Here is a 288,358-nt window from a genome sequence, read left to right as displayed (position 1 = left end):
CTTCATTCGCTACACAGATGCAGACTGCTTCATCAGCTACTCAAACAGGCACTCAATCATACAATATATCTGAGCCTTTCTATTCCGTCCACTACACCTACATCCGCTACTTCTCCAGCTACACCAATTCAAACAAACAGTGACACTCAATCATGAACAGGTAAAGACGATAATACTGAGGAATTAAATTTTACAGAAATGTTATACTTCCTCTCTGAAATAATGAGTAAAAAGTTTAAAAAATATACTTTGCTAATAATATAACTGTTAATCTTTCTCTTACTGGAATTGCATCTCGAAATGTCTTTCCTGCCTATTTTATGGCCGATTTCATTTATAAGAAATTCAAAATCAGACCTTTCTATTCTTAAGAAGTTTTTAAAACTGCCATCGCATTTAATGTCTCCTGTCGATGGGTCCATGTTATCTCTTTCCAGATCAGCTAAAAGAGCTGTACCGCTACCTATATTTTGCTCGAGCTGCTAATGAAGGACACATCCAAAATATTAATTTAACACGCCGGTGTCGCCTCCACAATATTACACAAGCTGCTGTTGCTATGAAGAGATCCTCCATACTTATATGACGCAATTTTATATACTACCTAACCTACCAGCTATCCATCTAAAATGCTGCAAAATTTATGCGCATGTTGTTGTTTTGTTTTTTGTTATATAGTCTGGATACTCATGCAATATTATAACAGGTTACATAACAAAGTTGTACAACAAATTTGTTGTACAACTTTGTTATTAGCATGTTTTGTTACATAGTCTAGACCCGGCTTTAAAAAGTTCCCCGTTTCAGGAAAAAATATTGTCTAAGAGCGATAGCCTAGTGACCTAGTGGGTAGACCTCGGATCTCGGATTCGTAAAGCAGAGGTTTCGATTTCAAATCCGGGGTGTGGATCTCCGATTTTTTTATTTATTGTTACTGCATTCATGTCTGTAGACAATGTTGCAATCTATTATGAGCACAATAAAAAAATATAGTAATAAAATAATAAATAAATATTTCAAAAAAAAACAAGAAAAGAAATACAATCACTGGAAGCGAAACTAAACAATACGGAAGAAATATAACCACTGGATTCGGAACTGGATATGGAACTGGATAATATTAGAAAACTGATATTATAATATGTAAGCACTACGAGCCTAGTAGGCCCATGGCTTGATGTACTATTCTTTTCCACTCCCTTTTGTCAGTCGCTTTTGTTTCCCAGTTCCTTAAGTTAATTCTTCTCATGTCTTCTCTAACTCCATTACTCCATCGTGACCTCGGTCTTCCTCTTCGTCTTTTCCCTGCCAATGCACTAGATAGTACCATTCTGGGAATTCTAGATGGAATCATCCTCTGCACATGGCCCAACCATCTAAGTCTTTGCGCCTTAATTACTGCTAGTATGTTAGGATCTTGATAGAGCTCAGTTAGTTCCTTATTTGTTCTTCTTACCCATTGTCCATTTAAGTTTTTCTTACCGAAGATTTTGCGCAGTATTTTCCTCTCCCAAACTAATAACAACTCTTGATGTTTTTTTGTTGTGACCCATGTTTCAGAAGCATACGTTACTATCGGCCTTATTACGGTCTTGTAAGTTCTTAGTTTTGCTCTTCGTGATATATGTTTACTTCTTAACAACCCATTAAAAGCAAATATAGCGCGGTTGCCCGACATAATTCTCTTTTGTATTTCTTCTTCACAGTTAGGATCTCTTGTGAAGACAGTTCCTAAGTACTCAAATCTCTCAACTTCTTCGAATTTATACTGTGTTCCCTTCGCTGTTGTCATTGTTATGTATTGCCCCCGAACGAATTGCTTATTTGTCCATTCCATATACTTTGTTTTTGCTTCATTTATATACAATCCTTTGGTTGCTGCCCTCTCCTCTAGTTTCATGACTCTTTCTATAAGTTATATTTTGCTCCTAGCGAAGATTACCAAATCGTCTGCGAATGCCAAGCACTGATGTTTTTTGTGGTAGATCAGACCGGTTCTATTAACGTTTGCTTCCTGTATAACCTTTTCTAGTAATATGCTAAATATTATAGACGATAATGGATCACCCTGCCGCAGTCCTTGTTTGACCTCAAAGCTTTCTGTTATAGTATTGTTTATCTTGACTTTATCATACTGATATATCATACTAATATTGTTTAAAAACACTAATAATATTGATATAAAATGTTAACCAATTTTATTTATTGTTATAAGAATCAAAGGTAAATATGATTAGGCGAATGAAGCCTTAGGTTTCGCAGTCAATATCCCAACCACACACACATGTTGCAATCTATTTCAGTACGGTTTATAGTACAAACTATACATTTAATATCAAAATAGTGGGATATATTTTTTTAGTTGAGGACACTTGGTCACATTGCATTGTTTCAGGATAAGGTGAAATATCTTCAATAAATGGAAAAAAGCATGTATGTCATATATTATAATACTTTCTATACTCTTAATATGTAGTCTCGTATAAATTTGTAGTGACATGATTTTAAGTATAAGAACAAGAAGCTTGCAACAATTTTCAGAGAAAATAGAAAACTAAAACTATTTTAAAATGATTATTTGAAATAAAACATATGCACATATTCACTGTATTTGCCATCTAGTGGAATAACTGTAAAAGTCAGTAAAAAAGGTACATTAAGTTTAATTCAATTAAGTAAATCATCTTGTATACTAAAATTAAGGTTGGAAAATTGTCGTTTCAAAATGAAAATCGACAGGGGCAACAGTACCTGTACTAAAATACACTCTGTATAGATAATTATGTCAATGTTAATAATACTGGATAGAGAATTGAATATCCTTTCAAATGAGCTAGCACACGCCCCTATTCCCTATTTAAAAATAAGGGGTAGGGGAAATGGAAGGGAGGGGTTTGACAAATGACAGATATGTATGTACCGTAAAAACTGTGTTCCCCTTAGATCAAAAGTCGGGCTTTTATATTTATATGTTAAGTTCAATATAAATTTCACATAACTGAACTATCACTGTATCATCCATTTTGATTACTATTGTTCTCAACTAACGCTCTTTGCAAAATTCTTGCTTTCCTATCCATCTTTAACGTAAATTATTAAAAAATATAAAACTATTTCTTTATTAACGCTAGTCTCCGATAAGGCTACCGTGATTTAATGCTGAGGTACTAAAATGTTAAAAAATTAACAAACAGTACGAGCAAGAACAAAGAGTCCACATCCTTCTTATAACTACAAGTGACTGAAACTGAAACATCGAAACAATAATAATTCTTACTGTGTTATACAGAAAAAGGCAGTAGAAACGATTAATCTCATATTTATCGACAACACTGTATGGTCCTCACTTGATGAGCTGTAAGGAAATATACACGTAAAGTTGTCCTCACTTTGTGCGCATAACGAAAAAGTATATACAGTCTCACTTTAATAGCTGCGTATAATGGCCTCACTTGGGTGGCAATATACTTGAACAATACGGGACACATATACGTAATTTTTTTTGTGTATACTCGTCATTTTTTAATTGCTATTTACTTGTCAAGGTCACTATGAAGAGTTGAAACGATTATGTCTACGTTTTCTACCGGTCCTCACTAAGTGCGCGTAATGTCAGGACCTCACTTTGATATCTGTGCATAAATATATATATATATATATATATATATATATATATATATATATATATATATATATATATATATATATATATATATATATATATATATATATATATATATATATATATATATATATATATATAAGTTTTACTTTTGCGGTAAAAACTTTAAACTATATCAAAATTAGTAGCATTGCTGATACTGCAATGTATTCGAATCGATCACGAACGTTAAGGTATGTATAGATATACGCGCCGCGCACTTCGCGCCGTGTGTACGCCGCGTGTTTATGGCGCCGACAGAAATTGGATCGTGGTGCGCCATGTGCGCGCCGTTTGTGCGTCACGTGAAAACACGGACTAACCTAACGAACGCGCCACAAACGCGCAGTTCACACACAGCGCGAAGTGCGCGGAGCGCATGTCTATCGTACCTTTACATTCATCTAGTATATACTGCGAGGCATAAGTTACGGATATAGAAAATTATGTTCATTTTCATAGTTGGTTTTTTCGTGAAGAGATTAACGGATTCCGCTAATGTTTTTTTTCTTATTTAAGATTTTGCTTTACAGAAATTTACAGATTTTACAGAGATGTGCAAAGGTTTACTCAAACTTATTTTTTTGTACTTATACCGGGTGGGAGAAAAGAAATGTTTTTCTTGTGTTAAGAAGACACCCTGTAGGAAGGACGAGGTATAAATAAAGGTATATCAGAATGGTATTGTAGTCTTATGTTTTGTGAACATTTTTTTAATGTCCTTTATATCTTTAGAAACAAAGAAAATAGACGGTTTTGTAGTTTAACATGTGTTTTAACCGAAACAAAAGTTAAAGGGAGGAAAATGTACAAATGATGATATCCATCGGTATTGTGTTGTGGTGTCATATTTTTTGAACATTTTATTTTTTTAATTTCTCTGATATGTTTAACATCAAAGAAACTATACTAAATTTACATTCAAGATGTAGTAGAAATAAACAAACCATAATTTACAATGTATAAACTTTGCAAATCATGATTTGGGATTTAAAATGTATACACATTGTAAATTATGATTCTGGAATGCGCCTAGTAGCATTTAACGTGCCTTGGTTTATTTATTTCTACTACATCTTGACTGTAAATTTATGCCACACTTATATTGGATCCGTTTTTCTCCGATCAGATCAGATCAGATCAGATCCGATCCGATCCGATAGGCGGCACATACATTGGATACGTATTTTTTCGATCAGATCAGATCCGATATAGACCGATTTTCCAGCGAGGGTGCCTACAGCCTACATTGGTTCCGTTAACTTCCGACCACCGACGACCGACAATGAGTTCCAATGAAGATGTGTTAATGTGTTGGCTATTGTTGGAAAACAACGTTTTTAAAAGACGTAGAAAAAACGTAGATGGATGCATAAATTTAATAAAAACAGACCTCCAGGAGAATTTAATATAAAAAAAATCTACGTAACTATCCTGATAAATTTAAGATCCTATTTTTTCGTCACAACAATGTAAAATAATTCATGAGAAAAGAAAAAATACATTGATTTATTACAAACTAGCCTTGTGTCGGCACGTATTAAAAAATATTCTCATATAAAAAGATAGAGTAACACATAATAGGTAGTATAATAATTATATTTCCATAAAATCCTTTATAAAAGGTATATTTGTTAAAATAAAATTTTATAAAGGATTTTATGTTTTTGTAATGGTATACAGCCAACTACAGGAAATTTTTCCTCGTGGAATTATATTTCCGGTTTTATCACAACTTGAGCAGTAATAAACTTCGGTTCTCTTTGTAAGGTTTTATCCAAGATAATTTTGGCAATTTCAAAGACACGTAGTACCCGTTAGGATTTTATAACCAAAGTGAAATTGACCATACCAATAAAACTATTCACCTAGAGGGACAGGATAGGAAACAATAATTGTTTCCTATTCTGTGCTAGAGGTATTAAATTTTATACCTATAAATAAAGAGATTTTGTAACCCTTATATTCAAGACAACATTATAAAATATCTATCGTGACACATAATATTACAAAATTAAATACTAATATTTGGAAACTATTTATTGTTGATTTATTTCATGAAATAGTTGAAACAAAAAATTATATTATGTACTTATATGCAAAAATCGGAATGAAACCAAACACTTCTCGATGAAAAAAGGAGAAGCTACTCCCGACGTCGGCCGATATCGGATCTGATCTGATCTGATCGGATCGGAGAAAAACGGATCTAATGTAGGCACCGCCATTTAATACTATGGGTTTATTTTCTAATTCGACGTCGGCCGACGCGACGTCGGATCTGATCTGATCTGATCGGGTCGGAGAAAAACGGATCCAATGTAATTGCGGCCTTAGTATTAGACGGTTTTACTATTTAATAGTAAAACACATAGATGTTTTACTAAACACCTATGTGATTTAACTGACGACATGCGATACGTGAGGAGGCCATGTCTTATTATACCAACTTCAATCAACTTCATTCATGCGGTTGATCAACTTCATTTTTAGACTTCCTGAAATTTTAAAGTCATTCCATATTTTGGTCATTTTTCCTACTGCGACCGACGTTTGCTAGATCACATTCCTCCTGTTTGCGATTCTTTATATTCTGTACAAGCAACATTTTAACCACAATATTTAGTAAAAGCCAAAATATCAACATAGCATAAAATTGTTTAAATAGGAAAATAATCAAAACTGAGATTAATCCTACTTGGTCAATTCGTTCCTGATCAATGTTTTAAGCCTAATTATTGAGCAAAGAGCAACAAATGGTGTTCGCTTTGTTACTCGTACATCCATTAATTGTGTTGATTATGAGTTTATTTCGAGCCAGATGCATATTCGCTTTTACTAAAGTTGAAACTGGTTGAAACAAGTTATACTAAAAACAAGTTTTAAAGCTATTTGTCATATTTGTCATTTAAATGGCGAACATTTTTGTTAAGATTATAGTTTATACGGTGGGTAAAGTAATTAGCGATTAGTTCCAAATCTAATAAGTATAATAATATTTTTTGAAAACGATATCCGGACTGGATATCAGAACGTCACAACAAATGTAAAATATAACCTTTATTACAATGTTAATTATTGTAGTGTGATCCCATAGCAATATACTCTTCTTCTTTTGGCATCATAACCCTGGATGGGTCTTTGCCTGTCTGGCTATGTCTTTCCATTCAGATTTCTCTTATGCCCTTCTCCTCCATTGTCTTATATTCATGGTTTTCATGTCGTCTTCCAGTAGCAATATACTTAACAGTGCTAACAGTGCTATACAGTGCATGTCTATTCTTAATTCAGATATACTTTCCGGTTTACGTCAACTTTGCAGTGTACGTCAACTTAACAAGAAAAGTTAGGTTTTGTAGAGATGTTGGTGGTGGACGTATACAGCATTTTGTTTAATTTTATTTATGATTGTGACTTATAATTTTGTTAATTCTTTTTATTTTTGATTAAAGTTCTCTGTTAAAGGTTTTGACTGATTTGATATGATTTATAATGTTAACCAAAATTAATTAAGCCAATGATATAAATTCAGATTAAAACAAGATATACGTAATTTTTTGCACGGGTAGCTTTGATCCCAATAATTGTGGATCGCTCGATATAACTTGCTCCCAATTCAGTAACCCGAGATCTCTTTTTGAATTATCATAATAGACCGAGCAGTATCGTCGCGCCTGCTAGCGAAATTATTCCGATTCGATTTTTTTGCACAAACTTACTGAAAAAGAGGTCCTTATAACATATACACAGGATGCCGGCGGTGCCGTGGTCGAAAAATTGTTTAAACATTTTTTTTAAACAAATTCACAAAAATAATTTTTTCATTTCGAACAATTTTTTTAGATAATTTGGGTGATTCTGAGCAAAATAGGTCTCTTGTCATTTTTCTCTAAAATTGACTGTTGTCGAATTATATGCGATTAAAAATTTGAAAAATGCGAAAATGGCCATATTCAAGCCTTAATAACTCGATTAAAATTTATTATTATGAAATTAAAAAAGTGACCAAATCAAGTTTCAAACCTCTTCTTCAAGGTCCTGAAGAGATTTTTGTCATTATTTTACTACAAAGCTGTTATTTTTAATTATTAACAATTAGCGCTATAGTCCAGGTTGTATCGTCGCCCCCGTTAGTGAATTTATACCGATTCGATTTTTTTGCACAAACTAAAAAAGAGGTACTTATAATATATCCACAGGGTGTCGGACGGTGCCGTGGTCGAAAAATTGTTTAAACATTTTTTTTAAACAGATTCAAAAAAATAATTTTTTCACTTCGAGAAACTTTTTTTAGATAGTTTGGGACATTCTGAGAAAAAAAAGTATCTTGTGATTTTTCTCTAAAATTGATTGTTGTCGAGTTATACGCGATTTAAAATTTAAAAAATGCGAAAATGGCCATATAACTCGTCAACAATCAATTTTAGAGAAAAATCACAAGAGACCTTTTTTGCTCAGGATAACCCAAGTTATCTAAAAAAAGTCGCTCGCAGTTAAAAAATTATTTTTGTGAATTTGTTTAAAAAAAAATTTAAACAACTTTTGGACCACGGCACCGCCCGGCACCCTGTGGATGTGTACCTCTTTTTGAGTAAGTTTGTGCAAAAAAAATCTAATCGAAATAGTTTCGCTGCTAACGGGGGCTACGATACAGTTGGACTATAGCGTTAATTGTTAATAATTAAAAATAGCAGCTTTGTAATATAATAATGACAAAAATCTCTTCAGGGCCTTGAAGAAGGGGTTTGAGACTTGATTTGGTCACTTTTTGAATTTCAAAATAATAATTTTTAATCGAGTTATTAAGCCCTTAAAATTGCCATTTTCGCATTTTTCAAATTTTTAATCGCATATAACAATCGACAGCAATGAATTTTAGAGAAAATGACAGGAGACATATTTTGCTCAGAATGACCCAAATTATCTAAAAAAAATTGTTCGAAATGAAAAAATTATTTTTGTGAATTTGTTTTAAAAAAATTGTTTAAACAATTTTTCGACCACGGCACTGCCCGACACCTGTGGATATGTTATAAAGACCTCTTTTTGAGTAAGTTTGTGCAAAAAAATCGAATCGGAATAATTTCGCTAGCGGGGGCGATGATACTGTCCGGTCTATAATATATTTTATCATACATGCTATGATATTTTTTTCAATTATGTTGTTTTGAAAGCAATACTAACAAAAAAATGTAGCCCTATGATGTTATTAGAAAGATAAATTAATAACTGAAGGTTAATAGCTGATAATGATAAATTATTATTTACCATTTGAGAATTACCTTTTACGAAAATATAATCAATACAGCTACGAGAATCTCCTTGAATTCTAGTATTTTTATTTATCACACATACAAAACATGTTCACTTAGCATATACAAGTATTTATAAAAATATAAACAAAATGTAAACTGTCTTTTTAATCTTCTTGTTGTCGGATTCTTTATTGTATTCGGTTTGATTTACTTTATTTAAAAACCTCACATAAGTTATAGCTTTCATTCGATTTTAATTTTTAACAACTGAATGAGATTTTCGCGTGCCAAACAGATATAACACCAGTCTCTATAATATAATTCCAAATAGCTTAATAGCAATGAAACTACAAATTTATCGACTAAATAGACAACCCCGAGTTGTAAAAACGATAAAAAATGAGCAAATGAAATTGGTAGACCCGCCAGACTAGTAATTACATCCCTTTGTTTCCACTAAAACGAAATTGTTTACTGAAGTAACTTGCTTTTTTAAAGAAAATTGAAACCTACGAAATGTGTAATAAAACAGACGATAAGTAAACATATACTGCTCGACAACAACTTGTATACTTAGATATTTTTATATTACATTAAGCCACAATTGATTCTAATCAGAATTACATTATACAATATATTACAACGAGAAACAGCAAAAAGTGCTAAAAGGGGTGCTACCCCTGTTGAGCTGCGCCCCCCTCCCCACTGGCAGATATTAAAAAAAGAATGTGTGTGTGTACTTTGTATGCACGTAAGAAGTTATACTTCTATTATTTCAACGAAATAAATATACTTAACAGTTACAATACCTACCAAAAATTAACAATAATTACCAAAAGTTAATCAAAACTTAACAATACCAAAAATAAAAAAAATAAAAAATGAATATGAATCGTCCGGGATTTAAACCAGCGATCTCTCGATCTCTGGTCCAATGCTATACCAACCGAGCTATCAAGCCCCGTGCTATTGACGTGTCGGATACAATTACACATCACGGTGACAAATAGGTCAAAACGAAGTATAAAAACAGATATTTTATTATCTTACGACCGAGGAAGACAAATCCAGAGACACAAAAATTATAATAAATAATACATTTACTAAGAACACTAATATATTTTTTTTAATGACTTATTTGCGCTGATACATACATAATTTGAAAGATTAGCAACGAACTACATACTGTCTGTCTGTGCATGCGCCAGGGAATTATAAAATTTCACCCTAGAAAGTAAAGAAGTATAACTTCAAAAAACAAATAGCGCTGATTTATGAGCTATGTATAGCTTTCATATCCCGCAAATTAAAAATTTTGAGCAAGTTACACTGCGGAGGAATTTAATATTTTAGTGGGGGGAGGGGTATTAAGGTTTTGCAAGTAAGAAATTTATTCTATTTTTTATTAGCTTCAGTTTTGGTAATGAAAGCTTTTTTGTAAAAACTTACTTGAGTTATTTATGAAAAACCGCTTTAAAACATGCATTTTTTTACACGAAAATTGAAATTTTTTATCTTTAATAACTCAAGAAGTATTAATTTGTGAATTTTTGTAAAAATCGATGGAGGTTCACCGAAATCGAAGGTAATATTTGATTTTTACCTTCAGTGACTGCACTATACAAAAGAAATTGCAATTCGAAATGCACGTATTTTAAGAGTTTATTCTTACGAGTTTATACGCTATAAGAATTATATCTGCAATACGATATATATTTTAATTTTTCTCAACATTTTTTACTTGAGTTGAATTAATTAAAGGGTTGATTGGGGTTAACGGGATGAGGTCAAAAATCTAAACTATATCAACTCGAAAGTTCAAAGATCGATTCAATATCTCTATTTTTAATTAGTGGTGGGAGCTGAGCCAGCGCCCCCCTCTAAAATATTAAATTCCTGCCTAGTGTAACGAGCTAAAAATTTTTAATTTGCGGGATATAAAAGCTCATAAATGGCTCATAAATAAGCGATATTTGTTTTTTAATCTCTGCAAGTGGGGGTGGGCAGCTCAACAGGACTGTAATAGTTTGCATCTTTTAGCAAAAGTTTGCTATCGCTTTGAGGTATTAAAGCCAGCACTGTCAATAGCTGGTGTTTAAATTAGTAATCAACACCCTGTTATCATGTCATTTCTAGGTCCTATCATCTGGGTGTCATCATCACACACGGGGCCTGAATACAAAATAAGAGTCTGATGAAGGCATAGGAGCTCGAAATATCGTCAGAACGCTGTGTTGATTAGGAGTATTAGAAGAACAGTGGACGTGGCGGAAATAAGAATGCTAATATCTGGGATTCTGGAAGCAGTAGGAGAAAAAACCAAAAAGACCTGGAGGCAGACTCTTAGGCAGGACACGTCGGTAAAGAGAATTGACGGTATGACTCAAGATAGAATCTTGGTAGCCTCACAGGTAAGAGTCTGGAGTTAGTGGATGCGCTCAAACGAAGAAGAGTTCAAATTGCTTGCATTCAAGAAACTAGGTGGAAAGGACAAAAGGCAAAAGAACTAGGTGAATGATACAAATTGTGGTATGCAGGGAGTAGTAACACTAGAATTGGAGTTGGTATAATTGCTGATAGTGAAATGAAAGATAACGTAGTGGAAGTTGTAAGAACGAGTGATAGAATAATGTGAGTGAAATTTGTAATTGATAAAGAGGTATTGAATGTTGTGTGTGTGTATGCTCCTCAAACAGGTCTGGGTGAAAATGAAAGAAGAGATTTCTATGACCAATTAGGAGACGTCCTGAGTAATATTCCGTTAGAGGAGAAAGTTATAATAGGAGGTGATTTCAATGAACATGTGGGCCAAGCCAAGGCAGGATACAAAGCAATACATGGAGGATTAGGCTTTGGAAATACAAATGAAGCTGGAGATGATATGCTCGAATTAGCAACAGCACTAGATATGGCGATTGTTAACACATTCTTTAAAAAGAGAGAAACTCAACTTATTACGTACAAAAGTGGAAAACATCAATCCCAAATAGACTATTTCATGATAAGGAAAGAAGACGTACGTGAATGCAAGGACTGCAAGGTGGTAGTTAGTGAGAGAGTAAGCCAACAACATAAGCTGTTTGTTCTTGACATCGAAGTAAAAAGTGAAACTAAACCAAAATATCGGAGAGGACCACAAAAAATCAAGTGGTGGATACTAAAAGATGAGAAAGAAGGTCTATTCAGGGAAAGAATAGTAGAGAAAATATGTTGGAACATGAAAGGAAGCCCTACTGCAATTTGGAGAAAAATGGACAGTAGTATTAGAGATACTGATATTGAAACGTCAGGAAAAAAGTTTGAGGAAAAATATACTTAGTGGTGGTCAAACGAAGTTCAAGAAAAAATAAAAGAGAAGGGAAAATTATATAAAAAGTGGCAAGAAACCAGATCCAACACAGATCTTCAAAACTATAGGGTCGAGAAAAAGGAAGCGAAAGTAGCAGTAGCAAAAGCTAAAGCAGAAGCGTATTCAAACCTATACCATCAACAAAATAGCCAAACAGGGAGAAAAGAAAGCAAAAGATTTTAATCAGATTAGATATATCCGAGATGAAAATAATAAAATATTAGTTCACGGAAATTATGTCAACAAGAGATGGAGAAAGTACTTTGACAGCTTATTAAATGAAGAATTTGACAGACAGCCTGTAGAGTCAACGGAGACAGTACCAGCAATGGTCACCAAAATAACAAACGAGTAAATGGCTCAAGCGCTTCAAAAAATAAAGAAAGGAAAAGCGGCAGGATCAGATGATATTCCTGGGGAAGTGTGGAATGCATTGGGAAAGACAGGAACAAGGTGGCTAGGCAGGTTTATTTAATAGAATTATGGAAGTTGGACAAATGCCAGACGAATGGAGAAGCAGTATACTAGTACCTGTCTACAAAAACAAGGGAGATATACAGCAGTGTACAAACTACAGGGCTATAAAACTGCTTAGCCGCACCATGAAAATATGGGAGAGAGTAATTGATAGACGGATACGTGAAGAGACCGACATATCCGAGAATCAATTTGGCTTTATGCAGGGCAGATCAACAACAGACGGAGTAAAGAAACAAACGCTCATATGGTATTCATTGATCTTGAGAAAGCATATGATCGAGTTCCTCGAGAGATTCTGTGGTGGGCACTCAATAAGAAAGGAGTCCCTGGTGCATATGTAAAGATTGTGGAGGGAATAACGACTAGTGTTAGGACAGGTGTGGGAGAGACTGATAAATTTCGTGTGAAAGTAGGATTGCACCAAGGTTCGGTGCTTAGTCCGTATGTATTCTCATTAGTTTTGGACCAGATAACAGCGAAACTACAGGGTAACATTCCATGGTGCTTAATGTATGTTGATGATGTCGTGTTAGTGGGAAATAGTGAAAGACTTAAAACAAAAACTGGAACAGTGGACACGAGCTCTGGAGGAAAAAGGTTTAAAACTTAGTAGAGCAAAGACAGTGTATTTGGAATGTTCATTTAAAGATGGAGTTACTACAATTAAAATGGTATATTTGGATGGTGAACTGATTGTAAAAAGCAATAGTTTTAAGTACCTGGGATCGGTATTACAGAGCAATGGAGAAATAGATGGAGATGCATGCAGTAGAATTAGGGCTGGATGGATGAAGTGGAAGGAAGCGAGTGGTGTGTTGTGTGACAGAAAAGTTCCAATGAAGCTGAAAGGAAAATTCTATATAACAGCCATAAGACCGGCTATGATGTACGGAACTTAATGTTGGGCAGTGAAAAAGAAGAGAGAATGCTTAGATGGATTAGTGGAGTGACAAGAAAGATAAAATTAAAAATGAGTATATTAGGGGAAGTCTAGGTGTGGCACCAATTGATGCCAAAATGAGAGAGCATAGGTTGAGATGGTTTGGTCATGTTCAAAGTCGAGACGTTAATCATCCAATACGAAGAGTAGCTGCAGTTCAGATTCCTGGAAGGAATAGGAGAGGAAGACCAAAGAAGACGTGGGGGGAGACGATTTGGCAGGACATGTTGGTAAAGGAGATTAATATTGATATGACCCAGGATATAATTGTGTGGAGAAATGCAATTAGGGAAGCCGACCCCTGCATAGGGATAAGGTAAAGAGAATGATTATGATGATGACTCAAGATAGAAACTTATGGAGAAATGTAATTAGAGAAGCCGACCCTACCTGATATTGTACTGGTAGCGAATAATTAAAATAAAATGCAAAACAAAAAGGATGATAGTTAATCAAAAATAAGAAAAAAACAATAAGAAGATTAAATGTAATAAAACAACATTAGAAAATATAACAATTTACGAATATCTGGGCAGCATTGTAACTGAAGATGGCAAAATAGACGCGGAAATAACAAATAGAGGAAATAAATCTATACGATTATACTACATAATTAATACAAAAATAATAGGACACAAAGATGTAAAAATGGACGTTACGAGGAAAATACACAAAACGATAACAGTTCCAATAATTACATACCCCAGCAAAATCTCTGTAATTTAGAAAAATCATGAATCAACAATCAAGATGATTGAAATGAAATGAAACATTTGAGAAAAATGTGCGAAAAACAAAATGGGACAGGATAAAAAATGAAGATGTCAAATAAATGATAAAACAGAAACCTATTACTGAATATATTAAACACAAGCAAATGTTTTGGTTCGGATATGTTAATAGAATGAAACCAAAAAAAACTACAAGGTAAACATTATAATTGGAAAAAAAGGAAAAGGAGAAGGGGAAGACCCATAAGAAAATGAATAGATTATGTTGAAGAAATAGGAAGGAATAAAGAGATGATTATTTAACAATTAAAGGCAATGACTAAAAATATAAATGCATGGCAAAATGGGTAATGAAAGAACCATAATCCCAATACAACGTCTAAAAAGGCAAAAAGATATGATAAGAAGAAGAAGAACAGAATGTATTACATTTGATATTTGTTTTTGATCACTTAGTTAGATGGTTAAAAGGCACAGAAGATCCCTTTTGTTCGCAGTCCAAGGCTCGAAATCATAAAGTAAATCCGAGAACATAATAAACATAGTTTCAAAAGTTATGCATCACCTAAAATTATGCTGATTTTCATAGTTGATTTTTTCGTGAAGAGGTTAACGGATTCCGCTTTTTTATTATTATTTTAGATTTATGTTTGGTATCTACACCGTTGGACAAAGGTTTACTCAAATTTCTTTTTTGAATTTATACCTGGTGGAAGAAAAAAAAATGTTTTAATTATGTTAAGTTTGAGACACCTTATAGGGAATACAAGATATTAGTGTGGGTATACATCGAAATCATATTGTTGTCTTATGTTTTGTGAATACATATTGTGTTTTTTAGTGTAGGCGAAGAAATAAAGCATTAAAACCTCCGAAAAAAAAACGACAAGACGGATCTTAGTAATTGTTTTTGCATTCGATTCGTGAATGCGTCAGGAAACTTTGTGACCCCGAGCCATGATATAATATTGAAAAACTGCATACAAAAAATGCATTTTTTAAGTGCATCTCAAACAGACAATAAAGAAAATTCAGAACTCTTCAACTGTCGGCGGAAATGAGTTCAATTTTGTTAATCTGAGGTTTTTGGGGTGGCTGAAAATGAATATGATGTCGTAAATGATCTCCGGAGTACCTGGTGCCCAAGGTACTTACTGTTTAAATCGTCATTAAAATTCATTAAAAAATGAGTCAAAAATCATTACTCGGGGGGTTTTTAGGGTCAGTAACGGCGAATATAACATCGGAAGTGATCTACAGAGTACCTGGTGCCCAGGGTACCTACTGTTTACCTCGTATTGTGGAGTTTTCGGCGAAAAAATTATTAAAAAATAGTCAAAAATCATTATTTGGGGGGTTTTTGGGGTCCCTAATGACGAATATGAGATCTCAAGTGATCTACGGAGTACCTGGTGCCCAGGGTACCTACTGTTTACCTCGTCTTGTGGAGTTTTCGGCCAAAAATGTATTTAAATATTAGTCAAAAATCATGATTTGGGGGGCTTTTGGGGTCTCTAATGACGAATATGACATCGGAAGTGATCTACGGAATACCTGGTACCCAAGGTACCTACTGTTTACCTCGTTTTCTGGAGTTTTCGGCAAATTCATTTAAAAATTAGTCCAAATTAATTACTCGCGATTTTTGGGATCTCTGACGACGAATATGACATCGGAAGTGATCTCCGGAGTACCTGATGCCCAGAGTACCTACTGTTTACCTCGTCTTCCGGAGTTTTCGGCAAATTAATTAAAAAATTAGTCAAAAATGATTAGTCACGAGATAAATAGTAGGTACCACTGGCACCAGGTACTCCTGAGGTTACTTCTGATGTCATATTTGTCATCAGCGACCTCAAAAACCCCCTGAGTAATGATTTTTGACTAATTACTTTAATGAATTTGCCGAAAACTCCCCTAGACAAGATAAAAAATAGGTACCCTGGGCACCAGATACTCCGTAGGTCACTTCCGATGTCATATTCATCGTTAGTGACCCTAAAGATCCCCCGAGTAATGATTTTTGAGTAATTTTTAAATTAATTTGCCGAAAACTCCGGAAGACGAGGTAAACAGTAGGTACCCTGTGCATCAGGTACTCCGGAGATCACTTATGACTTCTTATTCGTTTTCAGCGACCCCAAAAACCGCAAAGGAACAAAATTGAACTCATTTCCGCCGATAATTGACGAGTTCTGAATTTTTTTATTGTCTGTTTGAGATGCACTTTAAAAATGCATTTTTTTTATTCAGATTTTTCAACACTCTTAAACAAATGCGCATTTTTCTGATAATTTTAAACTGTTTGAAACTGATGCTAGAACAACCCTAATGATTAAGCGATACAAATACGAGAATATACCGAGACATAACCCTTTTACAAAAAAGGGAAAGATATTACCGTCCACATAGAGACGTTTAATCAGACAATCGCTTAAATACCAAGATTATTCGGCTTTTAATTGCTCGAACACAAATAGCGCCGAAATGAAATTATTTTCAATGAAACGGCTGTACACGAAGGAAAAGGGCAGCGCAGTGTGTTACTTATCTGGATTATCGAGAAAGTGAGAGTTAGGACCAAGGGTCAAGGATTAGGGCGATCCCCTTGAGGATTCACCTTCTGTCCTGCCGCGACTGTGTCCTATCTACCGCTCTCGTTTTTCCCACCATATTTTCTTTAGAGGGATCCACGTACCTTTACATGCAGGCTAATACATGATGTGGGTATGCTAACGGTGATTCCCACATTACTCCGACTGAAGTAGGGTTGGTCCAGATGAAATAGTTTGGATAATATATATCCTTTTGTGGGATAATATAACAAAGCAATCTTGTGAAAGCTGAACATTTTTAAAAATACGAAAAAGTTTATTTTAAACCTTACAAGTTTTATATAGAACATGAACAAAAGAAAAGAAGCAAATAATTCAGCATCTTCTCACAGTTGACACTCTTTTTCAATACAACTGCGTATAGAAATATACGAGAAAAGTTAAAGGAAAAAAAATCAAGAATTTATTTATTTATTTAAAAAGCTCAACAGACCTTAAAGGCCTAGGGATAAAAATACAATTATTAATTTACTACAATAATCATATAGATAAAAATCAATTGCTGTTTATTAGTCTCGCTAAAACTCAGGAATGGCTGGACCGATTTGGCTAATTTTGATGTTGAAGTATTTGGGAAAGTTCAGGGAAGGTTTATACGGTTTAATATAGTCATTTTAGTAGCCGTCATAGCTATTTGTATAACAAGGGAGGAAAGTGCTACTTTTCTTCCTGAGAATGAAGTTTACGGCCCGACGCGTAGCGGAGGGCAGTAATCATTCAAGGGAGGAAAAGGCACTTTACTCCCACATTATACATATGGTTTTTCCACCTTCCTAAAATAACAAGTTATTTTTTCATTTTTACTTAATTTATTTATGTAACTAACCAACAAAGTTTATTAGAACTAAAACTAACAAGTAGGTACAATATAACTGTCAATTGTTAAATCAACAAACATGTACAAACATTGTACAAACATTGTTAAATCAACATTAGAATTTACTGTTTTTTACGATTCTGTAAAATACAGGGTGTTTTATAAATAAATGTTAAAATGTATAGATACTTACGTAATAGAAAATAGATATTGTACAGGGCGTCAATAAGTTATATTTCATGAATGAAATACCATGACGTCACTTTTACTTTTCCTCCCTAGGGAGGAAAAGTACAACTTTGCTCCCTAAGATCAGTTCCGGAAAAGTATACTTTCGGTAGAGGTAGGTGGAAAAAATATTTACAGCTATATGTATAAAATGCTCTGGTCACAGTGTTAGTTGCCATATTCCTCCGAAACGGTTTGACCGATATTTATGAAATTTAACACATGTGTTTGGCAGGCCTAAGAACAGGTTGTAACCTCGGAAACCTTTTTTTGGATGGTGCTAGAAAGGTCACCAATGGAGACACTGCGACGGCAGCCAGATGGTAGGTGGAGAGCGAGTCGTGGGTTCGAAACTAGCTTTTGGAACGTGGAAGGGAGCCAATAGAAGAAATAGGTAAAGATAAGACAAGAGAAGGTAGATAAGAGAAGAGAGAGAAACAGATAAAAAGATAGATAGGTAAAGTTACCTAAGATAAGAGAAGAGATACAGGGCGCTACTTAACTTTTTGGGGTTGAAAGGGGAAAATTAAGAAACCTTAGAAACGAAAACAGGTAGGTAAGAAAAGATAATGAGGTTCTGAGACCAAACACAAGAAAAGATATAGACAGTTAATTAGTAAATATTTAGCGGTAATTTATTATCAGGGAATTTATTATGAGTAGATAAGTAAAACTAGTAAAATAAATAAAAAACAATATATTAAATAAATGGCTCACCAGAAGGGTGAGTCCAAAAAAAAACACAAGAAATAAAGCGAAAGCAATGTACACCAATCAAAACTGCACCAACATTTAATGTGTTGTTGTGTACAGTTCGAAATAAACAATAATTATGGTAGAATAAACACAAGTATCATATTATAACAAAAACATGCACAAAAAAAACACAGTAAAGAGAGCCTGGTTATGAATAAAAAAACAAATCAAGCATCTATAATGAGAAATCTCTCTTTACTGGACTAGGGCTTATCTCGAGATAACTGATATGGTACACTTAATGATTGATAGAAAATATAACGTACAAAGATATAATAAAATTGAATGCAAAGCATACAAAGTTAACAAACGTTTACTGTTCAAAAACTAAAAACCAACCCGCACTTGGTTTCATAAACAAAAAGCCAATCGCACAGCTATTAATTAATTAGTGAATGTTTGTACTTAGTTTTGACAATGAAAGGTTTTATTAATGAAGAAAGGATTGTATTGATGAAGTCGCTGATGAGATTCATCGGAGGTTAGCCTTAACCACAGATGAAGATATGTTTGAGGTAGATAGCCCATAGATTGCTCTTTTTTTGAAAGTAGTTTTAGGTAGGATTATTAAGACACTTACAGTTGCTCAGCCTCTTAATCTGCACTGACTCTATATTATTGACTTTACTTAGTAAGCAACACTGAAGTTATTTGGTAATTGAATCTAATCGTATGTTAGATCCAATTACAGATACGATAAGAGAGTGAATATCACTCAGATAAGATATACGGTAGATCAGATATACGGTACTCTAGAGATACACGTCTGTACTTCTAGCCATTCAGCCGCTAAGTCCTCTTCGCAGTCTTTGCGAGGCTTTTTCTCTAAAAAAAGTGGGAGTATATCCCCTCTCAAAAAAAATTGCATTTCTCAAAAGGAACCGACCTATTTGCGTTTTTAAGTAAAGTAACGGTATTTGAGTTGTAAAGTGTTAAAAAAAATAGATCCTTTGAAATAGGGTCGCGCCTCAAACAGACCGCAAGAGGAAGCAACGAACCTAACGGGGGTTTTCGAAAGGGAAAGTTAATTGAAATATTACCGAAACGGAGAGTGATCATAAAACCTGGTAATGCCATACCGCTTTGAATGGGATGGAATACCTAACGGAATTTTAGTAGTGAACTCCTTAGAAGGTTTATATACGAAACAGATAACAATACTAGTTTATTAGGGTCTATATAACTTATTTGTGTTTGTCGTACCGACAACGAAATGTGCTAGTACCGCTAAGTTTCTACTGTTAGGGTAATAAAATTAGCCAGGGGTAGTTATTTACGAAAACGGCCATAGGCGTACCCGTAATGAGTACTAGTGGGTTTAAAATTTAATCCAACGGGTAAATTAATTATTAACTAATCCTAGTATATAAAAAATGTTACAAAGTTGTTATCCATTTTTGATACCCCTAGGTCATAAGGGGGTTACCCCCCTGATATTTTATTTTATTTCTTCGGACAAACTCATTTTTTTTTATTTTATATGATGTGAAACGTAAAGATACATACAACACTATTTTTTAACTTTTCTATCACCAACCGTTATTTTTTCATAGCCATTTAAATAATATACATCTGTATAAACAAAAGAAAGTCGTGTTAGTTACCAACACTTATAACTTGAGAACGACTAAATAGATGTTTATGAGATTTAACACGTATATTCGACCGGATTGAGAATAGGTTGTTATTTATTTTTCATATCCGTACATCATAACGGGGGCTACCCTCCTATTTATTTTTTAATTGTTTCGGAAAAACTGTTTTTATTAATTTTGTATGACGTAGAAGGTAAAGGTTAATACAACCCTAAATTTTCACTTTTCTATCTGCAACCGATAATTTTTAATAGCCATCTAAATTTTTACATCTTATACGTATATCCCTGTAAGTTGTATCCATTTGGAAAACTTTTTTATTATTAAGTTTACGAAAGAAAGTTATTCTTTATAAAAAGTTCTGCATGGTCCAAGACCTAAGATTTAACCATCAAATATCAAATTTTATGAATATTATACGAGGTATGTCAAAAAGTTTGAATTTCACTCAAGAGTAAATTAGCTTTATTTTTCACAATATTTAAAATTGCTATTATGAAAAGTTGTTTGGAATTAAAAACTATATTCTAATATGCAATTAAATCCTTCTAATTGAAGAACATTTTTTTTTGAGAAATTATGGATAACTAACATTATTTTCAGTAATTTTAATTCTAATAACTCTTTTATTATTAATTTTACGAAAAAAGTGATTCTTAATAAAAAAGTTTTTTTTAATAATTCGAGCAGTGCGAATGTATTGAAACAGTTGTATTCTAATTGTTTTTACTGAGTTTTATTAAAATTGTCTTCAAATAAACTTTTAAAATAGTAAAAAATACATTGACGCGCATGCGTGTCAGTCAGCACTTGGCAAAAAATTATACCTAGGTGCGCCCGACACGCATGCGTGACATTGATAAAAAACAACTAAACTCCCTATGTATGGGCTTTAGTTTAGTACTAAAGCAATTATAAAGCCCAAAAAAATTAAAATTTTTAGAAAAAAAAATGCCGCACACGGCAACTCCGTATCATAGAAGCCAGCAGCGGAAGTGTTAAAGAACTCTGAGATTAAAAACCAGGTATTGTAAACTTTTATAAATAATTTAATGTTAATAAATCAATACTTATTTTAAAAATACTTAAGACTTATTTACTACACTGGCTTCATATATTCTCTGGATTTGTAGCAATTTTATGCACATTGCACATCATTAAAAATTAGAATTGCGAGAATTGGGATATTTTAATGATTTAGTAAAGAATTAAAAACTGCTATATCTAATAAAACAAAAATTCGTTACAATTCAACAATTTAACATAAATTAAAAATATTTGAACTATAACAGTTGCTCAAAATGTCCGCCATTATGTTCGATGCATTTCCTTGCTCGTTTTAAAATATTTCGAATCGATTTTCTAAGTACATTGGAATTGTTCTTCATCTTTCTGCTAGCTTCTTGTGACCTTGACAGAATTAATCAATATGATTTCAAAATTGCCGTAATTAAATTATCTACGCAAAAATTTGACATGCACCTTTTAACGCAGTTTTTTATGCTCTTTTAAAATACACAAACAAATTTTCAGAATTTCAATATACAGGGTGTTGTTTCAAGGTCACAATTACTTTATATTTTTTTCTTAATCCGGACCTGGATTTTTCGTGTCATTAGTACTTGGGTCGTTCCAGTGTGGTAAATAAGTATTGATTATTTTTAAAATTAGTATTTATTCATTAACTTTAATAATTTGTAACTAAAAGTTAATAATATCTGCTTTTTAATATCATAGTTCTTAAAAAATTCAATATAATTTCAAAATGAAAGTCATAAAATTGTCTGGCCAAAAAATTGAAGCGAACCATTAAACTTACTTTTTTGTGCTCTTTTCAAATATGCGAACAGATTTTCAAAATTTCAATATACAGGGTGTTGTTTTAAGGTCACAATTACTTTATAATTTTTTGTTAATCCGGACCTGGATTTTTCTTATGGTTAGTATGTCGGTCGTTTGGGTTTTGAATGAGACATATGTGTACCAAATATCAAAAAAATATACAGGGTGGTTCTAAAGTTATGGCTTAGGAAATAAATGGGAAAAATCGATAAAACACCCTGTAACTCGGTTATAAAAGTCGGTAGGGCAAAAAATGTACTATATCTAGAACCGGCTCGGTGACCTCTATTCACCATTAAAGTATTTCCGTTTCCCAATGAAACACCCTGTATAAATATTTTATATTTAAAAATTATTTTTAGTAATTCGTAATACATAATTCGAGAAATATAATACGAACGAAAAATTTTGAGAAGAATTTTTGGAGGTATTAAATAGGGATGGCGGTTTTTGACAAAACACCGGTTTTCGTTTATACCGTTTTTTTTTGCTTACGGTTTAACCTGGCGGTTATAACCGGCCAAAAAAAACTGGTTTTTGGAAAAACCGGTTTTCGGTTTTTTTAATCCAACAGGTTACAAAGTTACATTTACCATACACTTTAGTTTGCGATACTCCATTCGACTCGATATCAATATGATCAAAATTAGTACTATCGAAAGGACATGTATTACTTTTAACACGTTTGTATATTTGTAGAATAGGTACATTTTAACTCATTTAATACTTCCTGTATGAGTGTATCGTTTTGAAAACGTAGCGAAATTATTGGAGATTCTAATTCAACCAGATCACTTCTTATGTAAATATTATGATTACAAATACCTTTTCGAGGAAATATTATAATAAAACTTAATAATTGTTTCTGGCTGATGTGAGATTGCACTTTCAGTTTGCTTGTGTATTTTATAAAATAAAATAAAATTTGGATTATGGTTTTGTTTGGAATAATTACTTGAGAATAATAATTATGATTGGGATCCAAAATAATGCCTAACCTAATCCTAATCACCGTAAAAACCTAATAACCGGCTTTTACTTTAAAAAGAAAAAACCGGTTATAACCGGGACAAAAAAACAACCGGTAAAACCGGTTATTGCTAAGTAAAAAAACCGGTTTTAGGTTTAAGCCGGTAGGTTTTTCCCATCCCTAGTATTAAAGAAAGATTTATAAAAAAAGAACTAATCCAGACATGTGTACTGCTATGAGTAACCAAGTTTAAGACGCTCATAAAATCAGATGGATCGACAATATGGAAACACTGACCCTTAGAGAAAAAGGTGTTTACAATTAGGAGAGGAACCTGGAGAGGAGACTGGAGGGAAATTGTCAAGCTATGGACCTAAAATATCTGCCTTAGCGTTGTAGATACAATAATAATATACAAATTATCTACACAGATAGTTATTTTGTTGTATTTATTATTATAATATATCATTTTGTTTATACAGATTTATTTTTTTCCAGTATATATAGGTACATATATTATTTAATATATATCCTCTTACTCCATCTTGGTAAAATTCGTACCCGCTGCTGAATCTAACTATTTGGTATACCCTAATATAATTTACAAGAGCGCAAAAGAAGTTCAAGTATTCGGAGATAAAAATTTGAAAAATGTGTAACATGAAGACGAATAAAATACCAGTAATATTAGAAAGAAATTTGAGCAAGAAACAATAAAAATATCTCTTGAACATACATGACAATCTTGATATAAAATAAAAGTTTGTATTAACTCCGAAGTCTAGAATATACAACATTATTTGAAAGTAAATAATACGAAAGTAAAAAAGTATGGGTTCAAAGATTTTAATATTATTTTACGGAATAAAGAATTATCTATAAAGCTGAATGTAATAATATTGAACATTCATTATTCAGCTTGTAACGAAAAATGGCTTTTTTACAAGTTTAATTCGCTTTTCTAATAGTAACAATACAAAATGCTTTTAAAATAAAATGGTTTTTATGTCTAAAATAATTAATGTATTATTAAAAACTGCCTTTGCTTGTGGACTCAAACATAAGCATTAACCCGGCCTAAGGGGAACCAGAAACTCTTTCTTTGAACCCGCTTAGGTAAATCTTAGCAGGCGCGTCCAAGTCGCGGGGGTGGACCTGACTATAAGTCGGTGACTAAGTTCTGCTAAGGACCCAGTGTTGCGGGGTATAACGCAACCCCCTGCCAAGAGTTACGGGTGAAAACCTCAACGGCTGACGCAGAGGAAAGGAGTATCTTGAGCAGGTGTGAAGGGCGGAAGAGGCAACTCAGGTTCTAGGGTTAATATAGGATTACACTGATTGGCGGCAGCTGACTATATCAGAACCGAACATTGGCGAAAGTATAAAAAATGCTGAAACGGCAATATACCGGATAGTAAACGGCGCAATGGTAGCCACGGAAACGGCGTTTACACAGCGGTGTAGAAAGCAAAGGAGAACTACTACACTATTAACTCTCCCAGGACAATCATGATAATGGCTGCAAAACTAAACGACCACGAGTACGGGCGCCCCTTAGATGGGGCAGGGGTGCGAAGACTCTCCCGGCCAGCTATTGTCAGACTTAAAGGAGATGAAGAAAAACGAATAGGTACCTGGAATGTGCGTAGCATGTTTGAAGCAGGAAAGGTACACAATACCATCAAGGATATGAAGAGGCTAAAAATTTCAATCTTAGGCATCAGAGAAATGCGTTGGCCTCTACAGGGTGAATCCGCAATAGATGAACATCGTGTCTACTACTCTGGAGAAGACAGCAACAATCATAGGCACGGAGTAGGGATCATTATTACTAAAGATGTTAGCAAATCACTTACGGATTGGATACCAATATCAGAGAGAATTATAGTGATGCGATTCCATTCGACACCAATAAACATAAATTTAATTCAAGTGTATGCGCCAACATCTATGTGTGATGAAGAAGAGATAGAAACATTCTACACAGACTTAGACAAGGCTATAAAACAGATAAAGAACAATGAGATCACTATCCTAATGGGAGACTTAAATACCAAAGTAGGCAGTGGAGAAGAAGAAGACACTGTAGAAAAATATGGTCTAGACAACAGGAATGATAGAGGAGAGCGTTTCGTAGAGTTCTGTACCGAAAACAAGTTATGTATAATGAATACTTTCAAATTACCTAAGCGTTGCCTATATACGTGGAAAGCGCCAGCAGATGCAGTTGGTAATATTGTCCGTAACCAGATAGACTACATAGCGGTCAATCAACGATTCAGAAATACTATAACGTCAGTCAAAACCTATCCAGGCGCAGATGTGCCATCAGATCACAATTTACTCTTGGCTAAGATAACTGTAAGATTAAAACACATATTTAGGAAAAAGCCAAAACCTAAAATGAATCTAGAAGCGCTTAAAGAGTTAAACGTTAAGCATATATTTGTAACACACTTGGAAAGAGAAATGGAAAACATCGAAAGTATCACTGAAGTATCACCGGAAGATCGAATCGAAAAGATATGGACAAATATAAGAGATACCATTCAGACTCATATAAAAGGGAAATTGGAGACGGTGAAAGCTGAACCAAAACAAAGATGGATGACGCAGGAAATTCTCGATTTGATGTAAAGAAGAAGACTACACAGAAATCGCAATGAAGACCAATATAAGTTATTGTACACTGAAATAAGAAGGAAAATAAGGAGTGCTAAAGCGCAATGGTTCTCCCAAGAATGTTGAGAAATCGAGGAGTATGAAAGAAAATACGATTCTTTCAACATGCATAAGAAGGTAAAAGAATTAGCAAAGTGTGGAAATATGAGTAGTCGTGCGATAGCTGATTCAAATAGAAACCTATTGTTTGAGAGCCAACAAAAACTGCACCGATGGAGGAAATACATTGAGGATCTTTTTCAGGATGATCGACCAATACAACATAACATAACGGACGCGAATAGTGGACCACCTATAACTAAAAGCGAAGTAGAAGATGCTATACGCTTGTCAAAATCAAAGAAGGCCATGGGACCTGATGAAATACCCACAGAGGTTCTAAAAGTACTAGGAGATTGCGCAAGTAAAGTATTGGTTGACTTGTTTAATGCTATATATAATCATGGTTACTTACCACATGATTGGCTGAAATCTATATTTATACCAATTCCCAAGAAAGCGAAGGTAAAAGAATGTCATGATCATCGAACCATTAGCCTAATGAGCCACGTACTTAAGGTCTTTCTGCGTGTGATCCATGCGAGAATATATAAAAGAATCGAAGAACATTTGGGCGAAACTCAATTTGGCTTTAGAAATGGACTAGGTACACAAGAGGCCCTGTTTGGGTTGCAGGTATTAGTACAAAGGAGTAGAGATGTAAATGCTGATGTGTACCTATGTTTTGTTGATTTCGAAAAAGCATTTGACAAAGTATCACATACTAAGATGTTAGATGTTCTAAGGTCAACTAATATTGACGATAAAGATCTAAAAATCACTGCTAACTTGTACTGGAATCAAAAAGCCACGGTTAGAGTAGACAATGATCACACAGAAGAGATTCAAATTCAACGTGGAGTAAGACAGGGATGTATTCTTTCACCATTAATTTTTAACATTTATTCAGAGAATATGTTTGAAGAGGCACTCAGTATACTACAAAAGGTGGAGTTGTGATAAACGGGAAACTGACAAATAATCTCCGATATGCAGACGACACTGTACTGATTGCCAGTAGTGATACCGAATTACAATATCTATTGGATTCTGTGGTAGCACAGTGCAGTAATTATGGTCTCCACCTTAACATCAAAAAAACAAAATATAGGGTCGTCAGTAAGGATAATGTCATCGATGCTGGAATTCACGTTAATGATATACAACTTAAGAGGGTTGAAGCTATAACTTACTTGGGAAGCAGAATCACTGATAATTGGGATCCATCCACTGAAATACGTTGCAGAATTGCTCAAGCCAAATCAGCATTTTTCCGTTACAAGAAAATTCTATGCGGTCACGACATAAATTTGAGTCTTAGGACAAGAATTTTAAAGTGTTACGTGTTTTCCGTTCTTCTCTACGGAGTTGAGTCATGGACCTTAACAGGAAGAATGCTTAAGATGGTTGAATCCTTTGAATTATGGTGCTATGGAAGAATGCTGAGAGTAAACTGGATGGACAGAGTGCGTAATGATATTATTCTGAGCAGGATGAAGAAAGGCAGAGAACTGGTAAAAATGATAAAGTCTAGAAAACTCGAGTATTTTGCGCATGTTTGTAGACATCCGGAAAAATATAGCATTCTACATCTAATTATGCAGGGTAAAATATTAGGCAGAAAAAGTCGAGGAAGAAGAAGAACATCTTGGTTAAGAAATTTGAGGCAATGATTTGGTCACACTTCGGAATCGCTCTTCAGATCTGCTGCGAATAAAGTTATGATAGCCAACATGATCGCTAACTTTCGATAAACGGACATAGCACCCGAAGAAGAAGATTATTAAAAAAAATTACCTTGCGGATATAAACATTAAAGTAGGCTATATTGTGCGAAAAATGAAAAAACAATTTTTTTATTTAGAAATACACAATCCACATCAACCACTCAGGGTTATTAGTGAATTACGTACAATTGCATTCAATTTATTTACATTAAAATAGATAGATACATATAAATAATAAATCTTTTTTATGATTTTATTAGGTGCAAATTTACAATCTACTCTAATTGCAACACAGAGTATTTAGCAAATAGTATCAAATAGGTTTGAATCGTGGCATCCTTTGGCACCATCCATCGATAGCTCTCCAATACACCTAATCAGTTAGGTCTTCTGGCCATGATCTTTTCAGTCTTCTTCCGACAAGTGGCGGCTGGTAGAGTTGTTAAGTAGTGTGATTTTCATGTTTCTCGAGCTATATTTGCGTGTAATTTAATAACTTCTTCAATGAATGGTATCCGTAGGTCATTATGGATAGTTATATTGGAAACGTACCATGGTGCATTTGCTATCATGCGCAGCGTCTTTAATTGGAAAGTTTGCAGTATTTAACGGTCTCTCGATTTGCTGCAGCCCCATAACTCTATACCATAACTCCATATCAGCTTTAGTATATATAATTTTGTATAGTAGTACTTTGTTTTGTAATGATAACTGGGTTCTTTTACCTAGCAACCAGTGCATCTGTCTAACTTTTAAGTTTAGTTGTACTTTCTTAGTTTTGATATGGTTCTTCCATTTCAGCTTTCGGTCCAAGTGAAGTCTCAGGTACTTCACATCTTATTTTAAGGGGATAGGAATGATATTAATATAAACTTGTGGGCAGTCAATCTTTCTTGTTGTGAACGTAATTTGTGAAGACTTTTCACCATTTACCTTAATCTTCCATTTTTTTTAACCAAGTTTGAAGCGAATTTAAATAGTTTTGCAGTTTGTAAGAAGCTCTATCTGGGTTTTCGTCGGATATAAGAATTCCTGTATCGTCAGAAAATGTGGCCATAGTAATGTATGTCAGCAGGTATGTCAGCAGTGTAAAGGAGATAAAGGAAGGGACCGAGGACACTACCTTGAGGAACTCCGGATTTTAAGCAATTATGCTATTTATGTTTACTCTTTCAGAAATTCGGTCTAAGAGAAGTCTTTCGAAAATTTTTGACATTATTGGTAGAATGCTTATAGGACGGTAGGCAGAGGGTACTGTAGGCAGTGTGCCCAGTTTCGGAAGCATAATAATTTGTACGTATTTCTATTGAATAGAAAAGTGACACAGTGTTATCATGTTGTTATATACAATCGTTAACAGGCCTATCGCTTTCCTAGGCAAATGCTTTAACCCTTTCCAGCCCAAATTATTTTGGGTTTCGAAGTTTCACATTCATTTCTGTCTAGCTCCTACTAATGGAACTGTCAAATAAAATAATGCAGCGTCAACTAAATCAATGCACTGTCAAATAAATCTTAACGCAGTCTCAAAAAAAAAACAATGACAGAGCTGTCAAATAAATCAATTCAACATTACCATGATCCCAAATGGAATCATCTGACTGGAAAGCGTTTACTTCCCTATTAATTAAGTTATAATCTGAAGCCTAATGACGGTTTATTTTATTTATCGCCTTCCAAATTTCTCTTGGTGTACAGTGTACACGGTTTCGGTGGTAATGATAATTAACAACGAGGGTCGAGAAATTTGTATACTTCTTCATCTTCAGCATTGACTTTTGTATGTAGACTAAATACCTGGGCGAGATGTTGTGCTAATGTATTTGATTTTTCTTCATCGGTTTTTGCCCAGCTTAGATCTGGTTTTCTAATTGGCGGAATAGATGATATTGGCCTCTTGAATTTTTTGGTCGCTTGCCATAATGAACGGTCATTAGGTGTTTCTAATGGGCAATTGACTAAATCAAGGAGACAGTCCCAGCCCCTTACTGTTTTTAATAATAATGGACCGAATACTAAAAAGTATCAGAGCAAGGGGTCAAAAAGTTAACACCACAATCGGCAACAAAAACTTGATAGTCTACTATACGCAGATGATATAGTGCTTATAGCCAATAATAAAAAAAAATGCAGAAAAATCTTAATATATTGTTATGCTCTACCTTTTTTTTTATTTAGATTAATTAGCAAATTATTAATTTGATTGATTATCCAATTATTTTATTTATTGCCTATGTAAAGACATAACTAAATTCCAATTAAATTTTCCAATTAATTTTATTATCAGGGCTAATTTTGTATTTGATCCAATACCAGTAATCTGTGGATTCTAGTATTTCTGGTTGCTTACTTCTTCCAGGGTAGAAACAGGGAAATTGACAACACTCAAATTCATATAAATGTAGTCTATTGTTTTTATTAAATGCCGTGTACATATGATTCAAAATTATTAAAATTTAACTTTGTTGCAACAATCTCTAACTTAATAAATTAAAACTCTAACTCTGATATCTCCTTGTTTTGACAACATTATTTATTTAATTAATTTCTTATTTACTCATACTGAATTGAATGAATTTTACTTTTCTTCTTTTGAATTGATTTCTCAAATTTGAAATGACTACTGTGTTACAAAAATGTTGTTCAATAAACAAGTAAACAAATATGGTCTTGTATAAATAACTTTTCTCCATTCAGACAAACGATTTGACTAACCTTTTATTCTTCACTCCCTCGTTTTCTGGATTGCTCTGTCCTTGATTCTCTCAACACGTACTCTCTGGTTGCTGCGAAAAAGTCCCCATAGTCAAAACTGCTTCCAAGAAAAACACACAGGACTTGCTCGAATATCTTATACACAACCGGATAATAATCAGCTACTCGTTCTAGACAAAACAAAGGAATCTCCCTCGGACCAGGAAAATTAACTCTTCAACCGGTCGACGATTTGGTTTCAACTTGATTGTGCTCGCAAAGGCCGATCACACCACTCTACACTGATTCTACACTTTTGAAACTCGACTGCCTTCTTCTGATATCAATTACACAGTGTCCGTATTTTTCTCTCAAATCCATCCTCTCACATCCATTATCCCTTCTCCCGATATTTTTCGTCCACTCAACAATAACCTCTCTCCAACCATTTATTTCTTAAGAAACTCAATATTCTTCCACATAACTTTTCCAATTTGTCAAATTCAAGGAAAATCATAATTAGTAATTTTCTAATTTCTACTCTTACAACTAAAATAATACCGTTTGTATACCACATTAAAACACCTTCCCGGAAGGATCTTAAACACGTTATTGTCCCGTCAACGCTCTCTCCACTTTCTAATCACCGAAATGTTTTGTTAATGTCCCGACCATTTCGTCGAATAATTATCACTATCACTAATCGTTTTAATTTTTCCGAAACACTTGTTTAAAAGCAAAATTAAATTCTAAACAAATTTGGCCATATACAGGGTGATTAAAAACTATCATTTCATGGTCGTTGATATAAATTTAATTTTTTTGAATTTCCTTAAAAAAACAATTCCACAACAATATGGACTGAAGAAATTGAAATGATCGGAATGAAAATAAACATAGACAATACCAAAACAATGATAATAAATAACAAAGAGGACCTATACAACAAAGAGATAAATTGCAATGAGATGACATTAGAAAAAGTATCAACCTTTCAATGCCTAGGGAGTATAATAGACATATAGACAAGTCTAGTTAGACTCAAAAATAGGAGTGAGGTTACAGTAATTACCATTAAGCTGAAAATTATCAGGATTGTTCAAAATACCATCATAAATGAAATCTAAAAAGTCCTCATAAATCCGATCCGAGCTAAAAAATTTACGCGGGGTCAAAAGTCACCAAATATGGTTTTAGCAATTTTCAGCGAAACGATAAGTTTTATCATAAAAATAGTTCTAACAAAAAATGTAGATTAGACGATTATCAATAAAAAAATCTTAATACTTTTTTTGGTAAGAGCCACCGTTTTTGAGATACAACGATTCAAATAGTTGAAAGAGTTCTAATCGTCATAATATGTATTAGTACACCACGTATATACATCACTGAAGCTGTAATACAAGTAAATATAATATCCAATCGTCAACTTAACTCATATTACACATAATAATATAAGATATTATAAATGTGATAATGTTTCTACTATACAGCTTGCGGTCGATCAAGGGATGCAATGTATAAGCTGTATTATATTACAGTGCCAACAAAAAAATCTTTACACAGTGAATGTAACGCGAAAATAATAAGAATTATTATTTTAATTTTACGGCTTATTCCCAACAAAAATAGTAAATTGATATGACAAAGTATTAACTTATAATAATTCTTCTTACTTATGCGTCTTATTCAGTTTGTAAAGCTGGGTTGTGTCGGAATAAACACGTTCTATCGGGACGTCGGCAAATCTAATCATCCTACCTATTATTTTCTCAGAAGGGTTTGAACATAATAGTGAAAGCCAACTTTCTAGGCAAAATGTTTATTGCTAAGTACTAATAAACATTTCAATATACAATAAACTTTATGCAAATTTAGTTTGTTTACTATTATGCAAATTACACCTTTATCTTCCTGGGGTTCCTCAGCGAATACACTTAGGTCGACAGCACTGGGACTCGTGTATCCAGTTGCAGAGTATTGCGCACCGGTATGGCTCAACACCAAACGTGTTGATGCCCGACTAAACCAGACTTTAAGTATTATATCAGGTACAATCAAGGCCACACCAACGTATTGGCTACCAACACTAAGCCACATAGCCCCCTCACAAATCCGTCGAGAACATGCTCTTGTCAGGGAGTATAGAAAAATTAACGCCGATCCTGTACTCCGCTCTCACGTTGATATTAACGACAGAGACATAAGTAGGCTTCGTTCAAGAAAAAACCCTCTGGATTCTGCAAGGATACTAATTGAAAGGAATTTCGAAATAACCGACCGTTGGCAAGAAGATTGGGAGAAGAATGCTCCACCTGACATCCAAAATATGCCATGTATTACAAGCAAACCAGAGGGCTTCAATCAACCAAGAAGGATCTGGACTACACTAAATAGAATTAGAACCAACTGTGGTAGGTGCTCTGACTCACTTTTTAGATGGGGAAAAATACCTTCTCCAAATTGCGATTGCGGTGCTGAAAGACAAACGGTTAAGCATTTGGTGGAGGAATGCCCCATCAGATCGTACAGTGGCAATTGGTCCGATTTTTTAATAGCGACTAATGAATCGATTCAATATATTTATCAACTAAATTTTCGTTTATAAAAATTAATTATTATTATTTTTAATGTATTGTTATCTTTATTTTCATACAAAAACTGTGATGAGCCATACGCTAAATAAATAAATAAATCTTCCTGGGTGGCGAAATCCTTCAGGTAGATGACACCCTCTTGGTATTAATTAATCTTGAGTACTACTCCGGAGCGAAAATACGTAATAAACTTATATTACTTGAATGTGCTGAAGTTTCAAAAAATAATTCAACTCCACAAGAAGTTATTTCCAACGGAATTAGCCTTCTTCTCTCTATGTATGCAGCGCCTAAAAAAACTACGTGCTTAGATAATTTTCGATATGAATGTTTCTTTAAAAATACTCGAAATAAAAAACAAGTGCAATTATCTTGTCTCCCTACAACCTCAGCGGCTGCTCATCAAGATCTTTTTCGGGTATATATTACCAAGTTCAAGTGTGGCTTGGTTATCAGCTAGATCCAAAAGACTGGGGATGGAAATTAGTCGACAGTTCATTAGAACTAATTCAATCTTTACTCCCACCTGCGCCGGAAAAACTCCTGAACACAAATTTTTGCAACTGTAAAAATCGATGTAGCGCTAAATGTGGTTGCAAAAAAGTTGGACTGTTTTGTTCAGTAGCCTGCCTGCACTAATTGTCAAAACCGGTCGTGCTCCAATGTTGAATCACAAACAATTGAGGATTCATTGGATTCTATAGAGGAGCCATGCGATGTGTCATTGTTGGGGCAATTTACTTGCACCCAGGATGAACAAGAAGAAGAAGAACAAAAAGAAGAAGAAGAAGAAGAACTAGAAGATGAAGAAAAAGAAGGAGAAGAGAAAGCAGAAGTATTAGAAAATTATGAACCATTAGAAAATTATGAAACAAAATCATAACAGATCCGAGGAATAGGGATCCGAGGAATATTACTGGGGAAACCACTTTAAAAAAAACGCGCTAAGTACACTACCTCAAAGGTGGTGTGGAAACGTGTCGTCATATTATGACGATTACAACTTTTTGAATCGTTGTATCTCAAAAACAGTGGCTCTTAAGAAAAAAGTAATGAGACATTTTTTATAGATAATTATCTAATCTACATTTTTTGTTAGAACTAATTTTATGATAAAACTTACCGTTTCGCTGAAAATTGCTAAAAACTATATTTGGTGATTTTTGGCCCCGCGTAAATTTTTTAGCTCGGATCGGATTTATGAGGACTTTTTAGATTTCATTTATGATGGTATTTTGAACAATCTTGTCAATTTTCAGCTTGATGGTAATTTTTGTAACCTCGGATGTGTAAGTTGACCGGAGTATAATAACTGACGACGGGAGAATAGACGCTGAAATAGCAAACAGAGGAAACAAATCGACAGGAATATTTTATGGCTTAAATAAACCCATACTAGGACATAAAGACATACAGATATAAATGAAAAGTAAGATTCATAATACAATAATGCAAGTGAAAATTGGACAATACAGAAGAAACATGAGTCAAAAATAGAAGCCATTAATATAAAACACTTAAGAAAGATCGCAGAAAAATAAAAATGGGATAGAATAAGAAATGAAGAAATAAGAAGATGAACGAAAATAGAGCCAATATTATATCACATCCAAAATAAACAACTAGAATGGTATGGATATGTGATAAGAATGAAACCAGAAAGGATGCCCAGGAAAATTCTGGAAATGGGAAACACGACAAAAAGGAGAAGAGGGCGTACCCGAAAGAACTGGAGGGATCAACTAGAGTACATAGGAAATGTACGAGTGAAAACGAAAGAAGAAATGAAACGCCTAGCCAAAAACAGAATAGAGTGGAAAAAATAGGTTAAAGAAACAACCGACCTTAATCCGACGCCGTACTAGGCACAAGGAAAAAGACAAAAAAAGAAGAAGTAAATAACGCGCGTGGGCCCGTCCCAAATAGGTATTGCCGCAAAGAACATTCATTTAATTTAAATCATTCATTCGAATCACCTCAAACAGTCAAGATGTGACTTTACATTGATTCCTTCGATTCACTTCAAATAGTGAAGATGTGTTATCATTCATCCATGTAAGACCGTAAGAGCAAGTAGACTATTATTACTTTGTATTGTAACGTTTCAAACGTCACACCTTTGTTATTTTATTTTTAAATAATTAGTTTACTTTATTTTCTTTAATATTTCATTAATAATTATCTTCTGTATTCGTTTTAACTTGTTTTTCCGTTAAAAATCTGTTTGGCGCCCGTTCTATAACCAACTCTCTTTTCATCTAAGTCATACTGAATATACTTCATAACCTTAAATTCTATTATCTGATCTAACCTCGTGTTCCATAGTCGTTATGTCAAATCTCATGTTCTGTGTTGTGGGTTTCGCTGATATGACAGTGACACTTCATCGCTTGCTTCGCTAAGTGGAAAGGGAAAACTTATTCCTTAAAAAGGGCATTAAATTCGAATATTAGCTTCATTTTATTTCAAACAGACGATCTCTTGAAGTAAAAAAATCATTAGATTTTTTATTGTAATCACATTTCGACATATAACAGGTTTTCTAGTATTTTTTATACCTAACCTCCCATCTTCTAAAAGCATGTGTTCGAATATTTCATTTCATCTATTGATATGCTTTTAGTATTCAGATAATTTAACTAGTATCATCTTAATTCCATTTCATTTACCCTTTCCATCTACTAGTTTTTGAATACTATTTGCCAAAGGTGCATTTTGGTTATTAACTTCTTGATTGTCACTTATACGCATTATATCTTCGAGTTTATGGGATAAAATATCAACGTCCTCCCTCCGGGAGCTTCAAGAATCCTCAATCGCCGGCGATACAACAACGAGGACAAAATCATCCAGACTGCAATGAACTTCATCTAGACTGCAATTTACCAACACCTGTAGGCCTGGTGGCCCAGAACATCCACGTCGCCAGAGCCAGTTGCAGAACCAACAGCAGTACCATCCGACATCAAGAAGTTACCATCGAACCAGTACCACAAGCCATGCATAAGTATAATCCAAGAATTGTTAGTTTTTGGCAAGAATTGGAACATATTTGTTAATTCATTTAATAAGTCATATTTTTATTATATCATTTTTTTGTATCATTATAATATTGTTTTGTTTGCTTCCCTTCTGAATTTTCATAGTTTATCTTTAAGATTAGGACAAAACGAACACACACCTTGAAAGACTGAGCTAGGCTAGGGTGAACGATAACTATCTTAGTTGGTTGAAATATTATTTACGAGTGGTATTTCAATTAGTTGGTGTAGTTATCGTTCTTCGCTTCAGTATTGCTCAAGGGTTATAAATATAGGTTTTTAAATAAAGTTCTATCATCGTTAATTTGGTGTCTCACTATCGGCGATGGAAGTTGAGCTGAGCCGATTTTATTCACCCCATTTATGTTGACTCCAATATGTTCCCAATTATTGTTTCTCATAAATTGTGATAATATAATTAAATATTAAAATATTACATGATATAATATACAATATTAAAACAGTATGTCTTTGCTTTTTACTTAAAAGTTAATCATTTTCATTAATGTAATAGTTAGTTCTTGCCACTCCCGTTCCTTTGCATCTCCTTTTCGTAAAAAACTTTTTTGCTTTCAACAAAAATTTCCGTTTTATACATTTTCATTCAAAAGTAAAAAAAAATACTTGAAATAAGTAAATCCTGTAATTACTTTAATTAAGTAATTTTTGTAATTAATTAAATAGACGAGTTCGATCGGTTCATTATTACTCCAAGCGAAGTTTGTATTGGGGTTGTTTTGCGTTTCTATAGAAAGCTTTTTTGTTGCGTTTTGTTGCTATTCAGTTTCGAATTTCTTTTTATTTTAGAATTCTTTTCATTGTCTTTCGATTTGAACGAAGACTTCATCCCCCGTAGGGTTAAAAATATCACTAAACCGTACGCCATATAGGATGAAACAAATTTTCTTCTCAAGTTCGGAGCATGTTATATCGAAAATCGATTGCCACCCCTTCATACATACTTTAATATTAAATATATAATGGTCACAAAAAATATAGGACCCATGTTTAATATCTAATTTCTTTTCACAGAATGGGCTAAGATTATCTTTGTGAGAATTACAAAAATTTCAAAGATAGAATCAAGGGTGTTAAAAATTTTAGATAGAATAAATAATTTTTTTTAATCAGGCAACTAGCAGAAATATTAGAAGTGGTAAAAATTCTAAAAACCTATAACGAGAGTAATGACTGGAAAAAACTAATATAATTTTCAACATTAATATCAAGTTCAAGATAAATCGTTGGAATCCAACAAACCGGCATATTTATGATTCATGGACCTTAAGAAAGCATTTGACAAGGTCACATTAAAGCACGTTATCCATTTGCTATACTCGAGAGAGGTACATCTAGGAATAATTAAAACGATCTAAAACATCTACCAGAAAAACACAATAAAAGGAAAAGTGGAAGATGAACTTACTGACCCAATTGACTCAACTCAATTGGTTCAACCTGATCATGGACGTAATAATAAAAAAAGTAAGGACTAAGAAATGATAAAAAATGAGAGAAAAACAACTTAAAATAATATCTTACGCGGACGATTCAATACTAATATCTCAAAGTGAAGATGATTTACAACGTATGATGCACCAATTCAACATAATCGCCAGAAAATTTAACATGTTAATTTCCTCACAAAAGACAAAATGCATGGTTATAACAGCAGATCCAATAAGATGTAAAATGGAGCTGGAAGGTCAGAAAATAGAACAAGTGATGGAGTTTAAATACCTACGCATCACACTATCTAGCTACGGAAGGCTCGAAACAGAAGTGGAAGATCAAGTGAATAGAGCAAACAGAGACGCAGGTTGGCTGAATGACACAATATGGAAAAATAAAAATATCGGAAAAGAAATGAAGGCAGAATTTACAAAACAGTCATCAGACGAATAATGACATACGCGGCAGAAACACGACCCGACACAGAGAGGACAAAAAGATTGCTCGAAATAGCGGAGATGAAAACCCTTCGAAAAATCGATGGTAAGACTCTATGGGACAGAGCTAGAAGTACAGATATACGACGGAGATGCAAGGTGTATAACATTAATAACTGGGTAAAACACAGAAGAATAGAATGGAATGACCACATCAGCCGAATGACAACAAATAGGGTAGTCATGACAGCGAGAGACGGTTCCACAATAGGAAGACGATCAGTGGGAAGACCACGAAAACGATGGAACGACAACTTACTAGAGGACATTGAAAAAACAGACAGAGTAATGTCTATACAAAAAAAAAGAAGAAGAACATTAATATCACAAGAGAGTGAGAATAATTTAACAATAAAGGCAAAAACACATTTGTCTGACCCGATGCAACGCGACCCGATGCGACGGATATCTGGCATACAGTTTTACATTTAAGTGGTTATATTTACGTCGGGCTGCATCGGGTAGGATGGCATAGCAATGCGTGCGGTAAATATAACCACTTACATGTAAAACTGTATGCCAGATATCCGTCGCCTCGGGCTGCATTGCGTCGCGTTGCATCGGGTCAGACAAATATGTTTCTGCCCTAATGCGACAATTTTTCGAAAGCTTGTTGCCTGGTAATAGATGATTGCAGATTGGAAACAAGTTTAAGAAAAACATTGGAAACAAGTTTAAGAAAAACATTGGAGCATTATTTTCTTATTTATTCTTGCTATCGTGTGATATTCCGACAGATGATTTTTTAATATTTACATATAAAATTCAAGTCTTTGTGCAAACACATTCAGTGACATTTATCGCAATTAATGTGACACACATGTTTTCAACTTGTCAAAGTGAACAGCACAGTTTAGCAAATATTCAGACTAAGATATCAATAAAATATTAGTTAAAAGTATTTATAAATACAGCTTTGTTCATGAAATAATCTTACAGAATTACAATCGAGCGCTTAAAATTGCCGTTTTGTGTTCTCGTGATAATTTGACATTAGATGCAGAACTATAAGTTTATTATGGTTCATTTTCTTAAATGTGACAGTTGTCAAAATCAGGAAATTCTTTGTAAATAAACAGAAACAATCTATGTATTGGTTGTACACTGACTTTATAAATTATTGACTTCATCGCAGTGTTAATATGTCGGTTTCGCCATATAGTGTTATTAAGACATCTTACCAGTCTAGTTGCATTTTGTACTTGATTTCTCACTTCTTTGTCTAGGTCTCAGTAGCTTGACAATGTAGTTGCAGGGTATTTTATTTCTATTACTTGTTTAATACTGATTGGTTCTTTACTGATTACTATTGTTTTAGTTTTCATCATTTTAGTTCTCTCAGAAAACTAAAACAGTAGTAATCAGTAAAGAACCAATCTGATGTTAAATAGAAATTGATGGTATCAGTATTGAAGTAAAACACCTTAGGATTACATTGTCAAGCCACAGAGACCTGGACAAAGAAGTAAGAAATCAAGTACAAAAAGCAAATAGACTGGCAGGATGCCTTAATAACATTATATGGCGAAACCGACATATTAACACTGAGATAAAGTCAAGAATTTGTAAAGCCAGTGCAAGACCAATAATGACATAAATATGCATCAGAAACAAGACCCTATACAGCCACAACACAAAGACTACTGGAAACGGCAGAGATGAGAGTACTGAGAAGAATTACCGGAAATACGCTGAGAGATCGAAAGAGGAGTGAAGATGTTATAAGACAATGTAACGTACAGTGTATAAATGGATGGACACTAAATAGAAAGAAATGCTGGAATAACCGCATAACCAGAATGGGGGAGACACGTGTGTTCATAATAACAAGAGATAAATCAACAATCGGTAGAAGAAGTATCGGCCGACCGCGCAAAAGATGGATAAACAACCTTCCATAGAGGTATCCGCCATCAATCCGCCAATGAACAAGCAGAATTGCTTATAAAGAGAAGGAAGAAGAAGAGGATCATTGTTTCAATCCAATATAATATTAAATTTTCTTCAGTCCACGTTTTATTACACTGGACAAAATACGCGTATTGCTTTCAAAAACTGAGTATAAATGCAGTGATATGGGAGAGAGTGGATATGACATGCGGTGAACTAGATGGGATCGGTTTCACAGACAAAAAGGGGAAAGCAATATGGCGGAACAACTCTTTGATAGTATATTCTGTTCTATATAAAATATATAGGTATATAATTATATTATATTATATAGATATATTAGGCTCAAATGGAACTGGGTAGGACACGTCGCGTCGCCAGGCTGACATATTCAAGATGGACACGAAAGCTGATGTAGTGGAGACCAAGGGAAGATAAATGCAGTAGAGGAAGGCCGCTTACACGATGGAGAGATGATATCAGGCGGATTAGTAAAAACTGGCAACAATCAGCACAAAACCGTGAGGTGTGGAAACAATTGGGGGAGCCCTATGTCCGGCAGTGGACGTGAATTGGTTGGATGATGATATAAATATATTATATAATTAATACATTTAATAATTAGTTAATAACCTACATTCCATATTTGGGGTGTACGAGTGTGTTATAGAGGTAGCACCTTTTATTGGAACGACCACATCAAACGTCATAGACGGGAGATTGTTTTTGATAACTGGTCCTGATAAGGCTCTCAACTCCCACTTATGGCTTCACGTGCCACATCCCGGGCAACTGCATTGGTCTGCAGGCTAAACTAAGTGAGAGTAGCCAGACATGGTGATAGGTTGGACAGTGGCAGCTGGCTGTTACAAAACTGACTTAAGAGGACGTAAGTTTTTCACTCATTTTTTTATATGAAAAAAATCTTATATGTCCTTTTAGGAAGCTCTGATGATGGCACGTTATGTGCTGAAAGTACTTAGCTGATATAAAATATATTTTTTTACACACTATCAAAAGTTTTTTGAAAACATACACCTGTTTGCCGTTTTGACCTATTCAGAAGTGTGTACAAGTCTTGCAGTCTTTTCCAATTCATTATCTACAGTATGGTAGTTGACTTTAATAAATAACTTAGACTGTCAAAGAAGAGAGAATTGTTGAACATCGACATCTGGTTCATTCACAAATGCATCAAATTCAAAGTAACACCAACTTTTGCAAAATGTAAGGTACCTTTCACTGCTACTTTAAATTTTAAATCACAAACAGAAAGGAAATTTCTTCAAAAAGAACTATGTAAACATCATGCTCAATTGGATAAGATTAATGTTCAACTTAAAATACTATATGATAATATTGTACGAGAGGTGTCATTTGATAATTTCAGAGATTCCATGGCCAATCATTTAGATAATCTAGAGTACATAAAACATTCTAAATTCAATAGATTAAACAATAAGTTACACAATTTGTTAAAAAATAAAAATAATCATAATAGTAATAGTAAAGACACTAATAGACTGATGGGTTCTTTCAAGTTTAGATTTCACAAACGTATAGTTAACTTATCAAATTGCTCCTTTTCTAATAAAGAACTTGATTTTTTGTCCAACGGATTAAAATTCTCTACTTTAGTACCATTCAACAATAAAACGGTTGAAGAATTTTCAGTTGACATTGACTCAGTTATAGAAAGTTTACCTTTAGACAACATTTCTAAAACCAACTTGAAAAGTAACTGTTTCCTTTCTTTACAAAAAGATCTTATTAAATTTAACAATAATGTTAATAATATTAAAATCAAATGTTTTAAACAACTACATTTGATTCGACAAATATCTACCAAATTGAATAGGAATAACCTTATTGTTACTAAAGCTGATAAAGGTAACTGCCTCATTATTATGCATCATAGTATTTATATTCAAAAAACTGAAGAATTTTTAAGAAATAACAACTTTGATATTTTAGATAGAAGCCCTGTAAATAAATTAGTTACCAACTTAAAAGCTACCTTATCTAAACATAAAGATTTCCTTCTTTTACATAAGATGAAAGAAAAAACCTTCATTTTGTCAAATCCTCAAATACCAAGACTATATGGTTTACCAAAGATTCATAAACCAAATGTTCCTATGAGACCAGTGGTTAGTTTTTATAACACTCCAGTTGTGACACTGTCTAAATTCATTAATACCATTTTACAATCTTCAATATCTTTGCAACCTAATTATTCTGTTAAAAATTCTACTGATCTAGTTAATAAGTTGTCAGTTTTAAATTTACCCAGAGATTTCTTTCTAGTTTCGTTTGATGTTAGTAATTTGTTTACGAACGTACCAAGAGATGAAACCATTCCTATAGTGGAGAATTTACTTTTATTAACAATAACATTAATAAAGATACAATTTCCCACTTATTGGGTTTACTTAAAATTTGTTTATCACAAGATTTCTTTTCTATTAACAACATTATTTATAGACAGGCACAAGGCCTTGCAATGGGAAATCCATTATCACCTTTTCTAGCAGATCTGTTCCTTAACAACCTTGAGATTAATATCTTTGATAATAATTCTTCAAATCACAATCCTTTACAAAAAATCTTGTATTGGTTTAGATATGTGGATGATGTGTTGGCTATTATAGAAAGAAATTCCTCAGATGCAGAAAATATTCTAGTTTCACTCAATAATTTACATCCAGCCATAACTTTCACTTTAGAAACAGAGTCTAACAATTCTATTAATTTTCTAGACTTAACATTGACTAGAATAGAGAACAAATGAAGTTTTTCAGTCTTTAGAAAACCAACTCAGACTGACCATACTATCCCTAGATCTTCGAATCATCCTTTTCAACAGAAGATGTCTTCTTTTTATTGCTATATCCATCGTTTACTTACCTTACCATTATCGGATACAAATTTTACTTCTGAATTGGATATTATTAAACAACTTGCACATAGTAATGGTTACTCCCCTACTTTGGTTGATAACATTCTCAACAAATTAAGGAATAAAAGAAACAGATCTCTAGCTTATATTGCGACCCCAGACAACTCCAACTCAGCAGTTATGTATAGATCTATATCATACATAGGTTATCCTTCAGACAATATAGCAAAAATCTTAAATAACATTCCTAACTTAAAACTTTCATTTAAATGCAAAGATAACATCAAGTCAATTTTCTCTCATACTAAAGACAAAATTAAAAAAACTTCAAAAAGTGGCATTTATAAATTGTCATGTGGTGAATGCCCTGTGACTTACGTGGGTAGAACGATGCGACCTTTGGATACTCGTATCAAAGAGCATCTGTCAAAGATCGAAAAATCTAGCTTTGGTCATCATTTACATGCATCGAAACATAGCTTTAGTCCACAAAGAGATAGTAGGATCTTACACAGCATACCTAATAATAACTATACCAAAATGAATCTACTAGAAGATCTAGAAATAAGTAGAGAAATGAAAAGAAACCCTCAAAACTGTGTTAACACCCAGATTCAATTAAATTGTAAATTTGATCCTATTTTTAAGAAATTTCTTTAATAATTTTGGTTTAGTATACAGTATACCCAACAATTTATGAAAGTTTTTTGAACATTACTTTTAGGTATTCTTGAGTTTTCGTTCATTTTTTACATATTTTTAAACAAATAAATATTTGTTATTTGTCTGAATTAACCAATACGATTTTTTAAAATTTTTTAAATAACAGCTTTCGAACTCTGAGCTTGTCAAATGATATTTCTCCTAGGTTTGATTTCATCTAACTTCTTCTACACTTGGTCGAACTATAACAGTTTTGTTTTTGGGAGAATTTTGATACCTTATAATATGCACGTTAACATTTCACTTCAATAGTAATAATAGTAATCTTTTGAAAATTTAACTTTATAAAAAATTTAGTATCTTAACTTTAAATTCATTTAACCTACACATGGCTTTTTAGTCATTTTCAATTTTTTAGTTAATATTTATGAATATAGAGGTCGCATAAGATTGTCGTTCCTTCTTTACCATTTCAATAAATGACAGTCTTCCTCAGCTGATCTGCTGTTCACGTGGGCTCAAAATGGTCTGACTCAGCCATGTTGCCTTGATAAATTAATAAAAGAATTTAGATGTGATTCTATTCACTGTAAAGGGTTATTACCCTATATCTGTGGCTTTTGCCCAGTATTCATGTTTTTTGTTGTGTTGTTAAGCAATTGCTCTTCTATGAAGGTATTTTAAGAGGACGTAAGTTTTTCACTCATTTTTTTTATATGAAAAAAATCTTATCTTAAATATGTCCTTTTAGGAAGCTCTGATGATGGCACGTTATGTGCTGAAAGTACTTAGCTGATATAAAATATATTTTTTTACACACTATCAAAAGTTTTTTGAAAACATACACCTGTTTGCCGTTTTGACCTGTTACAAAACTGACCATGCGGCGAGAATGATAGCCACAGAAACGGCACATATACAGCGGTGCAGAAGGCAAAGGGAAACCACTGCACTATTTTCCCAAGAGAATTTCTTCCCATAACGATGACAATTTTGGTAAGTGAAGATGGAATGTGTAGCGACCCGACTCACGCTCGGCGCCATCTCGGTTCCGGGTCGGATGGTGTGAAATTTGCTACCGGCTGCCAATGTGTGAGGGACCAGGGACCTGGCAGAAATTGTGCGACTGAATCCAAATTTTCATTTAATTTAAGAAATGTCAGCGAATTGGTACATGGAACGTCCAGGGACTGATCCAAAACCCTGGAAAGTTACACATCATTGCAAAAGAAATGGCAGAACACAATCTTTCGGTACTGGTACTCTCAGAAACTCACTGGAAAGGAAAAGGGCATTTTAAAACAACTGCTGGCAACTTTCGTCTAGAAGAAACTGTTCGCGCTATTCCGAATCGTGAACTCGTCATAATTTTAGGAGATTTTAACGCCAAAGTAGGGTCATCTAATGAAAATATTGAAGGAGTGCTGGGCAAAAATTGACTGGGACAGAGAAATGAGAATGGCGACCGTCTAGTGGAGTTCTGTGTAGAACAACATCTTACAATTACAAACACGTTATATCAACATCATCCACGGAGATTATACACATGGCGCAGCCCAGATGGACGAACAAGGAATCAAATAGACTACATCCTAATAAGATCAAGATGGAAGTCGTCGTCCATCAACTGTAAAACATTTCCTGGCGCAGACTGTGGAAGCGATCATCAACTCCTGGTATTGAACGTTCGACTTCGTTTCAAAGTCCCCAAAAGAACACCCCAGAGAAAAGTCATGTCTCTAAGTCCATCAAAAATCAATGATTTCCAACAAAACCTAAAAGTTGCTCTTTCTTTAGACCAAGTAGATAGTGAGCCTGAGAGCACTTGGATCTATCTCAAAGATAAGGTAATCGAGGCTGCAAAAGACTGTGAGGCAGCGGTTTCCACTGACCGTAAGCCATGGATATCCGATAATACGTGGACTGTGATTCAACGCAGAAAAGAACATAAAACTAGATACGGAACAAACGATGAATACAGAGCGTTATCGAGAGAAATCAGGAAACAGTGCCGAAAAGATAAAGCTGATTACATCTCTCAAATATGCAGAGAGATAGAGGAACATGGCTGTCGAAATAAACTGAGGGACTTATTCCAGAAGATCAAACTCCTTACCAGAGAAATTAAACCTCAAACGTGGTCTGTAATAGATAAGGAAGGTAATTTAAAGACCGATACTGATGAAATATTGGAAACATGGCGAAACTACTGTGGCGAGCTATATAAAATAACGAGGTGTCAGCAGAAAATCAGTGGCCTTCTGACTACCCTAGAGAACCTACTGTCTTACTCGCTGAAGTCAAAGATGCAATTAAATCACTAAAGAGAAATAAATCCCCAGGCATTGATTCAATACCATGTGAAATACTACAGTTACTAAGTGACAAAGGATTACATATCATCCATTCTATCTGTGTCGCTGTATGGAATTCAGGTAAATGGCCATTTGATTGGTGTATTGGTGTATTATTATTGGTGTATGTAATGGCCAATTCAAGACCGAGAGAGGTGTTAGACAAGGATGCGTGTTGTCACCTGACTTATTTAACATTTATGGTGAATATGTCATGAGGATGGTTTTAGAAGGATGGGCCGGTGGAGTAACAGTAGCTGGTAGAAAAATCTCCAATTTAAGATTTGCTGATGACACTACACTTATAGCAGAAAATGTGCAAGAAATGTTTGATCTTCTGCGAAAAGTTGAGTACGAAAGCAATAAAGTTGGTCTGAAAATCAATAAAGCTAAAACAAAAATAATGGTGGTAGACAGATTTGACACTATTCAACTGACTAACATATTACACGAATACCAGATAGTAAACACCTTTGTCTATCTCGGGTCTAGCATAACTAACGATGGTAACTGTGAAGCAGAAGTTCGCAGACATATTGGTATGGCAAAAATGCGATGAGTCGCCTAACTAAAGTTTGGAAAGACAGATCTCTCTCTCAAAATATCAAGATGAGACTGGTGAATGCCCTTGTATTCTCAATATTTCTATACGGAGCAGAGACTTGGCCTCTTCGCGCATGCGAGCGCCAAAAAATTGATGCCTTTGAGATGTGGTGCTGGAGAAGAATGCTGCTCATACCTTGGACAGCTCATAGAACAAACGTTTCCATTCTAAACCAACTCAATATTAAAAAACGGCTGTCCACAATATGTCTGCAACGAATTCTGCAATTCTTTGGTCACGTGATTCGCAGAGGTGACGACAGTTTGGAGAGATTAATTGTTTCTGGAAACGTTCCGGGGAGAAGATCAAGAGGACGATTACCAAGTAGATGGTCTGACCAAATAAAGCATTCAGCTGGAAACTCATTCTGCGAAGCTCTTAGAGCAGCTGAAGATAGAGACCAATGGAGAAACATTGTTAGGAATATTACGGAAACGGAACGTATAGTGAGAATCGAATTTTAATGGGAGGTGTATGGAATGGGTATGGAAAGTAAACGGGAGGTATAGTGAGAATCGACCCTTATTTCGCGCGGCATACCCATCGCAGTCACGAGACCTAACGCCACGCGATGGCGTACATATCGGGAATGCTGAAGAAGACTGTTTTTCGTACCAATTCACCATCTGATATTCCGGAATTGTGGACTAAAATTCAAGATTTTTTTCATGCCATTCAACAGCCTTTGTACACAGGCATGATTTAGAATATCGTCGGCCTCATATAAAAAGTGCCTAAGTCCAAATTAACAAATTTTACAGGAGACGAAAAAAACTGATTTAAAGAATGATTTTGACTTAAAACTTTATCTTATTTGACACAGTTACTTAGAGTAGTGTCCGTCAGCCTTCTCATAAAGATATATCTATTTTTAAAATATTATTACTTTAAAAATGAAGTTAGGCAACTTTCATTTTTGAAATAAGGAAAACATTTTGGAGTTAGGCATATTTAATAACGAAAATCATGAAGAAATATGCATAATTTCATAAAAAGTCGCCCAAAATAAACTCTGAAAAATGCTTAAGTCCCACAAGAAAAACAAATGTGATCAAATTGAACGTACCTTCTATAAGTTTACACTATTTCCATGAAGATATGTTAGCTTATAATATTTTTCTTGGAGATATAACACAATAACACAGCAGCGCAGCAAAAGTACATCTAACCTCAATGAAACTGATGGACTTTGGCAAGTTTCATGTGATCCACCCAACGCCGTGGAGTTGGATAGAATTCTTTTTTGAGGTCCTAGCGACATCTATTGACTTTTTGAAACTTTTTTGTCTTGCTATGCATGCGTACCATAAATATTAATCAGATGGCGCAAAAATCTCATTTTTGCTTATTATGGGACTTAGGCACTTTTCATTATGAGGCCGACGATATTCGTAAACGCTACGAAAAATACTTGAAACTGAATGAAATGCCATCTTGAACATCTGTTTTATCGGGAATATCGTCGTGAATAATGTTTTCAAGGCTATACCATGTATACTAATTATATAAATATTAACAAGCATTGTAAGTTTCATTTCAGTACTGTTTATTTTGCCACATACTTTACTTCTTATTTAAGAATTTGTAGAGAAAATATGAGTTGAAGTACAATAATTGGGATTATGCTGCCTCTTAACGTTTAAAAAATATGTCGTCCGACAAAGTTTGGAGTTCAAGTAGTGATACGAAAATGTAAGAACTAAAATAAGTATCATTCTAAGATTAACCTTGGACAATGTATTACCTGATCCAACTTCTAACGGCCAAAGTAACAGTTTTACTTTGTTCCAAAATTATAACGCAGCTTGTTCGATAGCCAGCCTGCATGAAACTATATTTGGTTGAAAGTTTGGTCCAGTTTTACACAAAATATATTAAATGTGTTACCGAACAAAACAAAAGCAACGACCGACGATAAAAAGTGTTCTCTGGTTGTTCTATTACGGCCAGAATTGTCCAAGAAATATTAAACAAAAATATTAGATAGCATATGTTGGTACAAGCAGGACAGTGTCATATTCAAGTTTTTTTATTATTTGTGGGCTTGTATTCCAGTTTCCTGTTTTATTTCACTTTTTATTATGTATGAGCTAAGCTGGATTTATCCCTTTAGGCCATTAAAATATGGTTCAACGTAGTTCATTTTATTTAGTGATAAATACACATATCCGCGTTTGACTTAATATTCAGGTATTGCAATTATTTTGTTTTCTATATTTGTTTTAAAAATCGTTTCTTGTTTAAATTATTATTCGTTTTCAGACTAAAATCAGAGATATTTGAGGTGATTCGATTATTTAAAAAATGTATGCAGAATAAACACCTAAGAAAGAGAACTTTCATTTATTTTGCATTTAAAAAATATTGTTGATCTTGAAATAGCGAAACATTGTTTGTTACATTTTTCCTACAACTCAAATAGAACTCATATCCCAATTATTAGCCTTAGGTCTTCAGAGGAAAGTAAAAATAGAGGCACAATATACGACTACTTCTAAAAATAAGTTCAAAAAGTATTTTTTTCTTTTGTACCATACCAGAGTTATTCAATGTTGGCGATCATCATCGCAAAGTCATGGTCTTCTGCCACATGAAAAGTACTTATCCTGCGTTTCTTATTTGGGTCCAATCTCGAATATTTCTCAACCAAGGAGCTTGCCTTTGGCTTACACCTCTCTAACTTTTCCTTTCTCCCTTGAGACATAGGTGCAGTACCATATCCTCTCCTCTCCTCTCCTCTCGTCTGTTATCATCTCCTATCCTTTCCAATCCCCTTCTCTCCCCTCCTTTTCTCTCCTCACCTCTTCCCTCCTCATCTTGCTTCTTCTCAACGACCACCTCAATATAAGCCGTAAATAAAATTTTCTTATAGAGCTCTTATGTAATTTCTTCTTCAAGAAGGAAAGAAAAACAGTAAAAACCTCGTCTTACATAGAATTAGAGAAGGTGGCGGAAAAATAGATAGCCCATGTTCGTAACATGGGTTCACCCATATCAGGTGCAGTAATTTCTGCAAAAGCAGGTTTATCACGTACTGGTCTTGGAAAGAAATGTTTATGCATCATCTGGGTGGTTTACTCGCCTTAAGCAACACTATCAGATGAATTAGATCATGGAGAGAAGCTCAGCGGTGACCATCAAGGAGCTGACGAAGTTAACCCTCCGTTACTCGCACACGGTGTGGGAGACCGGGCCTGTAAATAAATTCCTGTAACTCTGCTTGTAGTGGGGATTTTGAATGGCTACTTCGTATACGTCTTCAGTGGTCAATCAACTGTGGGTAAAGTCAGTTCGCAGTGTAAAAAATGGTACTGTCCTTTTGTTATTACGCAACACGGTCCCGTACACCGTGTGCGAGTATTTGTGCACCAATTTTTGTGTTTAGATCACACATCGATATTTTTAATTAGTAAGGTAATTTAAGATCTTTTCCTTATTTTCAATGTTTATAGATTAGTTTATTTATATTTATATATATATATATATATAAATATAAATATATAACTTACCCAGAACCATCAGAATGAGGTTTAAGGAGATATGTGGTTTAACAACAGAACAAGTACCAGTCGTAACACCAGGAACTTCAGATCGCTGTGCTGTTTGTGATTGGAAGAAAAATAGAAAAACAAAGTTTTACTGCCAAATATGCTCAAAATATCTGTGTTTGGAACACCATTGTTCCAATGAATGTGACACCATTGTGTATTTCATGTTTTAAAAACTTTAATTAATTTTTATAACTTTTTTTGTTACTACAATTACTCTTTATTTTTAATTTTTTTGTGTATTGAATTAAGATCTAAAGTTCTTAGTAAACAAATATATACATATAAATGGATAACAATGAAAATTATTAAATTTTTGATTAAAGTAATATAATGTGAACACAAACGCATATCTACAAAATTATATGATCATATATTCATTAAATAATTTAATCGTACACAATTTTGCAAAAAAAAATAATTTTAAAACACTGCTGACCCATATTTTGGACCCGGTCTCCTGCACCGTGCGCGAGTATCCGATCACAAAAAGTTGGCGCGAGTAACGAAAGGTTAAAATTGAGTTCAAAGAGTTCATTTCTTCAAATAATCTCAGCTGGGAACAAATTTATAACGTAGACAAATCGGAGCCCTTCTGGAAATGCCATCCAACTTGGATGCTTCGTTTGTTACTTTTGAGGTTTTTTATTTTTTTCTATGTTTCCATTGATCTGTTATAACCTATCGTATTGTCTATATATCTGCACATCCTAAGACTCGACTATGAGCCGGGATAGGCGAAATTTGCTAATCAAGCACGATAAGAGTCTATAGCGTAAATAGTAGAATCAAAAATAAAACGTATAAGCACTATGCCGTCACTTTTCAGTGGCATATGCGTCAACAATGGCGCATCAAACTTTCCACTTATGAGAGAATAGTTAAATGAAGGGGTACCCTCCCTCATTCCCAGAATTCTTTAACCCACTACCCCTTCCCCCTTTACTCACCATCAAAAACTTCGTTTTCCGTTTTTATTGTTTTATGTGAGATGCAATCAATTTTAAAATTTCAAAAAATTCACACGCATAGTTGAGTCTTTTACAAAACATGTCTATTTTTTGTAAACCCGTAGGTCTAATGTACATAGCCTCAATTTTTTTTGAAAGGAGCCTATAACTTTTTTTGAAAATGGCTGCAGGTCTATTTTTTTTTATTTTGTCTATTTGATCAAACACTATGTATGTTTATAATTATTTAAAAGAATTCTCCATAAGGTTCGCAACCTTCAAAAATCCGAAAAACCTATTTTAAATATTCTAAAGGTCTCAGTTAATTCAATTTACATCCAAAAACATTTTTATATAAAAAAAAATATTGATTTGATTTAATTTGAATTCTATAAAATAGGGAAAATTCCCAAAAACCCCCTAAAAAGCAGTTTTTAGGATTTTTGAAAGTAACGCACCTTACGAAAAAATCTGAAAAAAATAATAAATATAGTGTTTGGTAAAACATACAAAATAAAAAAATAGACATGCAGTCATTTTCAAAAAAAATTATACGCTCTTTTCTATAAAAAATATCTTTTTGAAGTTGTGTACAATCAACCTACGGGTCTATAAAAAATAGATATCAACTATACGTGTGACGTTTTTTCAAATTTTAAAATTGATTACATTCCACATAAAAAAATAAAAACAAAATTAAATTTTTGATTTTGGAGGAAGGGGGTGATGGGTTAAAATTGCACTGCGTCTTATTTTTTAATCACATGGAACTTAAAAAATGAAAAAACATTGAATTCTGGGTATGAGAGAGGGTACCCTCTAATTTGTTTATCCCGTCCCTAAGTGCAAAGTTTGATGCGCCACTGTCGACGCATGTGCCACTAAAAAGTGACGGAATAGTCCTCATACGTGTTCTTTTATTTTTAAAAAATTTTTGAAAAAATAATTTTTCCCAAAAATCCATGATCTTAATCATACTATCGTTATTAATCATAGAAAAAGTTAAGGTATACTTTAATAAATAAATTATCTTCAATAAATAATTATCTAATAAAAATCATTTATTTATTAAAGTGTACTTTAACTTTTTCTATAATCATTAATGATACTATGATTAAAAAAATAGATTTTTGTAAAAAAAATATTTTTTCAAGAAATGTTTAAACAAATAAGACTGTTTATTAATTAATATATTGTTATGATCTGCTTTCTCTTACTTTTATATTAATTAGTATTTATTTAATTAATTATTTAATTGTCGCAAATCATACATAAAAATTAAGAAAAATCTCAGGGTGCCTTTTTGTCATTAAAAAAATAACTAAATTATCTTAGGTTATACTTATCCTTTCTCGTGGCTTCAGTATCTCTTAGTTGATCCTTGTCGGGATAAAATAGGAAAAGGAAATAAATAGAAATACCATAAATAAGCACATACAAATACTTTTATTATCAAAAGCAATGCTCTGAAAATTTATCAATTAAATCCTGTGGGCATAACTGTCCAAATGAAACTTTTACCATATAAATTAATCTAATTCAAACAAATATTTATCGCTTTGTTCTTGATACCATTAATAAAACAAGCTAAACAAACAAATTTAGGTATTCGCAAAACTACTTATACTTCCTATTAAATTTTTGAAATGTTGGAATATTAATTCATATGCTTTTACGCAAAAAAATTAAATTCTGATTATATAGAAAATCTATCACATAAGTTATTGACTGATCTTTTTGATTCACGCACAATGATGTCTCCTCTTGACCCAAACAGCTCTTCCTTGTTGATTATGTTAGGCTACCAATCAAAGCCCTCTCCGTTCTCAGCATCAATCCAGCAGCATACCAGCAACTATTTCTCCAAAACACGAGCCAGGCATCTTTTGACCAGTACTCGTTCAATAAACTCCAAAAATCATTCCTCTCTTTCTCACAATGATAATCTCCTGAGACCCAAGTATCTTTTTTACTTGGTGTCACAAATAATTTTAATAACTATAGTTCTTGTAACTTACTCTCTTAGACTTTCCAGAATCAAAGAGGTATTTCTTCTCAATTCGATTTGTCTCTCGTTCCACTTTTCAGCTACTCTTCACTATCAAACAACCACTAGTACTTGCTTCTGAACTACTCACGAAAACTTTTGACTGCTCTTCTCGGATGCCGGTCACATCATAATCTCCTTTTCCAAACTGTCTGAACATTCAAACTTCTCTCTCCCCATTCGAAATTGCCAAGCCAATCAGAAACATTTCTCTCTCCACATTCCTCTTTTTTCATTCGAAAAACCCATGCATTCTTTCAACAAATACTTCTACTCATCATAATTACTTTTCGGGAATTCTACAAATATTCTTGGGCTTAAACAAAAGGACTTAAAATTCCAAATTCCTCTACCTTATTTTTCTAAAAACTAATAATTACCAGAGTTAGGCAAATACGCAAGCTGAAAAGTAAGATATATGCGCATATATATGCATATTATTTGTGTGAAATATGCATGTATATGCATCTATTTATGTCAAATATGCATGTTAATGCATTTATTTAACTCAAATTAGCACTTTATAAATCGTTTAAATATACATAATCATTTTATAAAATATTAGTTATAAGCTTGATAATATAAAATAAAACAAAGCTTTTAAGCTTTGTATACATATGTTTGTATATAGAAAAGCTCCGTTCTACAACCACCGAAGTTATGAGAGCGTATTTAAAATTATTCTAAACTTTAGCCTCTACATTTAATGTTTTATCAAACACCTCACTTTAAACATTTACAACCTTAGATAGAAATATGAAACCAGTATTTTTATCGATGACTGAATAAACTTTTTTAAAATGTCTTTGCACCAATTTGACCCTCAACAATTTTGCAAGATAGTTCCAATTTTTTTATTAGTTCAACTGCTTCAATTAAAAATTAACTTGTATCCTGTAGCTAAAGGATACAACTTAGCACAAAGTCATAGTTTGATTTTATGTATGAAAAGTTGTTGTAGTACCTACTATTTTATTTTTCAGTAATTATTTTGAAAGTGTAAGTGGTTGGGAAGGATCGTCAGCTAATTCCATTATTCCTGGCTTTAATTCAGCAAAATATTCTGCAAAAAACATTACAGCCTCCAACCAAGTTCCCTACCTAATAACAATAGGTTTTGGTGGAAGAAGAAGATTTGGCAACTGTTCTTTATACAACTGAGATTTTATAGGTGCTTTAATTAACATTTTTTTCATATTTGAAATTAAAATTATTAACAAGAGGAAACTTATTTCTAATTTCTTCGGCGACCCTATTTAAACCATGTGCTATACAAGTTGTATGTACTAAACGTGGATAAATTTTTTTCAAATTATTTCCTATTTTAACCATGTAAGATATAGCATCTGAAAGAAAATGCAAACATTTTTCGTTGGGAACAGCTAAAGGAAGAAAAAAATTGCTAAACTGCTAAATTGAAAATATTAAGGTTTACTTGTTAGTTGTAATTGTATTTACTTTTTACAATTTTCCTGCATGGTGAGCAAAATACTTTTTCCACCTACCTCTACCGAAAGTATACTTTTCCGGACCTGATTGTAGGGAGCAAAGTTGTACTTTTCCTCCCTAGGGAGGAAAAGTAAAAGTGACGTCATTGTATTTCATTCATGAAATATAACTTATTGACGCCCTGTACAATGTCTATTTTCTATTACGTAAGTATTTATACATTTTAACGTTTATTTATAAAACACCCTGTATTTTGTAGAATGGTAAAAAACAGTGAATTGTTATTTTGATTTAACAATGTTTACATTAATAATTTGACTTATATTTGACAGTTGACAGTTATATTGTACCTACTTGTTAGTTTTAGTTTTAATAAATTTTGTTGGTTAGTTACATAAATAAATTAAGTAAAAATGAAAAAATTACTTGTTATTTGAGGAAGGTGCAAAAACCATATGTATAACATGGGAGTAAAGTGCCTTTTCCTCCCTTGAATGATTACTGCCCTCCGCTACGCGTCGGGCAGTAAACTTCATTCTCGGGAGGAAAAGTAGCACTTTCCTCTCTTGTTATACAAATAGCTATTCCCATATCAATGGCTAATTCTGGATATGCCTTGATCCACGCAGATACATTCGCTTCTTTTGGCATTTTAACTACACTAGATAAAACTTTTTATCATTCTGTACACTCCAAAATCCAAAAATAATTGCTCAACTAAGTTAATTAAAGGTCAATAAGAGGCCCCAACAGGCTAATTTTGTTAATTTTTATTTCCTATTTTGAGCTACCTATTTAGAAATTGTTAAGGGATTACGATAAGAATAATATTATTTTGGAAATATCAGATACGAAAGGTATTTGAGCCATGAATCAACAAATAAATTCGTTTTGAAAACCTATTACATGCACTTTATTTTTAAATATACCAATATATGCAAAATTTAAAAGAAAATACAAAAATATGCAAGTGCATATGCATATGCACTCTTGCATATTTGCCTGACTTTGATAATTACAATTACCTGTGGATTTGGCCTTTCCCGTAACAAAACAATCTTTTTAAAATTATAATCCGAAATAAATTGTCTTTCACTTCACTTTATTCACAAATGTCTTTAATTCTTCAGGGAAAAACTCATTAAGGATAAACTCACTGTGTAAAAGCTAACTTCTAATAAATAGTTACAAATCAATATACAGGGTGTATCAAATTTATGTGCCCGCGTTATAATAAAAAAAAATTTTTGTTTTATCTTTGATTGACAAAATGATACACAATAATATTTATAAACAAATTGCATATTTGTAGTGTACGTAGAAATTACATATAAATTAAAAAAGAAAGATCAAAATCCATTGAGTTGATCCCGAGATACAGAAAATTATATTCGTTTTCGGTATTTTAATCGGTGGATTTGTAGGTTCCCCCTAAGTAATCGTTTGAACTACATTTTCGTAGAGGGTGCTGTGAAGATACAATGTTTGTGCAAATTTTTTAAGAAAAAGTACAAATCCCATTCTTTGAAATGGCATTAATGAGATTCCTTAATTATTATAAACACTTTAGCTGTGAATTAAAAAAAAACATATGGCTAACTTTGTCCCAAATAAACCCAGGCTAAATTTTTTTATTTGAAAATTCGTGTTAAAATACTATCTATTCGAATATGTAAAAAGATTTTTAACATTTTTAGTTATTCTAAATGTTTATAAACTACCAAATTTCAAAAATTTGGCATGAGGATTTTTGAATATATATTAATTAGTTTTTTATCTTTTTTTAATACATTTTGATACTATCACTCTTCTACTTCCATTTGGCATACTCAGAATTGCCCTATCCACATTATTTTCTGTCTTATCTTATTGCAAAATAAAGGTCTCTGGGATAAACAAATAGAATAACTCTTAAACTAATTAATGGATCGGTCTCAAATTTTGAAGGTTTGTTAAGTATGCCAATACCCAACTTTGGGTGAAACAACAAAGTTCTAAGGTAGTTTTAGTAAAAGTTATAAACAAATAACGATTTCCACTTATTTTGCAGTTTGCGTAGCAACAAATTAACTTTTTAACTTTAAAAAATCGGCATTTTGAAGGTTTTTCAATGTTATAAAAAATTAAATTTTGTAGTTTTATGTCAACTATTTAGCTTTTGAATGGTGTGCATAAAATCGAAAATATCGCGATTGTTGCCCTAAATTGTTAATAATTAAAAAACGGACGCGAACTCTGATCAGGAGACAGGTAGGTTTTCTTCCTATTGGTCAACAATAACTAAAAAAGTAGTCAGCCACCTGGATCTTTGGGTGTCCCGAGAAAATCCTTATTACTCTGGACTATTTATCGTGCCTAAAGTGATTAACAAATTTCACATATCCCGGCTCTCTGTCTAATATTGCTCCATTAGTTTTAATATACCGTCTTTCATATTTTCAATATTTTTTATTCTGTCAATTTTGTCTAATTAAACAACATTTTTACTTAATTTTTACCGCGTTTAAAAATATACACTTAACACCAATCTTTACATTGAAAATAAAAATCGTACTTTTCAGACCATTCAGTACGGTGACTAGACTAATACAAATTCGTAAATATATGTGTTTTTCTTTTATATCTCAATTACATTTTTTGTTTTCGATGGCAGTATATTACATTTTAAATGTGGTGCATGTGTCAAAGTTATCCAAAAGGATTCTAATAAAATATTTATTTTAAGGGAAATAAACAAGTTAAGGTATGTATGTTGTTTTTTACGGTTGCGTCGAACCGACTAAAATACCAGTGAAATTTTTAATGCATGGCCTACTCTAATTACGATTTTTTTTGACGGCTCTAATGTCTCGTTTCTCTGATGAAATATTTCTCTTTTAAATTCCAACGGTAAAAATAGCAACAGGGAATTTGATCATAACCGCTCAATCGGTTGTAAAGTATTACAACTCAGTTTCCGTATTATTCTCTGTTTTGCAAAAATTCCAATAGCCACTAAACATATTTTTATCTTTTCAAAAAATATTTTCCAGCCCTCAACCGGCTCAAATATAAATTGGCTGTTGAAATTGAGAGAATAAAGTTAAAAAAATATTTTACCTTCTGAAGGAAGATTACAGCTAAAATTTATTTTGGAATCAATTTATCGAAAATCCTTTTTCTGATCAAGGTGTTGGCACTTTAGCTCTACCATTTCGATGTTCTTATTGTTGGCTGGTTGCTTTGCTTTATTTTCGTCATTCGCGTAAGTTAAATGCAGCACTTTTGTATCTCTGTATAAAGCAGGCTCTTTGAAAGGCTGAAACGTATGTCCTTTTGTGGCCACATACAAACTCAAATTTACTCCATGCGGAAACTGATGCTGTGAGAAAATTCTTCCATCCCATATGTATGTATATATACATATTATATAGTTTTAGTTTGATTCTTTAACCTTAATATATTTTATTACGAGAGTTTCTTGGGCTTAGGTTAATATAAAAAATAGGGATACCTATGATGTTATGATATTTTTATTTCGACGTTTCGGCAGGATATCAATGTCTTTTTCAAGAATACATAACTAAAAACATTTTATCAAAGATATAATACAAATAATTTGATAACTTTGACTTACTGCATGCAAAACTGGTTGTGAAACAACTATGTACACAAATAGACGTCAAAAAATATAAAACAATGTTCAAATATAGGAATATACCCACTAAGTCATTACTTTTACGATACAGTGTCAAAATTATTATGGTGTTTTATTGATGTTTGATTTATCATTTAATCAGCTAGTGCTACCACATTATGGGCGTGGTTTTCTTTTGTTTATTTTATATTAAATTAAAATATACTTGGTTCAAGTTATTGACCTCTTTGTTATCATTAATGGCATTTTTGTTGTTTTTATGTTCTATAGACTCAAGGAGCTTCCTCTTTTATCTGTTTTGTTCAGTTTTTAGGATTTTACTCGTGTCAAAATCAAATTTGTTTTTTTCTCGTTTTCATATTTTGTGAGGGCTGTTGAGTTTTTTTGTCATATTTATGAGAACGTATTCTTGAGTTTAGTAGCTGGCTGATTTGTCCAATATGTACTCCATCGCAATTTGAGCAGGGAATTTCATATACAATATGCCATGCCTTTAATTGAGGGGTTTTCGCATTTAGTTTTGTTAAATTCCTTTTTAAGACATTGTACCCTTTATGTGCAACTATGATATTATGTTTAGTTTGGAGATTTTCAAATTGATCTAAAAGGGATATGTAATTCTTGTTTACCTTATTTTTTTAGTTGTTCTTGTTGTTGGAAAATGTACGTAATCGCGACTAAAATGTGTTTTCGATGAGTTGATGTGGGTATTAATTAAGTGGTAGTGCTGTTTTGGTTTTTTCTATGACCTGAGTCTACAAGTCCACAATTTAAAATAATTAAACTATACATGATGTCGTTAGATAATAAAACTTTAATATTGACACAGTTAATTGAAATATGGTCTGACACTGTTTATTCGCTTTGTTGTTAATTGTCAGTTATTCAAATTTTTTGGTCCTTATCCGATTAAGCTAAACAGTTCAAAGTAAATAGGTTTTCAGCAATCAACATTATTAATTAAGTGACAGATATTACTCAAAGCTATTAAATTTGGATTATATCTACTTCTGTCCAAGGATAGTTAATACGAATATAATTTCACTCAAATACTTAATGTCAATACAATTATTAATTGTTAATACAATATTATCACATTGTGCTATAAAAGCCACCTCCAGAAATATTCCTTTAGTATAGTTTCTTTTCTACAACTAAGAATTAAAAAAAACTATAGTCCATAGTGTGATTATTATCGTGTACATGTGTAGCAAGAGTGCATCTTTTTGGATATAACCTGCAGTCACTTTTGTGGGAGGTTATTCGGTATTTTATGGATCTTGAACTTTGTACTATATTATAATATGTACAAGGAATACTGCAGATAACAATTGTTGTTAATTATTTATGATGTGTATCCTTCAATTTTGAGAAAACTTTTTTATGGTAAAAACTGTTTTATTTGGAATTTTTATATCGGTTACATTCTTAAATATTCAAGCTGGAGTAATTTTTTTGACATATGGTAATGAAGCAAATTTAAGGTCTCCTTGGGATGTACTGTGACGATTTAAGATATTGGCTTGTTGGATTGTCACTAGATCAATAGAAGTGGTGTTAAACAGGATTTTTTTTATTAGTGCACCAGAAATAATTTCATAATAATCAATCTAAAAAAGTTTATTTCTATTCCTTAAACCGGGATATTCCTATAACCGGTATTCTAATAACCGGTATTCTAATAAGCGGGTTCGACTGCATAACATTTATGGTAAGTAGATTTTTGTAGATATTCCGTGTCACTACAAGAGTTAAATCGTACGTAACAAAATAATGCTTGACACGATTTATTTGTACTTATGGCTTCGGCCGAATAATTCCAAGGGGAATACAAACGTCATATGTATCCCAACTGCGTTATAAAGCCAATAATGGTGCGGCTTCAGGGGGTGACTTGGTATGCCTCTTGCGAAGATTTTCATATTTCCGAGCTACTTTTGAGACAACGCATCAAGGGAGAATAATCGTCTAGATGCTGAAAAACTTTTTCCGCCGGTTTGAAAAATCGTTTTGTCTTGTCACATTTATTTTATAATTCCTCACGGCGTCTGTTTGTTTAAATTTGATCTGTGATTTGGTGTTATGTTTACTTTTATTTAGTGCGGAAATAAAAAATTTGAATTCAGTAGAGCACGAAAACGGAGTAAAATTTTTTCAAATAATGTATGCTAGCGAAGAAAAAATCCACGAGCATATAGATTTTTATTATTAAACTTTCATTCAGGCGTTTAATGTTCTCGTATGCATTCTTTCAACTGTAAGCTTGCAAAGTTTACCAGCTCTAAATTACAACCAGATCTTGCAATTGCTACGTAATTTGTTTGTGTTGCAAAGTAAATAAATTTGAACATACAACTTAAAATCACTTAAAGTCAAACAAATACTAGCCTCTAAACGAATGTTGTACATATCGGCATATTATGACGCCTGAAGACGTCATGCGCACTAGACAGTAGTAACGGTATGACGTTCTTAGGCGTCATCAACATTCAAAGGGTTAACTTGATCAAGAAGGATCTGAGGACTGGACATTAAAGCAATTAGAGATTAAGAAATTGGAAACTTTTGAGCGTTGGTGTTATCAAAGAATGCAACGAATATCAAGGCTAGACAAAATTAGCAATATTAAAGTTCTTGATAGGGTTAACAAGAGGGAAGAAATTATATAGACAATTAATTTCTGATTAAGAAAAAATTCAAAACAACTTTAATGCGAAGCTCTTGTCCTAAAAGAGGCGAAGAATTTAAAAAGTTAATTGAAGTATGCACGCCATACTAAGCCAGAAGTTTTATTTCCACCAAGGGAATAGCAAACTACATTACACAGAGTTAAATTACATTATTACATTATTAAACTTACATTATTTAATTGTCATGATGATGATCGTATTCTCTACGACACTCGCCGCTTTGAGGCTCGTGTCGTGTCCGTCATAATAACTATCATTAAATGCTCGTTGGATAAGATTTTAGTATATTATACCTTAAATTTACAGATTTTTAATCTCTGTAATTTTTTGAATTAATATGAATATACACATATGGTAAGAGAGGTGTAGGATGTAAAAATATTTAATTATTTAACTATTTAGGTTTTTGAACTGGTACATTGTATGCAGATGCAATATTCGTCATAAAGCAAATTACTAAAAAATCACTAGAGTATAGTAGACCAGCATTTATATGTCTGTTTGACTTGAAAAAAGCATTTGACAGAGTAAGACTCAAAGATGTAATCCATTTTCTGTATAATAAAGAAGTTCCCCTAGATATCATAAAACTATCGAGTCCTATGCTCTTCAATTTAGCCATTGATAAAATCATTAAAAGCATTAATAAATGACGAGAACACAGAATGGGAAACAAAGAAATAAAAATACTTTCTTAAGGAAACGAGGCAATATTGTTAGCCCAAGACAAAGATAATCTGGATCCACAGATATAACATTAATATGACCACAGATATAACATCAATATGACAATTTCATCTAAAAAAAACAATTGTAATCCGTAAAGAACCAATTAGATGTAAAATAGAAATTCATGGCATCAGTATTGAACAAATAATGGAAATAACATACCGTGAAGTTACATTTTCCAGCTACGGAGACCTGGACAATGAAGAGAGAAATCAAATACAAAAAGCAAATAGACTGGCAGGATGTCTTAATAACAGTATATGGCGAAACCGACATAGGGAAGGGAATAGCAAACTGCAAGAATTAAATTATATTATTACATTCATAAATTTACATTTAATTGTCATTATGATGCTTGTATTCTATACGACATACTCACAGCATAATAACCATCATTAAATGCTGGTTGTATAATATACTAGTATATTATACCTTTAATTTACAGATAGTGGTCCAGCACATTATTTATGTTACTAATTTGTACTCTTCACTTATGAAAACAATGAAAATGGTGGAAACAACGGAGAACATGAGTATCAAACGGCCGAATTAAAAAAATACCCCCACCAAGCATGGAAGAAATTACGCATGCCATAAAAACGCTTAAAAACGATAAATCCCGTGGTCTGGACAATATTGATGCCGAGCTAATTAAAACAGGCGGTCATGAACTCAAAAGTAAAATCCATCAATTAATAGAAAAGGCCTGGCAACAAGAAATGATGCCGAAAGAATGGTGTGGTAGTATTATTGTACCAATACACAAGAAAGGAAAAAAGGAATCATGCATGAATTACCGAGGAATCTCACTAATCAACACTACGTATAAAATATTCGCTTCGATATTAATAAAAAGATTAGTACCATACGCCGAAGAAATAGTTGACTACCAGTGTGGTTTCAGGCCAGGCAGATCGACTGTTGATCAAATATTTACAATAAGACAAATGCTTGAAAAGTATTGGGAATATAATCAGGACGTTCATCAGATCTTTATAGACTTCAAACAGGCTTATGATTCAATTAATCTTGCAACATTATGGAAGGCATTGATCGAGCTCGACGTACCAAAGAAACTAGTTGCGGTAACACAAATGTGTGTAAGTAACTCCTTTGCACAAGTTAGAATAGGGGAAAAATATCAAATGCTTTCTGCGTAAATTCTGGACTAAGACAGGGAGATCCGTTGTCCCCATTGTTGTTTAACCTGGCCTTAGAATATGTCATGCTAAAAATGTATCCAAAACTCAAACCAGACATAGCTGCTAGGGGAGCAAAAATCATACTCGCCTTTGCCGATGACGTAGACGCAGTAGCACAATCAACATTAGAAATTAAGGACATTTTCTCGAGCTTTGAAGAAGCTGCATTAAACATCGGTCTAAAAATAAACGAAGACAAAACAAAATACATGGTCGTCTCAAAACAATAACGACGGCGAATTAGGAAAAATATTACTATAAACAATCATAATTTCGAAGTGGTTAAAGAATTTAAATATCTAGGAGCAACAATCACAAATGACAACAAATTAGAGTGAGAAGTTGAAACGCGAATAATGGCAGGAAAGAGATCTTTCTTTGCAATGAAACGTCTAATGAAGTCAAAATTTCTTTCACGAGGTGCAAAAATCCAGATATATAAGACCATAATACGACCAGCAGTCGCGTATGGAAGCGAAACATGGACGCTAACAAAAAGAGAAGTAAATAAATTGCTGGTGTGGGAACGTAAAATCCTTCGAATGATATATGGCTCTTGCAGAGATAGCGTGACAAACGAATGGAGGCGCAGATACAATAACGAGCTATATTCTCTATTCGGAAAAGAAAATCTAGTCAGATATATAAAGGCTAATAGACTCAGATGGGCAGGGCATGTGATAAGGAGTAAAGACAATCGCCTTATAAATAATGTGTTTTGGGAAAGGCCAGATGGAAAAAGGTCTGTAGGGCGGCCTAGAAAAAGGTGGAAAGATGCAGTCATAGAAGATCTAGAGAAAATGGGAGTGCGACAATGGGAATTAGAGGCACAGGACCGACAAACATGGAAGGCAATAGTAAACGCGGCAAAGACTCACGAAGAGTTGTAGCGCCATTGATGATGATGATAATTTTTATTCTGCGTAATTTTCTTGAGTTAATATGAATACATAGATGGTAACAGAGGTATGGGACGTAAAAATGTTATTTAATCCTGACTATCTAACATTAGGGATGGGAAAAACCTACCGGTTTAAACCTAAAACCGGTTTTTTACTTCGCAATAACCGGTTTTACCGGTTGTTTTTTGTCCCGGTTATAACAGGTTTTTTCTTTTTAAAGTAAAAACCGGTTATTAGGTTTTCACGGTGATTAGGATTAGGTTAGGTATTATTTTGGATCCCAATCATAATTATTATTCTCAAGTAATTATTCCAAACAAAACCATAATTCAAACTTTATTTTATTTTATAAATACAGAAGCAAACTGAAAGTGCAATCTCACATCAACCAGAAACAATTTATAAGTTTTATTATAATATTTCCTTGAAAAGGTATTTGTAATCATAATATTTACATAAGAAGTCATCTGGTTGAATTATTAGATGCAAACATCATCTATTTTTCACACTTAATTCTTGACATTGAAAGTGGGTGAATGACTTTTTCTGATTACCAAAAATAATGCTCTATGAATATCGAATTACTGGTTACGAATACGAATCTCCAAGAATTTCCCTACGTTTTCAAAACGATACACCCATACAGGAAGTGTTAAATGAGTTCAAATGTACCTATTCTACAAATATACAAACGTGTTAGAAGTAATACATGATACATTTTTTTTTGATGGTAGTAAAAATAAAAGATAAATTGCATTATCCAATTTATTTTTAAGTAAAATATTTATGTTGATATTATTTTTTAAATCCGATTTCAAAGAGTCTGGGAAATTTGTTATAAGTTGAAATGGTTGGGGATTTTTTGGGTTTAGGAGGAGAGGAAAATTGGTGGGTATTTTAGAGGATTATCTTTTTAAATGGTAAATTAAATTTGCATCATGAATACAATAATTGCATATTATATTCTACTCTCATAATATATTCAATGACGATAGAACCTGAATTATTTCAGCGCTCTCTATTGAGTAGTAGTATAATAATAATTTTGGTTTACTGTTCTCTACATCTGACTACTGAAATTCAAAAATCTTTGGGATTCACACAAATCAAATTTTATTTCGATCCAATTTATATAAATATTAATCTTACGCTATATTATATTTAATAGTAATCAATAAATATATAATAATAGTAAAATAATAAATAAATATATTAATTAATAGAATAAAATGGTTTTATTAAAAATTGTGTTTTATTTATATTGATATTGATGTTCTTTCAATAGTACTAATTTTGATCATATTGATGTCGAGTCGAATGGAGTATCGCAAACTAAACTGCATTGTAAATTTAACTTTGTAACCTATTGGATTAAAAGAACCGAAAACCGGTTTTTCCAAAAACCGTTTTTTTTTTGGCCGGTTATAACCGCCAGATTAAACCGTAAGCAAAAAAAACCGGTATAACCGAAAACCGGTGTTTTGTCAAAAACCGCCATCCCTATCTAACATCTTAGCTGACAAGACAATGTACGGCACCTTGAGAAGCAGGATGGGGGAGATGCGTATGGTCAAAATAGCAAGAGATAAATGACCAATCGGTAGAAGAATTATCGGCCGACCGAGCAAAAGATGGAGTGACAAACTTCCATAGAGGTATCAATCCGCCAATGAACATGCAGACTTTGGTAGTAAGCCAAATGCAATGCAAACAAACATACAAGACAAAAAATGTTCATTTCTTGTATTTTTAGTTCTTTAACTTAATCAAATAAAAAAAAATATGCAAACAAGTTGTGAATTTCAAATATCAATCTTGTTTTAAAGAAAATCCAGAATTTTCTAAGTTACCCTCATAATTTAGGCAACCACTGTACAATGAATACAAAATTATGCTCCAATTATCGGTAAAAAAGAATAAGATCCCACACAATCTTTTAACTTGAACAGAATATCGATCTTTTGCGCGTTCTTTGTTTTATTTGGTGCTTAATATTTTTTGCCCATCCAGCATAAAACACAATTTCTGATTAAGAAACAAATCAAAACAACTTTAATGCGAAGTTCTTGTCCTAAAAGAGGCGAAGGATTTAAAAAGTTAATTGAAGTATGCACGCCATACTGAGCCAGAAGTTTTAATTCCACCAGGGGAATAGCAAAGGCAAAATGTGCAACTAGTATTTTGAATTTCAGTTCGTATACTAGTTTAATTAATTTCGGGAATGATTTAAAAGTGAAGTGGAACAATTCTACGAGAAAATAATAAAACAATAATTTAAGACGTTTTTGACTGTTCAAGGAGGGCGACAAAAATCGCAAGAAGGCATGCTAAAAATAACATAAAATATGAGGGAGGATAAATAGAACCAATAACATAAACACTGTCCTTTTTCCTGTAGGCGTTAGGCATTTGATACCTGTTACTGGTATTAAGCTGTACGGCAGCTTAATATGTACAAAAATAAAAGAAGTAACAAAAACCAAAAAGAGAGCACACTATGGGATACTCAAAAAGGATAATGGTAAACTCACTGCAGACATCAAATATAAACTAAGATTTTGGCAGGAATACATAATGAAACTATTCGATAATGATAAAATGATACAAGAAGAATCGCAGGAACAAACAGGGCCGAAAATAATAACATGCGAATTTGAACAGGCAATTAGAAATGCAAAGACTGCAAAAGGAGTGGGCCCAGATCAGATACCCACTGAGCTAATTAAATCCATTGACGAAGATACACTGTATATACTTTTAGATCTATTCAACAAGGGATGTACAGTAGGAGTAGTACCCCAGGATTGGATGCTGTCCACGTTTGTAACACTATCAATGTCAGTACATGCGACAGAATTCTCCCAGTATAGAACGATTTCCTTAGTAAGCCACACGCGTAAAATATTCCTTTAAATAATACATGTAAGACTAAACAAAAAAAAAATAGAAGATATACAGAGTGTCTACTTAAGTTGGAAACATATGGGAAACTTTTTTATTATTAATTTTACGAAAAAAAGTTATTCTTCATAAAAAGTTCTGCATGCTCTAAAACCTAAGATTCAATCATTAGATATCAAATTTTATCAATATTATACGAGATATGTCAAAAAATATGAATTTCGTTCAAGGGCAAAGTAATTTTTTCTCTGAATATCGAAAATTCTTATTATGGAAAGTTTTTTGGAATAAAAGACTAAGATCAAATATGCAATTATATGCTTCTAATTGAAAAAAAAATAGTTTACAAATTTTTCTCAAATTTATGAATACCCAACATAGTTTTTATTTATTATAAATATGATACTTAACTCTTTTATTATTCATTTTACGAAAAAAAGATATTCTTCATAAAAAGCTCTGCATGGTCTAAAAACTAAGATACAACCATGATATATCAACATTCTTTAATTTTATACGAGGTGTGTCAAAAAATATGAATTTCGCTCATGAGTATAGTATGTACTTTTATATTTCACAATATTTCCAATAGAAGGATTTAATTTCATATTGAAACATTGTTTTTCATTCTAAACAACTTTTTATTAAAACAATTTTCAATATTGTGACAAATAAAGGTACTTTACTCCTGAGTGAAATTCATATTTTTTTACATACCTCGTATAAAATTAATAAAATGTGATATCTGATGATTGCATCTTAGTGCTTTGGACATACAGAGATTTTTATAAAGAATACATTTTTTTCGTAAAAGTAATAATAAAAGAGTTATCTTATGTGTAATAAATAAAAACGAAGTATCCATAAAGGACATCGCACAAATCTTGTGGAAAATATAATGTCACTCAAATTCAATAAAATTTATACCAATAGATTCGTTTTAAATTAACGATCAAATCTTATCATTGCGCCAACTCTCTATTTTCAGAAATAAGAGCAGAAATTGATATAAATAAATCTGAAATCAAATGGGTAGGTACATAAGTTAGAGAGGGAGAAAATATTTTAAAATACCCAGATTTTCGGTACTCCATAAATCAGCGGATTAGTTTCACTAATCCGCTTAGGCCCAGCGGGATTTAAGCTGTTATGAATAGCACTCAGAGCAATAATGATTGTAAACTAACATTTTATGGACTCCAAAAATGTGATTTCGATAAATTTTAATTGCAATTTGCGCCGTAATTAATCATAATTAAGAGTTGGCGCAATGATAAGAATTGACCGTTATATTAAAACGAATCTAATCGTATAAATTTTATTGAATTTGAGTGACATTATATTTTCCATAAGATGTGTGCGATGTCCTTTGAGAAAAGTTTGGAAAATATTTTTTTTTTAATTAGAAGCATATAAGTGCATATTTGATTTTAGTTTTTAATTCCAAACAACTTTTCCTAATAAGAATTTTCGATACTCAGAAAAATAAATGTACTTTACCCTTGAACGAAATTCATATTTTTTGACATACCTCGTATAATATTGATAAAATTTGATATTTAATGATTGAATCTTAGGTTTTGGAGCATGCAGAACTTTTTATGAAGAATAACTTTTTTCCGTAAAATTAATAATAAAAAAGTTTCCCATATGTTTCCAACTCAAGTAGACACGCTGTATATGACGAAAAAATCTTGAACAACATAAGATTCACAGACGACACCGCTATTTTTGTAGACAGTCTAGAAGCACTGCAACGATTAGTAAATAGATTACATCAAGTCAGTGTAAAATATAGACTACAAATGAACCTTAAGAACACCAAGTCCATAACTGTTTCTAAGCAACATACAGTAGGAAGGCTAAATATCAATGAAAAACAAGTAGAAAGATGGGAACCTGGGTAAACGAAAACAAGGACCAAGGTAGAGAAATCAGGACACGTATTGAAATTACAAGATAATCATTTATAAAAATGAAAAAACTATTTGCTAATACTCTGGAGCTGAAGGTAGGAGCCTTAAGATGCTACGTGTTCTTGACTTTGTTGTATGAAATTGAAAGCTGGACAATAAAAGCGGATGATATAAAGAATGATGAGAGGTGAAAGATATAACATCTTGAGACTCATAAGTCAAGGAAAAATAGAGGGTAGGAGAAGCGTAGGAAGCAGACGCGTTTCCTGGTTGAAGAACTTGAGAGAATGGTTTGATTGCAGCTCAAGGCAGCTGATCAGAGCAGCTGCCTCGAAGGTAAAAATAGCCATGATGATTGCCAACCTTCGTCGCGGAGATGACACATAAAGAAGAGGATATAAAGAAGTTGGAAGCAATTGAGATGTTGTGATCTAGAAGGATTTTAAAAATTCGATGGTTCCAACGATTTACAAATGCAGAAGTGTTAAGAAGGCTCCAAAGGATTGCGAGGGTATTAAGAACATCAAGACAAGACAGCTGGAATATTTAAGCCACATTATCAGAGATGCGAAATATGAGATACTGAGGCTCATAATCCAAGTAAAATGAAGGGTAAAAGATCTATAGGAAGACGAAGAATTTCCTGGCTGAGTAACGTAAGAGACTGGTATGGCTCTCTGTAAATCTTTTCAGGGCAGATGCTAATAAGGTACGGATAGCTGTGATGATAGCTAACATCCGATAGGAGAAGGAACTAAAAGAAGAAGAACTGTTCTTTCATCAAAGATACATATTTTTGGTGACATTGTACATTATTCCTTACGTTCCAGTATAAATTGGTATTCTTTTTTTGGTTTTTTTACTGTGGAGTTAAACCATTAGCCGAAATAAAAATTAAGTCTTTTAAAATTTCCGTTGGAATTTACCAGATGAACAGACGGGGTCGTGAATTGTAAGTTTTTGAATTACCTCTTGTCTTCTTCGCTTCAGCATCCATCTGGCTTGCAATTTTTAGAAGCGATGGAGGGGTTACCAGGAAAATGGACCAATAAGTTTTCAATTAAATATCTAAGAATATTTTTAATATTTTTTAATATCCTTAATGTTTCTATTAAGTTGAAAACTTTGCCTTTCAGTTGCCAGATGACGCTAGTCACCTACTCCTTAACCGCTTAACGCACACATTTATTTGCAAAAATTCGTCAAAAAATTACCTATTTATTTTATTACAGTAAAATAAACTACAAACAAGACTATTGTCACTAGATATAATCTAAATTAAAAAAACGCATATTTTATTAGAAAAAATATAAAATAACAAATACCCTGATGCGCTCACCCGAGTTAACTCGGTCGTAACTTTTTACATACAAAATACTACAAGTAAGAGAAGAAAATCGCAATTATTCAAGTATAATAATGTTAAATATTGCTAACAGTGTGATACACGCTAAAACAAGGGGTTACACGCAGAGGTACGTCACAGTCAGGGCAGAACGTGACATCAGCAAAATAGAATTCTACTTATCGTGAAGTCGGCAGTCGATCGTAGAAAGTTTAAAATTGGAAACGAGAAAACAAGTGGGCACAGGCGCCCATATAAATATTTTTAGGGGGGACCAGACGTGAAGATGTTGCAGATTACATTTCGTATACTTTGGATAACCATATTATATAGTTTAAAGCACCCGAAAAGCTAGGGGGGCCACGGCCCACTTGTATATAGGTGTGGGCGCCCATGCAAGTGGGGATACCGTTATTTAGAGCTAGAGGAGTTAAAACGCGTAGGCGCCTTATATATCGTACAAATATTTTAAACACGAGTTAACTCGGTTAAGAGAAAATAGAAACGTAGTTTAAAACCGAGTTAACTCGGGTAAGCACGTTAAGCGGTTAAACGTCAGTTGCAATGCGGGGACAAGCTCTCGGAGTTTTATCACTTTGAGCAGACAGCAGCAAGCCTACGCTTCTCTGATGATGACTCCAATTAGAGTCGAAAATCGTCGATTTAGAGTGCTGGTTTGCGCTCCATGTTCTAAGTAAAAAATAAGACAATTTTGTCTTCGCATTGCAACTGAATAAAAATAGAATACATTTTATTTTATTTTCATATTGGTTTTTACTCCTTTGAGTAACTAGGTCCATTTTCCGTTGGAATTTACCAGCTGAACAGACGTGGTCGTGAATTGTAAGTTTTTGAATTCTCTCTTGTCGTCTTTACTTCAGCATCGATCTGACTGGCAATTTTTAGAAGCCATGGAGGTGTTACCAGGAAAATGGACCAAGAAGTTTTCAAATTAATATCTTTTAGGGATATTTTTACTATTTTTCAATGTTCTTAATGTTCCTATTAGGTTGAGAACTTTGCCTTTCAGTTGCCAGATGACGCTAGTCACCTACTCTATAAACGCCAGTTGCAATGCGGGGACAAGCTCTCGGAGTTTTATGACTTCGGGCAAAGAGCAGCAAACCTACGCCTCTCTGATGATGACTCCAATTAAAGTCGAAAATCATCGATTTAGAGTGGTGGTTTGTGCTCCCTGTTCTAAGTGAAAAATAAGACAGTTTTGCCTTCGCATTGCAACTGAATACAAATAGAATACATTTTTATTTTATTTTCATATTGGTTTTTACTCCTTTGAGTAACTAGGTCCATTTTCCGTTGGAATTTACAAGCTGAACAGACGGGGTCGTGAATTGTAAGGTTTTGAATTCCCCATTGTCTTCTTTACTTCAGCATCCATCTGGCTGGCAATTTTTAGAAGCCATGGAGGTCTTACTAGGAAAATGGGCCAATTAGTTTTCAATTAAAAATCTTTTAGTAATATTTTTATAATTTTTCAATATTCTTAATGTTTCTATTAGGTTGAAGACTTTGCCTTTCAGTTGCCAGATGACGCTAGTCACCTACTCCATAAACGTCAGTTGCAATGCGGGGACAAGCTCTCGGAGTTTTATCACTTAGGGCACGGTACACAGAGAACCGGTATGTTCGCACGCATGGAAGGCGAACGCGTGACGTCATATGGGAACCTTAAATTTCATCCGGCAATGCTAAATGAAGCGGTAATATTGTTTGAATTTTAAAATTATGTACCTATCATTGCTTTTTAAATAAGAAATTGTATTGTATATTCTTTTTACTGTCATTTTTCAATGTGCATTTAATTTAAACATGAATTTCCGTTGAAAAATAAAGATTTTAGGTATCTGTTGTCCAATATACAAAATATACATTCACCATAGTATATTAAAAAAATAAAACAGAAATAATATAAACATTCACTTTACTACTGGGTCTGTAAAAATGTTTCACATAAATTTGTGTCTACTTATTGTTTTATTCTAGATTGTTGAAAAATATTTGAATAAAAATAAAGACTTAACCACAAATCAATTAAGAAATTTGAAGTTTTAGATGAATAGAACCAATTACTTGATGACTTTCAAATTTTATTTACAAAATAGAAAAATGTTGATTTTAAGTTAAACCAGGTTAGGATTCTAAAAATTTCAAGTGCGAACATTTTATTAGACTGTAATATACATACATTTACAAAGAAAAGAGTCCACCTCTATATTTGGCAGTATTTATTAGATTTTAAGGAAATGACGAAACAGGTCGATTTTTGATCTAAGTGGGACACATTTTTACGTTACATACATTTGTCATTTGTCAACCCCACCCTTCCACTCCCCCACCCTTTATTTTTAAATTGGGAATAGGGGTCGTGTGCTAGCTCATTTAAAAGGTTACTCGATTCTCTATTCAGTAATATAAACATAAACATAATTATTTATACAGGGTGTTCAGAAAAAAATATTTTAATTAAATTAACTGACACAAAAAGAAGAATGTATGTAATTTATTTAATTCAAAATACATTCTACTGTCACAAAAAAAAATGTTTTTTGATAAATAAACATTGCTCTTCGCTTAACTTCAATATTCAAGCTGCCACCCATCTGCCTCTTGGTAGGTTGAATATTGAATTTAAGCGAAAAACAATATTTATTTATCAAATAAACATTTTTCTCTGTTTTCTGTCAGTAGTAAAATGTATTTTGATTTAAATAAATTGCATACATTCTTCTTTTTGTGTCAATTAATTTAATTCAAATAATTTTTCTTGGACACCCTGTATAAATAATTATGACAATGTTAATATTACTGAATAAAGAATTTAATAACATTTCAAATGAGGTAGCACACGACCCGTATTCCCTATTTAAAAATAAGGGCTGGGAGAAATGGAAGGGAGGGGTTTGACAAATGACAGATGTATGTACCGTAAAAATGTGTGCCCCTTAGATTAAAAATCGGCCTGTTTCTTCATTTCCTTAAAATCTAATAAATACTGCCAAGTATCGAGGTGGACTGTTTTTTGGCCCACTCTGTATATGTATGTATAAAATGTTCGCACTTTAAATTTTTAGATTCCTAACCTGGTTTAACTTTAAATCAATTATGTATAATACATATTATGTATATTATTAAAAAAACAAATTTGCGGGAATAGTTTTATTAATAATATTAGAATTAGTATCTATAAATAAAATCATTTTTTAAAATTAAAAAATTTAGATATCTTTTTGTCAAGTGATCTCTGGCAATTTTTGAAACTTTTTTCTGTTAATATATCTCATTCTAATATATGTTCGTGTTCTGCACATGCATAATATCACTGATATCACCTCAAATGGCATTATAGTCTCGGTTTTAATAAATTACTATAAAACTAATAGTTATATTATAATAGTTTTAAAAATACACATTTATGCTAATAAACAACAATTTGTAACTAAAATAATATAGAATTACTTCAATCGTTAACAGCTTAATAATTTAAAACCGCCTCAATCTATTCACTTTCAACGCCACCACATACGAAATAATGCATCCAAACAATAAGCAAATATCTGTTAGGTTCCCACGTGACGTGCTGCGCGGCCGAAACCAAATTTAGCGATGACAATCGGCATACCGGTTCTCTGTGTACCGAGACTTAGGGCAAGTCTTAGATTTAAATTATCGTTTATTATTTTTATTTCAATTATTCTAATTGTATAAAAGTAGTAACCTTTGCATCTGGGGCTTTTCGTCTTCCTCGTATTGCGAGAGATGTCGCTGTTTTGCGTCTCAAAAGCTGAATTCATTGCATCGCGATGTTTTCCCTTAAATAGGCAGGGTTTGTTGATTCTGTTTTAGAGTTGTGACTGCATAGCTCCACTGAGGATGAATAGATGCTGAAATAGCTATATATAGGTGGTGGTTAAACTCTGAATCAAATGAAAACAAAAACTGCCTTTATCTTTCACTAGTACCTATGTTGAAACGACCCTGAAGTGTTAAAAGAAGGCGGCAAATATTAAGTTGCACACGGGCGGCCAACACCTTAGCGGCGGCCCTGCTTCATTGTCCCTTGACTTGGAATATAAGTCCCCTTGGAATATATTGCAGAAAAGGCAATCAGTATCAGTATCACTCACGTCACTTTCCGAGTCATTAAATAAAGCACTGATTTTGATTTCATTTTCTGCTTTCCTTTACTTTTTTCCTTGCTTCCTTCATTCCGCTTGTTAACCTGTTTTCCTTTTTTAGTTCCAGCTTTATTTTCTTAAGCCTTTCCTTTTCTTCTTTTTCTGCTTTTGCGGCTACTAGTTCCATCTTGAAATGACTCGAGGTCCAAATTGCAGCTGTTCCTTTTTTTCGTTTATTTTCTCGTTTGAGAATATTTGCTTTAGGGATTGGAACAATATCCTGTGGGCTTATAGCAAAAGTATAGTGCCTCTTGCCATTGGAGATGCTGCTTACATCGCATGAAGTACTGCAACGAGGCAGTGGGCTAGGCTGGAACGTTGAAGTACTTGGCTTTGGCGAATCTTGGGCTTAGGAGATTAAAACGAATGTAGAATTTGGATCTCCAGATCCTACAGTGACATTTTGGGTGTGATCATTGGAAAACATAGGAACTGCAGCGTTGGATGCAGAGGTAACTGGTCGGAAATCTACCTCTTCAGAAAGCGGGTTCTCTGTATTTTCAAGTGGTGTCTCTTAACTTCGAGGAATATTTTGTTGCTAATCTGCAATATCTTTTCCTGGTACCATATTAGAAGCTTCCTCTTGGTCTTCAACAGCTAATTCTTGATTTTCAGCTTCTTGAAGAGAGGTAGAACCTTGCACGGAGATTTCTGTGGTCATAGCTGCAGCAAAATCAATGTCAGTAAACTTCTGTCTGTTTATAGGAACAGCAAACCTACGCCTCTCTGATGATGACTCCAATTAGAGTCGAAAATCGTCGATTTGGAGTGCTGGTTTGCTCTCCTTGTTCTAAGTGAAAAATAAGACAGTTTTGGCTTCACATTGCAACTGAATAAAAATGGAATACATTTTTATTTTATTTTAAAAATGAAGTATTTGTGGAGTTTCTTCATTTACATTAATTTAAGAACCTCTTTAGCATGGATGTTTGAGCTTTCGATGTTTCACAGGACATTTGTTTTGGCGAGAGACTGGAGGACTTTGAATTGATAGAATGTTGGCCATTTGGTGTGTGAAATCGGGAGTGATACTCATGACGTCCTTTCATTATTCTCCTAAGAAACTTGCTTTAACTGTTGTAGCTAATTCATGTTTTCAGGAGGGTTGCTTTCCAGAATGTTTTAAAATAGGCAAAATCAAACCTCTGTTTAAAACAGAAAATAAAGAAGGGCATAATTATTTATAATAGACCAGTATCTTTGCTACTCGTCTTGTCTAAAATATTTAAAAGTTTTTTTAAAAAAATAGATAAGTTAGGGTTTTGGAATATCTTTACTCTAGTATCTGATTCTAGTAGAGTATCTAGCTTCAAATGATTAATAATATACAACACATGACTAATCTCTGTCACCACAGGATAGGTCTTTGTGATTCTAAAACCGTAGTATGTGTAAGAGTAGCTGAGACAAGAGGTCATACTCCATATCAGATTCGATATTTTGATATTAAAATTTACACGTATTGATAAAAGTTCTTGGAAAAACGGCTCCTCGTCTAATGCCATCTCTCTCCACATTCGAAAGAATGCAATACACTAATTGTTTAGTCCACATGTCCAATGTGGACCTTAGCCTTCGGTTGATATTTCAAGTAGGTACATATCTTATCCTTATCAGCGCACCTAATAATAAGTTACTTGGATAATAATAGAAAATTTGCATTTTTAAATTTAACTTTCTTTTTCAGATGAACCATTTATTGAAATGAAATCATACATCCAGGAACACGAAAGTAAGTAGATATTTAGATTAATTACTTATCTTTATTAAACTTCAGTCTCGAGCATCAAATCTTATAGATATTTCTCCACTGTTGAACGTAGGTCTTCCGTAAAAATTTTCTATTTGGAGCTCCTTGCCACCAATTTGTGGTGATGCGCTTTATATGTAACATCCATCCATCTAATGGATGGTCGTCCTCTTCCTCTTGTCTTGGTCTTCTTCTTAGGGTACCTGTCCGTTCCGAACGTTGGCGATCATTCTGGCTATGATGACTTTGTTAGTTGCTATACGGAATAGTTGTGTTGAGGTCTTTCTATACCATGCTCTCAGGTTAGCAAGCCAGGATATTCTTCTTCGTCGTGGGGCCTTTTTTCTTCAATTTTACCTTGTAAAATGCACTGGAGTAGCTCGGATCTGCCTTGATTTCTCATTATATGCCCCAAGTACTGCAACTTACGGCCCTTCACGATGTTGACTAAATCTGCGGTTGTGTTCATCCTCCGTAGTAGTTCTTCATTGGTGACTTTGTCTGTCCATGGTATCTTCAGGATACTTCTGTACAACCATAGCTTAAAAGCCTGAAGTTTCGATAGAGTTTCCGCCATCAATAACCACGTTTATACTCCGTATAGAAGCACTGAGTACACGTAACATTTAAGGAGCCTTATTTTTGTTTTTAGAGTGATGTCATGGCTCTTGAACACAGAGCTCATAGTCAAGAATGCACTCATTGCCTTTCCGATGCGACATTTAATCTCTTGAGTGTTGTCCCACGACTCATTGATTATAGTTCCCAAATAGTTGTATTGTGAGGCACGTTCAATTCTCATTTGGTTCACGTACAGATTTACTCCAGTTATGTTTTGCTTGCTGATGATCATTAGCTTGGTTTTGCTGGTGTTTATATCTAGTCCATATGTTCTACTGGTTTCAGTTATTTTATTCATTAAGTTTTGCAGCCCTTCTATGGTATTGGAAAACACTATTGTATTATCTGCATATTGCAGGTTACTGAGGTTACTATCCATTTATTGATATGCCTTCATCAATATCTTTTAGAGCCTCTTCAAAAATGTGCTCTGAGTACAGATTGAATATCAGCGGTGAAATTATGCATCCCTTTCTCACTCTCCTTAAGAATTTGACCTGATCTGTATATTCTCTATCTATTCGGAGCACTCTTGATTGATTCCAATACAGGTTAGCTATTATTTTCAGGTCTCTTCCGTCAATCCCTGTCCTCTTCAGCACTTCCATCATTTGTTCATGTCGGACTCTATCGAAAGCCTTTTTGTAGTCAATCAGGCATGCCAAAACATCACAGCTGACATCTCTACATTTCTGAAACAACACCTGCACGCCAAATAAAACCTCCCTCGTACCAACGGCGTTCACAAATCCAAACTGATTGGGCGCAATTTGTTCTTCGCATTTTCGGTAAATTCTATTATGGACGACTTTTAAAAACAGCTTGAGAAGATGGCTCATTAGGCTTATGGTCCTATAGTCTTCACAAACTTTTGCTCCTGGTTTTTTGGGCAACGGTACAAACTCAGATTTGAGCCACTCTGCTGGTGTTTTTCCTGCCTTGTATATGTCATTAAATATTTCAGCTTTAATTTTTATTTGTGCTCTATCTAATAGCTTTAGCAGTTCTGCAAGTATTTCATCAAGTTCCGGTGCCTTTCCATCCTTCATTTGTCTGATGGCTGTGGTTACTTCTTCTGGTAGGATTTCGGGACCTGAATTATCTTCAATGGTGGGTTCTTTTCCTATTCTAAGGTCGTGGAAAAGTTTCCCCAAGTATTCTTCCCATACTTTCTTTTTATCTTCTTGGGTTATGGCAAGATTGCCTTCATCATCTGTTATTTTTCCGCTGCTGCGTTTTCGGAACTTTCCAGCTCTTTCCTTTACCTTTCGATGGACATTGAAATATCATATCGACTCTGATGTCTGATACTCCTCTATTTCTAGACATTGTTCTGTTTTTTGTTTCTCTTTTGCTTCTCTTATCTTTCTTCTGACGATGGTAAGTATTCTTTTATATTCTTTGAGATTTTCTTTGTTCTTTTTTCTCTGATTCATAAGTTCTTTGGTCACCATTCCAGAATCTTTCTGATCCATCTAGCATCCATTAATCTGGCAACATGTCCGGCCCAAGCCCATTTAGCTATGGCTATTCTTTCAATTGCATCAGTGACTCCTGTTATTCTTCTTATTTCTATGTTTGGTACTTCATCTCTGATGGTGATACCTAGCATTGAACTTTCCATAGTGTATTGTGTAGATCTTATTTTATTTATTGTTCCTTTTATCAGAGTTAGTGCTTCCGTATCATACCGGTAAAAACCGGTAAGAAGTAATAGATCAAAAATTGTCCTTTTTAAGCAAACTGGAATATTAGACTTAAAAATGTTGTTAAATCTACCATTGGCAGCCCATATGAGATCTACAATTCCTTGTACATCATTTGTCTGATTATCTCTTCTTAAAACAAATTTCATGCCCAAGATATTTGTAAGCTATTACTTGGTCAATGTTATGGCTTTTAATTTGAATTTTATCGCTGACTACAAGGTTGGTCATAAATTTTGTCTTTGAGGTGTTAATCTTGAAACCAATAATTGTTTTTGATGCTTCATAGAACGTTTCCAAGCATTTTTGTAGCTGTATCAACTCCATCAGATATTAATAAGGTATCATCGGCATAAGTGGTTAATTTATTTTCTTTAGGTTTGTGTTTTAAAGAAAGCAAATGATGGTGTATAAATGTTAGGTTATGTTTATATTTGTTTTGACTTCCTTTTATGGGGGTAAATAATGATATAAAGGAAGGTCTATCTCAATTGCTCGATTTTTTATTTTTCGACGCCTTGTTAGCAAATCATACAAAAGCGTGTCTGTCTGGTCATACCGACCCTGCGCATGCGTAAAGATTTTTGGCAGACACCGACATCTGTTCTGCCGCTTAAACTGTCGAGGGTTAATATTGATAACTTAAATTTTGGCTCTCGTTTACAACGAAGAAAATAAATTATTTTAATAATAATGGATGAATGTAATTTTAACTGTCTGCCCTCCAATGAAATAATTCCCCCATTTATTCAGCACGTACTTCATTACGTAATAATGCCGGCCTATTACCTCTTGTGGTAACATCGACAAATCAAATATGAATTTCTGTTGAGTAATACATTTCAATTAGGTACAAAGGAACTTGCTCAACTTCCAACGCTCCATACTAGGGGTATCCGCAAATATTCCAACTAATTCATTCGAGAAAGACAGAATCTTGACCGGAATTTAATCGCAGTCGCGTATAATTCGACATATTAAATTAACTTTGCAGCAAAAGCTCTTAAATGGACTTTGTCAATAGAAGTAGTAGTAGTAGCAGTAAGAGTAATTAGCTGAACCTTACGTTTAATATTTTATAGTTTCCATTAGAAACTTAATGGAACCAATCAATATTCGCTAGAGTTCGTTTCAAGAGTAAACCACTCAGGACTTTATTCCCTACATATTTATTTTTCTAACAGTTTTTTCTAATAATGCTCTTAAAATTTTACTGACAGTAAAATTAAAAATATCGCAACTACATATATCACTGATTAAATTGATATACTGAGAGATATATAGCGTTAATAGATTTCGAAAAGGCTTCCGACAGTGTCGAACATTTGGCACTTAAAACTTCTTTGATTAGCAGCAGAATTAACTACAGATATACAGACCTAATGGCCAATATAAAGGAAGCTAAAACCACAATTAAAGTATATGAAAGTAAAGAACAAAATCAATACAAATAAATAGAGGCGTGAGACAGAGTGACACAATATCACTGAAACTTTTCAATCAGGCTGTGGAATATATTTTTTAAATGATTAGAATGGGAAGAAAGAGACATAAAAATTTGTGGACATCGCTTGAGCCATCTCAGTTACGCTGATGTTTGAAATGATGAAGGAAATTCCATAGAAGCTGGAAAGATGGGCTTTAATATGAATTATAGCAAGACCAAAATCATAACAAATACAGATGAGGACATCACAATGAGGATCAGATAAGATGAAATAGAACAAATTCACGAGTATAAAGTGCATTCGTAAAGTGTGGAAACGGTCTATTATCTCATGACTTAATTATTTTTAGAGTTAAAGCTCTGACAGCTCGATTTTTATTTTTAAATTATGATTTTTTGACGTATATCCCATAATAGTGACGTTATTTTTTAAATGGGAGTAGGGGTCGTGTGGTAGCCCATTTGAAATGCGATTCAATTCTCTATTCAGTAATATAAACATTATCATCATTATTTATACCGGGTGGCCAAAAAAATAATTTTTGAAGAAAATAATTGACGCAAAATGAAGAATGTATGTAATTTATAAAACTCAAAATATATTTCGCTGATGCCACGTAATATAAAAAATGTTTATTTCATAAATAAACATTGCTTTTCGCTCAAATTCGTTTATTTATGAAATAAACATTTTTTTTATATTATATGGCATCAGTAAAATGTATTTTGAGTTAAATAAATTACATACATTCTTCTTTTTGCGTCAATTATTTTAATTCAAAAATTATTTTTTGGCCACCCTGTATAATTAATATTAATGCTTATATTACTGAATAGAGAATTGAATCACCTTTCAAATGAGCTACCACACGACCCCTATTCCTATTTAAAAACATCATTGATGACGTCATCACGCCCAAATCGATGACGTCACTATTATGTACTATACGTCAAAAAATCATAATTTAAAAATAAAAATCGACCTGTCAGAGCCCTAACTGTGAAAATAATTATTAAGTCATGAGATAATAGACCGTTTCCACACTTTACGAATGCACAGTAGGTCTGTGGTAGGTGTAGGTTTTGGGTCAAATTATATAACTTAACAAAGAAAACCAAACAGCAGAGATCAAAAGACGAGTTTGACTGCGATGGGCGGCATTTGGATAACTAAGGTGCCTCCTTAAAAACAAAAAATATCCACAATATCTTAAGACCAAGGTGTACAATCAATGCGTACTTCCTGTTTTCACTTTTGTTTCCTAAACATGGACGTTTACAAAAGCAAAAATGGACAAAATCGTAAAAACGCAAAGAGTAATAAGACTAATGGATAAAAAGAGACACGAGTGAATAAGAGAAAAAACAGAAGTTAGGGATGTTATACAAGAAGTTGCAAAATTAAAATGGACATTTTCCCGACACAATATAAGACAAAACAAAAGAAGACCGATGTAACCAAATTCTTATAAACTGGAGACCGTGAGAATATAGACGAGGCATGTGGCAGATGGATTAGGGAGGCCTATATCCAAATATGGACCGAAGAAAGCTAATTAGATAGATTCAGAGTTAGAGGAAATATTAATTTTCAAAAAGTTACAAATTTTTGCGCATTGATTTTACTCTGATCTATTGGTGAGAAATTATAAACATTAATTATGAACACTTTAATTCAATTGCAAATAATTTCATATAATTATACTTTTCTGCTTACTTCAATTGACTCGCAGTGTATATGAAATACTCTTTGATTCCGTGTGCCCCCTTTACTATTTATGTCATTAAAATATGAGCCAAAATGTAATCTGATTTAAATTATTAAATCAAATTTTAATATTAGCATAATTTAAACGACTTCTAAGTCAAGTTGAATGTTCTTAATACAGAGCAGTTGAAGGGTTTTGATTTCATCAAATTGTTCTACTGAGATCGTTACATTTCGCGCTGATATCATTCCTGGCAAACGTGAGTTGCCTTAAAGTACCGCATTTAAATACTTCCAAAAGTATGTACCCGGAATACAGATTAACCTGCCTTTACAAAAGATGCGTAAACCATTATGGATATTGGGGGATGGGGATGGGGGACGGCGTTATTCAAATACGACACGTCCGTAAAGTAATTTTATGGTTTTGCTTGTTTTTTTTTGGTTAATTGTGTATTGGCCAAACAGTAATTTTGTTAGTACGAGGTTTTGGCGAGAGATAAATAATAAAACACTAATGAATTGTTAATAAGTATTTAATTATTTACATGTATGTTTTGATGAGCTGTTGTTAATTATATAATGAATGTCGTCAACAAACAAATTGTTTAAATTTATTACTTTACGTTTATAATGGAAACAATACATTAATGGTTTGTAATTGATTTAATTTTATTTATTTGAGACAGGGTTACAGATGAGTTAGGGATGGGAAAAACCTACCGGTCTTAACCTAAAACCGGTTTTTTACTTCACAACAACCGGTTTTACAGGTTGTTTTTTTTGTCCCGGTTATAACCGATTTTTTTTAAGTAAAAACCGGATATTAGGTTTTTACGGTGATTAGGATTAGGTTAGGTATTATTTTGGACCCCAATCATAATTATTATTCTCAGGTAATTATTCCAAACAAAACCATAATTCAAATTTTATTTTATAAATACAGAAGCAAACTGAAACTCCAAGCTCACATCAGCCAGAAACAATTAAGTTTTATTATAATATTTTGTTGAAAAGGTATTTGTAATCATAATATTCACATAAGAAGTGATCTGGTTGAAGTAGACGCAAACATCATCTATTTTTCACACTTGACTCTTGACATTGAAATTGGGTGAATGACTTTTTCTGATTACCAAAAATAATGTTCTGGCTATGAATATCGAATTACCGATTACGAATACGAATCTCCAAGAATTTCCCTAAGTTTTCAAAACGATACACCCATACAGGAAGTATTAAATGAGTTGTCCTATTATACAAATATACAAACGTGTTAAAAAAAATACACGATAAATTTTTTTGATGGTAGTAAAAATAAAAATAAATTGCATTATCCAATTTATTTTTAAGTAAAATATTTATGTTGATATTATTTTTTTTTAAATCCCATTTGAGAGAGTCTGGGAAATTTATTTAAGTTGAAATGGTTGGGTTAAATTGTATGTTATTGTACAATAAATATATAATAATAATAATAATAATAAAATAATAAATAAATATACTAATTAAAAGAATAAAATGGATTTATTAAAAATTGTGTTTTATTTATATTGATATTGATGTTCTTTTGATATTACTAATTTTGATCATATTGATATCGAGTATCGAGTCGAGTGGAGTATCGCAAACTAAAGTGCATTGTAAATGTAACATTCTAACCTATTGGATTAAAAAAACCGAAAACCGGTTTTTGGAAAAACCGGTTTTTTGGCCGGTTATAACCGCCAGGTTAAACCGTAAGCAAAAAACCGGTGTTTTGTCAAAAACCGCCATCCCTACAGATGAGACAAAAAAAAACAATATTACGAATAAACCATTCAACGAGAATATGGACAAAACGATATGGACAAAAGAAGATAATGAAAAACAATTGGGGAACAATTAAGAAAGATGTGGTAAAATCAGCCAAAAACAATAGAGACAAAATTTAAAAAAGAAGAATTAATAAAAGAGAAGCAGAAAAAAAATAGAGGAGTGATTAAGATAAAAATGCTGAAATTAAGATCAAAGGATGCTGAAAGTGGGAACACTGAACAACGAAAAAGAACTAAAAAATATTAAGAGAAAAAAAAAGAAAATATAATAAAAAACTATTGGAAAGACTAGGTAAAATTAACAAAATAAAGAAATAAGAAATCTGTATCGGGAGACAAAACATGAAAAGAAAAGGTATTTTGTTAAAGGTGTATTTATGAGAGATAAAAATGGAGAAAGTTTAATGAATAAAAAGAATAATTTAAACAGATGGATGTAATATTTCGAACATTTGCTAAATGGACAAGAATATCCGGAAATAAACTTAGATAACGGAGGAAGAATGTCCAAATACACAGTAAATTCTAAATCCTATAGACGAGGTGCCTCCCACTAAGGAAGAATAAAAATATTATAAAGATCTTAAAAAATCACAAAAGTCCAGGAAACGACCAAATAATATACCTATGAGATGTTATTTCATATAATATCTCCCAATATGGAGAAAATTGCATGCTTCAAGAAATACAGACCTTCCTCTTCTTCTTCAGCCTGTTTGCATCCACTCCTGGATATAGGGCTCCCCATGAGTTCTCTATTCTTCTCTGTTTGGTGCTATTTGGTGCCAGTTTCTCCATTTTTGCTTTGAGGTCGTTACCCATCCTTTTGGTAGTAATATACAATGTTTGTCGTTCACCTTTCTATATTTCGTCGTGCCACGTGTCCTACCCAGATACTGCAGAGGAAGAATGGAGACAATTAAAAACAATAATAACTGAATCTGCAGAGGAAACTGTCTGAATATTCAAAAGGCAAAAAAATGCGGAATGGTATGATGAAGAATGCAGAACTGCGGTAGAGGAAAAAATGCAAGCTAGGCTTAACCAACTTCAAAGAAAGCCAAGAAATAGCAGAGAATATGTAAAAGAAAAAAAAGAAAGGATTTGAAAAAACAAGTACAAGAAATCCTAGAACATAATAACAGACACGAGAGCAGAAAATTCTATAAAAGAATAAAAGAAAGCACACAGTCACTTAGACCAAAATTGACAATTTGCAAAGACAAGGACGGAGAACTACTAACAGAGAAACAAAAAATTATAATGAGATGGAAAGAATACTTTGAGGAAAACCTAAATGCAGACAATGGAAATGATCAAAACGAGACAATATATTTTACGGCGGAGCAGCACATTGAAAATCCGAGTTATGAAGAAGTAGTTTAAATAATAAAGAAACTAAAAAACAGTAAAGCGCCAGGAACGGATGGAGTTTCGGCAGAATTGTTGAAATATGGAGAACCCGAACTCTGGAGAAGAATCCATTACCTGATATAGTTGGTATGGACCAAGGAGCAAATGCCGGATGAATGGCAGTTGGTCTTATACAGCCAATACATAAAAAAGGAGATAAGAGGTAATGCCAGAATTACAGACCAATTGCATTGCTAAATGTAACAAAATCCTTTCTGGCATTATCTACACTAGATTGTCAGAATACTCCGAAAATATAATTGGTGATTATCAAAATGGATTCAGACCAAATACAGCCACTACAGACAACCTATTCATACTTAGAACAATACAAGAGAAAGCTTATGAACATGACATAGAACTGTATAATATGTATATAGATTTTAAACAAGCTTTTGATAGTGTGAAAAGAAACAAAATGCTGGAAGACCTCCGAAATTTAGGTATACCAAAAAAATATATCAGCCTCATAAGAATGACGTTGCAGGGTTCAAAAGCCGCAGTTAGAGTAGATGGAGAACTTTCTCCCCTGTTTGACATCAACATGGGAGTGAGACAGGGAGACGCACTTTCAACGATTCTGTTCAACCTAGTTCTTGAAACAGTCATCAGAAAAACCAACGTAACCGGACATATAAACATCAAAACAGCACAAATTACTGCATACGCAGACGATGTCGCCATTATTAGTAGAAGCAAAACACGACTAATGGAGACGTTTAAGGAAATTAATCCTGAAGCACAAAAAAGTGGGCTTAAAATAAATGAAACACAAACTAAGTACATGACTATCAAAAGAACACCTGAGATTGAAAATAATTTAACAATAGACAACTATACTATTGAACGTGTGGTGCCTTCACATATCTGGGCACAGAAATAAATCAGAAGAATTCCGTAAGTAGCGAAATTAATGCACGTATTTCCAGTGGAAATCGTACATACTATGCTAATAAAAGATTGATGACATCGAAATTATTACACAAAACAACCAAAATGACTATCTACAGATCTTTGATTAGACCCGTAGTAGCCTATGGGTGTGAAACCTGAGTAATGACGAAAAAAGATGAAGCCCAACTCAGGACATTTGATAGAAAGATACTGAGAAAAGTATATTGCCCGGTGCAAGAGGAAGACGGTACATGAAGAATCAGGAGAAACGACGAAGTTAATGAACTAAATGAAGGGTATGACATTGTAAGATTTGTGAAAAGTCAAAGACTGTCATGGCTTTGACATGTTCAGCGACAAGAAGACATGAAAACGACAAAGAAGATGTTACAGTGGAAGCCGGTAGGAAGGAGGAAAAAAGGAAGGCCCAGGACTAGATGGTTGGATGACGTGGAAGACGACCTGAAAACCATGAATATAAGACAATTGAGGGGAAGGCCCAAGAGAGATCTGAATGGAAGGACATAGCCAGACAGGCAAAGACCCATCCAGGGTTATGATGCCAAAAGAAGAAGAATAGGACGTGTCCTACCCAGTTCCATTCCATTTGCGCTACTCTTCCAATTATATATTCCACCTTCGCCCTGCTTCGCACATCCTCATTTCGTATATGGTCCCTCAGAGATATTAGCTCGTTCGATCGCTCTCTTTGTCGTTCTCAATCTATTGGCTGATACCTCTGTAAGTGTCATGGTCTCCATTTCATAGGTCATAACTAGTAGAATGCAACTATTGGATACCTTTTCTTTAGATTTATTGGTATCTTTTTGTTTTTTAATACATCACTTAGTCTTCCTACTGCTGACCAAAACATTCGGATTCTTCTAGTCTCTTCCGTTTGATTCTGTTGCCTGGTTTAATCGTGTGACCTAGATATATTATACTCTTCATCACTTTTGTTTTATTTAAATTCATTTTTAAACAGACGTTCTCAGATATTTTGTTTAAGCTTCTTTAACATGTAGATTAGTTCTTCTGTATTGTTGCCTATGAGTACTATGTCATCGGCAAAGATGACTTAAATATCTTAGTCCAGGGTAATAAGGTTTTTTCCATGACACTCGAGCAGCCAGGGTACTGAAGCGTTTCTTCGACAGGTAATACCTATAAGAGCAAATTGTAACTATTTCCTGCGTAGGTTCTGGCGGCCATTTTTATTTATAAAGAGTTAAATGTCAAAAATGGCATTTTTCCCATTTTTTTTTCAAATCAATGGAAAACAGTGAAACTTATGGTTTTTTAGTACAAATATCTTTGAGATTAGGAAAAAGCTGTAACATGACGTATTACAAAGTTTGATATACTCATTTATTGTTATTATAATTGCGAAAAAAGGTCGGAATTGCAAAAAAAAATAATTTCGCAATATCTATTGTAAAAATTAGTATACAGCTTTAAAATTTTTGTCATATAAGGGTTCTTTAGTGCTTAATATGCGATAAAAATTTCAAAGCGATTCATTCAATTGTTTAAATTTTATTCAAATTGTTTATCCCAGAGAACATTTTTTTTACAATAACATAAGTCAGAGAAAAATGACGTTAGAACAATACCACAGGTGCGAAATGAAAGAGCATGAGTTATATTTTCAACTTGGTTTTAAAAAAGCGAATAAAAAATGCATTATTAGTAATAAATAATTATGCAAAAGTATCGTAAATCTTTCTTTATAAACTTTTTATTTTGATATATAACAAATTATATACGTATATTTATTACAATTTTTTATCAATTATGATATAAATAACATTACTTGGTAGTTGTGCACTTAAAACAGAGTAAAAAAGTTAATTTTTTTGGAAAAAGTTATTCAAAAAGTTTATAAAGAAAGATTTACGATTCTTTTGCATAATTATTTATTACTAATTAATGCATTTTTAATCGCTTTTTTAAACCAAGTTGAAAATATAGCTCATGCTCTTCCATTTGACATGTGTGGAATGGTTCTAACGTCATTTTTTTCTGACTTATGTTATTGCAAATAAAATGCTCTCTGAGATAAACAATTCGAATAAAATTTAAACAATTAAATAAATCGCTTTGAAATTTTATCACATATTAAGCACCAAAGAACCCTCATTTTAAGGAGGAAAAGTAAAAGTGACGTCATGGTATTTCATTCATGAAATATAACTTATTGACGCCCTGTACAATATCTATTTTCTATTACGTAAGTATCTATACATTTTAACGTTTATTGATAAAACAGCCTGTATTTTGTAGAATGGTAAAAACCAGTAAATTGTTATTTTGATTTAACAATGTTTACATTAATAATTTGACTTATATTTGACAGTTGACAGTTATATTGTACCTACTTGTTAGTTTTAGTTCTAATAAATTTTGTTGGCTAGTTACATAAATAAATTAATAAAAATGAAAAATTGACTTGTTATTTGAGGAAGATGGAAAAACCGTATGTATAACATGGGAGTAAAGTGCCTTTTCCTCCCTTGAATGATTACTGCCCTCCGCTACGCGTCGGGCAGTAAACTTCATTCTCGGGAGGAAATGTAGCACTTTCCTCCCTTGTTATACAAATAGCTATTTTTTGCAATTCCGACTTTTTTCGCAATTATATTAACAACGAATGCGTATATCAAACTTTGTAGTATGTCATTTTAAAGCTTTTTCCGTAATCTCAAAGATATTTGTACTAAAAAAATCATAAGTGTCACTGTTTTTCATTGATTTGAAAAAAAGGGGAAAATGCCATTTTTTGACAGTTAATTGTTTATAAATAAAAATGGCCGCCAGATCCTACGCAGGAAATAGTTACAATTTGTTCCTATAGGTATTACTTGTCGAAAAAACGCTTCAGTACCCTGGCTGCTGAAGTGTCTCGAACAGGGTATATTTTTGTCTTATTACCCTGGCCTATCTGCCATCAGTTTTAGTTCCACGTTGTTCCTAATTTAACTTCTTGAACATATCTTCTAATGCAAAAGTAAATAATTTTGGAGAGATAGTGTCTCCCTGTCTAAATGCTTTCTCCGTTTTTATTTTGAACTTGTTTCAATTAGCAAAAAGGGTTATTTTAAAAAGTACCTTCAAGGAGCCACTAAGTTTCCACAAAAACAGTTTTGCCACAAACTTAAATCCCTTAGACTACAGTTATCTGGCGTATCGCTATCCATTAAACGATTTCACCGGCTTCTGTGTGCTCATATTTAACCGTACACAAAATACGTTATTCGAGAATCTTTTTTCAAGTTTCTGTTTCCCCTGTGTACATTCACAATTAAGGAGAACCGGAGTGATCTCTGTAGAAAGTCTGATTTAATGAGGGTTGCCCAATTATTGACAGATTGATGATTCTGCGGAATTTCATATAATGGATATCTTATTTACGCCGGTTTTTTTACAAGGAGTCTCGCAGGGGGCCAATTTTTATACGTGTGGGTTATTACACAAAGAAATATCTTTTTCTTCTTTGTATCTATTAAATCGTTTTAGTATACAGCTGAGAATTTATATTGCCACCGAATATACACTTGCGAACAAAAAACTCGACTCACTCAATGAATAATTGTAGTTTATGTTTACTAATTTTATATTGTGTTACTTTAAATTAAAACAATTATATATAGCAGCCCCGCAAGCCTCAGGAGGCCATGGTTTGAAATTTTTCAACTGTCTTTCTCCACTTTACACTGTCCAGGCCAGCTGTTTTTCAATTTACAACGCCTGCTCTTTGTAGATCTTCTTTGGCTGCTTCCAGCCACTTTTCCGCGGTCGATCCTCCTTCTTCTTCCTTCACCCCTTAACAATATACTCTTTGCCTATCGGTCCCCTGACATCCTTTCTACATGTCCCAGGCAGCGAACTTTTCTAGTTTCAACCATATGACCGATTACTGGCTTCCCAAACAGTTCTTCAACTTTCGCATTCGTCCGTCTTCTCCATTCGTTCGTTCCCACTTTCACACCACCGAAAATCTTCCTGAGCACACTTCGTTCCTATGTTCTCAATGTATTGTCTTCTGTTTTATTCAGAACCAGAATTAAAACAATTAATGCAAAAAAATATTGTCTATTATTTATAGAGCTTCCAAAAAATAATTGTTTAAAGCAAATTGGCAACGTATTCTAAAATTTGCCTACTTCTGTATGGCATAGGGAATGCAGCAAATATTGCAACGGGCATGTTCTACGCAATTTAGACCTCTATAAAGCTACTGGTGGTCGTCTCAGTCGCTTTTCAGACGTTTACGTTTGTGTATACTTCAAAGTGTAGTAAGTGAATATTTTAAAAATATATACTTCACCAGTGAAGGCGGTTCAGGTAATTGTATAATTACGTGAGAGTTATAGTCAGAGGAGATGATTATTGTAGGTGAGCTGTTTAAAGTAAACACTGAAAAAATTAATCACACATTTACTGTTTAAACTATATGAAAATATATGGAGTCAAGATAAAATTCCCAAAGAATGGACAGAAAGCATTATAATCACTATCCCGAAAAAAAGCGACACCTCAAAGTGCGAGAACTGGAGACCTATAACCCTCTTATTTGTTGCGAGTAAAATACTGACCCGTATCATGCTTAATAGAATGAAAAATAAAATAGACAAAAAATTAAGACCAAATCAAGCTGGCTTCCGAGAGAATAAGTCATGTATAGACCAGATCTGCACGCTCAGAATGATCATCGAGCAGTCAGTGGAATGGCAAAGTAAACTATATCTAAACTTCATTGACTTTAGAAAGGCGTTCGATATCCTACATAGAGAAAAATTGTGGGAAATAGTAGAGACTTATGGGATACCATAAAAATTCTTAAGAATAATGAAGTTGTTTTATGAAAACACCACAGCAAAAGTATTATACGACGGGAATTTAACAGAACCAATCGACATTAAAAAGCAGGATTGTATACTGTCCCCTACTCTGTTTATTGTTGTCATGGACTGGATTATGAGAAGAAGCAGCAACGGTAAAACTGGGATACACTGGAATACCTCTGAACAATTAGAAGATCTTGAATAAACAGATGATGTATGAAAAAATGAGAAATTAGTCAAAGGAGGTAAAAAAAGTGGGTATGGAGATAAACATGAATAAAAGTGAATCAATGAAAATTAACATACCGAGAGAAATGGGCATACAAATAGAAAACCAAGAGCTGAAATCAGTGGAAAGAGTTAATTACCTAGGAAGTATACTGAACACGACAGAAGGAGCAGAGGAGGATATCCAGACACGAATTGGCAAAGCACAGACAGCGTACTATATGTTAAATAATATATGGAAATCTAATGAGATAAAACTGGACACCAAAGTAAAAATCTTCATAGTAATGTAAAGGCAGTACGGATCACAATCTTGGAGAATAACAAAACACAACACTGGAAAGATTCAATCCTTCATCAATAAATGCTTACGAATAATTCTAAGAATATTTTGGTCCAATAGAATTACAAACTCAGACTTATGAAAAAAAAAACGAAGCAAGAGCCAATACATAAAGAAATAAGAAAGAGAAGATGGAAATGGGTGGGCCATACTCTGCGGAAAGCAGACACAGAGATAACAAAACAATCAATGAAATTTCAACCATCAGGAAAACGGAAACAGGGGAGGCCGATAAATACATGGAAGAAAACAATTATTAAAGAAGCAGAAAACGTCGGCCTAACCTGGAAAGAAGTTAGAGAAAATGCACAAGGTCGGCAAAAATGGAGTTCCAGTGGAAACGAAGAGGATAAGTAAGTAATAGTCAGAGGACTGTCGCCCATCGTCTCCTTATGGTGCAGTGTGCAGTCTCAAGGGATTAACGTCGTTACCAGGAAAGTAGCTAGAGTCTACGACTAGTTTCGGTTTGGCGACCTGTAACGACAGAGAGGGACGATCGATTAATTGTCCTGAGTGTCCTGCTGTGTCGACACGCGACAAAGGCTCATCTTCAACAATTCTTGAGGAATATTCGAGGTGTCACCGTCACTCAGTGGATAATTAGGAGAAGACTTAAGGCTGCCACTTTGACTCCGAGAAAAGTTAGCACAGGAGCCAAATTGAACGCAACGTCAGTTGAAATAATCTCGACTTCAGTTTGCCCGAGAACACGTCAATTAGAACCTTGGCCAATGGAGCAGAGTTTTACTCTCTGATGAGAGTAGAATGTTCTTGTAAAGCAATGACAAAAGACGATGCGTCTATAGGAGATTGAGCTATGAAGTTGGATTGAGTATATTTTGGAGTAGTATATCTTTAAAAGAAAAACAGAGCTTGTGTTCGTGCTCGGTGGTTGTCGCGGAGGGCGTATGATAACGGGTCGTCACATTAGGGATATTCTCCAAGACCATGTTGTTCCTTACGCTGGCTACATAGGCGAAGGCTTCATGCTAATGCATGATGACGCTCAATGTCACACAGCGCAGATTACGAAATATTACCAGGCCAACGCCAATATAACAATAATCGACTGGCCTCCATTGAGTCCGGCTATGAATCCCATCACGCACCTATGGGATAACTTCAAGCGCAGGGTTCGAGTCCGTAATCCAGCACCAGCGACAGTGGCGGAGATAGAAACTGAATTAGAATAAGAGCGAGAAGCGATTCTTCAGGAATCAGTCAGAAATTGAATAAGGTATTTAAAACCTTGCATGGAAATAATACAACACAGAAGAGGAAATAAGTTGTCTCACATAGAATATTAATTATCTTTGTTATATTCTTTAGTTACCAGTTTTATTAATATTGGTGTCATTAAATGACACGTTTAAAAGGTTGTTCTTGAAAACGTGAGATTGTGTATTTTCCAGAAATATAGAAATATAATATGCAACCATATCTTATGGGAAAAACTCGGTTTTAACATGTTTTGGATTTTCCATCTTTTATCACCTTTAACATTAAAATGAACTCTGAACACATTTAAACTTTAATCACATAAAATGTAAAAAATGAAAAAATTGATTCGGGTGATATACCTCTCAAAAATATGATTAAACCTGCAAAACCTTGCAAAAACCCTTATAAACTTGTTTACAAAACCCTTAGAAAACTCTTACAAAAAAAAGAATGTGTGTGTACTTTGTACGCACGTAAGAAATTATACTTCTATTATATGATTTCAACGAAATAAATATACTTTCAACAGGTTATTTGTATTTTATTTAAAGATTAAACTAATTTTTAATTACTACTTTCCAAAAATGTTTATTAAAACAATACCAAAAATAAAAAAAAAATAGAAAACACACGGACTCGAACCGGGGACCTCTCGATCTCCAGTCGAACGCTCTACCACTGAGCTATACTCGCTTTGTTCATGCGGATTACAAGATTTCTAGACATAGTGACAAATAGATCAAGAGAAGTATAAAAATACTTTAAATATTACTTACTATCTTATTCCCAAGGAAGAAAAATCCAAAAACACAAAAATTATCATAAATATATTTACTAAAAAGACTAATATATTCTTTCCACATCCTTTTTGGACTGATACATACATAACCTTAAAGATTTAGCAACGAACTCCATACTGTCTGTGTGCTCATGCGTAGAGAATAATAAAAATTCACTCCCAATCGCGCCTAAAGAAGTATAACTTCAAAAACATGTTTTTTGTGAATTCGAACGTATTTGTCCCAATTTTGGAAAGTCCTAAAAGAATAAGGTACTTCAAATTATATAACGATAAAAAATGTTGATTTCCCAAAAACCTCCAAAAATCAATGTTTCGTGTTTTTGAAGGTTTTTTGATAAAAGACACAAAATAAAAAAAAAGAGTGTGTGTACTTGTGTACGCACGTAAGAAGTTATACTTCTTTGTCATCATAAAAAACAGTTTTTTTATCTACCTCATACAAAATCGATAATATTTGATATAAGATGGTTATATTTTAGGTTTTAGATCATGCAGAACATTCTGTAACTTTTCTTTCGTAAAATTAATAACAAAAGTTATCATAATTGAAATAACAGAAAATAATGTTGATGATATATGCCGAGAAAAATTTTTAATTTCTTTTTCAATTAGAAGGATGTAATTGCATATTAGAATATAGTTCTAATTCCAATTAACTGTTCATAATAACAATGTTCAATATTGTAAAAATAAAGCTACTTTTCTCTTGAGTGAAATTCATATTTTTTGACATACCCTGTGTAACACCCATAAAAATTTACTATCTGATGGTTGAATCAGAGATTCTAGATATTGCAGAACCTTTTATGTAGAACAACTATTTTTCGTAAAATGAATAATAAAAAAGTTTTCCATATTATGGTTCCAACTTACAGGGACATACTGTATATTATGACAAAAATGTTTTTAAATCTGTAGGCAAGTCAAAAGTGTAAACTCAACCTTAATTTAACAAGAGTTATAGTCGGTTCGCTAAACTCAGACACAACTGGCTAGTATTTTTAGTAGATATTTTTTTTGTTTTTGGCCAATTTTGCGAAAACTGGCAAAATTACTAACTATTTAGTAATTATTTTCTTGCCAATTTTACAAAATTTGCAAAATTACTTACTAAATTCACTAGCCATTTGTAGTAACACTGGTGGTACTCATTATTGTCTTTTAAAATATCATACAATATATTATTTACAAAAGTATATACAAATCCCGTATAATATCCCTACTTTATAGCATTTTCAATATCTTCCGTAAGTCCAAACGGTGAGTTTAATTTTTTTTTTCAAGGCGTCCAACTTTTTTTGAAGCGAAGCTGAATTGTTCAAATATAAAAAAAAAACTCTCCTGCAGTGTTGTCCGTATGAGATGATATGCCAGTCTCTAATGCATCATTGTCCTCTATGTTTACTTTTTGATTTATCTGTATAGCCTACAAAAAAATTAATCCAATTTAAATTTTAGATCACAACTACACCTGATATGAATAACATTGTAACTCCACTTATAATGTTTTTCAACTATTGCTTGAATGATATCTATAAAGGACAACTTTCATTTTGATCTAAAAGCTTTTATCCTATCTTATGTACCTAAATATAAAGTTTTTTAATAAAATAACCTCATTGTAAGTGCAAATTTCGAATCACTCGGTGGAAAAACTTTGTAGCCAATGTTACAATACTATAAATTTCTATTATTGATGAATATTTTTATAAACACATTGTAACATCTATATAATTTACGAGTGAACTAACTTCCACTGTTATATCTGATGTTCACAGTGGATTACATGTTCAATTACAACAGCGGAAACCCCTTCCTGCATCAAAGGCATTAGTTTTATTATTAGATACGTCTGCTAAGGAAAAATTTCCAAAGAAGAAAAATCTTGGAAAGAAGAGACAAAGACATCCAAGTGTTTCCAAAATTAATATTTTGAAGAAACTGAGGAACTCTGACCAAGAATACACTAGAAAAACTGTAAAATTAACGTAAATGAGAGAATTGGGACCTCGATGTAACGATAAATGTAACATTAAATGTAAATCGAAATTATATAAAAAAAGAATGACTCAATTCATTTAATAATTTTTGGGCAATAGCTGATCATTATAAACAGAGTGATTTATGTAGAGTTTGTAGAGCATACTTATGCAGATATAGTCCGTCCGCTATAACTTTTCTCATACGGTATGAATCTTTTTCAATCAAACTAAATCAAAACATAAATTGAAACGAACGTCGATGTGTATATACATTTTGTATACTGTATACTATATACTACACACATCGGCATACGTTCCACTTCCTGTTTTGACTTAATTTGATTGAAAATGAATCGTACCGCATGGGAAAAGTTGCAGCGGACGGACTATTCTCAAACAATAGAGAAAAGTTAAATGAGTCCACGTAAAACTGTTCATAAGAAACGTTTTTGGATACTTTACCAGATAATATATGGTTAACTACGATATTCAAAAAAAGTGGCATTGCAGCTCGACTTAAATCAGAACCATTAATGCTAACAACAATGTGATACATGAAAGCGAAAAGCTGAGGAAAAGTTATAAAATATGGATTAAGCAAATTGTAGCTGGAGCATCACATGAGCTAATGGTTTATTGCATATAAGGAGACAGTCTGCTGCAGTTCTGCTGCAAGAAGTTGCAGCTAAATAGAACATGTTCATGCAATTTTTCTGCAATTGTTATATATAACACATATTATAATTTTCTCAATAATCCAACCTTTTTAATCTAATATCTGATAACTCTACTTAAAAAATCACATTTAATTTATAAAAACAACATAACCTAAAATTTATGGTTAGGTCAAAGTGTCTGTCTATTTCATGTCAGCTTATGCAATTACTTGTACCCTGTAATCATTTTATTGCAGAAATCTAGTTGCAAGTTGCAACTGATTGCAGAATTTCTTGCTGCAAGAACTTGTGCTATAAATTTCGCAATTACTTGCAATGTGTAAAGTGGCTACGTTCAAATGTAGGAACCAAATTTTATCAACTTATTTCTAAAACACTTACCAGTAATCATTGACAGTAATAACTGGATTCTCCGATTCTTTAGTTTTGAATAAGTGAGATCGTAAATCGTTCCGGGTTGATTGATGTTATCCACAGTTCTCCACACTCTACCTCTTCGAGCGAATAGGTTTTTATCAGTAATTTTGCGATTGAAAATCGCACTCACACAGTTTGGGCTTCCACAATGACATGCAACAATCATGTTAATAAGTCCAAAAATATAATATGAAAACTATTTAAAAAGGCAGTTAAACAACCACTCTATATTTATCAATCAACGACATAACCAAACCGTTCACGTCCAAACCACAGCTATGCTACAGCAGCCATATTGGATAATTTTTGACATGTCATTTGAACATCCAATCAGAACAAAGTTATAATGCGCATGCGCCCGGTCGCTAGGTTTTCCCATTTAAAAATTCACTCTCTATCGCCGGTAAAGAAGTATAACTTCAAAAACTTGACCTACAGTCATCTCAGAAAAAGTTATACCCTCGCTTTTTTCGAAAAAAATACTTTATTCAATTTTAAAATTATTATTTAAAATTTACTATATTAATTAGGAAATAAGCCACAATTTAAGCTAGAAATTAATTTTATTGACCTTTCGACTTCCACATTGGAAATCGTTATCAAAATACAAAATAAATTAAACAAATTTTAAAAATGAATAAACCATTTTCAATTTCATTGCAACACGAAAATACAGCCGCATCATTATTCTAGTTCAATCAGAGAGTGCAGCAAGCACCTCTACCGGTTTCGCAACTTATTAGTCTCTCATCAGGAGGCACATATGTTACTCTCTCTGATCCAACCAGGACAAACCCCGGCGTGGAGTGACGGATTGCAACGAACGAAATGGCAGGGATGCCCTAGCGGCAACTGCTAGCAAAAGACTAAGTTTTTAATCTAACAGTACATAATTTTGACTTTTGGTTCTCTTTGGAACTTTACTGCGCTGAGCAGATGGAACGTGAATTATAAATTGTAAAATTCCCTCATCTTCCTTAGTCTCAGCATCCGTTATGGCTTGCAAATTGTAGAAGCCTCGGAGGTGTAACCAGCGAAGTTTCCCATTGTTTTGAATCTGGTAGGACAAAGAGTAACATTTTTTGATGTTGTTTTATGTGCTGTTAGATTGAAAACTTGGTCTTTTGCTAGCAGTTGCCGCTAGGGCATCCCTGCCATTTCGTTCGTTGCAATCCGTCACTGCACGCCGGGGTTTGTCCTGGTTGGATCAGAGAGAGCAGCATATGTGCCCCCTGATGAGAGACTAATAAGTTTCGAAACCGGTAGAGGTGCTTGCTGGACTTTCTGATTGAACTAGAATAATGATGCGGCTGTATTTTCGTGTTGCAACGAAATTGAAAATGGTTTATTCATTTTTGATTTACATGTTCACTCTGATTGGAGTACGAAGGGAACCAATCTCTTTGGAACTTTACCGCGCTGAGCAGATGTGACGTGAAATATAAATTGTAAAATTCCCTCATCTTCCTTAGTCTCAGCATCCGTTATGGCTTGCAAATTGTAGAAGCCTTGGAGGTGTAACCAGAGAAGGTTCCCGTTGTTTTCAATCTGGTAGGACGTAGAGTAACATTTTTTGATGTTGTTTTATGTACTGTTAGATTGAAAACTTAGTCTTAAACAAATTTTATTTATGTTGTTTAAAATTAAAAAATACGACTTACGCGGCCGAAACAAGACCAGATACAAGCAAAACACAAAGACCTCTACTGACCAACGAAATGAAGATCTTAAGAAGGATTGCTGGAAAAGGACTACAGGACAGGGTAAGAAGTGAGGAAATTAGACGCATATCTGGGGTAGAAAATATAAATACCTGGGTAAAGAAAGGAAAGGAGAGTGCAATCAGAACATAAGCAGGATGTCTGAGTCAAGGATAGTAAGAATAGCCGGGGACAAGTCACTCTTAGGCAGAAGAAGTATAGGACGCCCAAGGAAAAGATGGAATGTCAATTTAGGGACAGAATGAAAGGCACCGTTAAAGAAAAGCAGGCAGTACTGCATATATAAAAGAAAAAGAAGAAGAAGCAGAAGAAAATTTAAAAATACAGGAAAAATAGTACCGTCTACTGTACTACTTTCTTGATTTGCCGCATTTGAATTTCTTGGAAGTTTTATTAGCTGGTGGCTTATCGTAATAACTAATGTGAAAAAATTTATCAAATTTGTCTCTGCCTTTTATTATAATTTATTCACAATGAGCGTTTTAGTAATTAAAATACACAAAAGACGAAATTTGTGGACCAAATATCTATTGTAATTTTCATGATTGAACTTTTCATTTAAAAGTTGTGACCTTGCCTCAAAAAATCAAAGTTTCCAAGTTATTTATTACTTCACCGCAACTTCCCATAAGATTTATCGATATACCTCCTAAAATTTAAGTTCGACCCTCCCGTTTGTCTCTCACCAATCTATTTCCGTCGGTCTCAATGGGGAGGCAAAACATTTTTAATGTAACAGCGTAGTGAACGTGCTCCTATTTAAAAGTTAAATCAGGATAATCTTTATGTTTCTCTAAACTGTAAAGGGTGGTGGTGAAATAAAAGTTAACAGAAAAACTAGAAATAGAGAATTGTTCGAATTCCGTAAAGTCCAATTGGACGGGAATCTGCAGAAAGGAACCAATCCACAAATATGTATTTTTCCTATTAACAGTTTCGTAGGTTGTAAAATATCCCGTAGATACTTGTACAGAAAATAACCAAACCACATACGATATATACCGTCTTCTATGAGCGAAAGAACCAACCAATATTATCGGTGCAGCATGACAGCGTTCTGCAGAAAAGACCCATATGTGGGTTGGTTCCTTTATGCAAATTCACTTAAGTTATTTTGCAGAAGGGAACCAAGCTACAAAAGTGGATTTTTTTAAAACAACTGTTTTCTTGAATTCACGGGACTTCCAGGACAAATTATTAAATGCCAGTAATTTCATATTAACATTTTTTTAGATTATAGCCTGATTATGTAACTCTATAATAGAAAATAAATGTTTGTTACCTTTGAATTCACTTAAGTTGTTTTGCAGAAGGGAACCAAGGCACAAAAGTGGACTTTTTTTAAAAGAACTGTTTTTTTAAATTCAGGGACTTCCAGATTTTGAAATCGAACAAATTATTAAATCCCAGTAATTTCATATTAACATTTTTTTATACTATACGCCTGATTATGTATCTCAATAATAGAAAATAATTGCTTGTTCACTTTGAATTCACTTAAGTTGCTTTGCAGAAGGGAACCAAGTAACAAAAGTGGATTTTTTTTTTTGGAAAACAACGGTTTCCTTGAATCAAACAGTGTGTTAAATCAAATCTAATGCATATATTGACGATTTTAATGTTAAACCATGATTATTTTTAATAGAGAATTTTAAATTTTATCATAAAGTTTTTGGCTAATATCTCAGTTTTAACAAAGTGTGGTTTTGATCCTTTCTGCAGAATTCAGTCCAATTTAGTCTAGGTGCCAGAGGGGTCACCGTGTCCTTTTCAATTCTGATGGACAAACTCAACGTTTTCTTATGAATTTTTGGCTGCTGATTACAAATTTCGAGAGTGGATTTCGATCTGAGTGGTCAAAAAATTGTTATAAACAATTTAATTGTTTATAAATTGTTTATAAGGCTCTGGCTCATAAACTAAAAGAGATAAAAAAGAATGTTTCAAATAAAATTTGTTAGATAATAAAAAACGAAGAAAAAAAAGTTTACTAAACTTAAATCCAACAGTTATAATTCAAGATATTGTAAAATTAGTGCACAATGCAAATTGCGAATTACAAAATAAGTATTTTTCGAAGTTTTATTGATCGTAACTCGCTTCGACGCATGCAAATGAACCTTAGAAGGTCTGATTTTAAAGCTTCATTAGTAGGCTTCCAAACAAAGTTTGTTAAATTATTTTATCTTCATTTGTTTTAAAGTTATACCCGTTTGAAGTTATAATTTTCTTCAATATTCAATATTGATTCAATAAGGATATAAAAATATGTTCTTAAGGGTCAAGAGTCGAGCCACTTCCCACCTGATAACACTCTGATGCGCAGGGGCTCTCTATCAGCAAAGCACTTAATTATGTGAGACGTCCTGCGTACAAGGACTCACACACTAAATCCGTGACGCCTGAATGCGTGAGGCACTCTATTCCCGCTATTTCTTGTGACTAGTGACCTATTATTGATCTGTATTGCTAGCTCGGGCCTTGAGTCCTCGCGCCGGGCTTGGTTTTCTAAAGAAGAATCCTATTTAAAAAAAAATTATACTACGAGGCATTTTCCACAACACACAACTTTCACTAAAATGACACTTATTTATACTCGAGGTCTATTCTCCTATCAGCTTCTGATAATTGTTGAATGCAGTCTTTTTCAATGGATAATAGGGCTAACTTTCAATGTCTGTCTTCGCTTGTTGAATTTCTTTTAAACTCTTAATTTGAAACTCTTAATGCATCTTAATACTGCAAAACTTCGTTCAACTGATACACTTGTGGCTGGGATAGTTGGTAGTACTAATTCACACAACTTGACCACTTCACACAGTGACTTGTTTAAACCAGTAGTTATAAAGAAATCCCAGATTTTTGGGTATTTCTTTATCATTAATGTCAGTTGTTTCATAAATGACACTTAACTGAGAATGCAAAGCTGGAATATCAAAAATTTTCATTATTTAATCGTAATGAAATAAATTCCTCTGTGGGAAATTTTGATGAATTATAATTAGAAATATTAAGATTATATATATAATTCTACAAATTTTAAATCGTTAAAATTTTGAAAGCTAGAATTCATTTGTTGTAGAATATTATCAAAAGGTCTCTTTGTTTCCTATGTTTTCCCTGTCTCTCTGTCTCCGAAATTATAAATCTTCATTATTTTTCTTTCATGTTCAAACCCCATGTTCAGTTTTATGCCAAATATTTTTAAGCTGCTCTCGTTTTTTTAATTATCGTATTGATAAAGTCGTCAATTTGTCTTATACAAAATGCAATACCATTTGATTTCTGTAAAATGTCAAATAAAAGATCAGTAAAAGGAAAAATCTCTGCAAAAAATTTAAATCGAAATATTCTTTAAGCGAATGTATGTAATATCTAAGCACCCCTTAGCAGCAGTAACAGTCGGAGCATCTCACTTTCGCGAATGCGATAGGATAAGCGCTTTGTTTGAAAATGAATCGTGACGCATAGGAAAAGTTATAGCGGATGAACAATATTTTAAAAATATAATTAGCCATATTTATTGGATACCAGTTCACTCGTCCACCAACTACTTAGTTGAAATTTTGTCATTACATCGTTAATTATAATGTACCGCGCTTATCGTATTATTACATGCCTAAAGGAAACAAGTAGGTACAAGTTCGTAAACGTATTGATAATCAATTCTCGTCCTGTTAACACATATACATGATTCTGCGGAGAATGCTGGAAACATTTCATCCTTTTTGTATAATGTGGCTGTGGTATATTATTTGATGAGTATTATAAAATGTGTAACAGGAATATCTTAGAAATAATCAGAAATATAGATCATGTGTAAATTTATTTTCGAGTTAGAAATAATTAATCTACATTTTCTATCCCTAACTAAAAGTTCTTCTTCTTCCTCTTTATAAGTAATAATTCTGCTTGTTCATTGGCGGACTGATACCTCTATGGAAGGTTGTCACTCCATCTTTTGCGCGGTCGGCCGATACTTCTTCTGCCGATTGGTGATTTATCTCGTGCTATTTTGACCACATGTGTCTTCCCCATTCTGCTTATGGTGTTATTCCATTCTTTTTTCTATTTAGTATCTATTTATTTATACACTGTATGTTACATTTTCTTATAACGCTCTCACTCTTCTTTCGATCTCTCAGCGTATTTCCTGTAATTCTTCTCAGTACTCTCATATCTGCCGTTTCCAGTAGTCTTTGTGTTGTGGCTGTATCTGGTCTTGTTTCTGTCATTGTTGGTCTTACACTGGCTTTATAAATTCTTGACTTCATCTCAGTGTTAATATGTCGGTTTTGCTATATAGTGTTATTAAGGCAGCCTACCAGTCTATTTGCTTTTTGTACTTGATTTCTCACTTCTTTGTCCAGGTCTCCGTAACTTGAAAATATAATCTCAAGGTATTTTATTTCCATTACTTGTTCAATACTGACACAATTAATTTCTATTTTCCATTTAATTGGTCCTTTACTGGTTAGTAGATTTATAGAAGACTTTAAAACACTCTGGGCAGATCATATACTGAATGAGGAAGACCCAATAAAGAAATATATTTTATTAATAATTACTGCAAATGAGAAATTGATTCCGAAACTGTGGAACAGGTGAATCACTTCAAATATATTGGTGCAGAAATAACAAGCTATGGAACAAACCATGGAAGCAGCTAGAATCTCGGAATGTCTGAAAGAAATCGTATGGAAGAACAAATTAATATCAAAATACTGAAAGCAAAGTCAAAATACGAGTATACATATAAAACAACAATAAGGCCTAATGCAGCAGAAACAAGACAAGACACAATGGTTACAAATGATGACAACAGTAAAAAGTTTACAAGGCTACGTAACAGAATAAGAAGTGAAGACATCAGACAAAACTGTGGAATACAGGACATAGGAAGGTGGGTCAGACAGAGACGAGGATATTGGAACAAACATAATAAATAGAATGGAGGACAGCAGACTCGGTAAAAGCGCAAAAACGAATAATCCAGTAGGTAAAAGACCATTAAAACGATGGAAAGAATGTTATACCTCATCGTCCAGGGAAGACTTCATGGCAATGAACAGGCAGTAGCCTACTAGCATGATGAAGCATGCTAGAAAGAAGAAGAAGTAAAAGAAGAAGAAATAATTATATAAAATAGAGAAAAACTTCATATATTTTCCATGTTATAAGAAACACTAGACACTACTTTTTAAGTTAATTGAAAAAAGGACGTAATGGGGAATTACCCAGAGGTTAACATTCGTGGTAAAAATATTGGACTGGCACTGTTTCTAACAGCACAAAATAGCCATTAGCTAATTAGGTGAGATTAATATTATTATTATTGAAGATGGTGTTATAAGAATAAAATAAAAATATATAATGTTATGTTAACTAACATAATGAAGTATTGATTAACCTAATAAAATTCCTTATTTTTAAGTCATTTGACAACCAACACTCATTACGACTTTTTTAGATAGAGCTATACGTAGATATTTAGCAGTTTTTACATATTACTTCCATATCTTGACCGTGGAACATTTCGGCAAAAATAGTGTCTGGTTCGTCGTTAGATTAAGTTAAAGTTTTCAGATTACATAGTAATGTCTAGGGATGGCGGTCGTTGACAGAATACCGGTTTTCGGTTATACCGGTTTTTTTACAAACGGTTTAACCTGGCGGTTATAACCGGTCAAAAAAACCGGTTATTTCAAAAACCGGTGTTCGGTTTTTTTAGCCATAGTCAATACCCAGTAGGTTACATTTACATTGCGCTTTAGTTTGCGATGCTTCATTCGAATCGATATCAGTCCATGTCAGTATAGAAATCAGTCATCACTCATCAGTGTTACGAAATCGGTTTCAGTCAACTTAAAATTTCTCAGGATGAAGTTCTCGATCCTAATAGCATTATTAATAATATTTAGAAAATATTAAAATATTACTAAAAGATTTTTAAATCGAAAACTTATTGGTCCATTTCCTTGGTAACACCTCCAAGGCTTCTAAAATTTGCAAGCCAAATGGATGCTGAAGCGAAGAAAACAAGAGGGAAATCAAAAAACTTACAATTCACGACCCCGTCTGTTCAGCTGGTAAATTCCAACAGAAAATGGACCTAGTTACTCGAAGGAGTAAAGACCAATATAAAAATAAAATAAAAATTTTATTTTTAATTCAGTTGCAATCCAAAGGCAAAACAATCTTACTTTTCAATTATAATACAGAACGCAGTCCAGTCCCTTGAATCGCGATTTTCGGCTTTTATTGGAGCCTCATCGGAAAGAACGTAGGCTCGTTCTCCATATCCCAATTGATCCGCACTGAGAGGTTTTCCCACCCATCGCAACTGAAATGAAAACATTAGGTGACTAGCGTCATCTGGTAATTAAAAGATGAAGTTTTCGATCCTAATAGCATTATTAATAATATTTAGAAAATATTAAAATATTACTAAAAGATTTTTAAATCGAAAACTTATTGGTCAATTTCCTTGGTAACACCTCCAAGGCTTCTAAAATTTGCAAGCCAAATGGATGCTGAAGCGAAGAAGGAAAGAGGGAATTCAAAAAACTTACAATTCACGACCCCGCTTGTTCAGCTGGTAAATTCCAACAGAAAATGGACCTAGTTACTTGAAGGAGTAAAGACCAATATAAAAATAAAATAAAAATTTTTATTTTTAATTCAGGTGCAATGCGAAGGCAAAACAATCTTATTTTTCAATTAGAATACGGAGCGCAGTCCAGTCCCTTGAATCGCGATTTTCGGCTCTTATTGGAGCCTCATCGGAAAGAACGTAGGCTTGTTCTCCATATCCCAATTGATCCGCACTGAGAGGTTTTCCCACCCATCGCAACTGAAGTGAAAATATTAGGTGACTAGCGTCATCTGGCAATTAAAAGATGAAAAAAAAAGGATAAAAAAGGAAAAAGGAAAAATGTTAGGATCGAAAACTTCATCTTTTAATTGCCAGATCACGCTAGTCACCTAATGTTTTCACTTCAGTTGCGATGGGTGGGAAAACCTCTCAGTGCGGATCATTTGGGATATGGAGGACAAGCCTACGTTCTTTCCGATGAGGCTCCAATAAGAGCCGAAAATCGCGATTCAAGTGACTGGACTGCGCTCCGTATTCTAATTGAAAAGTAAGATTGTTTTGCCTTCGCGTTGCAACTGAATTAAAAATAAAAAAAAAAATTTTATTTTTATATTGGTCTTTACTCCCTCGAGTAACTAGGTCCATTTTCTGTTGGAATTTACCAGCTGAACAAACGGGGTCGTGAATTGTAAGTTTTTTGAATTCCCTCTTGTCTTCTTCGCTTCAGCATCCATTTGGCTTGCAAATTTTAGAAGCCTTGGAGGTGTTACCAAGGAAATGGACCAATAAGTTTTCGATTTAAAAATCTTTTAGTAATATTTTAATATTTTCTAAATATTATTAATAATGCTATTAGGATCGAAAACTTCATCTTTTAATTGCCAGATGACGCTAGTCACCTAATGTTTTCACTTCAGTTGCGATGGGTGGGAAAACCTCTCAGTGCGGACCAATTGGTATATGGAGAACAAGCCTACGTTCTTTCCGATGAGCCTCCAATAAGAGCTGAAAATCGCGATTCAATGGACTGGACTGCGCTCCGTATTCTAATTGAAAAGTAAGATTGTCTTGCCTTCGCATTGCAACTGAATTAAAAATAAAAATTTTTATTTTATTTTTAAAATTTCTCATTTACGCTCGGGGTGTGAAATATTTTTCCATTTTTTCTCTGAATTCGGTATCTTTTCCACTTATCCGGTTTTTCACCGGTTATTACTTTAAAAGGAAAAACCGGTTATAACCGGCACAAAAAAACAACCGGAAAACCGATTATTGCAGAGGAAAAAAACCGGTTCCAGGTTATAACCGGTAGGTTTTTCCCATCCCTAAGTAATGTCCGTCAAAGAAATATTGTAGGAAAACAGTAGTGGAATAGTCACCGAAGGCAGCCATTAATTAGAAACTGAAATACCTCTTTCCCCTTAAAGTCGATGTAATTAACAGTTTCCATTTAATCCAAATTGAAAACCATTCTCACTTGACTTCCTCGAATACCTGTTATCAAAATTAATATTCCCTTATTTCGGGGGTAATCTATTTCAAAATATTTCCTCGTCAAGTTGATTTACTCAATTTATTCAACAATGGAATGTCACGAAATTTCTGGAAATGACTTCTAACCATTGAGTTAGTCCAGTCAGTTGAAATCCTTGCATCAGTGCAGTGCTGGATTAGCTTAATGTAACTGACCATACGCTGATGTCACGCTTTTAATACCCCCCATCTGGACAAAAAAACTATTAACTATGTGTAAACGAATATTATTTAAATCTCATATATTTTAGTGTCTCACCGTATCTGTTATTAGTTCTTAAAACATAATTAAACATAATATATTTATTTAAAAACTAGAGCTTTAAGTTTTTCCTTAACTTTTAATATAGTTTTCTCCATTCTGTAATGATTTTGCATACCTAATTTGAGCGTAATATAATATAAAATGCAATCTGGGCGCATTACCGGAATATAGGCGATTTTTGGGAAAAGTTATTTACCAGCAATTTTACTGCTGGAATCGAATCTTATGATTGTATACAGGGTGTAACAAAAATACAGATCATAAATTTAATCACATATTCTGGGACCAAAAATAATTCGATTGAACTTAACTTACCTTAATACAAATGTTCCCCTAAAAAAAGTTACAGCCCTTTTAAGTTACAAAATGAAAACCGATTTTTTCGAGTGTATCGAAAACTATTGCAGATTTTTTATTAAAAATGGACATGTGGCATTCTTATGGCATTGTAATCTTAAGAAAAAATTATAGGACACCTCACAAAAATTTTATGGGAGTTTTGTTCTTTTAAACCCCCTTAAACTTTTGTGTACGTTCCAATTAAATTAATATTGTAGTACCATTAGTTAAACACAATGTTTTTAAAACTTTTTTGCCTCTTAGTACTTTTTCGAAAAATCAGTTTTTATCGAGATATTTCGATTATTTGTCAAATCCAGCACATATTTGTATATATGGTTAAGTACGATTATGGAGACTTGGTAATAATATGAACATTTATTTATGATTTACATTTTTTAATTGACTTTAATATCATTCTAGATATCCTCATATTTTGAAATAAAAAAAATTCCCTATATTTTACGAATAAAAAATATATTCTGAAGTTGATGTTTAGTAAAATAGCGTCTATTATGTGTAATTACAAGTAGTTTTACGCTAATGACGTCGACTTTGCAAAGTAACAAGACACTTACTTAACATACACACTACACATGACACTAATACTCATGTTGTGACTGGCTGAATGACATAAAGTCCATGCCCCAAAAAAATAATTAAAAAAAAAACTTTATTTTTTTGTTAATTGTCATTTTGGACATTTTTGACCTGGGTCATTTCCTTCCCCCCCCCCTTGGTCATCCGTGTAACAAAAAAAGGGTTGGTCATCGGAAGGTTAAAAAAGAAGTCATCTCGATAAAAGGTGCCTTTTCCAAAAAATACAAAGAGGAAAAAAAGTTTTAAAAACACTGTGTTTAACTAATGGTACCGCAGTAATATTTTAATTGGAACGTACACAAACATTTGGGGGGTTTAAAAGAACAAAACCCCCATAAAATTTTGATGTAAGCATATTTAAAAATAAGCCTCAACTCGATAAAAACTGCCTTATCGAAAAAATACTAAGAGGCAAAAAAGTTTTAATAATATTGAATTTAACTAATGGTACCACAACAATAATTTAATTGAGACGTACACAAAAGTTTGGGGGGGGGGGGGGGGGGGTTTAAAGGAACAAAATCTCCATAAAATTTTTATGGGGTGCACAAATTTCACTGTTTAAGATGCTCCTGTCATAAGAATGCCACATGTCCATTTTCAGTAAAAAATCTCCAATAGTTTTCGATATATTCGAAAAAATTAATTTTCATTTTGTAATTTCAAAGGGCTGTAACTTTTTTATGTACATATTTGTACTAAGGTAAGTTAGGTTCATTCGAACTATTTTTGGTCCCAGAATATGTGATTTAATTTATGAACTGTATTTTTGTTACACCCTGTATATTAATAATATAAATATCCAAAGTCCGCAAATAGTGTGCTATTTTTCTCATAAACAAATTAGCGCTCCGAAAACGTTTTTTTTTTTCAATTATTGCTCTGTAACTCCGTCGATTTTAACTTTACACCGTAATCGTAAAATAAAAATTCACCGTAATTTAATTCTGCACAGAAATGTTTTTTTTTCCTGATTTGCTTCGACGAAAATTTTTATCGGAAAATATACGGGTTTTCCCAACAAAATCTTTTATTTTCAACTAAAATTTTAGGTAATAATTACTTGTAAATAATTAAATAACTTGGTAATATGAAATCTTTTTTAGTATAGATTATATTTCCAGAAGCCGGTGGAGATTGAACAACAGTTTAGTAACAATTCAATTGCTAATTAACAATTTACGGACGCAATAATAACCATAATAGCTATGACACATTAGAATAACTATGATTTTCGTATAAAAAGGTACTATACCTATATAATGTACTTTACAGAATTGAATTGGAGTATTTAAGCGGCCTCAGGAATGTTTTAAAATTATAAACATTTTTATGGCTTATAAACAAATAGAATATCTTGGCAACTATCAGATTAAATTAAATTAAGAAAACAGTATTGTAAGGGGCGTGCCAAGACGCTTGTTTTAAAAGAAAAACAGTTTAATTGCAATGAGTCGTTCCTGAGATACAGCCGGTCAATGTTGACCGGCATGAGTGATAAAGTTATAAACAATAAGATGGTAATTTTCGCACCATTATCGTTTATTTCGGTCCTATTTTTAAGGCTTTCAACAGAGTGCGATTAAAGAACGTGTTACAAATACTGGCGGGAAAAGGGTAAACCACAGGCTAATTAGTAATTAACTTAGTACGCGATTTAACAAACAATGTAAAACAAAAATAAGAGTAGGACATTTGACAACAGAAGACATAGTTTTTAACACAGGAATCCGTCAAGGCGAATCACTGAGCCTCTTCATATTTAATTTATTAATGGACAAAATAATAGAAAACCTTCCAAGAACAGCTGGATTTAAGATGAGTAACATATTTTTTAAAGTCGTTTGCTACGCTGACCATGCTGTCCTTATCGCCGATTCTGAAGACAATCTTCAAAGGCTACTGCATGCATTTAATACTAAAGCTAAAGTACTAAATATGCTCATCAATACCGAGAAGACCTAGTAATTTCCAAAGAACCGATAAAATGCAAATTGGAAATTTACTCCAAAACTATGGAACAGGCGAATTACTTGAAATATCTTGGAGCGGAAATAACAAGCTATGGAAATCTCTTAAAAGAGGTCAGAGCTAGAATCTCGGAATGCCTGAAAGAAATCGCACGGAAGAACAAATATCTAAATACTGAAAGCAAAATCGAACTATATAATACAACAATAAAACCCATTATATCATAATATGCGGCAGAAACAAGACCAGACACAACTATAACGTTACAAATGATGAGAACAGTTGAAATGAGAACAATAAGAAGTATACAAGGAAAAACTCTTCGTGACAGAATAAGAATTAAATACATCAGACAAAACTGTGGAATACAGGACATAGAACAGTGAGTCAGACAGAGACGAAGATATTGAAACAAACATTTATAAAGAGAATGGAGGACAACATACTCGTTAAAAGCGCAAAAACGAATAAGGCAGTGGGTAAAAGACCACAGAGTAGACCACCAAAACGATGGTGAGAATGCTGGACCTCATGGTCCGGGGAAGACTTGATGGCAATGAACAGGGGTCGCATTTTCGAATTCAATCGAATTTGTTTGCATACGAGTTAACTCGAATGAAAAATTTCGTATACGAATCTGAATGTGTATTTTTGAACGTCCTTCGAAATTTTATACGTATACGAGAAGAATTTGCACCGGCAACACTGCATATTCGAACAACATTGGACTTTACCTTCATCTGAAGAGTCACAGTGTTGCCATACTTTTTTGTTTATTTCATCTATAATTTTAATCAATGGTAGTATCACAGTATTAAAAACAAATAGCTAAAATATTAGCTGTAAGCGATTCGAAAGCTTGCATAATATTAGTAATATCGGTTTGCAAAGTCCACTATTTTGTTTATTATTATTTTTATATCCAGTACTTACACTGATATTTTACTATTTACCTTTCAGAACTTTACTTTCCTGGGTGTTTAAAAACTATTTTTAAATAACTTTATACAATGTGATAGTATGAAAAAATTGAGGATATGGCAACGGTGTAACAGTATGTCCTTTCATTCTATTAAAAAATTATTTTAAACCAGCCATTGAAAAGAAAGTTTAAGGTAAAAATATTGTATACAACAATGATTAAAACTAGCAATGACAACTGAATCAGAAATTACCTTGAAATGACAACAATTCGTGTACGAGCATCCAAATTCGAATGGTTCATACCCATTCGAGTCATCGTATACGAAAAAATTCGTACACGAAGTATTCGAAAATACAAGAAACTGAATTTCGAGCTAAATTCTTCCAATTTCATATGCGAAATATGCTAGAATGAATTCGAAAATAGACCCCAGGCAGTAGCCTACTAACATTATTGATCATGCTAGAAAGAAGAAGAAGAAGAACATTCATAAATCGCCGTTTTAAAGCATTAACCTTGTTTCATTCAAAATGCGTTTCCTTTTACTTGTAGACGAAAGTTATTTAAGATGGTGCAATTTTGGCCTTAAATTGCCAATAATTAAAAAGTCTACCGAACCCACTGCAAGAAACATAGAGGTTTGGGTTATCGAGGTCCATAAAACTCAACAAATTGTGAGATGTCTGGCGGGGTTAGGTCACGGGAATACCTTATTTTTCTGGATTATTGTGGGTGGCTTTTGTTGCAGCATGCGTTACCAATATAATGAATGTGGCCCATAATTAACTAATTATCAACGGAACATAAACATCCCACAGAGTCATTAATGTGGATAAAATATTTCACTCATTAATAAATATCATTTGAAATTAAATAAAAATGTATTTAATTTCAAATGCTATTGGTAAATTAACAAAATTAACATGTACTGACTTGCCATAATGAAATATGCGCATATGTAATTATTAAGTATTATTAAATTAACCAAACAAAACTTTGTTTTCCTTAAACTTTTTGAAAATTTTACCTCCATTAGATTAAATGTTTTTAGCGAAATTCTTTTATTTTACGTCACATTTAAATACGTATCCACATCGAAATTTCATGAATGAGAGAGTGAGAAAAATTTCACCTGGCTCACTGTATACACCAGTAGACCTGAGGTCACTAATTAATTGATTTGGAACAATTGAAAAAGCCTTATCAAACTGAATAAGTTCTAAATGGCAATTACGTGTTCCTTTCTTTTTTTATTAGTGGTCGAACTTTTCTCTGCTGACAATCGTCTAAAATAGTATAAAAATTTCACCGTAAAAGTAGCAGAAACTTCCTCTGACAACTGCAAATTATTAACTAAATGAAGAATAAGGAATGGGTGGCTAGAAATAAACAGCTCATCACAAAAATATAGACCTCGGATATATTATTCACTATTGACAACTAATTGTTTCAATACTCACAGTAATTTTTTATTTTTAAAGTTTAATTTTCAGTTAAAAAACAATAAAAGTTTTCATCCTAAACAAAATTTTATCTTACTGTTTATAATTAATAAAATAAAAAATACAGGGTTTGTAGTTATTTCTTTGCAATAATCATCTCAGTTTAGACCTAAGACAAAAAATGGTTAAGTACTATGTTTGGTTTGTACTTTTGTGGGGTGCAGAAGTGTGGACACTAAAAGTATCGATCATGAAAAGAACTGAAGCATTGGAAATTTGGATTTATAGACGGATGCTGATGATCTTGGACAGCAAGAAACACCAATGAAGAAGTACTAAGGAAAAACAACAAAGATAGAGAACTGCTAAAGACTGTTAAACACCGGAAATTCCCGTATCTAGGACATATATTGAGGGGAAATTGATATAAAATATTACAACTGATCATTAAAGGAAAATAGACGGCCATAGAGCTGTAGGAAGAAAACAAGTTTCTTGGTGAGGAAAAAATCATGCGTGAATGGACTCAGATATCAAAATGCAGAACAATCGTTCCATATTGCGGAAGATAGAGAAGCCTTCGCAATGGTGATCGCCAACGTCGGGAAATTCTAATCTGGCACGTGCAGAAGAAGAAGACAGGGTGTGTATAATATGTCCTCAACGGACTCGCTAGCAAGAAATCTTGATAACTGATAAGTTACACATAACCAAGCTTATATGGAATCATCTGATATTGTTTATTATTTCAAGCGAATTAAAGCTAAATTAAATTTTCTTCCTTTGCACCTCTTCGGAGCCTAACTAGAGGTTACAGAATCAAATCAACATACCTGCGAGCTATGAAAGTTGGTTGGATGAAAATTAAACGATTTTTTTACTGATTATAATGCCTCCCCAGAACATGACACTTTCTCTTTTATATTGGTGAACAGATCTGGCAGTTCCCGTTCTTGCTTGTTTTTTTCGCCCACGAAGTACACGAATTCGATATTCATTTGATTTTATGTAAATACTACTTTCGTTTAGAAATAGCACACTTTGCCAATTTCCAATGTTCCAGTTTTGGTGTTGAAGACGGTTTACTGTAAAGAGGCCGAAATCATTAGACAGAAAGTAGTAGACCGAAAAGCACTTTACCGAAACCTCACTAGACCGAACAAGGAGACCGGAAAGCAGGAGGCCGAAAAGCATTACGTACATAATACAGGGTGCTCAAACAGGATTGTAATCTAAGCAAAGGTAACATCAACCTCCCTTCACCCTTTATACAGGCTTAGAACTGGCAGCACAAAGTACTGGCGAGTTTAGAGGTTGTTTTTTGCTTTGTTTTTTGTTTATTTTTTTGTTTTTATTTGTTTTTGGTTAATTTTTTATTTACTATGTACAATACTACAAACTGAATACTAAAAATAGCCCAAAAGGTGTTTTTTTGCTTTGTTTTTTGTTTATTTTTTTGGTTTTAATAATACAATAAAAAAAGGACAGATATACAAAATCTTAGCATAACTTACTGCAATCTTTTTTAATTTATGTACCATTTCGGTCTAATGCTGTTCGGTCTAGTGAGGTTTTGGTAAAGTGCTTTTCGGTCCAATGAGTTCGGTCTACTGCTTTCTGGAACTCGGAATCCCGTAACTGTCTCCTGCCATATAATCCTTGAGCACACGAACTCTTCTTCATATCATTTCAACTGAAACAGTTACAGCTGTACCTTCCAAAAGCTGGAGGTTTTAAATACATAGTGATTCCATATAAGTTTGGTTGTGTATACAGGGTGTAACAAAAATACAGGTCATAAATTTAATCACATATTCTGGGACCAAAAATAGTTTGATTGAACGTAACTTACCTTAGTACAAATGTGCATATAAAAAAGTTACAACCCTTTGAAGTTACAAAATGAAAATCGATTTTTCCAATATATCGAAAACTATTAGAGATTTTTTATTAAAAATAGACATGTGGCATTCTTATGGCAGTAGCATCTTAAGAAAAAATTATAGTAAATTTTGGACACCCCATAAAAATTTTATGTGGGTTTTGTTCCTTTAAACCCCCCAAACTTTTGTGTACGTCCCAATTAAATTATTATTGTAGTACCATTAGTTAAACACAATGTTTTTAAAACTTTTTTGGATCTTAGTACTTTTCCGAAAAGTCCGTTTTTATCGAGATATTTTGAATATTTTTCAAATCCACCACATATTTGTACTTATATGGTTAAGTACGATTAGAGCTCCATTTTCCCGGCCCCTTTTGATTTCCCGGGAATCGAGAGTTGGCAATTTGGATTTCTCGGGAATTCTTGGGAATCGGGATATTTAAAAATAAAAAGAAGAAATTGTTTTTGTTCTAATTTTTCAGTGCAATTAGTATAAAAAATTTGATTACAAATTAATAATGTTTAGAAAAATTCAAAAATTTAAAAGAAAATTAAAAATTTTAAGAAATTTTTTTTTTATTTCAATTAACGTGTCTCGGCTGCTGCTGCCATTGACACAAGGAACATTACAATAACAATAAATAATTAAGTTAAATTTACAGTAGGTGGTATACTTTACAATATTTAAGGAACTCTATCACATTACACAATTTGTTTTTAGAGTTTAAAATAGTACACAAATTTCCGTGGATGCCATATTTGGTCCGTCCTGCTGCGTAGTGGTTGCACTCCACAAGTAAGTGCAGTACACTTTGTCGAGTGTTGCAGTGTTGGCAGTTTGGAGGTTCTTCGGGAACCATCAAGTATCCATGGGTTAGGCGGGTGTGCCCAATTCTGAGCCTTCTGATGATGGTCTTCGGTTTCCTTTCCATTTTTACCAGTCTAGGTCCTAAAATGCTTGGTTGGATGGACTTTAATTGGGTAGTGCACTTGCTCCACTGATTTTGCCACATTGAGGTAGATAACTTTTTGATTTCAGTTGTTATGTCTTGAAACAACTGAATATTTTCATCTGTAAGATCATAGCGACGTGCTTCCTTTGCTGCGTGGTCAGCATTCTCGTTTCCTTTGATACCAACATGTGACGGATTCCATATAATCGAAACTGAAGTATTTGATTTAGCAAGTGCTGTACATTTTTTATGGATTTTAATAACTATTGGATTTGTTGTATAATTTTTTCTAATTGAATGTATGGATTATAATGAGTCTGTGCAGATTGCTAAATTTTTGGTACCCTGCATTGGAACCTCTAGAGCTTTGAGTATGGCATAGAGTTCAGCTGTGAAAATACTAGTCATCTTGGGTAGTCTACACATGGCTAGTGTATTATTTGTGGAAGTAACAGCACATCCTACACTTTCTTCATCTTTAGATGCATCTGTGTACATTATGTTATCAAACTTGCCTCTATTAATTATATCGTTAAAAGTTTGTCTCATGAGTATCGTGGAGGTTCCCATTTTCTTATATCTGCACAAATTTACGTTAAAGGCAGGTAATGTTTTTAGCCAAGGTGAAGTATTGGGCTGAATAAATGGGGTGGTGAGATTAAGGTCAATATTTTCTAAGAGTGGCAATAGGAACTGTAGAGATGAATTGGAAATAGCTGAACTGTGTGTTCCCGTTAACTGAATATTTTTAATGAGTTGACAAGATATATTATTAGGATTTGCAGGGACCTTGGCAAAATAGGAGTATAATAGAAGTTGTCTTCTAATATTTAAAGGGGGTTCACACGATTCGACATATACACTTTCTGTAGGACTAGATCTAAAGGCTCCGAGGCATATTCTTAATGAAGTGTTTTGAATTGTATCTAGTGACTTTAAATAAGTTTTAGGGGCAGTCATATATAATATAGATCCATTGTCTAACTTAGATCTTATTAGGGCTCTGTATACTCTTAACAGTATTTCTTCTTCGGCTCCCCATTGGCGATTGGCTAATGATTTTAAAAGATTTATACTTTTTGCAGCATTGGCTTTGGTTTTTTCTATATGCCTCTTCCATGTTAATTTTTTGTCAAAAATTACCCCTAGAAATTTGTGGTTTTCAACTATTTGTAGTGGATGCCCTTTTAATGTTATGTGTAGAAGAGTTTGCTTATATTTTTTGCTAAAGTTAATTACTTTAGTCTTTGTTGGTGATAAGCTAAAACCAATTTTATTAGACCAGTGACATATGTTATTAATGGTATTTTGCAAAAGTGTACTAATGGAGCTTGTTTCTTTACCCGAACAGTAAATGATTAGATCATCCGCATAGATATTATATTTGACAGGAGCTTGTATTAAGGAACTAACGTCGTTAAGAAGCAGTGAAAATAAGGTTGTGCTAAGGACTGATCCCTGAGGCACTCCTGTCTCCAGGATATATGAGGAAGACATTTTACCATTAGCTGAGACTTTGAAACTTCTGTTAGTTAAAAAATTCTCAACAAACAGATATATGTTTCCAGATAAATTAGACTCTTGCAGTTTTTCTAGAATTGCCGGCCTTGATGCTGTGTCGAAAGCACTTTCTATATCGAGAGAGACAGTTACAAGACTATTTCTATTAGAGAATGCCTCTATGATGTCGAATTGAAGAGTGATAAGATTATCCATTGTGCAACGATTCGGACGAAATCCTGATTGGGCAGAACTGATAATGTTACGTGTTTCAAGATACCAAAGTAAGCGTTTGCTGACAATTTTCTCCAGGAGTTTGCAAAGTGTGCACGTTAATGAGATGGGTCTAAATGACGTAGTTGTATTGGTAGAAGTATCATTTTTTTTGAGTGGAATAGTTAAAGCTTGTCGCCAAAATGATGGAAATTGGTTACCTAGCCATATGTTGTTGTAGAATTCTAGTAACTTTATTAGGGAATCTTCATGAAGATGTTTTAGAAATATCGATGGAATGTCATCCGGCCCTGCGGCACTATGTTTTAGGGAATTAACAGCTTCGAGTAATTCGTCGATCGTTAGTGGGAGATTGACAGGATGACCATTGGAATAATTTGGATTCTTATGTGCAAAACATTTATTTGATATATTTATAGTTCCACACGCGCTGGTATTATGTTTTGTTTTACTTGAGAAGTATTTGGCAAGTGTATTTACAATTTGCTGATCACCAGTTATGACATTATTATCTTCTATAACGGCTGGAATTTTATGTGTTGTATATCTACCTTTCATCTGTTTTATTTTAGTCCATATTTGACTAGGAGGTGTGTCAGAAGTTATGCTACTGATGTATTTGTTCCATGAGTCCTTTTTGCTTTCTTTTACAATTCGCTTAGATTTAGCTCTTAGTTTTCTAAAATTTATTAGATCCGCTTGGTTTCTAGTTTTACGGAATCAGTTTAATGCTATTTTACAATCTTTTACAGCTAGTTTACACGATTCATTCCACCACGGAACACATTTTTTAGAGGGATCGATATGGTATTTACCGATACATTTTTCAGCAGAATTTATTGCAATCAATCAGCATATTAAGATCTTCATCAGCAGAGTTCATAAAAGACATTTGATCTGTCTGTTCCTTGACAGTTAAACTAAATTAATCCCAATCAGCGTGAGCAATTTTCCACTTAGTTTTGCTTTGTCTTTGTGAGTTATCATTGTTAGAAATTAAAATGGGAAAATGGTTGCTGCCATAGAGACTTTCCAGTGTTTTCCATGTAAGATGTGTAGATAATTCTGGATTACAGATGCTCAAATCAATGGAAGAGAGTGTACCCGTTTGGATATGAAAGTATGTGCTGCTTTCAGTGTTTAGAAAATTAAGGTTGGACTTGATTATGATATTTTCGATCATTTTACCTCTACCGAAAGTATTACCGGAGCCCCACATAGTGCTATGTGCATTAAAATCTCCAACTAGGATAAAGGGTTCAGGAAGTTGGTTAATTAGGCTTGTAATTTCCAGAGCAGTTAGGGTGTGATGTGGAGGAATATATACGTTACAAATTACAATTTGATTTGGACACCAGGCAGTTACGGCGACGGCTTCTAGAGTTGTTGTTAAGTGGAATTCTTGGTGGAATATATCTGTAGAAATAAATAAAGAGCTACCACCACTAGCTCGTGAATGCGATGTTCGTATAAAGTGATAGGAAGCATAATTTTTAAGGTATGGGTTATGGTTACTAGTAAACTTGGTTTCTTGCAAACAAATGATATCTGGAGAAGTATCAGAAACAAGTAGTTGAAGATTTTCTAGATGAGGGTAAAACCCATCACAATTCCATTGAATTAAACTGAATGGGATGTATTAAAATGGGAGATTTGTGAGTGCTGCGACCTTTGAGATCGATCGGAAAGGTACTCATCGTCAGATTGTTCGCATGATGAACTTAAGTCTGCTAAACTTGCGGTTTCAGAGCTATCCAGTTCTAGTTGCTTTTTGATCTTTTTACTTAAACGGGTAAATCGGTTTTTTACGGTTCTATCTGAAAGGGTTGGGTATATAGCATGTAGGTTTAAAAGTATACTTTTTACATCATCCGTGAGCTTTTTCGCTTCCGAATAAGGATCAGGATGTCCGAAAGTATTTTCAAGGAAGAAAATGAAATTATCTATGGGTATCTTAAAAGTTTGTGGATTTTGTTTGTATGCTTCTTGGATTGTTCTCTTGGTGGTTTCGGTTAATATTGATTCTGTTTGAATATCAGCTTTGTGCTTTTTTTTCTTTGCTTTGTGTACTTTTTCGGAGGAAGCTGATACAGGGGGAGGCATCACTAACGATGGTTGAGCTATTTTCTCAGAAATTTCAGGGCTTGCTTGTTCACTATGATATTATATTTCAGAGTGGCCTCGTTTTTGAGACACTTGTGTTATAGAGATTTGGTCTGATTGTGTAGTGTCAGTGTTGGAGTCCATATTCTCGGTTTGTGGATCTTTGGTATTATGTGTAGAGGGACATGAAATTTCTAAAGATGAATTAGGGCTTGCTGGAATATATTCGGTTGCAATTGTATTGTCAGTTGAAGGATTTGGGCATTTGGAGGCTATATGTGCGGTTTGTTTACAGATAAAGCAATGTACTTTATCTGTAGATAAGAAGATTCTGTGTTCATAATCTTCAAAGGAAATAAGTACTGATGTTTGTAATTCAAAATTTTCGGAGGTAGGGTAAACACAGACTTGGCGTCTGAAACTTAATACATGTGAATGTTCGTCCCCAGGAATGCCTGCTCTTAAATAGGATAAAGGAGATGCGATGCGAAGTCCAAGATTTTTAATGCTATTTTCAACTAAGTCATGTGGTATGACCGGTGGACCGTTAGATATAATTATTCTTTTAGCAGGTGAAATTAGTTTTCGAATATTTAAAGAAACATTTCCTATCTGTACTAAGGGATGTGAATCTATAAGCTGGTGGACAAGGTTAGAGCTAGAAAGATAGATACAAATACGATTGTTTGATATCCTAGATGCAAAAGAGACGTGTTTAGGGCCTATAATATCACCTATAACTTTAACGTAATCATGCAATTTCAGGTTGTCTTCGGCATGCATCACAATGGCGTCGTTTTTGCTAGGGAGTGTTGGCCGCGGAATAGCTTTCGCAACTGCAGAACAGGATTGGTTTAATGTTTGAAACTGAGACATATTTTCTATTAGTGTGTTTGCTACGCCACTGCTCATGTAGTCAAAAGCAATTGCGTTGTTAGCTTGAAATTATAATTTAGCTTCTATGTGTTACGGTAAAAGTTCTGTTTTTCATCCATTTTAAAATAAAAATAGATTGCCGCTTGTAAGGCAATCCTATTTAAATTTTTCTTTTATGTTAACAGTAAAAACAAGAAATAAACCTCAACTAATAATGAATGAATTATACATACATCAATTTGTAGAAAAGGTTCACTAATGACACTGTTTTTTGTACTACGTTTTTAAAAGCACGATAAACTACACAACCTACTCGTTCAACGACTCGTTGTGGAGAAGAAAATTTTAAAAATAGCAAAATTATAAATTTGTGTAATCTGAATTTTTGTTGTTTTTATTATTTAAATATGTTTTAAAAAAACATAAAATTGTTGAGTGTTTGATCTTTCAGGCTGGCTCTTTTTTTTGTACAGAAATTTGCTGAAGTTGAAAACGCACTTTCTTTGATGTAGGTCTGATGCTTTTTAGTGAAGTGAGTAATTTTTTAAACTTCAAGTCAGCTGATTTGCACTAATCTAATACCGTATTAAATTTCCTCTGTACTAATTCTTCAAAAACATAATTTTAATTCAAAATAAATATTTATGTTATAATTCTGGATGCTTCAAAATGAATCGGATCGTCGCATAAACAAAAGAATGTTGATGCTGAAGGATGTGATACATTCTGATTTTACCCCAAAATTGGAAGGTTTAACCCGGGAGCAGTAGCGCCAAAAAACCTAAAATTTTATCCTCTTCCGTGATAACTTAAAGAAAAATTTTGTAACATAACTTTTCACTCGTAAATGCCTCGAGGAAGATTGTATTAATGCTTGGAAATTTTTTTTAATTTTTTTTTTAAGTTTTTTTTATGTTTTAATTTTTTTGTGTGAAATTTACGGCTTTGGTGAGAACCAATTAGCTTTAAAATTGTTAGAAATAGATATTTATCTACTATATGTCATATTCGTCCGAGCGATTGCCGGTATAAGCAATCCCCCCACTTACTGGCCAACGGCTTCGGGCGGATGAGCTGATAAGTGGAAGGGCACCTTTTTGTCCTGAGATTGATAAATCGGTCTCGAAGGCGGATGAACCTAATAACAACGTAACGGTCAACGGCATAAAGATGCAGAAGGCAACGGGGAACCACTGCATTAAAGACTCGGAGAGTACCCCTAGTACAATTAGCATGACTACGACAAATCATAGAAACGATATTACTGATCATGGAACTCGGATACCAAGATCCGGCAGAGAAGGACAATCACAAGACGGCAAGGCCTTCTCGGTCGCCAGCAGAAGAAATCCTTGCCAATATAGTGTAAAGATAAACCTCACGATCTGCACATGGAACGTTAAAACATTATACGAGGCAGGTAAGACTCATAATGCAATCAAGGAGATGGATAGACTATCAGTAGACATAATGGGAATAAGTGAAATGAGATGGACGAACTCTGGGCAATGTAAAATTAATGATCATCACATATATTATTCAGGTAACCCTAATGGAAGACACGAAAATGGGGTAGGTATAATCTTAAATCAAGAAACTGCCAGACATGTTAAAAATTTTGTACCTATATCGGAAAGAATACTCCTCCTTCAACTTAATACCTACCCAATTACAACTAAAATTATCCAGGTATATGCCCCTACAGCTGACAAACCGGACGAGATAATTGAAGCATTTTATAATGAACTATCCAACACCTTAAAATGCCTCCCCAAAAAGGATTTAACTTTGATTATGGGTGATCTAAATGCTAAGATTGGTAGGGGACAATCGGGAGAATTCATAGGGCAATTTGGACTTGGAGAAAGAAATGAGCGAGGAGACCGACTGGGTGAATTTGTGGCAGAAGAAGAGTTTGTGATTACTAACACTTACTTCAAACTCCATTACAGAAGATTATATACATGGAAATCACCTCAAGACACTCCAGGCCGCATAGTGAGAAATCAAATAGATTACATCATGATTAATAAAAGATTCCGTAACAGCATAACATCAGTCAAGACATACCCAGGAGCTGATATCAAGTCAGACCATAACCCACTGATTGGCAAAATTAAGCTCAGGCTAAAGAAGGTTAGACGTAGTGTCAATCCAAAATTCGACATAAGGCTATTAAAAGACCAAAACACAGAACAGAGTGTAAAACGGTATATACAGAACAACTTGAATACCGTTATTCAATCGGATGTAATGGACCAGGAGATAGAAAAGTTGCATACAGTTTCACAAGACATACGTGAGAAATTCCTCAAACCACCAAAAATAAAGAAGAAATCGTGGATGACAAACGAGATTTTAGATATGATGGAAGAGAGGCGAAAGTCCAAAGATCAGGACATGTCATTATACAAAAGAATAGATAAAGATATCAAAAAAGCAATTAGAATAGCTAAGGATACACGACTAAGAGAACAGTGTGCGGAAATCCAGCAATTGCAACATAAACACGATTCATTCAATATGCACAAAAAAGTTAAAGAAGCTGCAGGCTTATACAAACCTAGAAGAGTTGGGTGTTTGGCAGATAACCAAGGCAAACCACTGTTAAGTGTGGAAGAAAAACTAGACACGTGGAAGAAATATGTGGAAGTAACTTTTGCAGATGAAAGGCAGAATACCATTGAAGACATTGAATGCCAAACAGGACCCCCGATTACCATTGAAGAAGTCACGTCAGCTATTAAAACAACTAAAGATGGTAAAGCTGTAGGGCCTGACCAGTTTTATGTAGAATTCCTAAAACTTATGGATGAACAAGGAATAAAATGGATAACAACCGTATTCAACAAAATATACGTAACTGGAAAAATACCCCAAAGCTGGTTAAAGTCGACCTTCGTAACTTTACCCAAAAAAGTAAATGCCAAAACATGTGAAGACTACAGAACAATTAGCCTAATGAGCCACTTACTCAAAACGTTTCTGAAGGTGATACATGGCAGAATATATAAAAAATGCGAACAACAGATATCATGGACGCAGTTTGGATTCCGCGATGCCTTAGGCACCCGAGAGGCTCTATTCGCTGTCCAAGTGCTTATGCAAAGATGCAGGGATGTTGACTGTGAAGTGTATATTTGTTTTATCGACTACAAAAAGGCGTTTGATAGAGTAAAACATGATAAACTCATAAACATCTTGAAAGAAGCGGGAGTAGATGATAGAGACTTGAGAATCATATATAATTTGTATTACAACCAAACTGCCAATATTAAAGTGGAAGACCAATTAACAGAGGCAGTCTCCATAGATAGAGGAGTGAGGCAAGGATGCATTCTGTCCCCGGTGCTGTTTAATATATACTCTGAATGTATCTTCGAGCAAGCGCTGGGAGAACTACAGGAAGGCGTATTAGTCAACGGAGTGCGTCTGAACAACATTAGATATGCCGACGACGCTGTAGTTTTTGCAGACAGTCTAGATGGTTTGCAAAGAATAATGTCGCGCATATCAGATATAAGTAGAGAATACGGACTTGATCTCAATACGAAAAAAACAAAGTATATGGTAGTCAGTAAGCGCGAAATATTAAATACACAGCTTTTGGTTAACCAACAACTAATTGACAGGGTCGACAGCTACGCATACCTTGGTACCAACATAAACAGCCAGTGGGACCACTCAAGTGAAATAAAACAACGCATAGGAAAAGCGAGATCAGCGTTCATAATGATGAAGTCTCTTTTCAGAAGCCACGATTTACCTCTTGCTACCAAAATCTCTATCATCAGATGCTATGTATTTTCTACGTTATTATACGGAGTAGAGGCCTGGACACTTTCCGAGTCTTCTTTGAGAAAACTCGAGGCATTTGAGATGTGGTGTTACAGGCGCATTTTGAGAATTTCGTGGGTGGATCGTGTGACTAATATTGAGGTTCTACGTAGAATAGGCAAGGAATGCGAGATTATTAACATAATCAAAGAGCGCAAACTAGAATATCTTGGCCATGTTATGAGGAATGAACAGAGATATGGCTTGTTGCAACTCATTCTTCAAGGCAAGGTATTTGGAAAGAGAGGACCAGGGAGAAGAAGAATATCTTGGCTTCAAAACCTGAGAAAGTGGTTTAATACATCGACAACCGGACTATTCAGAATAGCAGCAAGCAAAGTTAGGATAGCCATGCTGGTCGCCAACATCCGGAACGGATAGGCACCTTAAGAAGAAAGATATGTCATATTATATATAAGTTTTTAGTTTGTGAAAACTGTCATTATAGATAGCAGTGCGTGAAGGGTTTAAAGTGTGCTAACTCCGTTGTCGCTCGTGCTCTAAATATAGCGTGCGTTCGCAAAAAGCATACTTCACGAACTGTTCCATAAATAACTATTTTAACGTAACCAGTCAATAAAAATATTATACAATAGGAATTTCTTTTAAATTCGTATTCTGAGATTTTTTCTCTACGCGCGAGTACTTACGTGAGAGAAGTGAGCGCGACTGCTCCCGGGTCAAAATATAATTGAAAAATAAATATTTTAAGTGGAATGATTTAAAATGATTATTAAGCAGAGATAATAACTGTATTATGAGTTATTATTCATTGTGAGTTAGTAATATCTCCGCTCCAGCAAACCATTTATTCATTGTGAGTTAGTAATATCTCCGCTCATAATTTAAAATAAAATATTTTAAAATTCCGGGAAATCTGTAAAAATTCCTGGGAATCGGGATTTCCATTTTTTACTGATTTCCCGGGAAACGTATCCCGGGAATTTCCCGGGAATGCAGCTCTAAGTACGATTATGGAGACTTGGTAATAATATGAAAATTTACGTATGATTTACATTTTTAGGTTTATTTTAAACCATATTAAAAAAGAAGCGACATCTCGATAAAAGGTAGCTTCTCGAAACAATACCAAGAGGCAAAAAAGTTTTAAAATCACTGTGTTTAAATAATGGTACCGCAGTAATATTTTAATTGGAACGTACATAAACATTTGGGGGGTTGAAAAGAACAAAACCCTCATAAAATTTTTATGTAAACCTATTAAAAAGTAAGCCTTAACTCGATAAAAACTGCCTTATCAAAAAAATACTAAGAAGCAAAAAAGTTTTAAGAGTATTGAATTTAACCAACGGTACTATAATAATAATTTAATTGAGACGTACACAAAAGTTTGGGGGGTTTAAAGGAACAAAACCCCCATAAAATTTTTATGAGGTGCATAAATTTCACTATAATTTTTCCTTAAGATCTTCCTTCCATAAGAATGTCACATGTCCATTTTCAATAAAGAATCTCTAATAGTTTTAGATGTATTCGAAAAAATCGATTTTCATTTTGTAATTTCAAAGGGCTGTAACTTTTCTTATGTGCATATTTGTACTAAGGTAAGTTAGGTTCATGCGAACTATTTTTCGTCCCAGAATATGTGATTTAATTTATGACCTGTATTTTTGTTACACCCTGTATATTATGGTTTTCTCTATATCATAATATATGATTCTTCTGTTTCATGGTGGGTTCAGCGAAATGGTGTTTAAATTTGCTATTTAATTCTTCCTTTAGTTCTATAACCGTTATAAATCCTTGGATACCATGTTGGCTCCCATATGCGCTATCGTGATTTTATTCGCAGAAGCTATAAATATAATTATGTAGTGGATTTTGCGTACCATTGTCTTAGATTTTTTAATCATGATGTTCTTCCACCAGAATCACGTTTACTTTGGATCTTTCCTTGAATGATCAGACGTAAAGTTCATATTTTTTAAAGAGTGTGTCTCATATTAGGACTGAAGTATTCCAACTTGTGTTTTTTTTTTATTTTATCGACAAGTTGTGTTGTTTGGTTCAGCCTTCTAATGACCTCCTCATTTCTAATTCTGTCAACCCAGCTTAATCTTAGTAGTCGTCTCTACCCATAGATACATAATACACTAGATTGCGCCCTGCCATCTTAAAATGTGTGTAGGTTTCGACAGAGATAAATGAGCCTATTAGGTCGGTAGTCTCTTTCTAATTCAATGAGAATATCGACGACGTCACTATCCCACTCTATCGAGTATTATTTAAATGTTTTGACAGTTCCAGCGGGTGGCGACGAGAAGTGGTTTTTAGTTCAGGACGTGGATAATCGGGGTTCAAATCCCAAACTAATCTTTATTTTTTTTAAACGCTTTTGTTTAGTTCACTAGTTTGCGTCAAATTTTTAGACGTTAATTTGACTGCCTTTTCTTTAATGCAAATGAATGAAAATTTGCAGACATATGCATTCGCGGGAACAATACATGAATAGTCAAATTAAAATTTTTGTTTTCATGTTTACTAATGGTTTAAATAAAAAAAAACGATTTGAATGGAAAAGGCTTAAATTCTCTTGTTTTTTACAATGTAAAAACTTGAAACTTTTACGGATTATATAGCTAATGATATGATCAATACATAATTTCACTTTTTACGGTAGTTGTTTACGTTCATCATTCTCTTTGCCTTATCCCTATGCGGCGTCGGCTTCCCTAATTGCATTTCTCCACACAATTCTATCTTGGGTCATATCAATGTTAATCCCCTTTACCAACATGTCCTGCCTTATCGTCTCCCCCCAGGTCTTCTTTGGCCTTCCTCTTCTACTCCTTCCAGGAATCTGCACATCAGCTATTCTTCGTATTGGGTGATTAACGTCTCGACGTTGAACATGACCAAACCATCTTAACCTATGCTGTCTCATTTTGGCATCAATTGGTGCCACACCTAGACTTGCCCTAATATACTCATTTCTAATTTTATCCTTCTTTGTCACTCCACTCATCCATCTAAGCATTCTCATTTCCGCCACATGCATTCGTTGTTCCTCTTTCTTTTTCACTGCCCAACATTCAGTTCCGTGCATCATAGCCGGTCTTATGGCTGTTTTATAGAATTTTCCCTTCAGCTTCATTGGAATTTTTCTGTCACATAACACACCACTCATTTCTTTCCACTTCATCCATCCAGCCCTAGTTCTACTGCATGCATCTCCCTCTATTTCTTCATTACTCTGTAATGCCGATCCTAGGTACTTAAAACTATTGCTTTTCACAATAATTTCACCATTCAAAGATACCATTTTATTTGTAGTAACTCCATCTTTAAATGAACATTCCAAATACTCTGTTTTTGTCCTACTAAGTTTTAAACCTTTTTCCTCCAGAGCTTGTCTCCACTGTTCCAGTTTTTGTTCTAAGTCTCTTTCACTATTTCCTATTAACACTACGTATCATCTGCATACATTAGGCACCATGGAATATTACCCCCAAGTTTCGCTGTTATCTGGTCCAAAACTAATGAGAATAAATAAGGACTAAGCACCGAGCTTTGATGCAATCCTACTTTCACCTGAAATTTATCAGTCTCTCCCACACCTATTCTAACACTAGTCGTTACTCCCTCATACATATCTCTCACAATCTTTACATATTCGCCAGGGACTCCTTTCTTATTGAGTGCCCACCACAGAATCTCTCGAGGAACTCTATCATACGTTTTCTCAAGATCAATGAATACCATATGAGCGTTGGTCTCTTTATTCCTGTATTTTTCCATCAGTTGCCTTACAATGAAAATTGCATCTGTTGTTGATCTGCCCTGCATAAAGCCAAATTGATTATCGGATATTTCGGTTTCTTCACGTATCCGTCTATCAATTACTCTCTCCCATATTTTCATGGTGTGGCTAAGTAGTTTTATAGCCCTGTAGTTTGTGCATTGTTGTATGTCTCCCTTGTTTTTGTAGACAGGTACTAATATACTGCTTCTCCATTCGTTTAGCATTTGTCCAATAATTATATTAAATAGACCTGACAGCCAACTTATTCCTGTCTCTCCCAATGCTCTCCATACTTCCCCAGGAATATCATCTTGTCCGACTGCTTTTTCTTTCTTTATTTTTTGAAGCGCTTGAGCCACTTCCTCGTTTGTTATTCTGGTAACCATTGCTGTTACTGTCTCCGTTAACTCCACATGCTGTCTGTCATATTCTTCATTTAATAAACTGTCAAAATATTTTTTCCATCTCTTTTTGACATCCTTTTCGTGAATTAGTATTTTATTATTTTCATTTCGGATACATCTAATCTGATTAAAATCTCTTGCTTTCTTTGCTCTCCATTTGGCTATTTTATATATCTTTGCTTCGCTTTCCCTGGTATCAAGTTGATCGTATAGGTTTGAATACGCTACGCTTTAACTTTTGCTACTGCTACTTTCGCTTCCTTTTTGGCGACCATATGGTTTTGAAGATATATGTCCGATCTGGTTTCTTGCCACTTTTTATATAATTTTCCCTTCTCTTTTATTTTTCCTTGTACTTCATTTGGCCACCACCAAGTCTCTTTATCCTCAAACTCCTTTCCTGACGTTTTCCCAAGTATTTGAATAGCCGTCTCTCTAATAATATTGGATATTTTTCTCCAAATTGTGTTAGGGCTTCCTTTCATATTCCAATATATTTTTTTCTACTATTCTTTCCCTGAATACACCTTCATTCTCATGTTTTAGCATCCACTACTTGATTTTTTGTGATCCTCTCCAATATTTTTGTTTTGTTTCGCTTTTTACTTCGATGTCCAGAACAAGCAGCTTATGTTGTTGGCTTACTGTCTCACTAACTATTACCTTGCAGTCCTTGCATTCACATATGTCTTCTTTCCTTATCATGAAGTAATCTATTTGGGATTGATGTTGTCCACTTTTGTAGATAATAAGTTGAGTTTCTCTCTTTTTAAAGAATGTGTTAACAATCGCCATATCCATTGTTGTTGCTAATCCTAGAATGTCATCTCCAGCATCATTCCTAGTTCCAAAGCCTAATCCCCCATGTATTGTTTCATATCCTGTCTTAGCTTGGCCCACATGTGCATTGAAATCACCTCCTATTATAACTTTCTCCCCTGCTGGAATATCACTCAGTGCGTGTCCTAATTGGTCATAGAAAGCTCTTCTTTCATTCTCACCTAGACCTGTTTGAGGAGCATACACACACAACATTCAATACCTCTTTATCAATTACAAATTTCACTGACATCATTCTATCACTCGTTCTTACAACTTCTACTACGTTATCTTTCATTTCACTATCAGCAATTATACCAACTCCATTTCTAGTGTTACTACTCCCTACATCCCACAATTTATATCCATCACCTAGTTCTTTCGCCCTTTGTCCTTTCCACCTAGTTTCTTGAATACAAGCAATTTGAACTCTTCTTCGTTTGAGCGCATCCACTAACTCCAGACTCTTACCTGTAAGACTACCAAGATTCCAAGACCCTATCCTGATTTTTCTAACCTGTAATGGTGTTCCCCCTGAGATAGTACTCACTTTAATAGTTAATTGTTTACGTTATGCTTCATAAATAAACAATAAAGTTTCAAATTGTTTGCCGATTCCGACTACTTTTCATGTTTGTACATCATATGTTTTATACATATTTTAATAAACATGACGATATATTTTAATGTTTGAAAAGTTTGAAAACTAAAAAGTAAAAAATGAAAAAATATGAAAAAAAAATTTTTTAAGAAACGCTTTTCTTTAGTTACGAGTGACTAAAATTAAAAATATTATAAAAATATCAAGTAAAAACGCAAAGATAAAACAAAATTGAAAAAATCTAACACATTCGTTAAAGAAAAGCGTGGGGCGAAAACCGATTATTCGATGAACACGCGCCACGCTTTTCTTTGACGGATGTGTTAGATTTTTTCAATTTTATTTTATCTTTGCCTTTTAGTTGATATTTTTATAATATTTTTAATTTTAGTCACTCGTAACTAAAGAAAAGCGAAAAAATTTTTTTTTCATATTTTTTTATTTATTTTTAATTTAATCAATATTGCGTGTATTAGATAGATATTATTACATCTCGAAACCGAACCTTAGTAATTCTAGCAGATAATAAATATATGTATAGTAAGTTCATATTGGAATACATATTATAAATTAATATAGGTAGGTATTCTTAAATTATCCTCGTAGTATAATAATTACCAATCAATATCAGCAGTATATAGTTTTGATTTAGTATAATCCTCACATTAATAATTAAAAACTTTCTACTGTAAACAAAATACGTTTACAGTAGAATTGTACTTTTATTTCTTTTGTAATAAAAATAATACAAACAATATTTAAATATTTATTCATCCTTTGAAACATAATATACAATGTATAGGACAAGTCATTCTTTTTACGGACAAATAAAATTAAAACACAAAAATTATATAAACGTTACCTAAACATTTAGATATTTCTCACCGACCGACGATACCGAAAACAATAAATTGCACTTCACTATAAGTTCACTTATCTTTACAATACTAATTTACAATATAACAATATTAATTTGTGAACTGCATAGAAAAATAAAAGTATGCAGTTCGCTATTAATATAAATTCGGTCTTATTCGAATGTTGTTAATAATTAATAGGATTTTACTTCTACCTTTTCAAAATATTGTAATAATAGGTTCATAAATAGAAATGTTATTTAAAATCAAAATTGTTGAATATTTCAATGCCTGCATTTTTATTCACTTGTGAGTTAAGTGTATGTGTATATGATACCTATAGCTAAAATAAACATTTTATCAAGTTATCTATCGAACATTATACAATGTAACATTTATTATTTGATATATTATTTTATTTTTTTGCATAGATTTACTTTAGAGATGTGATAATATCTAATAAACGCAATATTGAATAAATTAAAAAAAGAATGTTTGTGTACTTTGTACGCACGTAAGAAGTTATACTTCTGTTATATGATTTCAACGAAGTAAATATACTTTAAACAGATTATTTTTATTTTCTTTAAATATTAAACCAATTTTAATGCTTACCACTTTCCAAAAATAAAAAAATGAATAGGAATGGTCCGGGTTTGAACCCAAGACCTCTCGATCTCTAGTCGAATGCTATACCAATAACGCAACGACGTCTCTGTGTACATAGTCTCGGACATAATGACAATTCACAGTAACAAACAGACGAAGTGAAGTATAATAAAAATATATATGTTTTAATAATACTTATCTTACTCCCGAGGAAGACAAATCCAAAGACACAAAAATTATAATAAACATATTTACTAAAAACACTAATATATTCTTTTCACACCTTTTTTTTCACTGATATATTTATACATAACTTGAAATATCTAGCAACTAATGCCATCCTGTCTGTGTGCGCACGCGCGCAGAATAATAGAAATTCACTCCCAATCTCGCCTAAAGCACTATAATTTCAATAAAAAAAAAATAAAGATTATTTATGGGATTCGAACCCCGATTATCCACGTCCTGAACCAACGACGACTTATAGTCGTCACCTGCTCGACCTGTCAAAACATAATACTTGATATAGTGGGATAGTCACGTCGTCGATATTCTCCTTGAATTAGAAAGAGACTACCGACCTAATAGGCTCATTTATCTCTGTCCAAACCGTCACCCATTTTAAGATAGCAGGGCGCAATCTAGTGTATTATATATCTATGTATGTACCCTCCAAGAGTTTAAGCATAACCTAACTTCTTCACCTCTTCCACTTCTTTTTCTAGTGCCGACTCCGCTAATGAAGGTTAGCTATAACCATTGCAAATTCGTCTCTATCTTTTGATTTTCCTAAATCAGGACACCTTTTTCCTTCTATTTTGCCCTTCATAAGCAGCTCTAATAACTTGTACTTATCATTTCTAAGTATGTTCCACAAAATGCCTCCCCTTTCAATGGTGGTCAAAATTTCTCTGTAGCTTTCCATTCTTTTCAACACCATTTTATTCGTAATATGATCAGTCCATGTTATTTTCAGAACTGTCCTAAAATTCATATCACAAAAGCTTCCAGCTGTCTCATACTCATAAGTCAACATTAACAATCCAAGCTTCGGCACCATAAAGAAAAATAAAATGTATACTCCATCTAATTTACTTACCGTTGCACGTCGTCCCCGTCATACCCCGTGAAGGCACATGATCCAAACACGAAATATTTAGGCGGTAGGTGTGTTTTTTTTTAACCACTTTGCCGAGTACACTGGCTTTACAGCCACTAGACATATTTTATTGTACATATACGCGTAGAAATAATATTTGAAAATTTCTATTAATGTAAGCTTAAAGAAATATACAATAATATGATTCACTTAATTTGTATAAATGGATTATAAAGCGTTTTTATGAAGCACATTTGTTCGGAATACACTGTAACTGTAATCGAACGAAGCTGATATTTTGGCATAAATTGGTAACATTTATTTGACAGTTGCGGTGATGACACTTCATATTTGTTTTTATTCTTTACTATAAGTATTTGTTTTATTACATTTAATGTTTTTATTATGTATTTTAACGTAAGATTATAACTTAATTTTTGTTTTCTATTTCTAAAGTTATTATTTACTATCATTGAATATTAATTTGTTTTGCTGTATAATCCACTTCCGCAAAAAATATGTGATGTCTTTAAAATGAATGCAAGAATTTTTTGTAATTGGGCAACAATGTCAACTCAGATCTCTAACGTAGATAATGACGTGCAACGGCAAGTAAATTAGACCGACTGTATATAATATTTTACCATCCGATATAGGATTTACAGATTGAGTCTTTGAGTACTCAGAAATTTCCTCATCTTCAAAAAGACTGCTCTTGATTCCGCTATTCTTGATCGAATTTCTGATTTCGGATTTAGATCCTCAGTAATTATTCAAACTCCTAAATATTTTATTTTGTCCACTATTTAATCTGGATCCTTGTTATTACTTTACCCCTTTTATTGATAACCATAGTTTTTGTTTTCTTTTGTCAAAAATGACAAAATTGTATATTTTTTTAATTACAGTGGAACCCCGATAAGTCGGCCCCCGATAACCCGGAACTCCGGCTAACCCGGACCGATTTTTATCAGACAAACATTTCAACAATAAAAATGTATTTATGTAATATAATATTTGAGAGATAATGGGTATTTGTGTAATTTGAACTACATATACTATATACCATAGTAAAAATGACTCATGGCACACCACATTCATTGTCGTGTTATCGAAAACAACAGGCACCTGTATTATCCTTTATTTATTTGAAACTGTCTTAGCATTGTTTAGAAAAGACTATTAAAATTCTTTTTTTAACAATGGTCTTAGTCATCACTGTTATTAAATAACATAACATCAGAGACGGTATTGTGTGTAGTAAAGTCGTATTGTTCGCTTCCGTTCTGTAATCGTTCGTAAATCTATTCAGATTTTGTGTGCGTGTCTTTTGTCTATAAGGGCAACAAAACGTAAAAATGTTGTAGTGACAATGGAAAAGAAACTAGAAGCATTAAGTAGAATTGATAAAGGTCAATCTTGCAGCATTAAATGGTGTCGGTACATCTACCTACAGTATCGGATTGGAAGAAAAATAGAACTAAAATCGAAGAATTTTTTTTTCAAAATGATAACAAAAGACAGTTTGGACAATCGGTGCAAAGCTAATAAAGCTAAGAATGAGACTCTTGACGACGCTTTGTATGTGTGGTTTTGTGTGGAATGCGAACGTGGTTTACCAGTGTCTGTGTGACAATTATAATGGAGTTTATCTGTAAGCATACCATATTTTATTAATTTTTACCATTTTCTCCGGCTAACCCGGATTTTCGATAACCCGGATCGGCCGCGGTCCCGATTAATCCGAGTTAACGGGGTTCCACTGTATTTGTATGTATAAAAAAATCAAAAATTGTTTCTGTATTTTAATTTTCGTTTCTAACCTAGTCTATATACTTTGAAATAAAGGTCTCGAAAACATATTGATGTCGACACAAACACAAGTATTAATCCTTCAGTTCGGCACTGTCTCCTAACGATGTGTTGTCTCTAACTTCTCGAATGTTCTAAGTTAATCGATAGTTTCAAATTGGTTAATCATAGAATCGTATTCGAGATGACCAGCCGCTATCATATCCGAGGAAATTACGCGGTTTTGTATATACTAAACGTCCTAGAACTTGGATTATTGTCTTGCAGGCTGGGGAACTAATAGTCTGGATAACAATTAGGATAATATGGGACAGGAAATTGAAATATATTAATCAACTTTTGGTCAATGTTTACTAAGAGCTGGATATTTTGTGTTAAATAAAGAAATGGCATATCGACTACAGGTAGTTATTAGTAGGAGGACATATATAATTTTCTTCTTCTTCTTCTCCCTTCTTGTATGTAGGCTTTAAAGCCTGTTTCTTCTCCAATATTAGCCTCCTAAATTATTTAAGTTATCGCACCACCTTTTTCTTGGTCTGCCAATACCTCTTCGTCCATTTGGTGACTTATCTTGTTCTATTCATACTATTCTATTCTCTGCCATTCTGCAAATGTGTTCATTCCACTCCTGATTCCGTTTTTTCACCCATCCATGTATGTCTTCTCCATTACATGATCTTCTTATGTTTTCGCTTCTCTCCCTATCCAACAGAATTTTCCCTGATATTCGTCGAAGTATTTTCACCTCTGTTGTTTCTAGTAGTCGTCTCGTTTTAGATATGTCAGGTCTTGTCTCCGCTGTGTATGTCAATATAGGTCTAATTGCTGCTTTATAGATTCTTCCTTTTGTGTCTTGTCTTAGGTGTTTGTTCTTCCAGATTGTGTCATCAAGGGATCCCGCCGCTTTACTTGCTTTTAAGCTTTGTTGTCGTACTTCCTCTACAACATCTCCGTAACTGGTTATATCTATTCCCAGATATCTAAACCTTGCTTCCTACTTTATTATTTTCCCATCAATTTGGATTTTACATCGTAGTGGGTATTTAGATGTTGTCATACATTTGTTTTTTTCTGCTGATATTATCATATTGTATTTCTTGGCTGTTGTATTGAAGATGTGTGTTAATCTTTGGAGATCATCTTCTGTCTCGGCGATTATTGTGGCGTCGTCTGCATAACATAATATTTGGATTTCTTTGTTCCCCTTTCTGTAAGCATGACCTTTACGTACTGCTTTTATTTCGTCCATTATCATTAAAGAGCAGTGGGCTTAATGAGTCACCTTTTCTGACTCCGCTTTGTACTGGTATAAACTGCGTTAGTTTTCCATTTATTTTTGCCTGTACTCGATTATGAAAATAGATGTTTTCGATGGTTTGTACAATATTGATTGGTATGTTTCTTCTATACAGTAAATGTAAGACGTCTTTGACTTGGACGCGATCGAAAGCCTTTGTCAGGTCTATAAAACATAGGTATGCTGGTTTATTGTACTCAATGACCTTTTCTGTGATTTGTTTCAGTACAAATACGGCGTCTACCCAGGATCTTCCGGATCCGAGGCCTTGTTGTTCATCTGATAAAGTTATTAGTTTATTGATTTTGTTGGTTAGGACTTTTGTGGTTAGCTTAAGTGCGGTGTTCAGTAGATGTATACCTCTATAATTGTTGGGGTCTTCTTTGTCTCCTTTCTTGAACATTGGTATCATTATTCTGTTTCTCCATGTGTCTGGTATCTTGCATTTGCAATATTAATTTTTGTATAGTTTTGTCATCTCTAGGGTTATACTTTCTCCTAAGAGAAAGTATATTTTTTAATTGTAGTATTTAGGTAAAAAAAAATAAATAAAAAAATCAATCGAAATCAATTTATTCTACTACGCATACTATAATTTACTATGCATCCTCAAGTCTCCTTCTTATTCTTACGGTGCCTCATCTTTAAGGACGTTGGCCATTTTACATTTGTCCATTTAATCTTATTTTCAGTCGCTCTGAGTAGTTCTATGGAGGTCATATTAGTCTATTGTCGCAGGTTTTTAAACCAAGAGTTGCGTTTTCTTCCTGGTCCCCTTTTGCTATTTATTTTGCCTTCTATTATAAGTTAGAGTAGTTCATACTTTTGATTTCTTACGATGTGGCCGAAATATTGTGTTTTCCGTTCTTTTATTATAAGCATAAGCTCTCTTTCCTTGGTAATCTTCCGCAAGACTTCCGCATTTGTCGTATGTCTCATGTAGGATATTCTGAATATTTTGCGGTAGCACCAGAGTTCTAATGGTTGGACTATTTTTGTGTTACTTCTGTCATTGTCCAGGCTTCAAAACCATAGGACAAGGTGAAGAAAACCTAGCACTTAAATATTCCAGTTCTCAATGAGATATCCAGCTGACAATTGCATAGAACTTTTTGCATTATGTAAAACACTGTAGGTGCCCTTTCCAGACGTGTACTTAGCTCTAGTGAGTGGTCCCAAGCTTCATCAAGGTTACTTCCAAGGTACGTTATTCTTGTTACTCTTTCCAAATCTATTCCGTCGACGTTGACCTTCATCCTTCTGTTTTGGTGCTTGCTGATGACCATTGTTTTTGTCTTCTTTGTATTCAGTTTCATTCCAAATTCTCTACAGGCTGTCGTTACTCGGTCCATTAGACGTTGCAAGGCTTCAGCATAATCTGCCAGAATGACCGTGTCATCAGCGTATCGCAGGTTATTTATACATTGGCCGTATATAATTATACTGCCCGAGGTGCCTTCCCAAGCTTTCTTAAATATCTTCACAGAGTAAACTTTCAACAGCAAAGGTGACAAGACACATCCCTGTCTTACTTCTTTCTCGATATTGATTTTTCCAGATGGTTCGCTTTTTATTCTGATTTTAGCCTGTTGTTCTTGGTAAAGGTTTGAAATGATCCATAAGTATTTATCGCCGATATTACATGACCTTAAAATATCTATTAATTTATCATGTTTTACCAGGTTAAAAGCTTTCTGCAAGTCTATAAAACACAAGTATACGTCATAATCGACATCCCTACATCTTTCAACTAGCACACGTATTGAAAAATACGTTCGCCTACGATTCGTTATTATAAACAAAGTCATTATACCAATACAACATTATAACATTATTAGTGTCAGGTATCGCCACATTAATTAGGGTTGTTTGCTTAGTTACTTTATTAATTAATATGAGATTTGGTCTATTATGCCCCGCTGGTTGGTTTGTAATCACAGTGCACTCCCAGTATAACTTGTAGTTATCCTTCTCAAGCATACTCTCATTGAGGTATTGATAATACAGGAGATGTTTGGTGTGGAGAATTCCACAAGTTAGTCCAGGAAAATAATTTTTTCTCGCGGCATCTTAATAGTATTTGACTTTTGACGTCAAGTTTATTCGGTAGTATATACCTACAGTAAGTAAACTTAGGTATATATTATGTTTTCTGTCGAAAATTTCCACCTAGTTTTTAAATTATTATACGTTTGTACGTATAAAAATATCAACTTAGTACCAAAAAATGGGACTTTTTCGATCAAAAAGCTATCTACTTATACTTAAATATAAACATTATGAACAAATATGTACGACTTAATATTTTACCCATTAAGAAACAGTAAAACCTTCAAAATGGTGCACATTCAACAGTTTTTCTAGTTAATTTGCTGTTTCCAAAACAGGAAAGAAGGTAAACTGTTTATATTATTTTTTAAAAAATTAACTCACACTTTTGTGATTAGTCTTAAAGTGGAAACGTATGTGGTGCTTAACAAATCCTTAAAATTTTAGCTCAACCTATCAATTAGTTTGAGAGTTATTTAATTTGTTTATCCCAGTGGTCATCTTTTTAATATCGTAAGACGTAAAATACTATAATTTTCTACTACTTTCTTTTTGATTAGTAGAAAAATTATTGTACCTACTTTAAAATTAAATAACTTGAAAATTACCACAAACTAGCATTGATTTCTAAATAGAAATTTAAGCTATAAGCATTTTTCAAACTCAATTTAGCGCATATTTTATACTAATCTCATTGAACTTGATCAATTTTATAGTTATGTCTAATTTTTTATAAAAGTCCTTATATTTTCATCTTTGTTTATGTATCAAAATATGAGAAATATTGAACCGTGCACAGAATATTAAATAAAATTACCTTAAATTTATAATATAATCCGAGAAGAGTATATAAGAGACTAAAATCGGAAATTATATTAATCTCTCTAGTATTAATACATTACGGCATGTCTCATTTATAACAAGACAATAACTTATTTCCTTGTCCAACGGCTCATTCTTAACAAGCGAATCATCGGAGTCTTCTACAAAGGACTATTTAGCACAGCTCGCGAAACCCTCTACTATCACTTAAAACCTCTTGATTATGTCAAGAGGCGTGATATATTTCGCCGCTGAATTTAATTATTCTAAAGTCTAATCAGTCTAGAGTCGTGTGTTAAATTACAATATAAATGAAGTACATTAAGAAGATTTCTTTAGCTTCAAAAAAACTTTGAAGTTTTAAAATAAATATACAGAAAAATGTCAATTATAAAATAGCAGATCACGAAACTACATCATTAAAATTTTGATACTTAAAGTTGAACAAAGTTTATATATACAACTCTATCTTCCACAAAAAATTTTTATAGTTCATTTTGTAGAGGATGGCATTTTATGCACGAGAATGCATGAATTGTTGTATTTTCTCTTCTGATTCCAAAGTAGAGATGGAAACTACAATACCTAGTAATCCAAATCCACAACACCCAAACGAAATTTCAACTTTATGAAATTTTTACTCCAAGAGATACTCTTAATATCACGATAGCTCTATCTTGTATAGTATAGTATAGTATATAAGGGTAGCGAGAAAGTATGGAAACACGGTGATTTCTCGGAAACCGCTCGAACGATTTTTACAAATTTTGGTAGGTGGGAATGTCCTAATGCGGCCGATATTATAGTGGTAATTACATTGTTGTCAAGTGTTCCGTTTTTCTGTAAATCTAATAAACTTTCTTATTTTAAATAGAACATACTATATATTTTTTGCGTTTTAAAGTCCTTAAGAAATACTGATTATTTTTCATGTTATATTCCCTATACCTAAATGCCATAATTTCGGAGTTATTGCTACATTTATTAAAAAAAAAATTAACAAATTTTACAAATTTATTTTTTTGGACCGGGTAGATATTATTTTAAGTTCTTTAGGTCATTGGGAACAAAAAAGGTCTTTTGTAATTTTCCTCAAAAGTTAATCGTTTCGGAGTTACAAACAATTTAAAACTGAAAAAAATCGAAAAATGACGATTTTCAAGGTTCAAAAACACAAGTAAAAAAATCATTTTTAAAATTACGAAGTACCTAAATTCAAGCTCAAACCTTTTTGTATCAGATCTCTATAAGAATTTTCGGCGTATTTTATTCTAAAATATTGTTTTTTTTTAATTGTCAATAAAGCTAATATGCTACGACAGGCTATTAACAACTAAAAAATAATATTTTAGAATGAAATAAAACCAAATCACTTATCGGCATCTGATAAATTAAGGTTTGAAATTGAGTTTAGACACTTCATAGTTTCAAAAATAATATTTTTTACTTTTGTTTTGGAACCCAGAAAATCGTCATTTTTCGATTTTTTTCAGTTTTAAATTGTTTATAACTCGGAAACGGAACTTTTGTTCCCAATGACCTAAAGAACCTAAAGAACCCAAAAAAATAAATTTGTATAATTTGTTAAAACATTTTTTTAATAAATGCAGCAATAAATCCGAAATTATGGCATTTAGGTATAGGGAACATAACATAAAAAATAATCAGTATTTCTTAAGGACTTCAAAACGCAAAAAATATACAGGGTGTTCTATTTAAAATAAGAAAGTTCATTAGATTTCCAGAAAAACGGAAGATCTGACAACAATGTAATTACCACTATAATATCGGCCGTACTAGAATACCCTTATCCACCAAAATTTATAACAATCGTTCAAGTGGTTTCCGAGAAATTACCGTGTTTCCATACTTTCTCGCTACCCTGTAGAATGTAGCATAATACAAAAACCCTTAACTACTTACTTACTTTCCTTATCTGGAATACCAACAACTTTAATCCTGCATTTCCAATGGTTGGTCACATAGATGGCCTTTTGCTAAAATCAGGTCGTTATCTGTACAAGTTTCTCTTATATCTAGTGAATCTGTCATCTTAGCCGAACATATTGGTGACCTTCAAAGGCTGGTGACCCGAATAGCGGAGTTTGGAAAAGAATACGGTCTAGTAATGAACAGTAAAAAGACAAGATTTATTAGAATATCGAAAACTCAAAGAAATAACGAGAATCTCTTCATAAACGGATCCAATGTCGAACAAGTCGATCAATATGCATATCTTGGAACAATGATCAGCTCCACAGGTGATTACTTCTAGGAAATCAAAATCACAATAGAAAAGGCTAGAGCAAACTTTAATAAAAATGAGAAAAGTGCTCTGCACAAGAGATTTGAAGCTGGAGTTAATAGTTAGGTTGGCTAGGTGCTACGTTTTCTCGACTTTGTTTTATGGAATGGAAGTTTGCTAACTTAAAGAACAATAATAGGCTACACGCACCTAGGCTATCATAACATCAGTTATGATAGAAGGATTACTGTATGCGACGACGCCGTTCTCATAGCAGACAACCCGTGAAAGATCTTCTTCTTCATGTACCATGTCCTTTCAGAACGTTGGTTACCATCATAGCTATCTTAATTTTATTCATTGCCACCCTAAATAGCATGCTTGTATCAACACCATACCAATCTCGCAAGTTCTTCAACCATGAAGTTCTTCTTCGTCCTGGACTGCGTTTGCCTGCTATTTTCCTTGCATAATATTTTGTAGCAACCTATATTTGGGACCTCTCATTACATGTCCGAAGTACTCCAGCTTTCTCTGCTTGATGTTTTTTATGATCTCAGTAGTCTTGCTGAGACGTTCTAGTATTGTGGAGTTTCGAATCTTCTCCACCCAGGAAACTTTTAAAATTCTTCTATAGCACCACATTTCGAAAGCCTCAAGGCGATTTAGATCGATATTATTCACAGTCCAGGACTCGACACCGTAAAGTAAGACCGAGAACACGTAGCAACGAAGTAGGCGGATCCTCATTGCCAATTTTAGGTCTCTGTTACATAACACCTTGGACATCCTTCTAAAAGCGGCTCTAGCCTGCTCTATCCTAGATCTAATTTCGCCGTGACTTTCTGCGTTACAATTTAGTTGCTGTCCAAGGTAAACGATTTTATCAACTTGCTCAAGTTTGGTATTATTTACATATATAGACGGTTTTATATGCTGCTGTTTACTTATTACTAGTATTTTGGTTTTCCGTATGTTCAGATCCAGACCTGCCTCCCCACAACTCTCAACGACACTATCAAGTAGTGTTTGCAGATCTTCTTGACTAGAAGCTGGGAGCACTGTATCGTCCGCATATCGCAAATTATTGATGACTTCACCGTTCACAAGTATTCCTTCTTGTTTTCCAGAAAGAGCTTTTCTGAAAATTCTTTCGGAGTAAACGTTGAAAAGCAGTGGTGACAAGAGGCATCCCTGCCGTACTCCTCTTTTAATATTAAGAGCCTGTGATTCCACACCATCTACTAAAACTGATGTTGTTTGATTCCAATATAAATTTGCAATTATTCGAACATCTGCCTTTTGGAACATCAAATGTCTTTTGGAAGTCAATAAAACAACAGTATATGTCTACAGATATATCTCGACATCTTTGAGCAATTACGTTCATTCCAAACAATGCCTCTCTCGTTCCAAATTCGTTACGGAAACCAAACTGTGTGTGATCCAGGTATTCCTCGCATTTATTGTAGATACGACCATGTATTACCTTCAGAAAATTTTTCAATAAATGGTTTAACAAACTGATGGTTATATAATCAGCACAGGTTTTTGCTGTTGTCTTCTTAGGTAGAGCTATAAACAGTGAATTAGACATTAGGAAATTGTCCGCTGGTATAAATCGTATTGAAAACGAGGTTATAGCCTCTAAAACATTTCTATCATTTATAAGCTTGTATATTTCAGTTGGAATTTCATCAGGACCAGTCGCTCTGCCATCTTTTAATGATTGTATGGTTTTTATTACCTCAGAGCGTGTTATTAGGGGTCCGTCGCAGTTAGTAATATCGGGAGGTGAACTACTCCTATCGTCTTCGAATAGGTTCGTGACGCAATTTTCCCATTCTTTAAGTTTGTCCTCTATTTCAAATATTATTTTACCCTGTTGATTTTGTAGCAATGCAGTGTGTTCCTTATTGAAGATACCAGCCGCTTCTTTCACTATTTTATACATATTAAACGTGTCATATTTGTTTTCAAGTTCTTCAATATCTTGACACTGTTTGGCTAGATGTTGACTCTTTGCTTCTCGTATTTTACGTCGAATTTCTTTTTATATGCTGTTATAAAGTGTTTTGTTGTTTTTCGCTCATCGCCGTTGTTCTATCAAATCCAATATATCTTCTGTCATCCAAGCCTGCTTTTTAGCTTTGACCTGCCTTGTAAATTTCTCAAACAGATTTCTTTTACTCTTGTTACGATTTTATTTAAGCCCTCATCGACATTCTCACCGATATTTTCCCAAATTGAATTTTCGTTCAGTTGTCTTTGAACTGGTTCCTTAACTTTCTCGTCTTGTAATTGGGCTGTATCAATATTTTTGCGAGATTTCTTTTTGATCACCTTTTTTAATTTTAATTGGATTGCAGCTACTATGGGATTGTGATCAGACCCAATGTCAGCACCTGGATAAGTTTTAATTGATTTGATGCAGTTTCTAAATCGATTTTTTATTAGAATGCAGTCGATTTGGTTCCTAATGATTTTGTCCTCTGATTCTGCATTTGACTTCCAGGTGTAGAGTCTTCTCGGTGGTAGTTTAAAGTGAGTATTCGATATAATGAAATCCTGTTCTTGACAGAACTGAACAAGTCTATCTCCACGTTCGTTTCTGTTTCCCAAGCCATAATCCCCCACAATGTTCAAACCTTTGCCGACTTTAGCGTTACAATCTTCGAGGACTATGGTATTTTCTGCTGCTTTGACAAGATCTAGAGCATCAGTAAGATCTTTGTAAAATGCTTCTAATTTGTCTTCATCACTGGATGATGTTGGGGCATAGACCTGAATTACATTGGTAATGAATGGCTTTGAACTAAATTTTACTAGCATTACTCTGTCAGATATGGGGATATAAGTTAATAGTGATTGAGCTATGTGTTTTGCTACTACGATTGAAACACCATTATAGTGATTGGCATCGGTATTTCCGGCATGATACACTTGATATCCATCTACGTCACATACTCCTGATCCCGGCCACCGCATTTCACTTATTCCGAGGATGTTGATTTGCATTCTTTTCATTTCTTTTATGGCATTATATATTTTACCTGACTCAAAGATGCAAGGACTAATTGATGTGTGGACTGAAGAAATAGAAAAAATGAAATTAGAAATAAACATCAGCAAATGCAAGACGGTGAAAAACATCAGTTACATTTGGTGGTGATACAAGGGGGCCTTCGGTTCATCTATGGCTTTTTCGTTCTACCTCTGAGATGACCTGTCTTTTGATGGGTGGTGAAGCGATTCCAGCTATGGGGGCATATATCAGCCACACGTGTGAAATAATTAAATAATCTTAAGTTCTATAGGTTGCTGGTTTACTGATATAAAAGGTAATCAGCCTTACTTAAAGTACCAGCGAGAATGCTTCATAAAATGCTTAAATCTAGCCCAATATGTGAGAGAGGTGATTTTAAACACTTATTCTAAATAAAATAAAAAAGGATGTGTAAATACAAAGAAAAACTGTAATAATAATAAAACTACAAACACATTAAAAATAATTTAAAAAATGGATTGACTATCTAAGGATGTTATATATACAGAAGAACATCAAATGACGTGAAAACCACAAATGCCAGAAATTACCATAACAAAAAGCAAGCTTCAAAAGTACATCAAAAATATTGAAAAACAAATTATTTTTATAACCAAAAACAAACTGTTCTATTAAGTTGCTGTTATTTTAACTCATAAACTCATAATCAATTAGAACGACGTTTAAACTACACTTGAGAAAAAAAATGACTCATTCGATGAATTGTGCATGTTAGATGTCTCGATTTTCCTAAACATGTTGTCCGATTTCAGTGATTTTTTTAGTATATAGAATATCTAATGCGTATAATTCATCGAGTGAGTCGATTTTTTGCTCTCAAGTGTATTACTATTAAACAACGTATTTTTACATATTTGAGAAACTGATTTGAATTTGCAGTTGAAAGTTTCAATTTAAGTTGAGAATACCTAGAAAGTTATAATAAGACGATTAGATAAAAGGTAGGGATTATTTTTTTTTTATTTTTTTAATTTCTTTAAATTGATTAAGCAAAGTATTTAGTTTCATTTTAAAGATAAAGCCTTACAGTTTTATTGTGCAGTATATAGATAAAAAATCATCTGCAATACAATAGAAAAAATATTTTATTGGGAATTTCGACGTTAGAATTCCGAACGTCGGAATTAACAGATCGACAGATCTACAACAAGTATAAGAAGAAGAAGAAGAAGAAGAAGAATTTTTTGGCAAAAATATATTTTTTAACCGTTTAAGAAATTATATTATTTGTTTATTAATAATCTTATTACCTTTGATCTTTGATGATTATTTTAAATGAGAGTAGAAGTCGTGTGACAGCTAATTTGAAAGGTTATTTAATTCTCTATTCAGTAATATAAACCTTAATATAATTATGTATACAGTGTGTCCGAAAAATGTTTTTGAATTAAATTAATTGAAACAAACAGAAGAACGCATGTAATTAATTTATTTAAAAATACATTTGCGTGCTGTCAGAAAACAGAAAGAAATGTTTATTTGACAAATGAACATTGTTTTTCGTTTAAATTCAGTGTTAAAGATGCCACCAACCTCTCTCTTAACAGTTTGAACATTGAATTTAAGCGAACGGCAATGTTTATTTGCGCAATAAACAATATTACCTGTTTTTCTGGCGGCAGTGAAATGTATTTTGAATTAAATAAATTTCTTACATTCTTCTTTTTGTTTCAATTATTGTACTAAAATTTTTTTTGGACACCCTGTATAAATAATTATGTTAATATTTATATCACTGAATAGAAAATTAAATATAACCTTTCAAATAAGCTATCACACAACCCCTACTCTCATTTAAAAAAATCGTCGATTATGTCATCACGCCCAGATGGATGACGTCACTAGTATGATATATATGGCAAAAAATCATAATTTAAAAGTAAACATCGACGTGTCTCAGAATTTCTCTCCAAATTCGTCCATTTTCGGGATAATGAATTTATTCCAACTCAAACGTCCTCACTGTATAATAATTAACTTAAAAAATATGAATTTGTAGTAAATTAACTTTTAATTATTTATTAAAAAAAAATTAAAAAAAAACGTACAGCCGGTTTCGAGGTCAGAACCTCTCGATCTGTAGTCTAATGCTCTACCACTGAGCCACCATCAATTTGTTGATATCGATTTGTTGACGTACTTTAAAATGGAATCTAAATGTCATTGCACTAGTAACATTTTTAAAAGTTTGAAATTAAATTATCCATATTTTTAATAGCAGTTAAATGTTGCATTGTTAGCTAGTTCTGAGCTATTCTGAAAATGTCAGGTGCCGGGATAGCCTAGAAACATTTTTAAAATGGATTACAAAATTTGCGGACATAGTGACAGTTACAAAGACCAAGCCAAGTATACAGGGTGTAACAAAAATACAGGTCATAAATTAAAGTACATATTCTGGGTCCAAAAATGGTTCGAATAAACCTAACTTACCTTATTACAAATATGCACATAAAAAAAGTTACAGCCCTTTGAAGTTACAAAATGAAAATCAATTTTCTCGAATATATCGAAAACTATTAGAGATTTTTAATGAAAATGGATATGTGGCATTTATGTGGCATTCTTATGGCAGGAACATCTTAAAGAAAAATTATAGTGAAATTTGTGCACCCCCTAAAAATTTTATGGGGTTTTGCTCCCTTAAACCCCCCCCAATTTTTGAGTACGTGGCAATTAAATTAAATTATTATTGTGGTACCATAAAGCAGGTACAATAAGGCAGTTTTTATCGAGATGCGGCTTCTTTTTTAAAATGTTTACATAAAGAATTTATGGGGGTTTTGTGCCTTTAGTCCCCCCAAATGTTTGTGTACGTTCCAATTAAACTGTTACTGAGGTACTATTAGTAAGGTACAGTGTTTTTAAAACTTTTTTGCTTCTTTGTATTTTTTCGATAAGGCACCTTTTATCGAGATGTGGCTTCTTTTTTAATATGGTTCAAAATATACATAAAAATGTAAATCATAAATACATTTTCATATTATTACCAAGTCTCCATAATCGTACTTCACCATATACAAATATGTGGTGGATTTGACAAGTATTCAAAATATCTCGGTAAAAACTGACTTTTCGAAAAAGTACTAGGAGGCAAAAAAGTTTTCAAAATATTGTGTTTAACTAATGGTACTACAAAAAAAATTAAATTGGAACGTACACAAAAGTTTGGGTGGGTTCAAAGGAACAAAACCCCCATACAATTTCTAAGGGGTGTCCAAATTACACTATAATTTTTTCTTAAGATATTACTACCATAAGAATGCCACATGTCCATTTTCAATAAAAAATATTCAATAGTTTTCGATATATTGGAAAAAATCCATTTTCATTTTGTAACTTCAAAGAGCTATAACTTTTTTTATGTGCACATTTGTACAAAGGTAAGTTAGGTTCAATCGAACTATTTTTGGTACCAAAATATGTGATTAAATTTATGACCTGTATTTTGTTAGACCCTGTATAAAAACGTTTTAATAACAGTTATTTGCAAAATGAATTTTGGTTATGAAAAATTGATTTTACCTTGCAGTAAAAATACAATACATTACATTAAATCGAAAATTTTGGTTAATCGTAGGGTTAGGTGGATTTTTGTGTATTAATACAACATTATATATATTTCCTTTTCCCTTTTTTTCGATTTTAAAGTCGTAATTGCTATTCTTTATATAATCTAGATATCTTGAAATTACAAAATTAAAAATAATTTTTCTCTACTCCATTTTCCAATCTACTGTTTACCTACTATCAAGTGATCTCAAAAAAAATATATTAAAAAAGGTATTTTATATTTTTTAACACGTTTGGGATAGAAAGATTTCATTTTGAGGAATGAAGTTTAACCTTTATGTCGTGTTTTCGTCTATAAATCGGATTTTTTATCGACACAAAGTGAATATTTGGGAATCAATACTGTCTCAACGTATCCTATCCGGTAGAAAGATGTTTTCAGTGCACGGATGGATATTTTGGAGCGCGAATATTCGCTAAGAGCATTTAATATTAGAGAACAACACGAAGACAAGCTCTCAGTTCTGAGAGGGTCTCAGTATTTTCGTAAAACTCTGATATTTTAGGTATATGTATATTAAATTTTGCTACTTGTTTCAATCAAAGATTCCGTGAATAAGAAATGCCTTTGTACATTTCACTGTGTGCCATTCTCTTAGCCCTTTTAGATTTACTCCTCCGACTTGTTCCAAATATATTCATCATTATTCAAACTCGCATTAAGGTGTACACTGCGTGAAATTCATCGTTCTTGTTTAAGAACAGAAAACTCGTAAAAGTGACTTATAGCAAAAGCATCTTCCTACAGAAAGGAAAAAAGGAAATGTCGGCAATATCAGGACGGAAAAAGAGGGAAACACCCAACAGCCAACAGTTTGAAAGAAGCGGTTTTTGCCTTCCTAATTTTTGCACCAAAAATTGTATTAAAATCAAATATCCTTTAAACTTTAAACGCACATAAATTAAATTAAATTCAGAAGCGGGCCCTAAAAACCACGAGGAAATATTTTATATGAACGATGTCATACTGCTTACGGAAAACAGGATTCGCAAAGACCCTAAAAGCAGAGCAGACCCAACATCCAGACTGATTCATAATTTTCTTTCACGTTCCTATATTCCTCTTGATAAAAAAACACTTTGCAAAATATATAGTTTATGTATGAATGCAAATTTATATACAAGGTGAATCATAAAGGATTACTGTAGAATAATAATAATATAATTTATAGAAATCTATTTCTATAGAATATAAGAAATTTTTATATCTATATTACATTTATATAAATTTATTTTTATATACATAAACAAATATAATACAGTAGGGTGCAAATGTTTGGAACAAATTCGTTATTTTTAAAGCCAGTGACTTTAAGGAATAATCCTGAAATATCGATTTTCATTTTTAAATTATGATTTTTTTACATACAGGGTGTTTGGTAAAGAATTCATAGCTTAACCTTAGATTCTTGCGCTAAAAATAGGTCGATTTAAGCTATCTTACTTTAGTACGAAAGTTGATAATAACCGAAATACAGGGTCTCAAAGTTAAACTTTTTATTTTATTGATTTTTGAATATTTCCTGGCAGGTATGAGCTAACAACACAAAATTTGGTAAGCGAGGGATTTTTGGGACGAGAAATTTGAATTCGCCACCAAAAATGTTTTATTACCCAGAGGGCGCCACATACACCTTTCAGAGCTAATTTAATCCGTTAATTTTTTTTACTGCCCACTCTACATACTTTTTGAATCAAAAATTTTATTTTTATTTAAAAAATTTGTACTTGAAAATATATTATATTATACTACATACATCCCGCTAAACTCAACCGTTTTCGAGATAAATGCATTATAAATCTGCGATGTAACATAATTTTTGCATAATATCATTGTAATTAGACCCGCAAAATACACTTGAAACCATAATAATAATTGTGCAAGTCCCTAGATTCATGTCACTGCATCTCAAATTCCATTTGAAGGAATTTGCGATACATTTTTGGAAATTATTATGGTTTAAAGTTTATTTTTGGATGTAACCATGATACTATAAATAACAAAATAGTATCTTACCGTAGCGCAAATACGTCCGAGTTCGCGCAACGCATGACGTAACTGGAGACCGGAATTTTAATTCTTGTTGTTAGCTTATAGTCCAGGCTGTATCATCGCCCCCGTCAGAGGTAACATATTCCGATTCGATTTTTTGCACAAACTCAGAGTTCCTTGTAACAAATACACAGAGTGCCGGGAGGTGCCGCTGTCGGAAAATTGTTTAAACAATTTTTTTTAAACAAATTAAAAAATCAGTTTTTTTACTTCGTATAATTTTTTTAGATTCTTTGGGTCATTATGAGCCAAAAAGGTCTTCCGTAATTTTTCTCTAAAATTGACTGTTGTTGAGTTATACTCGATTTAAAATTTGAAAAACGCGAAAATGGCCATTTTCAAGGCTTAAGAACTCGGTTAAAAAATATTATTATGAAAGTCAAAAGTGACTGAATGAAAGTTGAAAGCCCCCCTACAGGATCCTCAAGAAAGTTTGTCATTATTTTATTACTGAACTGTTATTTTTAATTGTTAACCATGAGCGCTAAGTGAGGCGGCTGTGAATGTGAGTGCAAGTGAGATGCACTATTAGATGGCCGGAATGGTGCATCTCTTTCGCACTCACTATTGACGGCCGTCTGTATGCAGATAGTGCTTATTGTTAATAATTAAAAATAGCAGCTTAGTAATAAAATAATGAAAAAATTTCTTCAGGATCTTGTATGGTGGACTTTAATTAAACTTTGATTTGGTCACTTTCTAACTTTCATAGTAATAATTCTTAACTGAGTTATTAAGCCTTGAAAATGGCGATTTTCAAATATTAAATCGCGTATAACTCGACAAACATAAATTTTCGAGTAAAATCTAGAATCTAGAGAAACAAAGAGACCTTTTTTGCTTATAGTGGCCCAAACAATCCAAGAAAATTAAACGAATTGAAAAAATTAATTTTTTGAATTTGTTTAAAAAAATTGTTTAAACAATTTCTGACTGCGGCACCTCCCGGCACCCTAAAAAAATCCAGTCGGAATAATTTACCTAACGGGGGCGACCATACAGCCTAGACTATACAACCGCGAGCAATTCAAACTAATCGGAAATCATTCGGATATTACGAACCATTACGAATTTGGGTCTCCAGTTACGTCACGACTCCCTTCTCTTCGAGTTGCGCAATATATTATCTTGTTATTTATAGTATCATGGGTGTAACTACAATGATATTATGCAAAAAATGTTGTGGCATCTCATGTTTAAAATGCGATTATTTCGAAAACGGTTAAACCCCAGCTCACCAAATTTCGTTTTGTTATTCCATGCCTGTCAGGAAATATTCAAAAATAAATAAAATAAAAGTTTAACTTTGACATCCTGTATTTCGGTTATTATCAACTTTTGTTTTGTACTAAGGTAAGTTAGCTTAAATCTACCTATTCTAACCTCACGAATCTAAGGTTAAACTATGGCCCATTCTTTACCAAACACCCTGTATATAGCATACTAGTGACGTCATCCATCTGGGCGTGAAGACGTAATCGATAAAGTCCAAAAAAATTGTTTTAATTAAATTAATTGACACAAAAAGAAGAATGTATGTAATTAATTTAATTTAAAATACATTCTACTGCTGTCAGAAAACAGCTAGTTCAAATGAGCTAGCACACGAAGCATATTATTATTTAAAAGTATCATCGATTACGTCATCACGCACAGATGGATGTCACTAGTATGATACAGTAAAACCTCTGTTAACCGAAACCTTTTAAACCGAAACATCGTTTAACCGAAACGGCTAACAGTTTCAATAATTTCGTCAATAAAAAGTAAATTTTCATACAAGTAAACATCACCAACATTGTTTTCATACGACTAAAGAATGCAATTAAATATACAACGCATTACGAAATCACCCCATAGTATTTTTTAATACCAACTTTAACCAAGAATACTATGTAGTTTGATACAACAAGAATACAAAAAACAATGATATTTTTAACCGAAATTCTTGGTATCCGAAACGGCCTGCCCCAATTATTTCGGTTAATGGACGTTTTACTGTATATAATATGTCAAAAAATCATAATTTAAAAATAAAAATCGACCAGCCTCAGGATTTTTCCTTAAAGTTGCTGGCTAACGAAATAACGAATTTATTCCAAACATTTGCACCGTACTGTACGTACATATTATACACAATTAATTAATTATTGCACAGTATAATAAGAAAAAGAAAATAAATACAAACTAGAATAAAGGTTAAAAATGGAATCGACACTGATATTAGTAAAAGCTTCAAACTCAAATATATGTAATTTGAAGAAAGAAAGGCAAAATTTAGAGTCGGTATGTAAAATCTTGGTGTGACAAATAGTAACTATTTCAAGTGAAATATCTGTGTTATAACAAAACCAATATAAAAATAATTATGTATGTGAATTTATCGCAACATTATGTTAATATTTAGAATTATAGAAAAATCATATTTTGTTTGGGAAATATGGTGTTTTTATCAAAATATTACTTGTAAAACAACAAGATTTATAAAAGCGCAAAATTCAAGATAAATGGCTAATTTAGGTTGTTGACGAAGAATTAAGGAAACATACACTAATTAATAAAGTATTCATGTAATTGGAGATCACTGAATGGAAATTCATTATTAATAAACATATAAAATAGAACACTGTTTTCAATCTTCACAAAAGATTCCACGTATTTTGTTAAAATTAAAATCATTGTTTTTGTTTAAAAACAGATTAAACAGTTTAAAATAATTATTTTGTAATTTTATACTGTGTTTTTAAAATAGATCTTTTAGAACTTTTGTACTGTGTTTGGTCTGGTTGTTGCAAACAATTTAATGAAATCAAATTAGGCTTTATATATACTCTCTGAGCATAAATTAGTTTTGTTGTTTAATCTAGAGCACACTGTCAAAAAGTAGTTTTGTACGGGTAATATGACCGATCATAGTACCCGTATGCACGCCAATGGTGAATATAAAATTCTTAATTTTATGTCAAAGAATGCGCAATAACTACCTCTTAAAACATACCAAATTTAATTTGCATATCTCAAGCGGTTTTAAATCAATAAATAAAACATCAGTTTGTAAGAAAAAATTCAACATCCCGAATCTCGGAAATGAAGCATTTGCGGACATACGATTATAAAGCAAACTGTCATTATTTTTTAACGCACAAATGCTCCTTAAAGTTTGTCTCACTTATTTAGAAATACCCTGTACTGATGAAGAACATGGCTACTTGTTAAAGTACATAACTTTTGTATTGTCCAATATAAGCGAATGAATAAAAAAAAAAGTTAAGAAAACCTAAGGCTATAGCTGGGTTTTAATTTCAGTATTTTATAAATTCTAGAATATTCCATAGGGCGTTGCGAACTTTAAGAAAAAATCACAGTGTACATCCGGTATACAATGAAAATTTACCTGTGTAGCAACAATATTATTACAGCGATATTGTTAAAGAACGAGAGGGAGGCAAGACAGAAAATTTGAATAGATGGGCACAATATTTCGGAGAATTATTAAACGATAAAGTCCAAACAGAAACAGAAATGCCACAGGGCAAGAAATCGAACAACAACAAATACAAGAAGCGGAACCACAACAAACACAAGCATCGACAGAAAGGGAGATAGTAACAGTAATAAAAGACCTAAAAAATAATAAAAGTGCCGGAGAAAGCGGAGTGCCAGCAGAGATATTAAAGGCAGGAAGAAATATACTGCTGCAAAAAATAACTGAACTTATAAAAAAATATGGGATAACGAAAAAATGCCGGAGCAATGGAACACAGCACTCATCTGCCTAATTCACAAGAAAGGTGATAAGACCATATGTGAAAATTACAGAGGAATCGCACTGTTACAAGTGGTGTATAAGGTATTAGCAAAAATTATAAGAACTAGATTGAAAGCTTATGAATCAGAGATAATAGGAGAGTACCAGGCTGGTTTCAGACAGGGAAGATGAACAACCGATCAAATTTTTTTGCTAACGTTATTACAAAACAATAGTTATAAACAAAATCTCGGCTTGCATATGCTCTTTATCGATTTTAAACAGGCTTACGACTCCATCTCACGAAACGGGCTATACGAAGCAAATAAAATTAGGGATGTCAGAGAAACTGACACGATTAGTAAAAATCGCGCTAACCAACACAGTCAATAAAGTCATGATAGAAAGCAGTTTTTCAAATCAGTTTAACATCAACAGAGGATTAAAACAAGGGGACCCTCTGTCAATCTAGTTATTTAATCTAGTGCTGGGAAAGATAATTAGAGGAGCCAATATCCAGACAAGCGACACGATTCTTAACAGAAGACAACAGTGTATAGGTTTTGCAGATGACTTGATGTTTCTGACACGTCAAGAACAGATCTTCAAAAAATGTTCAAGCAATTTGAAGAAGAAGCAAAAAAATATGGCCTGACTATAAACCAAGGGAAAACCAAGTATTTGGAAATGAGAGGAGAAAACGCTGAAAAAAATAAGTGGATTACTCTAAGGACAAACGACAAAGATTATAAATTTGAGAAGGTAACTGAATTTGAGTACCTTGGAGTAACATTTACAAATAGAGGAGACGAAGAGAGAGATAGATAAACGGTTGTTAAAAGGTAGCAAAGCAGTAGGTTCATTAAACGCACTGTTGAAGGCAAAAAACGTGTCCAGGGCAGCCAAGATCCGAGAGTATGAAACAATAGTGAGACCAACGGTGTTGTATGCATGTGAAACTTGGACAATAAACCATAAAGTAGAAAAAAGCTAGAGATTTGGGAGAGAAAAATATTGAGAAAAATTTTTGTTGGTATAAAGGAGGCTAACGGGGAATGGCGCAGAAGATATTTAGATGGTTGGGTCATGTTTTACGAATGCCACAAGAAAGAAACGTCCTAAGAGTTTTATCAGCAGGATTACAAGGGAAGAAAAGAAGAGGGAGACCACGAAGGAAGTGGTTTCATGCCGTCCGGACTGACCTAGAAGAAATGGGTATAAGAGACTGGAGAGGACAAGTACAGGACCGCAAAAAGTGGAAGAAATTAGTCAAGACTATCGAAGCTAAGGGCCTCTAAGGCCTGTAGTGCTGTTATAAAGGCTATCACATATTATTAAAAAATTACTTAAATCGAACAACAGGTTTAGGACATACGAGCCATCAAAAATGACCCATTTTTTGAGGTGCCCATTTTCTCTGACGCGCAGTATATATACGCTCTGAGCATAAATTAGTTTTGTTGTTTAATCTTGAGCACACTGTCAAAAAGTAGTTTCTTAAAACCCTAACTTTAGGAAACCGCTGTAGTTTAATATTAAACAAAATCCTTATTTCTGGCTTTTATCATCATCGATTCAGAGATGAAGTGCGGGATTTCATTACCCTTGCATAAAATTCTCGTTTAGAAAGGAAACTTTGGAGTTACGTTAGATAACTTTTATACGTGACTCCACTTTGTTATACCAAGTGATCTACGGATTAGAAAGAAGTCTTTATGGAAAATTCTGCTTTTCAACTACGAACTTTATGTTTATAACAACCTACAAAAGAACAAGTCATGTTTTACTTCGTACAGCACGAAGAAGTCCTATACAACTTTACAAACACCTCTTTCTTTTTGATTATTCATTAGGTATAATTTATGATTTCTAACACCTTCCTGTTGGTAAATTTGTTTTTTGTTTTTAGTTTTGAAGAATGGTGACACTCAAACTGAAAAAAATTATCATCGTCTATACAGGGTGTTTTATTGGGAAAGTAACATACTTTAACTGTAGAAAGAGGACACTTGGGGGGTTTCAAAAATACCATACTTAATGGGTCTTACTCCATTAATAACAAAGATACTGGGTGTTTTATCTATTTTGCCATTTTCTTCATTGGTTCATAACTTTTTAACCACACGGTATATTTATTTTATATTTGGCAAGCAAATATCATTTAAGGCGTACAATAAACTAATTTATTTACAATTGTAAAAAATCCAGGTCCGGATTAAAAAATATTGGAAAAATATTCCGACCCCAAAACAACACCCTGTACATTAAATTTTTTTAAAATGGATTTCTCAGTTAAAAAGAGGATAAAAAACTAATTTCAGTGGTATACTTTGAATTTTCGGCAAAATGATTTTTCTGGTGAAATTTTGAATCTGAATTCTGAAATTAAGTGAAATGCGAGAGCTCTAAGTAGAGAAAAATTGAAATACAGCTTACAACTTGTCAACCACACTGTATATTCATTTTATTTTTAAACACGCGAATATTCTTTTAGGTGACCAGTCAATTAATTTATTTACAATTATAAAAAATCCAGGTCCGGATTAAAAAATATTGTGTAAATGTTCCGACCCAAAAAAACACCTTGTATATTAATTTTTTTTTAAATGGATTTTGCATTTGAAAAGAGGATGAAAAACAAAATTAGTGGAATACTTTGAATTTTCGGCAAAATGATTTTTCTGATAAAATTTTGAATTTGAATTCTGAAATTATGTGAATTGCGAAGCTCAAAGTAAAATAAATTAAAATATGACTTATACCATTATTTAATCTAAACTGTTAAAATATTAACATTTGCACACATAACAATAATTTTTGATGATCCCCTCTGTGGCTCAGTGGTAGGAGCGCCTACCTTTGGATCGAAAGATCCGAATGGTCGTGAGTTCGAATCTCACCAGGGTCAGAAATTTTTCATTTATTATAAATTAATAAATGAAAATAGTTTCTGTCCTTGTGAGATCGGTACTCACCGGAGGGACCTCAGACGTTCGGATACAATTAGCGTCTCTTTGTAAAGACAATGACGTTGCCTTTGCAAAGTAACAAGACACTTACTCAACACACACAGCACACATGACACTAGGTATCTAACTACAGTCAAAACCGTTTATAACGAACTTCAGGGGACTGGTGGTTTTTGTACGTTGTAGCCAGTGTTCTCTGTAAGCGGCTATCTGCTATAACGAACAGGTTGCTATAAACGATATTACACTGGTAGCAACAGTCAATTCGTTGTAAGTTTATGATGCAAAAATGTGTAACTTAATCTGTACTTATAATATATTATAACAAAATCTTGTGATAATGAACCCGCCTAGGAAGTCTAGTGTCTAAAGGACTTACAAGTGGACCCTGCTCGGATGTACCATCATAACCATAAATTAATAAAACCTTCCTTTTTATTTCGTGGTAATATCGGTACCTCGGAGAGATACAATACAATGCCCATTTTCATAACTTTACGGCAAAGCAATTTTAAACTTTTTTCAACAAAAAGTGTTACTGCTACAGCTATTTATTGAGATGAGGAAACAATATTATATTAGGACATTGTATCTACTGTCATTTAAGGGTCGATTTCTCATACCTGCTTTGATCTATGATTCAGTGGACCGCGGTTCACTGGTGAACTTCGGTTTTGTTTGGAATGTATTCCTCATTGCACGTTCATGTCAGTGCACGTTCTACAGCTTTCGAGAAATGCTAATAGATGGCAAAAGGTAAAAAACTATCTCCATTTTGTACGACCTTTTTTATGCTGTTTTTGAATAAAGTTAAATTTAAGTACATATTTATAGTCAAAAAGTCATTTTAAAAGTTATAAATAAATGTAATAAAAACAAAAATAATGTTATCGTTTAGCGTTAGGCTTAATATAATAAAATAGGTTATATTTATATTAGGACAGCGTTTCGTGTTAATACAACGCATGCGTAATCCATGAAATCATCTGAACTGGGTTCTGGAATCTTTGAACGGCCGAATTGCAGCGTTCAAGTTTAAACTGCCATCGGTTGAACGTGAATTGAAAAAGACGATTTTGACTTTAAACTGACGTTCACTAAAAGTTCAGGTTAAACTGGAGTTGAACTCGATATGAGAAATTGGCCCTTAATCATGCATTTATTATAATTGTCTATTATATAGTGTGTAAAAAGGTCATAATTGAAAAAATGGATGTTGTATTTCTCTGAGGTACGTATGTACGCTGTAACCAATATTTCGACTGTTAGTGCTCCAAGAAATATGGTTTCTCTAACCGATTTGTTCGTTATAAGCAATATAAATGCTTTTTTTATATGACATTTTACGGGACCTACCATTTTTTTTGTTATATCCAATTGTACGTTATAGCCTGTGTCGTTGTAAACGATTTTGACTGTACAAAAATTTACCGTACCTACGTATAAAAAAAAATACTTTTTGATGGTGGTAATTTTGAATAAGTAGTTTAGTTTTGAATAGTTATTATGCTGCAAATTTTCGCTGTTTTGTTATAATTTTTAGCTATTTTGTTGATTAAAGTGATGTATTCTTTATTGGCCTTTTATTATTTATTCATTATTTAAAGATGCATATTCGCCAAAAACTATTTTTCACACATAATGAAAAACACTGAATATTAACATTTTACCAATTTAGATTAAATAATGGTATTAATTAAAATTAAGTCGCATTTTAATTTAGAGCTCTCGCAATTGACATAATTTCAGAATTCAAATTCAAAATTTTACCAGAAAAATAATTTTGCTAAAAATTCAAAGTATACCACTAATTTTTTTTTATCCTAATTTCAAATGCAAAATCCATTTTAAAAAAATTTAATATACAAGGTGTTTTTCTTGGGTCGGAAAATTTACACAATATTTTTTAATCCGGACCTGGATTTTTTATAATTGTAAATAAATTAATTGATTGGACACCTAAAAGAATATTCGGGTGTTAAATATAAAATCAATATACCGTGTGTTTGACAAGTTGTAAGTTGTATTTCAATTTTTTTCTACTTAGAGCTCTCGCAAATTCACTTAATTTCAGAATTCGAATTCAAAATTTCACCAGAAAAATCATTTTGCCGAAAATTTAAAGTACACCACTGAATTTAGTTTTTTATCCTCTTTTCAACTGAAAAATCCAATTTAAAAAAATTTAATTTACAGGTCGGGTAATATTTTGTGGTCGGAACATTTTTCCAATATTTTTAATCCGGACCTGGATTTTTTACAATTGTAAATAAATTAATTTATTGTACACCTTAAATGATATTTGCGTGCCAAATATAAAATACATATACAGTGTGGTTAAAAAGTTATGAACCAATATAGAAAATGGCAAAATAGATAAAACACCCAGTACCTTTGGTATTAATGGAGTAAGACCCATTAAGTATGGTATTTTTGAGACCGCCTAAGTGTCCTCTTTCTACAGTTACCGTATGTTACTTTCCCAATGAAACACCATGTATAATATATAGACGATGATAATTTTTAAATATTTTTAAAGAATGTAAATATTATTTACATTTTTATTTTAAAGTATGTTTACTCTACGAAAACAGTGCAAATGGTAATGAAATGCATGGGTAAATTGCTGATGTATTATGTGAATAAAAATATATTGTAGGTATTCCTAAATTTGTTTTAGGCATAGGGAATGTTATACAAAAATTAAAGTACGGTAATGATACTTTTCGATAGTGATATAAAATAGAGGGTGTTCCATTTAACATTTCTGAGAAAATAATTTACTTGCGTTTAGATATAAGGAAAATTAGCAATATCAACAATTCTTAAAAAATTTTACAATGAACAAAAAATATGGCACCAATAAACCACTGCTGTTGTGCTTATTTTTATTTATACAGGGAGCTGAACTTGTTACGATATTAATAAAAAATTGGTTAACTTTGTAAAAGCCCTATATAACATAACAAACCTTTATATTTTTGTGATGGGGAAGAGGATTTCGAGTATAAAATAAAATATTAAAAAAAAATTAAAGCACTCATGGGAGTGCCGACAGAAGTGAAAAATTCTTATAGTATATAAATTACTAGATCAATGCTTTTTCACCATCCAAAAAGAAGTGCTATACCTATATTATATACGCGTTGTGTACGTTCTATGCTATTTATGTATACATATACATAATATATAATATCTACGTAAGAAATTTAGTTCGGCAAAGTGATGAAGGTCGCAAACTCAATAATTTTCCCCATCTAAAAAGTGCACAACGTCCCTACAGAAGTTTTCACTTCAAAAATTTATTTCGTCGAAGCAATGACGGTCGCTAATTTAATACTTTCCCCCATCTAAAAAGTGCATGGAGAACAAGCCTACGTTCTTTCCGATGAGGCTCCAATAAGAGCCAAAAATCGCGATTCAAGGGACGTATTCTAATTGAAAAGTAAGATTGTTTTGCCTTCGCATTGCAACTGAATTAAAAATAAAATTTTTATTTTATTTTCAAAAATTTATTTTCGTCGAAGCAATGACGGTCACTAATTCATTATTTTTTCCCCATCTAAAAAGAGCAAAACGTCCCTTAAGAAGTTTTCACTTCAAAACATTATTTCGTCGAAGCAATGACGGTCGCTATATCAACACTTTTCCCCAATTAAACAGTACACAACATCCCTAAAAAAGTTTTCACGTCAAAAATTTATATCGTCGAAGCAATCACGGTAGCTAGTTTAATACTTTTCCCCCATCTAAAAAGTGCACATTATCTCTAAAGAACTTTTCACTTCAAAACATCATTTCGTCGAAGGAATGACGGTCTCGATGACGTTCGCTAATTAAATACGTTTTCCCCATCTAAAAAGTGCACAACGTCCTTAAAGAAGTTTTCACTTCAAAAATTTATTTCGTCGAAGCAATGACGGTCGCTAATTCAATACTTTTTCCCCATCTAAAAAGAGCAAAAGGTCCCTAAAGAAGTTTTCACTTCAAAAATTTATTTCTTCGAAGCAATTACGGTCGCTAATTCAATACTTTTTACTCGTCTAAAAAGAGCAAAACGTCCCTACAGAAGTTTTCACTTCAAAACATTATTTCGTCGAAGCAATGACGGTCGCGATGACGTTCGCTAATTAAATACGTTTTCCCCATCTAAAAAGTGCACAACGTCCTTAAAGAAGTTTTCACTTCAAAAATTTATTTCGTCGAAGCAATGACGGTCGCTAATTCAATACTTTTTCCCCATCTAAAAAGAGCAAAAGGTCCCTAAAGAAGTTTTCACTTCAAAAATTTATTTCGTCGAAGCAATGACGGTCGGGATGACGGTCGCTAATTCAACACTTTTTTCCCATCTAATAAGTGCACAAGGTTATTAAAGAACTTTTCACTTCAAAAATTTATTTCGCTGAAGCGATGACGGTCGCTAATTCAATACTTTTTCCCGATCTAAAAAGTGCACAACGTCCCTAAAGAAGTTTTCACTTCAATAATTTTACTATTATTATACGTACCTTATAATGCAATACGTAAAAAATTTATTTCGTCGAAGCGATGACGGTCGCGATGACGTTCGCGAAATCAATCCTTTTTCCCCATCCCAAAATATATTTTACATTTATTTTAAATTTAAATACCTCTACACAATTTATATACACATATACATAATGAATATACTTACAAAATTTATTTCGCCGAAGAGATGACGGTCGCGATGATGGTCTCGAAATTAATCCTTTATTATTATTTTAAATTAAAATACTTCTATACAATTTATTTATATGTACATGCACATAATATTATACCTACCAAATTTATTTCGCCGAATCAATGACGGTCCTAATGATGGTCGCGAAATCATCCTTTTTCCCCATCCTAAAATAGGTTTTATATTTATTTTAAATATAAATACCTCTACACATTTTATATATACATACACATAATATATAGCATAATCGATGACGGTCGAAATGACGGTCGCGATAACGGTCGCGAATTCAATGATTTTTCCCCTTTCCAAAAATCGCACAGAGTCCCTAATGACGGTCGCGAATTCAACGCTTTTTCCCCTATCCAAAAATCGCACAACGTCCCTAAAGAAGTTTTCACTTCAAAAACACATAAGTTTGGACTGCCACTAAGTTATCGAACACCCTGTAACATTCTAACTAATTTCGTAATGTGAAGCTGAAAGTTGGCTACAATTTTTGTTATTAACTTTTATTGCTATCTATTACTATAGCGGATCTACTGAGCTTTATCACACTCATCAATCACGCTGTATATTGAATTTAAATTATTTTAGGACGAAAAATTTTTTTGTCATTACTTTTTAAGCACCAGAAATGTCTGGCAAAAGTAATGACAAAAAAAAATTTCGTCTTAAAATAATTTTAAATTCGATATATTTACCTGCACAAGTGTGATGCGCAGTAATGAACGCAACTGTATCAGTAGCCAGATGGTCGGTACAGTGTTCGAGGAAGCATAGGGAATAATATACAGTTGTCTTAAAATACATACTTTTTTTCCGACTCTTGGTCCATAATACAAACTGTTAAAACGGTGTTTAAAAAAGTGTGCTCAAATACAAAAGCATCTAAAGTCTCTAGAGAGAATTAACTAATAATGGATTAGCAATTAAGCACATTCAGCTAGCAGTGGATGGATATATAAAGGTTGATAAACAGAGAGAGAATGAGCGAGAGAGAGAGAGAGAGAGAGAGAGAGAGAGAGAGAGACGTGTGTGTATATTCTATCATATTTTGAGTTGTACAACACTGTCATAAACGTTCAGTTTTTTAACAAATATCTCATAATTTTCTAGATCTAACTTCAGTTCAATGTAAGAATATTAACGTAATGTTGTTTTTCTATTTTCGTAGTTTGTCTACTCGCATAGCAACTATTTTGAATTTAGGAACGAAAATGTTAAAGTGTAAAAAATGTCACGGATTTCATATACAAATTTCGTCTACAATAGGTACATCGTTGAATAAACTAATTTTTATTATTCCCGATTTGTTTTAAAATTGCCTAGACTCTTTATCATATAATTTTAGACGATCCTCGTTTTCATACAGTCCCATTTTGTAAAGTAATACTTTCCGCATTGTCACTTATCTTTAAGTGACGATGCTTTTCCTGCTCGTCTTTGGCTCATGTTTGAAAGTTTATATACTAATGCACATCGAATAATACCGACACTTTTTGCAATATTGCTTTGGCAAACTTTCACAATAACTTAAATTGTAAAAAAACAATTTTATTTAAAAGCGCTGCAATGTTATTAATAACAACTAACCTCAGTGTGTTTTTATTTTGTTTGAACATTTATTTATTTTAATATAATATATTGAGCCTCAGTTTAAGTGAGACTTTGTATATAGTAAAATAAACAATAGGTAGTTTAATTTGAAAAAGGAATTTGTGGTAAAGCAATATTTTATTTTTGGTTTTGACAAGACTTTTTTGATGATGTAAACAGAAGGGGAAATTAGAAAAAGAGCCGAAGAAGAAAAATAGAAACGAAAATATACAAAATAGCCAACTGAAATACATATAATAATAGGTGGAAAACTATGGATGTAAAATATGGATAAAAATATACTCGAGTTATTTTCACTATTACCCAAGTTGGAAACTATGTTCCCTGGAATTTGTTTTCGTTGGTGTACTACCTTTGGAAAAATAAAACAATACATATATAGGATATTTCGAAAATAATAAAGAAATTAACTAAAAAAAGGTAAAATTGTCATATTTAAAGGAGTTTTACTGGTCGCTGTTCATATCCCAAACTTTCTAGTTAACAATATCATCCAACCAGGATCATCCAGGATGATCCATTTATATCCCTTCCCCTGTAGATTCCAGTATTGCATGAAACGCAATAAAACTTCAACCTTTTTTGAAGTGGTGTTAAGGACAACGTACCTCACATCAAGACCAATTTGCTCAGTATGACTAGTGTATGGTGTAAAATATTATTGAAAAATATTTTGATCTGCGAACCATTTCTAAAATATTAAAACGCCTCTGGAGATGCATCGCTTTTTTAGCACTCCAGGCATTATTCAACTATCGCCTGACTTCTGACATGTCCTCTTAACCCGGCACCTGCCACGTGGGGTACTACCAGCACCCCATAACACATTTTCATAAAATATTTGTTATTTCAAATTTGTTAACTGTGCTGTGCGTCATATTAGCTTTCTATAATATTATATAGCATAAATCTGTTTGCGTTTGAAGTGGTTATTTAGTGTCATTCTGAACTTGTAGCTCTAAAGTCGAATTGGGGTGTCATCATCTGGCAGTTTAAGTTTTAAATTTTTTTGTGTTTTTGATAAACAGGTCAGATTTACATTTTTTTATTGTAATAACTGATTTAAATTATTAATATGGTCTCTATATTCAATAAATCTTAATTTTTTTAGATATCTTACTTCACTTCATTTATTATGGGTTGGTACTTGCTAATTTGCTTATAACACTTTTTAATTTTATTTTTTAACTTTTATAATATATTAGTAGCTAATAAGTTAATAAAACATGTTTTTTTAAAATTCTTGTGTAACTCAACACATTATTTTGTTTATAAACAAGTAGATCACAGAAAAATTTTAAGGGGTGCTGTGAGCAGCCCACGTGGCAGTTGAAGTCTTTCAAAGCCACGTGGCAGGTACCGGGTTAAATAGGAATTGACAGTAACTGGACGATTTCCTAATAAAATTTCGTGTGTATTTATACCTAATCATATTTAATTTCTCAACTTTTATTTTAAAATTAATTTTTGGTTTTTATTTTTTTTGGGTTTTGGCGCCCCTAATTGATGGCGCCCGCATGCACACTTTGCACATATTGTAGCGGGGGCTCTGTCATCATCATCAACATAAGTGGCTTGACAATCCATTTTGGACCTTGGCCTGCTCACAAAGAAGTCGCCACTCCTATCGATTCCTGGCAACTTCCCGCCATCTTCTGACCCCTAGAACCTTTAGGCCTTCTTCAACATCATCTATCCGTCTTCTTCGTGGTCGTCATCTACTTCTTGTGCCCTCTGGTTTTGAAAATGTTAACTTCTTAGTATATTTGTAATCTGACATCCTAGCAATGGGTCCAGCCCATCTAAGTCACTGAACTTTAACGAATTACACAATATCTGGATCGGTGTAAAACTGATACAGTTCAAAGTTGTATCTTCGACGCCATAGCCCATTTTCATTTACTGCCCCAAAAATCTTTCTACGAATTTGTCTCTCAAAAATACCAAGCAGTCTTTCATCACTTTAAGATAAGGTCCACGTTTCAGCCCCATATATCAAAACCGGTCTTATTAAGGTCTTGTGTATATTGAACTTTACTGCACGTTTTATATTTTTATTTTTTAAATGTTTATGGACACCGTCAAAAGTTCTGTTTATTGCTATGCGTCTTTTTATTATATCGCTTGTCATGTTTATTGAGTTTACTAGCGATCCAAGATATGTGAATTCCTTGACTTGCTCAAAGGTATGATTGTTAATTTGAATTCTCTGTTGGATATTTCGTGAGTTTTTAGAAACCAACATATATTTGGATTTTTCCTCGTTTACCACAAGTCCTAATTCACTTGCCGCGTCCGCAAGCCTTGTAAAACACTGCACCATGTCTCTCATACTTCTGCCCACTATAACTGTATCGTCAGCGAATGCGAGAATTTGCGTCGATCGATTAAAAATAGTTCCATTCATTCTAATATTTAATTTTATGACTGCCTTTTCCAATGCAATATTAAAGAGGAGACACGCCAGCGCATCTCCCTGTCTTAGACCATTATTAATGTCAAAGAATGATGAGTTTTCTTCTTGAATTCTAACGTACGAGCTTACGTTTTGCATTGTTAGTTGGGTCAACTTAACTAACTTAAGTGGGATCCCAAAGTCTATCACTGCATTAGCATTATATAGTGCAGTTCTTTTAACACTGTCATAGGCTGCTTTGAAGTCGACTAATAGATGGTGGCTATATATGTTATATTTAAGTGACTTTTCTAGAATCTGCCTATGTGCTTGAATTTGATGTATAGTTGACTTTCCAGCAGTATACAGCATGAAAGGGTTCAGGAATCGCAAATAAAATAATTATTATATAAATCAAAAATCTGCTTCACACTTAAAATTGTATTTAATTTTTTTGTTAACTAATAAACGTAATCATCACTATTAAATTGGATCTCGGCAATAAAATTAAAAATAAATGAAAAGCTATAATGTCATTATCAGAAACCGGAGTTTAAAGCTAATTCGCTTACATCTGAATGCTACAGCAGGATTAACTACTGATATTGATTTTTGCACGAGCAGAAGTAATTTTACGTAATTTTTGTTTGCATTTTCCAACTTTTCTATTCATTGTTTTTACATTTTAGGTTTATTCAAATATTCTGCTTTTATCAAAAAAGTTGACAATTTAATATCTGTCAACAGTCACAGATAAATCAAACTGAGGTGATGTCGTCACATATTGTGATGTCATCAGAATGCACGTATTTTATTTTTTTCCTTGCTAGGGGTATAACCTAGTTCGCCTCTTCATGATAATGCACATTTAAGTACAGTGGAACCCCGTTAACTCGGATTAATCGGGACCGCGGCCTATCCGGGTTATCGAAAATCCGGGTTAGCCGGAGAAAATGGTAAAAATTAATAAAATATGGTATGCTTACAGATAAACTCTGTTATAATTGTCACACAGACACTGGTAAACCACGTTCGCATTCCACACAAAACCACACATACAAAGCGTCGTCAAGAGTCTCATTCTTAGCTTTATTAGCTTTGCACCGATTGTCCAAACTGTCTTTTGTTATCATTTTGAAAAAAAAATCTTCGACTTTAGTTCTATTTTTCTTCCAATCCGATACTGTAGATGTACCGACACCATATAATGCTGCAAGATTCACCTTTATCAATTCTACTTAATGCTTCTAGTTTCTTTTCCATTGTCACTACAACATTTTTACGTTTTGTTGCCCTTATAGACAAAAACACGCACACAAAATCTGAATAGATTTACGAACGATTGGAAGCGAATAATACGACTTTACTACACACAATACCGTCTCTGATGTTATGTTATTTAATAACAGTGATGACTAAGACCATTGTTAAAAAAAGAATATTAATGGTCTTTGTAATGGTATATGTAGTTCAAATTACACAAGTACCCATTATCTCTCAAATATTATATTACATAGAGTTGGTACAAAACCTCGTGAACCTTGAAAATTCGTATGTATAACCGAAATAAAATGAAGCCAAAAACATACGACTATTTTATTTGCTGCGAATTGCGCGACAGGGTCCCATCTGCACCCTGATATTTTCAGTAATGTCGGATTCAATCGTTTCGTTTGTATATTGACGTCACCAAATGAATGAATTAGGTTCACGAGATTTTGTAACAGCAATACATCTTTATTGTTGAAATTTTTGTTTGATAAAAATCGGTCCGGGTTAGCCGGAGTTCCGGGTTAGCCGGAGTTCCGGGTTATCGGGGGCCGACTTATCGGGGTTCCACTGTATGTGTGAAATAAATGAACTAGCGCGATTGCTGGCAGTCAGACTATCTCATCGGGATAACCTGGCTACTACATATACAGTGCTAGTCAAAAGTCCGTACCCCCCCTCGTATCTTTTGAACGGTTATACCTATAATAGTTAAATTTGGAGGGAGAAAATAAACGGACGTAAGCTTCTTAACTAGTCATGACAGATGACGTAATAGAGACAGATGACTTTACAGTGCCACTGTGACAGATAATTTTAAATGGGACCTTATGACAAGTGATAGATCGTTTGAAAGGTATTGAAAATACCTACTCAGAAATACTAATTTTGTTTGAGTTTAACCTAATTTTGATGAATAAATGAAATAAATATAAAATTGTAGTTTAGCATTTAATTAATAAAAATTCTAAATTCCGCCTATGATTACTTGTCAAAAAGGTTGATGTTGTCGTAAAAACTACTAGAGAATTGAAAAACGTCAACTTTTTTGACAAAAAAACCATAGGCGGGCATTTGAATTTTTATTCGTTAAATGCGAAACTAAAATATTATATTTATTTAATTTATTCACCAAAATCAAAATCAACTTAAACCCAAAAAAATTAGTATGACTGAATAGGTCTTTTGAATACCTTTCAAACGAGGTATCACTTGCCATACGGTCCCATTTAAAATTATCGGTCACAGTGGCTCTGTAACGTCATCTGTCACTATTACGTCACCTGTCATGACTAGTTAAGAAGCTTACCTCCGTTTATTTCCTCCCTCCAAATTTCACTATTATAGGTATAACCGTTCAAAAGATAAGAGGGGGGTACGGACTTTTGACTAGCATTGTATACATGGAGATACATTTGCAACAAAATGGTTCATAACAGCACCATCAGACAAAAATATCAGACGAAATTCTACAGGCTGTCGTTAGTTCGTTCATTAGGCGTTGCAGTACTTCAGCATTATCTGCCAGAATGGCCGTGTCATCAGCGTATCGCAGGTTCTTTATACATTGCTCGTTTGGAACTATACCATTCGAGGTGCCTTCCAAACATTTTTAAATATTTCTCAGAGTAAACGTTGAACAGCAAAGGTGACAGGACACATCCCTATCTTACTCCCTTCTCGATATTGATTTTTCCAGATATTTCGCTTTTTATTCTGATTTTAGTCTTTTGTTTTTGGTGGAGGTTTGAAATGATCCTTAAGTCTTTATCGTTGATATTACATGACCTTAAAATGGCTATTAGTATCATATTTCACCAGGTCAAAACCCTTCTGAAAGTCTATAAAACACAAGTATACATCAGAATCTATATCTTTACATTAGGGGTGGGCAAATACTTTTAAGCGCGGGCCAAAATTAAATTTTCAAAATGTCTCCCGGGCCGGACGACTATACCCAGTATGTACGCTGGAAATTTTTAATATGGTCCATTATATTAAGCCATTGGTTAAGACCTGGAACTAATACCGGAAACCAAATCGATCACATTCTGATCAAGAAAAAACAAGCGAAGTTAATAAATGATGTACGATCATATAGAGGAGCGAACATAGATTCCGACCACTTCCTGGTGATTGCAAAATGCAAAATTAAGGCAAAACCAACAGGAACAAGAGTAGCGAAAAAGAAATGGAACATACAAAAACTGGAGGAGGATGAAATAAAAGATTGATACAAAGAAGAACTTAAAAGAGGAATACAACACGAATAACAAGAAATAGAAGAACAATGGAAACGAATTAAACAAGCCAGAGAAAAGGCAGCGGATACAGAAATTGGCACAATAAGAAACATCAGAAGAAATAAATGGTTTGACCAGGAATGTAGAGAACAAATAGAAAGAAAGAATAAAGCCAGATTCAAATGGATAAACTCAGGAACAGCAGAAGATATGGAAACATATATGAGAGCAAGGACAATAGCAAAGCAAACATGTAAAATGAAAAAGAAAAAAAATTAGAAGAAATAATGATGGACATCGAAAGAGAAAATATGAGAAATAATACTAAACCACTATATAATTACTTAAAATTAGGAAAAAAATCAAAACCGATGGTAGCCATAGAAGAAGACATTTGGATAAGATATTTCGAGGAATTATATAAAGCAACAGGTGAGACGACACAAGAAGGGGACATAATAAGGATAAGACAGGACGCGGAGGAATACAAGGAACCTACATACGAAGAAGTAGGAGAAAGTATCAAGAAGATCAAGAACAGAAAAGCAGCGGGTTATGACAACATAAACGGAGAACTCATCAAATATGGTGGAGAAGCTATAACTAGAAAAATACATGAATTAATTGTAACGATTTGGAAAGAGAAAATAATGCCAGAAGACTGGAAAACGGGAATAATTATAACCATACCCAAAAATGGAGACCAAAAAATATGCAAAAACTATAGATGAATCACCTTGGTAAATGTGACATATAAGGTCATGAAGGGAATAATAAAGACCAGACTAGCAGAGCATACCGAAAAAAGCATAGAATATTACCAATATGGATTCAGAAAAGAAAAATCGACGATAGAGGCTATTCACATAATAAGACAAATCATGGAAAAAGCATATGAACACAACATGGAACTGCATATGCTTTTTGTGGATTTTAAACAAGCCTTCGATAAAATAAAAAGAGGAGAAGTAATAGAAAATCTAACACGCATAAAAATACCAGGCAAATTAATACAGTTTATAAAAATGACAGTGAAAGAGGCACAAGCAGTAATAGAGAAGATTAGGGTCCAAAACGGAGTCAGATAAGGGGATACCCTGTCTCTGAGTTATTCATTACAGCTCTAGATTGTGCAATAAAGAAGCAACAAATAATGGAATAATTAATAAAAATGCACAACAAATAGTAGGTTATGCAGATGATATCGTTATAATAGCCCGGGACAAAAGATCATTAATTAAGGCATTCTCTGAAATGGAAAAAGGGGCAAAAAGAAGAGGACTAGATATAAATATGGAAAAAACAAAGTACATGAACGCAAGCAGATTCAAGAAAACAAGACTAACACAAATGATAATAGATAATTACAGATTTGAGGAAGTAGATACATTCAAATACTTGGGAACGATGATTAGTAGAGATAATGAAAGGATAGACCTGAAACAGAAACTACAAGCAGGAAATAGGCTTTATCACAAAAATAAAAAAATATTAAAAGATAAAAAATTAAGCAGAAATACAAAGATGCAAATATATAAGACTATATATAAGGCCAGTGGTAATGTATGCCATAGAAACCAACACCCTAACGTTAAAAGAATAAGAACAGCTGAAAGTATTTGAAAGAAAAATAATGCGCAACATTCTGGGACCAAAAGTAATAAATGAAAACGAAAGAAAACCCTGGATGAACCACGAAATAGAACAATGGATGGAAGGAGAAAACATAGTGAAAGAAGCAAAAGCACGAAGAATAAGGTGGTTTGGTCATGTAAGTAGAAAAAGTGAAGATGATTCCATTAAAGTTATTACCAACTGGATACCCCCTGAGACAAGAGCACGAGGCAGACCAAAAGCAAGATGGAAACAGCAAGTCGAAAACGACTTAAGAGTTATGGGAATGCGAAACTGGAAAAAAAGACTGAGAACCGAAATGAGTGGAGAAAAGTAGTGACGGAAACGAAGACACACCAGAAGCTTTGAGGAGACAGATTAGAAGAAAAGTGGGCTGATCCCCCATGTCTTAACGGATCATTAAAGTGAAAAACAGCTATAACTTCCACGGCAGTGTACAGCTTATATACATATACATTATATTAAGCCATAACAAGGATCCAGATAGAAAATAAACTTCAGAAATTCGATCAACAATAGAGTAATCAAGAGCAGCCTTTTTGAAGAAGAGGAAATTTCTGAGTAACCAAAGATTAAATCTGCAAATCTAATATCGGATGGTAAAATGTTATGTCAAGTCAACCATCATAGACGAAATTCAACGGAGACAACTGATATGGTATGGTCATGTACGAAGTCAATGGTCGACGACAGGCTGCCAAAACAAATTTTAAAATGGACGCCAAGGGAAATAAGGAAGAGAGGAATGCCAAAACAATCCTGGCTAGGCATTCAGACGGCAATGTCGGAAAGGAACCTTCATCCTGACGAATGCAATGACGGACGAAGCTAGAAACTGGCAACCGGAAGACGCAGAACGCTATAAAAAACCGGGATAATAATAAAAATGTCCATTCTTTTCTTCTTTATTGGATTGCTAATGCTGACTTAATGAAAAAGCTGCAAGCTTTTGAGATGTGGCTTTATAGGGAATTATGAAAATAACATGCACCGATCATATTACGAACGAAATGGTGTTGCACACAAAGAAAAAGGAATAGAGAACTTTTGACCATCATTAAAAGGAGAAAGACATAATTTGAAATTAAAAATCACACTAAATTTTCTCTTTTTTTTCACCTCTGTGATAAACATTATAGAAGTTTTCAGGGACTTTCGGCTCTCGGTAATGTAATATTTCATTATGCGTTTAAATTTTTCAAAAATACTTATTAGTTTTCTCAGGATTCGAAAAAAAATGAATGCATTACGCTCTTAAAAAAAGTTGCTTGCGGGATTTCTCAATGGGCCGGATAAAATAAGCAAAAGGGCCGGATCCGGCCCGCTGGCCGGCTTTTGCCCACCCCTGCTGTACATCTTTCAACTAGCACACGTATTGAAAAAAGTGCGTCTCTTGTTCCGAAGCCATTCTTAAAACCAAATTGAGTTTGACCAGTGTGTTCGTCTAGTTTATTATATACTCTATTGTGTATTATTCGTTGGAAAAACTTCATCATATGCCTGCTCAGGCTAATAATCCTATGGTTTTCACATTTCTTGGAGTTTCTCTTCTTTGGTAGTGGTATAAACACAGATGTAATTAATTAATTATTTGGTTTCTTTAAAATTCCATTGAATTATATTACACTTCTCCAAGAAATTAACGCACCACCTTAACAATTGGTCATTTTTGATGTCTCGAATTTCCTAAACCTGTTGTCCGATTTAAGTGATTTTTTAAAAATATTATAGCTTTGTTTTTTAACAATATCGCTGTAATAATATTTGTGCTAGACAGGTAAATTATATTTGTATATCGGGTGTACCAATCAAACTGTGATTTTTTTCAAAGTTCGCGTTACTCCGTGGAATATTCTAGCATATATAAAATACTGAAATTGAAACCCAACTATAGCTTCGTGTTTTCTAACATTCTCTTTTTTGATTCGTTAGATTATGTTGGATAATAAAAAAGTTGGGTACTTTAACAGCTACCATCCTGGTTTTTCGTCAATACAGGGTGTTTTTAAATAAGTATGGCAAACTTTAAGGGGTAATTCTGCATGAAAAAAATATTAACAGTTTGCTTTATAAAATGCATGTCCGCAAACGCTTCGTTTTCGAGATAGGGAGTATTTTTTTCTAAATTTTTCTTACACAGTGATGATTTATTTATTGCTCTAAAACCGGTCGATATATTACGCAAATGAAACTTGGTGGGTTTTAGGAGGTAGTTATTGTGCATTTTTTGGCATACAATTAAGAATTTCCTGTTTACCATTGGCGCGCATAGGGGTCATATTACCCGTATACGCGCCAATGGTGAAAAATAAAGTTTTTAATTGTATATCAAAAAATGCGCAATAACTACCTCTTAAAACCCACCAAATTTCATTTTCATATTTTAACCGGTTTTAGAGCAATAAATAAATCGTCAGTTTGTAAGAAAAATTTCAACACGCCCTATCTCGGAAACGAAGCATTTGCGGACATACGTTTATAAAGCAAACTGTAATTATTTTTTCATGCAGAACTACTCCATAAAGTTTGCCATATTTATTTAAAACCACCCTGTATTGACGAAAAAGATGACTAGTTGTTGTTAAAGTACCTAACTTTTTTATTATCCAACATAAGCGAATGAATAAAAAAAAACAGAATGTTAAGAAAACACGTGGCTATAGTTGGGTTTTAATTTTAGTATTTTATAAATGCTAGAATATTCCACAAGTGGGCTTCAGAAGTAATAAAGCATGCACAGATCATATTAACATATGAAGAAACATTGTAGAACAAACAATAAAATGGCAGAGCAAAATCTATATCAATTTCATTGACTTTACACAAGCCTTTGACCGGACTAACAGATAAAAATGTCGGAAATATTAAAGAGATATGTAATTACATTAAAATACATAAGCATCATCAAAACGCTCTATGAAAATAATTATACCGCACAAATCATTCACAATGGGAAACTCACAGAACCAATCAACATAGACAGTGGAGTCAGACGACAAGGGTGTGTTTTATCTCCAACCATATTTTTGATCTTAATTGACTGGATCATGAAGAAAGCAACGAAAAATAAAACAGGAATTAGATGGAATGCTTTCGGTCAGCTTGAAGATTTAGACTTTACGAATGATATAATATATGTCTGGAGTCCGAAAAAAGACAACATATGCAGAAAAACAGAAAAGGTGACAAAAAAAGCCAGAAAAATAAGACTACAGATTAACAAAAGAAAAACCAAACCTATGAAGATAAATACGGAAAGATAAATGAGGATATTCATTGAAGGAGAAGAAGTAGAAAACGTACAGAAGTTTTGCTATCGTGGAACCATAATTGACGCTAGCGGTGAAATAGAAGAAAAAAATAATGGAAAGATAACTAAAGCCCAGAATGCGTTCTATATGCTAAAAAATACATAGTAGTCCAATAAATTAACAACCAAAACCAAAGTCAGAATATTTAATACAAAATGTAAAGAGCATTTTGCTATATGCAGCAGAAATTTGGAAATTAGAGAAAAAGATTATATAAAAGGTTCAAACATTTGTAAATAGATGCCTTAGACGAATATTGCAAATATATTGGCCAAATCGGATAAGTAACAAGGAACTTTGGATAAAAACTAATTAAGAGCCGATAGCCAAAACGATAAATAGACGCAAATGGAAGTTTATTGGACACACATTAAGGAAAAATAAAGATGATATACCAAACAAACCCTGAGTTACCAACCAACTGGAAAAAGATAACAAAGCAGACCAATGACATCCTGGAAAAGAAATATTAACAGAGAGCTAGAAGACAACCGGTTAACATGGAAAGAGGAAGGCCCTGGCCAGAAACAGAGACGAATGGAGGGGACTGTAGAGGCCCTATGTTCCAAATGGAACCAATCAGAGTAAAATTAGTAAGTAGAATATTCCACAGGATCACGCGAACTTTGAGAAAAAATCTCAGTTTCGGTTGGTACACCCGGTATACAATGAAAATTTACCTTTCTAGCAACAATATTATTACAGCGATATTGTTAAATAATAAGGCTATAACATATTAAAAAAACACTTAAATCGCAGAACAGGTTTAGGAAATTCGAGACATCAAAAATGACCCATTTTAAGGTGGTGCGTTAATTTCTTGGAGAAGTGTATTCTATTATATTTCAATTATAATGTCTTAAAATATGTGACAGCGCTTTTAGCAAATAAATTCTATTAAAAAACGTTCATTTGTGATTTTTATACCAAAAAATACAACGAAGTTGTAGAGAGTATGGAAAGATGAAAAGCTAGGAAAATAGAAAATAGAAGTTTTAGGGAAAAAACGTGTCACATTGACCGGTAGTTGTACTCAAGGCGTTATCCCCACCTCAGGGAAAGCCCTTCGTATGCCGCGCAGCCAGTCTTTCGCCAGCTTCTGCTCGAAAAGCACGCGTTAGAAATTTTCACGCGTTATTTATTTTTCGTAGAGTCACGTGTATTTGAAAAGTGACATTTCCCACCAAATCCGTCTAACTTGTACTTAAAAAAAGTGCTTCGATTTTCTTTGTTACCTCAAAGGTAGGGAATTATTTCACTACACAATAGTATTAGGAGTGCATTTCGCTGGTTGCGACAGTTTTTAAAGTTACAACTATGTATGTGATTTTCCTAGAGCTATAATATACATTGTGGTGCGGTGTTTTTGATTTATTGTAGTTGCGAATAATCGATATATCTGTGATTTTGTTATGTATATGATTGCTCACCGGTTTAATATCGAATCAACGAGGCAAAAATAAAGTAGTTTTTTAGTAAACTACTCAAAAATTCCATTAGCAATTAAAATATTATTATAAGGTACTACCCTCTAATATTGTTACAAGTACAATATACATGAATGTATAAAAATATTGGCATATACTATAATTATAAGACAAATATTTTAATCTAAGCTCTGGTATAGATAGAAAAAATTAATTTCACTTCATTTGAGTATCTACCATATAACTTTAGAGCAGAGAAGAAAATTTTCAAAAAATTACGTCTATCTGTTGAATCATTATAAATTGCAATTATAATATACAGGACATATACCTAAGTTAAAAAATATTTATGTAAAAAAGCAGAAACAGAATATTATACAAATTTAAGGGAATTATAGAGAAAAACACCTATTAAAATGATTTACGATAATTACCGAAACATTTTTGTTGTGTTGCTTTCTCTATGTTTTCCGTCGCTCGGCTTTCCTGAAAGTGTAGACCAAAACACACGGGTTGTCTTTATTAACTTCAAATCTTAAACAACTGAAATTAAGTTGTTTTATTGGATCAAATCGACCCTTTTTTTAATTGATAAATAATTTGAAACCAGATTGGATGGCATTTCAAAAATTCCACTAATAATACAAATATATTATTAAATAAATTATAAAAATCTAACAATAAAACACTGAAAACGTTTGTTTTCTTTACTTCCACAAAATTTATTGTAACTATGTGACTACAGCTATTTCGGCAGAGTGCCTTTCTCAAGTGATTTAGTTTACTAAGTGTTTGCATTTTTAAGGTCTTTAACTGAAGAGGTTGAGGAGTGGGGAGCTGTTTGTCTCGAGTTGGCCATTCAGAAATATATCTGTATTTTTTAATTTATTAATTTCCATAGATTCTAATAAAGATAGCTTAAGGCATTTATTTTGAATATGCAGAATTTGAAAGTGTTCATTTAAAGAATGATTATGACCTAGAAGGTGAAGTGCGTATGTAGAAGTGTCTGTTTTTCTATTGTTGAAAGCCCTTTTGTGTTCTGCTATCCGTTTGTCAAAGGTTCTGCCAGTTTGACCGATGTAAGTTTTCGGACAGTCACCACAAGTTAGTTTGTAGACACCACTCTGTAGTTGTTTTCTCTTTAGAACAATAAGAGCCGAAAGAGAAAACAACTACAGAGTGGTGTCTACAAACTAACTTGTGGTGACTGTCCGAAAACTTACATCGGTCAAACTGGCAGAACCTTTGACAAATGGATAGCAGAACACAAAAGGGCTTTCAACGATAGAAAAACAGACACTTCTACATACGCACTTCACCTTCTAGATCATAATCATTCTTTTAATAAAGAGTTTCAAATTCTGCATATTCAAAATAAAGGCCTTAAGCTATCTTTATTAGACTCTATAGAAATTAATAAATTAAAATATTACAGATAAAATTCTGAATGACCAACTCGAGACAAATAGCTCCCCACTCCCCAACCTCTTCAGTTAAAGACTTTAAAAAGGCAAACACATAGTAAACTACATCACTTGAGAAAGGTACTTTGCCGAAACAGCTGTAGTCACATAGCTACAATAAATTTTGTGGAAGTATAGAAAACCAACATTTTCAGTGTTTTATTGTTAGATAAAATGAACTTCCATCAAGTAACGGTTGAATCCATCAATTAATTATAAAAATATTAAATGGATAAAATATTCGATATAAAATACCTCATTTGAGGTTAATAGTTTAAATATGAGTTTGTTTTGCTTTCTAATAAAAATTTTACTATTTTTGTGAGATTTAATGTCTAAAACTTTATAATGGAGTGGTCCGTATTTTTGTGGGGCATTTGTGGAACTACTTTAGCTAGAGTTTGTTCATTTGGACGCATCAAATTAACTTGATGAAACCCAATGAAACCCAATACCCAAATGAAAATGAAAAACCCAAAATACTTTATCAGTTCAGCAAACTTTAGTGTTAAAATATTAAAGACTCGATTATAAGTATAACTGAAAGGAAAAAATAAGCACATTTTTCAAAAATCAGTAAAATATTTCTGAAATCAGCAAGGCCCAAGAAAAAGTTGCTATAGACTATAAGTAAATATCAATATCATTCATAATAAAACACATTAATAATTTAACAAATTTTTTTATTTGGTAAAAGTAAATGAGGTTTGTTATACACGTAGTATATTTTTTAGGCCTCCCCTAAGGGAGGTCTACATTTTGAATCTCAATAAGATATTTGCCATAAACCAATATTCATTCCGGTAACATAAAATAATAACTTTAATTTATTGATCATTTTACAAACATTATTTTGGAAAAGTTTTAAAAATATCTGGACATTCTTTTTAGATGTCAATAAGGCTTTTGATAGTGTCACACATAGTGTTCTGCTGAAAAAATTTCTTTATTATAATTTTTATAGCGATGCTATGCAAATAATTGATTCGTATCTGTTTAATCTTGACCAGGATGTGCACTTCAACTAGTGTGGTTCTCAAAAACAGTTTCTGATATATGGTGTACCTCAAGGCTCAGTTTTTGGATCCGATATTATCTCTCATTTATATTAATGACCTAGTAGACTCTCACAATGTGGCAGATAACATTGTTTTATTTGCTGATGAGACTAATTTCAATGTCAGCTATAACCCTTCTGAATTTACCACTCTTGATTAACAAACATCTGAAAAAGAAGCTTATGCAATTGGTTTTGAACTAATCGCATATTTTTAAAAAACTTTAAATTACAAGGTGTTAATTTCACTATAAGAAATAACACTGATATTGGACATTGCTCTACCATACATTGCAACCAAGGCGAAGTTTCTTGGGACACTTGGATGCAGGATTAATCTGGAAACAACATCTTTTGCAATGAGAAAGTAGCCAATTTGATTTCTCGGATGACGTTATGTTGGTTGTTCGCTCGAGATTTCCAAGTGTAAGATTCTTGGCCGGTGGATCATAATATGTATTAGCAACAATAAAATCGTTCTCTTGGCAGAATTAGCCCAAAATTTTCCTCGTTACAAGTTTCCAGTCCAAACTATCCAATAAGATCTCATTCACTTTCTCTATCGATTTTTGCATTTAGATCTCTAATTACTATTCTCACGTCTTTAAATTTAATTACTTCTGATGCTTGTTCTAGTTGGTTGTAAAATTTTTCTAACTTTTTAACCGGCTTATCTGTAGTGGGAGCATATAGTTCAGTTATATTAACTCCATTAACTATATAACTCCAGACTGGGCTGTTTTAAATGTTGCCATCATGACTCTCATCTATCTAAGATGAGTTAGAAGTCAGTTACAAGTTTCTGGATGGTTCTATCAACTAATATTGTTACTCTTTTCCAGTGATTTAGGTCATTATCATTACCAGAGTACCAGAGTAGTATATCTTTGATTGGTCTACTAATATGTCATCTGAATAGGGCCATCTGGATTCACTTTGTTCAAATATGCTTATGTTCAGTCTTTTCATATCATATAGAGCATGGCATTTTCCTGGTTCGTGTTGAGACCTATCCACCTTCCTGTCTTTATTTCATGTTTTCTTATATCAGTGTTGTTGGTAGATGTATCTATATCGGGTAATTAGCAGAAATTTCGTTTGCTAAAGACCTGAGAGGCCCTGTGGAATGTTTTTGATTTGCTTCCGCTTCCGAATGTTGTTAGTTCATTCCATGATTAGTAAGAGTTTCTTTCTTACTCCCATGACGATGGTACTAGAGATATCCGTGTAGGATCTTTAATGTATTGTTTTTCCCTTGCCTTCTAAATCCTCATGCCGTTGATCAAATTTTTGGTTCATTCGTCTTTGAGGCCGATATCTCAACCCCAGAACAAGAGGATGTCCTTCCACTTATATCGGCAATCATTCGCTAAATAAGGTTGGCTACTTTGTTGGCTATTTAAGGTAAACTACTAAATAATATTTAAAGTCACCGTAGTTTAGTCTATTGAATGAATCTGTATTAAAAGTGGGTTTTTCCCATTTTGCATATTAATGAAATAAAATTCTCATAGTAGGTACTTTGTCTGGAACTATCTGAACCAAGTACTTCAGCCGAAACGGATTTAATCCGTTCAGCCGTACTTCAGCCGAAACAAATTGTAATTTGTTAAATCAGTCAGATATTTAAAACATTTATAAAATAAGCACTTTTAAAAATCTTAAATTATTACAAAAAAAAAACAAAATACTTAAATATATTATAGTTGTACAATACCTGCACTACCAGAAAAAAATGTATCCTCATATTATGTATCACAAACATTTCATTTAATATTTAATTTTTTTTAAAGTAATAAATAAAATATTGATATATAATATTTTTTATGGCATAAACTACCTATTTCCATTACGTTTTTTAAATTCGTTTGCCATCAGGCCAATATTCTATAAAATCTTCTGCAAACGAACGTACAACACAATTTGTCTGACGTTTAATAAAATGAGTTAATTAACTAGTTTTGATGGTAAATAAGCAGCAATTTTACTAAAAAAATGATTTTTTTAACGATTCGACGTCCAAATCGGATGCTGTTGTCAAAATACAAAAAATATTAATGACTTAGACAAAAACGTTGTTGCTTATGAAAAAATTCTTCTAATAATTTATTTAATCTGACTCATTTATATCGGCAAATCAGACATGTATTATACATTTTAAAGTAGAAGACTTTAAAAAGATATTGCCAATATTTATGAGTTGCGTTCCGCACGACGACTTTACTGAAAGATAGTTCATTCGATTACATGAAATCAACCCCAGCTCAAGAATATCTGCCCCAAAAAAATCATAACATGTGATCAGTCTTTAAAAATACAATCACATGCAATGGGACAGTAAATTCTCGCGATAGAGATTCCATAGTAAATCACGAGAGAAAACCAGGAAAAAACCTCGTGATACTATCCCGACATCGTGAGTATTAGGTCTTACTTTTGTTGACTCAAAACTAATACCAAATTCTGACCTTAATATATACATATAGCATTTTAAATTATAAATAATATTAATAATACATAGATATATAAGTATGTAATACCAAAATATAAAATATGTACTCGATATGTTATTGACTTACTAATTATGGTATTTTCTTTCTATTGACTTCCTCTTATAGTACGTACCATCAATGCAAGACTATCACAACCCAAAAATTGCCATTTTTTGTTTTTTATGAATCTGTAATGGTAATGGGTAGTCTAACATAATGGAAGAGTATTATAACTTAACATTAATATTGTTTAAGTCTTATATTAAATTTTGAGTTATAATACTCTTTCATTATGTTAGACTACCCATTACCATTACAGATTCAAAAATGGCAATTTTTGAGTTGTGATAGTCTTGCATTGATGGTGCGGTATGGTTAACCACATCCTACTGCATTCTACCGAGAAATTTGCGACACATTTGGTTTCATTTAGCATAATTAGAGCCGCTTCTTTGATTTTTCTCTTTTTACTATCTATTTCTTTCAGGACTATACTTGAATCTCTCCACTGAACCTTATGTTCATTATCCCATGCGTGTTGACATATTTGAGATCTATTAAATTCTCTATTTTTAATATAAAACTGATGTTCACTTATTCTAAGGTTTAATGGTCTTGATGTTTCACCTAAATAAAATTGTTCGCATTCACAAGGTATTTTATAAATACAATTCTTTGTTCTTTCTTGTTCACTGTTAGGTTTAGTTTTAGATAGAATAGATCTCGAGAATAGATCTCTGTTTATTGTTTTGAATGTTGTTGAAATGTTGAATTTATTTCCTATTGTTTTAAGTTTCTCGGATAGTCTTTTAGATTATGATATTGATTTTCCTCGTATTATTTCTTGTGAATGCTATAGGATCCTGTTCTAAGTTTTTCTGTTCCATTCGATCCAATCTTGACAATTCCTGATTTATAAACGATAAAGGATAATAATTTTTAATAAAACAGATGTTGAAATTGTTTTTCTTGTAAATTATTTTTATTTTTTTAGTAAAATTGTGGCTTATTTCCCATCAAAACTAGTTAATTACAAAAATGCCACAAGAAAAATAGCTTCAGAACTAGGGATGGCGGTTTTTGATAAAACACCGGTTTTCGGTTATACCGGTTTTTTGCTTACTCTTTAACCTGGCGGTTATAACCGGCCAAAACAACCGGTTTTTTCAAAAACTGGTTTTGGGTTTTTTTAAACCAATAGGTTACAATGTTACATTTACAATGCACTTTAGTTTGCGATACTCCACTCGACTCGATACTCGATATCAATATGATCAAAATTAGTATTATCGAAAGAACATCAATATCAATATAAATAAAACACAATTTTTAATAAAACCATTTTATTCTCTTAATTATTATATTTATTTATTATTTTATTATTATATATTTAGTGATAATTATTAAATATAATATACCGTAAGGTTAATATTATTTACATAATATACAATTTAACCCAACCATTTCAACTTATAAAAAATTTCCCAGACTCTTTCAAATGGGATTTAAAAAATAATAATATCCTTCCTGTATGGGTGTATCGTTTTGAAAACGTAGGGAAATCCTTGGAGATTCGTATTATTATTTTTGGTAATCAGAAAAAGTCATTCACCCTCTTTCAATGTCGAGAGTCAAGTGTGAAAAATAGATGATGTTTGCGTCTACTTCATCCAGATCACTTCTTATGTAAATATTATGATTACAAATACCTTTTCAACGAAATATTATAATAAAACTTAATTGTTTTTGGCTGATGTATTTGCACTTTCAGTTTGCTTCTGAACTTATAAAATAAAATTTGAATAATGGTTTTGTTTGGAATAATTACTTGAGAATAATAATTATGATTGGGATCCAAAATGATACCTAACCTAATCCTAATCACCGTAAAAACCTAATAACCGGTTTTTACTTAAAAAATACCGGTTATATCCGGGACAAAAAATAACCGGTAAAACCGGTTATTGCGAAGTAAAAAACCGGTTTGAGGTTAAAACCGGTAGGTTTTTCCCATCCCTATTCAGAACAACATTAAAAATGAGTTAAGGAAAGACAGCTTTAGATTAAATTCGATTCGGGGCCACCACCATCGGCTGACCATGGTTTCTGCTTTTCCGCGTCATCAGAACCGCCTGTGGTGTATCCCGAAGCGAACTGAATCCAAGCTGTCGAAGTATGCATATTAATAAAGTATTAAATGCGTACATACGCGTTAGCGACATCTTTCTGCACTCCGACTTATAGAGAATTTTCTCTGTTTCCAAAATGAGTTAATTTCTTTAATTTTCGCTTTTAAAACGTTTTTATATACTTCACTTGTTTGTCTCTTTATCACTGTGTCCGAAAACTCTTGTAAGTAAAAGATTTAAACATACTTCGCGACTAGCTACATATCTGAAATTTTCGGAATAGTTCAGAACTCGATGACAATGCAATATTTAAGAGCTTTTACATGGAACCATTGAGTTTTATTATTCCAAAAATATCAGAGTGATTTTAATACTGTTGCACTAGATTAGATTAGATTTAGAGAGGTGGCTTTCTGGCCTATTCCACTGCGACCTTTTCAGATCTGTTGTGACCCTCTAGTCCTAGATAACATTCTCTAGCCTGACCCTTTTTAAAAAGTCTAATAGCTTCGAGACTGAACCTTCCATGTAGCTATTTGCCGTTGGATTTTGTTCTCCTAATGCAAAGAACCGCACATTTGCCAGACTATCACAATGACATAAAATGTGCTCTGCTGTTTCTTCTTCGAGGTAACAGAATCTGTACAGGTCATCATCTGCCAATCCCATTAGCTTTAAGTGCCTATTCAGCTTACAGTGCCCTGTTAGCAGACCTACTATGGCTTTGACTGTTTTCCTGTCTTTGCTTATTAGGTATGCCGTAAATTTTGGCGAATGTTCTATAATGAACTGTTTCGCCTGTCTTTGACCTAGTGAATTCCTTCACCATTCCAAAGATTTGTGAGCTACCCACTTTCTTGTAGCCGTTTTTGTAACAGCCTTTGCAACGCCGCAGAAGGGTTCCGATTCAACGAGTGGCATTGATGAGCCTTGTTTGGCCGTTTCATCTGCTTTTTCATTGCCCTTATGACCCTCGTGCCCGGTATTCAGGCCACTGTAACCTTGCTACGATATCCTAGTTTATTTAGGGCACTCACACAATCCTATACGAGCTTAGACTTGACCTCTACAGAATTGAGTGCCTTAAGCGCTGCCTGATTATCTGTGAAGATGGCAACTGAACGGAACGTTTTTGCTGCCTTTCTATTTCTTCCACGCAGTGATGGATTGCCGTTATTTCCGCCTGGAAAACTGTGACATCCTTTGATAGACTAACCGGGAACTGAATTCCTTGATTTGTCCCTACTATGCCGGCTCCCACACCTTCCGATGTTTTTGAGCCATCAGTGTACCAGGTAGCAACTACCTGTATGGGTACACCTTCCTTCCAGTCTTCCCTGCCTGGTATATTAATTTTAAACTTATTGTCAAAGCTATATCTCGTTGCTGTTGCATCGATAGGCTGCCCCATCACAAAATCGGCTTTTAGCTCCTCGATTAGCTTTGTATTGTCAGCACCATGCACCTGGCTTATATGTGGCTGCCCATGGATTAATATGTGCATCACTGATCTGGCTTCGCCCTGCACAAAGATATGAAGTGGTGGTAGATTCAGTAGGACTTCCAGCGCTGCTGTAGGAGTGGTTTTTATGGCCCCCGTAATACACAGGCATGCTAGCCTTTGTGTATTACCTAGCAGCCTTATTGCTCCCACTTACTGCGTCTTTGTCCACCACGTCACCGAGCCGTAGGTTATCATGGATCTAATAACCCTTGTGTATAACCATAGAGTCATTTTGGGGTTAAGCCCCCAATTCTTACCACACATTCTTCTACATCTGCCCAAGGACATAGTAGCTTTTTGTGTAGTTTTTGTGATGTGAGTATTCCATTTAAGCCTATGATCAAAATAAACTTCAAGGTATTTTTTTTCTTTGGCAAATGAAATCTCTTTTCCTCCCAGCACCGGTGGTTTTAGGCCTTGTAGTGCTGTCTTTTTGGTGAAGTTGACGATTTGTGTTTTCTGAGCATTGACTATCAGTCTCTCTTGTTTACAGCAGTCGTCAACTATATTTAGGGCTGCTTGCATTCTTCCAGACACCACCGGGGCAAACCTGCCCCTGACAACGATTGCTATATCGTCAGCGTATCCTAGACAGTAAAAGTCTTATCTGGACAGATTTTTGAGAAGATCATCTACCAAGGTTGCCCAAAGTACAGGTGAAAGAACTCCTCCCTGTGGACATCCTCCACCTACTCTTGCTTTGATGGTTGCTTTACCCAGAGTGGATATTACTACCCTATTCTCCAGGGATGCCCTTATCCATCTGCAAATTACCGCAGGTGCGCCTCGTCTACTCATAGCCCCTATCAAAGAGCTGTTAGTAACATTATTAAATGCCCCTTCAATATCTAATAAAGCGGCCATTGCTATCTCTTTGTCCTCCATTGACTTTGAGATAAGCCTATTTAGATCATCCAATGCAGAGGCCGTAGATTTACCAGGTTGGTATGCGTATTGACGATTGCATTGACGATTGCTTAGAGGATTATCTTTTAGCACTTCGTCCCTGATGTATCTATCCAGAAGCCTTTCTAGCGTTTTTAATAGAAAAGGGGATAGGCTTATTGGTCTATATGACTTTGGTGTTAAGTCTGATATTTTACCTACCTTAGGCAAGTATATAACTTTAACCTTTTGCCATATTTCCGGTATGACCCCCCATGCTAAACAGGCTTTGAAGAGCTTGCATAGGTGTGGTATCAATAGCTCCAATCCTATATGCAACAGTATCGGGTATATGCCATCTGTCCCAGGAGACATATATGGCCGAAATTTATTTATAGCCCATCTAATTCTGTTCGGTCTTGTGATTGCTGTGTCTATTTCCCAATCTATAGATCTCGGCCTAATCAGCCTTTGGTCTATGTTGGGTCGCCTATCTGCATCATTAATAATTGTTGAGGCCGGAAAGTGCGTGTTTATCAGTTCTATAAGACTTTCTTCTTTGATGTCCGTAAATTTGCCATTAGCTTTCTTTAGGAAACCTACTCCTTTAGTTGTAGCACCATCCTTTGCCACGACCTTATGGATTCGAGAGCAGGCCGGGATATCTGTAATCTCCTCGCAAAACTCTCTCCATGAATTCTTTTTAGCTTTCCGAATTTCTTTATTGCATAGCGTTAGCTTATACCTGTAAGCATCCCAATCTTGGTTACTTTTGGCTTTGTTAAATAGGCTTCGGACTTCCGATCTCATCCTCTTTAAGCCGTTGTTCCACCAGACTGTATTACTGCCCGTATTTTTCCTTGTTTTTTCTGGACAGTTTTCCTGGTAAGCCGCCATAATAGCTTAGCTTACTGTTTCTGCCGCCAAATCTATACCATCTGCGCCCTTAAACAAGGTCATACTTTCCTCGAGATTTTTGCTGAGGGACTCCCTATATCCTACCCAGTTTACATCTCTAGGATTTCTGTATTTAATTTCTGATGGAAATATATCCAGGTCAAATCGTATATGTCTGTGATCCGAACATGAGGATTCGTCAGACACACCCCAATTTGTTAGTATATCACTTATCTTGCTTGTGCACAGTATTAAATCCAACACTTCTTTGCGTGCCTTCGTGACAGAAGTTGGTTTATTTCCTATATTGGATATAACCAAGCCTTCACAAGTGTTGCACTAGAACTTACATGTCAAATATTTATCTTAATACCCAACATCCAATATGATCTAGTCTAGTGTCTCGAATACCTGGCTTTCACCCAAGGGGCTTGTTGCAGGCAAAAAATCCTTTCTTTTTTCAAAATTAACATTTTGATTTGAAAGATAATAAACTGTAAAGAGATACACCAAGTTCCATAAAGAAAATTCCAAAAATAGAAAAATTTGAAAAATTGTGTTTTTAAAGAGGAAATAAATTTTTGGAAAGTCAAAATACATAAAGCAAATGCGAGTGAAGGTCTTCACGCTCAGACTAATGTTATAAAATAATTAACCGAACAAAAATGTCCACATATTATTACGATTGAAAAAAGTATGTATTACCATACCTAGATAGAAGCAAAGAGAATATCTAATTTTTAATTGTATGTCAAACAATGCGCAATGACTACGTCTTAAAACTCACCAAAGTTCATTTGCATATCTTAACCGGTTTTAGAGCAATAAATAAATCGTCAGTTTGTAAGAACAACTTCAACATCCCGTATCTCGGAAACGAAGCATTTGCGGACATATGTTTATAAATAAAACTGTCATTATTTTTTCATGCAGAATAATTAGGTACTCCTTAAAGTTTGCAGCACTTATGTAGAAACACCCTATTAATGAAGTATTGATGAAGAACATGGCTAGTGGTTAAAGTACCTAACTTTTTTATTATACAACATAAGCGAATGAATCGAAAAACAGAATGTTAAGGAAACCTGAGGCTATAGTTGGGTTTTATTTTAAGTATTTTATAGATGCTCGAATATTCACAGGGTCACTCGAACTTTGGAGAAAAAATCACAGTTTGATTGGTACACCCGGTATACAATGACAATTTACCTGTCTAGCAACAATATTATTATAGCGATATTGTTAAAGAATAAGGCTATAATATGTTTAATAATCACTTAAATCGGACAACAGGTTTAGTAAATTCGGGATATCAAAAATAACCCATTTTTAAGGTGGTGCGTTAGTTTCTTGGAGTAGTGTATATTGAGTGTCTTTTACTTGTTAATACTGTCCCGTTATACTAATTATATTTAAGAATACTCAAGAAGGTAAACACCGTCAGCAGAAGTGGTGGAAGGTTGAGGATATTTTGATCCTAAAAATAAATTCGAAACAAGAAAAATACAACTTTGGTGGCTCTTAAATAACTCGGCAAGCTTACCTGTTTAACTGATTTTAGTTTTTCAAAATCTGCTTAAATCCTGTTTGCTATATAACTGCTATAATTTCTATAACAAAGTATTTTACAGGCAGCAAAGTTTTAAAATTCTTTTCGAGTTTTCCGAACAGGGCTGGATTGCAAAATTGATATTAAAAACAGAAAATAAGGATCGCATATTTACCAGTGTATTGGCAGCATTTTTAAATTACAATTACCAAATATTCCGAGGTGTAGAGTTTTCCGATTTTCCATAGAAATTTTCCAAAACGGCATTACAACTTTTTTTGTAAATTTTGTGTTTATTTGTTGGAAAATTAGTTGTTCAATTGTTAAAAAAATAACTGCGCCATGCAATTTTTATAAACGATTGATCGATCCCCAAAAGAACAAATAAATGAATAAAACGTCGACATAGTCTTCGTAAACTTTAAAAGTACTTAAGTTCCTAGATCTTGATTTGTTTCGGCAATTATTTTTTCGCTCCAGCTAAATTTGTTATATACGAGCCACCTCTTCATATTTGGGAACAGATGATAATAATAATCGAAGGGGTACAAATCAGGAGAATAAGCTAGATGAGAAAGAAATTTGAAGCTTAACTCGTGAATTTTTCTCTTGTGGAGTCGGTGCATTTTTCTTCTGCATATAGGGCTATTTCTCACGGAGTTCCTACTTGAGTTCTTTCAAGAGAGTGGATTAAAACTATGCCGATACAATCCCAAAACACAGTAACCCTGATTTTTTCGTCCCGTTGATTGACTCTTGGCTAGTTCGGAGCACTTTTTCTGGCTTCAGTCCACTGCCTTGCGTTCATTCTAATCTCTGGTATATAGTAGTGGATTCAGACTTTACCAACGGTTACCAATCGACGCTGAACGTCCCCAGATTGCCCTTCATAAGGCCCAAACACTAGTCGGAAATGGTCACACGATTAGGTTTTTGATCAATTTTCAGCAACGCGGCATCCATCGGCATACGGTTTTATTTTCTTTTTTGTGTATTGGTGTTAAAGATCCTGTTTTCCTCACGCCCAGTATTTTGTTCTTGTTAATACCGTTGTTAAGAATATCTTTTATCATTCTTATCAATTTTTTTATCCATATTTTATCAGTTCTGTCGTTATGTTACCTGGTCCACTCGCTCTTCTATTTTTTGTTAATTTTCAAGGCTATTTCAACTGTATCTAATTATTGATGGCTAATTCTATTGGTTCCCCATGTATGATTATATTATCATAATATATCATACAATGTTAATCATAAACACAAATTGAGAACCAAATGATGTTTAGTACACAAGGATGATCTACCTGGACCAGTGATGAAAAATTTCAAAATGATGATTTAATTATGTTGAAATATCAATGTGGAAACTAGTAGTTGACAATAACCATTCTGAGGCACAACATAGATGCCAATTCATTAGATGTATAGTCCTTTGAAATATAATCTAAAAAGCAAGAAACTCTGGCAATCCCGTAAATCGTTCACAGGTACGGTGACCAGAGTCTTAGATTAAGTAAAAAATTATTTTAATAATTCAAGAACATTACAAAAAAAACGTAAAATAACCACTGTTATATATTTCAATGATATTAATACAAAATGCTTGTTTAACCTTTAACTACACGCGCTGGCGTATTTTATACGCCAGATATAAGGATTCTACTGCAAATATATTTAAAAATGTAACTTTTGACCTTGTTTATCTCTCTAACCTATCAGTGTAATGTGCTTTACAATTTGGTTTTAGTTTCGTTACAATCGGCGTTCTGGGAAGATCGTAATTTACAGTTTATTATTTGTTGTTTCCGGTGGTGGACAATATACGCCACGATTATATTAATATAAGTAGTAATATAAGTAAATATTTCAATTGTTTTTTAGTCATTATGGCACAAAATATAATTTTCTTTATAAACAATACTCTATCTCCTGTAAAAAATCACATTTCAAAAAAAGTTTTATAAGTAATTTTATTTGTCATGGAATCCAGTTATTCCATGATCCCAGTTATAAATCCCAAATGGCTTACTGAGAAGGAACTCTAAGTATTCACTGCTGCCGAATAAGGTTTATAACAAACAACTAAGTGTATTTTTTCAAAAAAAAAATAAACAAATCCGCTGTTTTTATGTGTATTTTCTTGTGGCGTATAAAGTACGCCACGCGTGTAGTTATGTTATAACTTGATGCGCGGGTAGTTAAAGGTTAACAAAAAAATATTACAACTAACAATCTAATGTATGTTAATACGATAATAAATAAATTTAATGAAAAAGTCTAGATCTCTAAGTACTTAGATCTAAATTCCTACGGAAGCCACACATTGTAGTATCGCAATTCAGGTCTACAGTACTTAACTTTCAAAATCACGTTGTTTATACCGATTTGTTGTTTCATATTTTAATTGAATAGCATTATGAATAAGCAATAAATAAATCGTTAGTTTGTAAGAAAAATTTCAACACTTCGTATCTCGGAAACGAAGATATTATTTCTTATTTTTCATTATTGTTGTTCCAGTCTTTCTAGCGTATTTATTTAGACCAGGGCGCATCTGTAAAAATATTAGTACATTTGGACGTTGAGAGGTGACTCAAATTTTTTTGCAGAAATTGCTTGAAAATAAATCAAATAATAATATTTGAGTTATCCTCCCTCCCAAAAAGGTCGGGAACATTGCTTAAATAATCAAAATGTCAAAAAATTAAGGAAAAATTCGATTTTCTTCTTGGATTTTTGATTATAACTTTAAAAGTATTAATTTTCGAGAAAATTTGTACTGACATAAAAGTTGCGTAATTAAATTTCCTACAATATAGAATGGTTAAAAATTTAAAAAATAGTCACCCTTGTTGCAAAATAACAATAATTGTGAAAAAAACATACAAAAACAAGTATTTGCATTATACGTTTTTCAACCATTTATGCTACGCCGAGGACCTTCATATTTCACCCTGAAAAACTATATGATACAGTAAAACAATACTGTATATTTCATTAAGATCGGTTCAATAAATTTTGCAAAATAAATTTTGCAATCCAGCTTTCGTAAAAAAAAATCATTTTTTCAAAATGTTACAGGACTGAAAATAAAGCAGATAGCAAGTTGAAAATTTTTTTGCGTGTAGAAGTGTACTTGTACCTTTCATTTGCAATTTTGCAAAATTAAAATCGATTAACACCACGGCGTCAGGAATTTTTTTTAAATAAACATTAATTATTGGTGCTACGCGCAGGACAGCGGATATTTTGTTTTGATTGGGCATTCCAATGACCTTTGATAATGATTGATACATTTTAATTTTTATTACATTTCGATATAAATAAATAAATTGTTTATTGCAAAATAAAAACACATACTCTGTCCCTTGAAATAACACTTTTATTAGCAAGAACTTTCTTTGTTAATATATTTTAACTTAAATAATAAAAGTTTATTATTTTTAAACATATGCAATTGTTTAAACAATATTTCACAAACAATAATGAAATTAGTTTGATTTTTGTGGAATTAAAATATTAGAATACAACAAAATATAGAGTAAGAACATAATATATTAGATAAAGATTGGAAGAAATTTTGGTGGGAATCAACTTGTGTGAATCAAACACCGCTGTCCTGCGCGTAGCACCAAAAATTATTGTTTATTTCAAAAATTTTCTGACGTCGTGGTAATTAATCGATTTTAATATTGAAAATTGCAAATGAAAGGTACAGTACACTTCTATAAGCAAAAAAAAATTCAACTTGCTGTCTGCTTTATTTTCAGTCCTGTAACATTTTGAAAAAATGAATTTTTTTTGCGAAAGCTGGATTGCAAAAATTTATTTTGCAAAATCTACTGAACCGATCCTAATGAAATTTAAAGCAATGTTTTACTGTATCATAAAGTTTTTCTGGGTGAAATATGAAGGTCCTAAGTATAGCATAAATGGTTGAAAAACGTAAAATGCGAATACTTGTTTTTGTATGGTTTTTTCGCAATTATTGCTATTTTGCAACTAGGGTCACTATTTTTTAAATTTTTAACCAATTCTATGTTATAGGAAATTTAATTACGCAACTTTTATGTCAGTACAACTTTTCTCGGAAATGAATACTTTTAAAGTTATAATCAAAAACGAAGAAAAAAATCGAATTTTTCCTTCAATTTTTGACATTTTGATTATTTAAACAATGTTCCGGACCTTTTTGAGAAGGAACATAACTCAAATATTATTATTTGATTTATTTTCAAGCAATTTCTGCAAAAAAAATTTGAGTCACCTCTCAACGTCCGTCTCAAAACAGATGCGCCCTGGACTAATTCTAATGAAATCAATTGCGGCATGGCATTTGCCAAAAGCTGATACATGCACTTAGAATTTACCAAACAATTTACCATAGAATTTTTATAAAATTTATAGCTAGGTTATATGTAAAATCATATGGATAGCTGTAAGAAAGTTAAACTCAAAACCAAATCTGATATTTCTGAAACTGTAATTTTATATACGACATAGAAATTTGAATTTGCTCTCCTGAAAAGTAGCAAAAATGGACAATATCAGCTTTTAGCAAACGACCACCGCTGTAACGGTATATCGAAATTTTCAATAAATTTATAATTTTTGTCAAATTTTTCCTGGTTTTCCATTTGTTACTAATAATAATGTTGGGTTACGTGCTACAAGGATTACTGAATCAATATACAATAGATTTAATTAGATATAAATAAGAAAAAGATTAAAAATTTCTTAAAAATTATGGGCGGCCCCTTGTCTCTGACGCGCAGTTTATATAACATATTAACTAAGACCTGAAATTTAAAAATAAATAATTCTGTATTAAAAATATATATTTCTTAAACTGATTTACTACGAAAATATCCGGGTGATTTCTCAGCGTCGAATATAATATAAGCAAGGATTATTGGGGCAAATTGACATACTGATGGAAAGAGTCCGGCGAAAAATAAAAACTTTCAAAACAAACATTGAGGGATCGATATCCCGGAAAGTAGGATGATGTATGTTAATCGAGAATATGTTTTGAATGTTTTATTTTGAATCAAGTTTCATCATAAATATTTAAGAAAATAAACTTTGGTCCAATAAAAATATGGAAAAAATTCAATGTCATAAAAATCGATATTTCAAAAATTCTCGACAAATAAAAAAAATAATATTGCTATATGGAATTCTCTACGTTTAGTATTTAATAATTAAAAGTCCTCCAGAATCCATTTTTCTGATCTTGTCTGTTTGGTGTTAGTTTGTTCTGTTATTCCGGTAACACAAATTTTCTTTTGCTTAGATGGCATTATATGGGGGGTTAATGGAAGCGTTGTATTTTCTCTAAATTTTAAAAAAATCTGTGGAAAAATTGAAAGTCGATTTTGTTTCATACTCCTTTCGTATTACCTAGGAGGCATCCCTAAGATTTTGTTTTTTGAATTATCCGAATATCTCTTTTATTGTAAAAGCTGTAAATATAAACGCTGGTTTGAAGGTTTATTTAATGAAAATTATCAAACGCACTAAAATTAACAACACAAAAACAAAATTAACAATAAAATAATTCAATAGCGGGTATGCCCACTGACCACTGTCCACCTATCGCAGCAACAACTGCTCGCAATCTGTTTGACATCGAATAAATAATATGTGTTATCCTTGCCTGGAGAATAGCCCGATATTCCTCTAACAGGGCCATCACTGTACCAAATCTTCTGAAGTCATAGGATGATAGCGAATAGCTATTTTCACTCATCCCATAAATGCTCGATAAGATCCAGATCTGGTCTGCATGCGAGTCATTCTAAGCTTATCAATCCAACCTCTATTTAAGATATTTATGTTTATAAGTCAATCAGTGTAAAAATTGTGCAGCTCTTACAAGAAAAGAGATATTCGGATAATTCAATAAACAAAATCTTAGTGATGCCTCCCGGATAATACTAAAGGACCAAGAAACAAAATCAGCTCTTCAATTTTTACATAGAATTTTTTAAAGGACATCGCACACATCTTATTTAAAATATAATGTCACTCAAATTCAATAAAATTTATACGAATAGATTCGTTTTAAATTAACGGTCAAATCTTATCATTGCGCCAACTCTATATTTTCAATAATAAGAGCAGAAATTGATATAAATAAATCTGAAATCAAATGGATACGTACATAAGTTAGAGAGAGAAAAAATATTTTAAAACACCCAAATTGTCGGTACTCCATAAATCAGAGGATTAGTTTCACTAATTCGCTTATGCCCAGCGGGGGGTTTAAGCTCTTTTGAATAGCACCCAGAGCAATAATGATGGTAACTGACACTTTTACGGACTCAAAAAATGTGATTTCGATAAACTTTAATTGCAATTTGCGCCGTAATTAATCATAATTAAGAGTTGGCGCAATGATAAGATTTGGCCGTTAATTTAAAACGAGTCTATTCGTATAAATTTTATTGAATTTAAGTGACATTATATTTTCCATAAGATGTGTGCGATGTCCTTTAGGAGAAAATGCAACGCTTCCATTTAGCCTCGTATAACGCCATCTAAGCAAAATTTTTTTGTTACCAGAATAATAGCAAACGATATCAATACATGTACCTACAAACTGATGCAAGAATCTTGAAAATCGGAATACAAATAATAAATTTGTCAAACTTAATCAAACATTTTTAGTGGCGGTATTTTGTGCCGGAGAGTGTATTTTATATGAAATAATGATACAATAGCACAATTAATATTTTGTGGAACCCGAATATTGTCAGTACAATAATTATTTTGCAATCTTCAACAAGTTCCTTTCATGCCTGCTCAATTGCTTCCTTCCCATAGTTCAATTCTATTCCGGGTCCTAAGGTTTCTTTCATATAATTTCTTGGTCAACTTTGCCCACAAATTGTCGATGGAATTAAGGTATGGACTCCGGAACGGCTACGTAAGAATATTAACATGAGTCTGTTCCAACAATTCTCGAACAATCCGACTAGTATATACCGAGCAATTGTTATGTAGGAAGATGTGTTGTTATTGGGTGATATCTGAATCATTGATGGCAACATTATGTTCTCAAGAATATGTTTGTAATGTCATTCTATTAATTTTTGTTCTATATGGGAACAAACGCTCGAGCCTTCAGCACTTATTCGTCCCCATACGTTGACCGAGAATCCTCCACTACTTCTTAAGTTATGCCTATACCGTTCATTAAACCTATGATTTCTTGATCTAAAAACTCTTATTCGAGCATTGCTATATGATTGAAACACTTTTTCAGCGAAAAATGCAACACTAGACCAACAGTTTATGAATTCAATACATAATGCCACTCCTCTCCTTTATGATCCTCATTTAAAAGAGGTTTCTTTGCAGCTGCACAATTTATCAATTCACTTGCTTTAATCCGTCCACGTGCCGTGCGAATCCATTTTAAAAATAATAATTGAGCCCCTTAGAAACTTTTTGAGAACTCAAGATTTCCGCGTAATAACATCTAAACATATTTCAAAATAAAATATCTTAATATGAAAATGCCCACGGTTTTTTGGCCTTTTCTCAAAAGTTACATCTTTGTACTTAACATCATGCTTTTAAGCACCTCATATTGGTTGGACTGTTGAAAGACAGTGAAAATGAAGGCAACCAGAGAAATGAAGTTTGGTCAGTTTTACGGTAAATTTACGAGGAAGATTTTTTAGTACACAAACAGTGCATGGGTAGTATTAGACAGGGCCGCCGCTAAAGAGTTGGCCGCCCGTGGGCAACTTAATATTTGCCGCCCCCCTTCCAACACTTTAGTCGTTTCAACATAGGTACAAGTATTTAAAGAAATATGCGGGAGATACATAACAATAATAATTTGTATATAGATACTTACTTTAACATTCAGACTAGTATCCACGATCCAAAGTCCATTCTATGTACATCCTAATCCTAATATCCTAATTTAAACGTCCATTTAGTTAAAATAAACTATGAATAGATAACGTAAAGACATAAAAAACTAAAAACGAAATTTCGGTCTTTCGTTTCGCAAAACTTTTTGAAAATATCTTTAATATCCAATCACGCACACACTTCATGTTCGATAGATAACGTTGCTAAAGCAGAATGTCGCGAATTTTGCTTCGGTGAGGAGATTTGTACTCTTGGATTCCACACGACGACGATGCTCTTATACTTGAACTAACTGCAAATAATTTCCATTATTTGGTTCAAATAACTTACTGGATGATCCTCTAAATTCTAAACATTGTTTAGATACAAATTTTGCAATAAATGTTTATCTTTCGACGACATCAGCACCCCAATGATTTTTCTCCATTTCATATAACTTTTGATGAGCAGAGTCAACTGTTAATGCTTTTTGAAGTTATACTTCTTTACCGGCGATAGAGGGTAAATTTTTATATGGGAAAACCTAGCGACCGGGCGCATGCGCATTATAACTTTGTTCTGATTGGATGTTCAAATGACATGTCAAAAATTATTCAATATGGTGGCTGTGGCACAGCTGTAGTTAGATTATTTATGGTTGTTGCGTTTTAAAATTTGTGTGAATAGAAACAACAAACAAAAGTTAGTTAATAGTTATACTGCCTTTTTAAATAGTTTTTATATACCTATATTTTTGGACTTTTGGACTATTTTGGACAAGGAAAACTCATTCTAATTTGGTAAGTACCTAGTTTTTATTATAATCATATTGTAATTATACATTTGGATTAGGTTGAAATACATACATTTATTTTCTCAAGAATGCGGATTTTAGAGAGAAATCCCAAATTAGGTTCGATTTTTATTTTTAAATTATGATTTTTTGGCGTAGATTTATTTATCTAGTAGGTATGTAATGCTTTGATTTACATACTTAATTTGATTACCAACAAAAGTTCTACCAATCTTCATCTAATATATTGTTTTCTTACTGTTTTGTTATATTTTTATATTTTCTTCCACAAAATTTAAACTACATAATTTTCAAAACAATTGTCAAACAGTAAAACGTTCAGTTACCGTATTTTTCCACATGATAAATAATGTGCGATTGGACGAGTGAGTCTACGCTTCGATTACGAGTCAAAGCGGCACGAAATTCAAGGGTTCAATTCCCGATGCAAGTTTTATTTTTTTATTTTTTATGCATATTATGATTGTAAGTATATTTGTTATATAATTTTTTTTTTCAGCAAATGCGTATTTAAAATTTTTGCCAACAATTATTATCGTCCAGAAATCATTTTTTCTTTGTGGCATTTTTCAATGTGTTTGTGTGCGTTTTATTCTTTTATTTTTTTAAATTTTTGGTATAGTCTTAAAAATCACATAATATGTAGTAGAAGTATAACTTCTTACGTGCGTACAAAGTACACACACATTCTTGTTTTAATGCTGTAGATAGTTCAAATAGTTTTTGAGAATATTTTATATGAGCCGCACTGGATTTGTGTATTTTCAAAAGAACAGCTAAACGTTGCCATTCACTTACCCCATTAACTTCACTAAGTAAATGTCGTCTGCTTTCATCACAACAAAATAGTTTACAAGGTGCACAAAAAACACTATTTAGTGATACTGAGTAAAGTAACCACGAGCGATGAATCTGGTCTTGATTATGTAATGTGCGATATCTAAAGGTAGAATTCCGCACCAAGCGACCGAGACAGGAGACCGCGACAGGCGACAGATAGGTCGCGATAGGCTATAGTTGGTCGCTGGTCTCGGTCGCGGGCTGCAGAACTACCCTGATAAAATTTAATTGAGAGCAGTCGTGGGGAGACCTTGCCTATCTGTCGCCTGTCGCGGTCTCCTGTCTCGGTCGCTTGGTGCGGAATTCTACCTTAAGTCTCTGGAAAATTTATTATTATTTGTATCTCTGGGGAAGTTATTTTTTTAATTTGCTTAGGAAAATTTTCAACAACAAATTGAACTTCACTTGGATTCCTTTTTGCAGGCCATTTTTCGGGATCATCTGAAACCAAGTACCTATGAGCTGGAGCTTCCGGAACTGCAATCCAGAATAAATGGAACATTAACTGTTCTATCTTGGTTGGTGATTTCAGGGTCAGGCGTTTCAGCATTAGCACTCACACTGTCGCTATTATTGTCATCAAATCCCCCGTCTCTATCCGCAGTAAAATTCAATTGTTTTGTACTTTTTTCGATAGTTTGGTTGGACTTTGTTTGAATTTGAAGGTCCTAAATTTATATGCGACTGTTTTTATTTTCTCGTATGTTTTGCATCAAAAATGATTCCAATGCATTGCTAAGTTTTTTTTTTCTCCTCAGTTTTTGCCTCTTTTATTTGTTTATATTGAAAGGCTGAAAGTCGTTTTCTTTTTCTTTCGGACAATATCATTTAAAACCAGGGCGGGCGAATTGAAGAAAATTAAACCAAAGACACTTCACAACATAATTTGTCCAAATAATCTGTAACCGTAACGCGAATATGAATAATAATTGCTCTGATCTCGACGTTACTTTGAAATACAGCAGTGTGCAAAAGAATCGGGCATACTACTATATATTACAAACCAAATCGTTTATCAAAAGCGTGTCTAAAATCATCAAATTCTCAACTTAGACTGAACTATAACCCATCTATAACCATACATAAGCATAAAGGAAAAATATTATAACAGAGCAACCATAGAGTAACCAATAAAAAACATTTTTTAAACCATGGAGTAATAAAAAATACTTTTTTATAACTCAATGAGAGCAACTCAACACTTATCTTAATTCTCGGATAGTACCTTATTTTCATATCGTACTCTCTTCTAACATCTAACTATCTAACAAATCATAAATATTCAGAATTTGGAAAAATCGCATATGGACCAAGTAGATAAAAATATCGTAAGTCCGAAAGCCGCCAGCCACTTTGAATTAAAAAGCATTCCCGGAGCTACTTTTTGACTACAGCTGCAAAAGGACAGTTCATATAAGAAATAACATTTTCTGGCATTTTTGTTTAGACTGTTTGGTATATTAGAGCTTATAGAATTATCTGAATCATTACTATTTAATTTTTTGAATTTATGTTTGTTTTAAAAAAAGTATTAACGTCAGTGGCCTGCTTTTGGCCGCCCCTATAATCGGCCGCCCGTGTGCGATGCACACTTTGCACACATGGTAGCGGCGGCCCTGGTATTAGAGGCCTTGGGCACAATAGGGCCTTTGGCTTATAATAAAGCAGTATTTTGTAATAAACTTACGTGCATAGAAATCGGCCCACTTAAAAATTTGGTCATTTTTGATGTCTCGTATTTTCTAAACCTGTCGGCCGATTTAAGTGATTTTTTTAATATGTTATAGCCTGATTCGTTAAGAATACCGATGTAATAATATTGTTGCAAACAGGTAAATTTTCATTGCATACCGAGTGTACGAATCAAACAGTGGTTTTTTCTCAAAGTTCGCATCACGCTTTGGAATATTTTAGCATCTAAAAAATACTTAAATTAAAACCCAACTATAGCCTCAAGTTTTCTTAACATTCTGTTTTTTGATTCATTCATTTATGTTGGATAATAAAAGATAGGTACTTTAAACTACAAACGTTTTTCATCAATACACGGTGTTTCTAAATAAGTGCGACAAACTTTAAGGGATAATTCTGCATAAAAAAATAATGACAGTTTATTATATAAACGTATGTTTGCAAACGTTTCATTTCCGAGATACGGGATGTTGAATTTTTTCTTTCAAACTGACGATTTATTTATTGCTTTAAAACCAGTTGAGATATGTAAATAAAATTTGGTAGGTTTTAAGAAATAGTTATTGCGGATTTTTTGACAAAAAACTAAGAATTTTATATTCACCATTGGCGTGCATACGGATATAAACATTTTAGATACATCCCGTATGCACGCCAATGGTGAATATAATATTCTTAATTTTATGCAAAAAAATCCGCAATAACTATCTCTTAAAACCTACCTAATTTCATTTGCCCATCTCAACTGGTTTTAGAGCAATAAATAAATCGTCAGTTTGTAAGAAAAAAAATTAATATCCCGTATCTCGGAAACGAAACATTTGCAAACATACCTTTATAAAGCAAACGGTCATTATTTTTTCATGCCAAATTACCCCTTAAAGTTTGTCGCACTTATTTAGAAACACCGTGTATTGATGAAGAACTTGTGTAGCTGTTAAAGTATCTAACTTTTTTATTATCCAACATAAACGAATGAATAAAAAAACAGAATGTTAAGAAAACCTGAGGCTATAGTTGGGTTTTAATTTCAGTATTTTGCAAATGCTAGAATATTCCACAGGGTGATGCGAACTTTGAGAAAAAAACACAGTTTGATTCGTACACCCCATATACAATGAAAATTTACCTGTTTAGCAACAATATTATTAAATCGGTATTGTTAAAGAATCAGGCTATAGCATACTAAAAAAATCACTTAGATCGGCCATCAGGTTTAGGAAATACGAGACATCAAAAATGACTAAACTTTTAAGTGGGCCGATTTCTATGCACGTAAGTTTAGAAAAAGAACATAGATAGATATACAAAGTTTTAGCTTTATTTTTATTCCTTTTTACAGTAACATGAGATATGTATTATGAATACATAATTAAAATAATGTAATACACACAAAGCAATTAGCATCCACGATTGGTCCTTATAAGTACCTATCTATGCTTATTGAAAAGGCACCCTACTAGATTTGAGTTGAGCATAATCACATCTTCAAAATCTATGTTTTCGATCATTTCACATTCTACTGACATTAGCGACAAATTGTTTAATATCTCTTGAAGGATTGTATACTTAGGCCACCTGATGAGGGGACAAAAGTACACATTCCTACAAAATATAATGCAAGGAAAAATCCAAGGACGAAGAAATCCAGGCCGTAGAAAAATGTCCTGGATGAGAAATTTGAGAGAGTGGTTTGGCTGTACCACTAACTAATTGTTCAAAACAGCAGTAAATAAAATTAGAATCGCCCTAATGATATCCAATCTCCGATAGGAGAGGCACTCAAAGAAGAAGAAGGAGAAGGATTGTACTTCTTAATTAATTTTTATTGGTTTTAATTTGGAGAATGAGTGTCCCTCACCGCAGTTTTTTAACATCATGCCTAAAAGGATTCTTATTGCCATTTCTAGATTTAGTCTAAGATACGATATAGGGTCGATTTGCACCGATCTGTTTAATGGATGAAAATTATTGGATATGTAATTTAGCATGTAAACAATTAAAAAACAAAGGCCACATCCAATTTTGTTCCAACTATAATTAATTAATAATTAAAAAATGACATTTTTTTTATAAATTAAAAAAAATTCAACCCGGTCAGATATTATTTCAGATTGTTTAAGACATTCTAAACAAAAAAATCTTGTGTAATTTTTCTCTAAAGTTTATCCTTTTCTAATTTTAAACAATTTAAAACTGAAAAAAGAACGAAAGATGACGATTTTCAAGGCTCAAAAACATAAGTACAAAATATAATTTTTGAAATTACAAGTACCTAAATTCAAGTTCAAACCTTATTCTATCAGTTCTTGATAAGTATTTTGGACGTACATATTTCATTCTTAAACATTGTTTTTTAATTGTTAATGCCCGTCTTCCCATAAGAAACCTTCCTCATTAACAATTAAAGAAAATATATTTTAGAAAAAAACATGGCTAAATTTCTTATCGAGACCTGATAGAAAAAGGTTTGAACTTGAATTTATGTACTTGATTATAAAAATAATATTTTTACTTGTGTTTTTGAGCCTTGAAAATTGTCATCTTTCGTTCTTTTTTCAATTTTAAATTGTTTATAACTCGAAAACGAACAACTTTAGAGAAAAATTACAAAAGACCCTTTTTGTTTAGAATCCAAAAAATCTGAAATAATATCTACCCGGGTCGAATTTTTTTTTAATTCATAAAAAAATGTTATTTTTTAATTATTAATTAATTATAGTTGGAAAAACATTAGATCGGGCAACCCTTGTTTTTTGTATCATTAGTATGGTAGGATTATCTTAAAACAAAATTATAGTGAGATTTGTCCAACCCATAAAAATTTTATAGGGGTTTTGATCCCTTAAACCACCCAAACTTTTGTATATACTTTCCAATTAATTCATTATTGTGGTACCATTGGTTCCATGACATCTCGTAAAGAGACAGTTCGTAACCGGACAATTGGTAATGGACAATTCGTAACAGCGACACTTCGTAACGGCGACACTTCGTAACAGCGACAGTTGGTAAATATACAAGTTTCTTAACGGACAATTCGTAACGTCCAAATTGAATTATCCTGTTTATTTTTGTTAACGTGGAAACTACTGTTATTACAGTTATAAATGACATTATGTTTATCAATTTAACGAATCAGTATCAAGATAAACATTTTAAGGCATTTCATATTTTGTGTTTCAGAATATAATAAAAGTATTTAAACACGCAAATAAAAATAATTTAAATAAAATACTTTACTTAGAAAAATGTTTACTTAGAAAGTAAGAAATGTCTAATGACAGTAGTTGTCGGCTTAAAGATTTCACGAATTACTTCATTATTCCTTTGTATAAGTAGGTAGGTATATGCAAATTTTAGGAACAATAAGAGGGATAAACTTTTAAAAATATTGTTAAAAGTTTGTATGTATTTAAATATTTAAATTTTGTATGTGTTTAAAGACTTCTAATATATTCTGAAACACGAAATATAAAATGTGTTAAACATGTTTATCTAGGTACCTACTATTTCGTTAAATTGAAAAACATAATTTTAATTATACCTGTATGTAATAACAGTTCGTTACGACGTTAACAAAAATAAACAGAATAATTCTATTTGGGCGTTACGCATTTCTATAATTACGAACTGTCGCCGTTACGAACTGTCGCTGTTACGAGTTGTCCGTTACCAATTGTCCGGTTACGAACTGTCGCGTTACGAGATGTCTGGTCACGGGTACCATTAGTTAAACACAACGTTTCTAAAGCTTTTGTGCCTCTTAGTATTTTTTCGATAAGCGAGTTTTTATCGAGATGCGGCTTCTTTTTTAATATATTTACATAAAAATTTTATGGGAGTTTTGTTCCTTTAAACTCCCCAAATGTTTGTGTACGTTCCAATTAAACTATTATTGTGGTACCATTAGTTAAACACAGTGTTTTTAAAACTTTTTTACCTCTTAGTCATTTTTTGATAAGTCACCTTTTATCGAGATGCGGCTTCTTTTTCAAAATATACCTAAAAATGTAAATTATAAATACATTTTCAAATTATTAACAGGTCTCTATTATAATCGTACTTAACCATATACAAATATGTGGTGGATTCGATAGATATTCAAAATATCCCGATAAACACTGGCTTGTCGAAAAGTCCTAAGAGGCAAAAATGTTTTAAAAATAGTGTGTTTAACTAATGGTGCCACACTAATAATTAAATTGGAACGTGCACAAAAATTTGCGGGGGTTTAATGGAACAAAACCCCGATAAAATCTTTATGGGGTACACAAATTTTACTTTAATTTTTATTTAAGATACTACTGCCATCAGAATGCCACATGTCCATTTTAAATGAAAAATCTCTAAGAGTTTTCGATATATGAAAAAAAAATTGATTTTCATTTTGTAACTTCACAGGGCTGTAACTTTTTTTGTGTGCAGTATTGTATATGTTGTTCTTATGAAGTACAAGGAAAAATAAAAGAGAAGAGAAAATTATATAAAAAGTGGCAAGAAACCAGATCGGACATAGATCTTCAAAACTATATGGTCACCAAAAAGGAAGCGAAAGTAGCAGTAGCAAAAGCTTAAGCAGAAGCGTATTCAAACCTATACGATCAACTTGATACCAGGGAAGGCGAAACGAAGATATATAAAATATCCAAACAGAGAGCAAAGAAAGCAAAAGATTTTAATCAGATTAGATGTATCCGAGATGAAAATAATAAAATACTAGTTAACGAAAGGGATGTCAAAAAGAGATGGAGAAACTACTTTGACAGCTTATTAAATGAAGAATTTGACAGACAGCCTGTAGAGTCAACGGAGACAGTAGCAGCAATGGTCACCAAAATAACCAACGAGGAAGTGGCTCAAGCGCTTCAAAAAATAAAGAAAGGAAAAGCGGTAGGACCAGATGATATTCCTGGGGAAGTATGGAGGGCATTGGGAGAGACAGGAACAAGGTGGCTAGCAGGTCTATTTAATAGAATTATGGAAGTTGGACAAATGCCACACGAATGGAGAAGTAGTATACTGGTACATGTTTACAAAAACAAGGGAGATATACAACAATGTACAAACTACAGGGCTATAAAACTGCTTAGCCACACCATGAAAATATGGGAAAGAGTAATTGATAGACGGATACGTGAAGAGACCGAAATATCCGAGAATCAATTTGGCTTTATGCAGGGTAGATCAACAACAGATGCAATTTTCATTATAAGGCAGTTGATGGAAAAATACAGGAGTAAAGAAACAAACGCTCATATGGTATTCATTGATCTTGAGAAAGCATATGATAGAGTTCCTCGAGAGATTCTGTGGTGGGCACTCAATAAGAAAGGAGTCCCTGGTGAATATGTAAAAATTGTGAAGGATATGTATGAGGGAGTAACGACTAGTGTTAGGACAGGTGTGGGAGAGACTGATAAATTTCATGTGAAAGTAGGATTGCATCAAGGTTCTGTGCTTAGTCCGTATTTATTCTCATTAGTTTTGGACCAGATAACAGCGAAAATACAGGGTAACATTCCATGGTGCTTTATGTATGCTGATGATGTCGTGTTAGTAGGAAATAGTGAAAGAGACTTAGAACAAAAACTGGAACAGTGGAGACAAGCTCTGGAGGAAAAAGGTTTAAAACTTAGTAGGACAAAAACAGAGTATTTGGAATGTTCATTTAAAGATGGAGCTACTACAAATAAAATGGTATCTTTGGATGGTGAAATGATTGTAAAAAGCAATAGTTTTAAGTACCTAGGATCGGTATTACAGAGTAATGGAGAAATAGATGGAGATACATGCAGTAGAATTGGGGCTGGATGGATGAAGTGGAAAGAAGCGAGTGGTGTGTTGTGTGACAGAAAAATTCCAATGAAGCTGAAGGGAAAATTCTATAAAACAGCCATAAGACCAGCTATGACGTACGGAACTGAATGTTGGGCAGTGAAAAAGAAAGAGGAACAGTGAATGCATGTGGCGGAAATGAGAATACTTAGATGGATGAGTGGAGTGACAAAGAAGGATATAATTAGAAATGAGTATATTAGGGGAAGTCTAGGTGTGGCACCAATTGATGCCAAAATGAGAGAGCATAGGTTAAGATGGTTTGGTCATGTTCAACGTCGAGACGTTAACCACCCAATACGAAGAATAGCTGAAGTGCAGATTCCTGGAAGGAGTAGGAGAGGAAGACCAAAGAAGACCTGGGGGGAGACGATAAGGCAGGACATGTTGGTAAAGGGGATTAACATTGATATGGCCCAAGATAGAATTGTGTGGAGAAATGCAATTAGGGAAGCCGACCCCGCATAGGGATAAGGCAAAAAGAATGATGATGATTGTATATGTTCTTCTCCTGATTTTTTCGTTTCTGATTTTGTCTAGCAGAGTTAATTCTAACATTGACATTCCTCTCTGCGTGACTCTTAGTTTGGTAGCCGAGGCTTTAGTTAAGGTAAGTGTTTCTGATCCGTACGTCAAGATTGGGAGGACGCACTGATCAAATACCTTTCTCTTTGGGCTTGTGGGCAACTCACTTTTAATACTAGACCAGGACGCATCTGTAAAAATATTAGTACATTTTGACGTTGAGAGGTGACTCAAATTTTTTTGCAGAAATTGCTTGAAAATAACTCAAATTTTAGTTATCCTCCCTCTCAAAAAGGTCCGGAACATTGTTAAAATAATCAAAATGTAAAAAAATGAAGGAAAAATTCGATTTTCTTCTTGGTTTTTTGATTATAACTTTAAAAGTATTTATTTCCGAGAAGAGTTGTACTGACATAAAAGTTGCGTAATTAAATTTTCTATAATATATAATTGGTTAAAAACTTCAAAAATAGTCACCCTTGTTGCAAAATAGCAATAATTGCGAAAAAACCATACAAAAACAAGTATTCGCATTTTACGTTTTTCAACCATTTATGCTACACATAGGACCTTCATATTTCATTCAGAAAAACTTTATGATACAGTAAAAAAACACTGTAAATTTCATTAAGATCGATTTAACAGATTTTGCAAACTAAATTCTGCAATCCAGCTTTCGCAAAAAATTTCATTTTTTCAAAATGTTACAGGACTGAAAATAAAGCAGATAGTAAGTTGAATTTTTTTTGCTTATAGAACTGTACTGTACTTTTCATTTGCAATTTGCAAAACTAAAATCGATAAACTACCACGGCGTCAGGAATTTTTTTAAATAAACATTAATTATTGGTGCTACGCGCAGGACAGCGGATAGTTTGCTCTGATTTGGCATTTCAATGACCTTTGATAATGATTGATACATTTTAATTTTTATTACATTTCGATATAAATAAATAAATTTGTTTATTGCAAAATAAAAACACATACCCTATCCTTCGAAATAACACTTTTTTTTAGCAAAAACTTTCTTTGTTCATATATTTTAACTTAGAGAATAAAAGTTTATTATTTTTAAACATATGCAATTGTTTAAACAATATTTCACAAGCAATAATAAAATTAGTTTGATTTTTGTGGAATTAAAATATTAAAATACAACAAAATATAGAATAAGAAAATAATATATTAGATAAAGATTGGAAGAAATTTTGGTGGAAATCAACTTGTGTGAATCGAACACCGCTGTCCTGCGCGTAGCACCAAAAATTAATGTTTATTTAAAAAATTTTCTGACGCCGTGGTAAGTAAGCGATTTTTATTTTGCAAATTGCAAATGAAAGGTACAGTACACTTCTATAAGCAAAAAAAATTCAACTTACCATCTGCTTTATTTTCAGTCCTGCAACATTTTAAAAAATGAATTTTTTTTGCGAAAGCTGGATTTCAAAATTTATTTTGCAAAATCTATTACACCAATCTTAATGAAATTTACAGTATTGTTTTAATACATCATAAAGTTTTTCTGGGTAAAATATGAAAGTCTGAAGTGGAGCATAAATGTTTAAAAAACGTAAAATGCGAATAGTTGTTTTTGTATGATTTTTTTCGCAATTATTGCTATTTTGCAACAAGGGTGACTATTTCTTAAATTTTTGACCAATTCTATATTATATGAAATTTAATTACGCAACTTTTATGTTACTACAACTTTTCTCAGAAATGAATAGTTTTAAAGTTATAATCAAAAAACCAATAAAAAATCGAATTTTTCCTTCATATTTTGACATTTTGATCATTTAAACAATGTTCCAGACCATGTTGAGTGGGAGGATAACTCAAATATTATTATTTAAGTTATTTTCAAGCAATTTTTGCAAAAAAATTTGAGTCACCTCTCAACGTCCATCTCAAAACAGATGCGCCCTGGACTATACAGCTTTTATTTAATTTTAGGTAGAGCTGCATACTAGTAACTAAAATACATATTAGTAGAGACTATGGGCCCCAATCGATCGCGGGGCCCTGGGCACGTGCCCAGTTAGTCCAGTGGAGAAGAAGGACTTGCAAATTATACGTTATTAATCTGTAATTCCCATAATATTGCTGTATTATTAAATCTGTCAAAGGACTCTAAGTAGGTATAAACATATTATAGGAAATTATAGATCTACTGCAGTTCATATTAAATTGCAAACCTAAGTGGAATATTAAATTTAATATTCAACAATTTCATCAATACAACCCTATAGAATTGTTGAACTTTTTCCGGGTTGTAACTAGGATTTTAGCCATTTCGTGTTTCTGGTTTAATATTAAGTTATTGGAGTATTCGAGTATTGGTTAGGACGTGATTGGAATAGCGTATGTGTATCGCAAATTACATATAAAGCTCAACAAACTTTTAGGGATATTCGGAGATACATATTGATTGATAAGCTTTTCCGATTTTTAAGCTTGAAAAGTATCTCTAATTTCTTTAACAGTCAGTTAAAGGAACAATAATGTCAACGGCTCTTTTAAACCTTTTAGTGCAGATACATTTATAGCGAAATAGAACGATTTGAAATTACTTTAATAACATTTGTAAATAACAGCAGACCTAATATAGCAAATAAAGTAGTATTATTATATTATATAGCGTTTATGTCGAAATATTTTGACAAATATATTTTAATTAATAACTTCAGTTTTAAGATCTGTACTTTATAAAATATTCTCTTAGCTAATCTAATACAACAAGACCCTACTTACAAGAAGACATAATGAAAAACCTAGATATCCCAATGGAACTTTTAAAGCTTACAAAAATGACAATGGAAGGATCGACAGCAGCAAAAATAACAAATCACGGAATGACCAAAAATATAGAAATAGCAACTAGAGTACGACATGGCGACTCTCTATCAATTAGGGTTGGCGGTTTTTGATAAAACACCGGTTTTCGGTTATACCGGTTTCTTTTGCTTACGGTTTATCCTGGCGGTTATAACCGGCCAAAAAAACCGGTTTTTCGAAAAACCGGTTTTCGGTTTTTTAATCCAATTGGTTACAATGTTACATTTACAATGCACTTTAGTTTGCGATACTCCACTCGACTCGATACTCGATATCAATATGATCAAAATTAGTACTTTTGAAAGAACATCAATATCAATATAAATAAAACACAATGTTTTAAAAAACCATTTTATTTTATTAATTATTATATTTATTTACTATAGTTTAATATAGTGTAACATTAATATATACATATTGCAATAATATACAATTTAACCCAACCATTTCAACTTATAAAAAATTTCCCAGACTCTTTCAAATGGGATTTAAAAAAAAATAATATCAACATAAATATTTTACTTAAAAATAAATTGGATAATGCAATTTATCTTTTATTTTTACTACCATCAAAACAAATTTATGATGTATTTCTTTTAACACGTTTTTATATTTGTATAATAGGTACATTTTAACTCATTTAATACTTCCTGCGTGGGTGTATCGTTTTGAAAACGTAAGGAAATCCTTGGAGATTTGTATTCGTAATCGATAATTCGATATTCATAGTCAGAACATTATTTTTGGTAATCAGAAAAAGTCATCCACCCATTTCAATGTCAAGAGTGAAGTGTGAAAAATAGATGATGTTTGCGTCTACTTCAACCAGATCACTTCTTATGTAAATATTATAATTACAAATACCTTTTCAACGAAATATTATAATAAAACTTCATTGTTTCTGGCTGATGTGAGTTTGAGCTTTCAGTTTGCTTCTGTATTTATAAAATAAAATTTGAATTATGGTTTTGTTTGGAATAATTACTTGAGAATAATAATTATGATTGAGATCCAAAATAATACCTAACCTAATCCTAATCACCGTAAAAACCTAATAACCGGTTTTTACTTTAAAAAGAAAAAACCGGTTATAACCGGGACAAAAAAAACGGTAAAACCGGTTATTTCGAAGTAAAAAAACCGGTTTTAGGTTAAAACCGGTAGGCTTTTCCCATCCCTACTATCAATGTCACTATTTAATGTGGCTATAGAAGAGAAAATAAGAGCTACAGAATTAAAAGGTACAATTCTAACGTCGATGTAGCAACTTGTGGTATATTATGCTAACGATATAGCATTGATTAGCAGTAACCTAAACAGTTTAAAGGAATAATTTGAGAAGTTGTGCAAGGAAGCATCCAAGAGAGGTTTAGCAATAAATCATACATACATACCTATTCGATTGCCTCTTTTACCATTAGGTGTCGAGGATTCCTCCTTTATATAATACTCTCTGCAAATTTACGCCACTTCTTCCTATCTGCTGCTAAAACTTTTGCTTCTTGCCACGATGTTTCTCTTTTCTTAAGTATTTCGTTTACACTAGTGTTCCAGCTTTTCCTTGGTCTGCCCCTCGTGCTTTTACCCACTGCTTTGGTCTCCCATGTCATTTTCACTTGTCTGTTGCCACTCATTCTTATCATGTGTCCAGCCCATTTTAACTTCTTTTCTTCAACTTTTTCGTTGAGCGATTTTACCTGTAAATCGTGTCTTATATCTTCGTTTCTTCTTTTGTGTAATCTTCTTGCTCCCACCACTTTTCTTAAGTATCTCATTTCTGTAGCTTGTAATCTTTTTCTTTGTCTGTCATTGAGTACCCAGTTTTCTGCCCCATATATTGTAATTGGCATATATACGGTTTTATATACTGTCATTTTGGTTTTTATCGATATTTCTTTTTTGTTTAGGAAATTTTTATACAGTGAATAATAAGTTCTCGTTGCCAATTTTATTCTGATTCCAATTTCATCTTCTTGTGTACCTTTGTTGTTTAACATTATTCCCAAATATTTAAAGAGGTCTACTTGCTCGATTTTTTGCCCTTCGATTTCAATATTTACAGTTGCTTCTTTGTTGGCTATTGTCATTACTTTAGTTTTCTCCATATTTATTATTAAGTTGTAATTTTTTAGTTCTTCGGTCAAGATTCTTATGTTATCTGCGAGAGCCTTTTCAGTTCTTGCAACTAATACAATGTCATCAGCAAATGCACAGGCTTCAATTTTTATTTGCTGCAAATTTCTATACTCTACAGTGCATTTTTTAGTTTTTTTCCAACACTTTTTAATAACTTCATCCATAACAGAAATAAATAACAGTGGGCTCAGCACTCCACCTTGTCTAACCTCGTCGTTGTTCGAAAATTCGCCTGAGATTAAGTTACTTGTCCTGACCTGGTTTTTTGTGTTGACATACAAACTCTTTATTACACTTACAAGTTCTTCATCTACTTCCTTGTTTATCAGGCTTTGCCATATTCCTTTTCTATTGACCATATCAAACGCCTTTCACATATCTAAAAACGCCAGGTACAGTGTATCGTTTTTTAACAATGTTTTTTCAGTAATTTGCTGTAGTGTGAATATATGATCTTGTACGCTGTGTGATGGTCTAAATCCACTTTGTATATCTGCCAGTCGAGGGTCAACTATTTCTCGTAGTTTCTTTTCTAGAATAATTTCGTAGATTTTCAACGCTGAGCAGAGAAGTGATATACCCCTATAATTACTGCACTCTTTAGTGTTTCCCTTTTTGTGTATAGGTAGTATTATTGAAATGTTTTAATCCTCTGGGATTTTTTTGTTTATCCACGCTAAATTAAGTAGGTCATGTAATTCTTGTTTACCCTGTTGTCCAAGATATTTCAATAATTCAGCATCTATTCCGTCGATCCCTGCTGCTTTACCAACTTTTAGTTTTTCTAGTGCATCTTCAACTTCTTCCATCTTTATTTTAGTTTCATGAACGTCTTATTATTCTCTTTCAGGTACTTACTTACTTTCCGTGTCCGGAACACCAACAACTTTAAATTCTGTATTTCCAATGGTTGGCCACATAGATGGCCCTGTCATTTGCTATAATTAAGTCTTGTTCTGTGCAGGTCTCTCTCATCTCTGTGCATGATAGTAGATGCCGGCTGGTCTGAACCGCGCCACAGTCGCAGGTATCGTCCTCCTGGTATCCCCATTTTTTCAGGTTACTAGCACAACGTGAAACGCCGGTTCTTAGTCTGTTTAGCGCTTTCCAAGTCGGATACGGTAAATTGTGTCCAGCAGCCATTTCCTCCGAGGGAGGAAAATGTGTCGCGGTAGCTGACGCTTGCCATAGGTGTATTCGGCGCGTCTCTGGCGCTTCGGGGATGGATCTTGATGTTTTCAGGAAGCTTTTCCGAGATCTTAGTCTGCTTGGCTGAGTTTGGTGGTCATATAAGGGGTGTCTTCGGTCCGTCTCCTGCTTTTTCCGTTCTACCTCTGACGTGACCTTCCTCCTGATAGGTGGTGGAGCAATTCCAGCAATGGGGTATACCTCTTCGATAGGTGTCGGTTTCAGGCAACCCGATATTATACGGACCGTTTCATTTAGAGCCACGTCGACGTTCTTTGCGTGAGCGGAGTCTGCCCATACTGGTGCTCCAAACTCCGCGGCCGAAAAACATAATGCCAAGGCAGAAGTGCGGAGAGTGTGTGGTTGTGCTCCCCATTTTGTATTAGTTAGCTTGCGGATGATATTATTTCTGGCACTTACTTTCTTCTTGACATCTTGACAGTGGTATCGGTAAGACAGAGTTCTATCCAGACGGACGCCAAGATATTTTGGCGTCTTGTTGTGTTCCAGCATCTGACCACGCCATTCCACCTCCAGCGACCTTCGAGCATGCTTGTTTCTCAGGTGGAAAGCACATACCTGGGTTTTTGTGGGATTGGGTTTCAGATGGTCTTTATCATAGTATAGAGCTAAGTCTCCCAGGGCATCTGTCAGTTTCACTTCGACTTCATTGAAGGTTCTTCCCTGAGCTGCCACCGCTGTATCATCAGCGTAAATAAATTGCCTTGTTTGTTGGTGTATGGGTTGGTCGTTGGTGTATATGTTGTATAGAATCGGCGCGAGGACACTTCCCTGTGGTAGCCCATTTTTTTGTTCCCTCCACCGACTGTTCTTGGACTGGAGCGTTACGTAGAAGCGTCTATTCTGGAGGAGACATTTCACTAACCTTGTTAGTCGGAAATCCTTTGTAGTTTCGTAGAGTTTTGCGAGTAGCCGTTGATGGTTAACTGTATCATAGGCGGCAGTTAGGTCTATGAACGCTACTCCTGTTATTTCCTTCCGTTCAAAACCATCTTCAATATGTTGGGTGAGATGAAGAATTTGACTGCAGCAGCACTTTCCGGGCCTGAATCCTGCTTGTTCTGAAATAATTTTAGTCTCCACATATTCTGCGATCCGGTTCAGTATCATTTTTTCAAAGGCCTTGAAAAGGTGGCACAAGAGAGATACAGGTCTAAAACTCTTTGTATCCGCCGGATCCTTCCCTGGTTTTAAGAGGGCTACCACTCTAGCTCTTCTCCAGATTTTGGGGATTTCTAATGTACGGATGCAGCAATTCATCATTTTTACGAGCCACTCTACGGTTTTTAGTCCAAAGTTATTTATTTGCTCTGTTCGTATGTCGTCCAGGCCAGCGCTCTTTCAGGTGTCTCATCTGCTATCTGTGTGCCATTCTCTGCTGTTGTATTTTCATTGTTTAAAAGTTCCTTGAAATATTTTCCCCATATTTCTATGAGCAATAAATCAAACAATACAAAATACGTAATATCCTCTAGAAAAAAAAAAGAATGTGTGTGTGTACTTTGTACGCACGTAAGAAGTTATACTTCTATTAAATGATTTCAAAGAAATTAATATACTATAAACAGTTTATTTATATTTTATTTAAATATTAAACTAATTTGAATACTTACTACTTTCCAAAAAATATTATTAAAACAATACCAAAAAATAAAAAAAAATAAATAAACACACACAAACAAATTGAAAAATGCCACAAATCATTTCTGAACAATCATTGGCAAAAATCAAAAATTTTAACTAAATACGTATTTTCTGAAAAAAAAAAAAATATATAATAAATATACAACCATAAACCCGCGTCTATTACGGCGGTCGGTTTGATTTGAAATCTAAGCATTTTAGATTTTAGCTACAGCCGTTATGTCGGAAGATAGACGAACTTAACGTTTTAAACTTTTAACAGTTCTGAATTTAATGAAATTAGTTTGATTTTTGTGGAATTAAAATATTAAAATAATAAAAAATCATAAAATCCTTTATAAACGTATACAGGGTGAGGCAGATAAAAGTCCTATTAGAAATATCTCGAGAACTAAAGGAAACAGAATCATGAAAATTGGAATGAAGGGGTTTTGAAGAGTGATCTCTTTAATGAAAATATTTTCATCGATTTGCTACTTCCGGTTATACCGGAAGTGGCTTTTAACTTCGTTTTTTTAAATGAAACATTCTGTATATTTTTACATTTTTGGATTCTCCTGGATGTCTTCTTTATTAAAATATGAGGTTTTGTAATGTTATACCCGGTAGTTTAAAAGATAATTACGTTTTTTTTTTCTTAATTTCCTAGCAATATTCACACCCTGTAGAATTGTAGTAGTTTGACATCAAAAACTCTATTTATGTTCAAATGATTTTTAATATAGTCTAATATTGTTAAAAATTGTTAGTATAGCTAAATGTTGAATTGCACTATACAGGGTTGGTCGAAACTCGGAAAGAGTATTTTCTGAGTTTTCTTAAATGGAACACCCTATATTTTATTATTGTAATGAAATGATATTTTATGCTACTTTTTTATTTCTTAAGCATTCCCTATACCTAACTGCTTTAATTTGTGAATTATGGGTGATTCAAGCCAAACATTAATTTCAACAAAAAATACTTGAAATTTTATTAGGTTGGACGTGAAAATATTCAATCGCAAATAATTTTTCGGAAATAAATACATATTAATCTAGACTGATCTTTAACATTGCCAATAATGGTTGAGCTATCAAAATACCTACGTAGTTAACATTCTAGGCGCGATTAACAATTAAGCACAGATTAAAGCATTTAGGTATAGGGAATGCTAAGAAATAAAAAAGTACCATAAAATGTCTGTTCATTGCAATACTAAAATACAGGGTGTTCCATTTAAGAAAATTCAGAAAATCCTCATTCCGAGTTTCGACCAACCCTGTATATTAAAATTTAATATTTAGCTATACTAATAATTTTTAATAATAGTAGACTATATTAAAAATTATTTTAACATAAATAGAGTTTTTGATATCCAACTACTACAATTCTACAGGGTGTGAAAGTTGCTACGAAATTAATAAAAAAACGTAATTAGCTTTTAAACTACCCTGTATAGCATTACAAAACCGCATATTTTAAGAAAGAAGACATCGAGTAGAATCTAAAAATGTAAAAATATACAGGGTGTCCCATTTAAAAAAATGAAGTTTTAAGCAACTTCCGGTATAACCGGAAGTGGCAAATTGATGAAAATATTTTTATTAAATAGATCACCCTTCAAAACCCCTTCATTCCAATTTTCATAATTCTGTTGCCTTTAGTTCTCTAAATATTTCTAATAGGCCAGTTATCTGCCTCACCCTATATTTTTGTTAAAATCCCTATACAGGGATACATCACAACATAACTAGTTTTCAATCGGTTGATCGATCATCATCAGTGTTTGCTTGAATCTAACATGCTAACCACCAAAGTAAAAAATATTTGGGTAAAAACCCTTTACAATTAATCCGTCATAGGAACATAGAAATAAGATGTGAATTTAAAAATGGATGTTTAAAATATCCAATGTTTCATGCTCTCGACTCTAGGTATCATTGAGCTCGAATTTGATTTGTTCACATCATGACTTTTTATGGTATCAAGTGAGGTGGGTGGGCAAACATCCATGTTTAAAATCACATCTCATTTCTATGTTCCTGTGACGGATTACTTGTAAAGGGTTTTTACCCAAATATTTTTTACTTTGGTGATTAGCATGTTAGATTCAAGCAAACACTGATGATGATCGGTCAACCGATTGAAAACTAGTTATGTTGTGTTGTAGCCCTGTATAGGAATTTTAACAAGTATACCTTTCATAAAGAATTTTATGGTTTTTTGTAATAAATGTTATTCAGCCAACCACAGGAAAAAAATTTTTCCTCGTGGATTATTCAAATAACAACAAAAGAGAGAGTAAGAAAATAATATATTAGATGAATATTGGCAGAAATTTTGTTGGTAATCAAATTATGTAAATCAAAGCATTACCTATTAGGTAGGTACATTTAAACATTTTACATTTTCCAAATAGGTAGGTAACTATGTAATTTTCTATTACAATACTGAACCACAGTGGCGTAGCGTAGTGAGGGCGGCAGGGGCGGCACTTGTTAGGGGGCGGCAAAATTTAACAATAAATAATAAAAATATTTTGTAAATATTTGAACCATTTTATATTTTTATCGCAACTACAAATTCGGACCGATTAAAAGGAGCACGGAATTTTTCATTACTTATTTTGTGACGAATTCGGGGAATTCCTTTGCTTTGAATGATATTTTGTAGCGACTGGCAACGTCTATATGACTTGTGGGAATTCCTCGTTTGTGACTAACAATCATCACAACTTTTTTCGGTACTTTAGAACGTTACTATTCTTTTTTTTCCCTTATCGACACATCGTTGGGAAGTTCTGATAGCAGCTACAGGCAAAAGAAGGATTCCAGACACGCGGTGGAGTGCAAGAGGCGATGCCGTAAATGTGACATGGCATCATTACAAAGACATTCTCGCCACTTTGGAAAAACTGACAGAGGCAGGTGATAGCTTAAATACTAGGACAGATGCAGGTGCTTTACTAGTTTCGATGCAGTCATTTTCCATTCTTTGTTTTTTGGGCCTGTGGCAACTGGTACTACATGAAGTGAATTATGCACAAAAATTTTTACAAACAAGGGGACTTGACATATAAGATTGTGCGCTCATAAGATATTGACAGAGAAAAGAGAGGAATGGGCAAATGGCGCTGTAGGTTATACAAAAATATGTGTAAAGAACTTGGAATTTCCATAAATACTCGAAGGCGCATAACAAGAAAACATATTTTTGATGCCGGAACTAAAGGTGCTAACTTTTCTTATGAAAATGAGTTATGAGACGAAAGCTGTTTTCTTCGTTAGATAGAGTTGTTGTAGAAATTCGTGAGCGGTTTCAACAGCTACAGAATTTAACAGATAAGTTTGTTTATCTAAGGTCGGCTATATTATTAGATCCAGACAACACTGAATGTAGAAATCTAGAATGTAGACTACGCATCTGACGAAATTGACGAGCAGGGTTTCAAGCTATAAAAACTAACGACTGCGGATTTTCGTTGCTGCTACAGGCAACGAAATTGATTAATGCAGACTCATTTGAATTATTTAAATTTATTGTTAAATCCAAGCTGGAAGATACTCTGCCCAATATTTTAATAATATTCTGAATATTGTTCACAGTTGCTATAAGCAATGCCAGCTGTAAGGAGTTTTTCAAAATTGAAATTGATTAAAAAATATTTAACATCGACAATGAGTACTCTAAGACTAACTAATTTGGCTATTTTGTCTATTGCGAAAGAGGTGTGTGATGCGATAGACATTGACGGTGCAATAAAAGACTTTGCTCTTAAAAAAAGTAGACGTATAAATTTTTAATTGAAGACAGAAGTTTTGTTCTTAATTCTAACAAATACTCATATTACTTTTCAATAAAGTTAAAAATATAACATTATATAGTATCTTTTCTAGTTCTAATTAAAAATTGATTTTATTTAATTTTGTTGATCGTCAAGGTGTACCTAATCTTAAGTGATAGGTACTAAGCTATATCAATGTATCTAATTGGTTAAAGTAAAAGAATTTTTGTAAATAAACGTGATTGTAAAACTTAGATAAACTTTTTTTATTTAAAATCCAACCAGTATAATGCAAAATAATGATGACTTTTCTCACCGAAAAGTTCTCTATTATTAATGTATGCAATGTATAGTATACAATAAATTAAAATACCTAAATAAGAGGGCGGCAAAATTGTCTTCCGCCCCGGGCGGCCTACACTCACGCTACGCCACTGCTGAAACATTTACAATTACTTACATGTTGCTGTTAAAAACTATTTAAAAAGTCACTACAATTATTATAAACTTGCTTTTGTCTTTGTCCTCACAACAATAAAAACTAATATACACAACGTTTGTTTACCCATAACCGACATATTGAACAATTATTGACAGGTCATTGTAATTACCCAATCAGAGCCCGTATAACGTTTCAGCTGCGCCCAGGACCAAGACTTTTGACGAATTCGCGCACATATACATTTACTCCCAAACGCGCCTAAAGAAGTATAACTTCAGAAACACAGTTAATATGACAAGTTTAAATATTGGTGAATATGAGTTTGAAAAGGTAGAACACTTTCTTGTGGTCTCAGATAATGGAACTAATGATAAAAGCGTACTAATTAATGAAAGAATCCAGGCAGGACATAGAACCTACTGGAAGTACAAAAACTTCCTCAATAGGGTGGAACGAAATATTCGAAGTCATTATTTTTTATGGGGCTAGTGCGAAAAAGTTGTGTTTTGATGTATAATTAAACTGTAAAAAATCTTTTTTTTTATTGGACCCTATCTTCAGGTTCCATATTAAATTTAAATTTTTGGAAATAACAAAAAAAATAAAATTTTAAAAATTTATTTTTTATCAGTTCTTTGAATCTAACATACAATAGTATGATACAATATACATTTTAAGATTGGTATTCTGATTTTGTGTTAAAAAACGGCATAATATTTCTAGACTGCAACCTTGAACGACTAAAGCCATCCCTTGATTCTGGTCCACAAACAGCAGCTGATGCTAGTTACTAACTTAACAGTTCTTTCCACGGATTTTGTATGACAAGAGCAGTTTAAGACCCCTATGTTGTTGTAATTCCCAGAATCAATCATATCCCTTACATCTTCATTGGGAATATGTTTTAGCAAAGGAGGAGCCGCAGCCGTGACTTTGAATCCAGAAATAGAAATTAAGTCATTATAATCTGCAGCACTAAAATTTAATGTTGGTATTTTGAATCTCGGGATCTTTTTTTCTTTCTGACTTTCTGTAGCTTTCGGTACTCTGCGTTGTCCTAGCTCCCGTATATGTTTTCGTTCATCTTTCATCATACCGAGTAATACATTTTCGGGATGGGCAAAATAAGCATTCCTTTGGATAACGGCATCGACAATTTTTCTTTGGTCAACTGGTAGAAATCGTGAATAATGGATCATTCGCCATAAATGTTTTGAACCATCAGAATAGCTAGGATACAGTTTTATATAAAGCCAAACTTGTGCATACACTTTTTGGATGAAACTTACTAACATAATTAATTGGGGGCTGGGATATTCAGTTCCAACATACAATCGAAACAACCAATTATCAACTGTCAGCCACCTTGCGTGTGATACTTTCCCAGGTTTTTTAAGACTCAAATCATTAGGACATTTTCCCGCAGCAACTGCTTGACTGATTTGGTACAAGTATTTCTGATCGGTACTAAGGTCTGTTGTGTCTAATAATATTGCTAGGTTGTTTTCTGTTGCGACAAAATCGACAAGAGCCTTCTCTTCACAGCGTTCCAGAAGTTTCCCTATTGGCCCTGAAAAACCAAGTGGTCCACTGGTGCGTCCATCTAACTATTGAATTAAATCACGTAGAGCCCGTAGAGGTAGCTCATTGCAATGAAATAAGCATACTAGCCATTGAAGTGAAGTGCCGCAGTATTTGTGACGTAGATGGTTGGACTGTAACTGTTGACAAAGGAGCAACGAATTCTTCTTCATGATCATCTGCATCAGAAGAATTTGAGTCAGACAAGCTGCTAGTTATGGAAGGATTAGAGGAATCAATGGTACATGCTTTAAGAACAATTTCGTCAATATTATATTTTTGAGAACTTGCCTTCATGGTTCTTTACATTTTCTTCCTTATTCCTGCAGATGCTGCAATATCCACCGGTCCAATTGCCATTTTTCGACAGGATCGTTGATCTTGAAGACAAATTCGCTTAGTTTGTGATACTTTCTTGATTTTATCACAAGTACACACACAGTTCCAGGCATGTTGCACTGGCAAGCCGCGATATTCAATAACTTTTTACACTCCTTTCGAAACTGGCAAATATTTTCTATTTATGAATCAGATGCTTGCTGAGTTTTTGTGTATCTATCACTTAAGATTTTGATATTCTATATAAAAATATTTTTAATCATATCTTGAATGCACTTATGCGATAATGTTGGAGTAGAAGCTTTTATTAATATTTGTTCTACTTTGAACAGGTATGAACGGTATTCAAGACGTCGCGTCGGCCATAGATGGATCTTTATGATTATTTGTCAACTTAAGTTTATTACGAATAAAGAGAAAGCACTTTAGAATGTCACATTTAGTTGGAACACGATCATTGAAATTTTATCAGAGCCATATTAATTTTTTCGACAAATGTAATTTTTTTGTTTTTTCATTTTTCAAATCCAATATGGAACCTCAAGATATTTTTTTATTTCAAAATGCTCTCGCACCAATTGTTTTCATCACCTGGCACAACTTTTAAACGATAGCCGCAATAATTTTTCTTTTCTTTTATTTTTTTGACCTTTTTCGTTCCACCCTATTCCTCAATGATAAGAAGCTTAACCAACTGAAAACTATTTACAGAGAAGCAATTAGACCAGTAATCACATATGGTGATTACTGAAAGATAAATGAAAGATTGAGGATCCTAGAGAGAAAAATAATTCGGACTGACGATAGCAAGCGATGAATTTAGAAAACTGATGAACTACGAAGTAAGAGTACTTTTGAAAGGAGAAGACATCGTCAGATTTATCAAGGCACAGCGACTAAGATGGATGGGACGTATAGAAAGGAGAAATCCAGAAGCAGTTATCAAGAAAATCATCAAATGAAGACCAGTATCGGACAGACCACGAGGAAGACCCAAAACCAGATGGGAGAATCAGATAGTTAAGCACCATAAGAAGATGGGTGTTAGAGAACGGGTAAGCATAAGCAAAAAACAGAAACGAATGGAAAAAAATTAAAGACGGTGCCAAGTCACACAATGCTAATCGTATGTATATTATACGCCCAACTACTATTAGTATTTTTTCCATCTTCTTAAAGTACCAATGCTCTATGGATTTTGGCTATCATATTTAGAGCTTCACGATACGATACAATATCGATACTTTTTATGTATTGAGTATTGTGTTGGTTATGCCAATGAAGTATCGTATCGAGTATCGATGTCGGCAATACTTTCTTATAAAAATATCGTATTGATATTGATTTCGATACCATATCGTTACAATACTCGATAAAATATCGACAATAAAAAGAATTATACATCTGAGCTGTGTAGGCTCTTTATGCCCACTTTTGCATGCTTGGCAAATGAGTGTTATTCTAAAAATATTACAAATATTTCTTATAATTTATAGATTCTTATAAAAATAGAATATGGCTGAGTGCTTCTTTAAAACCACCAATACCTACTAATTCTGTATCTATTGTTTAAAAACTACTTTCGAAAAGATAGGAAAATCCCGGAGATTCGGAATAAATCGCAATTCAGTATTTTTGTTGAAAATTATTTCTGCGTCATCATCATTCACTTCCATAATATTGTCACAAATGCCTTCTTCTTATGGCGCCTATCGGTTACGGATGTTGGACACTAACATGGCTATTCTGAATTTGTTGACTGCTGCCCTGAAAAGTCCGGTAGTGGTTAAGTTAAACCATTTTCGCAGGTTATGCAGCCAGGATATTCTTCTTCGTCCCGGACCTATTTTCCCATGCACTTTACTTTGAAGTATGGTCCGAAGTAGGTCATATCGTTGTTCATTGCGCATTATATGGCCCAGGTATTCCAGTTTGCGACGTTTTATGGTTACGACTAGTTCGCGCTCTTTACCCATTCTATGTAGAACTTCTTCGTTGGTAACTCTGTCTATCCAGGAAATCCTTAATATGCGTCTATACCACCACATCTCAAATGCTTCGAGTCTCTTCAGTGATGCTTCAGTTAAGGTCCATGACTCCACGCCATATAAAAGAACGGAGAATACAGCATTTTAGTAAACGAACTTTTATTTCCAATTTTATATCGTGGCTGTTAAAGATTTTTTTCATTTTGACGAAAGCTGATCTTGCCTTCTCGATCCTTATCTTAATTTCCGTCGATTGGTCCCACTGTTCATTTAAGTTTGCACCCAAATAACAAAAGTTGGTGATTTGTGTTATAGGTTGTTGGTTAACTAGTAATTGACCAGGTGGTATTCTATTTTTGCTAATAACCATGTATTTGGTTTTTTTGATGTGAAAATCAAGCCCAAACCTGCTACTTACTTCTGCCACCCTGGATACAAGTGTCTGCAGACCTTCAAGACTGTCTGCAAAAATGACAGTATCATCAGCGTACCTATCTTATGTTGTTTAATCGTTCTCCGTTTATAAGTATTCCCTCGTCTATGTCCGTTAGAGCTAGGTTCATAATGTGCTCTGAATATGTATTCAACAATAATAGGGACAATATACATCGCTGTAGCACACCTCTTTTTATCTTTATGTCGTCTGTTAACTCATCCCCTACTCTAACAGCTGCAGTTTGTTCGTAATAGATATTGTTTATTATATGGCGATCTCTGCTGTCTAGACCAATTGAATTTAATATTTTCATCAGTTCGTCATGTTTTATTCTATCGAACGCTTTCTGGTAATCAACAAAACACGCATATATATCACAATTCACGTCTCTACACAAATGCCACATGATATAAAAACAGTGTAATCATAAGTCATTTAGTCACTCTCAAGAGCTTCAAGTTCAAGCACTGAAGTGTAAAATATTATAGCAGCTGATGCTTGGGTTACAGATCACTTATTATTTAAATAATTATGATCTTAACGCCTATTCCACAAAATATAATTAAACAGCTGTGCCGTTTTATTTTTTTTTTCTCGATATCGATATTTTCAATAATATCGAGGCAAGCGTATAGACAATACAAGAGCATTGTATTGATTTCACATAATGAGTATCGCATCGACATTAATTATATTGCTAAGGTGGGGATTGTATCGGTATCGTACTGGTTTTCGATACGATATCAATACAATATCGATATTTTTATCGAAAATCGTGAAACTCTAATCATATTAAACCACATTACTCTATCTACTGCTCTTTTGAATGTCCCTGTCAACCATATCCATATCCGTAGGTTCCGAAATCACTGCGTCTTGCCTATCTTCGACCTTTTATTTTCCTCTGCAAACTCGGCCGCGCAGATATTTCTCAGTTTTCATGATGTGCTTAAAGTATTCCAATTTTCTAACCACATATCAAACGCATTTTTTCGTTTACATGAGACGTCTGTGAAAGTCCACGCTTCTGCTCCGTAAAGTAAAATCAAAAGTATTATAATATAGTGTCTCAGAATTATTATTTGGATATGTATATTGGGAAGTGATTACAGAGCAGTTTAGGCATCTTATTAAATGCACCTTGTGATTTTTCGATTTGACATCTCATTTCTCTTGAGACCTTATTTGGGGAGTATAACGAGTATTTTCAATTGTGCCCAATTTCCAATATGTGGCAACAAATGTGACAATGTTTAATACACGAAATATTACAAATTTTGAAAGATTTTAACTTGAAATTGTTTCTGAAAAGGCTACCAGTGGGTCTTGGCAAAGTTAAAGAGAAAAGTAAAGTTTTGATTTTGTCAACTACGATACCTGAGGAAATGACACATGGAGCAGAGACACTGACTCTAACCAAGGCAACAACGTCGAAAATTCGGGCTGCTCAAAGGCGTATGGAAAGATCCATACTGGGTGTAACCCTACGAGATAAAATAAGAACTGAAAGTCTCAGACAAAGAACCGGTATTGCAGATGTTATAGAACGTGTATTATCACCAGGCTCAAATGGAACTGGGCAGGACACGTCGCCAGGCTGAAAGATTCAAGATGGACACGAAAGCTAATGGAATGGAGATCAAGGAGAAGATAAACGCAGTAGGGGAAGGTCGCCTACACGATGGACATATGATATCAGGCGGATTAGTAAAAACTGGCAAAAATCTGCAAAAAACCGTGAAGTGTCGAAACAATTGGGGGAGACGTATGTCCAGCAGTGGACGTGAATTTGTTGGATGATGATATATATATTTATATATGTATATATATATATATATATATATATATATATATATATATATATATATATAGATATATATATACATATATATATAGGGTGAGGCAGATAAAGGGCCTATTAGAAATATCTCGAGAACTAAATACAATTGAATTATGAAAATTGGAATAAGGGTGTTTTGAAGACTGATCTGTTTAATGGAAATATTTTCATCTATTTGGTACTTCCGGTTATACCGGAAGTTGCTTATAACTTCGTTTTCTTAAATGGGACACCCTGTATATTTTTACATTTTTGGATTCTCCTCGATTTCTTCTTTCTTAAAATATAAGGTTTTGTAATAATATACAGGGTAGGTTAAAAGATAATTACGTTTTCTTATTAATTTCGTAGCAATATTCCCACCCTGTAGGATTGTAGTAGTTTGACATAATAAACTCTATTTATGTTCAAATAATTTTTAATATAGTTTACTATTGTTAACACTTATTAGTGTAGCTAAATTTTTAATTTTAGTATACAGGGTGGGTCGAAACTCGGAATGAGTATTTTCTGAGTTTTCTTAAATGGAACACCCTATATTTTAGTATTGTTTTGAAATGATATTTCATGGTACTTTTTACTTCTTAAGCATTCCCTATATCTAACTACTTTAGTTTGTGCTTAATTGTTAATCGCATCAACAATCTTAACTTCGATGGTATTTTGATACCTCAACCACTATTGGCAATTTTAAGTATCAGTATAGATTAATATGTATTTATTTCCAAAAAATTATTTGTGACTGAATATTTTCACGGCCAACCTAATACAATTTCTCCTATTTTGTGTTGCAATTAATGTTTGGATTTAATCACTAATAACTCACAAATTAAAGAAGTTAGGTATAGGGAATGCTTAAGAAATTAAAAAGTACCATAAAATAACATTTCATTACAATACTAAAATACAGGGTGTTCCATTTAAGAAAACTAAGAAAATACTCATTCCGAGTTTCGACCAACCCTGTATACTAAAATGAAAAGTTTAACTATACCAATAACTCTTAAAAATAGTAGACTATATTAAAATTCATTTGAACATTAATAGAGTTTATTATACCAATCTACTACAATCCTACAGGGTGTTAATATTGCTACGAATTTAATAAGAAAACGTAATTATCTTTTAACCTACCCTGTATAATACAACAAAACCTTATATTTTAAGAAAGAAGAAATCGAGGAGAATCAAAAAATGTAAAAATACACAGGGTGTCTCATTTAAAAAAACGAAGTTACATAGATAGATAGATAGATAGATACATTTATTTCCTTTTAAAATTTTACAATTTTATGGAAAGGGTGAGAACAAATATTTCGTTCCTTTTTTTCATCCCAAGAAACACACAATATGTTTATTTTAGGGATAAACAAAAGAAAGAAATAAATAAAAAAAAAAAAAAAAACAACGAGTTATATAAGAATTAATTAAAGATACAAAGTATAATTTACGTATTTAACTATTCATTTATGATGAAAGACCTAAGTTTTAGAACATTCCAGATATAGCTAGCTATTATTTTAGCTGAATATACTGTAATGTTATTTAAGGTATGAGTTACAGTATCAATATCGGCTATATAATTAATGGATGATTGTTTCATACAAGAATATATTGGACAATCAAAAAGTATATGTTCAATTGTTTCTAACTCCTTATTGTTACAAATAGTACAGATTTCATTAGGATTAATTTTATATGTAGAATCCTTATAAGTGAACGTTAAGCAGAATGAATTACATAATCGAAGCTGTGCAATAGTTCTTGTAATCTGGATGGGCATTTTTAGGCATAAGTATTTTTGACTTAATTCGGAAAGAGCTAGGTGTTTATATAAGGGGAGAAAATTGGATTGCTGACAAAGAGAAATATCTAATTCTGAGAGCTTATTTTTAAATTTGATTAACAAGGCTTTTCTATTCAGTTGTAGGGAATGAAGGGAGAGATTATTCCAAATAGGTTCAGCATCAATAAAAGTAAAAAGTGATTTTACCTGCGCTGCCCAGTTATACCTGCTATCGGTCTCCATCAGTTGTAGTTGACGAAAAAAGCACATTTTGGGGTAACGGGAATCGTCCATCATATAAATTTTCTTTAACCAGTTTAGTGTCCACTTGAATATATTATACAAGAGTTTGACTCTGCCGCATTCTACTCTGACTATGTAACCGGGTGTGGATATGGGAAGCATAAGAATTCGTTTTAGGAATTGTACTTGAACTTGTTCGAGAACATCTACATAACGGAGTGCCCATACAGAAATACAATTGGAGATTGTACTTGTTACTAATGCATCAAAAAGTTGTAGCCTCGTTTGCATGCAGTCAATTTTAAGTTTAGCTAGAACAGGTATAAGTGCTCCAGTTGCTTGTTTAGCTTTCGCATTACTCACATCTGCCATTTCACGGAATAGAGACGAAGAGGCAAAAGTCACTCCAAGGTAATTATAGGTGTTAGTTAATAGAATGGGATATTGATTGAAAGTGAATTTAATATTATTTTTTAAGTTATAAGGACCCCTAGAGAAACACATAATTTTAGTTTTAGCAGTATTGACAGTAAGTTTGTTTTGTTTGCAGTAATCCTCCAACATTTTTAATTTTTTTGATATATCGATCTCCGAGTGACCTAATATTACCAAATCGTCAGCGTATAAAAGCATAAGAATTTCATTTACGTTATTAACATTGATGCCTTCTGCTCCGCGGCTTTTAAAAAAATCTTCGATGTCTGCAAGAAATAACGCAAATAACAAGGGACTGAGGACTTCTCCCTGTAACACGCCCTCACAAATGTTAAACGATTTAGTATATTGCTCGTCAGCATTAACCCTAAAGGTAGCATTAGAATAGAAAGATTTAAGTAGAAGTACAATTTTAGAGCTAATACCTAAAGCAAAAAGTTTAGACCAGAGCAACGCGTGGTTAATGCAATCAAAAGCCCGCTTAAAGTCAACAAACAATACAAATAGCTTGCGCTTTTTAAATCGGAGACGAAATTGAATGATGGATGTAAGAGTATAGACATTATCGTAACAACCACGTTCTTTACGAAAACCAGATTGGGATTCGGGAAGTATATTAAACGATTCTACCCAATTGACTAAACGGTTCAAAATAATTTGCATGAATACTTTAGTAATGCAGTTTACTAAAGCAATTCCCCTGTAATTGGAAGGATCGTTAGAGGGACCTTTTTTGTGGAGCATTTTTAGAGTAATTTTCGACCAACTATTAGGAAAAGTGGAAGTGTTGAAGATAGTATTAAAAAATGAGTTAAGGTATAAGATCCAGTTATTTGGTAAGTATTTGTAAAACTCATAGGGAATATTATCAGATCCTGGAGCTTTGTTGTTTTGACAGGAATTTAAAGCTAAGTAAATTTCATTGGTGGTAATAGGATTATCAAAATACGGATTCCTCGCATCGAAATAGAGGGTTGTGTCCACTATCCCGGCTCCCATAATTTCAGAGTAGAATGTTTCCCATGTTGCAGCAGGTAAAGATATGTAACTATTTGAAATATTTCGAGCTCTTTTAATATGAAACCAAAAAGTTTTTGAATCAGTAGAGTTGGAAATATTACCAATAATATTTTGTTGAAATTCAGTTTTTTTTACTTTTAATAATTTTTTATACTCTGCTTTAATAATTAAGTATTCGTTTTTAGTTTGATTTGAGAAATTGTCTTGTTGACAAATTTTGAGTTTACTTTTAACTGATTTCTTTAGATCTCTACATTGACAATCATACCACGGTTTGTGTTTATTAGGTCTGTTAGGAGCGATTATACTTTTTGACAGCCCAAGATTATCAGCTGTTTTATAAATATTATCCAACAGGTTTTTGTTTGCCATTTCGACATCATGAATTATGTGCACCCCCGCCGAATTTTGCATGTTTAGTTTATAAGACAAAACTAAAGATTCATTTAACTTAAAAATAGTTTTATTTTTTATTATAGTTTCTTTCATAGGTGAAAGATACGTTTGAGTTATAAAGCATGAAACAGGAAAGTGGTCTGATAAAGTACACGTTGTATTTACGTAAACATCATTAACAAAGTGCAAATGTGAGTTATTTACCCAGACTAAATCTATTGTACTCTTGCCCATAGGGCCGACGAAAGTAAATTTTGCAGGCCGATCAGAAATACACCTACCATTTAACAGACAGAACCCGTTAAAATTCATGAAATCAAGAAGGCATCTACCTTTTGCATTAATTACAGTATCTAAACTTTGTCTCTCGTCAAAAAAATTTGTGTTTTCAAATATTTCAGGAGGGGATACGTCATTGTCTGAAACACGGGAGTTAAAGTCTCCTCCAATAATTATAGGTGTATCATTAAATTTCTCTAAAATATTAGATAACACCTCCTGAAATAGTGACAATAAATATTCAATACTTAGACTAGGTTTAAAATAAACGTTACAGACTACAAATTTATAATTATTGCTAGATATTAAACAAAAGATCCACCAAGGTGATTTATCAATACAAACAGAAGAAAGGTTGGGATTACAAAAAATTGATAGACCACCGCTAGCCCTACCCAAGGATTTTTCTTTTATGGCAACTGAACTGGCACATGAGTAAGTAGATAAATAATTTGAAAATTTTATATTTTCGGTAATAACCCATGTTTCCGATAAACAAAGAATGGGTATATCATTGAAATCACTTAAAAAGTCATTAACACTATTAATTCCTTGTGAGTTCCAAAAAACAATGTGTACTGATTGCTATTCAGATTTCGAGGAGGCAGGTTTTACAACTTTTAGGCCAGACTCTCGATTAGGTGAAGACTCTTCCTCGCGAACTCTTTTGTTGGATAGTATTTGAACGATTTGCGGAACTCCATAAACATATTTAATAGTGAGATTTGTTTCAGTTTTTAATCGTAACTCTAGTTCTGCACGTAAATCATTTAGATGTTGACGCTGTTTAGGTGTCATATCAGAGATTATCTTAACTGAAGGATATAAATTACGAGAAATATTCTTCTTGTTTCTCAAAACGTCCAATGCAGCCTTAGGAGTCCCAAAAATAACACGATAAAGACGAGGTTTGTTATTATTAGTATTTTTTCCAAGACGATAGCCGGACTGGATACAATTCGCAGAATTCGGAGATAAGTGCGTAATTACTTCTTTAATTATGCGAGCGTCATCTTCGGGTGATCTTTCAGGAACTCCTAGGAGTAGGACGTTCTTTTCCCGCTTCAAACGCTGAGTAGTTTCGTAATATATATCATCTTGTGACGGAGTTGTAGAGTTCACTAGTTTTTCCAAGGAACTAACTTTTTCACGAAGAAGATTATTTTCATCACGAAGAGCGGATACATCCTTCATGCAGTTTTCAAGCATTTGTGATTGTGTAGAAAACTTGTTATTTAATTCTGTCACAGAATTTGTGAGAATGGATAATTTGTCCATAAGTAAATCAAACTGATGGTTGCTGAGTAGCGAGGCTGAAGACATAGATGGCTCATTCTGAAGAGTAATGTTATTCGGAGAGGCTCTACAGGTATTACAATGCCAGTTCTCAAATGATACGGATGTTTCATTGCAACCATTTAATTCTGATCGAGCACATCTTTTATGGCATAATTTGTTGCAACTTAGACAAGAGACCTGGCTATCGATCTCCATTAACAAATTATTGCAATATAAGCACAGAGATTTTGAAGACATTCTATTAATGAGGTGCAGGTTTATGTTTTTTTGAAGTTGTTAATTAAACTAATGTATGTAGTAGATCCAAAAAAGACTTACTGTTTGATTAATTAAAAACAATCAATGGCACGAAACTATATATTTTAGAGAGCAATTGTAAACACGTCTGTACACCACGGACTTTCAGTTCTCACTTCCGGTACAATCAACTTCCGGTATAACCGGAAGTAGCAAAGAGAAGAAAATATTTTCATTAAATAATTCATACCTCAAAACCACTGTATTCCAATTTTCAAGATTCTCTTAGCTTTAGTTCTCGAGATATTTCTAATAGGCCCTTTATCTGCATCACCCTGTATATATATATATATATATATATATATATATATATATATATACACCGTTCTTAGGCGTCAACGCCCTTCGGTAGGGATCTATGGAGGAGTATCACCAAGCCGCAAGCCCTTAACCCTTGCCGTACCGCTCCTCCATAGACCGATCAGACGCCAGTTTATTCCAGACCAAATCATAGACTTGAGTTTTATACTACGGCGTTGGCCTTTTATTAATTTCATGACCTAGTTGAGGCTCGAACCAGCGATCGCAAATCCACTAACTTTGTCGATCGACTGCGCCTCAGCTAACTGGACCGTCAAGACTGACTGGATGATGATACCTGAGGATATGTATGATTTTAACAAATAAGTCTTAAAATGTAATTTTAATACAGTAAAACCTTCAAATATAAACAATCGAGGAATCAAAAGCTGGTCTCTAAAGCCGAATGGTTGTATAATAGAGAACATAGGGAAATTAAGGCAACCTATCTGCATCTGCAACTTTTATCAGAGGACAAACAAAGTTTGCGAATGAGTGTAGCTTTGAAATAAACATTTCAAGGAATACAGTCAAAATGGTAATGTCTTTCTTTCTCCAATAATTGATGACGACAAATCTCGGTCTTGTTATTTTGAACCAACCAGTGAGATGTCATCGATGCAGTGGAAGCACTTAAACTCTCAATCCCAAAGAAGTTTAAAACTCAACCTTCTGAACGCAGGATAAATAATAAAAAACATGAAGATAGGATGCAAGTAGAAGATATAAGATTTTAAGAAGAATTAAAGGATGAATAAGAAGAGATCTGATAAGAATTGACGATATGCGTAGTTACCTAGATTCATACGCTATACTTGAATAAAAAATAAAGTATTATAAAAATAAATAATTAAGACAACATATTTTCAGGATAAAAACGAAAATAATATTCCTAAACATATTTAATTACAAACCAATGGACACGAGAAAACTATAAAGACCACAAAAAATGTGGTCATTGTATCCTTGTGAAGATGCTTCAAGTAAATCCGAATCCGTGTAGTAAAGAAGACATTTAAGAGAAATTTCCCAAAAGAAAAAGAAGAAGAAATTTAAATAAATACTATTTGTCTTTTTCCTAATCTAAACTTAAGCCAAAAGCAGATTTAAACTTTAATAACTGCTTTGTGTTCAAGAAATAATATCTTACAATCCATCTAGAATAATAATTAATTTATCTAAAATTATACAAAAATTCTTAGTTCTTAGCCTTTATCCGATTATCTACTTTTTAACGTTCGGTTGTAGCGTAAACAAAAATTGACATAAAATACGATAAGGCCAACAGCATTCAACTACATTCCTCACAGTGTTATGGATTGAATTTCAAAAATAGCTAACGATAAACCTAATCTGATTTGGAAAACTTAAAGGAAATGCAAACTTTCAACTACAAAGGATGAATTCTTGAAGTAACAGGGTGTACTTGTATTGTAAACGAGTTGAATCCGTAAATCGAAAACATTATTTTGTCTATTATTTAAGCATTTTTATAAAGCAAATATTCCTTCTATTGTTATAGTGCTGAAGAGGAATGAAAATTAAGGACGTTAAGTAAAATCTGACATAACTCGCAAGAAACGAAGCGAGCAAAAGAGGGCTGGATGGAAAACAGATGTCGTGAAATTGAAGAACTACAATACTCCAGGGAAATAAGCAAAAAATTTGCCATGTTCGGGACACTGAATTATCCAGGTATCTGGTAACTTTTTAAGTTATTATAGACCTATAGGAAGAAAACCTACCTGATTTCTGCCTAGACTTCGGGCCGTCTGTTAATTAATAACAATTTAGTGAACAAAATGCCATTTTTTCGATTTCATTTGCACCCCTATAAAAAGCTAAATAGTTGACATAAAATTATTACAAAATTTGATTTTTCACAACATCGAGAAATATTCAAAATAATGATTTTTGAGATTTAAAAAGTCAATTTGTTGCTTCGCAAACTGCAAAATAAGTGAAAATCGTTACTGTTAATGACTTTTACTAAAACTAATGTAGAACTTTGATGTTTCACCCAAAGTTGTGTATTGGAGTACTTAACAAACCCTCAAAATTTGAGACCCATCCATAAATTATTTTACAAGCTATTCTATTTATTTATCCCAAAGACCTTTGTTTTGCAATATTATAAGAGAGAAAATAATACAGACAGGGCTCTGCGTATCCCAAATGAAAGTAGAAGGATGATTTTATTAAAATGTATTAAAAAAAAAGTAAAAAATCATTTATTATAGTCAAAAATCTTAATGTTTATAAACATTTAGAATAGCTTCAAAAATATTGTCTGTAGAAAAGGTATTCTAGTTTCTACATATTCGAAACCTGGTATTGTCCATGAATTTTCAAAAATTTCAAAATGGTGACTAATCGTGGTAAGTGAAGGGGGAGCTGGGAGCCTAGAAATCTATGAGTTCAAAATCTAAAAAAGCAACTTAAAACTTCTATCATTTTCTATATCTCGGGATTTGTTCAATGCATTTTTATCTTTTATTTTGAATTTGTTTGTAATTTTTATGCACATTACATACAGTCGGAAAAATGAAAGAATACCCATGAACGAACATATAAAACACGCTGTATTTTCCTGTCACCGTGTCACACAAAAAATTGGCCAGTGCAAGTACATGTAAAAATAATTATTACATGTACTTGCGCTGGCCAATTTTTTGTGTGACACGGTGACAGGAAAATACAGCGTGTTTTATATGTTCGTTCATGGGTATTCTTTCATTTTTCCTACTGTATATGCAATTCATCACGACATTTATTAAATAATTAACAGTCTAATTTGTTTAAACAATAATTTGAAAAAATAATTTTTTCCGAAAAATATATTTTTTAATCATACTATCATTATTAAGCACAGAAAAAGTTAAACACACTCTAATAAATAAATTATCTTCAATAAATAATTATTTATTAAAAATAGTTTATTTATTAAAGTGTACTTTAACTTTTTTTATGATTAAAAATAGGATTATAAAATAGATTCTTGGAAGAAAATTATTTTTCAAAAATTGTTTAAACAAATTAAACTGTTTATTAATTAACAAAATAAACAAATTGCACATTTGTAATGTACGTAGAAATTACATCCAAATTAAAACAAGAAAGATCAAAATCCATTGAGTAGATCCGAAGATATAGAAAATTTTAATAGTCTGAAATTGCTTGCTCGGTATTTGAACTTAGTACCTATGCACTATCTTTGTAGGTTCCCCTAGTAACCATTTGAACTACATTTTTTAAATTCGTAGAGGGTCCTGTGAAGATGCCATGTTTGTGCAATTTATTGACAAATAATATGTCACTTTCTTTAAAATGGCATGAATTAGGTTCCTTAATTAGGTATACAGGGTGATTGATTAGTAGAGTAAAGCTCAACAGCTCCGCTATAGTAATAGATAGCAATAAAAGTTAATAACAAAAATTTTAGCCACCTTTGAGCTTCACATTACAAAATTAGTTAGAATGTTACAGGGTGTTCGGTAACACAGTGGCAGACCAAACTTATGTTTTTTTTTTTAATGGAACACCCTATATTTTATTTTAAATTCGAAATTCTGTTAACTTCTTCATCACAAAAATATAAAGGCTTGTTATGTTTTACAGGGTATTTACAAAGTTATAACCAATTTTATATGAAAATCGTAACATGTTCAACTCCCTGTATAAATAAAAATAAGCAAAATAACAATGGTTTATTAACGCCACATTTTTTAACGTATTGTCAAAATTTTCAAGAATGGTCGATATTGCTAATTTTCTTTATATCAAATACAGGATGAGTCAAAACGCAAGTACATTATTTTCTCAGTAATTTTAAATGGAACACCCTGTATTTTATATCAATATTGAAAAGTGCCATTATCGTACTTTAATTTTTAGATAACATTCCCTATGTCTAAATTTATTAGTTTTCGAGATATTTTCATTTTTCAATGGACCAGTAGCGTGGCCACCCAAATCACCAGAATTTAATAAACTGGACTGATTTTTTTGGGGTTACGTTAATAATGAAGTTTATAAAACACCTCCAACAACAAGGGATGAGATGAAAAATAGAATACAAAGTGTATTTCGATGTGTTAATTTACAAATGCTCCGTAGAGTAAGTAGCTCATTCAATGATCGTTTTTAGGCGTACATAAACGTATTAGGAGATAATTTTAAACACCTTATGTAATAAAATATTAAAAATATTTTATTAAAAGTAGCTTCTAATTTTTTCAAACATGTTTTTTTGCAAAATGTATTACTGATAAATTATGTTTCGTTCTTTATTTGTTACACTGTTACATTTACATAAAAAGGTAGTGTTTAATTGTCTTCACCAATTATTGTATTTTGTGTTTCTGTGTTTTTTTGTAAAATGTATTACTAATTTTCTTTGTTTATTTGTTGCATTTATATAAAAAGATAGTTTTTTATGGTTTCCAAAATGTTGCATGTAGTGGTTGTGTTTTTGTTTGTAAAATGTATTACTAATTAATTATTTTTATTTCTTTATTTGCTACAGTGTTACATTGATTATCGGATTGATAATCGGTAATCTTCAATTGTCAATTCAGTCATGGCTTACTTAAAATTTAGATAAATTTAAATACCTAAAATAATTTGCTCTGAAAAATGAAAATATCTCGAAAACTAATAAATTTGTGCATAGGGAATGTTACATAAAAATTAAAGTACGTTAATGTTACTTTTCAATAATGATATAAAATATAGGGTGTTCCATTTAACATTACTGAGAAAATAATGTACTTGCGTTTTGACTCACCCTGTATTTGATATAAAGAAAATTAGCAATATCAATAATTCTTAAAAATTTTAACAATAAACCAAAATATATGGCATTAATAAACCATTGCTGTTGTGCTTATTTTTATTTATACAGGGAGTTGAACTTGTTACGATTTTCATACAAAATTGGTTATAACTTTGTAAGTACCCTATATAATATTACAAACCTTTATATTTTTGTGATGGAGAGGTTAACGGTATTTCGAATATAAAATAAAATATAGGGTGTTCCATTTAAAAAAACATAAGTTAGGTCTGCCACTGTGTTATCGAATAACCTGTAACATTCTAACTAATTTTGTAATGTGAAGCTCAAAGGTGGCTAAAATTTTTGTTATTAACTTTTATTGCTACCTATTACTATAGCGGAGCTATTGAGCTTTACCCTACTAATCAATCACCCTGTATAAGAAGACAAGAAGTCTTTGCTGACAGTAAATAGAGACAATTTTAGGATATTGGGTTATGCAGCAAATGACAAGTGTACTCTTTCAAGTTTCTTTAATCGAAGCTTTCGGTTATGATTATAACCATCTTCAGCGTGTTACAATAATATTGTTTCTATGTAAGAAAATATGAAAACGTGTATAAATTATATATATATATATATATTGTTATATTTCTATTTGATATGAAAATTAAATTTTGATAATTATAAACAAAATTCAATTTAATATAAAATATTTTCAATTTTCTCAACCACGGGCATATAAAGTTAAAACAACCTGTATACAACAAATTGTTATATGTAATTTTAAGAAGTGATTAGAATAAGCGTACGAAACTCGGAACAATGTGCTTAGAATAAACAAAGTGAATGATGCGTACCATTATCGTTTTTTCGCGGAAGGTTCGCTCATTAACAATGTGCTTAGAAAAAACTCAGTGAAATAGATGATAGTTCATTATCGTTTTTCGCGGAAGGTTCCGATCATTAGCCTATGCTAAATAAGACTCATTTGAAAGAGAGAATAGGTCATTAAAATTTGTAAATAGTAGAAAGTTATTTTAGAATGGGAATTAAATATTTTCTTTTGAAATCCATTAAGCATATTTAGAAAGATTAAAAATTGGTTTTGAGGAATACTGCGAATGAGAGTTGGTGGTGGAAGATTGATTTGTGAATCTGGAAGGGATATTTAGAAAGTAGGTGAATGAATGACAAAGTGAGAGCAGAATGTTTTGAGCTGTGGAGAAGTGAAGTCGAGTAGTAGACGGTAGTGTACGGAGAGTGAGAAAGCCGGTAGTTCCGTGAGTATGGAGTATCTATCGTGGAACGAGAAGTAGGCCAGGTCGAGAGTAAAAGAACCTCCTTGAGCCAAGAGTGTCCCGGTAGCTGATAGCAGTTTCGAAAAAGGTAGAACACAGCATCACGACCGAAGCAGGAACGAGAGCTATTCGAGCTAGTTTTTCAAAGGAGTACATTACTGGAAGCCAGGACGAGGTTTGATCGCAGCCAAGGATAGCAGGAACGGGTTTTGTGTGAGGACATTTTCAGTTCACCAGGAAAAGGTCAGTCTCATTTGTTTGGACATGAATGTATGGGTTTTTCGTATTAAATTCCACATAAAAAATTGAATAACATAATCAATTATATCAGAAAAGCTTCATCAAACTTGAATAGAGTTGTTCCTAATAACTCCTAATAGTTAAATGTTAATAAAAACTTTCAATTGAAAACCAAAAGGAAATAAGATTCCCATTTGTAAATGTTATGTTTTAAGAATAATAAGAAATAGCAAATATTAAGCATTGATTGCCTTTTAAATAAAATAAAAAATATTTTGATTATAATTGTAACCCATATGTGTATTTTTTTTACTCTTTTCTTTTCTATCCCGATTAGGAACCATTAAGAAATATTTAGAAGCCACGGAAGTAAGTAATTAATTTATAATTCGCCCTGAGATTGAAAACATATTGATATGTGATCTGGTTAATTAATTGGATTAGTATTAATACATTGATTAAATTAAGTAACATATAAGAATATTATCTCATATCAATAATCAAGATCACAACAACTGTCGTCCAACGTGGAAAGCATTGTAAAGTATTTCTAGTGGCAAATTTGAAGGATAGAAAGAGTAAAGCCGGTATTTGAAAATTTATATGCCTGTGGTAAAAAGTGAGATACTTACATTTGATAACATAAAATTTTAGATCTCTTTAGGTACAAATTTTACATAACTGATTTAATATTTTATTTTTACGATATTTACATTTGATATTTATTGACAATTTATAATATTTGGGTGAGAAAAAGTCGTTTTGGTAACATACTAGTAAAATTTCACATTTGGCGGGGATAGTACTTCTTGAAAACAAATGTCTGTGACAAGAAGCCAAAGCAAGGACAACAAAAAACAAAAAGAATATTCAGACCAAGAAGATATTTTAGACACGACAATCATGGCATCAGAACAGCAAGAATTATCAGGAATAGATAAACTATTACAACTGATGCAACTCCAGTCACAAAAAATGGATGAAACACAACAAAAACTGGATGACAATCAAAGAGAAACAAAACAAGCAATAGATGAAACAAAAAGAATAATGCAAGAAAATCAGAAGGAAACAAAACAAGCAATAGAAGAGAACAACAAGAAAATGGAGGAACGCATAGGAAAGTATGAAAAGGAAATAAAAGGATGTTTGACAACAATGAAAAACGAGATGAAAGAACAAGAAATGAAAATTCAAAATAAAATAAAGGAGATAACGAACTGCCAGAAAAAGGAAATAGAAAATTTGGAAAACAAGTTTGAAAACGCTATTCAAGCAATCAGAGAAGAAATGGAAAGAAAGATTGCGGAAATCAATATTCAACAAAATGGAGGAGAAAGAAGAGAAATGGTTATACATAGCACAGATGACGTGAAGATAAGGTTTGGCGGGGATGTAAGAAGATTACACCCAGTGCCGTTCATAAATAGCCTGAAAAAGAAAATACAGCACATCGGAAATTTCGAAACAGCAAAAGAAACTATCAGAAACCATCTCAAAAATGAAGCAAGCCTATGGTTCGATTGCAAAGAAGAAGAATTTGACAGTTGTCAAGAATTTGAACAAAAATTTTTGAATTATTTCTGGGGAAAAGTCCAACAATTGGAAATTAACAAGGAATTGCAAAATGGGAAATACAATGATAGGATGGGTATATCAGAAAGGACATATGCATTACAAATTTACTATAACGCAAAACATTTACAATATAATTACTCATCGGAACAATTAGTCGAACTGATTGCAAGACATTTCGAAGAAACGCTGGAAGACCATATCACATTGCAAAACTACAAAGACATAGATAGTTTATGCCAATTCCTACAAATAAGAGAATTGCGTTTAAGAGAAAGAAAATCAAGAAGGTCGCGAGAAGATTACAGGTCCCGAGAAACACAGGAGTACAGAGATAGAAATGAAAATAGGAGGGACGATACAAGACGAGATTTTAATCCCAGAAGGGAAAACGAAAATAGAGACAACGGAAGAGGAAATTATGAACAAAGAAATAGGCAATGGAATGAGGACAGAAATCGAGAATACCAGAATAGAAACACCACACGCTCAAATCAAGAAAACAGAAATAATGGTAGACAAAATGAACAGGGATATCGAGAAAACCGAAACAGATCCGACAGACCAAGAGAAAATAGAAGAGAAGTAAATAATACCCAGACAGATGAATATGACGGAGAGAGACATTATGACGAAAATATAAACAACGATGAGCAACCGGCGTTTTTTCACGACGGCGCTCACTAAAAACCAAAAATCAAACAGGAATTTTTTGTAACCCCAAGGAGTTTATTAAATTGGCAAGAAACAACGAAAAGAAAAATGGAGTTAATTTAAAATTTGTGGATGGATTTATCAACGAGAAACCAATTAAAATTATGATAGACACTGGATCTGAAATAACATTGGTCAACAGAAAACTAATAGAAGAAGTTAACTTAACAAATTTAATTTACAAAATACCTAGGGTAAATTTAGTGGGCGCAAACAAACGGGCATTGGCAACTATAAATGAAGGCATACGAGTAATGGTACGACTGGGTAAGAAGATATATGCACTACAATGTGTAATAATGCCAAACATGTCACATGACATGATAGTAGGAGTTGACGAATTGGCAGAAAAACATGTAGTGATATATTTTAAAAATAATACGATGAATCTAACAGAAGAAAAAGAAGAAGAACAGGACAAGGAACAGGAGAAACAAAATACGGACGAATCAGGTAAAGAACAAACAGTGGAAATGGATTTGGCAACGAAGCAAGGACAAAGAAGAAAAGGGAGAAAAAGTCAGAAAAAGACAAAAGAAAATGAAACCTGTGGCTCCTCAAAAGAAGAGTTGAGCCCAGAAGAAGAAAATTTGAGAGTATCAGAAACAAAGGAAACCTGGGATTCCTCAAAAGAAGAGACGAGCTCAGGAGAAGAAGAAATAAAGCAAAAAAATGAAAGCGAAAAAGATATGATCGAAACAGTGGCATTTGAAGAGGAGGCATATGAAAACGTGGATGCAGAATACACGGTAAAAGTATGTGAAAAATCTGAGGAAAAAGACAGAAGATTAATATGGGAAAAAGGGAAAGACAACATAATAGCCGACACTCTAACACAGGATGAGGACACTGAAAATAAGGAAACAATTACTCTACAGGTGGGACTAATTAGAGTAATACAAGAAGAAGGGGTATAAGACGTAGATTAAAGTAAGGAAATATACAGGGAGTTGGTTTTGCCTCGAGAAAATTTATTTAAAAATGCAGATAAATTTTATCGAATACAAGGCGGGGATTTGTTATATTTCTATTTGATATGAAAATTAAATTTTGATAATTATAAACAAAATTCAATTTAATATAAAATATTTTCAATTTTCTCAACCACGGGCATATAAAGTTAAAACAACCTGTATACAACAAATTGTTATATGTAATTTTAAGAAGTGATTAGAATAAGCGTACGAAACTCGGAACAATGTGCTTAGAATAAACAAAGTGAATGATGCGTACCATTATCGTTTTTTCGCGGAAGGTTCGCTCATTAACAATGTGCTTAGAAAAAACTCAGTGAAATAGATGATAGTTCATTATCGTTTTTCGCGGAAGGTTTCGATCATTAGCCTATGCTAAATAAGACTCATTTGAAAGAGAGAATAGGTCATTAAAATTTGTAAATAGTAGAAAGTTATTTTAGAATGGGAATTAAATATTTTCTTTTGAAATCCATTAAGCATATTTAGAAAGATTAAAAATTGGTTTTGAGGAATACTGCGAATGAGAGTTGGTGGTGGAAGATTGATTTGTGAATCTGGAAGGGATATTTAGAAAGTAGGTGAATGAATGACAAAGTGAGAGCAGAATGTTTTGAGCTGTGGAGAAGTGAAGTCGAGTAGTAGACGGTAGTGTACGGAGAGTGAGAAAGCCGGTAGTTCCGTGAGTATGGAGTATCTATCGTGGAACGAGAAGTAGGCCAGGTCGAGAGTAAAAGAACCTCCTTGAGCCAAGAGTGTCCCGGTAGCTGATAGCAGTTTCGAAAAAGGTAGAACACAGCATCACGACCGAAGCAGGAACGAGAGCTATTCGAGCTAGTTTTTCAAAGGAGTACATTACTGGAAGCCAGGACGAGGTTTGATCGCAGCCAAGGATAGCAGGAACGGGTTTTGTGTGAGGACATTTTCAGTTCACCAGGAAAAGGTCAGTCTCATTTGTTTGGACATGAATGTATGGGTTTTTCGTATTAAATTCCACATAAAAAATTGAATAACATAATCAATTATATCAGAAAAGCTTCATCAAACTTGAATAGAGTTGTTCCTAATAACTCCTAATAGTTAAATGTTAATAAAAACTTTCAATTGAAAACCAAAAGGAAATAAGATTCCCATTTGTAAATGTTATGTTTTAAGAATAATAAGAAATAGCAAATATTAAGCATTGATTGCCTTTTAAATAAAATAAAAAATATTTTGATTATAATTGTAACCCATATGTGTATTTTTTTTACTCTTTTCTTTTCTATCCCGATTAGGAACCATTAAGAAATATTTAGAAGCCACGGAAGTAAGTAATTAATTTATAATTCGCCCTGAGATTGAAAACATATTGATATGTGATCTGGTTAATTAATTGGATTAGTATTAATACATTGATTAAATTAAGTAACATATAAGAATATTATCTCATATCAATAATCAAGATCACAACAATATATATATATATATATATATATATATATATATATATATATATATATATATATATATATATATATATATATATATATATATATATATATATATGTTACACTTGAAGTTTCCGCGGGAGCTATATGTGCTTTCTGTTGTTTTCCGGGTTTGACTCCGCGTTGAATAATTTTGGTTTTGATAAAAACCATTATTTTGACGACGTTTCGGCAAGATCTCACTTGCCATTGTCAAGTCAGGTAGTTCCGCTTCTCGCTGCTGCTTGAAGTAAACTGAATTTTTACTCACGATACCGTCGCTTATGTAGTTGATCCTGATGCTGCTTGCCCTGCGCGAACTCTGGCTCTTGTTATTGGTCCGGTGTAGGTTGCAGTCGTCGGCGGGATGTTACGCGTGGATGTTGCGGCCTGATTTATTTTGGTCTTTTTCTTCAATACCGTTTTCCAAGTTGTAGGAAGCCGTTGCGCATCATCTCTTTGGTTTAAGCCGTTGGGATTTCTTTCAATTTCTATCGATTCTCTGATTTCCCGTTTTCTCAAAACAACGCGGAGTCAAACCCGGAAAACAACAGAAAGCATATATATATATATATATATATATATATATATATATATATATATATATATATATATATATATATATTATTTTCGTATGTAAGTATATTTTATTACGATTAAATAGAGGTCTCGTTATAAATTGCTCTAAGTGACGACATTCATTTAATATTCTCTCTTCGAACTTTGAACAAGGAAATAAATCTATGAATTGAGATCTATATTCCATTCTACCGAGCGACTAATACAATATATTCAGCCAATTAAGTAATGTAGTCTTTGTTACCAGAAGATTGTTTTATTATGAACTAGAATTCCTTTGTGAAAATTCTCTGGTAACGTCTTAATATTAGTTTAGTTAAAACGCCCAATAAATTCAAATCTACTTCATAGATCAAAGAACTGCTTTACAACGTCGAAGATAATGCAAGTACAATTCTGCAAGATAAATAATATTTTGTGATCTTGTTAGTATTTATTTAATTGTACAGAAATATTGGATGAATTCGTTTAGGAGAGTGAAGTTATAATTTATACAGGAAATACTAGGTTGTTCAATAAGTTTTGCGGTTTGATAAGAGAGGGCTATTACTAGCTTAATTTTATTAGGTTATGTTGGTACACTCTTCACATGAACGTGTGTGAAGTTTCATGTCAAGCTGTCACTTCATTCTTTGATTACAAGCCATTTATTATCGACGTATCACTATTTGGCTTAAAAGCAAAGGGAATTTTTGAAGTGAAAACTTCTTTAGGGACGTTGTGCGATTTTTGGATAGGGGAAAAAGAATTGAATTCGCGACCTTCATCGCGACCGTCATCTTTAGGGACGTTCTGCGATTTTTGGATAGGGAAAAAGCATTGAACTGGCGACCGTCATTGCGACCGTCACCGCGACCGTCATCACGACCGTCATTGCGACAGTTATCACGACCGTCATTGCGACTTATGCTATATATTATGTGTATGTAGATATATATAAATTGTGTAGAGGCATTTAAATTTAAAATAAATGTAAAACATGTTTTAGGATGAGGAAAAAGGATTGATTTCGCGACCATGATCAAGACCGTCATCGCTTCGACGAAATAAATTTTGTACATATATGGGTATATCATGTGTATGTATATATAAATTTTATAGAACTATTTAAATTTAAAATAAATATAAAACCTATTTTAGGACGGAGAAAATGGATTTATTTCGCGACTGTCACCTCATCGGCGAAATAAATTTTGTACGTATCTATATTATGAGTATGTACAGGGTGAGTCACCTCTAACGGGACGGAAGATTACAGCGAAATGGTAAAAGACCTGAAAAACATTTTAAATTAGTAGCTTGTAAGTTGATAAAATCTACATTTTAAAATTATTTTGAAATATATAGAGTGTCCCAATAAATGGCGGCGTATCAAAGTTATATTTTTTCTTATGGAACATCCTGTATTTTATTGCATTTTTTGATTGTCTGCAAAAAATAAGGTATAGTTTCATAAGGCTTCCCTATACCTATGTACAGAGTGTTCTGAGTTATGGTGACTTTTCTTAAAATGTAAAGTTTTAAAAGAAGGCTTATTGTCAAGTTATTTAAGAAATTATGAAAAAAGCACTTTTACATTTAAATAGTTGGATATTAGTTGAATGTATTCCATGATTAATTATTACACAATTATTTACAGGGTGTTCAACATTTACAGTTTCATTATTGGATTATTCAATGTGTTATATGATGCTTATTTTAAATGGAACACCATACATATTAATACATTATTATACTAAACGGAGTCACCTCTTTCGAATGGTATATGTATGTGCTATACCTAGGTCTAATAGTTATTGCGTAATTTACAATTATTTAAATTCTTAATCTGTAAATCGAGTTTAAAACAAAAGATGTATCTCATTGTATGACATCGTCATTTTATGACAGTACGGTCTGGTAATTATCAAAAATATAAACATCTGTGCATGATATTCAGATTTAATTGTTCCTAAAAATGAATAATCACGTTATCTACGAAAGAGTAGTTAGACATGGTACTTTGCATTGGGGAGTGTTTGCAAAATTGTATCTTACCGTCTTAAGTTTACGCTCAAAAGTATCCTGATAGAAGACACCCAAAAAAGGACGTGTTTGAGAGATTTCAATATATTCCGTGCTACTGGTAATGTTGCACACGGAAAGTTAAATAAAAATAAACCAGTTATTTGTAATGACGTCAAGGAGCTTGATGTCCTACTTTCTGTTACGCAAAACCCAAATACTAGCAAAGAAAAAATTTCGGGTAAATTGTAAATCAGTCAAACAACTGTTAGAATACATAAGAGAAACCACTATTATCCATATAAAACTCAACTACACCAGTATTAGACCAAACAGGATTATGATAAATATTTAACTTATCGTTTATGGACTTTAGACTTTATAGAAGATCCTGATTTTTTAATGTATTGCGTACAGACAAATATACTTACTTTTCGTAATAATGGTCTAGTAAAGAGACATAATTTTCATTTCATTATGATACAGTAAACAAACATTTATTTCGTACAGTTTAAAAAGCGAGAGTGACTATAAATATTATTTTTATAATCAATTTACCGTTTAAGAAAATTGTAAATTACGCAAAAACTATGACTCCTAGTTATAGAACATCCCTATACCATTCGAAAGAGGAACTTGTGCTTAGTACAATAATTTATTAATATACATGGTGTTTTATTTAAAATAAGCAGCATATGACACATACAATAATCCAATAATTAAACTGTAAATAACACCCTGTAAATAAATGTGTAATAATCAATCATGGAATACATTAATTATAAAATAAAAACCAGACCGTACTGTCATAAGATGACAATATCATACAATGCCATTAATTAACTACATCTTTTGTTTTAAAATCGATTTACAGATTAAGAATTTAAATAATTGTAAATTACGCAAAAACTATGAGACCTAGGTATAGGACATCCATATACCATTCGAAAGAGGTAAAATTGTTTAGTATAATTGTTTATTAATATATATGGTGTTCCTTTTAAAATAAGAATCATATGACACATTGAATAATTCAATAATGAAACTGTAAATTTTGAACACCCTGTAAATAAATGTGTAATAATTAATCATGAAATACATTCAACCAATATCCAACTATTTAAATGTAAAAGTAATTTTTTTATAATTTCTTAAATAACTTGAGAATAAGCCTTCTTTTAAAACTTTACATTTTAAGAAAAGTCAACATAACTCAGAACACTCTGTACATAGGTATATGGAAGCCTTATGAAACTATACCTTATTTTTTACGAAAAATTAAAAAATGCAATAAAATATACGGTGTTCCATAAGAAAAAATAAAACTTTGATACGCCGCTATTTATTGGGACACCCTGTATATTTCAAAATAATTTTAAAATGTAGATTTTATCAACTTACAAACTACTTATTTAAACATTTTTTCAAATCTTTTACCATTTCGCTGTAATCTTCCGTCCCGTTAGTGGTGACTCACCCTATATACATAAATTGTATAAAAGTATTTAAATTTAAAATAAATGTAAAATCTATTTTGGGATGCGGAAAAAAGATTGATTTCACGACCGTCATCGCTTCGACGAAATCAATTTTGTACGTATATTATTATAATTTACCTACGTATAATAATACTAATAGTATTGAAGTGAACACTTCTTTAGGGACGTTGTGCACTGTTTAGATGGGGAAAAAGTGTTGAATTAGCGATCGCCATTGCTTCTGCGAAATAAATTTTTGAAGTGAAAACTTTTGCTTCATTGCTTCAACGAAATAATGTTGTGAAGTGAAAACTTCTTTACGGACGTTTTGCCCTTCTTAGATGGGGAAAAGGTATTGAATTAGCGACCGTCATCGCGACCGTCATTGCTTCGACGAAATACATTTTTGAAGTGAACACTTCTTTAAGGACGTTGTGCACTTTTTAGATGGGGAAAAATTATTGAATTAGCGACCGTCACCACTTCGACGAAATAAATTTTTGAAATGAAAACTTCCTTAGGGACGTTGTGCACTTTTTATATGGGAAAAAGGTATTAAATTTGCGACCGGTATTTGTTCCACGAAATAAATTTATGAAGTGAAAACTTTTTTGGGGACGTTGTGCACTTTTTAGATGGGAAAAAATATTGAATTATCGACCGTCACCGCGACCGTCATTGCTTCGAGGAAATAAATTTTTGAAGCGAAACCTTTTTTAGAGACATTATGACTTTTTAGATGGAGAAAAAGTGTTGAATTAGCTACCGTCATCGCTTCAGCGAAATAAATTTTTTAGATGGAAACTTCCTTAGGGACGTTGTGCACTTTTTGGGTGAGAAAGGGGTATTGAATTAGCGACCGTTATTGCTTCGACGAAATAAATTTTTGAAGTGAAAACTTCTGTAGGGACGTTGTGCCCTTTATACATGGAGAAAAATTATTAAATTATCGACCTTCATCGGGACCGTCATTGCTTCGATGAAATAAATTTTTGAAGCGAAAACTTTTTTAGGGACGTTATACACTTTTTAGATGGGGAAAAATGTTGAATTAGCGACCGTCAGAGCTTCGACGAAATAACATTTTGAAATGAAAACTTCCTTAGGGACGTTATGCATTTTATTTGGGAAAAACTTTAAAGTGAAAACTTCTTTAGGGACGTTGTGCACTTTTTAGATAGGAAAAAATATTGAGTTTGCGACCGTCATCACTTTGCCGAAATTAATTTCGTACGTATATTAATATATATTATGTGTAGCATAGACCGTATATAAATAGCATAGAACGTACGCAACGCTTATATAATATAGGTGTAGCACTTCTTTTTGGATGGGGAAAAGCATTTAGCTCGTAATTTATATACTATAAGAAGTTTTCACTTCTGTCGGCACTCCCATGAGTCCTTTAAATTTTTTTATGAACGAATGTTGAAAGTATATAAGGACTTTTTCCCTTCAATTAGTACAGTACAAAGACGGGTTGCTGAATTTAAACGTGGGCGTACAAGCCTGGAAGACGATTCACGTCAAGGACATCCAAAAACATCAACAACCCCAGAAATCATAGAAAAAATATTGGATATGGTATTGGAAAACCGTCGAGTGACTGAAAGAGATTCAGTAGAAGTCCTAGGCATCTCATTGGGCAATGTAAGCAATATTTTGACTGAAGTGTTGGGTTTCAGAAAGCTGTGTTCACAATGGGTGCCGCATTCGCTAACAACGGAACAAAAACATATTCGAATCCGACTTTCTCAGCAGCATTTAGAGCGTTTTCGAAAGGACAAGGTATATTTTGTGCGTCGATTCATCACTACGGATGAGACTTAAGTCTATCGCCATGATCCTGAACCAAAACAAGAGGCTAAAGAGTGGTGTGAACCTTGTTCTTAGGCTCCGAAACGAGTTCGCATCCACAAATCGGCTAAGAAGGTGCTTGTTGGAAAACCAACCATAGAATTGTATATGTCTAAATATTTACGTTGTCAAAGGCCACACTTCCAAAACTTCCGGTTCCTCAAAAAATCGCATTTCCACTTACTTCCGAAAAATCACTTCCACTTCCGGCCTCTCCAAAAAGTTGGAAGCAAGTGACGCCACGCAGCTCCCTCACTCTCAGCATTTTCACCGTTTTGTAAGTTAAATTCTCATCTAAAAGTTAAGTTTTCATTCTCTCTCATTTAAATATTATAAAAGCAAAGTACAGTGGGTATTAGAGCCATTATACAGTATAAAGTATTATTAGAGCCACCACAGAAAATTTTAATTTTGTTTAATAATCATATGTAAGTTTTTTCTTTATACGGTCCACGTTGCCTTTTAAACTTTAGAAATGGATGCTGTGTTTCTGTTGGAGGGATTAGTATTGAATATTGAAGTTTTTATTTCTGCTATGTTCCTTGGTGAGATGTCTTTGGATTTCCCATGATGTTCTGGTACCACTAGTGTACGAACGCGCAATTTTTACTAAATTCGCAAAAAATAGTATAGGACTGTCAGAATATCACTAGAGAGCAATGGAAACTCGCAAAGTTTATTATAACTCTAAACACCAAGAATACAAAATAATAGGCACACGAGTTGCAAGCTAGGCTGGGCAGCACTGACAAACAATGGCATCTAAGTCACGCATTGCCACATATGCGTGTTGCCACTATTGTCAGACTATTTATTGCACTTTCTTAAAGGGTAACAAGACAGCCAAATGGAAACAAATCCATTAATATATGATACAGCTCAATATATACTCTTCCTCTAAAACATTGAATTTTACTAGGTGGCTCTAATAATATGATCACCCACTGTAGTTTTATCAAGTGTTTTTCATAGTTTTTATGTTTAAAAGGAAATCAGTACTTCAAAATAAAAATAAGTGCAGTGTATAATTTCACCTCCATAGGAAACTGAACCAGTCGCCTACACACCGCAAAATCCTGTAAACTGTAAGTAGGTACGATACTTATACATACTCAAACTCGACAGGTCGTCACGAGGGTTTGACACTCTAGGAGGAAATTAGTGGACACCCCCTTAATTCCCCCCTAGTGCTAGCATCAGTTTTTTGGGATGCGAGAGGAATTTTGTTTGTGGATTACTTGCAAACTGGTAAAACAATAAATTCTGAATATTATTGTAACCTTTCAGACCAGCTGAAGGAAAAAATTTGTGAAAAAAAACCTGGTTTACAGAAGAAAAAAATCCATTTTCATCAGGATAATGCACCGTGTCATATGGAAATTTTAACAATGGCTAAAATCCATGAATTAAAGTTCGAATTGTTGGAGCATCCACTGTATTCAGTAGATTTGGCCTCTAGTGACTTCCATCTATTTTAATACTTAAAAGGAAATTCATGCGTGGGAAGCGTTTTTATCAAATAATGAAGTCATAACAGCTGCGGAAGCGTATTTTGCAACCCTTCCAGATTCCCACAACCATGGGGATACAATTTGTAAACTGGAATCTCGTTGGAACAAGTGTATTGTTGTTCAGGGAGACTATACTGAATATTAAAGTTTATTGCAATCCATAAAATTGTGTTTATCTTATCGAAGGGCAAAACTTATTGAACAACCTAATAGTATATAACAGGTGTTCAACATGTCGAAGGATCTTTAAGGAAGAATATAGAAATAGAATATAAAAAGTCCACTATTCGCGATTAAACCTGAATGTAGAGGGGAGGTCGAATTCAGGAAAATGGCCGATATAAATGGTATAAACAAACATTCAATTGAGGAACAGAACAATACCGATTTGATTTAAAATATTTTAATGTACTCGTAATGCTGAAATTTACTTATAATTTTTAAAAAGTGACCAAATTCCATTCAAATCAACAAGTTTCTGGTTTGTTTATACCACTTATAGTAGTTCAACTTTATTCCACTAGATGTCAGATACTTTGTTTTTCATCGCGAATGTTGTCGTATCATCAAAAAGTGAAGACGATCTACAGAAATTGTGGTACATAGTAAGTCACGTCATTTAGTTATTTAGAAAATATAAGATGTCATCACTACATATACCAAGAAGCGGCCACTCAAAAATGAAAGCAACAATAGATACAATAAATATTGTGCATTAAAAGATTTAATAATGGTGAAACAACATCTGGGATTGACAACCCCATAAATTTTTTATGGGGTGTACAAATATCACTGTTATTTTTTTAAGATGTTCCTGCCATAAGAATGCCACATGTTTATTTTCAATAAGAAATCTCTAATAGTTTTCGATACATTGAAAAAAATCAATTTTCATTTTGTACCTCCAAAGGACTGTAACTTTTTTTATGTACACATTTGTACTAAGATAAGCTAGGTGAGAAAGGTACTTTGTGCAAGAGAACTGAAATTAGACTTGAGAGTTAGGCTGGCAAAATGTTATATATTTTCTCGACTCTGCTTTACGGGATAGAAGCATGGACACTTAACGCATCGACTATTAAAAAGTTGGAAGTATTTGAACTGTGGGTGTACCGAAGAGTCCTGAAGATATCATAAGAAGTCATGAGAAGAGTCAGCAAAAGACTGGAAATATTGGAAACCATCAAGACACGAAAGCTGCAGTACCTGGAGCATGTTATGCGTAATGAGAGATACAACATACTTCAGTTAATTATACAGGGGAAAATCCAGGGCAAAAGAATTGTAGGAAGGAGACGAATCTCGTGGTTGCGTAACTTGAGGAAATGGTACGGATGCACATCAACCGAACTATTCAGAACAGCAGCATCTAAGATCAGAATCGCCATGGTGATTGCCAACCTCCGTCGCGGAGATGGTACGTGAGGAAGAAGAAGCTAGGTTCATTCGAACTATTTTTGGTCCCAGAATATGTAATTTAATTCATTTGCATTTTTGTTACACCCTCTTCCTGTATATATACAAATATATAATTTAAAATATTCTAATATCTATCAGTTGAACTATAAATTGGACGTTATTGAAACTAGATAAATTTGGCATGTCAGCATTAAACTTGTCGTTTGTAATCGACGTAAAGGAAATGTCCAGTATGGAGCGTTTACCGATTTGCCTGTGAATGAATCAATTTGCCGTCCTTTATTCTCAATAGACAAGCCAAACAGGAAACAGGATTATCTGTGGAAATATAATGTAAAATCAAATCTGCGCCTAAAAATGAAAAGGGCTTATAGGCAGAACTTTTTTGATACGTGCAGGTCAGAAATACACGGAATGGGAGGCGAAAATTAGAACGAATGGATAGATGTTTGTGAAAAGAAGGGTGTCAGAATAGGCTGGGTAGAGTGACGAAGAAAAACGAGAATCGCGTATTTTCTATTGGGCTTTTTATATGGATCCCGTCGAACTTGAGATATTTTGTCATAAATATGTCGTATTTTATATACTACAAATCAATTTATGTAAATATATATATATATATATATATATATATATATATATATATATATATATATATATATATATATATATATATATATAAGTTGTCGATTAAAAACTTTAACTTTCCGATACCGTCGAGAATTTACAAATGGATGTGATAATGTCAAAAATATTTTTAGAAAATATACAGGGTGTAACAAAAATACAGGTCATAAATTAAATCACATATTCTGGGACCAAAAATAGTTCGATTGAACCTAACTTACCTTAGTCCAAATATGTACACAAAAAAAGTTACAGCCCTTTGAAGTTACACGATAAAAATCGATTTTTTCCGATATATCGAAAACTATTAGAGATTTTTTAATAAAAATGGACAAGTGGCATTCTTATGGCAGTAAAATTTTAAAAATAAATTATAGTGAAATTTGTGCACCCCATAAAAATTTTATGGGGGTTTTGTTCCCTTAAACCCCCCAAACTTTTTTGTACGTTCCAATTAAATTATTATTGTGGTACCCTTAGTTAAACACAATGTTTTTAAAACTTTTTTGCCTCTTAGTACTTTTTAGAAAAGCTATTTTTTATCGAGATATTTTGAATAATTGTCAAATCCACCACATATTTGTATACTGTTACGTACGATTGTAGAGACCTTGTAATAATATGAATTTTTTTTATAAATTACAGTTTGAGGTATATTTTGAACCATATTAGAAAAGAAGCCACATCTCGATAAAAGGTTCCACATCGGAAAAATAATAAGAGGCAAAAAAGTTTAAAAAACATCCTGTTTAACTAATGGTACCGCAATAATAGTTTAATTGGAACGTACACAAACATTTGGGGGGTTTAAAGGCACAGACCCCCATAACATTTTTATGTAAACATATTAAAAAGAAGCCGCATCTCGATTAAAACTGGTTTATCTAAAAAATATTAAGAGGCAAAAAAGTTTTAAAAACATTGTGTTTAACTAAGGGTACCACAATAATAATTTAATTGGAACGTACAAAAAAGTTTGGGGGTTTAAGGGAACAAAACCCCCATAAAATTTTTATGGGGTGCACAAATTTCACTATAATTTATTTTTAAAATTTTACTGCCATAAGAATGCCACTTGTCCATTTTTATTAAAAAATCTCTAATAGTTTTCGATATATCGGAAAAAATCGATTTTTATCGTGTAACTTCAAAGGGCTGTAACTTTTTTTGTGTACATATTTGGACTAAGGTAAGTTAGGTTCAATCGAACTATTTTTGGTCCCAGAATATGTGATTTAATTTATGACCTGTATTTTTGTTACACCTTGTATTATCTGAAAAAAGTAAAGTTAAAATCACTTATTTTATTTAGTCGATTAAGAATATTAATTAGAATCACATAGGTAGCTTTTGTTTTTTGTCCTAATTAGGGATGGGAAAAACCTACCGGTAATGACGTAAAACCGGTTTTTTTTACTTCGCAATAACCGGTTTTACCGGTTGTTTTTCGGCCCGGTTATAACCGTTTTTTTTTTCTTTTTAAAGTAATAACCGGTCAAACACCGGATAAATTATTATACCTCTAAAAAAAATTATCAATTCAGAGAAAATAAATTGTATGTTTTAAATTCATCGATATTCTTGATTTTTTAATATTTATATTCGTTAATGACTCTCACACTTACTGAAATATGTTTAAGAAATATGATCGGCTGAATTAGCCATCTTGATGATCTTGTTGTAAAAATAAATATTATAATATCAATCAATTGTCGCAGTTGTTAGTTGTAGTTGTATATACAGGGTGTCCAGAAACTCTACCGACAAACGAAGATAGGAGATTCCTCAGATAATTTTAAGACAATTTAACCCAATTCACCTAGTCCGAAAATGCTTCCTAATGGAGCTAGAGCTCATTGAAGATGGCGCCCTGTAATTAGGTTTTCTTAAATACCTCCAGAACGCTTCTATTTAGAAAAACGAAAATGTGTATACGTATTTACTTTCCAGAAATGAATCGATTCCATCCATTGCGAATTTCTAATACCGGTCATAGGCGTCCGTTTTGGGTAGGGCAACAGTTATTTTATCGCATAACTTTTTTGTCTTCAACTTTTGAGCATTTTTGATACTGGATTAGTAAATTGTGAGGTATTCTAGCACTAAAAGATACTCTTACTTTAAGTCGGTAGGACACACCATTTTCTAGAAAAATCGATTTGAAAGTTTTTAGCTTTGGGAATTTGAGAAAAAAATTGAAAACAATTTAAAAAAAAACGATGTATTTTACCAACTTAAAGCAAGAGTAACTTTTAGTACTCGAATATATCATAATTGAATAATCTAGTGTCAAAAATACTTAAAAATTAAAGACAATAAAGTTATGCTATTAAATAACTGTTTTAACTATTTAGAATGGGAAATAAGCCACAATATTATTAAAAAATGATTTTTATTAACGTTTCGACGCCCAAATCGGGTGCCGTTGTCAAAATACAAAATACTATTAATATAAACAAAAATGTTGTTGCTTAGTAAAAAAATTCTTCTAATAATTTATTTAATTTGACTCATTTATATCGGCAATTCAGATACATATGATACATTTTAAAGTAGAAGACTTTAAAATGATATTGCCAATATTTATGAGTTGCGTTCCTGGGAATGCAACTGGGAAATATGTTCCTGTTTACTGAAAGATAGTTCATTCGATTACATGAAATCAACCCCAACTCAAGAATATCCGTCACAAAAAAAATATCATAGCATGTGATCTGTCTTTAAAAAGACAACCACATGCAACGGTGACATTAAAATTCTCGCGTTAGTGATCTCATAGTAAATCACGAGGGAAAACCAGGAAAAACCTCGTGATACTATCCCGACATCGTAAGTATTTGGTCTTACATTTAATTTACTCTCAAAATTAATACCAAATTCTGACTTTACTATAATTTTGTTTAAATTATAAATAATATCAATAATACATGGGTATATAAGTAATACTAAAATATATTTTAATATTACTTATATACCCATGTATTATTGATATTATTTATAATTTAAACAAAATTATAGTAAAGTCAGAATTTGGTATTAATTTTGAGAGTAAATTAAATGTAAGACCAAATACTTACGATGTCGGGATAGTATCACGAGGTTTTTCCTGGTTTTCCCTCGTGATTTACTATGAGATCACTAACGCGAGAATTTTAATGTCACCGTTGCATGTGGTTGTCTTTTTAAAGACAGATCACATGCTATGATATTTTTTTTGTGACGGATATTCTTGAGTTGGGGTTGATTTCATGTAATCGAATGAACTATCTTTCAGTAAAGTCGTCCCAGGAACGCAACTCATAAATATTGGCAATATCATTTTAAAGTCTTCTACTTTAAAATGTATCATATGTATCTGAATTGCCGATATAAATGAGTCAAATTAAATAAATTATTAGAAGAATTTTTTTACTAAGCAACAACATTTTTGTTTATATTAATAGTATTTTGTATTTTGACAACGGCACCCGATTTGGGCGTCGAAACGTTAATAAAAATCATTTTTTAATAATATTGTGGCTTATTTCCCATTCTAAATAGTTAAAATTGTAAAAATGCCACAAGAAAATAGCTTCAGAACAACACTAAATAACTGTTGACCTACCCAAAACGGACGTCTATGACCGGTACTAGAAATTCGCCGTTAATGAAATCGATTAATCTCTGGAATATAAATAAATGTACCAGTTTCATCTTTCTAAATAGTTTTTTTTAATCTTTTTTTTAAATTCAAAGAACGAAAAATTTTCAAATCGATTTTTCTAGAAAACGGAGTACCCTATCGACTTAAAGTAAGAGTACCTTTTAGTACAAGAATACCTCACAATTTAATAATTCAGAGTCAAAAATGCTTAAAAATTAAAGACAAAAAAGTTAGGCGATAAAATAACCGTTGCCCTACCCAAAACGGACGCCTATGACCCGTACTAGAAATTCGCAATGGGTGGAATAGATTCACTTCTGGAAAGTAAATAAGCATACCAATTTTCGTTTTTCTAAATAGAAGCGTTCTGGAGGTATTTAAGAAAAACTAATTACATGACCCCATCTTCAAAGAGCTCTAGCTCCCTTAGGAAGCATTTTCAGACTAAGTGAATTGGGTTAAATTGTCTTAAAATTATCTGAGGAATCTCCTGTCTTCGTTTGTCGGTAGAGTTTCTGGACACCCTGTATACCATACACAAACGAGAATAAACTTATTTTTTATCATTAAATATATAAATCCAGGAGAAAAGAATCATTCCTGTGTAATCACTAGAGACTGGAAAATATGCACTAAAAAATGTCTAAAATATGCATGCAATATGCATTTTAAAACAAGCTGAATATGCACAATTAACATGCAAATATGCATTTATATATGCACTTATTTTTATATGAATAATTTTATGGTTTACGTTAAATACATAAATAAATAAAAAATAATAAAAATAAATAAATAGGTTTGAATTTAAACCAAATTGTATTATTATTTCTTAATATATTTTTTTAACTTCAGGTTTTGTGACAAATAAAACGGCAAAATATTTTATTTTGACCACAAGATAAATAAGAGTACAATAAAATAAATGTACATATTTTTATTGTTACAATATTGATTCATATTTTCTAAACTAATATTATAAAAAGAGTACAATAAAACAAATTTACATATTTTTATTGTTACAATAAATAATCATATATTGATTCATATTTTCTAAACTAATATTATGTCTTCTATCTGTTAATATTTGTTTATAGGCAGAAAAAGATCTCTCAACGTCACAAGATGTAATTGGGGCATATTTAAACTTTGCTATTAGAGACGGATCCATATTAATATTTTCATCGAAGTTTCCAAAATTGATTATATTATTTATTGAACGCAATAAAGTGAAACCCTCATTTTTGTTTAAAACGTCATCAAGTTTATCTTTAATTTTTACTCCAATTTCCCCATTCAGATTTGTTATTTTCTGTTTAACCGAATCAACAATAGACATACTATTGTGAAGACATAAATTTTGAGCCTCTAATTTTGTAATTGAACTTTCAATGATATCGAAATTCGATTTTATATACAACAATTGATTTTTAATAGACTTTTCTTTAAAAATATTTTGACAGTTATCAATAGCGGTACAAGTCGGATCAAAACTTGAAATAACGCTTTTGATGTCGTCGTAGTGTTCAGATAAAAATATAGCACTTTTAAGCCAAGTTCCCCATCTGGTTAATACTGGTTCTGGTGGTAAAGGAATATCGGGAAGCATCTCCCTATATACCTGTACACGTAGTGGTGCTTTCAGAAATACTTTTTTTACATTATTTATTAAGGTGTTTACATTGGGAAATTCAATTCTAACTTTCTCTGCAACTCTGTTTAGGCCGTGCGCCAAACATGTACAGTGAATTAAATTAGGGAAAAAGATTTTAAGATTGGATGCAGCTTTCATCATATATGAGGCGGCATCACTAAGCATTAATAATATTTTTTCAAATGGTACTTGATCAGGTAAAAAAAAATTTGTTAGGGATTCGTTAACAAATCTAGCTATTGTAGCATAGTTTGTTTTTTCCAAACATTTTACACTAATTAAGTATGAGTTTTTAAAATCGCCAGAGTCGTTAAGAACTCCAACAATTAGATTCGCAATTTGTCGACCCTTTGTATCCGTTGTTTCGTCGACGGAAATCCAAAGATATTCGGCTTTTAACTGATTTTTAATACTCGTCATCACATCTTTGTAACATGCACTGACATATTTTTTCCGAAGAGTTGAAGAACTTGGTATTTGAGCTGGTTTATCTTTAATCTTGCAATAAGTTTTTAAAAAGTTTTGACACGATTTATGTTCTAACTTGTGCAGAGGGATATTGCTGTTCAAAAAAAAATGGCATAAATCCTTTGCAAAGGTTTCTTGCCCAACTGACGTATTCTGAATCTGCAAACTGTTCTGTAGAATCTGCTGGCGAGGTTTATTATCATTTTTTGATAGCTTAGTTTGGTGAAGTGAAGTTTTTATGTGTTGAACTACTTGGAATTTCTTTTGACCTGGAATCTGGAATATAATGATAATGATGTTTTAGATGTTTTCGTAAATAGATACCTACATTAAAATGATCAAACTTTTTAAACCTCCCCCAATTTTTTTTTATTTCTCAAAGTGAAATTGAAATCGTCAAACAATAAAGTACAGTCAGTGTACCGTAGTATACAGGGTGGGCCACTCTCAACACCTCGCTCTGTATAAGCCAAACCGTTGCGAACTTTAAAAAACAGTTTTTGAAGAAATGGGACGGTTTGTCATTTTAGAATAGACAGACACATAGATGTGCAAAGAAGTTTGATAAGTTTAAAAATCTATTGAAGTGGAGAACTTACCTTTTTATCACAAATGGTGCAAAACATACTTTCACTGTCGATAACTTTTAGATGATTGTTACTTCCAATCCAACTTCTGAGAAGACTTGATTTTTCCCTTGCTACTTTAGGCATTTTCACAATAATAATAAAATGATTTTTTTACACAGTATAGTCAATAACTTGCAATCACAAAAGTTGAATAATCGGCGATTGATTTAAGACTAACCATTCATAAAATAAAATAATCTATCCTACCCTTAAAATGCTTAAAATTTCGTTTTGGTTGGTTTTCCCAGAATAATTCATAGTTGGCCGACACCAGCAGAAAGTACAGGTAATATTTGTAATGTTATTCAAAATATAATCGGTATTTACTTAGGTAATTTGTAAATTCTGAGAAGTCTATAAATCTTAAATATCCGGATAATGATACCTGCAGCTATAAATAACGCCCATTATGTTTATGGGTACAACAACAAAGGAGCTTAACAGCAAAATATTTACTTTCACATTTTATTTTAATGGATGTTGATGTTACTAATATATACCTTATTTTTAAATGGGGTAGAGTAAATTCCCATCAAAATATGCATTTATATGCTCTTAAATCTCCAAATATGCAAGGCATATGCATTTATGAAAAACATGAGAAATATGCAGCATATATATGCATATGCATTTTGCATATAATCCAGTCTTTAGTAATCACTTAAAAAAAATGAAAAAAAAAATAAAACAATTTTATGTACAACTGGTTCCTAAAAAAACTGATACGACTCTTAGTAAGATTTGATTATTTTGAGCAGTGTATTTGATTGGTCTGACATTATATTATATTTATTATGACAGACAACTAATAAAATAAACAAGCAAACAACAAACAACTGATTACATTATGTAAATTCATATGTTAAAATAACATAAAAAATATCAACATCATATATATTTTAAAAGGATTCTCGTCTAATCTGTCAAAAAGCGTACAGTCTTCATGAGCGGCAGATATTTTTGGTCTTCCAGAACCTTGCTTTCTTTCGAGAGTTTCTTGTTCTCTTCATCTTTTATTAATATTAAAAACTGTTGTTCTGCTTACGTTAAAATGGTTCGCTACTAGTGACTAACCATCTTCTAATTTCGTTACAATTCTTATTTTTAGTTCTTTGCTAGCATGTGAAGCCATTTTTTGAGGTTGAGCAAAATAAGTTATCTGACAAATTTTAAGATTTGGCAGTGACAGTGACAGTATGTCAAAATACACTGCTCAATTTTCTACAAAATACGCTTTAAGATTCGTATCAGTTTTTTTGGAACCAGCTGTATATGTAGTATGTTGTGTAAAAAGGAATTCATTTTTTTTTTCGGAAATACCACAAATTTGCAAAAACATTTAGGGCAATACATCCAGTTCAGAATTTTAACCCGGGAGCAGTCGCGCTCACTTCTGTAACGTGGACAGTCGCGTGTTAGATTTTATCTCACAATACGAATTTAAATACGAATTTACAACAAATTTTTATTTTATATTATTTTTATTTACTTGTTATGTTAGAAATATTTTTTCTAACAATTATTAAAGCTAATTGGCTCTCCCCAAAGCCATAAATTCCACAAAAAGAAGAAGAAGAAAACACTTACGCATTACTACACCCTTCCTCGAGGCACTTACGAGTGGAAAGTTATGTTGCAAAATTTTTCATCAAGTTATCGCGAAAAAGGATAAAATATTAGATTTTTTCTAACGGCGCGACTGTTCGCTGGTTAACAATGATTCATTATTTGTTTTTGTAAGTTTTGCTATTTTTAATGTTGCAATTAACTATTTTTAATGGGAAATAAGCCACGATTTTACTAAAAAAATTATTTTATTAACGTTTCGACGTCCACATAGGATGTCGTTGTCAAAATACAAGAAATAGTAATGATTTATTAGTATTAATATTTTTTGTATTTTGACAACGGCATCCAATTTGGACGTCGAAACGTTAATAAAATAATTTTTTTAGTAAAATTGTGGCTTAATTCCCATTAAAAATAGTTAATTACAAAAATGCCACAAGAAAATAGCTTCAGAACAATTTTAATGTTGCATTTTGGTTTTTCTAATTTATATACCTACCTACATGTATACACACGTTATTGGATAATTTACTTCATATTATGTACTTTTATAGTCTTAGGAAATAGGTGTCTAACTTCACTACCGTTTGTATTTTTCAATTATCTGATTTTATTTAGACTCAAAATTTTCATTGCGTTAATTTATTACATTTTGACCTCTAAAAAAATGTTGTTTACAAACCTAACTTCTCCGCTTATATTAGGAACCGGCATCCACTTTTAAAACTATATACTAACATCCGAGTACTGAGACCGATGAGTACCTTAGCTAGTCTCCGTCTATCTAATCGACCCTAAGCATCCATACTTGGATATAGGCCTCCTCTTTCTTATTCCATGCCTCTCTATCTTGGACACTTTACATCCTTTTTGACCCGGCGTGTTTCTTCAGGGGCCTGATTCTAGGCAGGTGCCCTTGACGATGCGCATGCCCTGGGACGCCAACAAACATTATCACGGTGTTGAAACATTTTTATTTTTAGTGTAAAGGGACTTTCCGGGCACCCTATACTTACAGTCTTATTGAACATCCTATTTATTAGGCTAACACGTTTTGTAGAACATTATATAAGAGAATATCAAGCCAGATCCAGAAAAAATAGATCGACCATAGATGAGATTTTTACTTTAAGGCTACTCCGGCCACTCTATGCTTACAATCTTATTGAACATCCTATTTAGTAGGCTGACACGTTTTGTAGAAAATTTTATAAGAGAATATCAAGAGAATATCCTCCTTCATCGCCCTTATGGTCTTCATCTGTAACCCCAAATCAGACGTTGCTACAGGATGCTATTTCGTGACCAGCGGAATCCTAGTTTTTATAGAGTGTTACTTCTCTATCCCCCTCTTTTATTCTGGTTTAGGCTTCATGGGCTGCGTTGTTCTAGCCGCTAAAACCTCCAGACGAGTAATCAGGTCACCGAGTTTTAGATGCTGCTCCCCGTGTTAGCCTAAAGGTGATTTCTATATCAATTTTCCCAATGTGTGAGGATATCACCAGCTAATAGTAACTATAGTGAAGAAAGCACGAGAAATTCAAGCTAATCAAGCAGTTTTTAGACCAGAATCCTCCTGCATAGATCACAGTAATACTGTGAGGGGAATAATGGAACAATCGGTTGAATGGAACACACCCCTATATATGGTTGTTGTTGATTTTGACGGAACAACAGTGACGAATTTGACGTACTTAGTGGAATTATACAGGGATGCGTGCTTTCTGCATTTCTTTTTAACATAGCTATAGACTATGTTCTCTTCAAACTAGACTCCTACAAAAGAGGGATACAATGGACGTTAATCACACGCCTAAGCGATCTAGAATACGCCGACGATATCTGCCTATTAGGAAAAAGGTTCCAAGATTTGGCTGACCAATTGGAAATACCTTTCACTGAAGCCAATAAAAGAAGTTTGAAAATCAATATTAATAAAACCAAATCCATGCGAATAAAAATGTAAGGAACAACACGCTATGTACTGTCGACAACATGCAGATTGGAAATGTGGAAAACTTTACGTATCTTGGAAGTGTTATAACAGAAAACGGAGGTACAAACGACGATATTCGTATGAGGATACGAAAAGTTCAACAAGCATTCAGCATGCTCAACCCTGTTTGAAGGTATGGCAAATAAACTACAAGAACAAAGATCCGAATATTCCAGTCAAATGCCATGTTTGTTCTACTCTATGGATGTGAAACCTGGAAAGTGACAAAAACCCTTACAGACAAACTGCAGGTCTTTGCTAACAAATTTCTACGAAGAATTGTCCGATTTTCTGGCCAAACATCATCAGAACGAATATCTACGACACCTGACCCAACAAAAGAGTGTAGAAAATGAAATAAGGTCCAGAAAGTGGTGTTGGATCGGTCACACACTCCGAAAAACATGTTCCAATATTGAAAAACTGCCCTAGAGTGGAATCCCCAAGGAACATTAAAAAGAAGTCGCCCAGTACAAACTTAGAGAAGATTCATCATGGACGAAATAAGGGGTCAAGAAAAGTCTTGGTATGAGGTGAAAGCCTTAGCGCAAAATAGAACCCGATGGCGCATTTTAACTGAAGCTCAATGCTCCACTTTAGAGTTAAAAAACATTATATAGTATATAATTCTCTATCCCCCTCTTTTAATCTGACTCACACTTCAAAGGTTGCGTTGTTCTAACCGCTAAAAACTCCAGACGAGGAATCAGGTCACCGAGTTTTAAATGCTGCCCCCCATTAGCCTAAAGGTGATTCCTATATCTATTTTCCCAATGTGTAGGTATACATAGTGAGGGAAGGTCTAGCAGTACATCTATGGATGCAGCACATCACATATTTATTGCACCTCCGATTTTCATGCGAGTCTTTGAACTTTTTGCACCACTATTCTTATTTTTTGCTGCGCTATTTGATTAAACTAAACCAGCGCAGCATAAGTTGCATATTATATGTGTTTTATATCAAGGATATCAGATTTATTTGACCTATTTCGATAAGGAAATTGATAAAGACAATGGACTAATTGTTAATTTCCTACTATATGTGAATGAAACAGATGTTGTTTTATTAACATTTTTTGATAGTTCTTCTTTCGAACACCGAAAAAAGAATAGGTAGTTACTAGGTTTATTGCACCTTACAGGCGATCAGTAAAAATATCGTGCATACTTGTAATTACTATAGATAAATCATACGCATAACCGAGAGTACAAAATTATTGTATAATAAATTTGAACTTCGCTAGAGATTGTCAACCATTATTAGATAAAATGAAGATAATAGTACTTTGACTATAAAATGATTTTGGTTCCGATTTTACAAGATTTCCTTTTTTGGATGCATTATAAATTTTAATATAGGTCAAATTTTGATTTTTAATAATTTTTTTTCATTTTTAATCAATATAAAGAAAAGTCTCAATTAGTTCACTATTCCAGCTATTTATTATTACTATTGAGTAAACAATAAAATAATCTATAATCTTGTTGGTCTCACGAAACATATAATATATCGTTTAGAGTTTGTTTTTGTTATTTCTAAACCTAATGAAGCCAGGATATATTTTTGTAGGAAACTAGACATCCGTTAGTATGCTGTGAAGTGAATTCCTTTACTGCTTAGTTACTATACAAACAGATTAATGAAGTAGATGTAAACATACTTTAAAGTTAGTTCTATTGAACTAAGTTGGAGCACTAATTTCGAGTAAATCAAATATATACAGTAGATACTTCTCTAAAACATCGATAAACATCACATACTTTATTTAATACAAATATATACAATGAAGACGGAATTGAGTTGGAATAAATTCATTATCTCTAGAAGGGGCAAATGTGGAGAGAAATCCTGACACAGGTCGATTTTTATTTTTAAATTCTGACTTTTTTGCAAATAAATCATACTAATGATGTCATCCATCTGGGCGTGATGACGTAATCCATGTTTATTTTAAATGAGAGTAGAGGTCGTGTGATAGCTCATTGGAAAGGCTATTTAATTCTTTATTCAGTAATATAAACGTGAAGATAATTATTTGGGTGTCCAAATTTTTTTTTAGATCAATTGAGACAAAAAGAAGAATGCTTGTTATTTATTTGTTTCAAAATACATTTGGGTGATGTCAGAAAATAGAAAGAAATGTTTATTTGACAAATAAACATTGTTTTTCCTTAAATTCAATGTTAAAACTGCCACCTACCTGTCTCTCAGCAGTTTGAACATTGAATTTAAGCGAAAAGCAATATTTATTTGTGAAATAAATATTATTACCTATTTTTCTGACAGCAGTAGTGTAATTTGAATTAAATAAATTTGGCAGCTTCCTATATGGCAGTGCTGATAATAACTTATTAAAAAATTAGATACTTTACAAAACAAAGCTTTGCGACTGTGCATTGGTGCAATGAAATCAACTCCAATTGAACCGTTAAGAGTAGAAACTGTGGAACCTCCGTTAGAGCTGAGAAGGCAATTATTGGCAGAAAAAGTGATAATCAAGTGCAACGTCAAAAATTCATCTCTTACTCAAAAGATCTCCACCCTAAATATTCAGGTCCTTATAGGATCATACTGGACTAACAGAAACTCACCTCCTTTATGTGAAGGATTTAGAAACACAATAGACTTCACCCCTACAACAGTTAAAGTCAACTTAGATGTTTTATTGCTGAACATTCAGGTAATTATACCTGGATATTCTGAATTAAGATATCTTAATAATGAAATAATCAATCAGATATTAAACAAATATCAAATGTATACTACTATTTACACATATGCATCAAAAGATCCTTATGGCACAGGTGCGGCGTTTATTGTCCCACTGCAAGTACAACTCAGATTTAAATTGAGTAGAAAAACATGCATTTTTACAGCAGAAGCGATTGCTATTTTGAAAGGTATAGAATTTATAATGGAAAATAACATTTCAGACTCCATAATTTTTTCTGGTTCACTTTCGGTTTTAAATAGTTTACAATCACATTTACAAATCAACTTCGCATATAGTCATCCTTACATAGCCAAAATAAAAACTTTGCTCTCTCAAATGTAAAAAACTAGAAAACTTATTTTTGTGTGGGTAAAAGCACACTTAGGAATTGCATTCAATGAACAAGTTGATAAAGCGGCTAAAGAAAACATACAGTTGGGAGAAGGTGTTACACCCTTATTAACATTAGATGAGAGAATAAATATTGCTAAGGATAATTTATAAAAAAAATGGTCTAAACAATACAAATATTTCATTTTGACAAAAGGCACAAGACATACATTGCTAGAACCCGATATTCGAAAAAATTACTGGTTTAAAAATTACGACTATCCGAGAAGATCCATAACAACCATATCTCGGATGAAGTTTGGACATGCTTGCTATCCGGCACATTATACAAAATAGAAATAATTGATAACAATCTTTGTGATATTTGCAACGAAACGGCAGACTTAGATCATATATTTTTTAATTGTAAGAAGTACACACATCAGTCGGACATTCTTACAAAAAATTTAAGAAATTTAAATGTTTACGGTCCTTATAATGTTATGTACCTTTTGGCACTGAGTGATAAACGTATTTTTGATTTTATTTTGTTTTTCCTATATAACCATAAAATTAAGTTATAGAATGACTAGATTAGGCTTGTAACCTTAAATGTCTTTCCTTTTGATTGCCTACATGCCTGCCTTACCATGTGCGGTGTGTATATAGGTAATAAATAATTAATAAGAAATGCTAAGAAAAACCCTTGAATGAGAAAAGTGTGACCCTTGTCCTTATCCCAAAATGTTTATTAAAGTTAATTTAACAAAAATTCACTTTGGAAAAAAAATGTTTAATATATCTATTCTTAACAAAAAGGTCAGTCAGATTTACATAACCTTAACTTAGATTACTAATTAGATAATTTAGGTAAGATATATTATGTTTATGTATGTACTACTTACTTTGTTTCTGGCCGCATGGTCTTATCCTAAAGCCAATAAAAAAAATTAATTCCTTACATTCTTCTTTTTGTGTAAATTAATTAATTAAAAAAATTTTTTTGTACACCCTGTAAAAATAATTATGTTAATGTTTATATTACTGAATAGAAAATTAAATAACCTTTCAAATGAGCTATCACACAATGCCTACTCTCATTTAACAAAATCATCGATTACGTTATCACGCCCAGATGGATGGCGTCACTAGTATGATATATATGCAAAAAAGTCATAATTTAAAAATAAAAATCGACCTGTCAGGATTTCTCTCCAAATTTGCCCGTTCTCGAGATAATGAATTCAACATATAATGTTCAACTTCATATAATGTTCAACATTATATGAAGTGTATAACATTTCTTTAGAAGGAAAGCAAACCAGTAACAATAGTTGCTTTTATTAGAGTTATTAATTTGATGAAAAATAAATTAGTCCAGTCAGTTTGTCTCCAGTATATTATGAGTTTCTAATGATTGAATGTACGATAGAAAATCATATGATGTTGTGCCAAATGTTTGTTGATATGCTAATATGTAGCAAAAAATGTTGCTTAATTTGTCTATATCTGACTTTCTATTTATACATTTTTTATTTTTCTGGATGTGTGTCATTTCTAAAAATAATCTCTTCTGTTCATTTTTCACCCTCTCTAAGACTGACGCTTGTGAAAAATTAAATGTATAATTTAGATTAATTGAGTGGTCGGCTAATGCACAAGCTTGCGATTTGTTTGTGTTGATATCAATTTTGTGAGAAATGATTCTGCTGTGTACCGTTCGAGAAGTTTCTCCTATATAAACCTTATCGCAGTCTGAGCAAGGTATTTGTTACAATACTTTTGAACTTTCCTTAGTCGTTAGTGGATCTTAAGTTTTGGTGTATAAATGTGCTACAGTTTTAACGTTTCTAGTAGCAATTTTTATGTTTTTGAATCCTTTAAATAATTTAAGAAGTTTTGGTGTTAAGAATGGAATATAAGGTAAAAATCTAAATATTTGTGTTGTTGTTGGACTATTGTTTATTTCTTGGTTTGCCGTTTTCACTGTGGGTTGTTTTTTATTGTTGGCATTGTCAGTCAATGTGATGGAAGCTGGAGAGGTTGCAGTACTAAAAATTAATATATTAAGTAGTAGTCCTACCGAATAAAAGTTTTCCATTATTATCCTTTTTAGTTGTATTTTTATTAGTATCTTCAAACTCTCTTCTCTATATATGTTGGATGAGATATTTTGGTTACTCTACTTTTTAGTCCTAAAATTAAGTTTATTTTTATTCTTGTAGGATGCTCCGAACAGTGATTTATGAATCTATTGCTAGAAATCGGTTTTCGATGCCATTCTGTTTTGAGACTATTATCTTGAGTGCGCCTCATAGGCGGGCTGAATATTATATAGTTAATTTTAGATTAAATTGAAATATACCCTATTAAAGATTTTTAACATCCCGTTTATCGTTCACAGCGTTATTTTTTTAAAATTTCTATGGGCTCTAGGAGTTCCCTCTTCTTTTTTTTTTGGGTTCACTTTTTAGGATTTTAGTTTTATCTTTTTTTATGTTTATTAGGCAATATGTTATAACATATAAAAATAGGCACATTTTATCTGAGAAATAATGACATGAAGAGATTGTGACCAGCGCCACACATCTCTATAGAGATAATATTAAATTACTGCATTACATAATATTAACTTAGCTACTGTAACAATATTAATGTCTGTGCGGTAAATCTAATGGTGTCTGTCTCTTTAACCGTTTTGTTTCCTGACTGTTGTCTAACAAATTAATTGCAAGCACATTCGCGTGGCTTTCAAGACGTACGATGTATTTTGCACTTAACTCCACTATCACTTCACTGACGGTTTTCGTTTCCAGATCATTGTAAATATCCCTGTTAGTAACAAACCACGGAGCATCGATTATTGAACGTAACATCTTGGACTGGAATCTCTCAATTATGGATACATTCGACTTGGATGCTGTTCCCCAGAGCTGTAGACCATATTCCCAGACTGATTTGAATATTGTGTTGTAGACTAGCAGTTTATTTCTTGTCGTGAGCTTAGACTTACGCCCTAGAAGCCAATAATGTTTAATAAATTTTATGCCCAGTTATTTCCGTTTGTTCCATATATGGGTTCTCCAGGTTAATCCCCTGTCCAAGTGCATGCCCAGATATTTTATAGAGGTAACTGAGGGAATGACCTTATTATTTATTGTTACTGTAGGTGATTCACCGTGACATTTTGTAAAAACAATATGATTTGATTTTTGTTCATTCAATTTAATTCTTCAATTTTGTGCCCATGTATTTATTTGATTTAATACTCTCTGGAGTTTTGCAGCAGCTTCGACGGGATTTTTGTGTACTGCTAGGATTGCAGTATCGTCTGCAAAGGTGGTGGTCGTTGTATCACGATTTGTGGGTAAGTCGGCTGTGTAAATCAGATACAGTTGTGGTCCCAGAACGCTTCCTTGCGGTTCCCCTGATTTGATGGGATATAGTCTTGTATAGGAAGTTTTATCGAAATCAAATTTGTGTTTCTCTTCGTTTTCATATTTTGTGAGGGCTGTAGAGTTATTTTTGTCATATTTGTGAGAACGAATTCTGGAGTTTAGTAGCTGGCTTGTTTGTCCGATATATGCCCCATCGCAATTTGAGCAAGGAATTTCATATACATGTAATTTTTTTGATTTCGGGGTTAATATTATGTTTTGATAGGAGATTTGCAAGTTGTTCAGATAACCCTTGTATGTAAAGCAGAGACATATAGTTCTTCTTTTCCTTATTATTTTTGTTGTTGTTTTTGTTGTTGTAAAAGATATGTAGTCGCGACTTAAAGGTGTTTTCAATGATATGATGTGAGTATGAATTAAGTGTTAGTGCTGTTTTTGCTTTTTTTATAGCCTGAGGTCTATTGATGGGATCGGATAATCTGATGGCTCTGTCGGCTAGGCCGACTAGGCCCAGGATATAAAAATATATACCAAAGGTAACAATAATATATTATCACAAAAATCGAAATATTAAAATTATTTGATGTACCAGGGTTCTTAAAATTATGCGTTAATTTTGGGGCGCAGTGTATTTAGACTTGCTTATAAAATTTCTCTATGAAATAAAAATTTTTCCTACTTTCTATTCCGGTTCTGTCTTCCACCCTCGCATAGCAATAGAAGAATAAAAAGAAAGAACTGAAAATGCCGCTGTCATGTCATTTGCAGCTGCTACAGAACTTTTCAACTTAACAATACTTTTAAAAAATTCATTAAATACTTCGAAAAGTGTATAATTATATTGCTTATTGAATGTTACGATTTTCATATAGGACATAAGTAATTGTGAAAATATACAATACATGCTTTTAATCTACAATAGAAATATTTTCTAACACGTGATATTAAAAACAATATATTCAACACATCTGACGAAGGTCGGTTCCTATTATTCTTTATTAGCGCCATTTATCAACAAATCTAAAAATGTTTCGAATAAATGTTACTTACTTTTTTATGAAGTATTTAAATATGCAATAAAAAAATGGGGGTTAATATTTAAGATTTTAAAGTTACCCCCACCCCACCTCCATGAGATGGAGTAAGAGGATCGTGCTTTATGTTATTCAACAAGTTTTTAAAAAATATTAAAAACGTGTTTTAACCGACCGTTTCTATAATTTACCTCTGGGGTATCAGGATAAATAGTTTTTTCCGATTATGGTACCATTTAAGCACAACTCGAGAAAATGTCTGGAATAAAATTTGTATAATTTTGCGTAAACAATCCGAATCTGCAATACAAAATGGGTTCCTTTTTAGGATTTTAAAGTTACCCCCCATCACACCTCCAGAGTGTGGAGGGGGTGTAGTGTTTGGTATTATTCGATAGATTTTTGAAAAATATTCGTATTCGTATGAAAACGTATTTTCCATTATTTTAATCCGATGCATATTTCGCGAGAGATTCGATCGTCCCGCTACTTTTGGGACATCCTATATATAAACAGATGAAATAGAGAATGTGGAAAAATCCCCTTACGAACAATTCACACATCCACTATTCCGGGCTGGGAAAATTTTTTTGAATAGAATCAAAGATCCAAACACCAGTTCTTACAAATGTGTTTCGCCCTCTTCAACCTCTCTGGGCTCATCAGTAAAGATGAGAGGTTGAATATCTTCAGACACATTCCAATCAAAAAACAACATTCGAGACCTAGACATAGCAGGAGCGTAAATCTACACCAAATCTGACAATGACAGTCTCAAGTTTTAATTCCCTAATTACTTAAAGTAAAATATATGTTTAAAAACAAAAGATGTAGATCTTTGAAACACACTCAGTGATCACAAGATGCAAAGTTAATGGTTTAACGACCACCCGTACGAAATCAAACAGATGAAATAGAGAATGTGGAAAAATCCCCTTACGAACAATTCACACATCCACTATTTCGGGCTGGGAAAAATTTTTTGAATAGAATCAAAGATCTAAACACCAGTTCTTACAAATGTGTTTCGCCCTCTTCAACCTCTCTGGGCTCATCAGTAAAGATGAGAGGTTGGATATCTACACACAGACACATTCCAATCAAAAAACAACATTCGAGACCTAGACATAGCAGGAGCGTAAATCTACACCAAATCTGACAATGAGTCTCAAGTTTTAATTCCCTAATTATTTAAAGTAAAATATACAGGGTGTTTGGTAAAGAATGGGCCATAGCTTAACCTCAGGTTCCTGAGGTTAAAATAGGCCGATTTAAGCTAACCTACCTTTGTACAAAGTTTATAATAACCGAGATACAGGGTGTCAAAATTAAACTTTTTATTTACTTATTATTGAATATTTCCTGACAGGTATGAGATAACAACATGCCATTTGGTATGTGGGGGTTTTTTGGATCGAGAAAACTAAATTCTCTACCAAAAATTATGTATTGCCCAGAGGGCGCCACATACGCCTTTCAGCACTCATTTATTAAGTTCAATTTTTTTTATCCTTCACTCTGTATAATTTCGACATTAAAATTTTTATTCTTCTATTAGTTTTACTTAAAAAAGATATACTTCTTTCATCTCCGTAAACTCAACCGTTTTCGAGATAAACGCCTTTTAAATCTGCGATACACCATCATTTTTAGCATAATATCATTGTAGTTACACCCGAAAAATAATTTAAAACCATAAAATTATCCAAAAATGTATCGCAAATTTCTTCAAATGGAATTTGCGATGCAATGACATAAATTTGAGAACTGGCACAATTATTATGGTTTTAAGTTATTTTTCGGGTGGAACTACAATGATATTATGCTAAAAATGATGGTGTATCGCAGATTTAAAATGCGTTTATCTCGAAAACGGTTGAGTTTAGGGAGATAAAAGAAGTATAGCTTTTTAAAGTAACACTAATAGGAGAATAAAAATTTTAATGTCAAAATTATACAGAATGAGGGATAAAAAAAATTGAACGTAATAAATGAGTGCTGAAAGGCGTATGTGGCGCCCTCTGGACAATACATAATTTTTGGTAGAGAATTTAGTTTTCCCAACCCAAAAAACCCCCACATACCAAATTTCATGTTGTTATCTCATATCTGTCAGGAAATATTCAATAATAAATAAAAAAAAAAGTTTAATTTTGACACCCTGTATCTCGGTTATTATAAACTTTGTACTAAGGTAAGTTAGCTTAAATCGGCATATTTTAACCTCAGGAACCTGAGGTTAAGCTATGGCCCATTCTTTACCAAACACCCTGTATGTTTAAAAACACAAGATGTAGATCTTTGAAACACACTCAGTGATCAAAAGATCCAAAGTTAATGGTTTAACGACCACTCGTACGAAATCAAACAGATGAAATAGAGAATTTGGAAAAATCCCCTTACGAACAATTCACACATCCACTATTCCGGGCTGGGAAAAATTTTTTGAATAGAATCAAAGATCCAAACACCAGTTCTTACAAATGTGTTTCGCCCTCTTCAACCTCTCTGGGCTCATCAGTAAAGATGAGAGATTGAATATCTTCAGACACATTCCAATCAGAAAACAACATTCGAGACCTAGACATAGCAGGAGCGTAAATCTACACCAAATCTGACAATGGCAGTCTCAAGTTTTAATTCCCTAATTACCTAAAGTAAAATATATGTTTAAAAACAAAAGATGTAGATCTTTGAAACACACTCAGTGATCAAAAGATCCAAAGTTAATGGTTTAACGACCACTCGTACGAAATCAAACAGATGAAATAGAGAATGTGAAAAAATCCCCTTACGGACAATTCACACACCCACTTATTCGGGCTGGGAAAAATTTTTGAATAGAATCAAAGATCCAAACACCAGTTCTTACAAATGTGTTTCGCCCTCTTGTTCCAGACCATTCACTCTTGTTAGAATATAGGTCGCTCAAACACTATGAGCTCTTTTAATTCATTTCACGCGCTAAATTAGTCCGCAGTTTCCTTTAGTCCGTCGTTCATAGGTTGTGATATTTTTTTGCCTTCTCTACTATCTTCTTCCACTCTCTCCGGTCCTGAATATTTTCTCTCCAGTTTCCAATTTCCATCTTTGATATATCGTCTAGCAGTTGATCTTCCCATCTTATTTTTGGTCTTCCCCTTATCTCCCTGATCAGTTCTTTTGGCCCTCTTCTTTGTGTGTGCCGAAGCCACCTGAGCCTTGGTGCCTTAATGAATTTCAATATAATATATTCTCCTTCAGTTATATTTATTATTTCATGGTTCATCAGCTTTCTATATGCCCCTGTTTCTGTCTTTACTGGGCCATGTATCCTTTTCATAATTTTTCTATCAATTATTCTTAACTTTTCTTCGTCTTTTTTCGTAAGGCACATTACTTCTGCTCCATAGGCTATCACTGGTCTAATTGCTGCTGTATATATTTCTGATTTTGTTTTTTTGCTCAGGTTTTCTTTCTTGAGTAGTCGGTGATATTTCCAATCTACCTGCTTTAATTCTTTCGTTTATCTCTATACTCCTTCCTTTTTTGCCGTCCACCATTATCCCCAGGTATTTGAAGTAATCTACTCTCTGGAATGTATTTTCGCCTATCTTTATTTCTGTTATTCTGTTTACATTGTCTCTTGTGCTTATAAGGTATTTTGTTTTATTCTGATTATTAATCCTCTCCACTCTGCTTCTCTTACCAGGGTTAAAAGCGCCTCTTCTAATATTTTTTTATCTCGTGCTACCAGTCCTAGGTCATCTGCATATCCTATGATCTGTGTTGAGCTTTGAATAATTGTCTTTTTCAGCCATGTGTCCCTAATTACTCCTTCTAGAGCGATATTAAATAGTGTCGTTGACAGACTGTCTCCTTGTCTTACCCCAAGTTCTATTTTGATGTCGTTTGTATCTCCCTCATTTGTTTTAACTTTTGCCGTTAAGTCTTTCATTGTCATTCTAGTTAGTCTTATTAATTTTGCCTGTATTTCCACTTTTTTTCATTTCGTTTAATAATATAATTGTTGTCTGTATATACTGTCGAAGGCCTGTTGAAAGTCGATGAATAGTGTATGTAGTTCTACGTCATATTCATAGCTTTTCTCAATTGTTTGCATTAGTACGTGTATTGCATCTATTGTTGATCTTCCTTTTCTAAACCCCTGTTGATATGGTCCTATATTTGTTTTCTGTATATTGACTTAGTCGGTTTCTTATAATTGTGGTCAATATCTTACACGTTGTATTTAGTAACATAATTGCACTGTAGTTGCAGCACTTAGTTGGATCCCCTTTCCTAAAGATTGGTGTGATATGTCCGTTTTTCCAAACTATGGGCATGCTTTCAAATATACTCATCAAATATACAGAACCAATATTTTGTTACTATATCATACGGCGTGCCACAGATATCTTATGTATGTTTCCATACTTTGTATCCGCACTGCATATTTCCCACTGTATACATAATATGTACATTTATTTAAATTCAATTATATCAATGCATTCTTCAATATTATCAAGTAATATCATGAAGAATTATTATATTTTCACATCTTCGAGCCGCTTTTTACACAAATAAAATTACAATATTACATGTATTGTTATATAATTTTTTTATACATTTACATGTATTGTTACATTTTAAAAAATGTAAAAAGTATGAGTCAGTCATAAGCAGTGTTTCGTGGAAAGTGAAAATCAATTCAGTATTAATGATTCTATGAACGGACTTATACAATTAATACGGTCGGATTAGAAAGTACCTGTATTCGCTTTGAAGTGAACAATAGGACGTTTATACATGCTTCTTAGAAGGAAAGACGGTAAACACAATTGTTGAGCTTTAGAATATCTGGTTTTTTATAGTATGTAGAAACACAAAAGTAATTTTGGTATCTCCTGGAATTTGACGAAACGGAAAAGTTGTATACAAAAATAATTTGTTCTTAAGAAATGAAAGTAGGGATGTAATGTGTAGAGAGGATGTTTTGTGATTGGCGAGAGAGACGGATGGAGGGAGAATAGAGTGTTGAAGTCTGAGTTTGAGGAGAAAAAAAGTTTCACTGTGTAATGAAGATCTGGAGAAAGCAGTACAGGTTTTGAAAAGTAAGAAGTCTGTGTAAAGTGGTGAAGTTGGTGGCCGTATAAGCAGAATCGTGTTGAAACGAAATCGTTGATCGAGTTGAGAAGTTCAATCTCCTCGTGTCCGAAGAGATTCCTGTTTCTGTCTGGAACGAGTAGCCGGTTGGTATCAATTTGCACAAGATATCGAGCAGAGAGAAAACTGAGGAGAGATTTCGAGCGAGTGCTTTTGTTTGTTTGTGAAGCAGTTTGGACGAGAAGGATCGTCGCAGCATTCGAGGAGCACGTGTGGGAGAAAGGAGGACTACACAATCCAAGAGAAGAAGTAAAGAAGAGAAAAAAGGTTAGTCAGATTATTTGTGAAAAGGAGAAAGAAGTTGTTTTATATCACATACCATATTTGTTTATTTTTTTATTGAACAGTTCTACAGCATCATTAGTCATTCATAAATTCAAAGAAGAAATAAGTAATCTATTCAAAAGGTGAAATGTAAATTTTGTTTTTTTTATATAATAGTAAGAACAGTCTAACGAACGAATTATTTAAATGAAAATTTTGTTAATAAAGGAGATAACAGAATTAACGATTAATTTATTAGATAAGAAATAGTTGCAACAAAATCGAGTTTTAGCATACATTTAAATCTTATATTTATGGTATATTGGATAAATAAATAATATTTATAAAATTTATATGACATTGAGAATATTTATTTTTTCTGTTCTGTCCTGGATGAAGTAAGCAACTAGAGATACCTACTAGCCACAAAATAAAGGTAATACATTAATATAATTTAGCCCTGAGAATAAATTTTATTGGAAAGTTTTATTTAATTTCGGTTTTGTTTCCATTCCATTAAAATAATTAATTAATTAATCGAAATAAGAATATGCTGATCAATACCATATCAGAGATAAAATACAGAGCATAACAGTACGTAAGAAGCATTATTAATAAAGACCAAATTTCAATATAAATCCAAAAGTTCACCCAAATTTCTGATGGTTAAAAGTTTTAGAGAAACGTTTGGAGCTCATAAAACACCGTAGTCTAAAATATGCAGATTTTTCCGCGGTTATAAAATACTCAGAAAGCTGCCACGAAAAATTTGACACATTAATCCGTTGTAACCGCAGATAATGCAAGGAAGGAATTATTTTTCAGTTACGGTTATCCAGTGCGATTCTAATTGACTCTATAAATTGTAGAACTAGCTGTGGAATGCATAGAGAACAGTAAAAGGGAACTGCTGACTACCCTCCAAATTTAAATATAGTCCACGATGAAAACGCCAATAAAAAAGTAATTAATGATTCTCAATAGAAGTCTACAGAGTGAATTGAGAACTTTCATGGAAGTCTTGTTTTATGAAAGTACGAGGGACTTCACAAAGTAAGTTTAGAACATTTTGTTCTGAAGCTATTTCCTTGTGGTATTTTTATAATGAACTATTTTAAATGGGAAATAAGCCACAATTTTATGTATTTTGTTTATTAAATTTTTTGTATTTTGAAAACGACACTCGACTAGGGCGTCGAAACGTTAATAAATTCATTTTTTTGGTAAAATTGTGGCTTATTTCCCATTTAAAATAGTTTATTTTAAAACATTTGTTTTAAATCGAACCAAGAATTATTATTTTTATGACAAAATAATTAAAAACTCTTAATTAGGGAGAAGCTTCAAGACTAAAAAGATAATTAGTACAATTTACTAGATGTCAAAGTTCTCTCTCTTCAGTCCTAACCCTCCGAGGGAAGTATAGTGGTCATCGAGATGTCATGTATTGTCCGTCTCCAAAGATATATGTCTCTGGACAATTCTTTTTACTCGTACATAGGTCGCAAACAGTGTCATGAAAATGAAGATTTTAAAAATAGTACGATACGTTTAACATGTATAAAAAAGTGAAAGCAGTGGATGGTATCTTCAATCAGAAACAAACTGCAGAGCTACATGATGAACACGATAAAGTAATATTTAAAGTAGAGGACAAACTTAAAGAATGGGAAAATTACGTTAGGAATCTATTAGAAGACGATAGGAGTAGTTCACCTCCGGATATTACTAATTGCGGCGGACCCCTAATAACACGCTCTGAGGTAATAAAAGCCATACAATCATCAAAAAATGGCAAAGCGCCAGGTCCTAATGAAATTACAACTGAAATATACAAGCTTATAAATGATAGCAATGTTTTAGAGGCTATAACTTCGTTTTTCAATAACATTTATACCAGCAGACACCTACACATATGTACCTAATGGTTAGTCCAATTGTTCATGGCCCTACCTAAGAAGACAACAGCAAAAACCTGTGCTCCTTATAGAACCATCTGTTTGTTAATTTGTTAAACCTTTTGTTGAAAATTTTTCTGAAGGTAATACATGGCCGTATCTACAATAAATGCGAGGAATATCTAAGTGACACACAGTTTGGTTTCCGTAACGGGTTTGGAACCAGAGAGGCATTGTTTGGAATGAACGTGCTTGCTCAAAGATGTCGTGATATATCTGTACATATATACTGTTATTTTATTGACTTCCAAAAGACATTTGATCATGTTATGCACTCAATATGAATCAAAGTTCTAAAAGACATTAGCTTGGACGACAGAAACGTTCGCATAATTGCAAATTTATATTTAGACCAGAGCGCATCTGTAAAAATATTAGTACGTTTGGACGTTGAGAGGTGACTCTCAAATTTTTTTGAAAAAATTGCTTGAAAATAACTCAAATAATAATATTTGAGTTATCCTCCCTCTCAAAAAGGTCCGGAACATTATTTAAATAATCAAAATATCAAAAAATGAAGGTAAAATTCGATTTTTTTCTTCGTTTTTTGATTATAACTTTAAAAGTATTTATTTTCGAGAAAAGTTGGACTGACATAAAAGTTGCGTAATTAAATTTTCTACCATACATAATTGTTTAAAAACTTAAAAAATAGTCACCCTTGTTGCAAAATAGCAATAATTGCGAAAAAAAAAACATACAAAAACAAGTATTCGCATTTTACGTTTTTCGACTATTTATGCTAAACTTAGGATCTTCATGTTTCACCGAAAAAAACTTTATGACACAGTAAAACAATATTGTAAATTTCATTAGGATCGGTTCAATAGATTTTGCAAAATAAATTTTGCAATACACCTTTCGCAAAAAAAATTCATTTTTTCAAAATATTACAGGACTGAAAATAAACCAGATAGCAAGTTAAAAATTTTTTGCATATAGAAGTGTACTGTACCTTTCATTTGCAATTTGAAAAATTAAAATCTATTAACTACCACGGCGTCAGGAATTTTTTTAAATAAACATTATTTATTGGTGCTACGCGCAGGACAGCGGATAGTTTGCTCTGATTGGGCATTCCAATGACCTTTGATAATGATTGATACATTATAATTGTTATTACATTTTGATATAAATAAATAAATTTGTTTATTGCAAAATAAAAACATATACTCTATCCTTTAAAATAACACTTTTTGTAGCAAAAACTTTCTTTGTTCATATATTTTAACTTAAAGAATAAAAGTTTATTATTTTTAAATATATGCAATTGTTTAAACAATATTTCACAAACAATAATAAAATTAGTTTGATTTTTGTGGAATTAAAATATTAAAATACAACAAAATATAGAGTAAGAAAATAATATACTAGATAAAGGTTGGAAGAAATTTTGGTGGAAATCAACTTGTGTGAATCGAACACCGCTGTCCTGCGCCTAGCACCAAAAATTAATGTTTATTTAAAAAATTTCCTGACGCCGTGGTAATTAATCGATTTTAATTTTGAAAATTGGAAATGAAAGATACAGTACACTTCTATAACCGAAAAAAAATTAAATTTGCTATCTGGTTTATTTTCAGTCCTGCAACATTAAAAAAAATGAATTTTTTTGCGAAAGCTGGATTGCAAAATTTATTTTGCAAAATCTATTTAACCGATCTTAATGAAATTTATAGCGTTGTTTTAATATATCATATAGTTTTTCTGGGTAAAATATGAAGGTCCTAGGTTTAGCATAAATGGTTGAAAAACGTAAAATGCAAATACTTGTTTTTGTATGGTTTTTTTTTCGCGATTATTGCTATTTTGCAACAAGGGTGACTATTTTTTAAATTTTCAGCCAATTGTATGTTGTAGCAAATTTAATTACGCAACTTTTATGTCGGTACAACTTGTCTTATAAATAAATAGTTTTAAAGTTATAATCAAAAAAACCAATAAAAAAATCGAATTTTTCATTCATATTTTGATATTTTGATTATTTAAACAATGTTCCGGACCATTTTGAGTGGGAGGATAACTCAAATATTATTATTTGAGTTATTTTCAAGCAAGTTCTGCAAAAAAATTTGAGTCACCTCTCAACGTCCATCTCAAAACAGATGCGCCCTGGACTAATTTGGAATCAAACAATACCAGTTTTAGTAGACGGTTTGTAATCACAGGCTCTTAGTATTAAAAGAAGAGTACGGCAGGGACGCCTATTGTCGCCCCTGCTTTTCAACGTTTACTCCGATTCTGAAAAACAAGAAGGAATAATTTCGAACGGTGAAGTCTTCAATAATTTGGGATATGCGAAAGACACGGTACTCCTAGCTTCTACTTAAGAAGATCTGCAAACATTACTTGATAGTGTCGTTGTAAGGAAGCAGGTCTGGATTTGAACATACGGAAAACCAAAATATTGGTAATAAGTAAGCAATAGAATATAAAACTCTCTATATGTAAATAATAACAAACTTGAGCAAGTTGATCAAATTGTTTACCTTGGATATCAATTGAATGGTAACACAGAGACTCACGGCGAAATTAGATCTAGGATAGAGCAGGTCAAAGCCGATTTTAGAAAGATAAATATTGATGATCCGTCTACTTTGCTGCTACGTGTTCTCGGTCTTACTTTATAGTTTTGAGTCCTGGACTGAGAATAAAATCGATCTAAATCGCCTTAAGGCTTTCGAAATATATTGCTATGCTATAGAAAAATTTCAAAAATTCCTTGGAAAATTCAGCAGACTCCCCTAGGAAAATTCGATCTGATCTACATAGTCAAATGTGTACGTTGCGTATGTGTGTGTAGTGTCTTCTTCCTGTTTTCCTGAAACTTTACTTTTAAAGAGTTTTGTCCATCTTCTCAATATTTTACTTTATTATGTTACTATGTATGTCTACTTCTTTGTCCCTGCACATCATTGTTCTTGATTTAAACTCTTTTCTACTTTTACTGATGATAAAATTGAAAGTAGCTGATAGAATTTTTCGGTATCTGTAAGCTTATCTAGTTTCTACCCTCTCTTTTTCCTTCAAATTTTTTTTCTCTTTATTAACTTTTTTCTGTTTGTAATAACAGATGGTAGTTTGCCTAATATGCAGTTTTTTTTAGTAAAAACTTCTTTAGGGACGTTGTGTGATTTTTGGATAGGCAAAAAGCATTCAATTCGCGACCGTCATCGCGACCGTCATCGCGACCGTCATTGCGACCGTCATCGTTTATGCTAGATATTCTGTGTATATATATAAATTGTGTAGAGGTATTTAAATTTAAAATAAATGTAAAACCTATTTTAGGATAGGGAAAAAGGATTGATTTTGCGACCATCATCGAGACCGTCATCGCTTCGGCGAAATAAATTTTGTACATACATATATATGTGTATTATGTGTATGTATATATAAATTGTGTCGAAATATTTAAATTTAAAATAAATGTAAAGTCTATTTTGGGATAGGAAAAAAGGATTTATTTCGCGACCGTCATCTCCTCGGCGAAATAAATTTTGTACTTATATTTATTGTGTGTATGTATATGTTATAGTCAAAGCCCGAATTTCAGGCACTCCTAGGTTTGACTAGGCAATCCTCAGGTCTGACTGACGGTTTTAGTCAAAGCCCGAATAAATTACAGTTTCGGCGTTTGACTAGTCAAACCTAGGAGAGACTACGTTGGTCAGGCAAAGGTCGAAATTTAATTTTATGAAATCGGGGTTTGGCTAGTCAAACCCCGATCAGTTATTAAAATTCGTAATTTGTTAGATTAGGTTTAATAGAACGTCATTTTTTAATTGTAATGTTTAATATTTTTATGTTGTCGTAACTAAAATAAAAAAATTAGTTTTTATTCTCGATGTTGAGGCATTATGGCATTTACAGTTGCAAAATACGTTAGACCTTTTACTTTACACTTACATGGTTTTGAAGACCACTTCTTATTACAGTGGTTTTTTTTAAATCCTTGTCCTCCAAATTTAGAATCATTTGTACTAATTTCTCTTAGAGACAGCTTAACGTCAGCTTTGCGTTCTCTTATTTGATTTCTTGAAAAAAGTGTGTTTATTGTTCCGTATTACATACCAACTCTATATAAACCGTCAATAATAATTATTGTTTTATCTTGTATGATACCCAAAATATTTCGAGCATCTGTTTGGCACGCGTTCGAGCATACGTTGTGCACATACAGAAAAGATTAAAATAAATAAAGAGATGCGATTGAAGGTCTTCATGCTAAGTCTAATGCTATGAAACAATTAAGTGAAAAAAACTGTCCTCCAATTTCGATCGGAAAAACTGTAACAATACCTATCACCAGCTTTGATGGAACCAAAGAGGATGCACGAAATATATTGAGTAGCATACAAGATAAAACAATTGACGGTTTATATAGAGTTGGTAAGAAATACGGAACAATAAACAAACTTTTTTCAAGAAATCAAATAAGAGAATGCAAACCGAAATTTCCTAATTTCGAAGATGTTCCAGCCGTTAAGCTATCTCTGTCTCTAAGAGAAATCAGTACAAAAGATTCTAAATTTAGACGACAAGGATTTATAAAATGCTATTGCAATAATAAATGCTCTTTCAAATTATGTAGGTGTAAAAGGTCTAACGTATTGTGCAACTCCAAATGCCATAATGCCTCAACATGTGAGAATAAACCCTAATTTTTTAAATTTAATTACGACAATATAAAAATAAAAAACATTAAAATTAAAAATGACGTTTTATTAAAGCTAATCTAACAAATTACGACATTTTAATAGCTGATCGGGGTTTGACTAGTCAAACCCCGATTTCATAAAATTAAATTTCGACCTTTGCCTGACCAACTTAGTCTCTCCTAGGTTTGACTAGTCAAAGGCCGAAACTGTAATTTATTTCGGGCTTTGACTAAGACCGTCAGTCAGACCTGAGGATTGCCTAGTCAAACCTAGGAGTGCCTGAAATTCGGGCTTTGACTGTAACATACAGTGCGGTGGAATAAGTGTTGCCCCCCCTATTAACTTGTTTATTTTAAGAATATAAGCAAAACGCTCGGACAGGTCGATTTTTAACTAACCATAGTATATTATAGCATCAACGTTTCGAACTTTACGCGATCCCTCTTCAGGTGACAGGCATAACTTTGATTTTTTTAAAGGGGAAAGTACATCAGGTGACACCTCATTTAAAAGATCTTAAAATACTGATTTCAAAAATGTATAATACTTCAATCCTGTTTGAGGGCGTAGGCGCAAAATTTCGGTCGAATTCTTTCTAAATGCAATAATTTTTTTCGAATCCTGAAAAAACTAATAAATATTTTTGAAAAATTTAAACGCAGAATGAAATATTACAGTATTCGCGATGGTCCAAAGTCCCTGAGAACTCCTATAATGTTTATTTTAATGAGTAACAGTGGTGAAAAAAGAGAAAATTTAGTATGATTTTTAATTTCAAATATATCATTCAAAAGAAACATTTTGTTTATTCTAAGGGACTGTCAGCCCTGGGTAATAATCTAATATTTGATTCTGCGTTTAAATTTTTCAAAAATACTTATTAGTTTTCTCAGAATTCAAAAAAAAATAAATGCGTTTAAAAAGAGTTCGACCGAAATTTGGCGCCTACGCTCTCAAAAAGGATTAAAGTATTATACATTTTTGAAATTAGTATTTTAAGAGCTTTTAAATGAGGTGTCACATGATGTACTTACCCATTTAAAAAAATCAAAGTTATGCCTGTCACCTGAAGAGGGATCGCGTAAAGTTCGAAACTTTGATGCTATAATATAATATGGTTAGTTTAAAAATCGAACTGTCCGAGCGTTTTGCTTATATCCTTAAAATAAACAAGTTAATAGGGGGGCAACACTTATTCCACCGCACTGTATATATAAACTGTGTAGAAGTATTTAAATTTAAAATAAATGTAAAATCTATTTTGGGATGGGGAAAGAGGATTGATTTCGCGACCGTCATCGCTTCAACGAAATAAGTTTTGTACGTATATTATTGTAATGTACGTATAATAATAGTAATATCATTGAAGTGAAAACTTCTGTAGAAACGTTGTGCCCTGTTTAGATGGGGATTGAATTTAGATTGAATTAGCGACCGTCATCCCGACCGTCATTGCTTCGACGAAATAAAGTTTTGAAGTGAAAACTTCTTTAGGGACGTTGTGCATTTTTTAGATGGGAAAAAATATTGAATTAGCGACCGTCATCGCGACTGTCATTGCTTCGACGAAATAATGTTTTGAAGTGAAAATTTCTTTAGGGACGTTGTGTATTTTTTAGAAGGGGAAAAAGTATTGAATTAGCGACCGTCATCGCGACCGTCATTGCTTCGACGAAATAATGTTGTGAAGTGAAAACTTCTTTAGGGACGTTTTGCGCTTTTTAGATGGGGTAGAAGTATTGAATTAGCGACCGTCATCGCGACCGTCATTGCTTCGACGAAAATTTTTGAAGTGAAAACTTCTTTAGGGACGTTGTGCCCTTTTTAGATGGGGAAAATTATTAAATTAGCGACCGTCAATGCTTCGACGAAATAAATTGTTGAAGTGAAAACTTCTTTAGGGACGTTGTGACCTTTTTAGATGAGGAAAAAGTATTGAATTAGCGACCGTCATCGCTTCGGCAAAATAAATTTTTGAAGTGAAAACTTCTTTAGGGACGTTTTGCACTTTTTCGATGGGGAAAAAGTATTCAATTAGCGACCATCATTGCTTCAACGAAATAAATTTTTGAAGTGAAAACTTTTTTATGGACGTTGTGTTATGTTTAGCTGGGGAAAAGTGTGGAATTAGCGACCGTTATCTCTTCGGCGAAATAAATTTTTGAAATGAAAACTTCTTTAGGGACGTTGTGCACTTTTTGGATGGGGAGGAAGTATTGAATTAGCGACCGTCATCGCGACCGTCATTGCTTCGATGAAATAAGTTTTTGAAGTGAAAACTCCTTTAGCCGAACTGCCGCACTAAATTTCGTAAGTATATAATATATTATGTGTGTGTATACATAACTAGCATAGAACGTACGCAACGCGTACATAATATAGCTATTAGACTTCTTTTTGGATGGGGAAAAAGCAGTAAGCTCGTAATTTATATGCTATAAGAAGTTTTCACTTCTGTCGGCACTCCCATGAGTGCTTAATATTTTTTTTTAATTTCTTGTTGATTAACCAGCGCGGTTTAGCATTTTTTTACACTCTGTACTGATTTTAAAAAAATATTTAGTTGAGAACGTATATGTAATTTATTTACCAAAAAAAAAAAACATTTCAGTATAGTTATCGATCCCAATTGCGACTACTGAGGCACCACACTTCAGATTTCAATGTAAGATCTTCGAATGTATAAATCACAAACAAAATATTTTGATAAATGGCACACAAACAACGACAACTTGACAATATTATATCTTAATTTGTTGGAGAAAGCAGATGCGAAAGACTGTTTTAATATGTTACATAATTTATTATGCAGATACAGCTAGCTTCCGGGAAATTTTTTGTAGTCATTTGTCAGTTTGAAGTCTAGTGGTATATATTATAATTTCGAGTTTCGCTGAGATTTTAGTATTATTTTGATAACTGCGTATTTCAGTAAGGACGGTAATTTATATTTTGGTCAACAAACTTTGATATTTTCAGATTGCAATATTGTGGTTTCCTTGTTAGCTAAACAATTAGGTACGTAATATTATTTTTCTACGACCGTTTAATAACATGCTCATTATTCACTATTTTTGAATAGATAATAACACCTATTAATTTATCCCTGAGTAATAGTTCATTACTCACGGGCTGAAGTTAGGTTCAAGTGCTACTTGATGACTATGCCTTATATTGTGTTTATTTTATAAAGTTATTTTATGTTAAATATATTATAATATGTTATACAGAAGGTAAAATAAACAGTTCTGAAATGAATATTGAAATATTTATGATTATTTATATACCTAGCATTCAATGAATGCTAGGGAAGCTTAACAGGGAAAGATTCACGGAACAAGAAGCATAGGGAGACGCAGAATATCTTGGCTGAGCAACTTGAGAGAATGGTACGTATGTACATCAAACGAACTTTTCAGAGCAGCCGTCTCCAAAGTCCGAATAGCTATGATGATTGCCGACCTCCGTCGCGCAGATGGCACTTGAAGAAGAAGAAGATAGACCTATCATACATGATATAGCCTTGCAAACATTATCCATGACGACGCACGTTCCCGATAAAACAGATGTTAAAGATGCGCTCTGGCCAGTGACGGATCTACGGGGAGGGAAAATGAGAAAATCCCCCCTAACAAGGTCCAAAGTTAAAGAAATAGCTATTTGTATAACAAGGGAGGAAAGTGCTACTTTTCCTCCCGAGAATGAAGTTTACTGCCCGACGCGTAGCGGAGGGCAGTAATCATTCAAGGGAGGAAAATGCACTTTACTCCCATGTTATGCATATGGTTTTTCCACCTTCCTCAAATAACAAGTCATTTTTTTTATTTTTACTTAATTTATTTATGTATCTAACCAACAAATTTATTAGAACTAAAACTAACAGGTAGGTACAATATAACTGTCAACTGTCAAATATAAGTCAAATTATTAATGTAAACATTGTGAAATCAGAATAAAAATTTACTGTTTTTTACCATTCTGCAAAATACAAAGTGTTTTTAAATAAACGTTAAAATGTATAGATACTTACGTAATAGAAAATAGATATTGTACAGGGCGTCAATTAGTTATATTTCATGAATGAAATACCATGACGTCACTTTTACTTTTCCTCCCTAGAGAGGAAAAGTACAACTAGGGAGGAAAATATTTTTCCTCCCTAGAGAGGAAAAGTACAACTTTGCTCCCTACAATCAGGTCCGGAAAAGTATACTTTCGGTAGAGGTAGGTGGAAGAAAAATTGTTCAAACTTAAAAATATATTAGCTGACATAAAACCAAAACCACAGACTCAATAAACACGCTAGTTATGAAAATTAAGGGAACTTAATGCCTACAGGATATTATTTATGTATTTTATGTAATCTGAGTTTATCTTTTTTATGTATTTTGGTTGGTTTTTCATTGTAAGTTTTCCCATAAGGCAAACTTCTCCTCCCAAGGCAAATTTCTAAGTCCTCCACTGCCTCTGGCACGAAAAAATCTTTAATTCTAGTGCGCAAATCCGAAACGGCAGACGGTGGATCTGTCTGACTCCTTCAGCATTCCCTATATGTAAGTATCTGGTGGCGTTAGTTCTGGTGAGTGGCAACTGCCAAAATGATCGCGCAGTATTCTAAGATTCACTGGCAGTGTGACAGGTTGTCCAGTCCTGCTGAAACCATTGCTGATTTTAAGCTTGGACCGTTATCGTGACCTTTTCCGCATGAGCAAAAATAGTACTCCACCATAAAAAATGTTTCTGAAAAACTGAGAACCATTCTGAAGCACCAAACATTATCACGACATTCACATACGTTATAATGACGTTTGGAAACAACAACGTTTCGGCGCCTGACACAAATTTGAGGCATACGAATTTCAGTACTGTTTATTTTGCCGCATATCGTATACAGTTATATTAATATATTACACTTAAATATAAATGTGCATTATAACGTTATAAAATACGTCCACCGATAATAGCAATTTCCCATTTATTACATTAACAGTAGGCACAAATTTGTGCTTATAATTTTTCGAAAACGAATATAATTTGATTTTAATATTTTTTGTTGTATTTTTAACAACACATAATTTTAGCATTTGCTAATAGTAGGCAACCAATTATTCAGCCGTGTACTACTGATAAACAAAATTTATTTTTGTAAATTGTAATTTTAATCTCGAGTAGTTGATAATTATATTTTTTTACTAATTAAAATAAAAAAGGTCGTAGAAAAACTATGGTATTCTACTCGCATGTAATGGCTATTAGTCACTCTGATGAATTACGACACTCGTCTTCGGGTCGTGTCGCAAACTTCATCATCGTGAGTAATAGCCATCATTACGTGCTCGTTGAATAATAGTCTAATACAATGCTAATTTTATATTTTTTTTCGAGTAAATTCTTAATCTTTTTCGACTGTATAATGTTAAAACAACAACGCAGGAAATAGGAACAATTGTATCTCTAAATATTCTTGGATAGAACATAGTTTTGTTATCCCTTTGCAATTGTTACACACTGATCTATTCATCATTATCCAGCCTTATGCGTCCAAAGTTGAACATATTCCTTCCCTAATTTCTTCCAGTCTGTTGGTCTTGAGTTTCCTGCCGCCAATTTCCAGCCATTCCTTTTACTCCGTCTGTCCATCGTACCTATAGATGCTCTACCTCTGCTTCTTCTGTCTACTAGTGGTCTCCACACTGAAATTTTTTAGGTCAACTATCTATCATTCACTCTTATGGCCCGCCCAGTTTCACCTCAGCGATACTATGCGCTCTATGACATCTGTGACGCTTGTCCTGCTCATGTCTTCTCTGCTAACCGTTTCTCTGAAATTCACTCCAAGTAATGACCGTGACATTCTCCTTTGGGCCGCTCTAAGTTTGGTTGCTGTGGCTTAAATTAAGAAAAGTGTTTTGGTGCCGTAAGTCATGACTGGAAGCACACATTGGTCGAACGTCTTCTTTTACAAATAATAATTTGGCATGTTTCTCTTGCAGATGTTTGATAGAGCTCTACATGCAGCCCATGCAAAAGTGACTCTTGTTTGCAGTTTGGCAGTTTTGTTGTTCTTGGCAATTTAAATTTCATGACCTCAGTATTTATATTTATGAACAAATATTCGACATGAACTCAGTATTATTACGTTGCAGTCGACTTTTAAATTTTACCTTGGTCAGATTTGCGATGTATTGTATCTTTCCAAAATGTATGTTTAAACCAACTTCATTACAGGCGGCATTTAACTCAGTAAGTATACATAGTTCCAATCTTTTTCAGTTTACTGTTATCAGAAGTACCTATGTTATCCGTGACGTCCGCGAATCATAGGTGTGAGATCATTTCGCCGTCGACATTGATTCCTTTCGCGTCTCATTTCAAAGAGTTTGGGAGAAAGTGTCACCTTGTTTAATTTCCCTTTTAATTTTTATATATTCTGTATCATTGTATAGTCTTATACACCAGTGTATATGTAAGTGATTTTTATAAACGCAAAACTTCTATTTCTATTATGTTACTTGAACTTTAGAATCTGTTATATATTTACTGAAAGATCGTCATTTAATTGCTGCTGAATTATCGTGTGATATCTCCTCTTAGAAGGTCGGCAACATCCATGGCAATTTGCACTTTCGATACCGCTGCTCTAAAGAGATCATCAGAACTGCAGTTACACCAAGCTCTCAACTTGTTTAACCAGGAGACTCCTTCCACCCTGTATTCTTTCTTGTATTATTAATTTCAAAAAGTTATAACCCTAGCCCCTCATGACATGTCCCAGATTTATACCGCTAACGCAGCTTTAGGATTATGGCTGGGTAGTCTGCTATCTTCAGGACCAGTGCTACGCTTAAACAGCCTATTATTACCCCTGGTTTTACCCAAAGTATTCATTTTATTCAGGCTGAGTTAACCTGGGGCCTATAGACATTTATAAAAATGTCTAGATGTCATTGCCAGCGTTGGGAATCGATCCCCGGCCTACCTGCGCGGAAGTCAGACATCTACCGCCTGAGCTATCCGGACCCATAATGATAATAATAATATCCGGGTTTTCTAATAATTGCCTGTATTTATATCGGGGTAAATGTTATTGATTGTTTTTTTGTATATTTTTCTCATATACATAAAAATACTGACCCTAATTATCAACCACAACGAATGTCATATTGTGACAAGATTATTGCATACAAGAGAAACAATTCAAGAATCATTATCTTAATCTATAAAACTCAAGAATAAAGAACAATTTATATGATACCTACAAAGTAAATATTTCGAACTTGGCTTGCAATAAATCCTGTTTTGAACACCTCTTTTTAAGCCTGAAAGAAAGGAGTTAATTTCGTTTGACATTAACAGCTTTAGCTAATCTATTTCAGCAAACGAACCATCGTAAAATATTATTATTAGTTTTGCAACAATAACCAAAACTCATGAACCTTAATTTATTGATTTGAAAACTTTGTAAATAAGACATCATTCTTTACAATGGCATTCCATACGTAAAACCAATTATACACTCTCACACGTATACATACATATATACCTATTTAGAGAGAATTTTAAGAAACTGAATGGATTATGTTAATTAGACAAAGATACAGGAACGCAATTATATCTGCAAAAACATACCCAATAATATGTTTCGGTGATCTGACCCATATGATCAGATAACAGAAACAATGGTTATTCTACACATATTATGCTTTACCTACAAATACAAACTCTAAAGATTGCAGTGAATACAGAATAATATCATAAGTAATGTCCTCAAATTATTCTTGCACATAATGAAATGGTCGTATAAATAAAAAAACTCGAAAAAGAAATAGATGATATTCAGATTGAGTTCAGAAACAGACTAGATTATTTGCTGTTAATGTGACGGCTCAAATATGCATGGGTATGCATGTGCATCTGCATGTTTGTTACGTTGATATTAAAAAAGCATTTGACAAAGTAAAATATGGAAAATTAGTCCAAATTATGAAGATAAAATACATTCACAAAAGGGACTTACGAATAATAACAAACCTTTTACTGGAATCAAAGAGCATAAATTGTAATAGATAACGAACCCAGTCCAGAAAACGAAATCAAGAGAAGAGTTAGGCAGGGATCTATTATGTCTCCATTACTATTCAATGTATATAGTAAATCCATTTTTGAAAAAGCATTACTATTTCCAGTTGAATGAATAATAATTAATGGAAGATCTATTAACAACATAAGATATGCAGATAATACCGTGATTATGGCAAGCTCTATTGAACAACTCCAATTACTACTAAACAAAACAAAAAGTTTATATGAAAAGTGTGACCTAAAATGAGTATAAAAAGAGTAAGTACAGTAATGAGTGCGCTAATAACCGCCACAATAACGGAAAAGACGGAAAACATAATACCTGGCGAAATAAAAAGAGATATCAAAAATTAATAACCATTTTCCATTTCATTGCAAAACGAAAATACAGCCGCATCATATTCTAGTCTAATCAGAGAGCGCAGCAAGCACCTCTACCGGTTTCGAAACTTATTAGTCTCTCATCAGGAGGCACATATGCTGGTCTCTCTAATGCAACCAAAACAAACGCCGGCGTGCAGTCACGCATTGCAACGAACGAAATGGCATAGATGCCCTAGCGGCAACTGCTAGCAAAAGTATAAGTTTTTAATCTAATGGCATATAAAACAGCATAATGCTACTCTACATCCCACCAGACTGAAAAAAATGGGAACCTTCTCTGGTTACACCTCAGAAGCTTCTACAATTTGCAAGCCATAACGCATGCTGAGACTAAGGAAGATGAGGGAATTTTACAATTTATAATTCACGTCCCATCTGCTCAGCGCGGTAAAGTTCCAACGAGAATGGTTCCCTTCGTACTCCAATGAGAGTAAACATGTAAATCAAAAATGAATAACCATTTTCAATTTCGTTGCAAAACAAAAATACAGCCGCATCATATCCTAGTCTAATCAGTGAGCGCAGCAAGCACCTCTACCGGTTTCGAAACTTATTAGTCTCTCTTCAGGAGGCATATATGCTACTCTCTCTGATCCAACCAACAAACCCCGGCGTGCAGTCACGCATTGCAACGAACGAAATGGCATAGATGCCCTAGCGGCAACTGCTAGAAAAATACTAAGTTTTCAATCTAATGGCATATAAAACAGCATAATGCTACTCTACATCCCACCAGACTGAAAACAATGGGAACCTTCTCTGGTTACACCTCAGAACCTTCTACAATTTGCAAGCCATAACGCATGCTGAGACTAAGGAAGATGAGGGAATTTTACAATTTAAAATTCACGTCCCATCTGCTCAGCGCGGTAAAGTTCCAACGAGAATGGTTCCCTTCGTACTCCAATGAGAGTAAACATGTAAATCAAAAATGAATAACCATTTTCAATTTCGTTGCAAAACAAAAATACAGCCGCATCATATCCTAGTCTAATCAGTGAGCGCAGCAAGCACGTCGGTTTCGAAACTTATTAGTCTCTCTTCAGGAGGCATATATGCTACTCTCTCTGATCCAACCAACAAACCCCGGCGTGCAGTCACGCATTGCAACGAACGAAATGGCATAGATGCCCTAGCGGCAACTGCTAGAAAAATACTAAGTTTTCAATCTAATGGCATATAAAACAGCATAATGCTACTCTACATCCCACCAGACTGAAAACAATAAGAACCTTCTCTGGTTACACCTCAGAACCTTCTACAATTTGCAAGCCATAACGCATGCTGAGACTAAGGAAGATGAGGGAATTTTACAATTTAAAATTCACGTCCCATCTGCTCAGCGCGGTAAAGTTCCAACGAGAATGGTTCCCTTCGTACTCCAATGAGAGTAAACATGTAAATCAAAAATGAATAACCATTTTCAATTTCGTTGCAAAACAAAAATACAGCCGCATCATATCCTAGTCTAATCAGTGAGCGCAGCAAGCACCTCTACCGGTTTCGAAACTTATTAGTCTCTCATCAGGAGGCGCATATGCTGCTCTCTCTGATCCAACTAAACAAACCCCGGCGTGCAGTCACGGATTGCAACGAACGAAATGGCATAGAATCCCTAGCGGCAACTGCTAGCAAAAGACTAAGTTTTCAATCTAATGGCATATAAAACAGCATAATGCTACTCTACATCCCACCAGACTGAAAATAATTGGGACCTTCTCTGGTTACACCTCCGAGGCTTCTACAATTTGCAAGCCATAATGGATGCTGAGACTAAGGAAGATGAGGGAATTTTACAATTTATAATTCACGTCCCATCTGCTCAGCGCGGTAAAGTTCCAACGAGAATGGTTCCCTTCGTACTCCAATCAGAGTAAACATGTAAATAAAAAATAAATAACCATTTTCAATTTCCTTGCAAAACGAAAATAGAGCCGCATCATATTCTAGTCTAATCAGAGAGCGCAGTCTCTCATCAGGAGGCACATATGCTGCTCTCGCTGATCCAACCAAAACAAACCCCGGCGTGCAGTCACGGATTGCAACGAACGAAATGGATCAGAGAGAACAGCATATGTGCTTCCTGATGAGAGACTAACAAGTTTCGAAACCGGTAGAGGTGTTTGCTGCGCTCTACGATTAGACTAGAATATGATGCGGCTGTATTTTCGTTTTGCAACGAAATTGAAAATGGTTATTCATTTTTGATTTACATGTTTACTCTGATTGGAGTACGAAGGGAACCATTCCCGTTGGAACTTTACCGCGCTGAGCATATGGGACGTGAATTATAAATTGTAAAATTCCCTCATCTTCCTTAGTCTCAGCATCCGTTATGGCTTGCAAATTGTAGAAGCCTCGGAGGTGTAACCAGAGAAGGTCCCAATTATTTTCAGTCTGGTGGGATGTAGAGTAGCATTATGCTGTTTTATATGCAATTAGATTGAAAACTTAGTCTTTTAAAAACAGATAAACTAGTAGAGGTGGGAAATTATCAATGTAACGTAAAACATTTACATTACGTTGATAGTTTCCGACCATTAGATGTATCAGAGTCAAACTGTCACAAGAGAATTTTATAAAATTCGCCAAGTTGCCAAACTCCTCCGATAGGTCTAAATGTGGGAAACTATTGATAATGTATATCTATAGGTTTCTACTGATAATCTCCCACCTCTACTAGTTTGACCTCTTTTTATTTCAAAACGTATTATGTTTTTCGCCTTTTCTGTTATTTCGCCGGTTATGAGCGTACCCAACACTGCATAAATATGATAATAACCAAAAAATCAAATATACAAACCGGCATACATTTCGGAAATATACCGATAGGAAGGTTGATAAATTAATACAAGTATTTGAGACCTGGATTTCAGAAGATAATGATCAAACAACAGAAATAAGGACCAGAATAGAAACAGCAAGAGATGCGTTTGTAAAAATGAAAAAAACTTTTGCAACAAAGACCTTAGATTAGAACTGAGAATAAGGACTCTGAGATGCTACGTGTTTTTGAAACAGGACTTGAAAGCTGGACACTGAAAGAAGAACGCATAAATAACCTACAGCATTGATTAAAAACTACCCATTGTGAAAAAGTTATTAACCAATGCCTACAGTCATCTAAAATTTGGTGTTACAGAA

Source organism: Diabrotica virgifera, chromosome 10 (genome assembly GCF_917563875.1).
Source record: "Diabrotica virgifera virgifera chromosome 10, PGI_DIABVI_V3a".
NCBI classification, from domain to species: Eukaryota; Metazoa; Arthropoda; class Insecta; order Coleoptera; family Chrysomelidae; genus Diabrotica; species Diabrotica virgifera.
This window is presented reverse-complemented; position numbering follows the sequence as displayed.